At 41.8% G+C, this 277,865-nt stretch overlaps 14 protein-coding genes, 1 non-coding gene and 2 pseudogenes across 24 annotated transcripts; 6 read left to right on the top strand and 11 right to left on the bottom strand.

Moving 5' to 3' along the window:
* Positions 1 to 8,097: 8,097 nt before the first annotated feature.
* Positions 8,098 to 23,399, bottom strand: LOC101473755 (CCR4-NOT transcription complex subunit 2). 2 transcript variants are annotated; one of them, XM_004564852.5, is made up of 15 exons: positions 23,280 to 23,399; positions 20,353 to 20,484; positions 18,355 to 18,427; positions 18,090 to 18,228; positions 17,797 to 18,003; positions 17,504 to 17,580; positions 17,294 to 17,419; positions 16,786 to 16,916; positions 16,574 to 16,694; positions 15,720 to 15,876; positions 15,510 to 15,571; positions 12,339 to 12,415; positions 12,160 to 12,260; positions 11,563 to 11,707; positions 8,098 to 10,953 (listed from the first exon to the last, which is right to left on the bottom strand). In XM_004564852.5, the coding sequence occupies exons 2-15, from the start codon at positions 20,470 to 20,472 to the stop codon at positions 10,867 to 10,869; spliced, it is 1,623 nt and encodes a 540-aa protein (XP_004564909.1). In that variant the 5' UTR covers positions 20,473 to 20,484; positions 23,280 to 23,399; the 3' UTR covers positions 8,098 to 10,866. The 2 variants fall into 2 exon arrangements, with proteins under 2 accessions (XP_004564909.1, XP_004564910.1); XM_004564853.5 differs by having other exon boundaries at positions 12,366 to 12,415.
* Positions 23,400 to 24,632: 1,233 nt separating this feature from the next.
* LOC101474533 (histone H2A-like) lies at positions 24,633 to 25,125 on the top strand. The gene has a single exon (XM_012922891.4). It carries the CDS (start codon positions 24,708 to 24,710, stop codon positions 25,083 to 25,085), a length of 378 nt encoding a protein of 125 aa, XP_012778345.1. The 5' UTR covers positions 24,633 to 24,707; the 3' UTR covers positions 25,086 to 25,125.
* Positions 25,126 to 26,089: 964 nt separating this feature from the next.
* On the top strand, positions 26,090 to 27,310 carry LOC101474255 (histone H4). Its single transcript, XM_076876247.1, has one exon. It carries the CDS (start codon positions 26,114 to 26,116, stop codon positions 26,423 to 26,425), a length of 312 nt encoding a protein of 103 aa, XP_076732362.1. The 5' UTR covers positions 26,090 to 26,113; the 3' UTR covers positions 26,426 to 27,310.
* Positions 27,311 to 29,495: 2,185 nt separating this feature from the next.
* LOC106675009 (histone H3) lies at positions 29,496 to 30,011 on the bottom strand. Its single transcript, XM_014408716.4, has one exon. It carries the CDS (start codon positions 29,992 to 29,994, stop codon positions 29,584 to 29,586), a length of 411 nt encoding a protein of 136 aa, XP_014264202.1. The 5' UTR covers positions 29,995 to 30,011; the 3' UTR covers positions 29,496 to 29,583.
* Positions 30,012 to 30,314: 303 nt separating this feature from the next.
* LOC112431017 (histone H2A-like) lies at positions 30,315 to 30,743 on the top strand. The gene has a single exon (XM_024799558.2). It carries the CDS (start codon positions 30,340 to 30,342, stop codon positions 30,724 to 30,726), a length of 387 nt encoding a protein of 128 aa, XP_024655326.1. The 5' UTR covers positions 30,315 to 30,339; the 3' UTR covers positions 30,727 to 30,743.
* A 4,171-nt stretch (positions 30,744 to 34,914) lies between these two features.
* On the bottom strand, positions 34,915 to 36,210 carry LOC101480043 (histone H1 pseudogene; annotated as a pseudogene).
* A 1,590-nt stretch (positions 36,211 to 37,800) lies between these two features.
* Positions 37,801 to 52,495, bottom strand: tbk1 (TANK-binding kinase 1). Of its 4 annotated transcripts, XM_014408710.4 has the most exons (22): positions 52,286 to 52,401; positions 51,844 to 51,968; positions 51,026 to 51,132; positions 49,955 to 50,095; positions 48,634 to 48,763; positions 48,248 to 48,429; positions 47,952 to 48,112; positions 47,760 to 47,870; positions 47,447 to 47,626; positions 47,168 to 47,364; positions 46,997 to 47,055; positions 46,381 to 46,472; positions 46,188 to 46,289; positions 44,781 to 44,859; positions 42,254 to 42,375; positions 42,095 to 42,171; positions 41,132 to 41,171; positions 40,943 to 41,044; positions 40,759 to 40,855; positions 40,515 to 40,615; positions 40,356 to 40,427; positions 37,801 to 39,025 (listed from the first exon to the last, which is right to left on the bottom strand). In XM_014408710.4, the coding sequence occupies exons 3-22, from the start codon at positions 51,110 to 51,112 to the stop codon at positions 38,986 to 38,988; spliced, it is 2,172 nt and encodes a 723-aa protein (XP_014264196.1). In that variant the 5' UTR covers positions 51,113 to 51,132; positions 51,844 to 51,968; positions 52,286 to 52,401; the 3' UTR covers positions 37,801 to 38,985. The 4 variants fall into 4 exon arrangements, with proteins under 4 accessions (XP_014264196.1, XP_004564914.1, XP_004564916.1 ...); XM_004564857.3 differs by lacking the exons at positions 51,844 to 51,968; positions 52,286 to 52,401 and adding an exon at positions 52,418 to 52,495; XM_004564859.5 differs by lacking the exon at positions 51,844 to 51,968 and having other exon boundaries at positions 52,286 to 52,410.
* Positions 52,496 to 69,978: 17,483 nt separating this feature from the next.
* Positions 69,979 to 73,942, bottom strand: LOC101475701 (class II histocompatibility antigen, B-L beta chain). Its single transcript, XM_004564860.3, has 5 exons — positions 73,885 to 73,942; positions 73,522 to 73,788; positions 72,919 to 73,212; positions 72,694 to 72,828; positions 69,979 to 72,355 (listed from the first exon to the last, which is right to left on the bottom strand). Exons 1-5 carry the CDS (start codon positions 73,934 to 73,936, stop codon positions 72,306 to 72,308), a joined length of 798 nt encoding a protein of 265 aa, XP_004564917.1. The 5' UTR covers positions 73,937 to 73,942; the 3' UTR covers positions 69,979 to 72,305.
* Positions 73,943 to 75,055: 1,113 nt separating this feature from the next.
* On the bottom strand, positions 75,056 to 76,403 carry LOC101475995 (H-2 class II histocompatibility antigen, A-Q alpha chain). The gene is made up of 4 exons (XM_004564861.4): positions 76,296 to 76,403; positions 75,920 to 76,162; positions 75,513 to 75,794; positions 75,056 to 75,424 (listed from the first exon to the last, which is right to left on the bottom strand). The coding sequence occupies exons 1-4, from the start codon at positions 76,348 to 76,350 to the stop codon at positions 75,294 to 75,296; spliced, it is 711 nt and encodes a 236-aa protein (XP_004564918.4). The 5' UTR covers positions 76,351 to 76,403; the 3' UTR covers positions 75,056 to 75,293.
* Positions 76,404 to 99,471: 23,068 nt separating this feature from the next.
* On the top strand, positions 99,472 to 126,521 carry zmp:0000001020 (protein NLRC3). Its single transcript, XM_076876237.1, is given in 5 exon segments — positions 99,472 to 99,579; positions 112,800 to 114,618; positions 115,226 to 115,756; positions 116,586 to 116,745; positions 125,380 to 126,521. Coding segments are annotated over 5 exon segments (2,562 nt in total). The 5' UTR covers positions 99,472 to 99,536; the 3' UTR covers positions 125,389 to 126,521.
* Positions 126,522 to 142,927: 16,406 nt separating this feature from the next.
* lrp6 (low density lipoprotein receptor-related protein 6) lies at positions 142,928 to 192,938 on the bottom strand. Of its 4 annotated transcripts, none has more exons than XM_012922883.5 (23): positions 192,479 to 192,938; positions 187,155 to 187,551; positions 166,656 to 166,853; positions 166,379 to 166,575; positions 165,207 to 165,341; positions 163,127 to 163,523; positions 162,675 to 162,846; positions 158,989 to 159,205; positions 158,611 to 158,900; positions 157,145 to 157,371; positions 156,886 to 157,070; positions 156,432 to 156,758; positions 155,985 to 156,187; positions 153,737 to 153,948; positions 152,397 to 152,587; positions 151,541 to 151,750; positions 151,336 to 151,461; positions 150,296 to 150,541; positions 149,941 to 150,051; positions 149,352 to 149,582; positions 149,086 to 149,222; positions 148,583 to 148,680; positions 142,928 to 147,335 (listed from the first exon to the last, which is right to left on the bottom strand). In XM_012922883.5, exons 1-23 carry the CDS (start codon positions 192,531 to 192,533, stop codon positions 147,035 to 147,037), a joined length of 4,863 nt encoding a protein of 1,620 aa, XP_012778337.2. In that variant the 5' UTR covers positions 192,534 to 192,938; the 3' UTR covers positions 142,928 to 147,034. The 4 variants fall into 4 exon arrangements, with proteins under 4 accessions (XP_012778337.2, XP_004564919.2, XP_012778338.2 ...); XM_004564862.6 differs by having other exon boundaries at positions 150,305 to 150,541; positions 192,479 to 192,937; XM_012922884.5 differs by having other exon boundaries at positions 165,207 to 165,338; positions 192,479 to 192,937.
* Positions 192,939 to 196,235: 3,297 nt separating this feature from the next.
* mansc1 (MANSC domain containing 1) lies at positions 196,236 to 207,920 on the bottom strand. 2 transcript variants are annotated; one of them, XM_004564970.4, is made up of 4 exons: positions 207,373 to 207,920; positions 202,501 to 202,827; positions 201,505 to 201,645; positions 196,236 to 199,217 (listed from the first exon to the last, which is right to left on the bottom strand). In XM_004564970.4, exons 2-4 carry the CDS (start codon positions 202,751 to 202,753, stop codon positions 198,193 to 198,195), a joined length of 1,419 nt encoding a protein of 472 aa, XP_004565027.2. In that variant the 5' UTR covers positions 202,754 to 202,827; positions 207,373 to 207,920; the 3' UTR covers positions 196,236 to 198,192. The 2 variants fall into 2 exon arrangements, with proteins under 2 accessions (XP_004565027.2, XP_076732358.1); XM_076876243.1 differs by having other exon boundaries at positions 207,401 to 207,920.
* trnat-ugu (transfer RNA threonine (anticodon UGU)) lies at positions 199,459 to 199,531 on the top strand. The gene has a single exon. It is a non-coding gene; the product is annotated as a tRNA-Thr (tRNA).
* Positions 207,921 to 208,936: 1,016 nt separating the features above from the next.
* c4h11orf98 (chromosome 4 C11orf98 homolog) lies at positions 208,937 to 217,534 on the bottom strand. The gene is made up of 4 exons (XM_012922892.2): positions 217,397 to 217,534; positions 215,590 to 215,714; positions 215,416 to 215,513; positions 208,937 to 210,034 (listed from the first exon to the last, which is right to left on the bottom strand). Exons 1-4 carry the CDS (start codon positions 217,430 to 217,432, stop codon positions 209,919 to 209,921), a joined length of 375 nt encoding a protein of 124 aa, XP_012778346.1. The 5' UTR covers positions 217,433 to 217,534; the 3' UTR covers positions 208,937 to 209,918.
* Positions 217,535 to 225,321: 7,787 nt separating this feature from the next.
* Positions 225,322 to 228,590, bottom strand: LOC101480914 (deoxyribonuclease-2-beta-like). The gene is made up of 7 exons (XM_076876196.1): positions 228,320 to 228,590; positions 228,021 to 228,118; positions 227,284 to 227,422; positions 227,106 to 227,184; positions 226,747 to 226,908; positions 226,472 to 226,651; positions 225,322 to 225,841 (listed from the first exon to the last, which is right to left on the bottom strand). Exons 1-7 carry the CDS (start codon positions 228,320 to 228,322, stop codon positions 225,432 to 225,434), a joined length of 1,071 nt encoding a protein of 356 aa, XP_076732311.1. The 5' UTR covers positions 228,323 to 228,590; the 3' UTR covers positions 225,322 to 225,431.
* Positions 228,591 to 232,535: 3,945 nt separating this feature from the next.
* LOC106675008 (histone H1 pseudogene) lies at positions 232,536 to 240,726 on the top strand (annotated as a pseudogene).
* A 5,664-nt stretch (positions 240,727 to 246,390) lies between these two features.
* Positions 246,391 to 263,978, bottom strand: pthlha (parathyroid hormone-like hormone a). 2 transcript variants are annotated; one of them, XM_004564865.3, is made up of 4 exons: positions 263,843 to 263,978; positions 251,760 to 251,871; positions 247,266 to 247,802; positions 246,391 to 247,032 (listed from the first exon to the last, which is right to left on the bottom strand). In XM_004564865.3, the coding sequence occupies exons 2-3, from the start codon at positions 251,864 to 251,866 to the stop codon at positions 247,289 to 247,291; spliced, it is 621 nt and encodes a 206-aa protein (XP_004564922.3). In that variant the 5' UTR covers positions 251,867 to 251,871; positions 263,843 to 263,978; the 3' UTR covers positions 246,391 to 247,032; positions 247,266 to 247,288. The 2 variants fall into 2 exon arrangements, with proteins under 2 accessions (XP_004564922.3, XP_004564921.3); XM_004564864.3 differs by lacking the exon at positions 263,843 to 263,978 and adding an exon at positions 251,965 to 252,242.
* Positions 263,979 to 277,865: the final 13,887 nt, after the last annotated feature.

The raw sequence follows: 277,865 nt of genomic DNA, 5'->3' as shown, positions 1-277,865 counted from the left end.
GCAGCCTGTGGCTACGTGGCATGTTTCTATGGTTTCATCTCTCTCTCTCTCTCTCTGCAGGTTGAGTGATGCTCGATCACTCCGGTGGCTTGATGATTCAATCCAGATCAGGTTTTATTTCGCCGCTGGCTCCTTGTTGTTCTCTCGCTGTTACATGCTGCATGAGATAAGCCTCTTAGCAGATCGAGAGAGCGCAACACTCTCAGAAACATCCTCTGTTTTTCTGGATGTTAGGTTTGCTTTCACACAGGAACTAATACCGGACTTATATCTATCTCAAATATCTGTCTCTCTCAGAAGTAGTGGAGCATCGCCAGTCTGGATTTAGAAATGCAGTAATTGAAAACATCCCACAGATGGTGAGACAGATGTGAGGATTTAGCTGAGATAACTGCGTATTCAGAGATGGAGTTAGTGTTTCCAGTTAGTTTCACTAGTTATGGCTTTGAGTGGCTGAGGCAAGCTTAATAAACACTCGTTTGGTCGGTTCACCATTATGACTCAGGCTGAAACAACTGGATTTCATGCCCATGGCAGACCTTCATGCCGTTGTTGCTCTGCTAACATGTAAAACGTAAAAGTATGACACGATTTACACATTTCACTTCATAGGAAAGTTTTTTTTGGTTGTGACTGAACAAAACCAAAACCTCAAAACAGAACACTGCATTTCCTGTGATGCCCACTAGGAGCTGGCTACAGTCTCGCTTGTTAAAATGTCTTTGCCATACAAATAAACATGAATTTTGGCCTTTGTGGATAGTTTTACCCTTCATAACCTTTTAAATAGGGAAAGAGGGTTGAGTTATAAGCTAATTCAAGATAATTTAGTCATTAATTACACGGTGCTCAGTAACATCCAAATAAAATCCCAGCATTTCACTCATGGACGTCTTGGACAGTCTGTTAGCACAGTAACCTCACAGCAGCCATATTATTGGTCAAATAGTGTCATTAAAACTGCTCCAACAGCACAAACACAGCTTAGAAGTCCAGCTCAGAGACTCTGTCCACGTGTTAGTCAAAGAGGCCACACCACTAATAATGCAAACTTTAAGCCTTAATACAACTCAAACAGGCAAGTTACATCATGCTATTTATCTCTGCTGTGAAGTTTTAACATTTTCTCTAGTGGTCTCTAGTGGATTCTAGAGGAACTGCAGGTTTTGCCTCTTACTTTTACGCGACAGATTAACATTTTCAGGTTGTTGTTCTCGTTCATGTTGGAGCCACATGCTTCTATCTGGACTTCTTCTCTCTGACCTGCTCAGTAAAGAGCTCTGATTAGATAAATTACTACATGCTGAAAGGTTATTATGGATTTTTTGTATCCAAGGAACCAAGCCTTTTTCCTATTTCTGTCTAAAAAACATTTAAAGATACTAACAGTAAAACCAGTTTTGCCCTCAGGGATGAAAAATAGGAAGAAGAGTCTGTGGGTAACCAGTCGTACTGTAAGTCATCACAGCGTTTATCATCATCTTGTTCCTGGCATTAAAAGATGGTGTTTGTGTGCTTTTAAACTGTCAGAACTTCATTAGTGTTGCTGTGATGACACAGTCTGCTCGTCCACACAGGCAGGAGAGATGAGTGTGGCGTAGACAGAGGTTGATTGTTGTTAAAGACCAAAACAGCCAACCACAGTAGTCTCCAAAGACCAAACGATCAATGAGCCAACTGAGATCTATTGATTTCCCTCTCTCTCAGCCAGAATGAGGAGCCCAGAGAGTGAAAAAAAAGGCACCCGTTGACACAGAGTCACCCCCTTCAAATACTCTGTTGGGTTTTTATGCAGAAGCTGTTTTGAATTTTTTTCCCAGTGGGTGAAGGAGCCTCAGCTCAAAATTCGACTACAGCAAAAAAGACTTAATCAGTCTTCAGATCACACTAATGACAGCAGATAAATCACATTTACCAACAGGAAACCAAAGCTTAAACACTACCTGCTTCAAAGATGCTTTATTTTTTCTAATGAAGTACAAGTAAACACAAGGACACTGATGATGTCACTTGGGGCTGTGGGGTTAGGAATAAAGCTTTTTACATATTCTAGACAAATTCAACAGTAGATTAAATTAGAAGATTAAAATGTCGGCTAGAGCCGTAAATATCTGACTGCTGTCACTGAGACGCTCACAAAGCAGCTTTCTTTATTTTCTTGTCATATGTTTCCTGTACTAAAGGTGGATGTTCACTGTAAACACAGATCAGGTTGGTGTATGAATAGAAATCCCTGTGAGCCAAAAGCTCAGACTGCTCAGAAATACTGGGTTTTTTTTACTCTTGGATCTGTGATGTCACAGAGGGGTGATCTCCTTATATGGTCATCTCAGGTACACCCACCTGCTTGTCACACCCTGGCTGTAGTAGACTGCCAATCAGAAGAAACGTGTCTTAAAGGGGGTGGAGCTAAATCTGCTTTTTTTTCTATTAAACCCAGGGGCTAGGCCAGGGAACCACTTCCTTGACAAGTTCACGGCTCAGTCACTGATTTTGGGGTCATGCTGAATAAAAACACAGTTTTGGGGGTAATGCATTTTTCTGAGGACTTGTAATTGACAATTTTTTGCTCCTCAACAAACTGACAGCTGTAAATTCTCCACTTTGTTCACCAGTTGGTTTCTAAACCTGTCAAACAATAACTGCAGTAATGTTTGAACATATGACACATGTCAGCTGTAGGCTCCCACACCAGCTCTTCATATCGTCAGTGACCTGGCCTTTAGAGAGACCTCATTGCACCAGCTCAATGCCGCCCAGTATCCAATGATTGATCAGTCTCATATTTATTCAATCAGCTGCAGTAATTTTGTGCTGGATAAATGTGCAAAGCCAGTGTGATCCATGCCTTAAAGAATTAAAAACCAGTTTGTCACTTTTTACAATAAAGGTTTCTTAGTTTTTCTGGCACGAAACAAAATAAATTGAACAAATGTTACCCTCAGCAATCAGCTGAATTGTTTTTCACCATAAGCATTGGTCCAGAATTTACCACTTGAGGTACAAAACCTCAGTCTTCACCAAAGACACAAAATCAATCCTGGAGAGGCACAAAGGAACCAAGACCTGATGTGAAATGACTGCAAATTCACCAAGGTGAAAAGAAATGTTTTAAAACTTACATAAAACAACCAAATGACCACCATATTAAAAGAACAACTGCAAGCAGATTGAATAAAATTAAGAAAAATGACCAAAAATATACAGAAAACAATCCTGAAAAGACATGAAATGAACATAGAAACACTTAAAATGTCTAGAATTAGATCTAAAGGGACACAAAGAAATGCAAATTCAGTCTCTAAAACCTCCTCTGCTTCATTCCCTCTTTGACTCTAACAGGCCCAAAAAACCAGCAGCAGTCAGTGTTTGCTGAGGTCAGAGGTTAGGTGAGGAGTCGCCTCCTACTGGGCACTCCTTTAGGCAGCGCCTCACTGGATTTACTGTTCAGTGAGAAAAAAAAAAGACATCCATGTTTGATATCACAAATACAGTAACTGCCACAAAAAACAGAACACCCAATGTGGATTAATCCTTCTCTTAAGATAAACCCAAAATACTTGAAAACAGTTTCTTGCGGCTTGATAACAACATGCAGATGACTAGTGCTTTTCAGAGATCAAACTTTAAATTTCTGCTGCAGATATTAAGATTGAATCCTAATCTCCAGCTGTTTAAATGTAGTGACTTTTAGCGGTCTAAGCTGAGGCCAAGAGAAGTGATCAGTCGGGTCTTTAAAATATTTTTAGCCAGTGAAAAGCTGAGTGGGTCAGAAAAGACTAAACACTGGAAGGATTTTGTTGCTGGAAGCAGTGAAAGAAGAGCAGCTTCCTGCAGCTGCAGAGTAAAAATATCACCTTTTAAATAATGATATCCTTCAATCTGCAGTGGGTGTGCGGTTTTCTCTCTCTGCTTCGGCCTGTTGCATAAAACGCCAAGAGCTGAAAGGCTCCAGAATAAAGGCTCAGCATTATGCACTGGTAATCAGAGAGAGGCATGTGGCAGGATTATTATCATCTCTGCGGATCAAAAGATTACAAATAATAACGGACATCAGTGAGGAGGAACTGGGGCCGCTTGTCTCTGCAGATCCAGCAGCAGCAGGAGAAAGCAGCCACTGGAGAGGAACTCCCGACAGCTTCAACAAGTTTGAGGTTTACACTCAGTTTGCATGCATGAGCAAAGGAAAGTGAGGCAGCATTTCACTTTTGGCAGCCGGGAGCAACAGTTGGCATCCTCTGTGGATGGGATTTAGACTTTCATGAAATAAAACAAATAAAAATGGATAAAAAAAAGAAAGAAAGAAAACAGGGCCATCCTGTGACCGAAATCAGCATTCAGATGATGCGATTAGGCTGCAGAGCATTTGCTCCGACTGTCCTGAAATAATATAGCAGCAGCGCAGCCGCTGCAGAGGCAACATTTGGCTAAAAATCCTTCCATCAACACAGTAACATCCCTCATCACGGAGCGACAGAGGCCTCCGACAGCATCGGGAGAGAGTCCGGTCTCAGTCTGCAGGTTTCAGGCAGCGTTAACACATCACTGCACCGCAGAGCGACAGACGGCCTTCTGCTGCTAGAATCGCCACATCAGAAATATTCATCTGAAAATCTGTCACGTATTACATTTCATTTCAGTCTGATGAGTTTCTTCTCCTGGAATCTGTAGCCAGAGCTCAAATGTATGCTCTGTGTGCAAAGTGGATTTAAACAGCAATAATGCAAAGGTGACTGACTGTGATCAATATGTGGACTGCTGGTAAAGGAAAGAAGAAATGATGTAAATCGTTAAGCACAAAGTTCTAAAAACAATCAAAAATCACCTAAAATTGATAGCAGCTTGCTGAGATTGCCTGTAGTTTGCATGGAAGACGCCGACCCTGCTGAAACTCACAAACCAGAATCAGCCAATGATCACCCTCAAAGTAAAAGTCGTACCATCACAACCAGCATGTTTCAAAAGGTGCAGCTTTTACTTTGGCGGTGAGTGGTCTCTGGTTCTGCTGAAATTTGTAGGCAAGTTGACATCTTCCATGCAAACTACAGGCGACCGCAGCAACCTGCTATTAACCAATCACAGTGAGTTCTTTGGTACAGATTTCACCCTGCAACCACTCGCCAACCACTTAGGGAATGCATGTTTTCCCTTAGCAACCACTCTCTGGGCCTAAATGAATAAGATTAAATAAATAAAATGTATTTTATTATTTCCTTGCACTTCTTTGATTTTTAAGTTCATGTATATCACAATAACACCTCAGACAAAAGCATTTGTGACTTCTCGTTTATTGTAATTAAAGAACCAAATATTAATATTCTTTATTCATGACTAAAAGGCTCTATTTTGGGACCCTTTATTTGTTTCTGACTTAGTTCTATTGGTGGGAATTATGAAAGTATGCAGCAACGAATTAAATAGAATTGTTTCTGTTTAACTTAATTTTTCACTGGTTTTAATAAGCAGCTTCTTAAACTTGAATTTCTTTGCTGGATTGATGTGTTTTTACTTCGGTTTTTAATGACTCCACTGATTCACTTACGTCTGTTAAGTTTTATATTATCTGCATCGTGTTATGTCAGAGTCTCTGTGGTGGAATGAAATGTGCTGTATAAATAAAGTTTTACCTGATTTTGAGTAGAACTGTAATGGGATGGGTTATTTTGCCTCACTGCGCTAGAGAAAGTCTAATAAAGTTTATTGTGATCTGTCTGAGTGCTTTCTGTAGACAAATGATGTAAAAAGTCTATTTGGGACAAACATTTCAGATTTAAGGTGTCAATAATCTACATCTGTTCTGGTGAACAGATGTAGATTTGAATTTTGCATATCTGGGCAGCACGGTGGCACGGTGGTTAGCACTGCTGCCGCACAGCAAGAAGGTCCTGAGTTCAATTCCACCATCAGGCCGGGGTCTTTCTGTGTGGAGTTTGCATGTTCTCCCCGTGTCTGCGTGGGTTCCCTCCGGGTACTCCGGCTTCCTCCCACCGTCCAAAGACATGCAGCTTGTGGGGATAGGTTAATTGGATAAATTCACTAGGTGTGAATGTGAGTGTGAATGGTTGTCTGTTCCTGTGTGTTGGCCCTGCGACAGACTGGCGACCTGTCCGGGGTGTACCCTGCCTCTCGCCCTATGACAGCTGGGATAGGCTCCAGCGCCTCCCGCGACCCTGAAAAGGAGAAGCGGAAGCGAATGGATGGATGGATAATCTACATCTGTAATTCCCAGCATGGCCTAAAACTCAAGACTTAATATTAAAAATGAGAATAAATGGCTGGTTGTTTGCAGACTTAATGAAACCAGCAAAATGGAGTGAGTTTCCCTCCATGCACGGCAGATTATTTCACAGTAACAGGACAAATAATCCAAGCTCTCGCCTTGGGAACGTGACGCTCATTAATGTCTCTACTCCTTCCAAACAGGTTAGTGTAGTTTGGATTTGTTTGAGGCAGCAAAGGTAGAGTCACGACGTCGTTCTCGGTTAATGTTGTGAGACTCTTTAAGGAAACTGTGTGATGGAATTTTTTTCCTGGCTTTAATAAAAAGAAACGAGCTAATTAACAAATAAAGTGAAGTTTTAACTTCTCACATTCACCCACTCGCTCTCACACTCTTTGTTTCACGTTAGATTAGTTTGTTGCTCGGTTACATAACTGTGTTTAGAGGGCAGTTACATAAAAATATGAAAACATATTTAACACAAGGAGAAGAAGCAGCAAAGGTTCACCTTTGTATTAGAGCACAGAGAGAAATGTTTAAAAGAAAAGTTTAAATGTTTAAACTGAGACTAAAATTCCAATTTTCCAAGCAAAACTATTGATCACAGAGATTGAAGATCTCTTCATCATCATGATCATTTCTCTAACACTCAGTGATTTGAATTAAATATCTGAGGTAATTTGTTTTCAGTGTTCACCTCAAATTTTCTCTTTATACTCATTGGTTTGTTACACTGCAGTTTTAATCTACCGCTGCACTACAATCCACTTTTCCTGTTCCTTTACTCATTTACAGTCTGTGTATTTACCTCTGGGATATAAACCTGTCTTCTTCCTGCAGGTTTATGTCTCCATTAAACTGTTTTTTTAAATCTCCCACAGTCAATGAAAAGTCACTTCACCGATTAGGTGAAAAAAGCTTTAAATTATTTAACATGAACCCTTTAACTCTGTGGAAGTACTCGATGACTGACTTTAGTTATATTTATTGATAATTTATAGATTAATTGATTTAGTGAACCTCACACGGTGAAGAGCAGCCTCCTACCGTTTATCGTCCTTTGACATGTGGCTCCCTCTGCTGGACAAACCCTGAAACAGCAGACAAAACAATTTTTATATTAATTTTGCAAGTTACACCTCTAGGACAGGTGAATGAGCATTCATAGCACGCCATTTCACATTTACTTGCAGCTGTTAAAGCCGAGCAGAACATCATGGTCCAAAGGTCCTTCAGTAAAGGACGAGGAAACTTTCCTAACCTGTTTACTGATTGTGAGTCTGAGAAAATGGTTCAAACTGAGCCTGATCTTTATACGATATTTACAACCGGGTTCTCAGTGGAGGAAAACGTTGCTTGCTGTTTGGATCCATTTGAGTCCAGTGAGGCTGAAATTTGAATAAAATCACAGTTTATTTTAATTATTGACTCCATAGTGGAGTTGAATCAAATTAAACGTGGAGTTGAAATTAGTCTCATTGTTGATCTTAAGCAGATAATGAAGCTGCAATAAACTGACTGTTAAACACAAATATTGAGCAGTAAGCTTTTGAGGACAAATTAATATAAAGACGAGGGTTCAAACAGATGAGACAGACCCAGTGAGACTGACTTGAATGGTTTCCACATTTAAACAAACCTCACTTTAAACTACAGCCATGACCAGAAGTATTTGAACTGACAAATTAAAGCTCTGATGTTCAGCTTTAATCAGAGGGTTTCATAAAAATGCTGCGTTAACTGTTTACGAATTAAAGCCATCTTCACACAAACTATAAATACTTCTATATAGGAATAATTTACAGAATTATGGACCTGACTGGAGGTTTGGCTCCTCGAAGATTGACACAAACAAAAATAAACACCCAGGAGTCATGTTTCAGTTTCATTACCAGAATATTTATTTTATTCTTTTTCTATTAAAACACTAGCTGCCATATTTAATAAAACAGCCAACGGCCAAGTGCCTCAGTCCTCATCCTCCAATCAAAACTCCTCAGACAGGTCACACAGGTCTGTGGGCGTGTCCTTGGCTTTGCTGCTGCAGTGCGAACTAGCTGGCCCCTCCCCTCCCCCAGTGATTGTTGTTGCTAGTAGGTGGGCGGAGTCGGGCGTGGTCCCCTGGAAACCATCTCCATGACAGGAAGTGGAGTATTGCATCGTTAAGTGACGGCCAGCTGAAGAGGGAGGAGTTTCTTTTCCGTTTTTACCCCTTTTTGTTTTCCATAAAAATACTGCCTCACTTTTATGTATACATATTTAAAATACATATACATAACTGGACACTGGTGTCTCCTGGCAGTTAAAGATATGAAAAATTCAAAGCCTTAAAATAAAAACTTTTTGGGATGATTTTTTGATTTTTGAAACTTTCTCAAGCTACAGCTATGAGCTAATTAGCTTAGCATAAAGATTGAATGGGCTTTAACAGGTAGCTTAGGTCTGCCCACAAGAAAAGCACCTCACGATTAGGATGGTATGTTTGTTTAAGCGGCTTTAAAAAGTGTAAAAATCAGAATTTCCTTGGAGTATAGTTTTAACTGGTCCCAACACAACAACGTGTATGTAGCAGATTAAACTAAACAGACCCATGAGAGCCGGGCTGCCAGTGTCCACTTCCAGTGTTTTTGCTAATGATGCTAATTATCTCCTGGCTGTAGCTTACAAGCAAGGTGGTGGTGGTGTCATGAGGATCCAATTGGTTTGACTGTTACCAGGCAGAAAACAGTTGGGACAAAATGTAATTTTAAAAAAAGAAAAAAAAAGAAAATAATGTTAAAGGTGAAGAAATAGGAAGTTTGAGAAGCAGAGAGCAGTGTTAACAAAAATTAACATAAAATAGGTGAAAAGCAGCAGGTGGAGCTTTCTACATGTGCTGATGGAGCACCTGGGGTTAAACCTGAAGCTACCTCACTAAACCCCAAGTTCTGCATTTCAGTACAGACCTCCGCTCAGTGGGAAACTGTGTGACTCACTGTGGGGGGCTTTCAGTGCAGCAAGTAACTGTAATCTTTAAAAGTGGATACAGGCAGCAGAGTTTGAGTTTTTGATCTCCAGGCAGAAGCCTTGCAAGAATAACAATTAAAATATCAAACAGATCGCAGGAGTAGAAATAGGTGCAGCTATCCAACAATAAATCCATCCTATTAAATATTATGGCCACTTATCCTCAGGATAAACTGACAGTGGGATAAGCTGGGAGATTAAACCCTGAACAGGCTAACAGAGAACAACAGACAACATTAGCATCACCAATCATCCCAACGTCTTTGTAGCTGTAAGGTCAGGGTAGTGATTGGTGCCTCCTGATCAGGTTTTAGCCAGAGCCAGGAGAATCTGATTTGGGGTTTTATTTACTTAAACATAGCAGACATTTTCTGATTATCTAATCAACAAGAACTTAAGAAAAGTGCGCTGATTTCTATTCAAATAAAGCAAGACAAACTGAGTCCCTTTGCTTTACCGAACAGCCATGTTTACTATGGTGAGAACCCCCAAGGGCCGATTATGAGGCAGCAAAACTCAAAATTATTTTTGATGTAACTGTTCTTATATGGCAAGTGTCAGTTATTTCACCAAACTAAAGCTGACTTCTGCATGGACTAACATATGATCCGACACAAAGGAGGAAAATCTAAAAAAAGAAAAAGAAACTATTTTCTTTTTTCTCCATCTTGAAAAAGCTGAAAACAAGATTTGTAGTAGATAAATCTGAAATGGCATTCACCAGATTTCCAATTTAACGCCATTATCATCCAGAAAGACAAATCGGTTTTCTTAAATGCCACCTCAGATTTCTGTCTTTCAAATGACAAAAAAACCCCAAAAACCTAATGTCTTTTTCATTTTTAAACAGGCTGCCACCTCAGGAGGATAAAATAACTGCAGATGGTGAAATATGTATAAAAAACGTAATTAAAAAAAAGAGAGAGATTTCCTGCCTTTTCCTCGAGGTATAAAGGGAACGTGTCCACCTGTGAAAGACCTCCCTGCAGTATGAAATCACCTGCTGCACTCTCACCTGTCTCTTTAAATTAAACCCGCTTTATAACACAAAGGAACCAAAGGGGGGAAAAAAGGATATTTTTTCCTCTTTTATTATGAAATAGTGCTACAATGTACATTGCATGTCCTCCTGACTGTCTGATGATGTGCTCTGGTTTGTAATGCTGGGGGATAAACCTGATAAAAGAGAGTGGGTTAAAGATATCGCCAGGTTTCAGAGAGGTGCGACACAGTGGGAAATAATTATCCATCCTGAAAGGTGATCACTTCCTGTGTTAAAATCTGGTTTCTCTTAAAAGCTTCTGGAGACAAAAATAGTCGATTCTTAAGACTGAGCAGAAACATGAGTCACTCAATCAGATGGACACTTTGCAGTGCTTGTGTCTGTGTATCGAGTCTGTGGTCCACTTCACAGACCAGCCAAATCAAACTGATGGAAAAGTGTGAAATTCAAAAAAAAAAAAAAAAATAACGATAATGAGGTAAAGAAGGAACAAAAATATGAAAAAAATAAAAGGATGAAGTCTGTTCAGAGAGGAGGACAGGAGCCAGGATGTCCTCCCCGTTCAGTGTGTGCCGGTGGAAAAACCTAATGGGGTCAGGAGGGCCAATGGCAGGCAGGCAGTAGGAGAGACAGCCAATCAGAAGGCCTGCTGGGCAGGATTGTAGTTGAAGGTGGAGGGAACGTGAGGTCGCTCTTCTAGTTTGTCATATTCCAGATGAAATTCCTGAAAACGAGGAGGAAAGTGGTAAATTGTCATCGACTGTACACAGCGTTCATCATATTCTGTGTTTACTTTCAAAATGAAATTTTAGCTTTGGATTTAATGGGATACAAATGCATATTTTTATTTGATCCAATCACATTTTACTATTAAAACAGTTAGCTTTTTTTTCCAGAATATAATTGTTCTCAAATGTAGACTTGTTCAATAAAATCAAACAGAAGTTCTGAACCTCATTTCAAGCAGATCTACAGATCCAGGACAAACAACAAACATTCCTCGCAGAGATGAAGTCTCAAAAATACTTCAGTAATGATCAGTTCATCAGATCTCTGTATGTTGTTCCTCCCTTGGAGGGGAAAAAAGTAGTAGAACCTTCTTCTTCACTTAGTTTTTCACCTGAGGAGCTCTTTTAGAGGCTGAGACACGGATAGCAGCAGAAGGAGCTGCCCTTACCACCACACAGCTGTACGAATGCAGTCTTTAGTACTGAGTGTTCAAACACTCGGACCAGTTTCATGAAATCAAGATCTGAGAACTGTCAACCTGATCAAATGTAGGCAACACATCCTGGTGCTGATTTAAAGTGTGCGTGTGTGTGTGTTCGTTCACCTTGGCCACCTTCCTCCAGTTGAGGCAGTCGAAGAAGTAGTAGGTCCCTCTCTCATAGGCGTTGGTCTTCAGTGTGGGCTCCATCCCCGGAGCTCGAGTGATCCAAACCCGCTCCTCTTTATGATACCTCCAGTCCCTGTTAAACCTGGACACGCACACACACGCGGAAATGATCGCTTTAAACATCTTGTACACCATCATAAACGCAGAGAGACATTTCAGACAGCCTGGGGTTCTTTTGGATGCTTTAATCTTTATTTGTAATGAAGATTAAAACATTTTAAAAAGATGAGAAGCTTCTGAAAAATAGATTCAATCATTAAAAAAAACATTTGCAGACTTATCTTAAAATGGAAGGATGTATTTTAGATCAGTATGGAAAAGTGGAGAGTTTGTTGGTGATGACAAGAAGCTGGTGAGCGGATTTCTTTAAAAAACTGATTGCACTGAACGCCAGCACAACAGGAAACTATGAAATCTTACTTTTATCTCAGTTTCAAGCAATTTTCTCATCCAAACATCAAAGTAATTTAGTTTCCACCCACGTGGTGACTGACTTAGTGTGATTAGGGTGCAGTAATGACCGGTCGCTCTTACAGTTCTACAGCAGCCAGCAGTTGTAGGAGGTCTCCTCCGTTCATATAGTAGAGATAAAACAGCAGATCTTCACCATACCGAGACAACTTGATAGCTGCTAACTGCACGTGAGAGAGAGAGACAGATTAATACGGACACATTTTTCAGGAGATCAGTCTCATAACAATCATGTAAAGGACCTTTGGGGTGTCTTGTGAAGGAGGTACCTTGTCCCTTATGTGGATATTGGTTAAATACTCTGAGGGGACGTGGAAGTCTGCAGGAAAAGAAAAGATAAAATCAACAAACAGGACAAAATGAAAAGCTTCATTAGAAAAACTGCACAACTGGTCTGCATGTAATTAATGCAATGAACAGGCGTAGAGCATTTTGATGTTATTTAAGCAACTAAAATTAAATAAATTTAAACTTCAGTAAATTCAGTCTCACATTATAAAAACTGATTGGAAAAAAAATCATGATGCATTAACTTGTTCAGACCACATGGAGGCAGAAAAACTCCAGATTTAAATTTCCTGCTGATGAAGGACTCAACGAGTCCTTATAAATATATATAAACGAGTTTGGCAAACACGCATTAAAAGCAAAGACTTTTTAAAATAAAACAGAATTAAGAATTAAAATCGTTTAAAAACTGTTTGAATCAGCCATGATGATTGTCCTCTGTTGGCCACCAAAACTTTTAACATACAGCAAAAACCCTGAAGAAGAATCTGTGTTCAAGAGTTAAAATTTCCAACTTTGGTGAAAATTTGCTTCACTGCACAGCGTGAAAACCAAGAAGCAATCAGAATGGAAGAGCTCATCGATGCTGTCTGGGGGCGGCTGGAGCCAAGCGGTTCTTCACTGTCAAAGAAAAAGATCTAACTCAGTGAGGGCTAACAGTCAAACTTCAGGGAAAGCCGTGAAAATGCGTCCAGAAATCGAGAGGACTCCTCCTCGCCCTGCTGGCTGTTTGGAGTGAGCAGGTTTCGAATGAAGCTGGTTTCTTACGTACGACCACATCAATACACTGATGTCGTTCACATATCAGGTCAATTTTGCTTGTCTATTTTAATTCACTCTGCAGGCTGATCTGTCACTTTACTGCTGCACTGACACTGACAGAAATGCCTCTGAAGTCCCAAAAAGAGTCAGACGCTCAGAGTTTCTGAGCCTGTAGAGGTTCCAGCACCTCTCTAAAGTCAGAGTAAACTTAGCATCAGCCTTCACATTTTTCACAAAGTATCGTTTCTAATGGTGAGCAAATGGCTCTTCTACAGGTCTGTGAGAAAATGAACACTTTCATGCTGACTTCAAGGTCTCAGGCTACACCCACACTAGCCCGGATAGATTTGAAAATGGCGGTTGTGTCTAAAAAACGCTCTGCGTCCACACTATCGCTTTCAGTATCAGTCGTTTTCCCAGAGTTCATACACTGAACAAAAATATAAACGCAACACTTTTGTTTTTGCTCCCATTCCCCATGGGATGGACGTAGAGACCTAAAATTCATTCCAGATACACAATATAACCATCCCTCCCAAACAGTGGTCACAAATCAGTCCAAATGTGTGGTAGTGGGCACATCTGCTATATTGAGATAATCCATCCCACCTCACAGGTGTGCCACATCAGGATGCTGATCTGACATCATGAGTAGTGCACAGGTGTACCTCAGACTGCCCACAACAAAAGGCCACCCTGGAATGTGCAGTTTTGTCTCACAGCAAAATGCCACAGATGCCACAAGCAATGAGGGAGCGTGCAATTGGCATGCTGACAGCAGGAATGTCAACCAGATCTGTCACCCGTGCATTGAATGTTCATTTCTCAACCATAAGCCGTCTCCACAGGCGTTTCAGAGAATATGGCAGCACATCCAACCGGCCTCACAACCGCAGACCTCGTGTAACCACACCAGCCCAGGACCTCCACATCCAGCAGGTTCACCTCCAAGATCGTCTGAGACCAGCCACCCAGACAGCTGCTGGAACAATTGGTTTGCACAACCAAACAATTTCTGCACAAACTGTCAGAAACCGTCTCAGGGACGCTCAACTGCATGCCCGTCGTCCTCATCGGGGTCTTGACCTGACTCCAGCTCGTCGCCGTAACAGACTTGTGTGGGCAAATGCTCACATTCGATGGCGTCTGGCACGTTGGAGAGGTGTGCGCTTCACGGATGAATCATGGTTCACATTGTTCAGGGCAGATGGCAGCTGAGAATGTCCCAGTTCTTGCATGGCCAGCATACTCACCGGACATGTCACCCATTGAGCATGTTCGGGATGTGCTTGACCGGCGTATACGACAGCGTGTACCAGTTCCCACGAATATCCAACAACCTCGCACAGCCATTGAAGTGGAGTGGACCAACATTCCACAGGCCACAATTGACAATCTGATAGACTCCATGCGACGATGTGTTGCACTGCATGAGGCAAATGGTGGTCACACCAGATACTGACCGGTTCTGGGTCCCCAGACCCCCAATAGCGCAAAAAACTGCACATTCCAGGGTGGCCTTTTGTTGTGGGCAGTCTGAGGTACACCTGTGCACTACTCATGATGTCAGATCAGCATCCTGATGTGGCACACCTGTGAGGTGGGATGGATTATCTCAATATAGCAGATGTGCCCACTACCACACATTTGGACTGATTTGTGACCACTGTTTGGGAGGGATGGTTATATTGTGTATCTGGAATGAATTTTAGGTCTCTACGTCCATCCCATGGGGAATGGGAGCAAAAACAAAAGTGTTGCGTTTATATTTTTGTTCAGTGTATATAGACAGCGTCCATATTGAAACGGCAGAAAACTCTTACGTTCCAGTACTGCGCATGCGTGAAACGCAAGAAGATTCGACCTGCCTCATTTCTGTCTGCCGCTTATTTACTTTCCGGCTCTTTGAAATGTCGCGGCAAAATGTCGAGGAAAATCACAGAGTTTTTTAAATGGACTAACAATGAGGTGGAGTTGTTGCTGCGAGTAACACAAAAGTACAAAGTTGCAAAAGCAATTGAGAATTAAAGAATTTGAAGAAAAGTTATCTGAAGCATGTACAAACTGATATTAATCTTTAATTGATTAATTTTAATCTTTAATTAATCTTTAAAATCTTTAAAATTGAGAGCAAACAAAACAACTGCTGTATAATGCCCTCCGTTTAGTTTAATTGGCCACTTGACTGCATCACACCGTTTTCAAATCTCTGCGTTTTCGAGAGCATTTTTAAAACGCTGTGTTTTCCTCGAGCGAAAAGCGCGGTCTCAATGTGGACAGGAGGCCAAAACGGGGAGAAAACAAAAACGCATTTAGTGTGGACATAGCCTCAGTCACTACTTCCAGGTTGGTGTTAAACTCACCTATATCCTGCGGTCGACATGGAGCCGATGCCCACGGAGATGCAAACTTAGGATAGAGATTCCTGACAGAGAGAGGGAGAGAGAGAGGGTCTGAGTGTGAGAACAGTGACAGGTCATTCAGCTGCTGCTGCGGCCATTCAAAAAAAAAACAAACTTTAAAGACGCCGCTCGTCTCCAACTATAAATCGCGTTTGCATGTGCGACTCGTACTCAGGCGAGTTGAGGTTGAGGCCAAGTGTGGTGAGGTCTGAGCCCAGCGCCAGGTGGACCATGCCGGGGTCGGTCTCCGCCGCCCGGATGAACGTCAGCAGGCCAATCATTCCAAACTGGTCTGTTACCATGCCACCAGGGATATTGGTCACTCGCCCTGGGACACAAAGACAACAGAGGATTACGGATTAGCTTAAAATCTCTCCTGCTTGTTTTTTTACCCAAACTCACTCAAAAATAAGAAAATCTCCGTCTAATGGTTTTGAGTTAATTAAATGAGACGAACAAAAGCAAAACAAAAAAAACAGTGCAAAGGAAGAGCTCCCTTTTAAGACAAAATCCACCTGCAGCATCAGGCTGAGGGTGGGGAAGCTATCTGCTGTGACAGACTGGGGATGATGAGGACGGAGGGGAAATAAGGAGGATGAAAGTGTTCGGAGGTTCTTTTAATACACAGATTAAATTCACATTAACGATTTTCAGTTCCGGCCTTTTTTAATTTGGTTAAACACGTCACAGCTGGGTATTCAGAAACCTATTAAACCCTTTCATAGCAACATAAAACTGCATTTGTTTGGCAGACTCATCATCTGATGACAACATTTATGATTTTACATGTTCCATTATAGTTTCAGCCGCTGAAACAAAAGTATTTCCCTACAGTAAGGACAAATTAAGCTTTTCTTATTTTATCTCGAGTCTGTGATAAACTAATAAAGCTCTTATGTCCCATTCATTTCCTTTCTCTTTAAATTCTCAAAGAGATGACTCTAAACATTTTCAGGGTTAACATTCAGAAACAAAGATCAGCTGATGTCTGGCTTTTGAGCGATTATCTGATTGAACTGTCTCACCGTCAGGAAGCACCTGAATCCCTTTCTTCTGCTGGTTGTTGTTGCTCGGTGCAGAGCTCTTATCGCCGGGGAACTTTGGACCATCTGAGTTAGAGGCTGGCTTTCCCGATGAGTTCAGATTCTGATTGGATGGAGACAGACGGGACAAATGAGGATGAGTTGGGAAGTTAAAGAAGCAGAAAGCGGATGACGGAGAGAGACAGAAATGTCACCGTTTTGCTGTCTTCGTTGGTGCTGGTGGGGTCTTTTGTTTGGTAGTTTGGCCCTGGGAGAGCTGGGAAATCTTCGTTGTGGATGGAGAAGTCCTGCGACTGCTCACTGGACGGCTTGGTTACCATGCCAACTGGAGAAAGTGACCAATTGCAGGACATTAACAAAACACACAACAGAAAGACACACTGATCAGCAGCAAATGTAAGACTTTTAAAGGTTTTTATTGAATATCTATTGTGTTTGACCAACGGTTGAAAATATTCAGTTTACTATAAAACAAGGAAGAAAATCCACTAAAATAAGCGTTCCGTATTTCTCATCACTGTCCCCCAGCATGCTTCAATTGAAGTTAAAGCAAATATTCTAACAGCTCCATAAATGGTTTTATTTTCTTTACATTTTATTGGCTGCTTGACTTTTGTAAAGTCTAGACCACTGCGTAGAATTAAAGGACAACTCCATATTAGACAAACGGACACAAACAGATAAATGTCCCTTCTGTATTACCGTAGGGAGCTCGACCGGTCAGCGGGTTGTGCAGTGGGGTGGGATTCGAACCTCCATCCCTCCGACTCCTGTCAGCTAATGCCGGGAAATCTGACAGGTCCAACCCCGTCACATTCTCACTGCCGTCTGAAACGAGTTCAGAGAGGTCACATTACAGCAGGTTGGGTAACAGCTGACAGATTTTTTAAAATTCTGATGTCACTCTGTTACCTGTGCCATTGAAGATGTTGTTGGATAGCGAGTTGTTCATGAAGCCTGGATTCCTGTTCACCCCGAACCCTGACATACTGACACACACACACACACACACACACAGGTTTTGCGTAAATTTCATACAGGTTTTTGCCATTATGAGCTCTTCCTCTCTATCATTTCAAATCATAAATAATCATAAACATTCCTGAACCCTCGTCTCCATCACACGGTCCAGATGTGCTGCTGAAAACCTTCCTTTCTAACAACACAGGTCAAAGTCACATCTGGACCGCAGTGATGCGAGTTACCTGTTGATGGTAAACGGCTGCCGTGCTTGCTGCTGTTTGGGCATCCCGATGATGCTGGGTGACGACCGGCTGGGACTCCCCATACTGCCGCTCCTCCCTCCTCCACCTCCACGCTCTCCGCCTCCCATCCCACCTGACTGCCCCGTTGGACCCCCCACCTGCTGGTTGTGATTGAGCACACTCCGGCTGCTCATGGGCAGTATTCCCCTGCAGGAAGAAGTTTGTGGTTTGAAGAAGAAGCAGAGACACTGACAGAGAGTTCTTATAATGAGAGCACACAGTGTGAGGGGTACCTGCTGGGTGAGGGGGGCGTGTGCATCGAGCCGGCATTGGGCGTACTGGAGAGCTGACCGGCAGACTGGTTCAGCCCGCTGCGACTCAATGGAGGAGCTGCACTGCTGTTCATGCCTCGCATGGGAAACCCCAATGCACCTACAGAGAGAGCAAGCAGACAAGCGTGAAAAACGAGGTTGACTCTCCCACGTTTTCTCTGAGATAACATCACAGTAATGAGTCGACATTATTCAGCAGAAACAGGTCAGTGCCTGTCCGTCTTACTCTGCGGGCCGTACAGGCTGGCTCCGAGCTGTGACAGCTGACCCGTAGAGGAGGCAGAGGAAGACGCCAGCATCTGAGGAGGACAAACACACAATCACACAGATCAAAACACAGAAACACACACAGCAGCTGCAGATGCAGCAGCATGCTCTGTTACTGTCAACCACTCAGGTAAGCTGTGAAGGGCTCTGTGCTGCATCCCCGGGCAGTGAGGACAAAGTGAGGATGAATAGAAGAGGGCAGAGATGACAGGGAGACGAGCTGTGTGCTGTTTTTACAACAAGAGACTCATTTTTCTTTGTTTTTGCTCGAGTTGCTTCACACAGAGCTCTCACCCCCTTGGACAGCGGTATCAAATATAAGGCCTGGGGAGCAGGATTGGCCTGGCATAACCTGGCCTGGCCACTCAATGGGTTTGGAAAATGTGAAGGAGGGCTTAAATGTTTGCACTTTTAAATGTACTTTAATGCGCTTTTCCTGCTGATAGAAGCCTCCCCAACAGCCGTTCATACTAAATTAAAGTAATTAATTAATAAATAAACAACTAAATGACTGGAAAGTTTCTGTTTTTTCAATACTAAGTATAGAAATTTCAGATTTTTTTAAATGACATTTTAAAACTGACATTTTCTGGACAGTCTAGCCAATGAGCTACAAGAAGATTTTTTTTCTGTAATTTTACACATTTTCTTCCTAATAAGAATTATGTTGACAGATTTCTTTTATTTATTGCAGCATATTTCTTTATCATTTGGAAAAATTGAGACATACTTCTTTTTCTAGTGCATGAAGTACAACACCTGGAAAAAGTGACAAAAACGGCCCCAAGATATCATCTTATATTCAATACTGTGTACTTCCACTTGGATTTAGGGCATTTTTTTTAACATGAGGATACTGAATTTCACACATGTGAATGAAATGTAATGCCATGGGGCACTATGCCTTATGTACATATGCAAGACCCATAAAACGCCTCTGAAGTTTCTTGACTGGCTGAGCATGTCCAAACCCTCAAATGCAGTTTTTGACAATAATTATAAACCGTAGGGCTGCTCAATTAATCAAATTTTAATCTCGATTACGATCTGGGCTTTCAACGATCATTAAAAATGACTGAGCCGATTATTAGCCCCTCCCTCGTGCTTTACTCTCGCGCTGCTCTGTGTGGCAAATCGAGCGGACCTCTCTGCATTTCGAACACGTGTCACAAGAGCAGCGGTCCCCAACCTTTTTTGCGCCACGGACCGGTTTATGCCCGACAATATTTTCATAGACCGGCCTTTAAGGTGTCGCGGATAAATACAACAAAATAAAACTAGTACCGGTACCGAAAAAAAAGAAAATTTATTCATAAATAAATTTTTTCACGTGAAAAGACCAAGGAAAACCGAGTAAACGATAACAAAATAACGCTGAAAACCGATAAAAACCCTGAAAACTATACATTTCACACCTGAGCCTCAACTCTCACGGCCCGGTACCAAATGACTCACGGACCGGTACCGGTCCGAGGCCCGGGGGTTGGGGACCACTGATTAAGAGGACCCGAGGGAAGCTCAGAAAGCTAAGCAGAAGTTATTTGGAGAGGAGAGTGACTGCCGTTGGTTGAAAAGAGAGGTAAAAAAAACTTCAGTGGTGTGGAAACATTATGGGTTCGCGGAGTCAGACGTGGATCAAGTAGACATAGTGTGTAAACTTTGCTACAGTGTCGTAGCTGCACCACAGAGCAACACTGCAAAGTTCACTAAACATAGATGTTTACATTTTTCATGTATTTTTTATATTGCAAACATTTGCACTGTTATCAGTATTTGCACACTATTTTATATTTTTTTGACAATCTTTAAAGTCATTATTCAATACATTGTTATTGTTAAATAAATATCGTCAAATAATCGAGATCTCAATTTCAGTGAAAATAATCATGATTATCATTTTTGCCATAATCGAGCAGACCTAATAAACCGTAATGATTGCTGAATGTGCAGGACTCACGTCTTTGTCCGCACGGTGAGGAGGGAACATGGACTGCTGGCTGTAGTAGAGACTGGAGTCGTCCGGGTAGTCACTCTCTATCCCTCCCTCCATAAACTTCTTCCGGTTAGCACCAAACATGCCGCGTGTCACCTAGGAGACAAGACGACGGGAAACAGTCAGACCAGTCATACCTGGACAGAAGTCATTCACTGTCATGGAACATTTCATGCTCTGAAACCAGAAACCTGCTTCTGAGCGTGCTCAGAGTCTCATTCAGGAACGACTTTTGCATGACTCACAAAACACAAAAAAAATTGAAATTCAATTTTTAAAAAGAAAAACAAAATTCATATAATATTTAGTCTCACTGCTTAATCTCAGGTTTACAGGCTGAGCTGCACTGCTCACGTTTAGATTTTTATGTAATTGTTTTAAGCTTGTTTTTAAAGATACTTCTTATCATTTTCTGCCAAAAACAAACAAATAACTGAACATTTTAATGTTTTTCAGCCTGATCCCAACTCCAACATCTGGATCAGGTTTCAGTATCTTCCCTGTGTGTTGTGCTGACAGCAGTGAAAAATCAATAAGCTACACTCCTCTCTGTGAGGTTTCCTTGATATAAATGTGTCTGTGAGCTGATGTTTACTGTTTCTCCTCTGAGTCGCACTGTGGTGGACCTCCTCACTCAGTGTGGCGCAGAGAGGCAATATTAATGCTGTGAACAACATGTTGTGTTACTGTCAGAGCAAAAAAATACAAACTTAAAAACATGTTTTAGCAGCTTCTCTGAACATTTTCAGCCATGATAACAGTTTAAGTGTTAAAGTAAGACCTTTTTTAGAAAGTATGTTGGTGCAGCAGGTGTGTAATAGCTGTGCTCACCTGCTGCCTCGCAGCAAAGTAAACAGAGAATAAGGCTGAACTGAGAGAGATACCCGATCCAGGCTTCTGAGGCCGATGTGTGATCCAAACAGATCAGTTGATCCCTGATCAGCAGTTTGGAGCCATTTAGCTGCTACTACATCAGCAGCATTTCTCTTCAGGTTTTAAATATTTGCTTTAACTGAAAGCTCAAAAGACACAGATGCTTGGGAGGCTTTTACTGCATCTATGGCAGGGTAACCTGTTATCAGAAACTGGATTAATACCATTTCCTTCTCTCGTCTCACTCTGTATGAGGATGTGAACTCACTTTTAGGCTAAATGCTAAGTTCTGGTTAAGCAGCATGCACCGAAAGTGACATTACAGGTGCTAGTGCACAGTGTAATATCATCCGGTCACACCCCTCTCAAATTCATGCACAGAGAGATCAGGTTACAAAGACGGAGATGTGACAAAAACACACCTAATCTGGGGAAACACCTGGTCAAAACACAAAGGTTTTAATGTCTGTGGCATGTAAAATGTTTTGAATAAACAAAATATCAGAGGTGTGATCTTACTTGATCAGAAACTTTCAGGGCAGCTAAAGCACTGCAGAAAAGGACTAGTACAAGTTTAAGCGTTGATGGTTCCTGATTTTATTCACAGTGAGAGCAGGGAAAGAAGAAACTGACTAAACCACTAATAAAAATTGAGTTGTTGAGTCTTGAGTGAAGCAGTTGCAGCTGTAGACTCTGATCTGAATTAAGACTGTCACCACAAACAAATCTGCAAAGCTGGACCCATTTTAAAAGATGAACCTAGGTTGAAAGCATCCAAACCAAAAAGGCTCAAAACTAAAACACTGACAAAGGTGTGTATCCCACCACAGCTCCTCATACTTCCCAGAATACGTTTTAATTACAAAGACAGAGGAAAGCTTCCACTGTTTAACAACTACAGAAAATCAACCGACTACACATCTTTAAGCCTCTGAACGCTTAGTTCTTTTAACTTTCAGAGTGAAAGAAGTCTGCTGGACGTTTCTGTTTTTTACAGTAAAAGCCTCCACTACTAAATCACTGATCAACAACCAGACTGGTGTGTTTGTGAGGACAAACTGCACATTAGCCAAAAGTAATATCAAAACATCACATCTCATAACATAAAGCACCAGCTAATCTCCATAATGTGTCAAACCTTCCACTAAAACACAAAGCGATGCTAACAGAGATAAGCGACGCCTCCTAAAGCAGGTGCAATCCCAGCTAACAACGGCTAGCTGAGATCCTGCTCGGTTCTGAGGTTTTATAACGAGTTAAAAACCTCACAAACTTTCCTTTTATCCCTGCAGCCGAAGCCCAGTCGTCTGCCTGTCTTGTCTGTCTCGTTTCTAAGCGGCGCTGAAGGCGCAGCAGTGTCGCAAAAACGGCTAATGTTAGCTTAGAGCGCTAAGGCTAGCGCTGCTAGTGTGTCTGATTAGCGTTAACTCCAATATTAGAATTTCCTGACAGAACTAAATGAGCCGGCTTGTCCCGCCGTGTGCTGCTATTTGACTGCAGCTCTCCAGGAAACAGCAGTTATCAGCAAGCGTTATCTCTTTAGCGTTAATAATGTGTCAGACGCTACAGCTATCTAGCTGAGCAACGCACACAGGCTAGCAGCTTCTGTCATAGGAATACATGGGGCTGTTAGCATAGAAGCTAAGCTAGCTGTTGCATTTATGTGAACGTAGAAAAGCATCTAATTGGAAACCCGGAGGTCGTTAAATTACGGTTTAACGACTCGGTAACACCGGGATAGACGCTGCTGTACGGACAGAAAATGGGGCTGAGAGGAGAACTGCGGGCAGGTGTGCTTTTGTCCGTGTTTGGGCCTGCTGCGCCTCCGCTGTTAGTTCCCCAAAACAACAACAAAAAGCACCGAAACCGGGCCGCGCCGTTCAGAGCCGTACTGTTCCCGACTGCGCCCTTCACCAGCTGGGTCTTTGCAGCGAGCACACAAACTCGGGTTCATTTAAAGGACCCTCAGACCCGAAACTCCCGAAAAAAGATTTTAAAGCAATAAAAAAGGAGCTCACCGCATCAATCCTTCTTCCCCGCTACAATCCAAGATGGCCGACATCTCACTGCCAATCAGGAGGATGTTGGGAAGGCTCCATCACTCTACTCTGTTCTACTCCACTCAACTCTACTGTCAGACACCAGGGCCTTCTCTTTAAGAGAAGATAAAGTTCAACTTCTGTTATGTTCACTTTAACCGGATTACTCTTATGTTCCTCTTCCTCTTCTGTTCCACTCCATGTGAAGTTGAATCAGAAATATCAACTTCACAGTGCACATGTGGCTGCTCTGCAGTGGATTATTTATGAATCAAAGGAGCTTGCAAAGAACACAGACATTATTTATGAATGTTTGCTACCCTAACTTTTCATTTTTTATTTTAATAACACAAAGTATCTATTGACTTTGTTAATATTAAAAAAGTAACAACATTTTCTTACTTTTATCATAATTGTTATTCCTACAGGGGTTTGTTCATATTAAATAAAAATATTCATCCATACATTTTCTTTTACTTATGGGTCTGGGCCACAGAGGCCATCCTACGATTGCAAGTGGACTTCAAAAAAGAAGTACAAAGTTGTCCACAAAGCTGGACCCAGGTACAGAGATCAGCCAGTCATACTGAGCTCTTGCTTCACCACAAAAAAAACCAGAATAACTCCCCCTAGACCCGAAGATGCCAAGACGCTTAAACTCCTCCACTTAGAGAAGCAATTTGTCCATGACCCAGAGTGTGTGCTCCACCCTTAAGCTTGTTGGAGAGGTGCTCCACCCTTGGAGATGCTCATCCAGCTTCTTCACCCTCAGTGGTCAACATACGCCGGGGTGAGTTGGAATTCATCATTCACTGAAGGAAACAGAACTAACAATACCACTGATCAGGAGAACCTTTGAACATAATGTCCTTCAGTTACAATTATCTTATATCGATCAACCTTAAGACATTTTTGTGTTTTCATGTGATTATTTTTCAAAGTAAAAGCAAAAAAAAAAAGAAAAAAAATGCTGATGTACATGTGGACTGAAGCCTCCTAATGTAAATACACAGGCAGAAAAAAACCCAAAAAAAATCATCCTTATTTTTATTTATTTCTAATTTTTGTGCGAATGTTTATTGTCAGTGCTGTATCAAACAGTTTTTATTTGGCTCTAGTTTATTGTAATAACCTTGGTCTTCGTATCCTTTTTACATTGTATGAGTATACAATGTAAATATAATCTTACAACCTAGTGTATTTTTCGAAGTCCTTTGTGTTTCACATTTCCCTGAGATCTTGTTTGTCACAGAGTGGACTACGTTTTTGTTTCTGATTGGACCATCCCGCTGAAGCGCAAGCTGGCCAATGAGCGATCAGGAAGAGGCCGATGGCGTCGATATAAACTGAGACTCTGCTGTTACACAGTAGCCTGTTTCTCCTCGGCAAACGGAAAAAGATTTAAACATGTCTGGACGTGGTGGCAAAAGCGGCAAAGCGAGAGCTAAGGCAAAGTCTCGCTCCTCACGAGCCGGGCTTCAGTTCCCTGTCGGTCGTGTTCACAGGCTGTTGAGGAAGGGGAACTACGCAGAGCGCGTTGGTGCTGGAGCACCAGTGTATCTAGCGGCTGTGCTCGAGTACCTGACCGCTGAGATTCTAGAACTAGCAGGAAACGCTGCCCGCGACAACAAGAAGACCAGGATCATTCCCCGTCATCTGCAGCTGGCTGTCCGTAACGATGAAGAGCTGAATAAGCTGTTGGGTGGAGTGACTATCGCTCAGGGTGGTGTGCTACCCAACATCCAGGCCGTGCTTCTTCCTAAGAAAACTGAGAAGGCGAAGTAAACCTCCAGTATTTCATAAAACGGCTCTTTTAAGAGCCACACCAACTTAAGAGTTATCCTCTAATCACAACCCCCGCGCTAACATTTACAATGTGAATTACAATCTATAACACACTGATTATTAATGTTGTCGTATAGAGTGTGCCATTTCACTGTGCAATATAAGCAAAAGAGGCATAGCTTAATGTGCAGGATGACCTGACGAGACCAGGAACTAAAGCGTTCCCATTTTAATAATTTCACTTTTTTTTTTTTTTTTTTTTTTTTTTTGTTGTTGTTGTTCCAAAATGATCACCTCAGATTCACCAAGTTGGCTGGCTGCATCGGTCGCGAACGAAATCGCTCTTAGAGCCAGATCTTTGACGTGAACGACGCGAGCCGGCTCCTCATCGCGAGCTGTGTTTTAGCACAGGGTCTATCATGTTGCCGAGCACAAAGCACTCGAATGTGATGAGCTTTCAATTGTGTTATTTAATTGATCTCGGTAGCTCTGTTTTGGAAGTTCAGTTAACGCTAGAAATGTGTTTTGGAGTTTGTACTGTTTTGTCTCTTCGGTCCACAGCATATATTTATATATCAACACATATAAATAAAACCACGTATTTTATATTAGTAATTCCTTTTGTGCATAATTGTATATTGTTGTTAATAATAAATTAGAGCAACAAAACAACCTGAAGAGGCGGTTCAGAGCCGGCTCTTTTTAGTGAGCCGAGCCGAAAGAGCCGGTTCTCTAAAAAGAGCCAGAAACCCCATCACTAGCATCTATAAACTGTTTAAGCACAGCTCCCAGTGTTACAACAGAGTAGCTATCTCCAATTTCAGTCTAAATCAATTCACAACCAGTAACTCAATGACGTAGTGCACCGAGAGCAGATGTTTGCTTTCCCAACCCGGAAATGCGACTAGCCTGTGAGAAGCTGAAGTTGGGCCAATACTTGGCTGTTCTCAATCACGTCCGCAAGTCGCCTTTAAATTACGGGGCTGGCTGCTCGTTCTCCAGTAGTGTTTCTACACGGCTTCGAGAAAATGAGTGGACGCGGAAAAGGAGGCAAAGGACTCGGAAAAGGAGGCGCTAAGCGTCACCGGAAAGTTCTTCGTGATAACATCCAAGGTATCACCAAGCCCGCTATCCGCCGTCTGGCCCGCCGTGGCGGTGTGAAGCGTATTTCCGGTCTAATCTACGAGGAGACCCGTGGTGTGCTCAAGGTGTTCCTCGAGAACGTGATCCGTGACGCTGTTACCTACACTGAGCACGCGAAGAGGAAGACTGTGACCGCCATGGACGTGGTGTACGCTCTGAAGAGGCAGGGTCGCACTCTGTATGGTTTCGGAGGTTAAATCCACAGCTCGACTCTACAACACAACGGCTCTTTTAAGAGCCACACACTTCACTTTAAGAGCTTTGTTCTACAATCTTGTTGTTTTTGTCATAATTTGGAAGGAAGTCCTGAAAATATTAGTAACTACCTGCCAGTATCCCCCACTGACTTCTGAAGCAATAGTATGTTGTAACTTCACAAACTATTACCGACTCACATTCCCAACATATTACAGTGACTTAATCTTTCTATAGGCTATAAGATTAAGGTGTTTCTAATGTGTGCTTTTCTTCACAAAATTACAATAACTGACATAACCACAAACTGAACTTCAGAGGTTACAGACCTATTCAATACCACTGTTTATTAAAACTCACCTATAGCAGGAGTGTGAACACTCATAGACCAAACGATAGATTTCACTAATTTTTTTTTTTTTTTTTGGTTTATTTGTAAATGTCTTCTTGCCAGAAATTCGCTTAAAGCAGAAGTGCTTATTTAATAGGGTTTTTTCTTTTCTTTTTTTTTTTCTTTTTTTAAAGATAACCAACCCACCTTTGGTCTAGTACATGGTGGACATGAGTGGATGGAGCTCTAAGAAGCTTTTGAAACTTCTTCCTGATGTCTGCCTGAAATATCATTTTCACCAATCATATCAATGTAACAATTCTGATGTGTGATCTTTCTTTCTCCACAGGCTTACTCAGCCTACAATCCTGACATAACCTTCATACAAGGAACACTATCAAAGATATGTTTTAGTACCCAGATTTTATGGACTTGAAATGCAGCATGTCTGTTTAAACTGCAAACAAAGTATCAAAGGGAACTGTAAATGATCTGTGATGAAATGACCCACATCGCAATCAAGAAGTTTTGTCAGGTTGTCTACGTTCAATTGACGTGCTTCCAGGTTAAAAAAATAAATTAAAAACATTTTAAAAAAGCTCCTTTGAAGGAGCAGATCAGAATTACAGAAAATACACCACACACAAAGTGTGTTTGCATGTAGCACACAGCTGTGGCTCGCTGTCGGTCTAAATCAAGCCTATTCAAATGGAGGCCCGCGGGCCAAATGCGGCCCAGAAGCAACCTGCCTGTGGTCCTGGCAGAAACACAGAGAAAACGCAAAAAATTAATTAATTTTTAAAAAAATTAAAAATTCCTACAGCGTAGTGTAGACTGTGAATGCAACACTCTTAGTAGCCTAGCAATATTTAACCCACAATGCACCGTGATGTAAACATATTAAAAAATCATCGTAATATATGATGCGACAACAGCATGTCTTTCTCACTCCAAAAGCGCAAAATTGACAATGAAAACTGTCGGTTTAACCCTGCCCGGACTGACAAATACTTATTCGTTTTACCGAGTTTAATAATCTTACAACCGGAGTTGTACTACCATGGTGAGGGTCCTGTACAGCCCAAGAGAGAGCTGCAGCATCTTCCCTTCGTGTTTGCTTCTTGGCGAAGAAGAAAAGGCCTTTCACAGATTCTGAAACAGTGAAATACTGCATGCTGGCCGTGGTGGATGCGGTGAAAAGTGAGTGTGACATCTGCTATTAAAAACGTACCCCTGTAGGACAGTTCAAATATTCGTAGAGTTGAAGTTCTGGCGTCAGACGAGTTTGAAATGCTGTTCGATGACCTGAAGAAAACTGATGTAATGTCTATAGCAGGAGATCAGACAGAACTGATAATGCACAGTTATGCGTATATGTCCGTTTTTTTGGATGGGAAATTGCTCGGTTTACTACCGTTAGAGGGACACACAGCTGGCGAAATGATGTTTGAGAAGATTTAAGCTCTTTTTGAGGAAAATGGTCTGGATATGAAGCGTGTCTGTATACTTGTGACCGATGGGGCTCCATCCATGACAGGAAAATGGTCAGCGAAATATTTACTTTAATTTTAAAGGGAATTATCAAAATGTTTTTTTGTTATTATTATTATTTCAAATGTGCAAAAAATAGTTTAGTTATAGCTCCTTTTTTTGGTGTGCATTTGTCAGAGGTCACCACCAGATTTACAGGGGAAAAGGAATAAAATAAATACTTGTTTTTCAGTACAGTTGTGTGGGTTTGAAATTGATCATGATCTGCTGCTTACTGGCTTCAAAAAAAATATCTGGCCCAGATAAATTCCTCGGTTTGAAAATCTGGCCCAACTAACTTCGTAGTTGAATAGGCATGGTCTAAATGAATCTCAGACCTAAATGAGAGTTTGTAGTGATTTATAATTATTATTATAAGTCTGAACCTCTTTAATCTACTCAGCTGTCTTGTTTTTACGTTTTAGTGCAACTACTTTAAGGAACAGACAATGTTTATGCTCTTACTACACAGATTTCTGTTTTTACAGCAAGTTTATAAAAAGAAAAGTCTAATAACTTTACAATTTAAGTCAGTCAGATTTTTATTCATGTAGTAAAACAGCTAAATGTGTTGCACACACTGAGACTACCGTAACAGGGCTGTCCCACTTCAGTTCTAGTGTGAATATGAGTTTGACACCTATGGATTAAAGATTTAGTTTAATTACTTTAAGCAAGTGTAGTTGGTTGAGGACAGTCGCGGGATTTTATTTAGCTTTCTCAGTCTTCTTGGCCTGGATGTTGGGCAGCACACCACCCTGAGCAATTGTCACTCAGCCCAGCAGCTTGTTCAGCTCTTCGTCGTTGCGGATGGCCAGCTGCAGGTAGCGGGGACGATCCTGGCGTGGGTGTAGGTTTGGCATTGGTGGGGACGGATGATTCAACCACCGAACCCTGCCCTGCTTTTGTCTTTGCTTCTTGATAAAAAGAGGAGAAATATACTTGCCTACATATGCTGTTCTACATGCTTTTAAACCATTTAAAATTACAATTCATAGTTTTATATGTGAATTATATAATGTCAAATTACTATTAAACAAATGACTAAGAATTTTAGACTTTAGTTTACTTCAGCCATATTTCATATAAATCAGGTATCATACAAAAATAAAAAAAGCTTCATTTTTGTAACTGAAGTCAGTGATTTCCACGTTCATGCCAACTATAGTTTCTGGTATAGAAAGAGCATGAAGATTAAAGTGTGAGTATAATATTGATGTAATAGTAAGAAAGGAGCGAGCTCTTGGTGGGAGGGAGGTGGCTCTGAAAAGAGCCGTTGTTTGTAGGTGAGCGAGTAGCTTAAGCTCTCTCTCCGCGGATGCGGCGAGCCAGCTGGATGTCTTTGGGCATGATGGTGACCCGCTTGGCGTGGATGGCGCACAGGTTTGTGTCCTCGAAGAGACCGACCAGGTAAGCCTCACTGGCCTCTTGCAGAGCCATAACGGCAGAGCTCTGGAAGCGTAAGTCGGTCTTGAAGTCCTGAGCGATCTCGCGGACCAGGCGCTGGAAGGGCAGCTTGCGGATGAGCAGCTCGGTGGATTTCTGGTAACGGCGGATCTCGCGCAGAGCCACGGTACCGGGCCTGTAACGGTGAGGCTTCTTGACGCCTCCGGTGGCCGGGGCGCTCTTACGGGCAGCCTTGGTGGCGAGCTGCTTCCTGGGGGCTTTGCCGCCAGTAGACTTGCGAGCGGTCTGCTTGGTTCTTGCCATTGTTTCTCACTTTTCTTCTTCTGTGATACGAGCAGATTTTGTAGCAAACAGAGGAGACTCGCTGCTCTTAAAGTGTGTGCCTGGCTGTGACGCGGTGCCGCTCCGGCTCGTGATTGGTGAGGGGCTCCACGTGGTGCTCAGCACCGTTCAGAGGAGCACCGCCCCGCCTCGGTGTGTGCTTCTCATTGGAGAAAAGTGCATTGAAATTGCGCGCTGCCGCAAGCCTCTCTGCGATTGGTGCGTGACGAAGCTGCGCGCGCTCTGCGGGAATATAAGCGAGGCTTTGAGCCGATCAGGCCACATTTCTTTTGAGTGTTGATACTACGAAGAGAAGAACCTGTCAAAATGAGTGGACGCGGAAAGACTGGAGGCAAAGCCAGAGCTAAGGCCAAGACTCGTTCATCTCGTGCCGGGCTTCAGTTCCCCGTGGGTCGTGTCCACAGACTGCTGCGCAAAGGCAACTATGCGGAGCGTGTGGGAGCCGGTGCGCCCGTTTACCTGGCAGCTGTGCTCGAGTACCTGACCGCTGAGATCCTGGAGCTTGCTGGCAACGCGGCCCGCGACAACAAGAAGACTCGCATCATCCCACGTCACCTGCAGCTGGCTGTGCGCAACGACGAAGAGCTTAACAAGCTCCTGGGGGGAGTCACCATCGCTCAAGGTGGTGTGCTGCCCAACATCCAGGCTGTGCTGCTGCCCAAAAAGACCGAGAAGCCCGCCAAGGCCAAGTAAATGCAAAGCGCTCTGTTTCAACAAAAAAACAAAGGCTCTTTTAAGAGCCACACACTTCTCTCTGAGCAAACTTCCTTCTTGATGCGTTATTAACAACTTGTGTACTTGGAAATTTAGCAGACATGCACCTTTATTTATTTTGAAATGTATATTAACTCATGCCATCTTTCACAGTAAGGGACTCAAGTGCACCTTAAAAACTACATTTTTAATTGAAACTGTCAGTTTGCTTTATTGTCATCAGGCAAGAATAAAAAGTTAAAGCTCAAATTTTAACATTACATCCCAAAATAAAACTAAAAAATTTGCAGTGTCTCTCACTGTGTGATTAAGGCCTGTGCCTTGTTCAACCTCAGTGTGCTCCTATAGCTTAATAATTTGAGGTCAATTTGAAGCTAATCATTAGTGATATCCTAACTATGACTGTAAACATGCATCATGGTTCACTCACTTGATAATAAAAGCAGATTTTAAGCTCATGGAAACACAAACGCAATAGTAAATCATAACGCAGAACATGATGAGGAGCGGGACAGGTGGAGTTCTTTGGTGCTGCAGGAACTATCCAGGTACAGAGGGAGGAAAATGTGGAGCTGTTTGCAACATGTTCAGCACTGCTGCTGAATTTGGGACATTTTGCAAAGTCTGTGTCTATTGTGAGTACAATAAAACAATGATTACAATACAATGTACTTAGGTTTGCTTAGATAATAGGGGGCAGCTGGAGATCAGAGGAACAGAAAATGATTCGTAAGTGTTGATTTTGTTAGAATGACTTTGTCAACCCCTGTTTTAAGGACAATAGTGGATTTGTGTGCTCGAAGCATTTCATGCGACCTTAAAGCTCTCAAGAAGGACATTGAGTTGCTGAACCCTGACCTCTAACGTGCCAAATCAGTAGGTTTATCTATAAACTTTGGCGTGTCTCTGTATGGAGGAAAGAATTTATTGACAGTGGGGGTCTGCCTTTTGTAAAATGAGAGTTACAGTTACTAGCCTGGGGAGAGGACAACCCCCACAACAATAGAATTAGTGGAAAACTACTGAGGGGGACACAGGGCAGCCGCGGACTCTTCTTCAGCTGGGATATCAAAAGGATCGGTGAGGTCAAGAAGAAGTAAACCTCAACACTATATTTTTGAAATAATGGGTTTCCTCGCATCCTTAACCCTACAGAACTCAATTTGTTCAAATGTACATGAATCAAATTGGTTATGAAATTAGTAATGAAATAAATACATGGTAAAATAAATAGCTGTCTGGGTTCAGCTTGGAGTAAAATGTGTGTCCTTAAAATCACCGAATATCAATTCAGCTGGCCTAGATTTAGTCAGGTAAGGTTGTTGAGTAAAGCATTTCAAGTGGATTATATTGGCTAGGTATCAATAAACTATACATTGTACTTCCACTAAAACAGCCAGTGTAGGCTTACAAAAAATAAAAATATAAGTGAAACATATCTCATATATAGATAATAACATGCATCTATAAATGTAATATTTTCTGTCATATTTGTTGTTTTTTAATAGAATATTTTAAAATGTAGGTGATAACTTTTAAAGGTGTATTTCTTGTATGATAGTGTCTCATAGTAAAACAAGAAGTGGTGTGATGTCTTGTACTATGAAGGTATGGTTGCAAATATTGAGTTAACATCAAAATTATAGCAACAGTGCTGATGTTGACTAGATGTTGTATTAAAAGTATATTATTCTAGATTAACTTGAATACTCACATAGTAATGGAGGTCTCAACATACTGCAGTCCCTCTGGCTGAACCAATACAAAATGGTTATTGGAAACACACAACACATAGTACTGTATGAGTTATGGTAAATAAAGTAAAGAGGTTTTAGTATGCAGGTTAACTTGAATACTCACCTTACTCAATGTTGGGGGATACGTATTTTCTTCAAGAGGTCGGTTTTTTCTGCAACTCTGTCTATGATCAAGTCATTGTCAAGGGAGATGAGGATGTCTTTCTCTGTAGTCATAAGCATGAATGCTTCCAGGTGTTCTTGTGACTGTGTGCTTCTTATTCTACTTTTTATGTGTTTGAGAACAGAGAAACTTCTCTTACATGCTACCTGTGTCACAGGCAGAGTAAGAAGGTACCTGTATCCCCAGCAAAGAATATGATAAGCATCTGTGAAGAGGTTGTATCGTTTCAGAATCTGATAACAACAGACTGGGCATTCCTTACAAGATTTGCACTGTTTGTTTAGTACATCTGTGTTCTCTTCTTCGTCATCATCACAGCCAACCCCTACCATCCTGACCTTGTACTCTTCAAGTGCAGACATTTTAAGCCGTGGCCACTGAGACACTTTAACTCAGACTGCAAGTTTCTTTCCTTTTTTTTACTTGCAGCTGCGTTTTGCATCGTTTCTTTCCATCGTCTTTGCCTCCTACTCCACTTCTTCTACTCCTTGCCTGGCGGCCACAGCCAATGCAGCTGGCATCCAACTTAGAGGTGCAGTGGGGAAAAAAATACCGTATTTTCGCAACTATAAGGCACACATAAAAGCCTTAGATTTTCTTTAAAAAGTGCGGGGCGCCCTATAGTGCAGTGCGCCCTGTGTGTTGTAAGGAGGACGTAGTAGAGAACACCACGAGAACGCTAAAGGGTGAAGTGTGGGCGTTGATCGTATATACCGGACAATCGTTACCGTGGAACATCGTTGTTTTAACACCCCTGAAAATGGCAAAGAGACACACTTATGAAGCACAGTTTAAACTGAAGGCCATCAGCTACGCGGAGGAACATGGAAATCGAGCAGCCGCGAGAGAATTTAAGATTAATGAATCGATGGTTCGCAAGTGGAGGAAGCTCTAAAACAAGCTCCGGCAGGTCAAGAAAACGCAGCTGAGTTTCCGCGGACATAAGGCGAGGTGGCCCGAGTTGGAGGAAAGACTCGAGCGGTGGATCATCGAGCAAAGAACGAGTGGGAGAAGCGTTTCGACGGTCACCATTCGACTAAAAGCGGTTTCGCTAGCAGAAGAAATGAAAATTGAACATTTCCGAGGAGGTCCGTCTTGGTGCTTTCGTTTCATGAAACGCTGCCATTTTTCCATCCGGACCAGGACTACGGTAGCGCAGCAACTTCCAGCGGATTATACCGGTAATGAAAAGCTGGCCATCTTCCGCTCCTACTGCAGCAAACACATCGCCGACAAAAACATCCAGCCCAGCCACATCACTAACATGGACGAGGTGCCGTTCACTTTCGACATCCCGGTGAGTCACACTGTGGAGAAGAAGGGGACCAGCACGGTAGCGATAAGCACAACGGGGCACGAAAAGTCTTCTTTTACTGTTGTGCTTGGCTGCCATGCTAATGGACAGAAACTGCCGCCTATGGTGATTTTTAAGAGAAAGACTTTGCCTAAAGAGAAGTTTCCAGCAGGAATCATCATTAAGGCAAATGAAAAAGGCTGGCTGGATGAGGAAATGATGAAAGACTGGCTGAGGGAGGTGTATGTAAGGAGACCAGGTGGTTTTTTCCACGCATCACCATCGCTGTTGATCTGTGACTCTGGCTGTGAGATGTGCACGCATAATGTGAAAAAACAAGTGAAACAAATGAACTGTGAGCTTGCTGTCATTCCGGGAGGCCTGACAAAGGAACTCCAGCCGCTGGACATCGGTGTGAACCGCCCGTTCAAAGTAAGGCTGCGAGCGGCGTGGGAGCGATGGATGACCGATGGGGACCACAGTTTCACTAAGAGTGGAAGGCAGCGCCGGGCGAGTTACGCCACAATTTGCGAATGGATTGTAGATGCTTGGGCTAACATGTCTGCTGGCACTGTTGTTCGAGCTTTCGCAAAAGCCGGCATCATTTCCGAGGAGCCGCACGGCACGGAAAGTGATTTTGACGGTGAAGAAAGTGAACCTGGCATGTTTAATGGAGATTTAGCACAGCTGTTCAATTCAGACACAGAGGATGAGGACTTCGATGGGTTTGATTGATGACAATTACCGGTAATAAAAATGTGAGTACCAAACTCAGTTTTGCTCCCGTTTTATTTTTAAACACGCATACTTGTATGAGCCCTATAATCAGGTGCGCCTCATGTGTGTGTTAAATACAGTAATGGCACACATAACTGAGACTGCGCCTTTTAGTACGGTGCATCTTATGGTCGTGAAAATACGGTAGGTGTTGAAAGCATGCGTGGAGAGTGGTGGGCTGGCCCGCCGGCCTTCCTGGAGTACCGGCCATTCTGTGATTCTCCAGAATCCACAGATGGCCAGTCCGCCGCTGGTGGTGAGTGTGAGGAAGGGGCTCTTGTGTGTTGCTGTGGTGGCTCTGAGAAGAGCCGTTGTTGTGTGAGAGTGGTGGCAGCTCACTACTTCGTGGCTGCTGTGGCCGCTGCTGCGGGCTTCTTGGCCTTCTTGGGCAACTTCTTAGCGTCTGCGGGCTTCTTGGCTGCTACTGCCTTCTTGGGCTTTTTGGCAGCTGCTGCCGGTTTCTTGGCTTTGGCCGCGGCAGGCTTCTTGGCTTTGGGAGCGGCTTTCTTTGCGGGTTTCTTGGCTTTGCTCTCAGTAGCCTTCTTGTTCATCTTGAAGGATCTGGAGGCCCTGGTGCCCTTGGTCTGCACCAGAGTGCCCTTCGCCACCAGGCTCTCGATGGCAGTCTTGACACGGACCTTGTTCTTGTACACATCGTAGCCTCCGGCACCCAGAGCCTTCTTGAGAGCAGCTGCGGACACACCGCTGCGCTCCTTGGAAGCGGCCACGGTTTTCACAATCAGCTCGCCCACGCTGGGGTCAACTTTCTTGGGCTTGGAATCCTCCAGCCGTTCAAGAGGATTCTGCTTTCTTCCGCCAACTGAAAAATGTAAAATGTAAACACAGATTTTTGTCTAAGATAAGTAAAATGCTGCACAATACCTCCGACCAACTCCATCATGTGCTGACCAGTCATAGGAGTTTAGTGAGAGACTGAGATTACCAAAATTCACCTCTGAACACCACAAGAAATCATTCCTACCTACTTCCTGTACAACTCATCCATCTTATGCACAGCACTTACTACAATAGTTGGATTATATAAAGGCAGATAGAAAGGGAAAGGTGGCTACAGAGCCAACAAATTAGGAATCAGATTGAAGATAACTTTGATGGAAATTCCTCTTTGGTCATAGCTAGAAAAGCTGGATGCGAAGGACACAGCAGAGCCTGACTGTGGCATAGGCAGTATAGGCAAATGCTAAAGGTGCCATCTGGAAGCGCAAGTCTGTATTGAAGTCCTGCGCGATCTCACGGACCAGGTGCTGGAAGGGCAGCTTGCGGATGAGCAGCTCGGTTGATTTCTGGTAACGGCGGATCTCCCTCAGAGCCACGGTACCGGGCCTGTAGCGGTGAGGCTTCTTCACACCGCCAGTGGCCGGCGCGCTCTTACGTGCAGCTTTGGTGGCGAGCTGCTTCCTGGGAGCCTTTCCTCTGGTGGATTTACGGGCAGTTTGCTTCGTTCTGGCCATCTTGGTTTGTGAAAAGAACGTTATACAGTGTACTGCAGAGATGCCCCTTTATCCGGTCGTAAAGTCTGACAAACTAGCCGTGTCTGGACCTAAACTCCGCTGCAGGTCCATATATCAAACATCACTATGGCATTACTGAGACTTGAAAAACTGTCTAAAGTCTTTCATCTTTAATAAAATGATCAGCGTTCTGCTCTACCAGGTGTAACAATTGAGTTTAACATCCAGGCATCCATGAAAACGGAATTTATGATATTTAATGGAGTTAGAAGTTAGCAGGAAGTTAGCTCGCTAGCTTCTATCTAAATACAATATAGCATGTCCTGACTGCGGGGTTTTGGAAACAAATTAAAACGTACAGCTCTGTTATCACTTCCAACATAAATGAAGACAGAAAACTAAACAGCAGTGATGTTTGTAGGGTTACTGAAGTTTGGCTAGCTGGTATATAATGATGTGCTACGTGACCGCTAGCGACACAGCTATGTTAGCATAATATAAACAAGCTAACTTTTTTCCACTCGATAAAAGTTAACGTGAGTGTTCTCGGTGGTCAGGAACAAATGTAATCGCATGGCAGGATGCTGTAAAGGACCAAACTTCAGCCAGGAGAACAACTGAGTTAAGATATTCATTGTGTGTATTCATGTTGTACAGTGTTTAACTGCATTATGGTTACTGTGGTTTAACAGAGACAGTATTTTAGTTGCCACCACAAGGAGGCACTGTTTCATTGTAAGAGCACGGATGCTGCGTCATCACGCCCCTAAGAAAAAAAAGTATACCACAACGAAAATGGCACCCATGAGAAAAGTTTTGCCGCGTGTTGATGAGGAATAAAGTTCACAAAATATTAAGGACATTTTTGCCTCCGTCGTCATTTTCCTTCGAGTTGATCGCTGTCGATGCTGCAATACTCAACAAAAACATTAGCAGAAGCTTAAAATAAATAATAACTAATAATCCTTTTGTAATTAAAACAATGTTTTAAAGCTTGGAAAGTTTAACAGGGACTGACATTATTTCTTTATTATTTTAAGCTTCATTCTTACAGGGAGGACTATGTGTTTCTGGATAAAGACAGCTCTTTTGCAGCTTTGCTTCGGTACACCACCTCAGTGGGTTTTGAATTAAACTATGGAGATGTGTTTGAGGTGTAAACTTTCACTTTTAGTTTAGGCTTCAAAACAAGTGTTGCTTTAACTGTCTAGGAATTGCAGACATTTATACAGTCTCACATTTTAATATCTGCAATCAGGATCTGCCTGAAGTCTAGAAACCATAGGCATCACGTGTTTCCTCCTCTTCAGGCCTGTACTGCATCCACCTCGTGCTGCTGCGTGTTTGTGGGTCTCTGCCTTCAGTCTTGTATTTAATAACTGAAAACCTGCTGTTGGGTGGAGATCAGAGCAGCATGTTTTTAGTATCTTTACTTTGAAGGTTGTAAAGTCATTAATGATAAACAGAATCCACCACATGAAGGAGGTCTGGTGAGCTGTGATCAGGTTGCCCTCGAACACTTTTTTGGAGCAGTTTGTGTGAAACAACTCTTTTAATCTGAAACTGTTCAACAGGTCACGCTGACACAGCTTCATGCCTGATCAGTTTATTTATTGATTGATTGAATGGCGTATTTACAGGTCATTTAAACAGTCACTTGGCGTTTTAATCATGGACAAGAAATAAAACAAAGATAGCGAAAAGGACGACCAGCTGAAGGATAGAGGTATGACAAAGAGAGACTAACATATGAGAAAAAAAATAATCATTAATCAGAAATATTCTGTTCAATCCACAGTCCGATAAAATTCAGTGCCTTTAAAAGGACACCAGCTTTCCCCATAAATACAGTACTTTAATGCAACTTAGAGGGAAATAAATACATTTGATGACACTTAACAAAGGAAAAAAAAACTAATTTAATACACAATCCTCTAAAAAACTCAGATCAAGTTGAACATTTCAGAAGTTAACACTTTAAAAATTGTTTTAATTGCAAACTTAATGCCATTTTGTATTTTTCCACAGATTCAAACCCTTAAATGTTCCTTAATCCAGCTGGAAAAATATTAAATACTCCATAATATACTCTATATAATGTTAGCCTAATTTGCCCCAAAGAGCAGGAAACAGCTTCATCTGAATCATCAGTCAGAGATTTAAATGTTTTCTACCTGATATTAGAACCTAAAACTTCTATATCAAAGCATCTCAAACTCTGCTCATGCTTTAAAGTTTTTACAGAGTAAAATCAGATTAATCAGAGCCTGTTGCTGAAAGGTCCAGTAAATACTCTTTAGACATTGAAGTTAACGTTTGTTTTATTTATTTTTTTACCCATTAAACCATTAACATTTAATCCATTAAAACTGTTCTCTTAAATATTCCACTTCAGGTGAAAAACTACAGAACAACGTAAACACACCTGTGGTGATCTTTAATCCATTCATCATTTCCAATAACACTTGCAGCCGAAAGTATTTGACTCCAAACGTGACATAAACCCTCCCTAAACCTGTTGTTCCCGGCTGTGTCCGCCTAAATACTCAAAGGTGTTTCAGGGTCTCTTTGCGATGTGATTGGATGAAGCTGCTCTGCATTCCTTTGCCGATCCTTAGCTGAAAACCTCTCCGATCTTTTTCTTTTAAAGCGACTGAAGCAATTGAGCCAGAGTTTCCAGAGACTCATACAAAAAGCTTTGTCTTCAACAGTCCGACGTTATTTACACAGTAAACACACAGAATATGTACAAACTGCAGCGACACTCGACTCCACTCATCCTCTCAGGCCCCCATCCAGTGTCAGAGTGCCAAACCTGCAGAGGTGATACAGGCCAGACAGAGTCACATTTGTGCCAAAATAATCACACTAAAGTTAAAATAAAAGAAAGTCAAACAAGAAGCTGAAGGCAGGTTTTCAGAAGCTGGCTCAGGCAAACAAAAATATTTTTATTCTGTTTCTAAGAAAGTGTTCACGTGTTCAGTGTCAGTGTTCATAAATCCAGGTCAAAATGACCCCCACCTCTGTACTTCCTGTGGGTTTGGTTGCTGTTTTTAAACTGAACTTTTGTGTTTTTCAGCTCTGAAAATATGAAGTAGAAACCTGCTGAACTTTAAAATGCAGAAAAAAAAATAAGTTGGCCACATTTGAAACTGTTTTAGTTGAAGGTAACATTTTTATTTGCTTCATTAAATGTACTAACATTATAATTATCTAATTTTAATGGAACTTTAGGAGGATAATGTATAATCTGTATAATGTTCACTTTTCCCTCATAAAAGACCCTAATCATGAGTGTTGACACTTCAGTATGTATCAATAAATTTGTGGTTTGACGACCATTAGAATACTGGTATTACTGGTAGTACTAAGTGTGACAACTTGATTTTAAAAATCAAATTCTTTTAGAATAAACTTTACTGTATTTTAGGGGTCACTGATCAGCTCATTTTTTGTCCTTATTGTTTTGTTAGGGAGTTGGCACTGGTCCATATTATTCAGAGGCACGCTCATAAGCATCTTTTAGGTCTAAATTTTACATGAGCTGATTAAACAGAAATCAAAGTTATGTCAAGCATAAGGCCCTGGGGCCAGAATCGGCCGACCAAAGACTCCAACTAGCCTACTGCATGACTTCGGAAATACAAAGGAGGGCATGAAATTTGGACTTTAACTTTATTTTAGTTTTACAGCTTTTGCTGATGGTGAGGAGCTCCTCAATGGTCATTCATACTACATTGAAATAAATAAGTAACAGGTAAACAAATTACAGAAAGTTACAGATTTTATATTGGGTTCACAATAAAAATAAATAAACAAATACAAAAGACATTAAATGGAATTTAATGTCTTTTTGTTTTGAGAACTGACAGATTTATAACTGTAGGACAGTCTGCACTTCTTTATCTTATATTAAGATATCACTGGTTCGGCTCAGACTGGGCTGTATGTGGGCTACGGTGTAAAATAAATTTGATATCCCTGGTTTAGAGAAAACATTCAGTCAATAAATTCAGAACCATAAACATCGAACCTGCGTCTGTTTCCGAGCGGTCTGCGTACTTTTTACATTTTAAATCAAACAATAGAAACAGAACCTGCAGCTGATTTACCGTAGTCTTAAATTAAAAACAGAAAAGTCTGACCTCTCTAAGAAATGGTTGTTTTCTGCCAACTCTTTGACCACTCCCTCCATCTCCTCCTTCAGCTTCTTCATCCTGAAACACAGAAGCACTGAGTCAGCACTCACGGCTGCTTCAGATGGAACTCAACACGATGCGACAATAGAGAGGAAACAAACAAACCCCAGAGTCATCTCCACCAGCGTGTTCTGGCTCAGGTAGGCCTGAGGCTTCATGCCACTGGACACCAGAGGAAGAACTTTCTGTGGCAGCTGTTCCTGCAGCTGGAAGACAAACAAACAGACACGTATTTCTGTCACTTCCAGACTTCATTCTGGGAAACTGGCCGTAAACGAATGTGCTTAGTTATGATGACAGATTTCGTGTGCGTCAGCCGCCCAGCACCTGAAATCGCTTTAATGTTTACCTTGATGGCTCTCTCCATCAGCATGGTCACCTCCTTCTCGATGCTGATCAGCTGACTGGACAGGTTTAGCAGCTGCTTCCTCACATGATGAACTTTCCTGAAAAAGCAAAAAAAAGCAAAACGTCAACACTCAAGCCGAGAGGAGCTCGGGTCACGACCCAGCTGCCCGCTTGCCTGTCATTACCTCATCCACTCCTCGCTCTTGGAGATGAAAAGACGGTACTTCATTGCGCACTCGTCTGTGAACAGAGTCCTGGCCTTACTCGCGTGAAGGACCAACTTCTGTCTGTAGGAGAGAAACAAAAACATGGCATCAGAAAGAAGGCGGAGCCTGACGGAGGACATCCACATAGCTGACAGTACCGGAACTTACTTGTCAAACTTGTGGATCTGCTCCTCGTTGTACGGCAGACCTGAACAGAAGAAATGAAACCAAACCATTTAAAGTTTCACTTTTACTCCTGTGACAGCGACATGCTCTCGGTTTAAAAGATTTTAAAATTGGCTTAAATTAACTAAAACCTTCAGTTCATTTGCTTTAAGCACAGCGTGACAGTGTCGTGTCATCATAACTGTTGGTAAACCTCAACAGCAAACAAAAGCTTTTATTAAACAGAAGACTAAGTGTGCTGTCAGTAAATGGAAAAGAACAGCTCAACAATGACAACAAAGGAGAGCTGCACATATCCCACATCTTAAACTTCGACTGATGGAGGATCACTTTTGTTTCAGTTTGTGTGTTTTGTTCAAGAAAGAAATAGAAATGATTTCTGATTTTCTGTTATGCAGGTGCAGAATATTTCGTAACATCTGACATTTTAAAAGTTTAATACAGCAGCGAGGTTGTGAAGGTAAATGTGAGTGTCATCTGCATAGCAATGGAAGACAAAAGCAAATAAATAGAAAATAAAATGGAACCCAAAATTGAGCCTTGCAGTACACCACAGGTATTGTGCAAATTGTGAAGAAATGAACAGCCACATAGCAACATCAGGCATGAAATAAAAGCTGCTGATATGGTACAATCTGCAGTAAAGTGTGTGCTGTAAAACTTAGTAAATCATGTTTTTATGTTTTCTTTAAATAATCTTCCAGAATTATTAGGTGCTCTGAAAAGGAAACTCCTACAAATACATGTGCTGTTGGACCAGCCGTGAAGCTAACTGTGTGCAGGCTTTCTGTTTCTGAGCCTCATCAATAAATCTCCTTAGACCAACAGAAGTTTTGATCCTGATGCAGACTGTAGGTGAAGCTGGTTCTAAATGAAACCTGATTTAACGATGACTCTTCCTCCACAGATAAACAGCTGAATCTGCAGCCGTGTTTGTGAACTCACGTCTCTCTGCTTTGTCCTTCTTGAACTGCTGGTAGATGGCGGTGATGGCGTCCAGCAGCACTTTGATCTTCTCCACACTGCAGAGAAAAAGCCCAGCGTCACGCACTGCATCACCACACATCACTTTTGCATTATTATTTCCTGTTCTTTCAAACTTACTTCCTGTCCTCAGGGTGCGTCCCAACTTGCTGCGTCCAAGTGTCGGTCAGAAGGCCTCCAGGCAGAAATTTACTCTTGACGTCTTGTGTTGTACGTTCGATGGGCTCCAGAGAGCCGGAGATCTGCACAGAAACATTACGTCAGGACGAAACAAAGAAAAATCACCAACATTTTAAAAACAGTTGAAAGAAATGAGGCACAGTTAGACGACTGCACCATAATTAACAGACAACCTCAGACTCTAATGATATCATATGTATGGTGATACTGGAGGTTTTTAAAGTGAGCACGTGACCAAAAATTCTTAACTCAAGTGTTTCTGAGAGTCACAAAACTACTAAGCACTTTTCTTATAGTCCTACTCAGCTGTTAAGTTTGACCTTTTAAACCACATGTGTCAAAGTCAAGGCCCGCGGGCCACATCCGGCCCGGCGTACATTTATATCCGGCCCGTGAGATCATTTTATATAGATGTACTATTATTGTTATGCATGGCCCAGCAATATGAGGCGCTAATAATATACAAACTACAGATCCCATAATGCAGCGCTGCAGCCTCCTCACTGAAGGCTAGGCTAACTGGGAACATTCCCGCGTCAATCAAGTCAAACTTCTGTTATTGCGAAGTTAGCCGCGCACAATGGTGGAGAGAAAAGTTGATTCTGAAAACAGAGCCTTTCAGCGCCAGTGGGTGACTGAATATATGTTTACAGACATTGCTGGTAAACCCGTGTGTCTTATTAGTGGAGCTAATGTGGCTGTAATTAATAATAATAATGGATTGGATTTATATAGCGCTTTTCAAGGCACCCAAAGCGCTTTACAATTCCACTATTCATTCACTCTCACATTCATACACTGGTGGAGGCAGCTACAGTTGTAGCCACAGCTGCCCTGGGGCAGCCTGACAGAAGCGAGGCTGCCATATCCCAAGGACACAATGACCAGAGAGCCTGGGGATCGAACCGGCGACCTTCCGGTTACAGAGACACTTCCCAACCCCCTGAGCCACGGTCGCCCCAATTAAGGAAATTAATTTAAGACGGCACTACGAGACAAAACGTCAGGATAAGCTGAAAAACCTAAATGCAGAGCAGAAACTACAGAAAGTAGAAGAGCTAAAGAAGAATCTGACATTTCAGCAGACTTTTTTCACCACAGCAAAATCACAAAGTGAAGCTGTGTATTGTAGCAGAGGAGACAGTCAAATCAGCCCGGTACCACTCTGAAGAGCTGCATGATGAACCTGTGCGACATCTTGTGTCCAGACAAAACGCAGAGTTTGGCAAATGTGAGCCTGAGCAGAAATACGATTGCTGATCGGGTTTGTGAGATGGCCACGGATTTAAGAACATAGTTGTGTGAAAGAAGCAAAAACTTTATTGCATACTCTCTTGCTGTGGACATTGTGCAGCTGGCCATCTTCATCCGTGGAGAGGAAATATTGAACATTAAATCGATGCACGGGACAACAACAGGGAAAGACATTTTTTAAAACGTATGTCAAAGTGTAGCCGACATGAAACTGCCCTGGGACAAACTTGTTGGACTTACAACAGATGGAGCGCAGGTGTTGTGCGGTGAAAAAAGTGGACTAGTCGGCAGGATGAGAGTAAAGATGCAGGAGGAGAACTGTACCGATGAGTTAACAGCATATCACTGCATCACACACCAGGAAAGGCTGTGTGGTAAAGTACTAAAAATGGAGCATGTAATGATCACCGTAACGCAAACCATAAATTTTATCTGAGCTAAAAGATTAAATCACCGTCAATTTCAGTCTTTTATGTGGGAAATAGATTCAGAGTTTGCCGACATTCCTCATCATACAGAGGTCCGTTGGCTGAGATGGGATAAAAATTCTCAATAGAGTTTTTGAGCTCAGCAAGGAAATCTGTCAGTTCATGGACATGGCATGTATGATGCTGTGAAGGCATTTCAAGTGACACTGTCACAAATGCACCAGTGCAACCTGCCTCACTTTCCCTGTTGCCAAGTAATGCTGAACCAAGTCAGCGGACTTTGCTGAACTGCACCTGTGCAGATTCAGATGGAGCTGCAGTGTAATGATACACTCAAGGGAAAGTACGACACTGAATGGCCCGCACAGTTTATTAGTTCCTTTCCTGAAGCAATACCCAGCTCTGTCTACATGCGGCTCGAACCTTGTGTATGCTTTCATTTATTTTTTCTGGGGTTTTTGGCAGCATGTTCATATTTCTAACTTGCATAATTTTGACGGGATATATTTTTATGAAGGGCAAAATATTTAAAGTTTCTTCAATTCTCAAACTCAAAATCAGAGTCACCACCAAGAGTTCAGTGTGGCTGTTCTCTCAGATTATTACTGTCAGGTTACAATAAAATTAAAAAAGAGGATTTATGAGTTTCAGCTCGTTCAGAGGTTTTAAGAACCAAGCTGATAAAAATCTGGAGAGTCTGAGAGACAAAGAACTGCAGCATGTTAGAAAGATGTCTGAATAACAAATGTGATGCACAGAGACAGGAAAAGAGCGCCAGCACTCACTCTGAGAACTTTCTTGTGCATGTCTGAGATCTCGTCGTATTCTGACGACAGCATGTTGGCCTGCATCAGCACCTCGAACCTGAAGCACGGCGAGAGCATCACGTTATTAACAAAACTTTCAGGATTACACTCTGGAAATTATTATTATTCAAACACTGCATTACATTTCACTTTTAACAGTTAATGAAGGCTGAATTATGAAAAACAGATCTAAAGAACTGTGACCATCTAAGAGAGTTGCTTACATTGAACAAATTCACAAAGTCAGTGTTAAACAGAAATGCGAGGTTGGTGGAAAAACAACATGAGACTAGGGCTGGGCCATATCATACCGTTCATGGTAACACCGGTATAATGTTTGGCAACGATAAGAAAATGAAATATCGCTTTAGAATATGGGTAAAACACACATGCGCAGTGCCTTTGTTTTTGTACGCACATGGCAGAAAAAGTATGATGGCGACGGAGAATGAGAAGGGCGAAAGCGGATCGTTGAATCAAACGGATGAAACAGAATTGGTTTGTAAAAATGCTGCAACTTCAGTGGTGTGGAACTGGTTTAGCTTTCGTCCCTCAGATACACAACAAAGCACTATTTTTGGTAGAGCATGCTAGCGGGCCGTCGTTATTACAGTGTTTTTTGGAAAATACGGCACACTTGGACAGCGCCCCTTATAATCCCGTGTGCCTTATGTATGAATTCTGGTTGTTTGTTTACTGACCTCGAAACGATTTTATGTACACGGCGCTCGAAAATCTGTCAAATGTTTTAGTCCAACTTTGCTAAGCTACAAACTCACACTGCTTGATGGATTGTCGGAGCTTTACAGCTATTGTAGGCCGGAGCCTCGCGGAGTGATACGTACTGTGCTTCAACATAATATTACCGTATTGTGTGTGTATAACCACTTTTTAAGTTTTGTGGATATTATACATGGTTATGCTGAGGATATGTCGGCCAATTTTACGTTATCCAAGCCAGAATCGATTTTAATCGAGGAATCGATTATAAAAACCCACCCCTAATATATATATATATATATATATATATATATATATATATATATATATATATATATATATATATATATATATATATATATATATATATATATATATATGTATATATATATATTTTTTTTTTTTTTTTTTTTTAAATTAATGTCAAGTGTTTTGGTAGTAACTACATGAGTCTTTGTGCTACTTGGTGATAGTTCCAAGTCTCGTTGTTTCTAGTCTCTGCAAGCGGCTCTTTGGGCCGGTTGTTCACTGCAGCGGTTTTGACATTAGGATCTATATAAGTTAGAACTGAGGCCATCGATCTCGCTAATCTAAGGGTCAGGCGCTGGCTTTGTTCGTTTGTGATGCATCTGTAGGAGCAGTGTGCGGGTTAACGGCCTCACTCACAGCTGCTCGGTCTTCTCCAACATCTGTGTGCAGAAGTTACACAGATGGAAAACCTCCAACTTCTTGCGCATAATCTCATTGTAGTCCTCCTTCATCAGCTCACTGCACAAATAAATACACAAAGAAAAATGACATCACATGAGAAAACCAACTGAGCTCCACATCTGAGAAGATTTTTGTGACGTGAACTTACATTAAACCTCGAACTCCTTTCCGCACCAGCTCCTGATAAAGCAGCAGAGACTCTGAAGTTTTCCACAAATGGCCGACATCTCCTGCAAAAGTCTGAACAACAGGAAGAGGAAGGTCAGCGAGCATCGAGGGACTGAAGGAAAAAAAGACTGGCTCACGGTGGTCCCTCTGCAAAAAGCTTCAAGTTTTTTTGTGGTAGTTTGTACCCATCCATCCTCTTCCGCTTATCCTTTTCAGGGTCACGGGGGGGAGGCTGGAGCCTAACCCAGCTGTCTTGGGGTGATCTATAAGTTATTTTTAGAGTCCCTTTGCAATCATTTCTAGTCTCTATTTATCTATCTATTTAAAAATAGTTCAGAATTATTCTGTGTAGTTCAGTCTTTGTAACTCTGTAAATCTGTTTGTAAGAGTTCAAAATAAACTTTTTTCTTAAAAGTCACCAGATGAGTGAATTAGAGAAAGATTAATGGGTTAGAGTTCATCCTGAAGTGGTCCTGATTTCTTATGCTGACACACCTAAGCTCCTGTAATTGAACAGGCCGTATAAACTAGCAATGTTTTACTATGTTTTTCCAGGGCCAATCAGATTCACAGCTAAGATGATGTGAGTTCAGTACCTTTGCGTAGCTGGCGTCCAGGTCGAGGTCATAGCGGGGCTGAACTTTAGGAGGACTGGCTGTGAAAACAAAATCAAGTCCAGTTTCTAACCAACATATCCCATCACAAAACCCATCACATCAATTCTGGTTTTATTAAACATGACAGAAGAAAAAAAAGGAAGTGCATACGATCTTCAAAGATGAGTCCCACGGTGGCGACGGACTCACGGCTGACGAGCATGATGGGATTTTCTCTGGAGGTCTTGGGGAAAGTCTTGGCCTGGCGGTTGGCGTCGAGGACGAGGCGGCGGCCCTCGTAAAGCAGCTCCTGATTATGCAGAGGGATGCTGGTCCTGCGGCACAACAGTTCCTGGAACAGCGCTGCCCTGTGGGCACATGAAGAACAGCAGCTTTCAGACACCGTGCAGACTGTTTGAGAAAGCAGGTGCACGGGCACTCAAGGCTTACGTGTTGTACTCATGGATGTAGACGTGGTGCAGTGTGGCCTGCTGCAGGCTGAAGACATAAACGACGGTTCGGTGCAGGATGTCGTTGGTCTCAGCGAAGAACTGATCGAAGCCCCAACATTTCTCCTGATCGGCCTCCAGGATGTTGGCGAGAACTGGGGTCAGGAGGCTCTGAAGACCCCTGAAACAAAACCAGAGACATGATCTGTGTGTGTGACCATGAAGGAAACAACAGGCCGAGACATTTCCACACATATATCCCTCAACATGTTTGTTCATGAGCGTGATGATCAGGGTATGTGAGGGTCTCATACTTTGACAGGCTGCAGGACACCGGCATCTCTGTGCTCCACTCGATCTTCCCGTTCTCACACTTCTGATGGCCAGAGATCGTCCCGGACGGCTTTTCTGTGATGATTTTATACCTGAGGCAGACAAACAGCTGGGTAAGTTTCAGCTCAGTTCAATTCGTGTCAGAATGGTCAAAGGTCACAGCTAGATCTCACATGACTTCTTTGTTCCTGCGCGGCCCTTCGAACGGTCTGAAGGGAAGGCTGCCGGTAGCGGCGTGGTAGAACGTGACGCCGATGCTCCACAGGTCCACCGTGGCTCCATACTTCTTCTGGTGGTCTTTTCTCAGCACAGCGCGCTCGTACATGTCAGGGTGCTGCATAAGAGACATATGAAGAAGAGTTACTCAGCAGCAGCTGCACCAGCTGTGACATCACTAACTGGCATGTTTGTGTATGCTGCCATCCTTTATCTACAGTTCCTGTTCACTGCGTGTGTTTGTTTTGCTGACCAGGTACTCCTCAGTGCCATACAGAGACACAAACTGCTCGTCGTCCTCCAGCTCTCTCGCTGCTCCAAAGTCGGTCAGCTTGTAGACGGAGCGTCCGTCCTCTCCGATCACCCTCATGATGTTTCCCGGTTTGATGTCCCGGTGAACGATGCCGTACTCTCTCAGGTGGTTCATACCTGCCACTGAAGGGGACACAACAACCAATCAGTTTCAGTCGCCATATTGAACCATTTATATGCATTTCTTTCCACATTTAAAGAGAAGACTGATCACTCGTGTTTGATTTCCTTTTAACTGCTCAAACTTCACAGAGCAAGATTTCACATTTAAAAGAACCTGATCAGCTGGAACCAACGCAGAGTGTCACAGTTAAATGTGTCCCTCACCAACATCATGGAGAACAATGAGGAACTCGTCCTCGGGGAGTCCATACGCATTGGACGACTCCTCCAAGACAGTGTAGAGACTCCCGCAGGGACAGTACTCCATCACCAGGACCTTGTGACGGGTGTTGGACTGAGAGGAGGAGGAGGACGTTAGAAGGATGTTTTTACTCTCCTTAAAGATGTCAACATTATTTCTCAGCTACAAAATATAATTTCAGCTTTGGTCAATTTTTACATGTTAGTTTAGTTTGAAATCACTTTGAAGAACCACATAAACTGAGCCTAAAAGCTGAAACTAAAGCTGGAGCTGAGAGTCAGGAGGTAGAAGCGCCCGACAGGCTAATTCAGGGCTAAAAATTACTTGTTTTAGTTACTGAAACAAACATCTGCAAAACTCTTTTAATAACCACGAAATTTGAATCTTTACATTAAAAACTAAAAAATGCGAAATCTGAATGTTGTTGTCAGATTTATGGCATTAAAAATGTTATACTTTTGTCTTCAATTTAAATATTTAGGACTTCACTCTTGTTTCTGTTTTTTAGGTTCCATCTTGTTTTCCTCCTCTTACATTAGAGGAAATATTCCTTCTTGTTTTGGGCTATAAACCAATTTTATGATGATGGGAATCTTTAGTGGCAGCTTTCAAGGTTTTGAAGATCAACAACATGAAAAATGAAAATAATATTTTCTGCTTTTTTAAATTAAATATAACTTAACTATGAAGAGCAGGTAACACTCCCAAATTCTGCTGAATATTGTTCACATTTACAGCTGAATAAACTCTGTAAACTTAGACAGCTGAACAAATAAATGAAGCCGAGCACAAGGATACAGTGGCAATACCTCATCCTTGTGCTCGGCTTCATTTGTCTGACGGGTTCTTTTTCACAGTGAGTATGAGTCGTGGGTCAAACCTTCAGAGGTTTCTGTCTGGCAGAGTGGAGCTGAGCTCTTTATCACGGCCTCACATCATTCAGACACTTTTGGGCCTTTCAGCTCAGTTATGGGACTCACAGGTATTGTGTGAGCCAGATGTGGCCAAAAAGTTGCGACATACCTGACATCTGGCTCATATAAGATGAACCTGAAGCTGCGTTAAAGCATGTAGACTCGACCTGAATCAACAACAACAGCCAGGCCCGAATGTGGGCCAGCAGTTGCACATCTGGGCCACATCTGGGCCCAGATGTGCAACAGCCCTAGCTAACCTAACATGTTATTTCTGGAAGATTCCCGTTTCCTCCTGGGATCAAATCAGGGATCTTTCACTTGCTAGGACTAAATATTCTCAGTAAGAATAAAACATGAAGTTACTGACCTCCTCCTCCACAGCGAACAGCTTCACGATGTTCTTGTGGTTGAGTTTCTTCAGCACCTCGAACTCTCTCATCTGGACATCGAGCGGCCGCAGAAAACTCAGGTTGTTGAACACCTTGACAGCGTATAGGTCGCCGGTTTTCTACACACAGACGTGTACATTACACTCAAGAATCATCACTTTTTAAATAAATCCTGTTTTTAAAAGAGGTGAAACTCAGAAGGACCATAAATATTCTGGGAGAAATTTGCCCTCAGCGTAGTCTGCAGGCTGAAGGCAGCGTGAAGGGTTTAAAGCACAAGCTGAGCTCAGACACGAAACTCAACCCGACATCAGATTTAATTATTCAGATCTGAAAAGGAGAAACTTTTCTGCACAGTAACAACATTTTTATGAATGAATTCAACCTGGAACAAATAAATGAGATCAACATCAGCGTGAAGATCAATAACGCAGGTTTTACTAAAGACTGAGTTTGTTCACCCCAAGATGATGTTACCAGGGTAACAGACTATGAAGTCAATGACTCCGCCCCTCATGCAGAAGTAGCTGCCTGGCTCTTTTTCAGTCGGAATCGAAGCTCATATGAAAGCTTTCACGGCTTTACAAACAAGAAACTAATGTTAACTTGTTATTCGTTAACTGTGGATAATAATGGATAATTGTGGATTTTGTGACTCAGGACAAAAACAAACTCTGATTGGCTTTTGTAGAACCGAAACTCAGAGTTCAGGTTTAGAATTTGTTAAACCTGCTTTCTGGAATGTGTCCAGGTGACATCTTTAGGTTTGAGAAGGTGAAAATAACATATGAGCCTCTCACTCTGACATGTTAAACCATAAACTGTAAGCGTACCTGAATGTTTCCCCTTTGCAATCAGGGGAAACACTCAATATCTATCTGCTGTCTACCATCAGTTCTGAACTCAAATATTGCTGAAAGACTTTGAAACAGTTCACTTCTTCATAAACAGAAGGGATCAAAACCAGAATAAAAATATCTTGATATCTTCACGGAGTGTTTCTGTATTTCCAGAGAGAAAAACAATTCGCGGCTGGCATGGCAAAATACCTTGTGCCGTCCACGGTAAACATTTGCCGTCGCTCCCTGACCGAGCAGGTCTGAGATCAGCCACAGGTAGTTGGCGGTGCTCTGCATCCTGAAGGCTGCGGGTGATCCTGCAGACACAGCACAAACTGATCAACATCAAGGGAAACAACGATTAATACACAACACAACCCAATCAGTTGAGTTTACTGCTAAAACACTTGGAGGTAAATAGATTAGCTAAAAAGGAGACAGCAGTTGTTACTGATACAGTAAGAAGCAGATTTCTATTTTGAAAATCTAGTAACTTAAACCCTAACTGAGGGGCCTTTACTTTGAAAATCTGAGGCATTTCTTAGAGTTTATTTTCTCTTAGAAGCATGTTAGTCTTACTTTAAAAAATTAAGGGCCTGTCAATCAGTATTCATCAATATACAGCATAACCAGCCAGTTTATACACACTAGAGACTCTGGCTGTGTCTGATTTATATTGATAAATCAACAATCAGGTCATCAGTACTAAACAGTAGTGAACAAATCATCGATACAGATTGGGCATTTTGGTGTATACTGATCTGAATTTGTGGCATCCATTGATTGTTATTTGTGGTTTGTATGGGTCAGGTATTTCTGATCTACACTGTTCAGCTGTTATATTGATCAGTTGTTTCTAAGATGCATCCATTAGCTGGCTGTGGTGTAGAGTCCACAAACAGCTAATCGATAAAGAGCAAAAACAATACATCAATATTCAGCAGAAACAACTAATCAATAACTGATAAAGTGATAGTGTTAAACTGCTGTACATATCAGTAATAAATCAATCAATAAATAAAAAGCACCTGGTTGGAAAACTCCCGCCACTTAATATATATTAAAAAAATAAAAGTTTAAAAAATGTTTTTTCGCTGCGTCACCGGTTGCGTCGTGACGTCACGGCAGCTGCCTGGAAATTCCCGTTTGAGGCCTGAAACAAGAAAAAGGTAGAAGTGCGCGCAACATGAAGGTTATTCAGCCGACTTTGGGTCGTTACCGGACAAACGATGACGTCTTTAACCTTTGTTTCTGTTTACTGTTTACGGTTTCCGGTTAAACACGAACACAGCTGAACGCTTCCACCTGCGGGCCATCACACTTCAGGTTACCTGCTGACCCCGTGCCGCACGAGCTCCTCTGGGCTGGTTATCGATCCGGTATCTGTTTGATCTGTTCGTGTCTTATTTTTTCTTTCTGTCGACACGAACCGGAACGACCAAAAAAACCGCGTCACTTGAGTAAACCTACCGTCCAAACCGAGCCCGAACACCGGGTCCGTCAGCAGCGAGCCCCAGGCTCTGTATACGTGCGGGAAGTAAAAACACTACCGGGAGTTTTCCCCGTTAAAACGACCCGTCTTTATTTTGTTTATTTCCTTACCTTCGCCCTGCGGTCGAGCCTTCTTCTTCCGCTATTGTCGGGTCACGTGACAGCAGTAATCTAATCAGAGAACCCAACATATGTAGGGGTGTGGCCTGATCCTACCGTAATACCGATAGGATAAGTATGGCCTCAAATTGTGATCATAAATATTTTGTACTTGTATATCAGTTTTGTACTTGTAAATCAGGATTTGTATGTGTAAAAAGAATTTGTGTGTGTAAAAAGAATTTGTGTGAGCATAAAAAAGATTTGTATGTGTAAAAAGAATTTGTGTGAGCATAAAAAAGATTTGTATGTGTAAAAAGAATTTGTGTGTGCGTAAAAGAGATTTGTATGTATCACTTCCTTTGAGCCCATAGGAAGTGGAAGAAATACAAATCGATCTGGATTTATTTATAACATACAGCTGTGACGCAAAGGTTTGTACATCCGGTTATTTGCAAATAAAATAATCACAGATTTCTTTTTTTGGACCAATATTTGTATTTGGAAGAAAAGTACTTTATATTAATTACAATATCACAAAATCGGTATTATTAAAAAACAAGTATTTCTTGGATTCTTAATATATATTAACTCTCAAATATATTTAATATTAATATAGAATACTATTAACATATTATTAAATGTGTGCGAGAGCATTATTAATTTCTTATGCTTATTACATTATTAACATTAGCATCATAGTAATGAAACATGTTTGAAAATAAATGTTTGCTTAATAATCTCTTGTAGCAATTTTCTTAATAGGGATTAACAGGGATTTTCAGCCCTTCTTGCGGGACTTTTAAGTAACATGAACTAAATGTAAATGCAGTGGTAAATAAATATAGTGTTTAGATTTTATTCTGAGCTGGTGAAGGCAGTTTGGTCAAAGAAGTGCTTATGTTGGACTTAATGTCTCACACACATTAAACCTCTAACAGTTGATTTCACTGCAGGACTGAGCAGCCATCACTCATGTGAGGGTGGCTGCCATGGCGACGCTGCAGTTGATCCAATTTTTCACAGACAGCTGGGACCTCTAACAGCTGGAGGGTAGATCTCTGTGGAGGGATAGGGCTCATGTGAATACTTTCAAAGCAGTTCTGAAAAGTTTGCTTAACTGTGTTAAACTGTGGCATAAACATAAATGCTGTTTTGCTTCCATTCTGGAAAATTAGACTCACAAAAGTAATTATCATCAGATTATTTTTCCTGTGCAGACGGAATGAAAGCATTTGAAAATAATGAAAAATGGCTGAAAACCTAGAAGTATTGTGTGAAGCCACAAAATGTTCAAACATTTTTTAATAAAGCTGCATTTGAAAAAAGTTTCACGAAGCTAAACCCCTCTTATTCTCTCCCATTTTTTTCTTTTGTAGTTACGTGTATTTGTTTATCTCACTCCCTCAAGTTTCTTAAACACTCTTAACCCTCTGGGCTCTGTGGTGGCCATTTGTGGCCACTTCACTTTTTCCAACCATTTTCGCTGTGTTAAAGCAAATGAAATGAAACTTTCCAAGGGTCTCGATTTTTTTTCAGATTTTTCAATTTTTAACTTCAGCTCCTTAAATACATCAATAATATACACTATACATCAAATTGTTCCTCTTGGCTCTATCGTGGCCATTTTTGGCCAATTGAAACCCATTATAACCACCTTTTTTGATTCCTTGTTATTTACAGTACTAAATCATGCAATTTAGGTAAAATTGCTTTCATTCTAAACTCAACACATGAAAATTGTAGTTTTTAATGTTTTTTACCAAATGACACCATTTACCCATTTTTGGCCAAACAAGCAATTACATGTAATATTCTTAGTTTCCAATAGCGATGTTTGATGGCTTACCACGCTCCAATGGACCAAAAGAATGAAACAATTTTGACATAAGTTTGATCTTAAGGATCTAATTGTTTGTGCATGACATTGCAGCACAAACATGTATTTGCAAGACAGACTGGAATAAATAATGACGCATCAAATATTACATAGGCTGCAGTGAATTTCTGTTGATGCAGGCTATTGAGCTTTGAGGTTCCCAGTCAAACTTAGCTTTGAAGCTGTTGAGACAACGCCGGTCTCTGCGATTCTTTTGGTCCTGGTAGAGACCACGCTGAGATGTTTCCATGTTTTACACAATCCTTTTATTACCCATTATTCTTACAGATACATCTGGAGATCAGCACAATGCATTCCTATGCAGTCCTATGCTAAAGGCTGATCTAAAGAACTCACACAACAATTACATTTATAACCTCTGGTCTCCTCCCCCCTACAGTAAACACCTCCAGGGAGTGCAGAATTATTAGGCAAGTTGTATTTTTGAGGAATAATTTTATTATTGAACAACAACCATGTTCTCAATGAACCCAAAAAACTCATTAATATCAAAGCTGAATGTTTTTGGAAGTAGTTTTTAGTTTGTTTTTAGTTTTAGCTATTTTAGGGGGATATCTGTGTGTGCAGGTGACTATTACTGTGCATAATTATTAGGCAACTTAACAAAAAACAAATATATACCCATTTCAATTATTTATTTACTGTTCAGAGAGGTGTACTGTTTTCCCTCCTTGTAAATCTCACATTTGATGATGGACCACAGGTTCTCAATGGGGTTCAGATCAGGTGAACAAGGTGGCCATGTCATTAGTTTTTCTTCTTTTATACCCTTTCTTGCCAGCCACGCTGTGGAGTACTTGGACGCGTGTGATGGAGCATTGTCCTGCATGAAAATCATGTTTTTCTTGAAGGATGCAGACTTCTTCCTGGACCACTGCTTGAAGAAGGTGTCTTCCAGAAACTGGCAGTAGGACTGGGAGTTGAGCTTGACTCCATCCTCAACCCGAAAAGGCCCCACAAGCTCATCTTTGATGATACCAGCCCAAACCAGTACTCCACCTCCACCTTGCTGGCGTCTGAGTCGGACTGGAGCTCTCTGCCCTTTACCAATCCAGCCACGGGCCCATCCATCTGGCCCATCAAGACTCACTCTCATTTCATCAGTCCATAAAACCTTAGAAAAAGCAGTCTTGAGATATTTCTTGGCCCAGTCTTGACGTTTCAGCTTGTGTGTCTTGTTCAGTGGTGGTCGTCTTTCAGCCCTTCTTACCTTGGCCATGTCTCTGAGTATTGCACACCTTGTGCTTTTGGGCACTCCAGTGATGTTGCAGCTCTGAAATATGGCCAAACTGGTGGCAAGTGGCATCTTGGCAGCTGCACGCTTGACTTTTCTCAGTTCATGGGCAGTTATTTTGCGCCTTGGTTTTTCCCACACGCTTCTTGCGACCCTGTTGACTATTTTGAATGAAACGCTTGATTGTTTGATGATCACGCTTCAGAAGCTTTGCAATTTTGAGACTGCTGCATCCCTCTGCAAGATATCTCACTATTTTTGACTTTTCTGAGCCTGTCAAGTCCTTCTTTTGACCCATTTTGCCAAAGGAAAGGAAGTTGCCTAATAATTATGCACACCTGATATAGGGTGTTGATGTCATTAGACCACACCCCTTCTCATTACAGAGATGCACATCACCTAATATGCTTAATTGGTAGTAGGCTTTCGAGCCTATACAGCTTGGAGTAAGAACCATGCATGAAGAGAATGATGTGGACAAAATACTCATTTGCCTGATAATTCTGCACTCCCTGTAGTACAGTGGCCAAGGGTGCTGACTAGGGATGGGTACCGGTGTCCGGTGCTATGATGGCACCGGTTCTGACATAAACGGTAGTAACCAGACCGAAAAGCAGCGCACATTTCGGTGCTTTATTTCGGTGCTTTTTTTTCCTGAGCTGTGATACACTTCTAGCCAATCATTTTACGTTTCCGAGGATAGTAGGCGGGGCCAGGTACGTACGTTCTGTTAGAGCAGAGCTACAGATTAAAAATGTCCAAGGCGAAGCAGTCAAAAGTCTGGCTGTACTTCACAGCAAAGCTGATACTGTGATACTGTCAAAGGAGGTAACACCAAGAATCCGATTAAACAGCTGGCGACGCATAGCGTTTTTTTTAAAAGCCGAGAAATGCGCCGTATTTGATAGCTTGCTGCGAGACCTCACACCGTGCACGTCGGGTGGGTTGCCAGCAGTGTTGGGTAAGTTACTTTAAAATAGTAACTTAGTTACATTACTAGTTACTTCTCTCAAAAGTAACTCAGTTACTTCAAGTTACTCGTTACTTTCAAAGTAACTAGTTACTAGGGAAAGTAACTTTGGTTTTACTCAGAATTCTCTTGTTAATGTGTTTCTTCCATAACTTTGCCAGTCTTCTAGCTTGCTTACTTGCCACAAGTGCACTGTGCCACCTACCAATAGAAAGGATATGATAACGTGCATATTTCCACGAGAGAAATCCCACGCCTGGACTGTCATTGACTGCTGCCATGATTCTAGCCTACGTCACAGCGTCATGTGCGCCTTTTACATCCAACACAAAAACTGCAGTCGTGGTGCTTTCGATTGTACTCAGAACTCAGAAATTCTGCCTTCTGAATAGGAAGATGTAGGTAACACCAGACTGCAGATGAGCTGCATACAGGGCTGGACTGGGAAAGAAAATTGGCCCGGGCATTTTGACTAGAAACTGGCCCACCATTATAGGAAAAATCATAAAGCCTTTGAATGAAAACAAACACTGTTGTGACAGTGATGTACACTGTTTTGATGGTATATATGCATCAATCTATCAATCGTTTGTTGTAAGATTCAGATAATTATTTTTTAAAAGCTAGACATTTTAAATGAGAATAAGAAAGAAAAGTATTTCCTTGTGCCCCCCATTCCCTGTTAATGCCCTACATGCCCCCCTGGCCACACTTTGCTAGATCCGCACCTGCACAGTTACCAGCTGTCAGCTACCTAAAAAAGGATCCTGGGGTTATTTGTCTCTCAGAAACAGTTCATAACTTCCCTTCAACTCATTCATGTCACCTAAAAGGTAAACCTTTTTCTCCATCACCTGTTCAGCTCTGATGATCCAGTAAGGACATCTCCTGGTTTCATCTTCATGTTTCCCTCTCACCAGATAACCAAACCGACATCATGACCAGCAGCTTTGCAGCTGTGGCTCCAGCAAACATCAGCTGATACTAGAAATTAATATTAAATAAATTCTAACAACAGCTGATCAAGCTTAAAAGTGCTGCTGTTGTTTAGCGCGACATCCGCTGGTTTCCTCTTTCGGCGCAAAGTGAGCGATAAACAAACAAGAGAGCCGATCAGCTGATCATTGATCAGTTTTCATGATTGAAGTAGAAACGGGAGAGGGAGGGGGGAGAATGAGAGAAGAAGAGGCAGCTGTGCAGCAAAGACAGAATAACTCCAGCTTTGTGTCTTTTTCATTGTAGCTGAATTACGGGACAAACTGTTCCTTTTCACCTCAATAAGAAACGCGTAATATTTTCTCTGAATACCAGACGGGAAGGTTGGCAACTCTAATAACTTATGAACAAAATAAGGTTCAACATCATTAACTTCATAGCACCACCCAGCTGTATAGAAACTCCGTCATGCTAGCTAGCACGCAGTACGGAAAAAGTCAGAATGAGGAAAATAAACTCCACCTAAACTTGGTTCATATCTGACCCAGAGAGACTGCAGGTCATAACTTCTTACCTGAAGTTCAGTTCACACTTGGACCGGCGGCCGCCTCGGGTCTCTTTTCCTTCTGCGTCCCTTTTCCTTCATCCACCTGCTGGCCTCCACCACTTGCTAATGTTACTGAATCTGTGGAAACTCCGCGATGCCACCACACGAAGTAACGAGTAACGACCCTATCTAAATCCCAGTAACGAGTAACGCGTTCCTGATTTTGGCATAATAACTAGTTACCGTGCTCGTTACCACAATAATAACGTAGTTACTGTAACGCGTTACTTAATAACGCGTTAGTCCCAACACTGGTTGCCAGTTATCGGACCCGGAGCAACATCCCCCAAAAACCCGAAGAATAGAGTCCTGGCCCCTAGCCCTGCCAGTGTAGCAGAAATGATGACGGATGATGATGGCAGCAGCAGCAGCCGTTCTTCTCTGCGTGAGTAGCTTAATGTTCGTGTGTAATTTACGTTGAGTAGGCTAACCACGTTATTACATTAATGCATGTAAGGTGAACTAGCAAACATCATCATAGCTACATGCGGCTGTCCTCTTGTTTGATGGCAGATACTCCCTTCACCCTGGCCAAAAAGGCTAAAATGACCAAAGAAAAAGTGGGAAACCGTTAAACATGAGAGGGTTTAAGTTTGTGTTTTTTCCATTGTTTAAGCACTGCTTCCAGCCAAGAGTGATGCCATATATGCCACATAGCTGCAGAAAAGGCTAACATTGTTATCTTTTTACAAAAAAAACCAGCTGAACATGAGAGGTTTTTGGACAAAGTTTGTGTTCTCCATTCTTTAAGCACCGGTTTGAGCACCGTTTAAGCACCGGCACCGTTTCAAAAGTACCGATTTGGCACCGGTATCGGATAAAACCTAAACGATACCCATCCCTAGTGCTGACACCCTGACCCCCATCTCCTTTTTAAGGTAGTGTCCGTTTGCCCTTTGTCTGCCCCTCACTCTCAGTAACTCTTGTTTCCTGCCCTGGGGGTGGGGGTTGATTGGCCTCCTGCCCTGCACCCCAGTTCTTTGTTCCCAATCCAGGACACTTTCTATACCCATTAACTGCCATATTGTAATATTACAAGCAATCCCAAACTATATTCTCTTTAACTCTATTCTCAACAAAGCACATGCTAAAAGCACTTTTACTCTTGTACTTTTCATAAAAAGCGAGCAGCAGGTGGAAAAGAACGTAGGAGCATTTTCTGAGAACGAGGAGCCGGCGACTGAGTGGATCCCTCATGAAGGGAAAACCATGTGGGTCCCACTACTGAAGAGAGACTGCTCTATAATCCAGTACCTACTGATATAAAACCAGGGCTCACCCTTTATGCAGTTCCCTGTGTAACGCGGTTAAAGGACCAGGGTTTTTATGTTTTTCTGTCACTGCACAAAAAAATAAAGATGCATAAAAGTCATTGATACTGTTAATTATTGCTATGCATGTAACCTCTATCATGGTTAGGAAATAAATCAGATGGCATGTATTATTTGGAAAAAGAAAAAAATTGGGATTTTATGATTTTTTTTTCCATTTATGAGTTCTTAGGATTCTGTGATCTAACTCAACGGTCCCCAACCCCCGGGCCTCGGACCGGTACCGGTCCGTGAGTCGTTGGCCACGAACGTTGAGGCTCAGGTGTGAAATGTATGGTTTTTAGGGTTTTTATCAGTTTTCAGCGTTATTTTGTTATCGTGTTTATCGTTAACTCGGTTTTCCTTGGTCTTTTCACATGTGTTATGAATAAATCTTCTTTTGTTCGCTACTGGTACTAGTTTTATTTTGTTGTATTTATCTGCGACACCTTAAAGCCCGGTCCGTGAAAATATTGTTGGGCATAAACCGGTCCGTGGCGCAAAAAAGGTTGGGAACCGCTGATCTAACTGGTATTTAAAGGTTAAAATTCTGAATTTGAATGAAATTTTGATTTTCATGAATAGCACTGATGCCAATTAAAAAAAATAAATCAATGAAAGTGGAATTTTCTTAAATATATATTAATTTTATAGCATTTTGTAAACATAAACAAGGGGTGGCAATTTTTGGCCACGAACAAGCTGAGAGGGAGTTTTTATGATTTTGCTCTCCCTGCACAAAAATAGCAAAGAATTATAATCAATGTTGATGTGAATCAATTACATGTCACAGACTCTACTATTAATAATACAAGAAATTCCAGTAGCACTGCAATGATATAAAATTATATTTATGAAAAGAACTGAAGTTAGTTAAAAGCTTTATGCAGAAAAAATGGCAAAAAAACCCAACAATATAAAAATAATAAAAATTACAGACCTAATCTGTTGGTGGACACTTTTGGCCATGGACAAGCTGAAAGGGTAGTGATTTTGAACAAACCCATATTTCTTAATCCTTAAATTATCTATGGTTGCTCTTTTTAGTATAGATGTAATACCCTCCCTGACCACAGAGGAGCGCTGCCTGATGTCAAACCTGAAACACAAAGGTGTATATAAATGAAACAGCCTCTCAAAGTGTTCACTGTTGTGGTTAAATTTAGTACTGCAGCACGTTCATGATGGGGCACACATTACTAGAGTAGCATGTGAGACACCAGGGTTCAATTCCCTGCTGGGAGATAAAGCTTTTTCTTGTTTTAATTGTTAGGAAAGTGTAGGACCATGAGAGCAACAAATCATTTGAGAGGATTTTCTTGTCAGTGACTCAGGAACAGATCATCATTCTGTGTCAATGCACATGTAAGTTTTGAAGCTCAGTAAGACAACAGAGTCATCAGATGGAGCACCCTCGAGCACCCCACCAAATGATTCCAAGAAGACCGGGTACTCTGAACTGCCGTTCAGCACATAAGCGGAAACTACAGTCCTCCGGGTCCGGGGGGCAACTAAGCGATGGTAGCTTAGACCGTAGTCTCTCGATCAAAATCAAGGAATCACCCCATAAAGTCAATTTACTACAACAAAAATAGTCTTAGTGAATTTCTGGATAGGGGAACGATGGCCACAAAACAAAAAAGCAGGAAGACTACTACGCAAACGACAAAAGAGGCAAATTTGCTTGCGCATGATGCCGCTACTGTTAGCTCTGGCGAAGACATGTCTGGTGAAGCTAACACGGAGGAAGAAGTGACGAACAAATTAATACTTAAAGAACTACGTGAATATCGACAAGAAATTAAGGGAGAGTTCACAAAGACAAATGCTAGATTGGATGAAGCTGAGAGCAGGATTGAGGGAAATGAGAGGAAACTACAAGATATGGAAGAAGTGTTAACAAGCCTGCTGCAAATGCAAGAGCAGCTACAAGAGAAGTTAACAGACCAGGAGGGCCGCTCGAGGAGAGAGAATGTGAGAATATATGGAATACCTGAGGGCGCAGAAGGAAACGCAAAAGCAATGGTAGCGTTTATCGAGAAAGTCCTGAAAGAAAATTTGGGAATCCCTGCCTCAACGGAGATAATAATGGATTGGATTTGTATAGCACTTTTCAAGGCACCCAAAGCGCTTTACAATACCACTATTCATTCACTCTCACATTCATACACTGGTGGAGGCAGCTACAGTTGTAGCCACAGCTGCCCTGGGGCAGACTGACAGAAGCGAGGCTGCCATATCGCGCCATCGGCCCCTCTGGCCAACACCAGTAGGCAAGTAGGGTAAAGTGTCTTGCCCAAGGACACAACGACCAGGACAGAGAGCCCAGGGATCGAACCGGCGACCTTCCGGTTACAGATGCAATTCCCAACCCCTGGCTCAGATGCACATTGAAAGAGCGCACCGGGGCCTGGGTCCGCAGCCTCCACCAGACGTGAAGCCCAGATCTATCCTTGTTAGATTCCAGAGTTTTAAAATGAAGGAAGAGGTGATCCATCTGGCATGGCAGAAAAAAGGTTTCACTATGGATAATCACCTAATTAGCATTGACCATGACTACGCTCCAGCAGTTCTGAAAAAGCGGAAGGAATATGCTGAAGCCAGGCGTGCATTAAAGGAAAACAAGATACGTTTCCAAACCCTGTATCCAGCCCGTTTGAGAGTACATTATGAAGATGGAAAGATAACGTATGACACGGTGGAAGAGGCAACGGCGGACATGGCGAGCCGGGGACTGCCGGTAAAAGTGATTGAAAAACCAGTGTCACTTTGGGAGAGGATTCAGCGAGCAGCATGGCAGCCCGTGAGAACAAGGCGTTCTTCGGAGGCGGCGAAGCCACGCAGCTTCAAAGACAAACTGCGAGCGTTCAGACGTTCATCACTGGATAATACAGGTTAAACTTAATCCTAACTATAAGAAATGGACTTTAGTACTGATAATCGACGGTTAAGATAAGATAAAGAGCCACACTTAACATAAATGTGTTAAGTAATTTGATCGAAATAAAGGGACAAAAGGGGAGAGGACCATCATGACTGTTGCCACAGTAGAGGGCCCTGCAACTCATTTTGGGTTGGAGGCTTTCCCTCGGACTTGCTACAGGTCAGAAAGAGGACCGTGTGGGTGGACGTCAGAAGAGGGAGAACTGTTAAGTGGTCACAACTTTATTTATTTATTTTTATTTATTTTTGTTAGTTTGTTGGTGGCAATATTTGTTTTACTGTGTTTACGAGGCAGCAGCTTATATGAAGTGGGGGAGAAAAGGGGAAATTGTAAGGTATGAATGCAGGGAGAACCAATTGAATTAATATCCTTCAATGTAAATGGAGTTCTAAATCCGGTCAAAAGAAGTAAGATTTTGTCTACATTAAAAAGGGAAAAAAGGCACAGGTGGCTTTCCTCCAGGAGACCCACCTGAGTCAATCAGAACATGATAAATTGAGAAGACAAGGTTTTAAAAATGTATTTTCGTCTTCATACAAGGGAGGACATAGGAGAGGAGTTGCTATACTTATTTCAAATACAATTAATTATGAACATATATCAGAACTACAGGATGGGGAGGGAAGGTTTATAAAAATTACGGGTAAAATTGAAGGTCAGGAAATGACGTTTATAAATGTGTATATTCCTCCAGGAAGTAACTGGACAATATATAAACAAATATTTGATTTAATGGTGAATTCACAAGGTCTGGTAATCTGTGGAGGTGATTTTAATATTAGATTGAATCCTAAATTAGATGTGTCTGGAGCATCTATTAGCTCAAATGCTCTTACAAAAAAATGTAATCAATTGATGGAGGAATTGGGGATAATTGATGTTTGGAGAGAGTTACATCCTAAAAGCAGGGACTATACCCACTACTCCTGTCCCCATAGGACTTATTCTAGAATAGACTATTTCTTTATGTTCAGTAATGATTGTACTAGAGTAAAGGGATGTCAAATTAAAACGATAGATCTTTCAGATCATAGCCCTATTTCACTGTCTTTGAGTTTAGAGAAGAAAGCAAGGAAGGTGCTGTGGAAACTGAATTCAACCATATTAAACGATCCCATACTAAAACAAAAGTTAAGAGAAGAAATAAAGGATTTTCTTGAATTAAATGATACCGGGGAAGTGTCGCAAATCATATTATGGGATACCTTAAAGGCAGTAAAGGCAGTAAAGGCTCTCTCTGCAGGAGGGGGAGACACAGGAGAGGTGGAGGAAGATCTCAGCCTGGGTGTTTATTGTCTTATGTAGTCTGGAAGATGAGTGGATGGTGGGGTGGGTGCAGTTTTCTCTGTGGTGGGGTTGGGTGGACTGTCCCGGGCTCTGTGGGGCCGGGAGGCGCTGCCTTTCTAGGCCCCGGTCTGGATGGGCCTGGGCCCCCTTTCCCTGGCGGGTCGCGGAGTATGGGGGTGCCTACTGGGGTCAGCGGGGGAGCTGGCCCCAGGGAGGGGTCACTTGCCCCTCCCTTCCTTCCCTCCCCATTTCCAGCTGCCTCCCTCTTCCCGCTCCACCACAACCACCCACACATGCAGGGCCTTGGAGTAGGGGTATGTCACCAGGGTGCAGAGGAGGCCCCCCACACCCTCTAGCAGATCATTACATGAAGGAACCTTTTAAAAAACCTTTTAAAAAAACAAGCGCGTCCATGCTCACAGGTGTACACATGGGTGATCACACCCACAAACTACATCCTTTTTGGCTCCTACCTCAAAGCACACTGTGTTCTGTTGATCTTATGTGCTGCACAATAATGTTTAATATTTAGTATTTACTGTCATATTCCCATATATCATTGTGATGCTGTTTATTCTATTACTCTTGTTCTCTTCTGCTTGTTTTCTTTTTTCTTTCTCAGCAGGTGATCCAGGTGATTGATATATGCATTTTTTATTTCTTTTTTTTTCCCTGCTCATTCTGTTGGTTTTTGTTTTTTGCCCTTCTCCCCCGTCCCTCTTCTCAGCTGTTTCTCTTTCCCTCTTTCTTTCTCCCCTTCTTTCCCCCAGTCAAGTCTGTCCCTTATTCAGTAAGTGAAAATAAAATAAACAATAAAAGGTGAATCAAATGGACCATTACGGCAAGGCTGGGATGGTCAATTTGGTAAAGTAAATCCGTTGGGCATCTTTCTTTGCCTTTAGACAACAATTCTGATGGCAAAAGAGCCAAACGGGACAGGCAAATAATTTCAATGACCTCCCATCTGAAAAAGATAAAGCTTCAAAAATTAGTCAACCTTCAGGCAAAGTTAAAACAACTACAACGGGAAGATGGATACAAAGGTAATTCTGAGATTTAAAAAAAAAAAAAAAAAAAGGAAATAAAAAAAAAAAAATACAGGTCAAAATTGATGAAATTTATACATAAGAAACTCAAAAGGAAGTTCTTTTTTTAAAGCAGAAATATTATGAGATAGAAAGCAAATCCTCTAAAGTCTTAGCCTATAAACTGCGTAAACAGAGATTGGAAAACACAATTCTTAAAATAAAAAATCCTCAAACAAAGATAATGGAAAATCAATTAGAGAAAATTCAAGAGAGCTTAGAGTTGTTCTATAAAGAACTGTATACCCAAACACAAACAACGGATGAAATAAAAATGTATAATTTTTTGAACAAATTAAAACTACCAACTTTAACGAATCTCCAAAACGAAAGTTTACTCCAACCAATAACAACCAAAGAACTTCACCTGGCAATATCTAAATTAAAAGTAGGCAAGACCCCGGGTTCGGATGGGTACACTGCAGAGTGGTATTAAAACCTTAAAGAGGACTTGCTTCCTATTCTATTGAATACATTCAACTGGATTATGCAAAAGGGTAAATTACCCCCTTCGTGGAAGGAAGCAGTTATTTCCATCATTCCCAAAGAGGGTAAAGATAGGACAGAATGTAGCAGTTGTCGACCGATTAGTGTATTAAATTTGGACTAAACTATTTACAGCAATTCTGGCACGGAGATTAGAAAAAAATCTTACCTGACATAATAGACCTGGATCAGTGTGGTTTCATCCAACAAAGGCAAACACTGGACAACATAAGGCGTTCCCTACATGTTATTGAACAAATAAACAGAGATGGGGTCCAGGCAATGTTGGTGGGACAGAATGCTGAGAAAGCCTTTGGTTCAGTGTCAGGGACCAAGCAGTAAAGCATAAAGGACACAGGTGGTTTTAATTCAAAAAAGGGGTTTTATTGACACAAAAATATGAAAACATATTTAACAAAGCCAAAACTTAAACAGGCAGACCAATAAAAGAGGTCAACTCAATAGATTAAACTCAAGATAATAATTAACAAAACCTTACCCAAACATATGATAAACTGACCTGCTGAAATGACACACAGGGGGACTTAAATACTGGTTTAGCTAAACCAAATGACACACACGGGGGAAAACAAGATGGCTGCCATATAACCAACTAATACAAAACATTTAAACAAACATGAAACACCCCCCAGGCAATGAAGCATGTGGTGCAATCCAATTAGGCTGTCAGTAGTACTTCAGGTCTCCCAGCCCTTTGCCACACCTTTTGCCAGACAGGAGGAGACACCAACCCCCAGGTAACTCAAACAAAGAAAGATGTATTAATATAACATAAAACAGAACTTTGACCTTGCAAGGTTAATATGTGTGCACGCCATATAAACATTGGAAGGTGTGATGGAAAAATAAATACATTTAATAAAGAAACAATATTGAACAATAAATAGAATATTTTAAAGTAGTGACTGTAAATTAAACTAAAGCAGAGTTCTGAATGAGCTGTAGTTGTCTGACTGATTTTTTAGGTAGACCTGTAAAGATGCTGTTACAGTAATCAAGCCTACTAAAAATGAATGCATGGACTAGTTTTTCCAGGTCCTGTGGGTGACTGTAGCTCAGGTGGTAGAGCAGGTCATCTACTGATTGGAAGGTTGGTGGTTCGATTCCCGGCTTCCCCCTAGTCTGCATGCCAAATATCCTTGGGCAAGATACTAACCCGAAATTGCTCTCCGATGCATTCATCGGAGTATGAATGTGTGTGAATGTCAGTTGTGCTTGGGTGAATGCACAAGTTGTGTAAAGCGCTTTGAGTGCTCAGAAGAGTGGAAAAGCGCTATATAAGAACTAGTCCATTTACCCATTTAAAGTGAATCAACGGGTGGTGAGGTGTGGAGCTTACCATGTGTGGCATGCCATCACATTCAGTCAGATGGCTTTTTCTTTATAGGGTACTGAAGACTTTTGGTTTTCACAATAAATTCATTTTAATAATACAATCCCTTTACGATAAACCAAGGGCTCGCTTGAAAGTCAATGGAGATTTATCTGAATCATTTACTCTAGAAAGAGGGACCAGGCAGGGTTGTCCAGTCTCACCACTTTTATTTGCACTTTATATTGAGCCTCTTGGTCAGTTTATAAGAAACAATACCAAAATTAAAGGTATTGTAGTTGCTGGGGAAGAACAAAAAGTTGCAATGTTTGCAGATGATGTCTTGGTCTTTTTGAAGGAACCTGAAGAATCATTTGAGGAGTTGATGTCCTCTCTATCCATTTTTGGGGAACTGTCTGGTTATAAACTAAATGCTAAATGGTAAATGGCCTGCATTTGTATAGCGCTTTTCTAGTCCCCAAGGACCCCAAAGCGCTTCACACTACATTCAGTCATTCACCCATTCACACACACATTCACACACTGGCGATGGCAAGCTACATTGTAGCCACAGCTGTCCTGGGGCGCACTGACAGAGGCGAAACCTAAACAAAACACAGGTAATGATACTAAACTATACAGCATCTAACACTTTATGAGATAATTATAATATAAATTGGGAAGCTGAAACACTTAAATACTTGGGAATAATTTTAACTAAGAATATTTCTAATCTATCACAAGTAAATTATGGTCCCTTGTCACAGGCCATAAAATTTGATTTAGATAGGTGGAATCTGGTGCCTTTCTTAAATTTAAACTCAAGGATATTAGCAGTGAAAATGAATGTATTCCCAAGACTCCTCTATTTATTTCGAATTCTGCCTGTTGAAGTAAGTCAAGCACAGTTTGGGGAATGGGACAAATGGATTTCGCGCTTTATTTGGCATGTGAAAAAACCAAGAATTAAATTTAGATCGTTACAGTTAAGCAAGGCAAAAGGGGGGGGGGGGGCAATGCTCCCATGCTTACAATACTACTATTATGCATCTCAGGTCATTCCCCTGCTGCAATGGTGTAACCCGAATTTGAAAGCTAAGTGGAAATCCATAGAATTCAATACAACCCCTAAATTCCAACTACAAGCCTCAATTGCGGATAAAAAATTGGCAGACCGTTTAGAATATAAAGGACCATGGACCACACTTTAAGAATATGGAATAAAGTGACTAAAATATGTGGTAGTGAATGAATACTAAAAGTATTTAGATGGTGTGCTTATGACACAGATTTTAAACCAAATGAAAGTGATAATAGATTTCAGTCCTGGATAAAGAGTGGACTAACAATATTCCATTCCTTCACACATAAAGGGACACTACAGAGTTTCCAGTTTTACAAATAAAAAATGGCTTAAGACAAGTAGATTTCTTCAGGTTTCTTCAAATGAGGGATTACTTTAATAAACACTGCAATATCCCAAACCCAAATATGGTTGAGTCAGAAATTTTTAAGATAGTTAAATTAGCATATGATAGTTCTCTGAGAAAGGCAATCTCCAAACTATATGATGTGCTCCTTCAAGCAAGGAAGGATACTACTCAAAATGTTAAGATTAAATGGGAATTGGAATCGGGGATGGGTATAACAAATGAGAACTGGGAGAGGATTTGTAATTTTCATTGGTACTCAACAAGTTCTTTATCTTGGAGAGACCAATGTTGGAAGAACATTATTAGATTTTTCAAAACCCCTCATCAAACTAAATATAAAAATGGGACAGCAGAATGCTGGAGAAGATGTGGATCAGAAGAGGCACATCATTATCATATCTTTTGGGACTGCCCTAACTGAAAAAATTACTGGCTGGGAATCCATAAAACTTTGTGTGAGGTTTTTAAGATAAAATTTGACATCAATTTTGTAAATTTGTACTTGGGCTTGGTTGCTGGCTCGGTCCGGGGAGGGGACACAAAACTCTTACAAGCGCTATTAGCAGCCAGCAAAAAATCAATAACCAGAAAGTGGTTAAACCCAACTCCGCCAACACTTGAGGATAATGTGGTTTTCGAAATATTTAAAATGGAAAAATTGACATTCTTTTTAAAAATTCGGAAAGACAAATTCTGCAAAATATGGAATAAATGGATTAGCTTTGTGTCCCCCATCTGCCCTGAATTTAGGTAAGACCAGCCCTGAATTGGTGTATCTTGGTGGATCTCCCATGTATCGTACAATGTCAGGTTGACCCTCAACTTCATAATATGTACCTAATGTAGTTTTTGTAAATAAGTTAAACATGCTGCATTATGTAACACATTGTCAAGCCAATGAGTTAATTTTATTTTTTTGCTATCAGAATGTAAAACAAAAGGACTAAGAAAAAGGGTTTTGTTTTTTTTTTGTTTTTTCCTTCTCTCTTTTTTTGACTAAATAATGTCAATGCACTTTATTGTAACAAGTCCCTTTTTTTTCTTCAATAAAAATATAATAAAAAAAAAAAAAGGAAACTACAGTCCTCTCACCAAGGGAAACTCCAGACTCTAGTCCAGCTTCTCTCCAGGAGACAGAGCCCAAACTGTAAGTCCGACCATATCTAGTTAGTATCTATCTCTCAACCTCAAGCACTAGCTCAGGCTCCTTCCTCAACACAGGTTCCATGTCCCAACAGGCAGGGATAGGTCCACCGAAGACCCCGCTCTTGACCACCAATCAATACACAATAATCCAACTCCTACGGTGCCTCCTATGGGTAGTGGACCCGCATGAGGGCAGGCTCATGTAGCTTGTTAGGGCTGCACATGGCTTGGCTTCATGGACTAAGGCCCAACCACCAGGTGCTCTCTGCCACGCTCCCTCCCCAGGACGGCTCCAGGGTGGAGCCCGGGTAACCCTTTTCCGGGCTGGATACACCAGTCCATTGCTTTTTTAATCACTCTTAATAGTTGATAGAATTGGCCGAGTGAGCAAAGAGTATGATACACCAACAAAATTCTCAGTTGAAATACACTCTCTCCATGACATTCATGACAATGACAAAGGGTTCCTGTAGCTCATGTGGTAGAGCAGGTCTCTTACTAACTGGAAAGTTTGTGGTTCAATCCCAGTCTGTAATTTCCTTGTGCTTCTTCTAGTATACTTCATCTCTATTCTCTACCATCAGCCAAGCAAGCTGATTCATTCACCATACACACATGGATCACTCTCCAACAAAAACCAAAGCAGCTAAAATTGATCATCAACTTATTTGGCTACTTAACTGACCAGATCAATATCCCAGAAGTTTCATCGACTTGACAGTATAGTCTGATTAAAAAGTTTTCATTCAATTTCTTTGAACACTATATTCTTTTTACATGTGAAAAACACCACCTTCGAGGGCCCCACCGACTGTCTGCTCCTTGCATCTGACTGCCAGCAAAAAAATCTCTACATATGATATAGATATAATATCTCTAAACAAAGATGGATCTATCAACAATCACAAATAATAATAGCTTTATTTGTATAGCACTCTTCAAAACACAGAGTTACAGTTATTCACAGTTTAAATAAAAGCCATACATTAAAGATAATTACACATATTTCACCACGCAGTCAGACATTCATTCCAACATACATACATACTTGCAGAGATGCAAATGGCTGCATACTCAAAAAAAAAACCCAGAAAGCTAGAAAGATAATCTATAAACATGTGTTTTCAGCAGAATAAAATCATAAAAACAAAATAAATGAATAAAAATCACAGAATCACAGCAAACCTCGCCTCAAGTTTTAAAATCAGACAGAGGGACAGTCCAGAGACCCCAGCTAGAGTATCAGAGAGGCTGACTGCAGTGATATCATAAGCTCTGTCTTGAGTGTTGTTGTTGAAGCTCTCTATGCACTGTTCTTGAGCTAATATGAAGGCCACATGAAGTCTGAATGTCTGTAACTCTCAACTCTGCATGTGGTTTATAAAAAACTGTAGTTTCCTCATTCTGAAGAGGTGAATTCAGAATGTGTGTGCGTGTCAATCAGGTTGTGTAAAGTGACAGCACTAGGCCTTTGCCAAATGGTGTAAGGCTGAAATTAAGTGCCTTTATAAGGTACTTGGCCACAGAGTGATTGGCAGAAAGCGATAACATCAAAGAACAGGTGTGCTTAAATGAGCGCCTGTGGGTTTTCCCCTGGTTTATTTCTTAGTGCTGCTGAACATCTTCCAAACAGATCAGTTCCTGTTTTACACAATGCTACCTTTGTTTTTACTAAAACCTGTTTATCCTCTTACTGTTCACCACTTACGTGACACTATTCCCCTAAAAGTAAATACTGCCCACAGATTGAAGGCCATGGCAGAGGTTTGCACTCTGAGTGCTTCTTGCTTGTTCTGAAATTGCTGTCAGTCGTACTTTTACGTTTCCTTTAACTTAACCTGATTTTTATTTTCTTTGGGGATTTTTTGTTTTAATCATTGTTGTATTTATATAAAATTTTATTTCTTTATTCTTTTGATCTTCCTGCTGTAACACAATAATTTCTGTTGTGGGATCAATAAAGTATCTCTCTGTCTATCTATAGAGTGATCCGTGGACGTTGTGGATTTATTATCAGGTCGGATTCAACTCTGTTTCCAACTGTTTACACCTCCATACGCTGAATGTTGCTTCTTTGCATTACCTTCTGGGTACTGCATCTTCTCATATATTAGCCTTCCTTGTTGGTATAGCGGTAAGTATCCCCACCGGTTGGACCTGTGCTAGATATTTGTTTGATGCCTCGATGGAGAGATTTTTTTTGAGTAGCATTCAAATATCTCAGTGAATACAGAATAAAGATTACCACAAAGTAAGAAAGCACAAGACAAGGCTAATCAAAAGGTATAGGCTGAAGCATATGCTTATTACGCCAACCCTTTCAACCCATGCGGCTCCTTTACACAGGGCTCGAAGCAAAGAAAAAAACAAAGCAAAGCAACAAAACAAAAAAACAAACAAAAGACAAAACAAAAAACGTTCCACCTTAGATAAGCAACTACATCAAAGCAAAACAACCAAGAGTTTCAGTATTATTATTATTATTATTATTATTATTATTGCTCTTTTCATTCTTGATTTATATATTTTTCTAATACTCTATTTTTAAACATGTTTTTAAACAAGGAAAATGAACTACACCTTTTTAAATCACTGTCATAACTATTCCACAAGTTAACGCCTCTAGAAACACATATTTGCTTTATGTTTGTCCTTATCTTGTTTGTGTGTTTTTTAAAGAAACCTGTTCCCATATTGACTTTCTCTGACTTTAAACAGCTTCTGAGTACTGTGGCAAAGCAAGTTATTTTGTGCTTTATACATTATCTGTGCCATTTTATATTCAACTAAATCATAAAATTTCAGGGTATTCAGATTAATAAACAAAATGTTAGTTGGTTCTATATAGTTGGAGATAATCATTCTCTTACTTAATTGCTAGGAAGGTACCATGTGGGTGTGCATACTGTGGGTAGCTTTTGAACCATCCTATTATTCCAGGGTTTTTCTACTTTTCCACTTTCACCACTGGTTAACTCACAGGGTTTACTGCTTAATGAGGGTTAATGGCAGTAGATACAGTGTAATCATTTTTCTATAAAATTATATTACTATACTGTATAAGAGTATTAACTACATTACAAATGTATCCTCTGTCCCGTAGGTAAAAAAATGCAAAGCCCCGGTCACTCCAGTCACTCACAACAGACATCGTTATTCAAAGAGCTGTGATATTTGGGGCACCTTGGATGGAGCGTGCCTGTATTTTTGAGCCTGTTTGCTCAGGCTGTTAAGTTGCTCCAGCTTCAGGAAGGGATTCCACAGGAATGAACACTTGTCCTGTTAAAAAGAAGAGCATATTTATCATTTTAACAACTCTATTGGTCAGATTTACTAAGTTAGCAAAACTTAATATTGTTGCAACCACAGAAAAGGCCCAATTTATGAACACAGCAAGAGCAGCATAGAAAAAAATGATGATGATGATGAGGCAACAGATCTACTTAATAATGATATGCACTGTAGTAAGAATAGGAACAGGATTTTTTAAGGATTCTCTTGAAAACAGAAGGTTAAAGAGACAAAGTCATGAAAGTTACTGAGTGCTGGGCACACCGAGGCTTTCAGTCTTAGATCAGAATATGTTATGTTATGTACACTTCTAACAAACTCCTTACTTTGACACACAGTGATGTATGCAGCAGACTTCTTATTATAGTAGATGATTCCAGATATTGCAATAACAAATCCAGTCACGAGTCCGCACAGTCCAACAGCTATCTGAGTTCGTTGTTCCACTGGGAGGGAGGGGTCTGAAACAGTGAGATAAAAGTGAAACTCGTAATTATGCAGCTTCAGTTTTATCTCTCTACCTTTAATTGGCATCACAGCAGCAAACTTACCCCAGACCACAAACATCGGCTCGGAGAGACCAAGGTGTTCGACCATACAGGCAATTTTTTCTGCTGAAGTTGGGATGTACTCCAGGTAGGAATGAGTCTGGTAGTACCAGTCACCATCAGGCATCACGTCAGAGTAACTGACATCTGTGGTCACCTCCTGGCCGTTCCTCATCCACATCATTCTGATTTGTTTTGGATAAAAGTTGTAGGCACTGCACACAAGCGTAGATGCGTGCTCGCCATTAGGCCTTTTCACTGATTTTAGTCTGACAGTGGGTATAGTTGTCAGATTATCTAAAAAAACACAAGTTCAATGCTTATGATTAAGAAAAATACATTAATACACCTCCTCTGTGAACAGATGTATTCCTTAAATATATGTAATGTATCGTAGAATCGTTGTCAATTATGGCATACTTGGAAATCAACTGTAATGTCATGCAACTGAGCAAAACAAATGAAGTACTATTTTTATTTACAGTAAAATAAATATAATAATCTTATGTCATCAAAAATTATCAGAAAAATATTTGATGTAAAAATTTCACGGCATCAAAACTCCATTCAACATTTTAAAACATTATTAAGAAACAAATCTCTTACATATGGATTGGATGAGGTCTGATGTGTCCGTACACAACAGTTTCCTTTCAATCTTTCTTGTTAGTGCATCAAAGGGATCACTGTTCCACCATTTTGCTGTTTCAATTGAATACGCTGTGAATCCCGTCCAGTTGCCTCTTGTGCTGTTGTACTCCATCATCAAGTTCTTATTAAAAATACTAGTTAATATGTACTCGGTTTTTTCAAAGTGTGGCCCTTTGAATGTACAGCATGCTCTCACTTGGTAAAAGTCTTCATCTGTGAGAACTGAAACAAAAAGAAAGAAATGTACTGACGTTAAACATAATAATTCGAATTTAATATTTCACTGATTTGTTCAAACAGAAGACCTTTGCAGCTCACCTGGACTGAAAAGAGAGGCAGCCACAAACAGGATAAGCTTACGAGTGTACATGTTGCATGTGTGTTGTACGACGATTCAGGAAGATGACTTAATCTGCAGCATTTATATGTTCACCAAAACGAGGAAGCGAAAGCAGATAGGCTGATATAACAGTAAAACACTCAGTGGAAACTCCCTCTATCCATTACATTTATGACAATAACTGATAATGATTATGACTTTGCTCCTTTGTTTAGCTAGCTCTTGTTTGTGCACTAATACTAGATGAAGTGACTTCTGTGGACAATCAAACTGTTGTTTGACAATCAGAAACAGTAGAGAGATGTGGGAGCATTTTATGTTGAGACTGTAAAGAAGAATGTTTTGAACTGTAGATTAAATGTGCATAAATTATAAAGATTTGACATGTTGGTTAATTAAGTTCTGTTAGATTTTGTAAATGGATGATAAGCAGATGAAAAATTCATATAAAGAACCCGACTCTAGCAGCAAATGAATGTTTAGAGCTTAAAATAGATTACAGAATTCAGCCTACAGATATGCTTTCACTTTTATAACAGCTCTTGTGAAAAACATTACTGAAATTTTCTTGTCGGTAAAGTGAACTGTATAACAAAACCTCATATTCTGTCGCAAAAATAAGGCACCTAAATAATCTCTGCAACTATACAAACTTCTTAAAAACTATTTTCCAGAATGTTTTCACTTGTATTGGTTTATTTATATATTTTTTAAACTTAGTTTTCACATCTGTGTAAATAATAGTGTAGTAATTAATAATACTTATGAAGTGTGATGACTTACAATCAGGTAGACGTCTCAGCAACAATGTGTTTAATTCGTTTATGGATACATTCTTTTTTCTAGTCTGGTTTTTATTTTATTTCAGTTGAAAAAAAAGAACCCCACAATTAAGTCTTTTTTCTCATTCTACTTGGCATAATGCACCTAATATGATTTTAGAGTTATGGATCATTAGTGAGGCATATTTCAGCGCTAGAATACCAGTAATGCAAACTTCAAGCTCTGCACTAATGCTAAGAACCAAAAATGTGCTGCAGCGTGTCACATCTAAAAGTGTCGTGTGAAAAGTGCTGGTATCACCGTTCAGCTTTACTGCACAGTATTAATAGTATGAAAGAGTTTTATTATAGAAACACTGACACATCAGCCAAAGAACTACTGCTTTATTTTTTAACTAGAAAGACTTAAATCTGTGGGACTAGTGTATTCATAATGGAAAATGTCAATTGTCGCTGGTAATTTTAACACAGCATATGAGCATTACACAAGGAATGAAAATAAGAGACAGTTCAGGTTTCTCAGTAAACACAGATGAAAGTTATGCCTGCTGGAAACAAACCAAGGACTATGCAATCTGAGCTCTATAAAATATGTAGTATACATCTCAACCAGTGGGACCAGATTTCCCTGCTTTAAAAAAAAAGTAGGTTCCTATGAAAACTCCAATCAATCCAAGACTCAGGCCAAGTCCACAGAAGACAGCTGGACCTTTGCTGAGCTCATCTGTTTCAACCTCTGCAGAGGACAGCAGAAAGAAATGATGAATTCTAGACATTAAATCGTAATATATGTGCTAAAATATCTGAAGCTTCTTTGTTCTCACCCCAAAACTTGGTCTGAGGCTCGTCCAGCAATTCATGTTCCACAGTGCAACTGTAGATGTCTCCTTTCTCTGGCACAAAGTTGAAGTAGGACAAAACATAAGCAGTCCCATCAGGATTGGACAAAGTTTTGATGAAAGGGTCTTCCACTGTTACTTCTACATCATTCTTGGTCCACTTAATGTTGATCAAAGGAGGAAAGAAGTGGTTTATGAAGCAGATGAGGGTATTATCTTCCCCTGTTATCACTTCATCTCTGGGGTAGATGATGAATTCTGGTGGTTCTAAATTAAATGAACACATGATTTTCTTAAATTCAACTTTCTCGTTTAAAAAAAAAGATCTAAAAAACTTGCAGCATAAACAGTGAAAACTGAACAGGAAACATAACAGTTTGAGTTTCACTGACCTTTTTTCTTTATTACAGACTTGTCTGGCTTCCATCTGTAGATGTCATTTTTGCACATACTTCGATATAATACTGCATATTTGTAGGCGTCGGGTAAATGAAAACTTACGGGAATTTTGCTCTCCCAAATCAGAAGATCTTTTTTAAAGTCTGCATAGTATACGTCATCACCATCGAATGCTGCACAGATTTGAGTATCACTTGAGTCAAAACATCCATAGATGTGACAAAGTGTATGACTTCCTAGGATCAAGTGACAACACAGTTAAAAACACAGTGTTAATATATTCTAAATTACAAAAACAATAAATCATAAACACAGCTTACAACATGAAAGTTTATGGATTAACCAGTAATGGGAAATAATGATACCTACCTTCAGCCTCGACGCAGGCTGCTGTAGACAAAATAATTATGGTTTTAAGGAACATATTCAGTCTGTACTTCTCGGTGTTCTGCCTTGTCTTTAGTATCAAAGTTGACGCTGATACAAGACAACTTCCTCATTGTTAAACAAATCATATAAATGTTGCTGGGAAGAGAACAGGAGGAGGGGAAGAGTCAAGTAGAACTTGCTGAACAGCTTAAACTAAGATAAATACAGTTTATTGAGCAAAAAATCAAATCCAAATGAACACATTCACTGTGGATACTGTTGGGTTTTTATGAGAGCGAAGCCAAAAATGCTCAAATTATCAGTTTTCACAATTTATAATTAAACATTTAGAATTTCAGATTAGTTTTACATGGTGCCGTGGACCTCCGTCTCTCTGGCTCAGAGACAAAATGCTGCTATACTCAGGCAGTAAAGACTTTTATTGCGTGTGGTAAAACCAGAATGTTAACATGATTGGTCAGCAGTTGGAGACTTTAGACCCTGTGTATGCCGGCTTGTACACATACACGAGAGACACGAGAGTTCTTCTTTACTTATGTTTACTGTGCTTCTCTAAACGTACACAGGTACACCGTAGAACTGGTGATTACAATTGTACAAGAAAATTATATTCCAGCCTTTAAACATATTGCAATATAAAATTCACAAAATATAAACAAACATACCACTTTGGCCTGCAAGTGGACAAACCAGTGTATTTTGAGCTTAGGACTTGTTATCGCTTCTTTGACATTCACACATCTCGACTGTCACCATGAGCAGCTTCTTTGACCTTTTTTTCCCAAAACAGGAAGTGGCCTCTGGCCTTACCTTAAATGTTAACATGCTCAACATAAAAATAAAACATACAAAATAAAATGCGTTAATTCAAATTACATTATCATTACAAGAGCTCCGCCTAGTGGTCAAGTACTAACAATCCAACAGCTGTTACACTATGACTCATGTTTCTTCTTCTGCACCTTTTTGGACATTCCCTAACACCAGAATTCATAGCCCTGTTGTTCTCTAGACAAGTCAGAACTAAAGTTTTATACCTTGTGGTGACATCACCAGTCCTGGCGGATGATCCCTCTCACACATTCCTCAGAGAAGAAGGCTTCTCTCTTCTTATGGCTGTTAGTATCTGAGTCTAAATCCAAAGCTATCCTACAATGCATATCTGTGTTCAATATAGGATCAAACATAATATATATCACATATATATATATATTCTAGCTCTTTTTTTTTGTGTGAAATTATTTTTTTTAACCATTTGACTTGAAGTTGATTTAAGTAGATGCAAATTTAGGTAATTGTGTAATATAAAATAATGGGAGTACATGAGCTTAGCAGATACAACAGATGGTAAGTGTTGATGGCTAAAGTTGAGTCTACTCATCCTCCATAAGCTCTAATTCATAATCTTTACAAGCGTGGCAGAAGAATAGGGTTGCCAACTCCCTGAAAAATAAATAAGGGACACCTCGTTGCCAGGGCCGGGCAACCCAGTTGTCTTCACCCTTCCCAGTGTGGTGAATTTTCTAGCTCTTTTTTTTTTGTGTGAAATTATTTTTTTTAACCATTTGACTTGAAGTTGATTTAAGTAGATGCATATTCTATTCTTTGTGATATGAACACATGTGAAACAAGTGATCATTTAGCCATTTATTTTTAGCTCAAAATGACAACATTAACACAATAAAACAGGTCTCTTTCTTAAACAGAAGCCTGTCATTGTCATGGTCCTGGGCCATGTGGGCCCAGTATTCTCAGTTCCTTGTATTTTTGTATTTCGTTCCTTATTTAGGTCTTGTTTCCTGAGTTGTCCTGTTATGTTGTTCCTTATTTGACTTCCCCTTGTGACTCTTATCCCCTGTGTGCCCCTCTATGTATCTGTGAGCCCTCATCTCCCCTCGTGTTTCATTTCCATGTTTCCCCAGCCCACTATGCCCGTGCTCTCTCTCTCCTCCTGTTTGCACCTCTGTGTACTTCCTGTTTTACTTTGACAGTCTCCCGTCAGTGTTGTTTACTCCTGCCATGTCTTGTTATGTTTATCTGTGTCAGCTGTGTTCCCATGTGTGGCCACTTCCCCTGATCATCCCTCTTGTGTATTTAGTCTCTGTGTTTCATGTAGTCTGTGTCGCGTCGTCTGTGTTTCCACCCTCTATGTTTCCATGCCCGGTCTATTGTATTCTTAGTCATAGCTTTACCTTAGTTATTCCCAGTTTAGGTTTCTGTTTAGCCACGCTATCCCTGCTGTATTTGTATACCTTGTCATCAGCCACAATAAAAGGCTCGCTTTTGTTTAAAGTTCACTCCCGTCTGCTCACCTGTGTTCGCACCTGGGTCCACCATACACACCACCGCACGGTCTGTCACAGCGGACCGTGACAGTCATGCTTAACTTTTGAGAATATAAGTAAATCTTTCTTTAAAAGAACTCTGTCCTGCTTAACTTAAAATAATAGAAAATAATAGAAAGAAAAACATTCTTGTAACAGTGCACATTTAGTGCATTTAGTACAATTGGCTTCAGCTGAGGTATTATTTCAGCTTTTCTAATGCTAATCAGCTGTTCCTGTTTGTAAACCCGCTTGTTCCCATGATTACGCATCTTAACTCATCATCATTATTCATCTATGTATTACTTTTATGTATTAGTCATCAATTTGTTGTAATCATCTATCCTTGCAGTTGTTTATTACACAAAATAAGTTATATTATCACACTTCTGGCCACATAGCGCTGATATTCACTGCACATGCCCATATTAACTTTTTCCAGCCAGGTGTTTTCCTTTTCCCATTCTTCCCTTTCTCTGAGGGGAACAAACATTGCTGTTCTAATGCTGGGCTTACACTGTGCGGTTTTTGGCCCATTTTGAGACGATTTTTGAGTCATGCGACTGATTTGGTGATCGGACCGATTTTGGCCTTCGTCGTGCGTCGTGTGGTATACGTGGGGTAACGAGAAGCCATTAACACCTCACGACCAGCTCCCGATCATCAATCGCTCGTGAGGGTCTCACCACAGCCGCTCACACTGCTCACGCGCAAACACGTAAACGTCGGTGAAACAGACGGAGCAGCACGGCAGTGCAGCGTGTGATCTGGACACAAGCGATGGAGGCACAACTTTGGAAAGCTCATCCGAGCCTTTTTGATGTGGCATCACAAAATTATCACGACCACAACAACCATGAAAATAGTTGGATTTACATTGCTGCTCAATCACAGCTGCCTGATCAATGTCTTTCATTAGCAATTTAGCAAAGTTGATGGTGGTGGTGTGTCTGTGTGAGTGAAAGACAGAGAGAGCGAGCGACAGATTTTCTGTTATAACCTTCATTTTATGGAGGCACAGTGTGAGCACTCAGGTCGCATCAGAGCATCGGGCGGTATAGTGTGAGAGACCCTGCATCGTGACCTATGAACTTCTAACCCCTGCGAGTCAATCGTGCAGTTTGAGCAGGAGCTGAATAACGCGACTGAAAAAATCGCACAGTGTCTGCCCAGCTTTAGGTGTACTGTCATCCGAGACTTGCACCGCAGTGTCGGCGTTTGTTTCCCTGTTGGCCATGCTTGTTGTTGTGGTCACCTGTTGTCTTCCGGTATTTTCTCCGGAAGCGACCTTTCCTCGACCAATGAGATGAGCGGTAATCTGACTTGTCATACTCGAATTGTCATAAGTGTGCTGTCAGCTCATTGGTCACAAAGCAGGAGAGGGGCTGGGAATTATGTTTTCAAACAAAGCGTTAATTCCATTAAAAGTTATAGACTACTTTTGATTCTCACTGTATTACGGGACAAAGTGCGTCCCTTATTAGCTCAATACGGGACGTGTACTTTTGTTTCTAAATACGGGACGATTCCTGTTGCATCTTCAAAAAATAAAAATACAATAACTGAGCCTTACACCGGAGTATCGTTGCACTGGTTTACTGAACCTTTCTTTCAGGGCATGTACAGAACATGAGCATCCATTTTCTACTGCCTCCTACAGGACACACACTTCTTCCACTTCCTTACACATTAATGTAACACAGAACTAATACTGCCTCTCCTGGCATTACCATTGTAACAACACACTCATTCTGTTTCTTTCAGAAGATTAACAGGAACTTAGGATGTAGGTATCTATGAATAATAACTATTATATATACTCATATATTTATATAACCACTTATTTCTTGCGATACCACATCTCCTCCCCCCTTAAGTCAACAACTCCCTTGACTTACAAAATAACTGTTTATCTAAAGAATGCTTAACAAGCAATCAACATGTAATTAAGGTAACCATACAACCATACAACTGTACATAGGTTTCCATGTTTCTCTTTTTTTTTTTTTTCTAACTAGGAAGGTACGTCCTTCCTGTGAGATCAGAGCGCATTGTTGCTCTATTTCTGGAAGATCTCACACTACCTAACAAAGTCCTTTAAAGTCTCTGGTGGACGTCTCTCTCTCTGGGAACGTCGCAACACGGGTGTCACTGAGGAGTCTCCGGGAGCTGGAGTCTCCGGAGCATAAGGCAACTCCATTGCCGGAGGTTGTGGAGATGTGTCCAACTCCAATGGCAAGCAGCACTCAGGCACTGATTCTTTGTCAAGCAATGGCTCTACCTCCCTGTCTGGTGTACTGGGAACAGTGTCAGCCACTCTTGCTCTCACCTGATCCACGTGCCGCTTCACAGTTTGACCTGATCCAATGGTAACAATGTAAGACACTGGACCCGATGCTCTCACAATGACTGCGGGAATCCACTTCGGGCCATAGGAGTAGTTTCTGATGAAGACCTTGTCTCCTGGTGTGAAACTTCTCAGTCTTTTCTTGGTGTCATGATTTTCTTTCTGTTTCAATTGTTTGTGCTGCACTTTTGTTTTCACATCAGGCATGAGCAAGTCCAAAACTGATCTGAGTCTCCGTGACATCATCAACTCTGCAGGTGATAAACCAGTAGTGGCTTGCGGTGTGATGCGATAACTGAACAGAAATCGGGACAGTCTGGTTTGCAAGGTATCACCTTTGACTTTCTTCATCCCCTCCTTAAAGGTCTGGACTGCCCTCTCAGCTAGCCCATTTGAAGAAGGGTGGAAAGGTGCTGATCTTACATGGTCAATTCCATTCTGCTTCATGAATGACTCAAATTCAGCACTTGTGAAACATGTTCCGTTGTCTGAAACTAACATTTTAGGTAGTCCAAACACACTGAAACTCTGGTGCAGTTTCTCTATAGTTACCTGTGATGTAGAGGATTTCACAGGGTAAATGTCCATCCACTTGGAATAAGCATCCACAATGATTAGAAACATCTCCCCGAGGAAAGGCCCTGCATAGTCCACATGGATTCTGGACCATGGTGACTCCGGCCACTCCCAAGGGTGTGATGGTGCAGTAGGTGGTGACTTGGAGTGTTTCTGACACTCCTCACATGCCTGCACTTCTCTTTCAATGTTCTCATCCATCCCTGGCCACCATACATACGACCTTGCCAAGCCTTTCATCTTCGACATGCCTGTATGAGTCTGGTGCAGGAGTTTCAATATTTTGTCTCGGCCTTTGGTGGGAATAATTACTCGGGCTCCCCAGAGCACGCAACCATCCCTCACACTCAGTTCCAGCTTTCTCTGTCGATACGGCTTTAAACAGGCATCGGTCTCAGTTGGCCAGCCTTTTAAGGTGTACTCGTGGACTTGCGACAACAAGACATCCTTAGCTGTCCATCGTTTGATCTGTGCAGTGTCCACTAATGTGTCATCCAGTACATCCATCATCAAAACCTGCTCAGCCATCTCTTGCTCAAGTGCTGAGTCTGGTACCGGCAACCGGCTGAGCGCATCCGCGTTTTCATGATGTTTTCCTGGCTTGTACCTGATGTTGTACTCGTAAGCACTCAATGTCACGGCCCATCTTTGTACTCTTGGTGAGCCCATCTGAGGTATAGGCTTCTTTTCATTGAACAGTGAGATTAGGGGTTTATGATCTGTGTAAATCGTGAAAACTCGGCCATACAAGTAGTTGTGAAATTTCGTGATGCCAAATATCACAGCTAGACCTTCTTTGTCAAGCTGAGAATACTTTTTCTCAGCAGGAGAGAGTGTGCGTGACATGAACCCCAAAGGTCTCTCGCTTCCATCCTCCATCTTATGTGACAATACGGCGCCTACGCCGTATGGGGATGCATCACATGAGAGAACCAACTCACGGTCAGCAGAATAATGAACTAACACCTCTGCTGAGTTCAACAGGTTCTTAGAGTTCTGGAATGCTTCCTCTTGTCTCTTTTGCCATGTCCACCGTACCTCGTGTCTCAAAAGTTCATGTAAGGGTGCCAACAGGGTTGCCAGGTTTGGAAGGAATTTGTTGTAGTAATTTAGCAAACCTAAGTATGCTTTCAGTTCAGTGACATTTGTGGGGGTAGGTGCGTCCATGATTGCTTTAACTTTGTTTTCCGCTGGGTGGAGCCCCTGGGCGTCCACTATGTGCCCCAAGTACTCCACTTTCTCTTGCATGAAGGCACACTTGCACCTCTTTAACCTCAACCCAGCTTCCTCCAACCGGGTCAACACCTCATCCAGGTTCTGTAGATGGCTTACTTCATCCACTCCAGTCACTAAGATGTCATCTAAATACACCGCTACATGAGGTATCCCCTTCAAAAGACTTTCCATGGTCCTCTGGAATATTGCTGGAGCAGAGGCCACTCCAAAAGGCAATCTATTATACGTGAACAGCCCCCGAGATGTGTTTACTGTCACGTACTTTTTTGATTCGTCATCCAAGAGGATTTGCTGGTAAGCGTGGCTCATGTCTAATTTTGAGAACTGCTTACCCCCGGACAGTGTGGCAAACAAGTCCTCCATTCTGGGTATGGGGTACTGCTCCAGTGAAGCCACGGTATTCACAGTAAGCTTGTAATCCCCACACAGTCTTATTGTCCCTGTGGGCTTCAGGAGTGGCACTACTGGTGCCGCCCATTCAGCATATTTCACTGGCGAGATGATGCCTTCTTTCAACAGTCGGTCTATTTCCTCGTCGACTTTTGCTCGCATAGCAAAGGGGACAGAACGCGGACGGAAGAAGCGTGGGGTGGCATCACTTTTCACATGAATAGCAGCTTTCATTCTTTTCAGGGTGCCCAACTCCTCTTTGAACACATTCTCATGTTTACTTAACACTTGCTGAAGTGTTTTTTCTGTTGTTTTGACTTGGTGCAGCTTTCTGTTGTTAGGACTGTTTTTCACTTCACCCCAGTCCAATTTAATTTCCTCGAGCCAAGCTCGACCTAGCAAGCTGGGGCCGTCGCCTTCGACCACCACCAGGGGCAGATGTTTTTTCTGCTGCTTGTATTTGACGCTGACTCGTGTTGCACCAATCACCTTAACAGGATCCCCTGTATAAGTTTCGAGCTTGATTTTGATGGGCTGCAGGCTGGGGGGCTTGCTGTCTTTCCCTGTTTCTCTGAACGTTGCTTCGTTTATGACTGTTAGGCAACATCCAGTGTCTATTTCAAAGTTCACCTTTTTCCCATCAATTTGCATATCCACAGTGTAGGGGTCTACTCTTCTTAAGTGTACCACACTGCCACGCCCTAACTTGAACAGTTTTCTTTTGTGCCCTTGACTGCACTTGACACAGTTCAACATGAAAGAGTCATCTTCAGAGCTATCAGTTTTGTTGTTATCTGCTTTCTCGCCCACATTGTGAGTACTGTAGTGTGAACTCTGCTTTTTTTCTTTCTTTAGATATGTCGATCCATACTTTTTCTGGTTCAGTTTAGTCTTGCTTTTACAAGCTCTAGCTATGTGTCCCACTTTACCACAAGCATGACATTTTTCTTGTTTGTACTTACAGTCTGCTGCTGTGTGCTTGGTTCCTTTGCAACGATAACACTCTTTATTTTCTGCTTTAAAGGTACGACTCTCCTGTTGTCCTCTAGTGAGACTGAAACATTTTGCTGATGCCCTTGAGGTCTGCAGGTCCTGTGCATTTTTATTTGCAGTCTCCATGGCTACTGCAATTGACAGAGCCTTGTCAAAAGTGAGATCTATTTCTGACAAGAGACGTCTCTGAATTCGGTCATCCTTAATTCCGCAGACGATCCTATCTCTCAACATCTGTTGTAACGTGTTGCCATAGTTACAATCCTGTGCCAGGCGACGCAGCTCCGCTACATATTCCATGACTGTTTCATTCGGCTTGCGGGAGCGAGAGTCGAACTTATACCTTTGCACAATTTCACTGGGCTTCGGATCGAAGTGATTTTTCATCAGAAGCACCAGCTCTTGGAAGGTTTTGTCTTTGGGCTTGGTCGGACTGAGAAGGTTTCGCATCAAGCTGTACGTCGCTGCTCCGACGACACTTATTAATATCGCTCTTTGTTTCTCTGCATCGTCGATCCCGTTAGCTGCGAAAAACTGCTCGAGTATTTCCGTATACTCATCCCAAGTCTGATTCTTTGGATCGAACGCTACTAGCGTGCCAATTGTAGCCATTTCCGCTTCGAGGTCACTGCCTTCTATTTCCAGCCGAAAACTTTTGCATTCTTTGAAAAGCTAGCCAAACCTGTAGCCGACTCCATCACTTTATTTTCTTCTCTTTTCTTTCAGTCCGATCGCCCAAACTCCTTCCCCCTAAACGTCCTCGTCGCCAAAAAGATGTTGCATCTTCAAAAAATAAAAATACAATAACTGAGCCTTACACCGGAGTATCGTTGCACTGGTTTACTGAACCTTTCTTTCAGGGCATGTACAGAACATGAGCATCCATTTTCTACTGCCTCCTACAGGACACACACTTCTTCCACTTCCTTACACATTAATGTAACACAGAACTAATACTGCCTCTCCTGGCATTACCATTGCAACAACACACTCATTCTGTTTCTTTCAGAAGAATAACAGGAACTTAGGATGTAGGTATCTATGAATAATAACTATTATGTATACTCATATATTTATATAACCACTTATTTCTTGCGATACCACAATTCCGTATTTTAAGGGACGGTTGGCAACCCTAAGAAGAGTTTTGAAGCTTTTGCAGGTGAAGCAGAATCATTGATCTGCCTGCTCGTTGTTCTTATAATAAATTCTAGGTGAGGAGGAAAAGCCACTGGGCACAGGGAGAGCCAACACCCCAGGAACGTTTAACCCACAATCCTGCAATCCTAATTACTGTATTTAGTTAAATGCTGCCACCTGGCATGGCATTTTAAAATCAACAGCAAACAAGTTCTGCTAACTTTCAAGTTACTTTTTATGTTTCACAACATACAGTCAGGCTCCACACGCATTTAAATGACAACAACATTTTTGTAATTTTGGCCACAATACAATTTAAGAGCAAACAAATATTCATGTGATTGTCTAAGGAGCTTGGGAAGAAACGTGTCTGGACTTCTTTAAGTTGGACTTCTGTTTAAGTTGTCCATTTTGGACAGAGAGGACAGATGGTTTGAAAGTGGAGTGAAAGAAGCCATCCATGTCCACTGTGAACAACCATCTTTGAACAGAGGCGGTGGCTTACGACACCAACTGTCTGCCATCTATAATCCAGTTTCGAGATCCCTCCCAGACGCCTTAACGCCCACTCACATCCTGGGCCATTTGACGTCAGGAAATCACATGATAGGGTGGATAGGTTTCACAAGAAGTTCCCCCGAAACCCATTTTCACACTTTGGCTCGTGTGATTAGGTAGGATCATTAGGAGGTCCATTGTCCCTCTTGGGGGGACACTCCCATAAGGCTTAAATCTGGGACTCTCCACCAGAGGCGGAGCCAGACATTTGAAACACCCAGGGCTTAGCCCTAAAGTCAAGTCAAGTTTATTTATAGAGCACATTTAAAAACAACCAAGGCTGACCAAAGTGCTGTACAGTAAATACAGATAAAAATACAATAGAACACAATTTCGTAAAACACCTCGCTGATCAAATAAAAAATAAATAAACAAATAAATTAAACTTTTCTAAAAGCCAATGAAAAGAGGTGAGTTTTAAGAGCAGTTTTAAAAGTTTCTAGGCTTTTGGAGAATCTGACGTGAGGAGGTAAACTGTTCCACAGTCTGGGTGCAGCCACAGCAAACGCCCTCTCTCCCTTTGTCTTTAATTTATACCTGGGAACATCTAAAAGCATCAGATCGGCTGACCTCAAAGATCTCCTGGGGCGGATACTAAAGGGTAGTATGCATGTGGGATTTTTTATTTATTTTTTTTGGGGGGGGGTTAGAAATGACTGAAAGATTAATAGAGATAAGATAAGATAAGATAAGATAAGATAAGAGTTTTCAAAAGCACGGCACCGACAGAAGTTACAGAGTTACAGAATATTATATATATATATATATATACACACACACACACACACACACACACACACACACACACACACACACACACACACACACATATAAATACAGAGACAGATATAAATAAAATATACGAAGGGGATAAATAGAATAAATAGGAATAAAAATTAAAATACAAGTGATTTGCACATTTCAAGTATTGAGGTCTATTGCACATTTGACTATTTACAAAAGTATTGCACAAAGGTATTGCACAGTGAGGTGAAGAGGCACTACAGCTTAGTTGTTCCCCCCTCCTTTGTCCTCCTCTCTCCCCTCCCTCTCCCCTCCAGAGAGGAGTTAAACAGTTTGATGGCGTGTGGGACAAAGGAGTTTTTAAGTCTGTTAGTTCTTGTCTTGGGGAGAAGCAACCTGTCACTGAACAGACTCTTCTGGTTGTTAATGGCCATGTGCAGAGGATGCCCAGCATTGTTCATAATGTCCAGCAGCTTTTTTAGTGTCCTTTTCTCTGCCACTGTCACCAGAGTGTCCAGCTTCATGCCGACCACAGAGCCAGCCTTCCTGATCAGTTTCTCCAGCCTGGATGAGTCCTTCTTTGCTGTGCTGCTCCCCCAGCACACCACAGCATAGAAAAGTACTCCAGCAACCACTGACTGGTAAAACATCCTCAGGAGCTTCCTGCAGATGTTAAAAGACCTCAGCCTCCTGAGGAAGTACAGTCGGCTTTGGGCTTTTTTATACAGGTGCTCTGTGTTGCATGACCAGTCCAGTTTATTGTCCACCCACAGCCCGAGGTACTTGTACTTGTTGACCACCTCCACCTCCTCCCCCTCTATCTGAACCGGCAGTGGACCTTCTCTGGACCTCCCGAAGTCCACAACCAGTTCCTTAGCCTTTGAGGTGTTGAGTTGAAGGTGGTTTGTGTGACTCCATGCGACAAAGTTCCTCACCAGACTTCTGTACTCCTCTTCCTGATCATTCCAGATACACCCCATGATGGCTGTGTCATCTGCAAACTTCTGAATATGGCATAATTCAGAGTTGTAGCAGAAGTCAGAGGTGTACAGGGTGAAGAGAAGAGGGGACAGCACAGTTCCCTGTGGTGCTCCTGTGCTGCTGACCACTGTGTCAGACGTGATGTCCTTCAGCCTGACGTACTGTGGTCTGTCGGTGAGGTAGTCGGAGATCCAAGCCACCAGGCAGGGGTCCACCTCCATCCTGTTCAGTTTTTCCTGAAGCATACAGGGCCGGATGGTATTAAAGGCACTGGAAAAGTCAAGAAACAGGATCCTGACCGTGCCTTTACCCCCATCCAGGTGTGAGTGGGCTCTATGCAGGAGGTACAGGATGGCATCCTCCACTCCGACATCCGCCTTATATGCAAACTGTAGTGGGTCCTGGGCATGTTGTACCTGTGGTCGGAGGAGGTTGAGGAAGAGCCGCTCTAGAGTCTTCATAAGATGTGACGTCAGTGCCACCGGTCGGAAGTCATTCAGCTCATTGGGCCGGTTCCTTTTGGGGACCGGGACGATGCAGGATGTCTTCCATAGGGCGGGCACTCTCCCCAGTCGCAGACTGAGATTGAAGACTCGTTGTAGCGGCTCCCCAAGTTCAGCAGCACACGCCTTTAGCATCCTAGGACACACCTTGTCTGGGCCTGCTGCCTTTCTGGGGCGAAGCTTCCTCAGTTGTCTCCTGACCTGATCCACTGTGACACTGGGAGATGTTTTGGAGGGGGGGGGGGGGGAGAAGATGTCTTGCTGCTGAGAGAGGGATTGGAGGAGGGGGGTGTCTTAGTGTCAGGAAGGGGGGGGGGGGGGAAGCGAGGGAGGTAGGAGAGTGGGGAGAGGACTCTGTAGTAAAGGTGAGGGTGGGGGGGGGTTGTGGGCTGGTCAAACCTGTTGAAGAAGTTGTTGAGTTCGTTTGCCTTCTCCACAGTCCCCCCCACTGTGCTTTTCTTGGTGTTGTGGCCTGTGATGGTTTTCACACCATTCCAGACCTCCCTCATATTGTTCCTCTCCAAATTCTGCTCCACTTTCCTCCTGTAGGTGTCCTTTGCTTCCCTCAGGCAGCGTTTCACCTCCTGCTGTGCTGCTTTCATCTCCTCCTTCACTTTGCTCTTGAAAGCCTTCTTCTTCATGTTGAGGACAGCTTTGACTTCCTGTGTTACCCACGGTTTGTTATTAGGATAACACCGTACCATCTTAGCAGGGGCGACCGTGTCCACACAAAAGTTGAGGTAGTCTGTAAGACAGTGTGTTGCCCCCTCTATGTCCTCACCAAGTGGGCTCAGAAGCACATCCCAGTCTGTGGTGTCATAGCAGTCTCTGAGAGCATCCTCCTTTTCTGGGGTCCATCTCCGGATGGAGCGCGTTGTGACAGGCTGCCTTTGGACGAGGGGTGTGTATTGTGGCTGTAGGTAAACCAGGTTGTGGTCTGACTTCCCTAGTGGGGGGAGGGGGGTGGCTCTGTATGCATCTCTCACATTGGCATACAGTAGATCAATTATCCTGTTGCTCCTTGTGGGACAATTCACAAACTGGTGAAAAGCAGCCAGAGTAGAATCCAGTGTGGCATGATTAAAGTCTCCAGATATAATAATGAAAGCCTCGGGGTTTTGTGTCTGAAGTCTTGCTGTGACTGTGTGTATTTTCTCACAGGCAGCTGCTGCGTCGGCCCTCGGAGGGATGTAAACACACACACAGATCACATGATTGAACTCCCGAGGTAGATAATATGGCCGCAAGCTAACAGCTAGCAGCTCCAGGTCCGGACGGCATACCGAAACTTTAACGGAGACGTGTCCAGGGTTACAGTATCTGTTGTTAACGTAGACAATGAGTCCCCCCACCTCTGCTTTTTCCGCTGGCCTGCGTGTCCCTATCGGCTCTCACGGATGTGAAACCGCATAGGTCTACGTTAGCCTGCGGCGTTAGCTCGGTTAGCCACTTCTCCGTGAAGATAAACAAGCTGCACTCACGGTATAGTCTGTGGTTGTTCAGAGCGCACAGTTCGTCCATTTTATTCTGTAGCGAGTTCACGTTGCCCATGATCACTGTTGGGATTGATGGTTTGAATCGCCTCCGGTGATCCGCTCTCCTCGCTCCAGCTTTGCAGCCTCTGTAGCTCCTCTTTATCTCAGCCGCGATGTTGTGTCGCATGCCGGTCTGTCCCTTTGTTCTTAGTGCCAGTAGCTCGGCTCTCGAATAGATGAAGGAGCTGGTTCCAGAAGTTTTAAAAAGTGCATTATCCATCTTGTATCGCTATATCTAAGAGGTATAAGTAGAGTAACTAGAGGAAGGTGAAATAAAGTTTGAAAGCCTAGTCTAAAAAAGTTAAAGTTAAGAAAAAGGTGCGGTGTTGCAGAGCTACTTGGAAAGGCTGCCGTCACTCCAGCGCCATCTTTCAAGTAGGCTCTGTAATAGGCTCTGTTTTGAGTTTTGTTCAAAAAAGAATGACTTCATATAGGGAAAAATATATATCACATATGCAGGACACCTTAAACTAGGTTTTTAATTAAGCAGCAAGGCAGAACAAAATCAGGGCTGTATCAAGACACGAGGACTAAACCCCAATTCAACCAGACCCAGAACTGATCCTGAATTAAAACAGGACTACAACAGTTCAAAATCAGGACTACTTGGGACTTAACCAAGACAGAACCAGATGATAGTAGCACTAAAAATCACCATAGACCTGCACTACACTTGTTTTTTTAATTCTACCAAAGTCCACTATTTAGATTGAGAAAAGTTTATATAATTATTTAGCCTTGTTGTGCAAACAAGCCTGCATAACTTAATAAATATAGAATTTGAAAAATAGCAAACCTAAAAAGAAACACTAGGTATGAGATACATGAGTACCTATGATACGGTGATACTTTTGGTAAACAACCATTTGACTAACATGTGTGTCTCACCTGCTCTTGTTCATCTCTGTTCTGTCCTCATTCTCCTCTCTCTCCCTCTCTGTTCCTCTCTCTCCCTCTTTGTGCTGACAATCATCAAATATACAGTTGAAACCAGATATTTACTCTTCAGATCAAAACAAACACCTTTTTAATTGTAACATCAAATCAGACTAAATGTTTATTTTTTTAGATTAAATATAAAAAAACATATTTGTTAACTTTAAGTGTAAAGAGAGAAACTATCTGTATTTCTTAATTACAAATGGCACCAAATTGTATTCAAACTGAGCCACACTAATGGAGCTCCACGATTCTCTTCCTGGTGTTTTGGTTGACATCTCTTGATTTTCCCATGTCACAGAAACAGGCTCTGTGTTTTGCCTTATATGCATCCACAGCTGTGCCACCAATTTACTCACATGGACTCTACTAACCTATCAGAAGCTTCTTCAGCTCAGAATGGAATCGTCTGGAGTTTTCTTATTAATTAACAATAAACTTAGTGTACATGTGCTCCTAATTTTGATCAAAGTGATAAAAAATAGACAGCTCTGTCTCTCTTTATTCTGACATTTAACTAATTCAAAATATATTTCACTATTTATCTAAAACAAAATGTTTTCTCCCTAAAGTGTATGTAAATATCTGGTTACAAATGTGAATATCCTGCTGTGTACTGAAATCCCTCTTGTTTTGCATAGAAATATACTGAACAACATACAAAGCATAATATATAAAATAACATTTACCTGAGTTTTTTTCTTTGAAAGAAGCCTCTAATGTCCATTCTTATATTTCAGTACATAACTGAAACCGATTTAGTCGGGGAGAGTAAGAACTGAAAATATGAAATAAACACACGTAAGCTAAGACTCTCTAAAAAAAATAGCATTTGTTCGGCTTTTCATTTTGCCATTTGTTGATTCACTTGAACAGCAAGTAACGTAATATTGGTCAAGTGATCAGTTTGATATCAATCTTTCGTGATGCACCGTCATATTTACATTATTTGTACGGTACGAATGATTTGCTTTGGTACCTGGTCAAACTTAAGCTCTCCTTAGTATGGCTGGCTCAGTTTCTCCAACAGCGCACTCACAGGCAGCAGCTGCCTCGCCCTCTCGCTCAGTCGCTTAGTGCCTGAGCTCGGATCATACCAATATCAGAGGGGATGCACGCACAATCGTAAATTCCCATAGTGTGCACTATGTGCTTTGAATATTGCTTGCACTTTTTGTTTTATACAGTATGAAAAAATTACACTCCAAAAGACCCCGGGCTTCTGACAAAAAGATCCAGGCTTAAGCCCAGTAAGCCACCCCCACGCTCCGCCCCTGCTCTCCACCATTTGACCTTAGAAGAGAAGAAGCTTCTCAGATGAGAGGTGACACATCTTCAAGCAACTTAAAGAGCAAGACTCAGGGAGGGCCAGCCAATACCTAGCTGCAATATGTTTTCTGTAGTAAAATATTGTGGTCAGTGGTATCAGATGCTGAGCTGAGGTCCAACAGGACAAGCATTCCTGCCTTAACCATTTTGGCATCCTAACAAGATTTTAGGTCTTTAACCACTGCTCTACAGTGCACGCTGATATAACACCACGGACAGCTGACTGTGGAATATTTGGTATCAAGGAAATGTCTCAACGGGACTTTTTACAAAAGCTTCATCCTGTCATAGTACCACACTGGAGCTCACTCATCTCCTGAGGGCGAGCGATCCTTTCACAGATATTTGATTGGAACACTTGAATTCAGTAGTGGTTTTTGATATGGGCGACATGGGTGGTTGCCCAGGGCAGCATCGTGGTGGGGGGCGGCATCACGGGCATTGGCAAAAAAAAGTTGCTCGCACTCATGCTGCCCCGACATTATGCCAGCGCATTTTGGGGATGGCATAGGCACCCATCGGTGTTCTTACGGCCATTTGCTGCAGGGTGCCCTCCGTTTGCGAGGTGCGCCTGCTGCTTGCGGCACAGGGAGGAAAGGGCGGGGCGGCGGGGGATTCTCTGGCTGGCTGGAGTGGCATCTAATAACCAACTCTCAAATTAAAACAAAATAAAAACAAACCAACAAACACGAAAACACCAGACATTATGATACAGACTTATAATCTGCACCGATGTTTTTTCGAAATTCTATATGCGAAAAGTGAGCGTGAGAGCCCTCGGTGCGCCTGCTTGCTGCTGAAGTCAAAGTAAACTTTATCCGGTCGTTAAGTGATGACGTGACGAATCCTACTTCCGGGCCTAAAGTAGTCTGCGTTTAATATGGCTTTTGTGTTGTTAACATGTTTAATGTTTTGTATTTTCTTCTATTTAATCTCAAAAAGCTCCCAAAACAGTCAGTGATCACTGTTGACCTCACTCGGCTTTTATTACCGCTAATCATTTATTTAAGCTCAGTTTTTAAAACCTTAGGATGTAATCTACATTCTGGGAGCTGAGGAGAGCAGCTCTCAGACTAAATTTTAGGAGAGGATTGTTGTCCCATTCTTGTCTGATGGAGGATTCTAGCCACTCAATCATCCTGGGTGGACGGGAGCAACAACAAGCATGTGTTTAATGCACTCCAACAACTATCTGAGTTTGTTCTGCCACTGGAAAGTAGGGGTCTGAAACGGTAAGATAAAAGTGACACTCGTGACTATGCAGCTTCACTTTTATCTCGCTACCTTTAATTGCCATCACAACAGCAAATTTACCCCAGACCACAAACATCGGCTCAGAGAGACCAAGGTGTTCAACCATGCAGGCAATTTTTTATGCTGAAGCTGGTACTCCAGGTAAGAATGAGTCTGGTAGTACCAGTCACCGTCAGGCATCACGTCAGAGTAACGGACGTCTGTGGTCTATTTTTTAATGTAAAACGTTCTGTGTTCACAGCATTAAAACTACATTCAACATTTCATTTAAAAATTTAACAAGTCTCTTACATACGAATTGGATAAGGTCTAACATGGTCGTACACAACAGTTTCCTTTCAGCTGCTCTTGTTAGTGCATCAAAGGGATCTTTGTTCCACCATTTTGCTGCTTCAGTTGAATATGCTGTGAATCCCGTATAGTAGACTCTTGTGCTGTTGTACTCCATCATCAAGTTCTTATTTAAAAAAAGTTAATTAGTGTATATTCTGCATATATATTCCCAAGTATAATGTAGAACATGCTCTTACTTGGTCGTCTGAGAGAACTGAAATAAAAGGAAAGAAGTGTATTGATGTCAACAATCAATAAACTAGAGGAGGATCAGGATCAGAGAGGGGTGGACAGGACATAAGACACACTTTGAGAGAGAGAGACAGAGATGAATAATAACTAATGACTAAAATGGTCATTTGGGGTGATATAATACTACAAGGTCTTTAAGATAAGATAAGGCCTGAATGACTTTAAATTTGATTCTGGATTTAAAAGGTTAACAGTGTAGAGAAGATAATATGGGAGAAATATGCTCTCTCTCTCTCTGTCTCTCTTGTTCCCGTCAGTACTCTCTGATGTCATAAATAAATTATTCATTTTATGTTTAAATTATTTTGGATACTTAGGTTTTTACATGCTTGTTTTATCTGTAAATGTGTACATATGTACAACCCAGATTGTAACTGCAGTTCAAAATAACATCCACTCATTGCTAATTATAGACTTTGAGATGAACTAATTAGATGAACTCTGTAGTCTGATTTGTTCTTTGTGAGCTTCACTGTGTTTATCATGTCTCTCTCTGCTCTTTTTAGTGTTGCTTAGCTTGCTCATCCGTCATCTATTAATTTCCCATTGACTCTAGTGACTCTAGTTTTGTTTGATCAGAGAGAGTCACATAAAATAAAAATGTTGCTATATTATTTCTTTTCTTTTGTCTCAGTCTGCTAAACTCCATGTGTGAGGAGATGCACTCAGTAAAGCTAAGAGCAGAGAAGGAGAAACTAACATGAAAGACAACAGTAAAGATTCTCACTGCGAGCTGAAATACAAATAGTGTTTTTTACATTTTTCACTGTATCGATCTTCATCATTTGTTATTTGTCATGGCCATTGGATCTGGGAGCTGTGACCATATTTCAGTGTCTCATCCTCTCTGTCTTCATGTTTACTTTCCTTGTGTCACATTCAGCTTGTCATCTGGTCACACTTATAGTGGCTTGCAAAAGTATTCGGCCCCCTTGAACTTTTCCACATTTTGTCACATTACAGCCACAAACATGAATCAATTTTATTGGAATTCCACGTGAAAGACCAACACAAAGTGGTGAACACGTGAGAAGTGAAACAAAAATCATACATGATTCCAAACATCTTTTACAAATAAATAACTGAAAAGTGGGGTGTGTGTAATTATTCAGCCCCCTGAGTCCATACTTTGTAGAACCACCTTTTGCTCCAATTACAGCTGCCAGTCTTTTAGGGCATGTCTCTACCAGCTTTGCACATCTAGAGAATGAAATCCTTGCCCATTCTTCTTTACAAAACAGCTCCAGCTCAGTCAGATTAGATGGACAGTGTTTGTGAACAACAGTTTTCAGATCTTGCCACAGATTCTTGATTGGATTTAGATCTGAACTTTGACTGGGCCATTCTAACACATGGATATGTTTTGTTTTAAACCGTTCCATTGCTGCCCTGGCTTTATGTTTAGAGTCGTTGTCCTGCTGGAAGGTGAACCTCCGCCCCAGTCTCAAGTCTTTTGCAGACTCCAAGAGGTTTTCTTCCAAGATTGCCCTGTATTTGGCTCCATCCATCTTCCCATCAACTTTGACCAGCTTCCCTGTCCCTGCTGAAGAGAAGCATCCCCAGAGCATGATGCTGCCACCACTATATTTGACAGTGGGGATGGTGTGTTCAGAGTGATGTGCAGTGTTAGTTTTTCCGCCACACATAGCGTTTTGCATTTTGGCCACAAAGTTCCATTTTGGTCTCATCTGACCAGAGCACCTTCTTCCACATGTTTGCTGTGTCCCCCACATGGCTTGTGGCAAACTGCAAACGGGACTTCTTATGGTTTTCTGTTAACAATGGCTTTCTTCTTGCCACTCTTCCGTAAAGGCCAACTTTGTGCAGTGCACGACTAATAGTTGTCCTATGGACAGATTCCCCCACCTGAGCTGTAGATCTCTGCAGCTCGTCCAGAGTCACCATGGGCCTCTTGGCTGCATTTCTGATCAGCGTTCTCCTTGTTCAGCTTGTGAGTTTAGGTGGACGGCCTTGTCTTGGTAGGTTTACAGTTGTGCCATACTCCTTCCATTTCTGAATGATCGCTTGAACAGTGCTCCGTGGGATGTTCAAGGCTTGGGAAATCTTTTCTGTAGCCTAAGCCTGCTTTACATTTCTCAATAACTTTATCCCTGACCTGTCTGGTATGTTTTTGGACTTCATGGTGTTGTTATTCTCTTAGACAACCTCTGAGGCCGTCACAGAGCAGCTGTATTTGTACTGACATTAGATTACACACAGGTGCACTCTATTTAGTCATTAGCACTCATCAGGCAATGTCTATGGGCAACTGACTGCACTCAGACCAAAGGGGGCTGAATAATTACGCACACCCCACTTTGCAGTTATTTATTTGTAAAATCTGTTTGTAATTATGTATGATTTTTGTTCCACTTCTCACGTGTACACCACTTTGTGTTGGTCTTTCACGTGGAATTCCACTAAAATTGATTCATGTTTGTCGCTGTAATGTGACAAAATGTGGAAAAGTTCAAGGGGGCCGAATACTTTTGCAAGCCACTGTATTTAGCATCCTTACTGCCTGTGTCTGCTTCTTTGTAGCTATGTCCTGTTTATACATTGAAAGGCTTGTTTCCTCTATGCCATGTGTAGCTTTACTTACTTTCCTTGCTCTCACTGATTTGTTGTTTAGTTTACCACTTGTTTCCTTCTCATTTGTTATCCCTTGTATATATTGTCTCCAACTTCCCTTGTCGTCTTCTCTACTTATCTATGCCTCTAAGCTGTGTTCTCCATGTTTACTGACTTTGCATTTCCTGTGCGTCTGCAAATCTAGTTTACCATCTATAGAGCCTATCGTGACATTACTAGTAATGTTAGATTACTGCATCCCTATCCCAAATTACAAGTGAAGCAGATAAAAAGCTGTTGGATAAATTATTTTATGAAAATCAAATAGATCACCAAAAATAAGAGGAGTTAACACAGTTAAAACATGAAGAAATATAAAATGCCATAAAACCTTAACAATGTGAATAATATGGCACATACACTAAATCAATAACATAAAATAATTAGTAATAGCCGTAAAATTAAAGTTGGTATTCATGTAACTACTCCTTTATCGTTCACATTGAAATGGAAATGAATTCTGTGTTTACAAATGATCTGACGCAAGAGACGCACATAGGAAGATCTTGTAGCTCTGAAAGAAGCTGATCTATATCTCAACACCTGTAATTTAGTCAAATGACTGAATGGAGGGAGGGGCTGCCCTGCTCAAGCAAGAACAGACTTCATTTTACAGTCACAGAGCAGACTGTGCATTTTTGTGGTGTCAGAATTTATCAGCAGAATAACGTTCACAGGCCTCTCTGAGTTTCAGTCAGGTTTCAGAGCTCATCACAGCACAGAAACAGCTTTAGTGAAGGTTACAAATGATCTTTTTATGGCCTCTGACAGTGAACTCATCTCTGTGCTTGTCCTGCTAGACCTCAGTGCAGCGCTCTTTACTGTTGACCATAATATCCTATTAGAGCGATTAGAGCATGCTGTAGGTATTACAATTATTGCGCTGCAGTGATTTGTATCATATCTATCTAATAGACTCCAATTTGTGCATGTAAATGGAGAGTCCTCTTCAACTAAGCTGTAGTGCCTCGTCACCTCACTGTACAATACCTTGTGCAATACTTTTTGTAAATAGTCAATGGTGCAACAGACCTCAATACTTGAAATGTGCAATTCACTTGTATTTTTATTTTTATTCCTATTTATTCTATTTATCCCCTTCGTATATTTTATTTATATTTGTCTCTGTATTTATATTTGTCTCTGTATTTATATGTGTGTGTGTGTGTGTGTGTGTGTGTGTGTGTGTGTGTGTGTGTGTGTGTGTGTGTGTGTGTGTGTGTATATATAATATTCTGTAACTGTAACTTCTGTCGGTGCTGTGCTTTTTGGAAATCGAATTTCCCAGAGGAACCCACCCGAGGGATTAATAAAGTTCTATCTTATCTTATCTTATCTTATCTTATCTTATCTTATCTGATCTTATCTTATCTTATCTTACACACTGAGGTTAATTATGGTGTTCCACAGGGTTCAGTGCTAGGACCAATTCTGTTTACATTATACATGCTTCCCTTAGGCAGTATCATTAGAAGACAGCATACATTTTCACTGCTATGCAGATGACACCCAACTCTATCTGTCCATGAAGCCAGATAACACACACCAATGAGTTAAACTGCAGGAATGTCTTAAAGACATAAAGACCTGGATGGCCGCTGACTTTCTGCTTCTTAATTCAGATAAAACTGAGGTCATTGTACTCTGCACTGAAAATCTTAGAAATATGGTATCTAACCAGATTCTTACTCTGGATGGCATTACCTTGGCCTCCAGTAACACTGTGAAGAACCCTGGTGTCATTTTTGACCAAGACATGTCCTTCAATACACATATTAAACAAATATGTAAGACTGCGTTCTTCCATTTGCGCAACATCTCTAAAATTAGAAATATCCTGTCTCAGAGTGATGCTGAAAAACTAGTTCATGCATTTATTACTTCCAGGCTGGACTACTGTAATTCATTATTATCAGGATGTCCAAAAAGCTCACTGAAAAGCCTTCAGTTAATCCAAAATGCTGCAGCAAGAGTACTGACAGGGACTAGAAAGAGAGAGCATATTTCTCCTGTTTTGGCTTCCCTTCATTGGCTTCCTGTTAAATCCAGAATTTAATTCAAAATCCTGCTCCTCAAGGTCTTAAATAATCAGGCCCCATCTTATCTTAATGACCTTGTAGTACCATATCACCCTATTAGAGCACTTTGCTCTCGCTCTGCAGGCTTAGTTGTTGTTCCTAGAGTATTTAAAAGTAGAATGGGAGGGAGAGCCTTCAGTTTTCAAGCCCCTCTTCTGTAGAACCAGCTTCCAGTTTGGATTCAGGAGACAGACACTATCTCTACTTTTAAGATTAGGCTTAAAACTTTCCTTTTTGCTAAAGCATATAGTTAGGGCTGGACCAGGTGACCCTGAATCCTCCCTTAGTTATGCTGCAATAGACGTAGGCTGCCGGGGATTCCCATGATTCATTGAGTTTTTCCTTTCCAGTCACCTTTCTCACTCACTGTGTGTTAACAGACCTCTCTGCATTGAATCATTCTTGTTATTAATCTCTTTCTCTCTTCTACAGCATGTCTTTATCCTGTTTTCCTTCTCTCACCCCAACCGGTCGCAGCAGATGGCCGCCCCTCCCTGAGCCTGGTTCTGCCGGAGGTTTCTTCCTGTTCAAAGGGAGTTTTTCCTTCCCACTGTCGCCAAAGTGCTTGTTCATAGGGGGTCATATGATTTCTGGGTTTTTCTCTGTATCTATTATTGTACGATCTACTGTACAATATAAAGTGCCTTGAGGCGACTGTTGTTGTGATTTGGCTCTATATAAATAAAATTGAATTGAAAAAAAAATAGTGGATAAAAGTAAATGTTTGGGTGATGGTCAGTCCAACATTTTCCATTTTCTGCTGAGTCAGCTGTCTCTCTGTGGACTGTAAGAGATCTGTTCATTTATGAGGTACAGGGGCGACTGGGTTTATTACAGGCTAGACTGTGTGTATAGGTATGTGTCTGTGTGAGTGTGTTGTTGTGTGTGAGTGTGTGTTGTATTTCCTGTCCTGCTAGTCTTCAGGGTAATTATTGGACAAACGTGTTTGTCATGATTCTTGCTCTGTGCACACACTTAGTGTTGCTTGTTCCTCTCTCAGACTGAAAAATGAGTGATCTGAAGAAGGACAAGGATCGACCAGGATCCTCATCCTTCACTGGATCCAGGCTTTTGTCTATGAAGCGTCGCATTTCCAGAGATGTTCCTCTGGCATTCAGTGGTGAGTCTAGCCCTTCAGACAAAAAGTAAGAGACTGTTTCTACTGGTAGTTGTGATGAGATGTTTGCATTTGGCATTAATGTCATGGTTACTGAGTTTTTAAAGATATCTTTGAACTGTTATTTTTCTAGCGTGGGATCGCTGTTGGGTTGCCAAGTTTTTAACTATCAAATAAGGGACGCTGGCATGCCAGAATCACAATGCACCAATTTTGCTCATTATACGAGATGTCTCAGCTAAAACAGGACAGTTTGCAACTGTAACTGTAAACAGCATACATCTTTAATAACTTTCTAAATATAAATCCACTAAATCTGCTTCGGTTGGCACTTGGTTGTCATTAACATGTGGGCCCTCGGGTCCGAGGTTATTACAGCCTCTCAACCTCTTTACGAAGCACATTTGTGAAAAAGACGCACACAAAGACACTCACACACAAAAACAACACAGTTGTTGATTTGTGTTGTGTTTATCTTCCCATATTTTTCTCTTCCAGGTGCTGTTTGGTTTTTGTATGTTTTTTCTTTCTTCCAAGGGCAGCAGTTGTTTCCCCATTGTGCTTTTCTACTTTTGCTCTATTCTTTTTTATTATATTATCTTTCTGATTTTTTTTCCTATAATTCTGGATATTTGACTATTATTTTTGGCAGAATTGCTAGTTAATTCAAAATCCTAGCATGGACCTATTGTTCTGTTGGAACAGCCAACTGTGTCCATGTTTCCAAGGTCAAGCTGACAAATTTAAATGTAGCCCTCCGTCATTATTTCATTCACTTTATGCAATCTACAAATCTATCTCACTTGGCTCATGCGTATCCAGCCCAATTTTACTCTTTAAGTGTGTGTGTGTGGTGGGGGGGGGGGATGATTGATTGATTGATTGACTGATCTAAATTTGATTCTGAATTTAACAGAGAGGCAATGAAGAGAAACTAATAGGGGAGAAAAATGCTCCCTTTCTAGTCCCTGAGTACTCTCAGTGCAGCGTTTTGAAACATCTGAAGGCTTTCAGTGACCTGAACAGCCTAGTCTAGTGTAACAAATGCATGAACAAGCTTTTCAGCATTACTCTGAGACAGGATGTCTGAATGATATATCCTGGTCAAAAACGACTCTAAAATTCCTCACAGTGTTACTGGGGTTCACAGTAATGCAATCCACAATATGGATCTAGTTAGATACCATATTGCAAACATTTTTAGGGGAGAGTACAATAAAATGTGTTTTAGCTGAATGTAGAAGCAGGAAATTTGAGACATTCCTGTAGTTTTACCAATTGCTATGTGTCATCTGGCTTCATGGATAGATAAACCAGGTATCCATACCTGTAAAACCTAAAGCGTGCTCTCATCTCTGTAATAAAATATTACAGTCAGCAGTATTGAACACTTCACTGAAGTCTAGCAGGACAAGCACAGAGATGAGTCCACTGCCAGAGGCCATAAGATCATTTGTAACCTTAACTAAAGCTGTTTCTGTGCTGTGATGCACTCTGAAACCCGACTGAAACCATTCCTCTGCAGATGATCTGTTAGCTGTTTGACAACTACTCTTTCAAGAATTTTTGAAATAAAAGGAAGGCTGGAGATTGACATATAATTAACTAAGACAGCAGGTTGTGGCTTTTTAACTGAAAGTGGAACTGTCAAGCATGATGTTATCACCACCATGCTCGACAGTTCCAACACGTTCTTACTCTCAAAGCGTAAAATTTTACACTAGGTGACAAATCTTCGGTATGTTACGCTTTCGGACACCCATATAAGCATACACATCCCTATATTATGAGGTCGGAAAAATTAAGAAACATGAGAAGCGTTTGGAATGAATCTACACATTTATTTTACTGTAATCGCTTTGGAAAACACTATCTAACACGGTTAAGGTGGTGGTTAAGGTTAGGGATAAGGTTAGGGTTAGGATTAGGGCTAGGGCTGGAATACACGTTGGAATGTGTATTACTGCCAAAACATCAATCTATTGGATTCCATCCACAACCCAGTGCACATCATGGGAACGCGAAGGTTACCTTTCACGTTCCTGAGGAATGCCTCGGGACATGACAGATAAGGTAAGATAAGATAAGATAACCTTTATTAGTCCCACAGGTGGGAAATTTGTTTTGTTACAGCAGAAAGTAGAAAGTGCAAAGTTACATAGCAAAAATTAGAAAAACACTGGAATAGGATAAGAATAAGATACTTTGCACAACTGTACACAATAGAATAGAATAAAATAAAATGCTATATACAATAGAATAAAAACAAATACAAATGCTATATACAACTGAGTATAATATAACGTACCTGTAGCTGTCCACAGCCTCAATGTCCATGCCTTGAATGTTTAGTGGTTGCAGTGCAGGATGTTTGTGCCTGTGGAAGTCTACCACCAGTGTTGATCTGGAGGTAGTTCTGCTGGCACCAGTCCACAAAGTCATGGGTATGTTACGTGGTCGGAGTGAAAACGGCTCACAGTTAACACAGATTCACTTTTCACATTCACTCTGTTATCTCTTAAGCTCTTCACTCTCAGACTGTAGGCTTACTTGTTGTTCCTAGAGTATTTAAAAGTGGGAGTCAGAGCCTTCAGCTTTCAGGCCCCTCTTGAGCGGAATCAACTTCTAGTTTGGATTCAGGAGACAGACACCCTCTTAGGATTGGGCTTAAAATGTCAGTTTTTGGCCATGAACCATACCTTAGCTGCTCTGTGCTTCTAATGATAAAATTAGCTTCTTTTTTTTTTAAGCACATTTTTTTCGCTGTGTTTATCCCCACTTTGCATTTAATCATTAGTAATTTTTGAACGCTGTGTCCTCTCCCATAGTTTCCATTTTGTCCTGTCTCTCTCTCTCCACTCTCCCTGTGCCATACTGAGCCTGGTTCTGCTGGACGTTTCTTCTTGTTTTTGTTTGTTTTGGGGTTTTTTTGGATTTTTTCCACCTGTCCCGTTCGGTTCTTTTGCCATCAGAGTTATTGTCTAAAGGCAAAGAAAGATGCCCAACGGATTTACTTTACCAAATGGGCCATCCCAGCCTTGCCGTATTGGTCTATTTCATCAGAATCAGAATCAGAATCACAACACTAGAGGCCAACTCCAAGCCCATAGCACAAGTCACCATCAAGTGCGCGATCTACCAAGGAGATGCTCTGTCCCCACTGCTGTTCTGCATAGGCCTGAACCCCCTCAGTGAGATCATTAACAAGGCTGGCTACGGATACCGACTACGGAACGGAGCAGTTGTCAGCCACCTCCTGTACATGGATGACATCAAGCTGTATGCCAAGAGTGAACGAGACATCGATTCACTGATCCACACTACCAGGCTATACAGCAATGACATTGGAATGTCGTTCGGACTGGAGAAGTGTAGTCGGATGGTAACAAAGAGAGGGAAGGTAGTCAGAACTGAGGGGATTGAACTACCAGAAGGCAACATTGCAGACATAGAGGACAGTTACAAGTACCTGGGGATCCCACAGGCGAATGGGAACCATGAAGAGGCCGCTAGAAAAGCTGCAACCACCAAGTACCTGCAGAGGGTCAGGCAAGTCCTGAGGAGTCAGCTGAATGGTAAGAACAAGATGCGGGCCATCAACACGTACGCCCTGCCCGTGATCAGGTACCCTGCTGGGGTAATAGGCTGGCCAAAGGAGGAGATAGAAGCCACTGACATAAAGACAAGAAAGCTCCTTACCATGCATGGAGGGTTTCACCCCAAGTCCAGCACCCTGAGGCTGTACGCTAAGCGGAAGGAAGGGGGCCGGGGACTGGTGAGTGTCAGCACCACAGTCCAGGATGAGACAACGAACATCCAAGAATACATTGGGAAGATGGCCCCAACTGACCGAGTGCTCAGTGAATACCTCAGGCAGCAGAAACCCAAGAAAGAGGAGGGAGACGAGGAACCATCATGGAAGGACAGGCCCCTGCACGGTATGTACCACCGGCAGATAGAGGAGGTGGCTGATATCCAGAAATCCTACCAGTGGCTGGACAAAGCTGGACTGAAAGACAGCACAGAGGCACTAATCATGGCAGCACAAGAACAAGCTCTGAGCACAAGATCCATAGAGGCTGGGGTCTATCACACCAGGCAAGACCCCAGGTGCAGGCTGTGCAAAGATGCCCCAGAGACAATCCAGCACATAACAGCAGGGTGCAAGATGCTAGCAGGCAAGGCATACATGGAACGCCATAACCAAGTGGCCGGCATAGTGTACAGGAACATCTGTGCCGAGTATAACCTGGAAGTCCCGAGGCCAAAATGGGAGATGCCCCCAAGGGTGGTGGAGAATGACCGAGCTAAGATCCTGTGGGACTTCCAGATACAGACGGACAAAATGGTGGTGGCTAACCAACCAGACATAGTGGTGGTAGACAAACAGAAGAAGACGGCCGTAGTGATCGATGTAGCGGTTCCGAATGACAGCAATATCAGGAAGAAGGAACACGAGAAGCTGGAGAAAAACCAAGGGCTCAGAGAAGAGCTCGAGAGGATGTGGAGGGTGAAGGTAACGGTGGTCCCCGTGGTAATCGGAGCACTAGGTGCGGTGACTCCCAAGCTAGGCGAGTGGCTCCAGCAGATCCCGGGAATAACATCGGAGATCTCTGTCCAGAAGAGCGCAGTCCTGGGAACAGCTAAGATACTGCGCAGGACCCTCAAGCTCCCAGGCCTCTGGTAGAGGACCCGAGCTTGAAGGATAAACCGCCCGCAGGGGCGTGCTGGGTGTTTTTTTAATATATATACACATAAGTCACTCATTAATAAATAGCTGGAAAAGAAACATGTGTGGTTGTAGCAGTAACCAGTGTGTTAAGTGGATGCGTTGTACAGGGAGATGGCCACAGGCAGGAAAGATTTCCTGTGTCGTTCAGTGGTGCTTTTCGGTAATCTCAGTCTCTCACTGAACGTGCTCCTGTGACTGACCAGCATGTCATGGAGTGGGTTGGAGGTGTTATCCAACATTGTCTTTATCTTGGACAGCATCCGCCTCTCCGACACCACCTTGAGGGAGTCCAGCTCCATCCCCACAACATTACTGGCCTTACGGATTAGTTTATTGAGTCTGTTGGCATCTCCTACCCTCAGCCTGCACCCCCAGCATGCAACAGCATTGCTGCTAACTTATTACCCAGGAGGGTCGGCCTGATGGTATTGAAAGCACTAGAAAAGTCAAAAAACATGACCCTCACAGTGCTCACCGGCTGGTCCAGATGGGTGTAGACACGATTGATCAGGTAGATGATGGCGTCCTCAGTTCCGAGACGAGGCTGATAAGCGAACTGAAGGGGATCCAGATGTGGTCTTACTATGGGTCGCAGCTGGTCCAGGATGAGCCTTTCCAGGGTCTTCATGATGTGGGAGGTCAGTGCCACGGGCCTGTAATCCTGGGGGCCACTGGGACGTGGCGTCTTTGGTACAGGGACGAGGCATGATGTCTTTCACATCACTGGTACCCTCTGCAGACTCAGACTCAGCATAAACAGTTTATGAAAGACTGCACACAGCTGGGGGGCACAGGTCTTGAGGACGAGGGGACTCACTCCGTCTGGTCCAGCAGACTTGCCTGAGTGAAGTCTCCTCATTTGCATCTCAACCTGGTATTAAGTGAAGGTGATGGGTGGGAGAGGGGTGTCAGGAATCTCACAGGAGGCAACAGCGCCATGTGAAGAGAGAGGCTGGCACAGTGGTGTGGCTCTGGATTCCAGGCAGACTACAGGTGAGGTTGTGGGGGTGTGAGCAGACACTGTGGTGTCGAATCTATTGAAAAACAGATTCAACTCGTTAGCTCTATTCTCACCTCCCTCAGCTCCCCTGCTGTTGGTTGGCCTGAATCCAGTGATGGTCTTCATGCCCCTCCACACCTCTCTCATGCTATTCTGCTGGAGTTTCCACTACAGCTTCCTCCTGTAATTGTCCTTAGCCTCTCTGATCTTGTCCTTTAGTAACACCTGGACCTTCCTCACCTCCTCTTTATTGCCCCCTCTGAAAGCCCTTTTCTTGTTGTTGAGGAGGGCTTTGATGTCCTTAGTCACCCGCGGCTTGTTATTTGGGTAACAATGAACAGTCTGAGCTGGAACAATGGAGTCGGTGCAGAAAGTTATGTAGTCTGTGATACACTCAGTAAGTCCATTGATGTCCTCGGCGTGAGGCTCACAGAGTGTTTCCCAGTTGGTCACCTCGAAACAGCCCTGTAGTTCTGCTAAGGCCTCCTCTGACCACCTCCTAACAGTCCTCGTGGTCACAGGTTCCCTCCTCACAATTGGCACATAGCGGGGGGGTGAGGTGAATCAGGTTATGATCTGACAGTAAGTGGGGGGAGGGAGGAGGAGCTGTATGCATCCTTGACATTAGCATACAGTAGGTCTAGAATTTCTTCTCCCCTGGTGGGACAGTCCACATATTGTCTAAATGTTGGTAGTGTATTGTCCAGTGATACATGGTTGAAGTCACCCGAGATCACAATAAAGGCACTCGGGTGCTGAGTCTGTAACCGGGCTACGGCAGAGTGAATGGTGTCACATGCAGCTTTGGGGTTAGCAGAGGGAGGAACATAAACAGCCACCAAGATGACGTGAAAGAATTCCCAAGCATATAAACAAGCATATATAATAATATAATAAACAACATCATCGAGATGATCTATGTGAATATAACAGTAAATACTAAATATTGAATATTATTGTGCATGTAAGATCAACAGTGTATAGTGTGCTTTGAGGTAGGAGCCAAAAAGGGTGTAGTTTGTGTGTGTGAGCACCCGTGTGTACACCTGTGAGCGTGAGCGCGCTTGTATTTAAAAGGTTACTTCATGTAATGATCTGCTAGAGGGTGTGGGAAGCCATAGCCCCATCCTCCAGGGCATGAAGCAGGTATGGAGGGGATCCAGGCTTCAGACATCCAGAGGCCCTGAGAGCACAAGAGACCAAGGAAGACCAACGGAGGGGCGACCATGCCACTATCCCGGAAAGAGCTGAGGAGAGCCCCAGATGAGGGGTCACTCAGTAGCCGCAGAGCAGAAGCCGGGGGGTTGCAGTGACGTGCCCGTGAGCTCCACCGGCAGCCAGCTGTGCCAGACTGACTGAGCCCCAGGCCAAGAGGCCGAGGGCACTACACCCCCGAAGGGGCCCGAGCAAGCCCCAGGCTCCAGGCCCCTACAAGCAACCACCAGTTGTGAGCCGGTACGTACCTGGACTCCCATCCCCGGACACAAAGAACCACCAATACACCAATGTTTGAGGGCGTCTGCCACTGGCAGGGGGAGTGGTGGGGGGGAGATAGGCCTCAATACCTTGGAGGGCCTGAGATGTCCCTAGAGAGGTGGCATCTGATACCCGACCTGACATATAGACACAAACAAACAGGCACACACAGATACAAACATCCATTCCCACCCTCATGCTCTCATGGCCAGAGGGGCCGATGGCGCGATATGGCAGCCTCGCTTCTTACAGTCTGCCCCAGGGCAGCTGTGACTACAACTGTAGCTTGCCTCCACCAGTGTGTGAATGTGAGAGTGAATGAATAGTGGAATTGTACAGCGCTTTGAGGGCCCCGAAAAGCGCTATATAAATGCAATCCATTATTATTATTATATGCAATTACGCAGCACTCACTCAACGTGGAGACAGACATAAATAGACACTGTACACACAATCACACTCCCCATGTGTACTCTATACCCCATGGCTAGGTACCCTTGCCCCTGGAGGGGGAAACTGCACCCAGACCCAGGTAGTGTTACCCTCTTCCCTGGGGTGGAGAGAAGAAGACCGCCCAGACTCCGCAGCAGCAGGGAGGCACCACATTCCAGACCCTAATCGGATGGCCAACTCCTCCTCCCAGCTCCCCCGCCCCAACAGGCAACAGAGAACGGGGGGGTGTGAAGACTCCAAACCTCCCTCTGCCCGCTCATATGTAATGTTGATGCATGTGTGTTCTAAGGTGCATTTAAAACCCAGGAGGGCATGGAGATACCTGCCAGAGAGCAGCAGGTAAGCTCATTGCCCCTCCTGACAGCCCTCAATGTATACGTGTATTTAAAATTGAGAGGTCAGCAATGGCGCCAGGGGTGAGGTTGTACATCCTGATGGTCATAAATAAATAAATAAATGAATTTTCATTTATATAGCACCTTTCAAGAGAGAATCACAAAGTGCTGCACATAAGATTACAAGTCATCTGGATGCCGTGTAGCGTGCCCACCCCCAAGGTCCTATATGTATGTGTTATGAGAATGTGAGTAATGTGAATGTCTAAGTTGTGGGATAAAATTGAGGCACAGGCAGCCAGAAGGGGACAGAGGGGGGATGCCTCCCCTGCACCCTGGTGACACACCTCCACCCCAAGGCCCTGCATGTGTGGGTGATTGTGGTGGAGCGGGAAAAGGGAGGCAGCTGGAGATGGGGAGGGAAGGAAGGGAGGGGCAAGTGGCCCCTCCCTGGGGCCAGCTCCCCCGCTGACCCCAGTAGGCACCCGCATACTCTGCAACCCACCAGGGCAAACCCCTCTACCATGATAAGGTGGTGGAGCGGTTTGTGTGTCCCAGGGATCCCAGGGGCTATGTTGTCTGGGGGCTTTTGCCCCCTGGTAGGGTCTCCCATGGCAAATTGGTCCTGGGTGAGGGACCAGACAAAGAGCGATTCAGAAGACCCTTATGAAAACAATATCGAGGGAACAGTTTACCCTGCCCGGGATAGGGTTACCGGGGCCCCGCCCTGGAGCCAGGCCCGGGGAGGGTGCCCGAGGGTGAGCGTCTGGTGGCCAGGCCTTAGTCCATGGGGCCCGGCCGGGCACAGCCTGAAGAGGAGACATGGGCCCATCCTCCCGCAGGCCCACCACCCGCAGGAGGCGCCATAGGGGTCGGGTGCATTGTGTGTCGGGTGGCGGCCAGGAGCGGAGGCCCTGGCGGACTGACCCCCGGCTGCCAAGACTGGCAATAGGAACATGGAATGTCACCTCTCTGGTGGGGAAGGAGCCTGAGTTAGTGCGTGAGGTTGAAAGGTACCGGCTAGATATAGTCGGGCACACCTCTACGCATGGCTTCGGCTCTGGAACCAGTCTCCTGGAGAGGGGCTGGACTCTGTCTCAGTCTGGAGTTGCCCCTGGTGAGAGGCGGCGGGCTGGGGTGGGTATTCTAATATCCCCTCAGCTTGCTGCCGGTACGTTGGGGTTTTTCCCGGTGGACGAGAGGGTTTGTTCCCTGCGCCTTAGGGTCGGGGAACGGGTCCTGACTGTCATCTGCGCTTATGCGCCGAGTGGCAGTTCGGAGTACCCAGCCTTCTTAGAGTCCCTTGGGGGGGGGGGTGCTGGAAGGTGCTCCACCTGGAGACTCTGTTGTCCTGCTGGGAGACTTCAATGCTCACGTGGGTAACGACAGCGAGACCTGGAGGGGCGTGATTGGGAGGAACGGCCTCCCTGATCTGAACCCGAGTGGTGCTTTGTTATTGGACTTCTGTGCTAATCACAGTTTGGCCATAACGAACACCCTGTTCGAACATAAGAGTGTCCATAAGTGCACGTGGCACCAGGACGCTCTAGGTCGTAGGTCGATGATCGATTTTGTAATCGTATCAGCAGACCTGCGACCATATGTTCTGGACACTCGGGTAAAGAGAGGGGCTGAGCTGTCAACTGATCACCACCTGGTGGTGAGTTGGATCAGGTGGCGGGGGAGGACGCTGGACAGACCTGGTGCACCTAAACGCGTAGTGAGGGTGTGCTGGGAACGTCTAGCAGAGGCCCCAGTTCGCGAGATCTTCAACGCACACCTCCAGCAGAGCTTCAACAGCATTCCGAGGGAGACTGGGGACATTGAGTCCGAATGGACCATGTTCAGCGTCTCCATTGCCGAAGCTGCAGCATTGAGCTGCGACCGCAAGGTGATTTGGGCCTGCCGTGGTGGTAATCCCCGAACCAAATGGTGGACACCAGAGGTGAAGGGAGTCCTATCGGGCTTGGTTAGCCTGTGGGACTCCGGAGGCAGCCGACAGGTATCGACAGGCCAAGCGGAATGCGGCTCGGGCAGTGGCTGAAGCAAAAACTCGGGTGTGGGAGGAGTTCGGAGAGGCCATGGAAAAAGACTTTCGGACTGCCTCGAAGAGATTCTGGCAAACCGTCAGGCGTCTCAGGAGGGGAAAGCGGTGCTCTACCTGCACTGTGTATAGTGCTGGCGGAGCGCTGCTGACGTCGACTGAGAAAATTGTCAGGCGGTGGAAGGAATACTTCAAGGACCTCCTTAATCCCACTGACACGTCTTCCGAGGAGGAAGCAGAGTCTTGGGATGACTCCGCCAATTTCCGGGGGTGAGGTCACTGAGGCAGTTAAACAACTCCTTGGTGGCAGAGCCCCTGGTGTTGATGAGGTCCGCCCCGAGTTCCTGAAGGCTCTGGACATTGTAGGGCTGTCCTGGTTGACACGCCTCTGCAATGTTGCGTGGAGATCAGGGGCAGTACCTGTGGACTGGCAGACCGGGGTGGTGGTCCCCATCTTTAAGAAGGGGGACCGGAGGGTGTGTTCCAACTACAGGGGGATCACACTCCACAGCCTCCCTGGGAAAGTCTATGCCAGAGTGCTGGAAAGGAGAGTTCGTCCGCTAGTCGAACCTCGGATACAGGAGGAACAATGCGGTTTTCGTCCTGGTCGCGAAACACTGGACCAGCTCTTTATCCTCTCCAGGATACTTGAGGGTGCATGGGAGTTTGCCCAACCAGTCTACATGTGTTTTGTGGACTTAGAGAAGGCATTCGACCGTGTCCCTCGGGGTGTCCTGTGGGAGGTGTTGTGGGAGTATGGGGTGTCTGGCCCATTGCTACGGGCCATTCGATCCCTATACAACCGTTGCAAGAGCTTGGTTCGCATTGCCGGCAATAAGTCGGACTCGTTCCCGGTGGGTGATGGGCTCCGCCAGGGCTGCCCTTTGTCTCCGGTTCTGTTCATAATTTTTATGGACAGGATTTCTAGGCGCAGCCAAGTGGCGGAGGGCTTTCGCTTTGGTGGCCTCAGAATCTCATCTCTGATTTTTGCGGATGATGTGGTTCTGTTGGCTTCATCGGGTGAGGGCCTCCAGCTCGCACTAGAACGGTTCGCAGCCGAGTGTGAAGCAGCGGGAATGAGGATCAGCACCTCCAAATCTGAGGCCATGGTTCTGAGCCGGGAAAGGGTGGAGTGCCCACTCCGGGTCGGTGATGAGTTCCTGCCCCAAGTGGAGGAGTTCAAGTATCTCGGGGTCTTGTTCGCGAGTGATGGGAGAAGGGAGCCGGAGATCGACAGACGGATTGGGGCTGCAGCTGCAGTAATGCAGACGCTGCACCGGTCCGTCGTGGTGAAGAGGGAGCTGAGTGTAAAAGCGAAGCTCTCAATTTACCGGTCGATCTACGTCCCTACCCTCACCTATGGCCACGAGCTGTGGGTAGTGACTGAAAGAACGAGATCGCGGATACAAGCGGCAGAAATGAGCTTCCTCCGAAGGGTGGCTGGCCTCTCCCTTAGAGATAGGGTGAGAAGTTCGGCCATCCGGGAGGGGCTCAGAGTAGAGCAGCTGCTGCTCCACATCGAAAGGAGCCAGCTGAGGTGGTTCGGGCATCTGACAAGGATGCCCCCTGGGCGCCTCCTGGGTGAGGTGTTCCAGGCATGTCCCACCGGGAGGAGGCCCCGGGGCAGACCCAGGACACGCTGGAGAGATTATATCTCTCGGCTGGCCTGGGAACGCCTTGGTGTTCCCCTGGATAAGCTGGAGGAGGTGGCTGGGGAGAGGGAGGTCTGGGCCTCTTTGCTTAGGCTGCTGCCCCCGCGGCCCGGTCTTGGATAAAGTGGATGAAGATGGATGGATGGATCGATAATGAAAGAGGTTCCAAAACCAAATTTGTGTAAAGTTGCAAATAGAAATTTCCAGTTAACTCTGTCAAACACTTTTTCTGCATCTAAAGAAAATATTGTAGTTTCGATGTTTTTACTGTATGAGTAGTCTATCAAATTAAGTAATCTACGTGTATTTGTTGATGAGTGCCTAGCTTTTATGAAACAAGTTTGGTCAGGATGAATTAAGAGGGGGTTATTTTCTCTAATCTCTTTGAGAGAGTTTTGCAGATTATTTCAAGTTGTTTTTTCTTTATTTATTTTTAGTTGGTTCACTAGAAATTGACTGGATTTAATACCATGTTCATAATTTTGTAAGCATAGACTTTGTACTAAGAATTTTGTTTTTTTATTAATTATCTCATTAAATTCTAGTTTTGTTTTGCGTACCAACCTAGATTTTAGAGAAGCTTATGACTCTCACTCCATGACGGTGTAAAATTTGGTTCTCAGGGGACAGTAAACCAGTTCATGGCAGGCAGGAATATCCTTTAATTTTCTCTCATCTGAGGATGACAGTTCAGGTCTTCTTCCAAACCATGGAAAAATAGTGACATATCCAAATAACTTGTACCTATGTACAATTGTTTGAAGTGATGATTTAATTAGAAATGGTTCTAAAAAACTTACCAACCTGTGTACAATTCTACAAATCTACAATTCTTTGTCTGAATTCCTTGGACATCAGTGGACCCAGAACCGGAGCTGAACTCCAGACTACCGGTAAGAGCAGCAGTGTATAAAGTAAGACTTAACATATATCTGCTGATGGTCTCATTTCTGAAAAATGGACTTCTTATTGTGATATTTGTTTTCTTTCACTATATTTTGTTAGGCTGGGTCTCAATGCATACACACAAATCACAAAAAAAAAACCCATGATTTATCAATATTTTTGTACCGGAATTTGTTTGCACTTCCCTCTGACCACTCCCTACATCAGTTGTAATGCTGTCTTTACCTGATGTCCTTGCTTGTGACCCCTTTATTTATATAAACTATAAGAACAAAACGCACCCAGTCATATGTCGACAATATACATTTAACACTACACTCTTTTTTTCCACTGCATTGAGCTTCTCACATGGGATTGATAGATTAGGGTTCGTGGTTCTTACCCTTCTTTTTTCTTCTTTTTCTTGTATTGTGTTAGTCTGTTGTTTCTGAGCAACTCTGATGTACTAACAAACGCACAGTGGTAAGAACAAAAGAGGCCAGTAATCATGTTTCATGAATCTGGCATGCTGATTTTGCATGGGAACACTTTATTTTTTTGAAAGGTAAGAATACAAATGCAAATGTGTAAATTGTGCATGCAAATATTAGTTAATGAGGCCAATGATTATTGTTTCATTTAGCAGATGCTGTCCTGCAGGAGGTATTAGATGAACATAAGATCAGTCTGAGGAGGAGATGTGAACGTGTGACTGAAGGAACTGATGAAACAGGAAGTAGAACCCTCCTCAACAGGATCTACACTGAGCTCTACATCACAGAGGGACAGAGTGAAGAGGTTCATACCCAACATGAGGTGAGGCAGCTGGAGACAGCTTCCAAGATCCTTTATGACACTCCAATCAGGTGCCAGGACATCTTTAAAGCCTTACCTGAACAACAGAGACCCATCAGAGTGGTTCTGACGAATGGCGTTGCTGGTGTTGGAAAGACTTTCTTAGTACAGAAGTTCGCTCTGGACTGGGCCAAAGGTTTGGAGAACCAAGACATCAGTGTGGTGATTCTGCTTTCATTCAGGGAGCTGAACCTGATCAGAGATGAGCAGTACAGTCTTCTGGAGCTGCTCCATGTTTTCCATCCAGCATTGCAGAAGGTCAAAGCAGAGAAGCTCGCTGTCTGTAAACTTTTGCTCATCTTTGACGGCCTGGATGAAAGCAGACTTTCATTGGATTTCACCAACAGGAAGCTCATGTCTGATATCACACAGAAGTCATCAGTTATTGGGCTGCTGACAAACCTCTTCAAGAGGAATCTGCTTCCCTCCGCTCTCATCTGGATAACTTCCCGACCTGCAGCATCCAATCAGATCCCTCCCATATATGTTGACAGGGTAACAGAAGTACAAGGCTTCACTGACGCCCAGAAGGAGGAGTACTTCAGGAGGAGATTCAGTGATGAAGAGCTGTCCAGCGGAATCATCTCACATATGAGGGCATCCAGGAGCGTCCACATCATGTGTAGAATCCCAGTCTTCTGCTGGATCACTGCTACAGTTCTGGAGCACATGACCACAGAGCAGAGAGGAGAGCTGCCCAAGACCCTGACTGACATGTACTCACACTTCCTGCTGGTTCAGACAAAGAGGAAGAAGAACAAGTACCTCGAGGGACATGAGACGAGTCCACAGGAGCTGATGCAGGCTGACAGGGAAGTTCTCCTGAAGTTGGGGAGGCTGGCCTTTGAACATCTGGAGAAAGGAAACATCCTGTTCTACCAAGAAGACCTGGAACTGTGCGGTCTGGATGTCACAGAGACCTTAGTGTACTCAGGTGTTTGTACAGAGATCGTCAAAAGAGAGTGTGTGATCTTCCAGAAATCGGTCTACTCCTTTGTTCATCTGAGCATTCAGGAGTTTCTGGCTGCTGTCTACATGTTCCACTGTCACACTGAAAGGAAGACACAGGTGGTGGAGGACTTCCTGATAAATATTTTTCCTCATTTATTCGGTGATGATTATGATGATGATGACATGAAAAGCTCCTCTTTGGATGTGTTTCTCTGGAGAATCATGGAAAAATCCCTCCAAAGTAAAAATGGCCACCTTGACCTCTTTGTTCGTTTCCTTCATGGCCTCTCTCTGGAGTCCACCCAGACACTGCTACGAGGCCTCTTGGGTCAGACAGAGAACAAACCAGAAATCATCCAGAGAGTCATCAAGAACCTCAAAAAAATGAATAGTTATGAAATCTCTCCTGACAGGAGCATAAACATTTTCCACTGTCTGATGGAGATGAATGACCTCTCAGTGCATCAGGAGATCCAAGAGTACCTGAAGTCAGAAAACAGATCAAAGCAGAAACTCTCTGAGATCCACTGCTCAGGCCTGGCCTACATGCTGGAGATGTCCGAAGGGGTTCTGGATGAGTTGGACCTTGGGAAATACAACACATCACCCGAGGGACAGCGGAGATTGATTCCAGCTGTGAGGAATTTCAGAAAGTTTCGGTGAGCCCAGATGTGATAATAATTGTGCTTATGCTTATCCTCCCAATGCTCTCTTTTAAAGCTTCCTTCCAGTTGGACATCACCTCACCTAGGAGGCATTCAACAGTCATTTTAATCAGATGCTGAACCACCTAAATTGGATTTTTAATGTGCAGGAGCAGCAGGTTATTTACAGTTGTCTCAAGGCACTTTACATTTTAAGGTCAAGACACTAAAATAATACAGAGAAAGCCCTAATTAGCAGACAACCCCCTATGAGCAAGGATTTGGCAACATTAGGAAGGAAAAACACCCTTGGAACAGGAAAAAAAACTTTTGTAGAACCAGATTCAGGATTTATCATGAATGTTTTTAGATATTAAAAGTCCACATCCACATATTTAATTGTTATCATATTTAATCAGGTTCAGATCTGACACTGTCAAATGTTTGGTTTAATTTCTTTACTGCTTGACAGCAGGCAAAGAGATCATCTTTCCAAGTGGAACTGATGAACCACTGATATAAATAACAAAATGCCAAACAGCAAGACTCCAACTCAAATGTACAAAATGAATATAAAATGTCCTATTTATAATAATGTTTTCTAATATTTTTGCCATTACAGACTTTCTAACTGTTGGCTCTCAACAACTCACTATGAAATTGTGGCCTCAGCTCTGAAGTCCAGCCCTTCCCATCTGACAGAGCTGGATCTGAGTGGAAACCACCTGAAGGATTCAGCATTGAAGCAGCTATGTGCTGCTCTGGAGAGTTCAAACTGTAGACTGCAGACTCTAAGGTTATTTCAATGGGATTGCTTTTATTTCTGGAGATATCTCAGTTGTTTGACTTGTGAATTAAATTAATCTCCTTACAAAGGAGTCTATTGCTGTCCAATATAGGTCATCAATGGTCATGGAAATGAAATAATAAGCAGCTATTTGAATTATTAATGACTTTATCTGTTTTTTCCTTTATTCAGATTGAAAAACTGCAGGTTGTCAGAGATCAGCTGTGCTGCTCTAGTCTCTGCTTTGAAGTCCAACCCCTCTCACTTGAAACATCTAGACCTGAGTGACAACAATCTGCAGGATTCAGGGATCATACAGCTCTGTGGTTTTCTGGAGAGTCCAAAGTGTACACTTGAGACTCTGATGTGAGTTAATTTAGAGTCTGTTACTTATAATTACAATAATGTTACAGAAGTCCAATGTGCCTGCTCGAACTTGGGTAAAGAAAAACATGAAATTCAGTATGAAATATCTCATGATGAAGTCCTGACTTGTATCTTATTGGAAGCTTTGGGATATAGTGGAATCAAATTTGGAAACAGCTAGAAACTATCTGGAACTCCCTAACAAAAGAGACATGTGCAGGAAAAGAATGCCAGCAGGAATGCCAAAACAAGAAATACAAAATAGTTTTTTAGTTATTATTTGTATGCAAATACTGAGTATTTAATCATTTAGTTTATTTGCCTAATAAACAATATAATGCTTTGTTTTAAACAAGTCTTTACACATCTGTTTATTTCCCAAGCACTCTACTTCCATCCATCAAGCTGTAAATTTTTCTTTTAATTATATTTTCATTTTTCTTTTCCGAAATTTACTTTGTTTTCAAATAAGGAAAATTTGATTTATTTAAGATAATGAAGGAGACACACACACAAAGAAAGCGACATTAAAACACATATTTTTATATGTTTAACATATTTATATCATACTGATCGTGTAATCCTGTAAGAGACTTGACAGAGGTCACCAGCATGATGTCTGTTGATATGAATATGTGTTTGAATGTCATGCTGACCTTTGCATGTGTGTAGCTGAGATGATTATGATCCACGATAACAGAATGAATAGTCACTACTCATTTCACAGAAGCTGATTGATTTTTTGATTGCAGTAATCCTGAGCTGCGCATTTAAAACGTGAAATCATCTGAATGAATTATCAGTGATTTTATCTGCTTGCTTTATTCAGATTGGAGAGCTGTAATTTATCAAATACCAGCTGTGCTACTCTGGTCTCTGCTCTGAAGGCCAACCCTTCTCACCTGACACATCTAGACCTGAGTAAAAACAACCTGCATGATTCAGATAAGAAGCAGCTGTCTGATCTCGTGAAACTACAGTTTATTAAGGTCAGTAGAGAAGAGTTAGTCCATGGTGCGCTTAGCAATATTTTTCTACACACATTTAGTGTAGGTATATTTTGTCAGCATTTTTGCCACAAAGAAAATATATAAAAAGGTAAAAATATATATATTTGTAATAGCATAAACATAGTTTGCGTGAACCATAAAACCTCATTTCCATTTTGGTAAATTGAAAATTGACATGCAAGTTTGATTTGGTGTTAGAGACTTACACATGCTATACTATAAGTGCAAAATTTCGCACAGCCTATAGGGCTTTGGAGTTGACGTCACACCGCAATGCATTGTGGGAGCGCGTCACCATTTACAAGATGCTTCGTTGTAGTCTCTGTCCTTCTTAGGGAGAAGACAAACGTGGGTATCATATATGCTATCAGGGAAAGAGCCCTGTGCAATAGAGCAGTTCACCATTCTGAGTAAAAGTGGAGCGATTATATCAATATGGGCTTTATAAAATTCTATGTTGAACCCATCCGGTCCGCAGCCTTTACAGCTAGGGAAAGAAACTATAGCAGCTTTGACTTCTGTGATGCTGAAGTCAGCTTCAAGTGCTTGGGTGGCAGATTCTGTAAGGGTTGGAATACTCAGAGAGTTAAGAAAGCTAAAAAGCTCAACAAATCTGTCGTTAATCAGCTTAGGATCAGTAATTAATTCACCGGTAGAGGAGGCAATTTTGTGTATGGTGCGATAGGCTTGCACATCTTTTAATTGTCTGGCAAGTAATTTATGGGGTTTATCTCCCAACTCAAAGTGTCTTTGTTTCAATTTAATAATATCGCTACCGACTTGGGTTCCCAAAATATGATTGTATTCGAGTTTTAGTTTTAGATTAGCATTAGATATGTCCTCAGTATCAGATTGGCGAAGTGCCTCCTCTAATGTTGATAATTCAGACTCAATTTGGGACAGACGATTTAATCTAGTTCTTTTCGAAAATGTTTGAAAGGAGATGATCTTGCCACGCAATGCTGCCTTAAAAGATTCCCAAAGAGTGGAATCAGAGACCTCACCGTTGTCGTTATGTTTTAAGAAGTTTTTGTTTGACAGAAGGGTAGAATGGAATTTCCAATTGAAAATTCAAGGCTTTAAATTAAAATCTATTTTCATGGTAAGTGGGGCATGGTCAGAAATCAAGATCTGATGATAAGCAGAGCTGATAATACTGGGTAATAGTCTAGAATCTGTAACAACGTAATCTATTCTGGTAAAGCTACGATGTACAGGTGAAAAAAAGGAATATTGCCTGTCATTTGGATGCTGAAGCCTCCAAACGTCTACCATGTTGTGTGATTTTACCAGATTGTTCAAAACTGCCGTGGATCTAGTAGTGAGGGCTATTTTTGTAGACAATCTATCTAAAACAGGATCAAAATAGCAGTTAAAATCGCCACCAATTATATTAGACATATTATATTCAGAAATTAGGTCAAATATTTTGGAAAAGAAGTCAGGACAGTCAAAATTAGGGGCATAGATATTTAGCAAGACCAGTGGAAAAGAGTTAATGGACCCAGAGACCAAAACAAATCTCCCATCCGGATCAGTAACGACGGATCCAAATATAAATGGAGTGGTTTTCCGTATGAGTATAGCAACACCTCTGGCCTTAGATGTGAAAGTGGACCAGTAAACCTTCGACACCCAATTTGCTCTTAAACATCTCTGTTCATTGGAGTGAATATGAGTTTCCTGAAGAAAAATTCTATCAGAAGATAAATGCTTCAAATGTGACATAACCTTCCCACGTTTCAAAGCTCTGCCTAAGCCCTTGAAATTCCAGGATGTAAACATAAAACAAAATTAACAACAAGAACACTGAACCCCACCCCCCAAAAAGAAAAAGGCCGCAAAAAAGAACAAGAACCACTGTGGCCCATCCCAGCGTGCATTAAGGGGACTGCCGGGAAGAGGAGCACAAAAAAACAAAAAAGAAAAAGAGAAAAAAACATCCTTCGTGTATAGCAGCTCCGCACCAGACTCCATTAATCAAAACAATAGTTACACCCATAGCTGGACTGGCCATCGGGCATACTGGGCATTTGCCCGGTGGGCCGCTGGCGATTTTTTGTTTTTATAGGCCGATGGATTTTTTTTTTTTTTTTTTAAGGAAGGGTATATATAATGAAAGGTGTTGGATTGGCCAATTGGTCATGATCGACTCTGGGCTGGACCAATTACAGCCGAGGAGGCCGAATGCACCCGCCCCCTTGTTTAGCAATCATGTGATTTTCACGCATTGCATGCCGGGAACTCGTGGCAAAACAATCCAAGTACCGCATCAAATGCAAGCATTTGCAGCACCGCAAAACGTTCATTCTCCGGTTCCAATACCTTCTTGTTTTTTCTTTGCCGCACAAAAAAGGAATGTACAAAACAAAAGGAGAACAATGCCGGTCCATACAAAGACAGACTCGATGAAAAGACAAAGAAAAGATACGAGGAAAAAATCAAAGGTGTGAAAGGGTCAGACCCTTACGAGAACACAGAGGGACAAAAGACGTTAGCGTGCTGCCCAACTTTCACCACGCTCATATTTATAATTACACGGTTCTTGGAGTGAGTGCATACACTCATGAAGTTTAGTAACTTCAGGTCACTGCAACAAGCCCAGGTACAGTTTACTGACGGATGGGTACAGGACTCAACGGTAATTAATTAGTAGTGGAAATAATTTCTGGTTCATCACAGAAATGTAGCAGTGACAATAATATTGTATGTTGTAATCACACTGGACAATTAGTGATACAAAACAACTGTTTTACCCTGTGAATAAAAGTATATGTTTTTGTCAATGTACCATGGTAATAACAGAAGCGAAACGCAATATTTTGTCAGGACAATTTACTATTTATGCACAATAAACAAAGGAGCATAGCGCGACAATTTCTGTTCAGCGCCAGACTTGCTTGTAACCTATATCACCAATTATGTTAAGAAAAATGACGTATTAACGACTAAAAAACTCTGACCTTTGTGGGAATGCTTGGAGCAGACTAACATGTGAGCTGGAGTGTTCTGAGACGTTATATTTGGTATATCCAGACCATCCGTCAGGTCTTACTTCGGAAACATGGCTTAAAACATTTCTCTTCAACGACGTAAACCGATTAAAAAAAAACGATCAGCTTCCCGTGGCTGTCATGCGACCGGCTGTTGCAGTTAATAATACAACAGCTTCTTGCCATTTTTTGTGTTTCTTTTTATCGCTGTGTAACGGAGTTCAATTGAAAGCCTGCGTGCGCTAGTACCTCTTGCCACAAGTTCCCAGAATCCTTTGCGGTTTTACCCCTGAATGACGTCACATTTTCAATCTTTATCCTGGTGGGCCGGTCTCTAGTCAAAATGCCCGGGCCGATTTTTTGTCCCAGTCCAGCCTTGGTTACACCCATAAATCGACTGATTGGGTAAAAAAAAAGAAAAAAAGACACAAACATACAGGGAGTGCAGAATTATTAGGCAAGTTGTATTTTTGAGGAATAATTTTATTATTGAACAACAACCATGTTCACAATGAACCCAAAAAACTCATTAATATCAAAGCTGAATGTTTTTGGAAGTAGTTTTTAGTTTGTTTTTAGTTTTAGCTATTTTAGGGGGATATCTGTGTGTGCAGGTGACTATTACTGTGCATAATTATTAGGCAACTTAACAAAAAACAAATATATACCCATTTCAATTATTTATTTGTACCAGTGAAACCAATATAACATCTCCACATTCACAAATATACATTTCTGACATTCAAAAACAAAACAAAAACAAATCAGCAACCAATATAGCCACCTTTCTTTGCAAGGACACTCAAAAGCCTGCCATCCATGGATTCTATCAGTGTTTTGATCTGTTCACCATCAACATTGCGTGCAGCAGCAACCACAGCCTCCCAGACACTGTTCAGAGAGGTGTACTGTTTTCCCTCCTTGTAAATCTCACATTTGATGATGGACCACAGGTTCTCAATGGGGTTCAGATCAGGTGAACAAGGTGGCCATGTCATTAGTTTTTCTTCTTTTATACCCTTTCTTGCCAGCCACGCTGTGGAGTACTTGGACGCATGTGATGGAGCATTGTCCTGCATGAAAATCATGTTTTTCTTGAAGGATGCAGACTTCTTCCTGTACCACTGCTTGAAGAAGGTGTCTTCCAGAAACTGGCAGTAGGACTGGGAGTTGAGCTTGACTCCATCCTCAACCCGAAAAGGCCCCACAAGCTCATCTTTGATGATACCAGCCCAAACCAGTACTCCACCTCCACCTTGCTGGCGTCTGAGTCGGACTGGAGCTCTCTGCCCTTTACCAATCCAGCCACGGGCCCATCCATCTGGCCCATCAAGACTCACTCTCATTTCATCAGTCCATAAAACCTTAGAAAAATCAGTCTTGAGATATTTCTTGGCCCAGTCTTGATGTTTCAGCTTGTGTGTCTTGTTCAGTGGTGGTCGTCTTTCAGCCTTTCTTACCATGGCCATGTGTCTGAGTATTGCACACCTTGTGCTTTTGGGCACTCCAGTGATGTTGCAGCTCTGAAATATGGCCAAACTGGTGGCAAGTGGCATCTTGGCAGCTGAACGCTTGACTTTTCTCAGTTCATGGGCAGTTATTTTGCGCCTTGGTTTTTCCATACGCTTCTTGCGACCCTGTTAACTATTTTGAATGAAACGCTTGATTGTTCGATGATCATGCTTCAGAAGCTTTGCAATTTTGAGACTGCTGCATCCCTCTGCAAGATATCTCACTATTTTTGACTTTTCTGAGCCTGTCAAGTCCTTCTTTTGACCCATTTTGCCAAAGGAAAGGACGTTGCCTAATAATTATGCACACCTGATATAGGGTGTTGATGTCATTAGACCACACCCCTTCTCATTACAGAGATGCACATCACCTAATATGCTTAATTGGTAGTAGGCTTTCGAGCCTATAAAGCTTGGAGTAAGACAACATGCATGAAGAGGATGATGTGGACAAAATACTCATTTGCCTAATAATTCTGCACTCCCTGTATAAAATGACTTGTGTATAACCAAAGTTATAATGTAAACGTTCTCAGTACTTCACAATAGAGAAAAGTTTTAAGACGTCGTAGCAAAAAAAACAAACAACAATGATAGAAAGCTAGCACCACAGAAGCATTCAAAAAATGATTGAACGAATCGCGACTCTCACTATAGGAAGAGAAGAGTGAGAATGTTCAAAAATACAGCCGCATCAACAACATGAACAAATATATTACCAGGTCACGATTACAGTGAGTCCGCAAAACGTTCAGCTTCAGCAGGAGACTTGAAGGTGTTAGTGATGTTGTTGTGAACTACCCGAAGCTGGGCCGGGTAGCGCAGACTGCACGTCACTCCGGAGGCACTAAGCTTTTTCCTGACCGTATTGAAGGCCTGTGCAAGGACCTCCGCAGTGTAGTCAGGGAAGATGGACAAATTCTCTCCATCGCAGCTCAACGGTGCACGTTGGCGTGCCAGACGCAGGACATGCCACACGTCTTTCTCATGATGCAACTGGGCTATGATAGCCCTCGTTCACTGGCCAGCCGTTGGTTTTGGTCTAAGGGTGCAGTGTGCCCTCTCCACTTTTATCGGCTTAATAAAGTTGTCTTTCCCCAACACATCCAGCAGCAGGGATGAAACAAAGTCCGCAGGCTTACCGCCCTCAGCACCTTCCTTCACTCCAACAATCCTAATGTTGGCCCGACATGAGCGCGTCTCCATCTGGCCTAGCTTGCCACGCAGGTTATTGGTGGCTGCCTTTAGTTCCTTGCATGTAGCTTCAAGCATACAAACACGGCTGTCCATTGTAGTAAGCGACTCATCGATAACATCTAGACCAGGGGTGCCCAATTCCGGTCCTCGAGAGCTACCGTCCTGCAGCTTTTAGATGCATCCTTGTTCCCACACACCCGAATCAAATGAATGGCTTGTTATCAGGCCTTTGCCAAACATGATGGCATGCTGAAGAGGTAATCAAACCATTTGATTCAGCTGTGTTGGAGTAGGGATGTATCCAAAAGCTGCAGGATAGTAGCTCTCGAGGACTGGGATTGGGCAGCCCTGATCTAGACGCTGTTCAGATGACCGGATATCTGCCTGGAGCATAGACAAAGTACACTCAATTGTGTCAAGGCGGGTCTCCATAGAGGTTTTTAGGCTAGCGATAGCTGCTAATATGGCGTCGGTGCTCGCAGAATTTTCAGCTACTGCTTTCTGGCAGTGTGTTGCATCTTTTTTAGGCGGCATGTCGTCCAGTATTTATCGTAGTCGATGCAAAGCAGTAGTGCTGTTGACCAGTTAATTAAAGAGGCACGATGTCGCGTTAAATTGTTGGAAAAAAAGAAGAAAAGTGCGGAGCTGAGAAGAGTGCGTCCTACTCCATCAGTGTACACAAGCGCCCCCACAGCCTATTATTTTTAAATTGAGGTTGATGTTCACTTTATAGATCAAGTGCTGCAACACACCTGAATTAAAATTAGTAGGTCATTAGTAGTATGGCATCACATTTAGTAGTAACAAGTGAGATTTAAAAACAAAATCAAAATAATGTTTTTAAAAAGATGTTTTTGTTCACAATAATACTATTTTATCGGTGCAGTTAGTATTATGATTAGGCGATTGATTGATGGCATTACCTTTAGCTCCCTCAGTTGAGCTCTGTATTCATTTGCGTCGGTGATCCGATATTACGTATCGGTATCGGTCCGATCCTGGCCTAAATTACTGGATCGGATATCGGAGAGAAATAAAAAATGTAATGCGATCCATTAAATATCACAAAAGCACCTGACAAAACTTGCGACATGTCGTAACCCAGCTCATGACCTTAGCACGTCGGAGCAGTATGCGTCACGTGATAGAGCCGCTGTGGCGTGTGAGACCTGTTCGCAGTCTAGTTGAGCATTTGGAGCCTCACTATCAAACCAGCATTTCATCTCCGAGAAAGATATCCATGAGAAGTAAACCAAGTGTGTAAATTCATCACTGAATGTTTGTAAAGCATTCCCATGGTAAGCTTAACAACCTTCTCTCCCCCTCCTGTTGCTACTTCAATCATGGAACTGATCAATGACTAGCTGATTGGCTTTTCTGTCACGAGTCCCGTCTCTCTTGTTTGTTTATTGCCCACTTTGCACCAGAAACGTTTAAGCTTGATAAGCTGTTGTTAGAATTTATTTAATATTACTTTCTACATACCTAGCAGTTGGTAACTGTGCAGGTGTGGGTGTAGCAAAGTTTTGCCAGGGGGCCAGGTAGGGCTTTAACAGGGAAATGGGGGCTCAAAGAAATACTTTTCTTTGTTATTATCATTTAAAGTGTCTAGTTTTTAATAAATAATTATTTGAATTGTTTTGTTTTGTGTGTTGTTTTGTTTGTTGTTGAATCTTACCTCCAAAGTTTTCATCGGATGTAAAATGTATAGAAGTCCATTAGTGTATATAGTAACTATTAAGTCTAATATATACCCTAGTAAGCTATATTACTTTATATTACCATCTGTGCAGTCTGCAATTCTGTTGAAGAAATATGTTGAATCGATTTAATTATTTTTACAAAAATAATTGATTTCTGTGCATTTATTTTACACGTGCATTAAATTAAAGTCGATTACGTTAATTAAGCATTTTGCTGGGAGTTGGCAACCCTATTAGTAAGTAAGTAAGGTTTATTTATTAAGCGCTGTACACAAAGGTTAAAATAAAGAAAACATTGAGTAATAAAATAGACAATATAAATAATGCAAATTCAAAACAATTCAAAAGTGTTGATTAACGGAAGGCCTGTTTAAATAATAAAGTTTCAAATAAAGGAACGAGACAAAGACTTTACATGTGAGTCCAGGCCCAGAGAAGAGGGCCTGTTAGTTTGTTTGTTTAATATTTCCACTAAGTAGAGGTATAACAGAATAGCTTTAGTGTTTTGTTTTTTAAAAACTCGAGTATTAACTTATACAAAATGCAGATATTTTTTTTTTAAAGTTTTATTGATTATAAAATACACTATATCAGCTTCATATCGGTATCGGCAGATATCCAAATTTATGATATCGGTAACGGAATCGGACGTTAAAAAGTGGTATTGTGCCATCTCTAATAATGTGTTCATCATTATGCTGGAATTTTAGATAAAAACAAAAAGAAATTAATGACTGAATGTTAGTTCACATTCTGAAGCTGCTAAAATTAAACTAATTCCCAGTAAGGAAATTTGTGCTTGATGGTGTAGTGCAGTCATGCTGGCCTACTGGCAGCCCTATAAGACCTGAGATTGGCTGTGTGCAGTCTGTTTGGACTGTGCAAATCTGTAGAAAACCACCTACGGTTCTTAAGTGCTTAGGAAATGGTTGTCTTTTTTGGAACAACCATTTTGTGCTGTGTTTCTGACATCCCCCATTATATGAAACTTGGCCTTCAATTTGGTGACGGTACTCCAAAATAATGGCTCACTCAAAATAATGCTGCAATGCCAGTAGGGTGCATGCTACTATAGCAAAATGGAATTCCTCATGTTTTAATTATAAAATAATGCAATATGTAATGACAAATAAAAAGTTTTACAGTGAGTATTAAATTTAAGTTTTGAAATTTACCTTAAAGCTTTAACTTTGATGTTTTCTCTCTCAGACCAACTGACGATGTGGATGAAAAGGAGGACAGAGCAGAATCTCCAGGATTCAGTCTGTCTAGGAACTCTAAAAATCTTCCTCCACACTTCAGGAATGAACACAAACCCTCAGACACAAAGAGGTGAAGACGACTGTGAGAATCTGTAAACTTAACAGTAGGGTGGGGGAACCCTACATTCAGGAGTGGTGTCGGGAAATGACTCACTTACAAATAAGTCATGTAATAGTTTCTTTTCTAAGCTCCAGAATATTTTCTCTATTAACGACTCTTTGTTTAGTTTTCCAGTTACAGTAGATGGATCTTGTTACGCCCCAGTCTAGGGGTACAGGAACGCAACATAAGAGTTGAAAAGATTGACCCCGCCCTGGTCCCCAAAACCATACACAGAGGGAAAACCAATTTCTTAGTGAACGGTGGTTTATTTGTCTACACTGAAAAATGAAGCTCCGGGGTGAACAAAGGCCAAAATAACAAACAAAACAAGCTAAGTCAGGAGGAGGTGCTATCTAAAGCCCTATGTGAAATCAAAAACCAAACAAAAGACAAGCATTACACCTAACTCCCTAACTGAGAAAACTGTGCAAGGAAAAACAATAAGGCAGCTCACCCCTTCTGTTCCAGTGCTATTTACAATGTGCTATTTACAGTGAAAACTAATGTGCACACTATATACAGAACTCAGCAAGTCGCAAAAGTCACAGGCACAAATGTCACAGGTTTTGGAGGCCAGGGTCAGGTCTGCTGCTGCTGTCAGTGGCTGCCCCGGGACAACTGCTGGTGACAGATTTTGAAGCAACCATATGATCAGGGGGCCAATCAGCAGCCGTCAGCTCATCCAATCAGGGACCTGCAGAGACTTAAAGACACAGACAAAGAAACAGCCACCAAGACAGATTATGGCCAGGGTCATAACAATCTACCAATTAAGTCCATAATTTCATTAAAGAGAAATTAAAGAGTCAACAAGGTCTGCATTTGGAAAAACCTGTATCCAAAATGTAAACTGTTCTCACACATGAAACTGTAATACTTCATAAATTGGGTTCATTTAATTTCACTAAGAATGTTGCTGCTTTAGTTTTTTTTTACTGTACACACTGATAATGTGAGAATGCTGTAACCAGTTTGATTATGCAATAAACAAAATGACATCATCAACAAATAATTTAGACTGTCTGTCCCATTGTTTTTCTACAAATGTATGGGTGTGTTACTACGGTGGCCCTGAGAGGCCAAACGGACTGCAACTTCAGAAAACACTTGCAAAAAGAAAAATGCTGCAAAAAGAAAAACGCTTCAAAAAGAAAAACACTGCAAAAAGAAAAACACCTGCAAAAAGAAAAACGCTGCAAAAGCACACAAAACACAACGGAAATGTTTCTGGGGAGACAATAACCCGACGGACCAGTTGCACGAACCAAAACATGTATGTATGGCTCTATCCCAATTCAGGGTCTGCAGCCTTAAATTACGCAGCCTTAACGGTCCTCAAGGGCCGCGTACTCAAAGACTGCTGAGGCCGGAAGTGCGACGCTTGTAGGCTTGTGAAATGGGACGGACTGGCCTCCATCGCGCTGCCCAAGTTGCTTAGCAACCATGATACTAACAGCTGGAAACGTTTCATACAGCTTTGTTTGACAGAAATGAAGGAGAACATATTTTGTACATTTGTTTCTACATGAGCTTTGTGTGATTTGATAAGTATCTGAGGCTGAGACCACAGGACTGTAAAACATGATTGTTGGGCTTCATTTCTGTGCTGAACAGTCATTTAAGATTAGCTAGTAAATAACAATTAGCTAATGTTGTTCATGAGACTAAAGCCATCTCACTTTGGTAATGTAAATATAATATGGCCAATATTATAGTTATTATATTAATCATTATTAGTTATTACAGCAGTGATTTTGAACTCCGTGTCAAATACTGAGCTTCAGTAAAGAGTAGAGTTGCATTTATTTATATTTCCCATCACCTTAAATCTTCACTCAAAGACAAGTATCTTTGACAGTGTATCTATAGATGTATTATATATAAGAGACAAATATTGTTCTTTTAATATGTTGGCATTACTAAATTTGGCTCAATGCTTACATATATGTGTAAAAACAAAATGTACGAGCTATGATAACTGTTTCTGATAGAATGAAGAGTAGACTGATAAATTAAATATTCCTTTAATGGGTGAGAAAATAATACCATGTCATAACTGCTTTAAGTCATACAGAATAGATATCAGAGCCTTAAACAGGCTGACTTCTGCTAAATGGGCCAAACTGGGCAGAAAGTATATAAACACATAACATCCTTATAGAATATGATGTAGATCAACTTACCTTAGAATATATAAAGCATATAAACAATTACAGCAATATGATGCAACAAACACAGCAGTGCTACTAATCCAAAATACTCAAAGCTTCACAGAACTGAAACAAACATTTATTTTTAGGTCCATTCTGCTGCTGATACATAGTATTTAGTATTTTAGTATTTAGTATTTATTTATTTATTGTCATTGTCAAGAACAATGAAATTGCGTTTGGGGCTTCCATACAACCCAAAAAAAAGAAGAAAATAATAAATACCCCTTAAAACCCAAGTGTACATATTTAACCCAGTGTGACTCCAATGCAATAAGACAATCCTTAGCAATAATGTTCGTAGAAATTCAGACAAAGACCTGAGAAACATGACAAAATACAACAATGCAACCCATTCAATATTATTGTACTGTGAGATATGATATCAGATATGATAGTTATCTATTTAAGAAAGAGGGGGGGGGGGCAGGAGGGGGAAGAGAATAAAGATATGATGCACCAATGCAGACCAGTTCATTGCTATTAAGAAGTTGGATATGGTTATTGTCCGTGAGAGGGGGGCAGAGAGTTCAGGAGCCTCACAGCCTGTGGATACAGGCTGTTGGCCAGTCTGGATGTTCTGGCCTGTATAGACCTGTACCTTCTCCCTGAGGGCAGCAGATGGAAAAGGTGGCGCGCAGGGTGATGTTGGTCCCGCAGGATACTGTGCACCCTCCTCAGACAGCGAGTGGGGAAGATATTACTGATCTCTGGCAGACTTGTTCCAATAATTCTGCCAGCTTCCTTCACCACCCGCTGGAGTGCTTGCTGATCGGCCTTGGTGCAGCTGGGGAACCACACTAGAAATCCATACGTCAGAACGCTGCTGATGGCACAGTTGTAGAAGTTCAACATCAGAGATCTGGGAATGTGTGCGCTCCGCAGTCTCCTCAGGTAGTAGAGGCGCTGTTGGGCCTTCCGTACAACTGAGGTGATATGGTTGCCCCAGGACAGGTCCTCGGTCACAGTTACCCCCAAGAATTTAAAACTGCTCACCCTCTCCACCGCCTCACTGCCAATGAAGAGAGGCAGATGGTTGTTATGACCCCTCTTCCGGAAATCTACAATGATCTCCTTGGTCTTTTTGGTGTTTAAGACCAAGTTATTGTCGTGGCACCATGACTCTAGTTGTTGCACCTCTGTCCTATAGTTTGTCTCATCATTGTTGGATATAAGTCCGAGCACTGTAGTGTCATCTGCAAACTTAACAATGAGATTGGACGCGCAGGAGGAAATACAGTCATGGGTGAAGAGAGTGTATAGCAGAGGGCTCAGAACACACCCCTGAGGGGCACCGGTGTTGACCACAAGGGTGGAAGAGGTGTTCTTACCCACTCTGACACTCTGTCTACGGTTAGTGAGGAAGTCCACAATCCAGTTGCACAGAGAGGAGTTAAGTCCCAGTTGGTGGAGTTTGGGACGTAGTTTGTATGGCCGGATGGTATTAAACTTTAGGTTTCTGAGTATTAAACTTGTTTCTGCCTTTCATAGTGTGTAACTTTAAGGCCCTGAGTACTTTCTCCCACACTGAAAACACTGGGATGATAAAATTATTTGAACATTACCTAATAAGACTGATTCAGGACAGACCATTAGTTATTCTAAACTTTTCTATCAGTCCTTCACAAACAGGGAACAGTCTGTCTATTCTCTCCATCTGTCAGCTACTGCTGGCTCTTCCTCCTCCTCTTCCTCACACACTGCTGAGTTTGTCCTGGTGGATCATCAGGGGTGCAAAGCCTCACAGATGATGTGCAGCAGTGGGTCCCTCAGCCTGTCCTCACTCTGGACACTTACAGTTGTCACACATGGAAATCAAATGTGTGATAAGCTGCAGGATTCAAACACAAGTGTAACTTATAAATACAAGTTCATAAGTTTATTCCACAATCAAAGAAAAAGAGAGAGAGTGCAGGACAGAGAGACAGGTGACAGTCTCAGGTGTATACACTAGAGATGGACCGATCCGATATTACGTATCGGTATCGGTCCGATACTGACCTAAATGACTGGATCGGATATCGGAGAAAAATAAAAAATGTAATCCGATCCATTAAATATCACGAAAGCACCTCACAAAACTTGCAACACGCCGTAACTCACCTCAGAACGTTAGCACGTCGGAGCAGTATGCATCACGTGATAGAGCGGCTGTGGCATGCGGGACCTGTGGTCTGGATAGCATTTGGAGCTTCGCTAGCAACCTGGCATTTCATCTCCGACAAAGTTATCCCCGAGAGAAGTAAAGCAAGTGTGTAAGTCCATCTCTGAATGTTTGTAAAGCATTCCTGCGTTAAGCTTAACAAGCGACTGCCTCTCGCTCTCCGGCTGCTACTTCAATCGTGAAACTGCTTAAATGATCAGCTGATCTGCTTTTCTGTCGCGAGTCCGTCTTTGTTTTTGGCCCACTTTGCACCAGAAAGAGAAAACCAGCGGCTGAACAACAGCAGCACGTTTAAGCTTGATCAGCTGTTGTTAGAATTTATTTAATATTACTTTCTACTCGAGGATCTTTTTCTACGTAGCTGACGCTGGTAACTGTGCAGGGGCAGATCTAGCAAAGTTTAGCCAGGGGGGCCGATAGGGCATTAACTGGGAAAAGGGGGCACAAAGACATACTTTTCTTTCTTATTCTCATTTAAAATGTCTAGCTTTTAATAAATAATTATCTGACACCCAAAGTTTTAATTTGATGTAAAATGAATAGAAGTCAATTACTGTATATAGTGACTATTAAGTCTAATATATATACCCTAGTAAGCTATAGTACTTTTTCCTTTGGGAAGGTACCATCTGTGCAGTCTGCAATTTTGTTGAAGAAAGATGTTGAATCTATTTAATATTTCTTGAAAAATAATTGATTTCTGTGCATTTTTTTTCACACTGCATCAAATTAAGGTTGATTACGTCGATTAAGCATCATGAGGTGGAGCGTGAGGGGTGGTTCCCTATTTTTTATTTATTTATTTTTGTTGTTGCTGGGAGTTGGAACCCTATTAGTTAGGTTGCTTAATATTTACGCTAAGTACTCTTTAAAATACCAGAATAGGGAGGATGGTGTAGGTCTAAGTTTATTAGATTGATCAGTATTGCTGAACTATGAAATATTTTTTTTGTATACAGGTATAACAGAATAGCTTTAGTGTAGTTGTTGTTTTAAACTTGAGTATGAACTTGCAGACTTGCAAAATGCAGCAAGATATTTTAAAAAACAGTTTTGTTGATTAAAAAACACTATATCGGATTCATATCGGTATCGGCAGATATCCAAATTTATGATATCGGTATCGGTATCGGACATAAAAAAGTGGTATCGTGCCATCTCTAGTATACACTACTACAAAAGAGCACAAGAGAAGGAGGATTTAGTGTTTGTGTTATTACGAGTGCTAAACAAAAAGAGTTCCCAGATGGTACAGTGGACACATGTGTGACTCCTGTGATTAAAGCATCTTTCTTCCAGCTTAACGAGTGAACCGTCAGCTCGTTCAAACACACGTTAAAGTCCGTTTGGCTCGACACCACCGAACAGAGGCAGCAATATAACATAGCTAACATTAACAGTGCAGTGAATCCTGCTTGTGCCGTGATATTCAGGACTGCAAACCGAGCAGCATCACTGACTTTCAGCCTGTTGTGTTTGTGGATATATGACTGACTTTAATTATCCGCAAAATCATCAGATTCTCTGTAAGATTAAGGTCGACTATCAAACGGCGTATAAATTAAAGGCTTTAAAACAAAGTAAATGCTGTACGTACAAACATCGCTAATGTCACATAACTTTGCTGGCATGTGGCCAACAGTAATGTTTTAATGTTCTTCATTATTAAACATTTGCACAAAAATAAGTGTTTTCTGAAGTTGCAGTCCGTTTGGCCTCTCAGGGCCACCGTATGTTACAGACCAATCTTTTGAACATGTTGTTGCTGCCCAACAACAGTAACATGCACAAGAGACCGAGAAAATTTCCTGACTGGACCTGTTGCACAGGTGACATCCTATTACGGTACCACACTGGAGTTCACTGAGCACCTGAGAGCGAGTCGTTCTTTCACAGATGTTTGTAGCAGCAGTCTGCATGCCGGGGTGCTGATTTTATACACCTGTGGCCACAGAAGTGATTCACCTAAATATTGTATTCTTCATTCAGACCATGGGACTTCAGGTTTTCAGATATCAGGTGTGCTGCTCTGGTCTCAGCTCTAAAGTCCAGCCCCTCCCATTTGGAACATCTGGACCTGCAGTCCAGATATAAAGCAGCTGTTTTTGTAAAAAGTCCACACTAGAGGATTTGAGGTCAGTATAGGGTTCAATTTAGTCCATGTGAATTTCAGCAGTATTGTGCTAAATACATTTGGTATTAAAGTAAAGCTCCTCCTCACTGGCTGGTTTTCACAGTGAAGCAATGAATGGGAACTGATGACAAACAATAGTCACCCAATTAGATCAGCCAGAAGCTTCTGGTAACCATGTGTCTGCATTGATGTGAAGATAACTGCTGTTGTTGGTAGTTGGTAGTCATCTGATATTTCAGAAATACATGAATGTTCATCAATACACAGAGACTCTTGTTTCAGGAGGGATTCAACATTCTTTTTTACTTCAGTATTCAGGATTGTCAGTGATTTATTCCACTGTGGACTTGAAATGTACTCAATACTAAAAGTTATCATGTCCGTTCTATCTTCTTTCCACAACTGACTTGGTGTTCCCATTAGTTCACCTCTTCAGTGACTGTGAACTATGGGAAGTGGTTATGTGGGTGTTTTGTGCCAAAGCTCCATCCTGTGGCATGATGAAGAGCTGCAGTTGATGTTTCAAACATCAAAAGTTGATGTCACACAGCCTACAGCCAGAGGTGGGTCAAGTATCCAAAAATTGTACTCAAGTAAGAGTATCATTACTTTAAAATATTATTACTCAAGTAAAAGTGAAAAGTAGTCATCAAAAAAGTTACTCGAGTAAGAGTAAAAAAGTATTTGGTGAAAAGGCTACTCAAGTACTGAGTAAGTAGCGAGTAACTGTTTGAAATGTCCGATTTATTTTATAAATAAATGCTATCAGACAAACAAAAATAAATATACAAATTTTAGTATTTTCAAAAGGAATATATGTAAAAAGATCCACAAAATAAGGCACAACAATTCTAATTTCAAGATTTCAGTTTTTCACAACGTAAAGCTTTTTCAAGAAAAACCCACAGTAAATATATTCACATTTACAGCAGCCTCAGAGAAAACAGAACAGGCAATTTCAACATAACAGGCTACAGCTGATGCGCCAGAATGTCATACTAGGGGTGGTTCTTTTAAATACAAGGAGGGATTAAGTAAATCAGAAACAAATGACACAGAGATGCAACAGGTATAATCAGGAAAAGTTTGTTCCCAAGGCGGACAGCAGGACACACACACACACACACACACACACACACACACACACACACACACACACACACACACACACACACACACACGCTAAAATTCCACAGGAATAGACATTCTAACAAAACTATAAAATGTTCTTTGTATACTAAAATACCCTCGAAGTATGGACAGTGGATTAACACAATGTAATATGTAAAAACTACACTAACAAATAAACACTGAAATCAGAGTAAAACTATTTATAAAAGAAATACAAATTTCCAGTATGTGGATGTACATATGTGTATGGCTCACTTTACCATAAATTGTTTCTTCAGTCAGTGAAATGGTGGTTCAGCTTCAGCAGCAGTTGGCTCTCAAGGTTCTTGCTGTGAAGCTGTGACCGTTTGGCAGTGAACAGGAGGGGGGTTAGGGAGGAGTTAGGGTTAGGCAGGAGTCCTGCATGACTAAGAAGTCTTTCAGAGGCTCCTGATGCAGGAAGAGCTGTATTGATTTTGATCGACAGCTTCTTGATGTGAGGAACGCCATGCAATAGAGCCACACCTCCAGTGAATGGACATGAAAGGTAACTCTCCAGCTCCCCTGCCTCTGGCTTTCCTGACCCCATGGAGCCATCATCTTAGTCGGTTAGGCTGCTGTTTGCGCTGGCCTCATCCAGCTCTGTGTCTAGGTGACGTCTGATGAAGTTGAGACCTGTGGAAAGATGTATGGTTTTTAAAAAAAATTAGGTCTGGGCATTATAGTGCTGTATACACTGCCAAGCTGCAGATGTTTGGCAAGAAGATTTGATCACACTGGAGATGGTTTTTACTAACTCTTGTAGAAAAACAAAATCTTGTCATTCATATCCCGCACAAACAGTTTACAATGAATTCCAGATTAAGTTTAAAATAAGAATGCATGCAAGGCTAAGCAGTGCTCGCCAATAGATCCTCCTGTGGACACTGAATGGCGCGGCCACGTCCAGACGCCTTCCTGACCGCTCCGCTCCAACTATCCACTTTTCTTGTTTTTTTACTTATTTTTTGCTCTGGTTTACATCCCAAAATCCTCTAGTCTTATAGTATACGACAGCAGATCACTTGTGACATGAGGGACTGCAACATTCTGTGCTTCACGGAGACATGGCTGACCCCCACCGTGCCGGACCAGGCCATAACTCCGTCGGATTCATTCTTTGTGCTCCACGCAGACAGAACGGCAGAGTCGAACAAAACCAAAGGTGGAGGAGTGTGTTTCATGGTAAACTGAAAGTGGTGTGATGCCAGGAGCATTTCTACTCTTTCCAGCGGCTGCTCGCCACATCTGGAGTTCCTGAGCATTAAGTGCCGCCCTTTCTATCTGCCCCGTGAGTTCACCTCGGTCATCGCCACGGTGGTCTACATCCCACCCCAAGCGGACACAGGTATGGCTTTGTACGAATTACATGATGTGCTGAGCTCGCTTCAAAACAAGGACCCGGGCGCAGTGGTTAGACTACACGCCTTTGGAACAGAGGATCGCAAGTTCGATTCCTGCCTGGGGCGTCTGTATCCAGTAAGGGTCCTAAGGTTAGACCCCCTATGCTAAGCAAGCCTACCACAGATATGAGCGAGACAGATAAATATGAAGGCATGCCGGCTCGGACATCGCCCGGATCAACAAGGTCCGCGTCAGGTGTTGAGGAACCAGGGCACCCTGACGAAAAGTGGGCTACTGGAACAAGAAGGCATCGGTGGGCAAGAGACGAAAACAGGGCGTTGTTGGAATGCTACTACGCAAGTAACCCCGGCGGAAGGGGCTATATGAATAGGATGAGGGACCTATGGATTCTTCGATACCCAACATCCACAATGACGGCGAAACAACTAGTAGCTCAGTGTTCCAACATTCGAAAGAAGGGACTGCTCTCACAGTTGATTGCGAGAGGAACTGACCTGAAAAAATAGGATCATGGCCAAGCTTGAAACCTGGATCCCCCGTAGCCGGTTACCAAGATTATGTGAAGTACCCTCAGAAGGTCTGCTAGATGATGTTAATGCAGCACTACGGACAATACCTACAACCACAATTACCGACACTAACAAGCTGATCTACAATACGGCAGCAGTGATCAGTGAGATGCTTGGCTACAAGTTGAACAGCCACAAGGGGCAGTACCCTCCATGGAGAAGGAGGCTAGAGGGCAAGATCAAAGTAGCATGGAGGGAGGTTAGCCAACTATCGGAGTTGCAGAAAGGTGCGACAAAGAAGGTGCATAAGAAATACAGCAAGCTGTCCATACCTGAGGCCTTGGAAACTGCCAAGCAAAGACTCACAGCCTTGGCCAGCCGCTTGAGGAGGTACACCAGAGAGATAGAAGGCAGGAGAATAAACAAGCTGTTCTCCACAGAACCAGCAAAGGTGTACTCTCAGTGGCAAGGGAACAATAATAAGAGAACAGCACCACCAAGGCTGGAGACGGAGCAATACTGGAAGAGCATATGGGAGAAGGACGCAACCCATAAAGGCAATGCTCAGTGGCTGGATCTGAGGGCAGACCACAGCGACCTCCCTGAACAGGGTCCAGTAACCATCACAGTGGCAGATATCCAAGAAAGGGTCTCCAGTATGAAGAGTTGGACAGCACCAGGGCCCGACATGGTTCACGCCTAGTGGCTAAAGAAGCTGACTGCACTCCACGAGCGTCTGGCAGCACAAATGAACCAGCTGCTAGTTAACGAGAGACACTCGGAATGGCTAACCGAAGGTCGGACTGTCCTGATCCCCAAGGACCGGTCCCCTCCAACTACCGACCAATAACCTGCCTCAGCACTACATGGAAGCTCCTGTCAGGCATCATATTGGCTAAGATGAACAGGCACATGGGTCAATACATGAGCAGGACACAGAAAGGAATTGGCAAGAATACCAGAGGCGCAAAACACCAGCTACTGGTAGACAGAACAGTCAGCCGAGACTGCAAGACCAGACTGACCAACCTGTGCACTGCCTGGATTGATTACAAGAAGGCCTATGACTCAATGCCCCACAGCTGGATACTGGAATGCCTAGAATTGTACAAGATCAATGGGACCCTAAGAGCCTTCATCAGGAACTCAATGGGGATGTGGTGTACAACACTAGAGGCCAACTCCAAGCCCATAGCACAAGTCACCATCAAGTGCGGGATCTACCAAGGAGATGCTCTGTCCCCACTGCTGTTCTGCATAGGCCTGAACCCCCTCAGTGAGATCATTAACAAGACTGACTACGGATACCGACTACGGAACGGAGCAGTTGTCAGCCACCTCCTGTACATGGATGACATCAAGCTGTATGCCAAGAGTGAACGAGACATCGATTCACTGATCCACACTACCAGGCTATACAGCAATGACATTGGAATGTCGTTCGGACTGGAGAAGTGTAGTCGGATGGTAACAAAGAGAGGGAAGGTAGTCAGAACTGAGGGGATTGAACTACCAGAAGGCAACATTGCAGACATAGAGAACAGTTACAAGTACCTGGGGATCCCGCAGGCGAATGGGAACCATGAAGAGGCCGCTAGAAAAGCTGCAACCACCAAGTACCTGCAGAGGGTCAGGCAAGTCCTGAGGAGTCAGCTGAATGGTAAGAACAAGATCCGGGCCATCAACACGTACCCGTGATCAGGTACCCTGCTGGGGTAACAGGCTGGCCAAAGGAGGAGATAGAAGCCACTGACATAAAGACAAGAAAGCTCCATACCATGCATGGAGGGTTTCACCCCAAGTCCAGCACCCTGAGGCTGTACGCTAAGCGGAAGGAAGGGGGCCGGGGACTGGTGAGTGTCAGCACCACAGTCCAGGGTGAGACAACGAACATCCAAGAATACATTGGAAAGATGGCCCCAACTGACCGAGTGCTCAGTGAATACCTCAGGCAGCAGAAACCCAAGAAAGAGGAGGGAGACGAGGAACCATCATGGAAGGACAGGCCCCTGCACGGTATGTACCACCGGCAGATAGAGGAGGTGGCTGATATCCAGAAATCCTACCAGTGGCTGGACAAAGCTGGACTGAAAGACAGCACAGAGGCACTAATCATGGCAGCACAAGAACAAGCTCTGAGTACAAGATCCATAGAGGCTGGAGTCTATCACACCAGGCAAGACCCCAGGTGCAGGCTGTGTAAAGATGCCCCAGAGACAATCCAGCACATAACAGCAGGGTGCAAGATGCTAGCAGGCAAGGCATACATGGGACGCCATAACCAAGTGGCCGGCATAGTGTACAGGAACATCTGTGCCGAGTATAACCTGGAAGTCCCGAGGTCAAAATGGGAGAACGAGGGACAGATTTTGTATGATAAGCTTCATGTTATGAATGCACAGTTTGAGCACTCAGGTCGCATCAGAGCATCAGGCCGTATAGTGTGAGACCCTGCATCGTGACCTATTAACTTCTAACCCCTGCGATTTAATTGTACAGTTTGAGCAGGTGCTGAATAACGCGACTGAAAGTGTTTGCCCAGCTTAATGCAGACTGTTTAAACTAAACAAGCTGCTGTTTCACATAATAAACCCTGTCAGTCGGAGTATTGCCTTCTGTTTTAACAGTTAAAGCAGTAGAGACGGGCTGTTTGCATGTGCGTGGAACTCTGGCGTCATTAACCAGGCTAGTTGTTAGCTTATAGCTCATGCTAGCTAACCAGCAAGCAGTTAAAAGGACAGCTGAAGCTGCACAAAACATCCACAAACTTATCTCACTACAACGTAGTGCCAAAAATATGACTCGCAGCTCGAGCTCGACACAGCTGCTGTAACATAAGACTGACATCCAGCTAACCACAGCTAAAAGATATTTAGAGAAAACTTACCATTTCCTCAGGTTACACGAGCTGAGTTTTTTCACGCTGAAAAGTTGTTGTTTTGGCTCTCACTGAAGACAATGACGCTGAAGACATAGCTGTTCTTTTGTACTGCTTTTAAGCGAAACATCCTTTGTATGTAAGGCCAAGGGTGATCATCCTCTTCAGCTCTAGCCATAGCTGGACTGGCCATCGGGCATACCGGGGCCGCTGGCGATTTTTTGTTTTTATGGGCCGATGGATTTTTTTTTTCTTTTTTTAGTAAGGGTATATATAATGAAAGGTGTTGGATTGGCCAATTGGTCATGATCGACTCTGGGCTGGACCAATTACAGCCGAGGAGGCCGGATGCACCCTCCCCCTTGTTTAGCAATCACGTGATTTTCGCGCATTGCATGCCGGGAACTCGTGGCAAAACAATCCAAGTACCGCATCAAATGCAAGCATTTGCAGCTCCGCAAAACGTTCATTCTCCGGTTCCAATACCTTCTTGTTTTTTCTTTGCCACACAAAAAAGGAATGTACAAAACAAAAGGAGAACAATGCCGGTCCGTACAAAGACAGACTCGACGAAAAGACAAAGAAAAGATACGAGGAAAAAATCAAAGGAGTGAAAGGGTCAGACCCTTACGAGAACACAGAGTGGACAAAATACGTTAGCGTGCTGCCCAACTTTCACCACGCTCAGATTTATAATTATACGGTTCTTGGAGTGAGTGCATACACTCATGAAGTTTAGTAACTTCAGGTCACTGCAACAAGCCCAGGTACAGTTTACCGACGGATGGGTACAGGACCTTGAAATGCACCGTGTAGAACGAAAGACCATCGTACGAACAAAGGTAAGTTTACCAGCCTCACAAATCGTCTTCATAAATACACATTCGTTAACCGTTTATTAATATAACCTTTGAGCTCAACGGTAATTAATTAGTAGTGGAAATAATTTCTGGTAGCATTACAGAAATGTAGCAGTGACAATAATATTGTATGCTGTAATCACACTGGACAATTAGTGATACAAAACAACTGTTTTATCCTGTGAATAAAAGTATATGTTTTTGTCAATGTACCATGGTAATAACTAGGGGTGTGTATTGGCAAGAATCTGGCGATACAATATGTATCATAATACAGGGTAGACGATACGATATATTGCAATACTAAAAGCCAGACGATATTTGTGTTTAGTAGGACTAAATTTAATTAGGAAAACTCACAGTAAACAGTCCAAACTGTTTAATGCTTGACATGAAACATCTGAAACAAAAACACTCTAAGTTCAAAATGAATGGAGAAATTAACATCTGCCTTATTAGAAGTCATGTCAAATAAACAAACAAAAACTACTTTACTGAAATATCAAGTATTTTTTAACATGAAAAAAGTAAACATGTAACACTGAAGTCTTTCTAAGTACTATGATTGCAAAATACTTATCCAAAAACTGCTCTATGGAGCATCAAAACAAAGTACTTTTTATGTGACCTTAACATAAACAAATATAAATCAAAAATGAAATTGCTTGAAGAATCCATCCAAGTAAACATTAACAAAAAATGTAAAGTGCTATTACAACTAAGTGTTAATAAAATAAAGTACAGCTCTGCAGTGTCCATCAATGGAACACTTTTAGTACAACCTGAAAAAAGGAATTTACTCATCTAAATAAAAGTGCTTATGAGACTCAACCAAAATACCAAACATTCTCATATCAGAGATTTTACATGTGTAGTGTTTTCTCAGTGTTTATTTTTCAATTTCCAGATTTTTGTGCAGGAATACAAGCTGATCGACATGGTCAGCTCTCAGGACACTTCTCTGTGCATTTACTATGTCTCCTGCAGAGGAGAAAACTCTCTCTGCAGAAACACTTGTTCCAGGAATGCATAGGAAACTCCTTGCTACTTTGGATAGCTGAGGGTATTCCTGTTCATCGTCCTTCCACCAACTGAGAGGATTTCCTGTGAGAGGCAAAGGGGTCTCATCTCTATACCTCTTGATCTCAGCTGCAGCAACATCATGTTCTAATTTTGGTGCAGTATTGTCACTAGTAGAGGCAAACGTAGCTCCGAGCAAGTCCACCAATGCACATGAGGTCCTCTGTCTCTTTAGGGGTGGCCGAGGGATGGAGTCAAAGTTGTCTTTGATATGTGGGTGATGAGCCTCCTCTGTGGCATTCTCTTCCTCCACCTGTTTGTCAGTCTCCTCATTCTTTTGCTGCTGAAAAACATTAAATTCAAATAGTATTAATGTCAGAAAGTCAAAATTCAAATCCAAGCTTCACCCTGTTTTTCACTAATATTTGATGACAAATGTCATCAATATGCATTTTTATTTTTTTGCTTTTTACTTTATTCACTTGCTTATAACTTCAGTTGAATTTTTCCAAATAAATTAATTTATTTACTTACATTTTCTTCCTTCTTTATCACAGTCACCACAGTGTCCAACAGTCTGGAATAGGTCTCACTGGTCTCTGCTTCAGACAGGAAGGGCAGGTCCTTAAACCGAGGATCAACAGTTGATGCCAGCCATAGTGTCTCCCTCTCATTTACATATCTCTTTCCCAGATCTTCTGCTATGGCAGTCTTAATGTCCCTTACTGTCGGTGTATCATCAACACTTTCTTGTGCACCCATCACAAGCTTGGAATGAAGAGGAGCAATGATGGACAGGGTTGGCATACTCTCCTGTGACATCACCAGGGTGGCTTCCTTCATAGGCTTGAGTGCCCTGACAACTTCTTCTGCACATCTGATGTCAGATTCACTCAATGTGAAAATTTCTGCAGAAAGCAGAGCTGCACAGATGGCTGGTTGCTGTTCTAAAAATCGTTCTATCATATCATAGGAGCTGTTCCATCTTGTAATTATGTCCGTGATCAATCTGTGAGCTGGTAGCTGAAGGAGACACTGTTTCTGCTTCAACTGGTTGCTGGCTGTGGTGCTGCGCCTGAAAAAGGCTGTTACACGTCGGATCCTCCCGAGAAGTCACACCACGGATTGTATTTTCAGTGCTTTCTGTGAGGCGAGATTCAGACTGTGTGCAAAACATTGTATGTGCGTCATGCCTGCAAGTCTAGCCGCGAGAGCCATGTTTGGTGCATTATCGGTAACAACAACAAGGTCCTTTGCGTTCAATCCCCATTCAGCCACAGCGTCAGTTAGTAACGCTGCAATGTGCTCACCTGTGTGACTGTCATGCATGGCTCGGGTTTGTAGTACATGAGACTGAAGGTTCCACTGGTCCGTTATGTGATGTGCTGTAACAGTTACGTACGATTCAGTGGCTCTTGAAGTCCAAGCGTCGCATGTCAGAGCAACTGTCTCAGCCGAGCTGAGAGAGTCCAGCACTGTCGCTTTGACTTCTTGGTACAACTTTGGCAGAGCGATGTCCGTGATGTGTTGTCGAGAAGGAACGGTGTAACGGGGCTCCAGCATTTTAATCATATTACGAAATCCTTTATTCTCCACAACACTCAGAGGGCGCATGTCTTTGCAAATAAAAACAAGTACTGACTGCGTTATTTTTGTTGCACGAGTTGAAGTTGCTGGTAGTTTCGAAAAGTTAACTTCTTCAATTGTCCGTTGAGAGGGATCACCTCGTTTCGTTTTAAAATTAGCATTTGACGCTACGTCGCTATGGTGTCTAGACACGTGTGTTCGTAAATTTGTTGTGTTACCGGAATATTTGACTCTGGCGGTGCAGATTTTACAGACTGCATAGCTCTTGTCATAGTCTTTACTGCCTTCTTTTGTCCTAAATCTAAAATAAGTCCACACATCAGCTTTGAAAGCTGCGGGGGCCGGCTGTATCCTCTCCTCTTCAGTCATCAGTTAGCTAGCATCACACACGTCCACTGACTGTTCTACTTCGTTCTTTTGGCAAACTAGACGCTTCTACAGTTATCGCGAGACCTCGTTTTTACGTTATAGTAAAGGCGGTGAAAACTGCAAACCAGTGGCCGGAGTTTGAATTCCAACATACAAAAGAAATAAACAGTAAATGCATGTTATTTTTCAATGAAAAAAAATCGATAACACTGATTTTAAATATCGATTCAGTATCATTGCGTGAAATATCGCGATATTTCGTTGTATCGATATTTTCTTACATCCCTAGTAATAACAGAAGCGAAACGCAATATTGTGTCAGGACAATTCACTATTTATGCACAATAAATAAAGGAGCATAGCGCGACAATTTCTGTTCAGCGCCAGACTTGCTTGTAACCTATATCACCAATTATGTTAAGAAAAATGACGTATTAACTACTACAAAACTCTGACCTTTGTGGGAATGCCTGGAGCAGACTAACATGTGAGCTGGAGTGTTCTGAGACGTTATATTTGGTATATCCAGACCATCCGTCGGCTCTTACTTCGGAAACATGGTTTAAAAAAAAATTCTCTTCAACAATGTAATCCGATAAAAAAAAATAAAAAAACAACGATCTCTTTACCCGTCGGCTTCCCGTGGCTGTCATGCGACCGGCTATTGCAGTTAATAATACAACAGCTTCTTGCCATTTTTTTTGGGTTTCTTTTTATTGCTGTGTAACGGAGTTCAATTGAAAGCCTGCGCGCGCTAGTACCTCTTGCCACAAGTTCTCAGAAACCTTTGTGGTTTTATCCCTGAATGACGTCACATTTTCAATCTTTATCCTGGTGGGCCGGTCTCTAATCAAAATGCCCGGGCAGATTTTTTGTCCCAGTCCAGCCTTGCACAGATTATCATTTCTTACAGTAGACAGTTGTATTCCCATTTTCTTTTAAACACAATAAAAGTTTTTGTTTTGTAAACATGGTTTTATTTCTGTTCTTAATGATCAGGCTAAGGATGCAAAAAATACTACAACTAAAAACAAATGCCTTAAGTCTGTGATTTATAGGTACCTTTTCATATTTTGATGTATTGTCAAATCTAAAGAACCACGTTTTTGGCATTTCTGCCTATTAAACATGAATCAGGACACAGATGCAGAGTTCACTCACTTTATATTTAACAAAAAGAGGAAAAAAAACAGCATTTGATGAGTTACAACAGCTTATGGTGGCAGCTGGATGGGCTGTACAGGTCCATCTGGTTTACAGGTAAAGCAGTCATCATATAAAAAACAAAACAAAACAACAAAAAATGTACAGTTAGTGGAATTTAAACGAACATGACGAACCAAATGTTGGTCGTCTCCATGAAGCACCACAAGATCAAAACAGATCCCGACAGTTTTCCTGTCGATCCGCCAATAAACTAACAAAAGTGCTTTTAATAGTTTTTTTTTTAAAACACCTTTTTACATTTCTACTTCCTGGAACCATTTTCATCCACATTCCTCGCAATCTGCACAGAAACGTCCCTGGATCTGCAAAGCCTGACGGTAGTCAGAAGGGACGTTTTCTTGGTAAATTCCTCCCAAATACAACAAACAAACTAGAGCTGCTATATCTCTTTAAACCCAGATTTATCCAAATAATTTTATTTACCAAGTGGAATTCCATGTAATATTTATCAGGACAAATGACTCATCCAATCAGTAAACTCATTTATTCCCTCAAATGTTTCTTTTGTACCTTTTAAATCCTTAAACCTGCCATTATATGAAAAAGTTTTGACTCCAATTTCAGTCAAGCTTGTAGATTTAGTAATTCTTAACAGTATTTTCTTCACATTTGACTTCCCAGATCACAGACTTGACACAACAAAGACTTTAATAAGCTCAAACTCTTCATGGAAGCAAATGCCGATCAGAGGAGAACACAGAGGACCGAGCCGTTGCAGATTATCGAATCAAGGGTTCATGCTATGAGTTCTTGATTCGTGTCAGTCATCTTTTCTTTATCTGTCTTCACACAGTGTAAGTCAGCTACAATAGTTTGTACAGAAAAAAGTTTGATAAAGCTCAGAGAGCAAATGAGAACTTCTCCCAGAGCAGATCATTGTAACTAAAGAACAAAGAAGCTCTCGTACAGATGTGGACACATATCGAGATTGTTGAGGGGGAGTGGGCCGCTAAAAATACTAGGATAGGACAAAACCGGAGTGTAACAGTTTCTTAAAAGAAACTGCTGCTCTTTAAAGATAACAACAAACAGGCAAAGGGGCCTCAAAACCCAGAGGGGGAAGAAAAAAAATCTGAGATTAAAGTACTGTACTGGGTAATGTTATTGCATTGATGAGAATAGAATCTGCCCCCGCCAATGCTAATATGCAGATGATGTGATTATATTCATTTATCAAGTTCCTTAAACCCAGAAAAGCTGCTTTTGTCTGTGGCAGCTAAGCATCTGTACAAATATCTTAAACATAAAACATATTGCAGGGGTGTTTATTAGGAGGAAAACAGTTCTCACAGATTAATATATTGAGAAGTCATTAAACTGTAACATGTCTCTGAACTTCACTGGCTCTGTAGACGTTTGACCCCAGAATATCTTTCTACTTTCTTCAGATCATAAAGACAGTTTCTAAAAAATCCAGTGATGAAATGAGAAAACTTCAGAGGAAATATGAAATTCAGCTAGTCTCAACAGGACGCGTCAGAATAAAATCACTTTATCGCTACATGATACGAATTTTGTCAGTGACTGAAAATTTGCCCTCAGTCTCAGACTCCTGAATCTCAAAGTCCTGGCTTTATGTCGTTTTTTTTTTTTTTTTAATACAAACTCCAAGATTAAATACGTTTTTGTTTTTGTTTTAATGAATAAAGGATGGGGGGGGGCGGACACAACAAAACAATTATCAAGCAAAAAAAGTATCAAGACGAACTGAAGTTTCTGCTTGCCAGTGGTTTGGGGTTCTGATTAAAATGTTAAAATGTCACGTTTTCACTTGCACCCTGTATTTGGATTCTGACGACAATAAGGTGAATAAAAAGCCAGAAAAGTGGCTTAAAGACCGACATTAAAAAAATAAAAAATGTGTAGAACATCAGATTGTCTTCAAATTCATGCTGGTGTTATTCATCTCCTACAAAAGCAGGAAGGGAAACGAAACTTCTCTGACGATTCATGAAAAAAAGATTGAAGTTCACTCAGAGCGTAAAGACACAAATAGACTAACAGACACGAGCGTCTCATGTTTCTCCTCTGGTCCCAACATCTGCCTCCACGTTGTTTGACAGAGAAGAGAGAGAGAAAAAAAAAAAAAAAAAAAAAAAAAAAAAAAGATTTGGCACAACAGTCCTTCAAACATCAGAGCAACTTTAAACAGACAAGAAAACCTGGATATGTTCTTCGACTGGACTGATGGGAGATTGTCACCGTAAGTTTGGAGTGATTTTCTGTAGAAAAATATAATGAGGCAATATAAAAAAAGACGGAATGAAAAGTACTGCAAGAATTCAATGGATTTACAATGATTTACTATATAGCTTATAAATACGTTATCTACACAATATGTGGTACAAAAATACTATATAGCATTTAGTGGGCACTGGATTTCATTTGTGTGTTTTTCCTCAAAGTAACAACAACATAAAAAAAGGATATGAAGCTGGTCAGGCACAACATCGTGTTCTTGAAGGGGAACGCTGCTTCCACACGTGAGGAAAAACAACAACAACAACAAAAAAAAAAAAAACCCAAAACAGAAGTGGAAACTGAAGAGCGCCTCCTGCGTCCACTGTGCAGCTTTGGCTCGCTTCAGTTGCAGTCGGGCATGAGAACGTTTCGATGAGAACATAAAACACAAGCGTACGTTTTGGTTTAAATCCTGTCTGAACATCAACGGAGAGGTTTGAGGATGTGAGTCATGCTGCCTCAATGCGTTTGTGCCGTGTCTACAGAGGCTCCGGAGAGACACGAGCGCACATGTGAAAATGAGAAGGAAAAGAAGAAAAAAAGATTCTTTTTTTTGTCAAGCACTGCGTGGAGGTCAGTGTGAGCACGACGGGTGCCAGTGGAAGTTTGTTATACCGGTAAGTAAAATGTAACAGGGGCTCACACCTGTAGTTTATAATGCACTGCATGTAGGTTAATGGTGTAGTACCAAGCAGTTTGCAGTGAGAGCCGTGGAGCTGAAATTTGCTGAATATAATATGCAGACCTTACACGAAGTTTGCAGAGTGCAAAATATAGCAGGTATTGCACTGCAGGTAGTTAAACATATGTGTCCATGTAGTTTGTGGAGGGCAAATATGAAGCTGCAGTAACTCACAAGGACATCCAAGTCAAATCCTTGTCATGACTGTAGTTTTCCCATTGACGCTTGTATTTGGCCTCATGCAGTACTTTGCAGCGCATTAGAGTTTGTGCCAAAACTCTCTGCAGTGTTTGACACTTAAAAAAAAAAAAAAGTTCCTTGTGACAAACAGAAACAAACAAAACCAACAAACAAAACAGAACAGAAAAAAAAAAAAAAGAATCCACGCTCGTGTCGTCTCTGGGGCTCTCAGAGACTGGACCACAGTTGTTTGAACCCCTGCAGCGTCGTCGATACTCAGTGGCTTCTGGTTTGATTTATTGGTAAATATGTGCCTTATTGCTCAGACCGAGTGTCCTGGATTCGCAATCCAGCACATGACTCACACCCACACAGACGAACCGTTCAGTAAAAGAAGGAGAGGTAAGTTCAAATCAAAGACCCAGTACCACATTCTCTCCAGCCGCTCCTCATCCAGTTTACATGGTAACTACAGAGCAGCGCGGCGATGGGAGGAGCCTCCGGGCAGAGCTCTTCTTGTCCCTGTAGCGGTCGATGTTTTTTATATTTGGCATCATAAGTTAAACGTCCCATTGATTTGTGTGCTTTGTGTCCTTCAGCCTCTTTTCTCCTGGTTTAAGGCAACTTATATTTGTGATGATTTTAATAAAACCTTTTCATAAAAAATGTACAAATTTCTTAATACAAACCTCTATGGCATTATCAGTAAACACTGTATAGAAAATATATAAATATGCTTTTCTCTTTTCAATGTACAAATGTTCTGTAGCTCCCGGTTCACTTTTCCCTTTTTCGTCCTGCATCTCGCTCCTCCTGTTACATCAGTCTCTCTTTCCCGTTTTTTACCTCATATATGCACAATTGCTATTTACAGTGAGGGGGTGGAGCTGTGAGGAGGGGGTGGGGGATCACAGGGGATTTGGCTCATGAGGAGTCCGTGCAGGGCGACGGTGGCGGCGGATAGAGGTGATGGGAGTAGCTGCGCTCGGTGTAAGGCGACGGCGGGCAGCTCTCACAGTTCTCCTCCGCAGACAGGTACTGGCTGCGGGGCGTCGGCGGTGGCGGGAAAGGCTCTGAGTCGTAGTTGAGGTCGCTGGTGTAGCCCTTGGCGGTGGCGCTGGACTTGAGCGGCGCTCGGCGTCCCGGAGTGTAGTCGCTGTCGCACACGTCGGTACTGCAGGGGGTGGTGGGAGGGGCAAAGTGGCGGTAGGTGTAGGGCCGGTAGCTGAAAAAGAGAAACGGCAGAGTGAGAACAAAAAACATTCTTTTTTCTGCTTCTTTCACTTGGTGTAGAGAGGTCAAAGGTCACGTGTTTTGCATGCTTGAAAAGCAGAGCAACAGCTCCAACTTGTGGAGAAAGAGTCAAATGCCCCCATGAGGCATTCAAGGAGGACGGAACTTCAGAGACAAGACGCAGACTGAGCTGTTGGGCCACAATGACAAGGTGTGTTTGAAGGAGTGAAGAACATTGGACCAACGGTCAAGCATAGCGGCAGTTCTGGAAATCATGAAGGAGGCCAACACCTCCACCTTTTGTGTACTGTGCTTAAAAGACAGGCCTGGAAACCAACCAATCTACCAAGAATTGTTGCTGAATATCAGCCAGAATTATGCCAAATGCTTGTTAATGGCCACCAAACGCACCTGATTAAATGTTAAAATTTGCACCTGAACCAAATATTTGGGAGGGGTGTACACATATAGCTGAGCCTGTGTGAATTAGAGAAAAACAAAAATAGATTTAAAATGGTAAATGGCCTGTATTTATATAGCGCTTTACTAGTCCCTAAGGTCCCCAAAGTGCTTTACATATCCAGTCATCCACCCATTCACACACTGGTGATGGCAGCTACATTGTAGCCACAGCCACCCTGGGGCGCACTGACAGAGGCGAGGCTGCCGGACACTGGCGCCACCGGGCCCTCTGACCACCACCAGTAGGCAACGGGTGAAGTGTCTTGCCCAAGGACACAACAACGAGACTGTCCAAGCCGGGGCTCGAACCAGCAACCTTCTGATTACAAGGCGAACTCCCAACTCTTGAGCCACGATCGCCCCATGTCCTCAAAGGTTTATGCTATGCAAGCATTCTACTGGGGAGAAAGCTCCATGAAGTCATTAATGCCTCTTTACTTTATATGAATTCTTAACTTGAAGATGTCTGACTCTGAAAAAGTAGCAGACGCAGCTTCTTTCCACAAGAATCTAAATGTCCTCCTATATTAACACACACTCGGTCTCACGTGAAAAAATTGACACACAAAAAAAAAAAAAAAAAAAAGGCCGAGGGTCCCTGAAGGCATCTCCGAGGGGTAAACATTCACATGTGTGGCAGGAATTCTGATTACATTTCCAAACCAGCTCCATTACTCTGGAATCCTCTGAATACACAACCAGAGCACTTCAGGGATTTCAGGAATTCACTGCAGCAGACGCTGTTTGGAAGTTCCTGACAGACAGAAGCATACAGACCTGTAGGATCTGTGCGTGGAGGGGCTGTTGGAGGAGTAGCCGAACTCCACTGTGTATTGGGAGCGGACCGTGGCAGGAGACGGAGGAGGGTTCAGGATCTGCGAACCAAAAAAATAAGAGAAATTTACCAATTTGACCCAGGACCAGAGAGTCCACAAGGAGAGAGGCTTAACATGCAGTGTTAAAAAGAGAAAGCTCAAATAACTCAGACACTGTAATGTTAGCTGCTTTTTAAATCAGCATGAATCCAAATCTACATTCAGCTCAAACCGAAAACAAAAAAAAAATAAACAAATAACTGTTAATAACTTCACTGTTTCATTCTTTAACAAAACCTAAAACAAAGAGTTGTTCCTCAGACAAATAGTGGGGGGCAGCGTTTGCTAGTTTAGGCTAATTTACAGCACAGTCACGTTTCCAATCAATCAATGGATCCAGCTAAGGACAGCAGGTAGAGTCTTATAGAAGGAAGTGGGGAGAGTAAGCGTGTGTTTGTCTCTCACCGGTGGGAAGTACGTTCCCTTTGTGCTGGATGAGCTGCTGGATGAAGCCCCGGTGACGTGAGCGCGATCATAGGGCGGGCCGCTGCTCCCACCCATGATACTGAGGGAGCCAATCACAGACTTCCCCCTGGACATACCTGTCGATGGGTTTATACACAAAAATCAGCAGCTATTTATTAAATAAAACATGAATTTCAGATTTTTGGTCAGTTTGAGAAGAGCAGCGGGGAAAATTTGCCATGTGTGACCCAGGATGACATCATCACCTGGCAGCGAGCTGGACAGTGAGCTCGGATGCGGCACGTATCCCAGTGGCACAGACGACGGCCCGTGAACCACGAAGTCGTTGGTGACCGTTTCGCCGTCGTCCTTCATCTGAGGACAGAGGACCCTCTGACACACAAAGTAGATGGCGCCCACCACAAACAATGCCATGACCACGGCCACGATGGAGCCGATGGTGTTGTGAGGAGGCGGCGGTGGCTCCTCAGTTGGATCTGAAATCACAGAAGATTTTTTATTTTTATTTTCTATGGAAATATAAGTTCTAGTTATTATTTTACTAATATAAGATGGAGACAAAGAACTGATTCAGCTTTGGTGTCACACACACACACACTAACTCTTGGTGTACAGTAAACCTGTGTGGGTATGTGTGTACCCTAACTCTTGGTGTAGTACACGTACGTATTTATTCATAACTGTTAGACGTTTTTCTGTTTCAGTGATTTGAAGTCTGACAGAAGCACCACAGCTAAGATGTTCCCGCAGGTCAGAACACAAGTGATCAGATTAAAAAAGATAAACCGGATCAAACTGTTCGGATGTTTTGGATGTTTGTGTTTGCAGACTCACAGCAGCCCGTCTCGTCTGAGTTGTCCATGCAGTCCATGTTGTGGTCGCACTTCTTGTGCTTCCCAATACACTGGCCGTTGAAGCAGGTGAACTGATCGGCGGGACACCGAACTGCAGACAAACATTTAGGCAAAAGACGCTCAACAGACTTGTTACAGCTGCCGTTTGTGGTCGGGCCACTGATATTTAAACACTGTGGCTCCTTTGACTTTTATTTCAGGAGTGAAGCGTTTAGAAATTATCAAACAAATGTTGTACACTCTCACAGGTACACACACACAAGCTTTGAAAATTAAATCGCTGAGGAATTAAAGTTTTACTTTGCGGCGATCCCGCCTCAAAGATTCTGTCTTACCCGGCTCACCTTCACACTTGTTCTCGTCAGATTTGTCCTGGCAGTTGATCTCTCCATTGCAGCGAAGGCTCAGTTCGATGCACTGCCGGCTATCGCACTGGAACTCTGAGTCGGAGCAGACCGGACAGTCCTCCTCATCGCTGCCGTCGTCGCACTCGGCATAACCATCACAGCGCCAGGCCTGTGGGATGCAGTCCACCTCGCCCGACGTGCAGGAGAACTGCTCCGGCGAACAGGTGGGCGGCTCTGAGGACGACGCAGACACTGGTCAAACCTTATATTAACGTTGAAACTGTATTCAAATATATGAATATATATCTATATCACATATCTATCAATATCTACATCAGGGCTGTGCGATATGACCAAAATTTCATATCCCGATATAAGACATTTATTAAAATTCTGTGACTCTCGGGCAACTCGACTTGCATGAAGTGTTTTCAGCTGGGCGTCGTGCACCTGGAGTTGAGTGTTACATAAGCTCAAACAGCTGCAATTTTCTTTGTGAGTATTTATTACACGGCGTGCTGCGGGGGAAAACCTGTTCTTATGTTTACTTTTTAGCACATGACGTGCTTCTCGTCTGTAAACACTCTGCGTACTCTTTCACGTGATTCGGTTTATTTTGAAAAACCTCAACAGGATCTACAGCTTTATTGTGAAAGGTTTATGTGGAAAATAAACATGCGGACAGCGGAGCCACGCAGTGCATTTATCGTCGCTGTTGCTAACGACAACGCACAAAAACAGTCGCTTGTCCGTCCGTAGTGTGGTTATATTAAATATAAGAGAAAGAGAGAACTTTAAGAAATTAATTCTACAGTGACCATCAAAATGATGAAAAAATATTGCCGTAAACAGTTTATTTTGTGTCACCACAAAATAAACAATAGGCTAATTTGAAATGATAGACATTTTCCTATCCGATATATATCGTTATCTCAAATAGCCCTTATCTATCTATTTTATTTTACTGAGAGGAGGGTTGCTCAAATCTTTGAGCAATCTTTATTAATGCTGATGATTTTATGCTTCACCTCCACATGAAAGCTCGTCGGGCAGCAGCACCAGGTGAACAGGACATGAGCAGCGCGTCGTCCCATCTCCTTTCACGATGCAGATGTGAGAGCAGCCGCCGTTCTCCCACGTACAAGGATGTTTACCTGGAAATCGCAGAGCTCAGGTGAGCGCGGTTTCAGTTTGAGTTTGATCTGTTAAATCGTGCATGTAAAGCGGACTCACTGTACTCCCTCATGTCGAGCTCGTGGACTGCGTGGATGTCACTTAAGTAGGCGATGCGGGCCTGGATCTTGGTCCGTCCCTCCCTCGTCGTCTTGTCGATGCGTTCGATCATCTGCTGCTGTTTGTCGATCCAGTACAAGTGGTTCCCGAAAACAGTCAGGCCCACGGGCTGCAGGATGTTCGAGTCCGCAATCACGATGCGATTGGCTCCTAAATCATTTCAAAAAAGTGCCGGGAAAGAAAAAAAAGAAAAAAAGAAAAAAAAAAAAAAGAACAAGGTTGTAGGGCAAAAACTTCAGGAGCAAAGAAACGGGAGAGAAACTGAGGGGTGAGGCAGAGGGGAGGTGGGAGGATGGAGAGCGATACACCGAGGTCAACAGCCTGAAAATCTGCTCATCGAGGCGGAGTCCCAGAGGCACAAAATTCACAAGAGAAAAAGGATTCACGGCCTCCTGCAGCTAAAATCTGCAGGGCCGAGTTTCCTTTAGGAGGAAACATTTGAGGAACTGAACAGTTTACATTCCTGCCGGCCGGCACGCGGCGCCGGAGAATCACAGGAATGCCGGTCTCCACACCAACCCCCACCTCCGCTGATTTCTGACATTCATGGAGGTTTGTTTATTTCCTGTTTAGGTTCGTACTGCTGAGCATTAGGTTCAGAATCCACAGGAACAGATTTGATTTGAATGTGCAGCAGGATGAACTCCAGTTTTAAATAAATTCCTTTAATATCTTCAAAGCTGAAAAACACCAAACTCAGTTTTTAAGACGAACTCTGAGCCTCTGGTCAAGCTGCAGTAAACAGTAAAATATTTGGACAGGTGACACTGAAGTGGACCCGACGGCCCCAACTCACCCGAGAGGTCACTGCTCTCGATGCGCCGCAGGTCTGAGTCGACCCAAAACAGCTTCCCCACCTCGTTATCGATGGCCAAAGCAACGGGCTTCATCAGGCCGCTGAAGAAGAGCACCTCACGCTCTGTACCGTCCAGCGCCGCCCGCTCGATCTTTGCGGAGCGCTCCATTAGATTGGTGAAGTACATGTACCTGTGGGGACATAATGTACGGGCTGTGAGGACAAAGACTGGAGGTTTGTACACGTTCTCCCTCTCGCTGCTCTGAAGTTAACCAGAACATCTGCAGACTTCATCTCTCGACCACAAGGCCTGAAACTAACCTACAATTATGGCTCAGAGCGAGCGAGCGAGTCAGAGCCAGTGAACTGCAGCAGCCCGACAGAACAAACATGGAGGACAAATTAGAGAGTGATTAAAGGCAGAGTGCACACACACACACCGCCATACAGACGACCTGCAGGTGGGTCAGGTGACATTTTCTGGATCTAAATCAGATTAACTACAGAAACACAGGAGGATGAAAGAGCTGATTTACAACCAGGAATCATGTTAATGTTTATCATTCAAGTGTTTCTCAGCTGTTTAATGTTGAATCCTGAACAGATTTCAGTTTCCATAACGATTTTTTTCAGCCTGGGATGGTGTAAACAAGGAAGATGAAGTACCCCACAGTATTTGTTCCAGTTTATTACCATTACATGCCCATGCTACAAATACTGGGTGTTTTTGTCTGTTGTTAGGTGGTTGCTAGGCAAGATGATAACATCATAATATTTGATCTAGAGACAAACGTTCAGGGTTTGATTTATACTTCTGTGTTAAACCTACACCACAGGTCCATCTCACCGCAACCTGATGCTTTCCAGAAACAAAGATTCAACTCATACACAACAAAAAACACAAGAATCTGAAGAAATCTAAAAGATTTCATTCCTGTATTATCCTTTTGTGTTACACATTTCGATGTTTTTTTCCTCGCTACCTAGCCTGACCTGTCTCCCCAATGTGATGTTTGTGTATTGTATGGTCTGTCATCTCGGTTGTGGGCAAAAGACCTGCAACTGACAAATAAAGGCTATCTCATCTCATAGTCTCTCATTTGAACAAAAAATGTATTTATCGTCACTTATATTCATATATGAATATACTGTTATTTGTAAAGGATTTAATAATATTTATTACGTTGTGTTTTTGAGCCTATGTGGCCATGCTGACAGGGATGTGCATTTACATTTGTTTTTGTTTTGTCATTTTTGACTGGCCTGAAAAAAGTGCCCTGATGATGATGATGATGATGTAATGATGGCGATTACTGGCGTGAGGCCTCAGTGGTACTGACCCTCTCTCCGGGTTGACGACAATGGCCCGCGGCTTGTCGTGCTCCTCCCGCAGCACCACACCGACTCTACTGCCATCGATGCGGGTGACGTTGATGACGTTGGTGACCTCGCTGGTCCAGTAGATGAAGCGGCTGTAGATGTCGATGCTGAGATCGTACAGCTGCAGACCCTGACTGTGTCCGCCCAGAGAGCCCGACACCACTGTCATGCTCTGGAAAAACAAACCAGAAACGGGCAGTTTGAAATGTTTAATCTGTAAGAGACAAATGAAGGTTGTTTTTACTGCCCACACGCACAAAATGTCCTTTTTTTTTTTACATATTTATTTGTTTTATGTCTTTTTTTTTTTTTTTTTTTTTTTGCCTGTCCCGTTTGGCTCTTTTGCCATCAGAATTGTTGTCTAAAGGCAAAGAAAGATGCCCAACGGATTTACTTTACCAAATTGACCATCCCAGCCTTGCCATAATGGTCCATTTGATTCACCTTTTATTGTTCATTTTATTTTCACTTACTGAATACGGGACAGACTTACGCACAAAATGTCCAAAATGACACCAGCACACCCTCCATCAAGAACGACATCAAAGTGGCGACATATCGTTTGCACATGCTCACACATGGCCCTCTCCTCTCTATAGATGCTGTCACTAAGGTCGTTTGCGATGTTTATTTAGGAATGACTTGAACTCCCCCTGAGAAAACTGCAGGTTTAAGGTTTCTGTCTCATCTCTCTGTTTACGTTCAAAGTTGAAGATTCATGAAAAATGTCAAGACATTAAACTGTTGCAGTTTACTGAAACTACAATATATCCCATGATGCTCAGAGCTGATTATACAAAAAAATAATGCTTAACAAAAGCCAGATTTAGTCGTTAGCTTGTTTCTCGTAGTGGATGTAAACTGTCTCCATTTCTGTTTAAATGTGGTGAACTCATCAGGTTATGAATCGTAAATGTTAAAATTAAACTGATAATATTAAAAGGAAATAAATCTTGACTTTTCTGGGTCTGAAACAGCGCTTAAAACAGTATGAAGGTCAAATTGACTTCTGCACATTTACTACAATTATTGCAGTGAAAACTGCTCATGGGGCTCAGACGGGACCTTATTTTATATCCAGTGAGCCCGTCGTTTTCTTTTATGGCACCGGTTATCCGGTCCTTAAGTCTGACGTCCAAACTCCGCTTCAGGTCCTGAAGTCAAACGAACACTGCAGCATCACTGAGAGTTACAAACTGATTAAATTCTTTCTTCTTTGATAAAAGGATCAGTGTGCTGCTCTACCAGGGGTAACAATTAAGTGTAAAATCCAGGCATCCATGAAAACAGAATTTATCAAATTTAACAGAGTTAGAAGTTAGCAGGGAGTTGGCTCGCTAGTTTCCACCTAAACATGATATAGCATGTTCTGACAGAGTTTTGTGAAAAAATCAAAATGTACAGCTCTGCTATCACTTCCAACATAATTGAAGCCAGAAAACTAAACAGTAGTGACGTTACTAAAGTTGAGCTAGCTGGTATATAATGATGTGCTACCTGGTGGCTAGTGACACAGCTATGTTAGCATAACATAAACACAGTGAAGCTGGAGGATGAACCTTTTTCCACTCGATAAAAGTTAACGTGAGAGTTCCCGATGGTTAGAGACAAATGTAATCGCATGGCAGGATGCTGTAAACGGACCAAACTTCAGTCAGGAGAACTACTGAGATAATCCATCCACAATATGAGGTTAGTCATTAATATACTGCTGCACGGGCTGGGCTGTAGCTATATCATAAGGTTTTAAAAACTGTGCTTTAAAATGAGTAGTGGTACACAGTGATCACTGACTTTTTTTTCTTTTTTCTTTTTAGGGGCTTGTTTAGATTAAATAGAACAACATACAAAACATTAAAACATGTTAAAAACAAAACAGCCTTAATAAACAGCAGTTTGGACCCAGAAGCAGGGTTCATACCCCGTCACTTAAAGACCGGATTCATGTGTGTGTGCGGTGATTGGAGTATTTGTAGCGAACTTATGGTAGTGGTTACTCAACATTAGCAACACACCTATATTTGAATCTCTTTCATGTGAATGTAGGAGACAAATTTAAGTTTCTTATAGAAACAGACTCTCCAACTGTCCAAAAACACTTTCAGTTCCTCTGGCAGTTTTGATCTGACTGTTAACTAAAACCACCAGAATCTGGATTTTCTCCCCAGGGACCGGCAGTGGTTCCAGTTTTTCTAATGGATGCAGTACCTGGTTCCCGTCCTCCTGAGCACGGCGGATGACATTTTGCTTGGAGTCGATCCAGTACAGCTGCTTGTCCAGTGGGTCGTAGTCGATGGCGCGGACGTTCCTCAGGTTGTGGATGGGCAGGATGATGTCAGGGCTCTGCTGCTCATCAATCACCATGCGGTTGATCGCTGTCTTCTGGCTGAAGAGCAGGAAGGATGTGGGAGCTGAAAGACAGAAACACGTCAGACAGAATTCTTAGAGCTTCTGTGGGGCAGAAACAGTAAACAAAGATAACTCAAGCTATCAAGCTCAAACTTCAGCTGAGTCTGAGATGTCCCATAAAGGCCACCATACAGAAGTCAAAGATGACGCTTGCCGTTTCAGTTATTTTATTTCTCTCTCAATCTAGGTGTCAAAATAACTCTGCATGATGTTTGTATACATGCAGGGGTGTAAGCGTCTTCTCACCGCTGCAGGTCTTGTTGTCATAGTTGAGGGAGAAGTGGGCGGGGCAGCCGCAGACGAAGCTGCTGACAGGGACAGCAAGGCAGAGGTGGGAGCAGTGACCGTTGGTGGAGGCACAGGCGTTCCAGCCGCCCTGTCTGGACGAGTGAAACACCAGGATGTCCATGACGTAATCCAGGTGACCTTGGATGACAGTGCGGTTCTGCCCGCTGGTCTTGTTGGCACGCTCAATGCTGCGCTGGCTCCAGTCTGTCCAATAGATGTAGTCTTGATACTGGGTGAGACCGAACGGGTGAGGGAGGTCGTCGGCAATCACCTCACGGTCGAGACCTAAAGGGGACGAAGAAGTAAAAACTTTGATGCTTTCTATCGTTTATGTCACACAACACGAAGTGCGCTCTGCTACTCTAACATGAGCTGAATGGTTAGGTTGGCAGTTATGAGGTTGAGAGATTACCCAGCATGTTGGAGGACTCGATCAACGTTGTGTCCAGGTCGGTCCAGTACAGGCGGCGCTCTGCGTAGTCGATGGTGAGTCCATTGGCTCGCCCCACATCGGCCACCAGCGTGATCCGTCCTGTCCCGTCCATGGCCGCTCGGTCGATCTTTGGCTTCCCCCCCCACTCTGTCCAGTACATGTACCTGCAGAGAGGAGACAGGTCAGCACAAACCACACCCACCATCATGACCTGCAGACCGCTTCATGCGGTTCTCACCCTTCGGCCGGATCCAGAGCCAGAGCTCGGGGACTGTCCAGATCCTTCCAGACCAGAACCTGCCGGTGCTGCCCGTCCAGTTTGGCTACCTCAATGCGGTTCGTGCCAGTGTCAGCCCAGTACAGGTTCTTTCCCAGCCAGTCCACCGCCATCCCCTCCGGATAATCCAGACCAAATTCCACCACGTGCTCCAGAGCGCTGCCGTTCATGAAGGCCCGGCTGATGGTCTGCACAGGTCAAAGGTCAAAGTAAAGACTGGATAAACAACAGCAGTTCACAATAGGCCTGGGTATCCTCACTGATTTCTAGAATTGATTTGATTTGATTAGATTTTGACTCAGACAGTCAGAAATATCATCATTTATCAGTACTGAGACTTGAGAGACTTCATCAGAGGTGTGAGCATCACAGCAGATGCCTTTGTGTCAAAGTAAATGAGGATAAAACACAGAAAATCATGAAGGAGATTTTCCTGGCCTGGCTTTTTATAGCAGATAACCTTAAAAATATTCTGCTGTAGATCAAAAACTGAAGAAAAGCAAGAATCAACATATGGACATTACCTGATGCTACTGAAGCAGAGCAAAGTTACAGAGGTTTTATTAAGAGAACCAGCCAAGCGTTTTGCAGTTTGGCAGAATTTTAGTTTTAATTTCTTTGGTATTAAAAAGCAGAAATGAGGCTTTTTTGTTGGAGGTCATTTTTGGAAAACAAAACAAAACAAAGAAGTGACCGACAGCACTGTAAACAACGGTAGACTAGTGCGTAATAAGCAAGCAAATAATACAGAAAACAGTGGTTTGAGATGGGAAACACTTCTTGAAGTACAATTAGAGAGAACTGCCCAGGAAGTGTGATTTTATCATGATGGAAGCAAAACAGCAAAAGTAAGAGGGAATTTATGACAATGTTCATCAAATGTGAAGTGTAGTTTTGATCTTCTTTTGCTGCTGGTTCAGTGAATTTTGGTTGGAGAATGACAAAACCTGCAGCTTCAGAATCAGTGAGCTGTCTTTTTTTGCACCGATGGCGTGTCCATGTACATGCCGTCAGGTGAGAAAGCCGACATCTCACACATTCTGATGCGCAGGGTCCGAGCTTTTTGTTTACATCTTTGTGTGGAATTCGTTTACCTGCTCTCATTTGCCGTTTTAGCTGTTTGGTGGTTGTTGAAATCGTTTTGTGAGCTTTAACCTCAAATTCTCGCGTTTCTGGCAAATACATTTATATTTAGAAAATGATTCAGGATTTAATGAATCGATAGAGCTTTATTCACACTAAAATTTATTTTTGAAACCCACCCCTAGTTCACAACCAAGGTTCTGCTCACACCAGGAAGTGTTAGAGAGAAAGAAGAAAAAAAACTAACAGAAGAAAAGATTCAGACGACGTGAGGAAGAAAGAAAAAAAACAAAAAAAAAAAAACTGAGAACGACTAAAAACAAGTATGTGAAAATGAGTCCCACCTTCAGAGTGATGTCGGTCCAGTAGATGCGATTGTCGGTGACGTCAAAGTCGAGTGCTGAAGCCTCCTTGACACCAGTGAGCGGGATGGCAACATTGTTGCTGTTGGTCTCCAGGGAGATCCGGCGGATGTCTGTGTGACGAGAGAAGAGCAGGAAGGCCTCGGGGACGATGCAGGTCTTCATGTCGGCAATAAGCTCCAGGCCGATGGGACAGCCACATTGCACGCCCTGAGGCTTGTACAGACAGAGGTGACTGCAGCCGCCATTATCATCCGCACACGGGTTCGTACCTGAGCATGTGAAGCAGAAAGTTAGCATCTGGGGAGAAAATGGGGAGGTTTATTTGCTGCAGACCAGACCATCATCAGCTGGACTCACCAAAAGCTTCATGTACATTCGTGGCCTTGAGGCCCATGAGGTCGGGTAGCTGGTCGATGATGAATTCTCTCACTGCGGTGCGTTTGTGCACGCACTCGATGCTGCGCCGCTGCCAGTCTGTCCAATAGATGTAGTCTCCAAGCAGGGTGAAGCCAAAGATGTGAGGAAGCTTGTCCTCCACCAGCACCCGTCGCCCCGTCCCATCCATGTTCATCACCTGAAAACACAAGGTAAGAAATTATAGTCTGAAGGAGAAGGAAGACATCAGGGGAAGAGGAAAAGCATAATAAAGAGGAAATATAAAGGAAGAGTATGAAAACAAAGCCAATAAGTGGAAAAATGGAATAAGTACATAAAGACAAAGAGGAAGAAGTGAGAATAAAAAGAGGAAGCCAACCTCCAAATCAGAAGATAAGAAAGAGTAAAGAATAAAATGAAGATATAAACAAAATAAGGAGAAGATAAAAAGGAGGAAGAAAAATGGGGATAAAATTAAAAAAATTAATTGTTATGGTTTGAATAAGAGTTTGATGTTTGCTGTATTAAAAGTGCTGACACCAGCAGGAAGAGTTTATAAACCTGCTTCCAATGCAGGTTGCCGCATTTCCAGTATGTTTAAACCAGCATCAAACTATAAACTGAAAGTCCATGCAGTCGCCAAGTTCCTGTAAAACAAAGGGATGAGCAGAGAACAGACCAGGTCCCATCACAGAACATTTCCTCTAGCCAGTGCTGCACAGATGGGGGGTTGGGCAGACTCACTGTGGATACAGAGCATGCTCATAAGGGCTCAGGCGTCCTGGCAGCACATCGCAGAGCCACTAATTAGAAGCAACAGCCGGAGCAAACAAACAACAGCAGCATATGGGTGCCACATTTCCTCCTCTTCTTCTTCTTCTGCTCTCACACAAAATTTGACATCTCACTTCGACAAATACCAGGACAGAGTGCTGTAAAGACCCACTCCACGGGACACAAGCACAGAAAAACTCACACATAAAGCTGCAATCGATTAAAACAAAGACTGAATTGACGTTACAGCCTCCACACACTGACGCACCATCAGAGGAGCTCCAACACACCTCCATCAGCACCACCAAACATGATGCATAAGGACTGAGTCACTGCAGAAACCATGTGGACCCTCAACACCGCTCATTTAACCATTAATTACACTTAGCCAACAACCTAAACGACTTTATTACTTTTAGCTTAACATTTCAACCATCTGTGACTTTAATGATTCATCTGTTCATGTATACATAAATATTTTTAACTTTTTAATAATAACAATAATAATAACTTTATTTATAAAGTGCTTTCAAACAGAGTGCTGTACAGCTATTTGAAAATAAAAAGATATACACTAAGCCACTTGTCTTTAGCTCCTGACTAGCTTACTTTAAGCTAGTCATTTGTTAAATTAGATAAATTAAACTTTTTATCCAGCACGTTTAACATTCAAAAGCCAACTATATGCTACTATTAGTTAAATATTTATGTTCGACTGTTTCTAATTGTTTCTCTTTTAAATCACCAATTCAACCTGCATACTCATAACTTAGCTGTTTCAAGTGTTTATCCTTCAGCTAAATATTTTATCAGAGAAAATTTAACTTAACCCAGTTATTGTTTTTTTAATATCATTAAACTTCTGAGCTGTACGTGCAGGTTAATGCAGTTTTTCCTGTATTCTCTTATATACACTGTTAAAAGTTCTTTGTGTAATTAAACCATGAAAAATAAAAGCTTTACATTTTCATGAGCCAGCAGACCAAAGCACAAAGAGTAAAGTGAGAGGAAGAAAAACAAAACATCGAACCCAAGACTCATTTTTAAAGGCAATTCTTTTTTTTAACTGCAGCAGTGTTGGTGAAACAGGCGAACACATGAAGAGGAGTTCACCTCGATAAGATCATTTCTGAAACATGCAGGGAGGCTCAAAGTGTCAACAGAGACAAATATGTGAGGAATTTGCAGAAAAGAAAAAACAGTGAGGCCTGTAATCTGTATAGCGTCCTTCCACCTATCAGTGCAGCGTGGAGCAATGCGATTCGCTGCTCCCAGAACAGCCCCTGCGTGGCCGGCTGCCATCTTTCAAAAACATCTCCACACACTGGGCCTCGGAGGAACGTGGTGTATAAATATAAGACGAAGTTTCCATCCTCAGCCCGATGGCCTCAGCCAAAAGGTCTCCGCTGGTTTGGGAGTTGAGACCGCAGCGCGGCGACGGTTTCAGATTCTCGGTCTATTCTAAACAGAGCCGACCGCAGCTGGAGCGCAGGCCGCAATCGGAACCAGATGTGGGATCTCACCGCAAAAACTGGGTCCTCGGAGAAACCCGGGGGGGGGGGGGGGGGGGGGGCAGAGGCCCCTCTGCCGGGGCACTGCCAGGCATCAACATGATCTCTGAGGGGGGGGGGGGTTTAAGAAGGGGTTCAGGTGGGGTCAGATGAAAACCAGAGATATAAAATCAGCTACAAACATGACAGCATGGCGTGAGGATGCAAACCGCAGAGAGAAAGAGATCAGACTTTTACTTTCAGACCCAGCTGGACGGTCGACACCGAGCACAGCTGCCATGAGCACAAAGTTTCACAGCTCTGCGACGAACAGAGAGCTGAAGAGACCGTCCAGTTGCAACGTTTCCTCTCACAGGAAAAAAAACAAAACAATAAAACATCAGCAAACCTTCAGGAGGCCATTTGAAAATAAAACTGTAAACCATTTTAATGTTCATTGTTCACTCTAGTCACTAGAGTGAACAATGAAAAACATTCAGAGCATAAAAAAAAGCACTAGAGTCTAGTGCTTTTTTTATGCTCTGAATATTTTTAGTAGAAAATAACGTCAGCACCAGATTATTTAAAAGGGCAATCAGTGAACGTTATTCTGAACGTTATATATTTGCTTGTACTGTTCCTTGAACGAGTTTAGGGTGATTTCATGTTCAGTTCAGCTGTGGTGGTTTGAATATTGGGCTATTACCAAAAATCTGGCTTAATGGCAGAATCTGAAGTTAGATTTTTTTTTTGACAGGTTGAAATTACTGAAATTTTTAATTTCTATAAATTTATAATGATGCTTCAAACAAAACCCAAAAAACAGCCCAAAATGAGTGTTGAGTCAGGAGAAGAACGACTTCACTGTCATTTTATGTTCAGATCTACAACATCACAAACAGGAATCATAATTTCACAATAACTGAAATATTTATTCAACTGTTTAACCTGAAGTCCATGTTCCTCATGTTTTACCTGTGCCTGCATGTAAAGCACCATTACCACCAACAGAAAGCAGTAATGTACCTAACAGCTGTTTACCAGCTAAGATTAACCAACAGAACAAAAGCACTGCTAACTACAAGGCTGGATTGATCTAACAGTCCATAGTCAATATCCTTGTCTTTCACATATTTGCTTGACATGCCTGCCTCCAACACAGATTATTTTACATACAGGACAGCTGGTGGTGTTTCGAGTGGCCCTATAAGAAGACTTGAAGCTCTGTGCTGACAAAAACTAAAAGAACCTGTGTGAAAACTGTTCCCACCACCCTGTTTAAAATTGACAAAAGATTGAAATCATAAAGGTTGACTTTTAAGAATAGCAGATCAGAGAACCATCAGGACACCAAGACTAAAGAATTCTGAGCATCAAAGTAAAATCTGGAGCTCAAACACAAACCTCGATCTTGTCCGTCTTGGCGTCTCCCCAGTAGATTTTGCGTTCTTCGTAGTCGAGTGCGAGGCCGTTGGGCCAACCCAAAGACGTGTTCACCATCACCACTCTCTCCATCCCATCGAGGTCGGCCCGCTCGATCTTCGGCACATCACCCCAGTCGGTCCAGTACATGTACCTGAAAAACAGGAGGGGAAAAAAACTTTAACCTGACCTTGTTGGTTTAAAGGAGTCAAACACCTGAACTTCTACAAAGAACGTTTTAAAATGATTTCACAGAATTAAACTCTGAAGTTTTGTTTGCAATAACTCCAAATATGAGATTCAGATCTTTGAAATCTTTGATTGAAGCCTCATCTGAGAATTTTTAAAATCTTGACATATGCTTATAAATATTTTGTGCCTTTATTCAGATCACAAAACTCTCTCCTTTATTTTCTTCCAGATGTTAGACTCACCCAGCCACGGGGTCTAGAACGATGGCTCTGGGCTCATCCAGGTCCTCGGAGATCAGGATCTTGCGCATGGTACCATTGAGCCGGGTCACCTCGATGCGGTCAGTCCCAGTGTCGGTCCAGTAGAGGTTCCGAGCGATCCAGTCGACGGCGATGCCGTCAGGGTGGTCCACTTGAGATGTGACCACGAACTGAGCGTCACTGCCATCCAGAAGGGAGCGGCGGATGGCCTTCACATCGTCATCGGTCCAGTAGACGTATCCCTCCACCGGGTCATAATCGATGGCAATGGCGTGACGGATGTTGTCCACCTGCAGGATGATGTCAGTGAAGTCTGGCATGTCAAGAGAGATTCGCCTCAGGTCAGTTCGCCGGGCAAGCAGCAGCATCTCCGTCGCACCTGAGGAGGAACACATAGGTTAGAAACAGGGTCAGAACATCATCACTCAAAGTTTTTTTTACAATTACATTACTGCATCACCTTTAAAAAGATGCCGATTCAAAGTAATGAAGATATCACAGCATTAGAGTTTCACCTAGGCTAGTACAGTATTCATAAAAATTGAGATCAGCAATTATCAACATACTTACTGATAATTTTATAGACCATCTATGGTGTCGTAATAATAACACATTACAGTGGCAGCCTGAACCATTTTTCCATCTCAGCTTTCAACAAGTATGAAGCTGTTTGGTAATCCGCCCACAGCTGAAAATATGACCCATACAAAATTTATCCACTCTGGACCAAGTTTAGACCTCGAATACTGCAGAGAACTAAAACTAAGTGTGATCATTTTGGTCTTGAGTAAAACTGAAATGTAAAAACTGTCCAGTGAAAATCTTTAGCCTTGTTTGAGACCATTATGTCTGCCTTCTTTAAAGTTAAAAGAAATGTAAAAGATATTTGAAGGTTTTGATATCTTACATATAAAGAGCAGTGTAAACCCTGAAGGGGAATTACTGCAGGTCTGAATCCACCTGGTGAAGATTTTCTTTCTGTTAGCACACAGCTAATTAAAAACATGCACAGCAGAAATGAACCCTGGGGCTCTGTGTGAAGGACTTTTACTCGCAGTCCTGATATAACACCTGACTTCATTTCTTTAACATTCAGAGAAGTAACAAACATCGACCCTTCAGCTCACCCCCCTTGGCTGAAATGGTTAAACCCCAGCAGTGAAAGGGGGCATTGTCTGCAGGGGAATCATGTGATCCCGTCTCTCACAAAGGCCTCCCCGCCTTCAAAACTCCCATTGCTCTACAGGCGAGGGTTACTGAACCCGAAAATGTAAATAAAAGGAGGCAGAGGGCGGGGAAACGTCGGGCTGCAGTTCAAACGGCCGGCCCCGCTCATGGAGGCGGATTACCATAGCAACAACAGGTCAGCCCAGCACCACCTTCTGCTTGTACATGACTACGATGAAGAAGAGAAGGAGGAGGTGGTGGAGAGTGGGAGCGAGCACATTATCAGGAGTTTTTAAATTAGAGGAAAAGCTAATGAGGTTTGGCACCAGAAAATCTGCCGGCTTCTCTTCAAGCAGGAACAAAAAGCTCAAACACACTAATGAATCCAATCTGCGTGCTCGGCCTGGATCCTTGTAAACAGTTATACAAGCTCGCATTTTGTGCTTTTTCCCTTTTTTCTGGGTGAAAATAAAAGATAATCTGCATGCATCGACGTTGCTCACTGACGCACTTCAAGAAATATTTGGACTCTTTTTCGGTTTCCATTCGAGTGTTTCTGAAGCCAAAATGCACATTTTGCGAGTTTAATCTGACTCTCTGGATTATATAGACCTAAATATACACCAACCACCTCATTAGGAACACCTTTGCAATCTAAGGTAGCTGAGCTCTAGCACAATTTCTTTGTCCTTATGTTTGTCTGCAGTTTTTGTTTTATTATTAGTCAAAGTCCAACTTTTGACTTTACTATTAAACCCAGACTAAAATGCTTCAGGTAAAAGACAAACAAAGAAACAAACAACAACAAAAAAAACAAAACCCTGAAAAACAACAGCTAAAAATTGACAGATTGCGTCAGGAACCGACAGACAATGAAGGCGGAGAGCGTTCTTACCGTCTCTGCAGGTCTTGCCGTCCTCCAGCAGTTGGACCCCAGTGGGGCAGGCACAGCGATAGAAAGGCCTGACAGGTGAGAGGAGGCAGAGGTGGGAGCATCCTCCATTGTTCAGGGAGCAAGGAGTATTCACTGCTGCCACGAAAGGAAAAAAAACAAGAAAAAAAAAAAAATCCAGTTACCTTCAAGTTACAGCCTCAAAACTGCACTTTACCCTCAGCACGACCCTCAGGAAATCATTCATGTGTTCCAGATGACAGCTCTTACATCAGACACTAAAGGATAAACATCAGGCAGAGAACTGTGTGTTTGGGTGGTCTGCATGTCGCTACAGTGACATAACACAAGCAATTGTTTGGCATTTGTAATCATTTAAAAGTAAAAATGTGTTTTTCATTTTGAATACGTAAAAGTCCACTTTTAAAAAAAACAAACAAACAAGAAATTGACATATAGAGACCTCGCTTGTTTTAAATTATCTTTTTATGTTTTAATAAGATCATCTTCACTGAAAATAGTTTTAATGACTCTAACAAGGTTCCTGTGCACTTTTCAACAACAAATCAAGGACTTTTTAGGAACAAAACAGAAATCTAAACAGCATTTTCACAGTACAGTGATACCAAATCTGTCAGTGCTTGGCTTTTTAATTAGTGCCACATGTTCTCAGTGAGGAAACTTTGCTGTTGTTTGGCTTGAATTAACACGGCCAAGCTATTGTTTGCACAAACCACAACACCTCGTTGGGGTTTTTAAAGGATTTTCTAGAGCTTTTTTTTTTTTTTTCCTGTGAATAATTTAACCCCAAGTATAAAAATACACAAGACGAGGAATCTGACTGTTTTTCAGATTCTTTATCAGAGAGCCAACAAAAACATTTGTGCATAAATCCGATGAGGTTTGCTGCAGCTGGAGCTTCACAGACTCCACATGTTGGATATTCTCACATCTGGTTGGAAGGATGTGCCTCTGTTCAACACCTGAAGGGCTCTGTGCTCTCCACAGCCTGAAAGAGGACTGTCTGATCACAGATGAGGACAAGTGAAGACCGAGGAAACATGCAGCTGTTAAACACATCTGCAGAGAGGCCTGGTTTGTTCTTTTCAAAGCTCAGATTCTTACCCGAGTGAGTCAGTGAACATGTCGGAGGGGATGAAACTGTCTGGACTCACCGGTGGGTTGTCTCTTGGTGCTGAAGACGTGGATGTCCATGGGAGAGAAGATGTTGGAGTGGACAACACGCTGGCCACCTCCTGTCTGCTTTCTGCATGAGTGGATGGAGTGGGTGGTCCAGTCAGTCCAGAAGAGCGTGTCCTCAAACAGAGTGAGGGCAAACGGGTGAGGCAGCTCACCTTTAACCACCACCTCCCTGAAAACACACAGCATGTTACGGTTTTGAAAAAACTCATCACCCAGCTTCAAAAACCCTAAAGGTGGCGCTGCATATACCTGAAGGAGCCGTCCAGGTTGGAGCGGTGGATGAAGCTGTGCTTGGCGTCGGCCCAGTACAGTTTCTGCTGGCTGTAGTCCAGCGTCAACCCGTTGGGCCAGTAGATCTCCTTATCGATGATCATGGAGCGATTTGTCCCGTCCATGCCCGCCCGCTCAATCTTTGGGATCTCGCCCCAATCAGTCCAGTACATGAAGCTGAAGACACAGAAAAACGACCATCACAAAGACACGAAACACTAATCACTCCACACTAAACAGCGTGCCCACACATTGAGAGACAAGTGAAATTCACACATGCACCTCATCGTTTTCCACAAACTACTGCAGAACCAGCACAGCTCTCAGCTGTGCAGTAAAAGATGGGTTTTTACACACAGCAACATAACCTACAAGTTTTGACTTTTTCATTTTAAACCATCATTTTCATGAAATGAGACTGATGGTCAGGCAATATAAATTTTAGAGAACCTAAACATCTTCCCTCCCTGCATTACATCATTCTCCACTGCTGTGCGCAAACTACTGGCTGTTATCTGTTATTAATCTGTGCAGGGTTTCTAAATAAACTACAGGAACATCTCAGCTGCAGATAAATGCTATTATCTAGAAACCACCGAGGATACGTCCTTCAGAGGTTTTATTGTAAATATCTGGTAGTGCGGCTGAGTGAACACAGACTCTTGGGAGTGGAGCTCACATAAACAGAATGATGGATGCTGGATGTCCCTGAAACATTTGGATGTGCGATCTCTGTCAGCAGGCCTGAAGGCCTGTAGAAACCACAGTTTGCAGGCAGGGGGCTGGTATTTGATTTCCAGCCTCAGACATACAAACACAGAATATTCTTCATCAGTCCAAATAAGGTGAACTTTTTCCACTCTCTCTCTTTCGTAAAGCCTCAATATGATGAAAAAGGGATACCCAGGGGTGACACCATGTACCAAATCTAAATATACTACTTTTTAGAAAGTTTCTGGTAATATAATATAATGCAGTGTGTGATTGTGTCCTCTGTTATTTTTAGGTAGCTGTTGTCATCGTTAAAGTTTTCCACTGTTTTTACTGCTTGTCAGGTTTAGTCCAGGTCGACTCACCTATGACCAATGTTGGGCTGAAGATTGAGATCAGATGAACTCTACCACAGCCGATTAAATCACGAACAATACCATCAAACCCTGATTAAACGGTTTCTTTTTTTGAATAATCAGTGTTTTTTTGTGGTTTCAGGCTGCTTTGTGAAAGAAAAACTGTTTTAATGTGCTCTCCCAGAGTCCAACAGCTCTAAAAACCATGTCTTCCTCACATGAAGCACACATGTGGAGGTGTTATGAGGAAGGCGGGCTTCCTGCTGTGCAGCTAATTCTCCTCTTTGTTTGCCTTAATTACCATCACAGCTGGACAGCCTCTTTTTCCTCTACCCAGATCCCACACCTCAATCTCAAACCACCTCCCCCCACAGCCCAGGCAGGGATGGAGAGCAGAACAGACCCCTTTATCCCTAGACTCAGGGCCAAACTGAAATCGAACATCAGCAGATCCAAAGAGGCTGATGGAAAACTCACAGCTGGAGTTAGAACCTCTGAAGTTTGAAAACTGTAACCGGATCCTGAAAGTCTTCACAGAGGAAGCTCACTCAGACGTTACTTTGAGTTTGTGAGAAGCTCAATTTTCCAGGAAACAAATTGTAGGTGTGAGTGATCGTATAGCAAAGGGGCTGTGATAAGAAAAAGCTAGAACAAAGCCGAAAGAAAGGAAAGTGGGATTATTCTTGCGGCTTCATATTTATTCCTGGAACCTCTGGTTGCCTCCAACACCCTGTTGACCAATTTCTATGTGATGGACTTGTGTATAGTACAGTGTACAGTACTTACAGTGCATATATTCACACTTTGATGTGATTTAATTGACTGAAAGATGAAAAGAAGCCCACTGATCACACACTAGCCTAGCTGATTTTTCACCCTCAGCTTTAAGGCTTATACATTAATTCCCATCAATTAACTGGATATTTGGGATAACACTTTCACTGTGAGTCAGTCTGATGAGTAAACTGACACACAGGTGAGCCATAAAAGGAAAGTACCGTCACATCCTGTAACTTCATGTTTCTGAATGAAAAACTGACCCAAAAACGGAGCTGCTGGGCCTCTCCACGTAATCCCATTCAGACAAGACAAAAGCTTGAACTGATAGCCTGCCCAGCAGCCTTTAAACGCAGCAGCTGGTTGGGTTTCACTGCGAACAAAGCAAAGCAAAGCGGCCAGATGAGCCGTTGGCTGTGACAGGCCGGCACCGAAGGGTTTCAGTATCTCTTCAAATGAAGAGCTGTGTCCTGAGACGGCACGAGCAGCAGCAGCAGCAGAAGCAGCAGGTAGGACTTCAGAGCTCTGAAACATTCAGGGTGTGTTTTTCCCTCCCTGAACAATGAGGCCCCGGCCAGGCAGAGAGGGGAGAGAAAAGCTGCAGTGAAATGCCGAGCACACAACACATCCCCTCACCACAAGAGCTGCATTGTGTTTGGTACCTGATGCATTAATCATCCCGGTTGAACCGAGTCCAGCTCTGCGTTCCACTGTGGATTTGAAGAACCAGTTTTCCTCAAAGACTGTGTTGCTGCAACACAATGAACCCGACTGCAGAAACACTCGCTACTTCACTTCACCAGAGAAACTTTATTACAAACACTAAAAATGTCCCTCTTTGAAGCTTCTTACAAGCAGCTGTGAACTGAATTCCTGCAGGGTACAGTTTTTAGCATTACAGAGTAGCAAAGACAACTGCAACATCTTCAGACTGTAAGGAAGTCAATCTTTAATGCCCAAAAACTGTAAATAAAAGACGGATGCAGGTAGAATAACATTGCCAGGTAAAGCGTTTCAAGAATATCACCAAAGCTGGAGCCCAGACGTCTTGCGCCCTTTTCTTCGATGCGAACTTTTTTTCTTTTTTTTTTTCAAAAAAACAAAAGGACCCGCCTGTCGCCTGTCTGACTTGTTTAAAGATGAGATGATGGTTTCAAATCCTCTTTGAGGGGCTTCAGACTGGGGTGTAAAAGCACAAAACTGAAATAAGAGTTATAAGAGAGAGATATATAATAAGAGAATAAGAGTTCCTTGGAAAGTTCACATTTATTCTCTGGAAGTCAAAGTTCTGCATTTCTTAGAAATACAGATCATCTGATGGAGGAACTATGAATTGACTATGTGCACGAGACAATGCTAACTTCCTGGTTTGAGACCGGATGTGGGGTTGTGCATTTCCGGTAGCTTTACTTTGCGGTCAATCGCTACTGCGAAGATATACTCCAAAATCATGTCCAAAACTCGAAAACGGAAAGATTGCGTTAAGTTACAAAGAGCAGAAGGTGGGAACACTCACCGCTGTTGTGTCATAAAAAAATCTAATGATCAACTTTGACGTTTAAAGCGTTTAGATCGATCAGTTGTTTACATCACTCAACACAAGCAGAACTGCATCACTGCAGCAGAAGACACATCGTCCACATTCAGAAGCACATCTCTGTATAGTGACTGGTCTTATGATTTAAACAGGCAAATGTTCAGCATTCAAACTACAGGTGAAGAATAGTCAAACCAGATCTTTCCCCAGTTATGTCGATATCAGCTAGTCAAGTACACACCTACACAGCATGTTAACAAACCGTGAAAAAAGCCTCACAAAAAATGAATGATTGCTGGTAACGGTTTCTATACATTAGTATTTACGAAGGGTATGTTGTGACTTACCTTCAAAATTACAGTGGTCCCTCGCTATAACGCGGTTCACCTTTCACCTCGCTGTTTCACGGACTTTTTAGTGCAAGTTTGCATGTTTTTTTACGTCACATTGTGTCCTGATCGCTGCAGACGATCTCCTCCGTGACGTCTCTCCTGTACAGTACAGAATCGCTGCATCGATCGCTAGCAGTGTGACTCTGAAGTGCAGTACTGTATGTCCACCAAACGTTTTGCACCGTCAAAAAATAAATTTGGCTACTTGATTTCACCTATCGCTGGTTATTTTTAGAACATAACACCCGCGATAAACGAGGGACAGCTGAGAAATATAACATTTGAATCCCTTTTCTCTTTTGCTCTGAGGCGCGGGGGAAAAATATCGACAAGTCGATGAACATCATTTACAGATATATTGGGTAAATGCCCAAGACATCTAGAGAAATGTAAATCGCTGCTTGATTCATTTGCTCAACTTGTTTTGGACCGTAAACCAGGCGCGAATAGGACACCGGAAACAAAGCTCCCCACAGGAGGTTCCGCACCGGAAGTAGCATATGCTAACGTGCACATAGTCAATAGAGAAAAAGGTTATACAACTTGATTCACTTCCTTTTCGTTACCAAAAACTAGTTCAAGGTTAGGCACCAGTTTTAAAGTGCTTCTCAGGAAAATTACAGATGAAACAACAAACAAGTCCAGCTACAATCCAACACCATCCACTTCAAAATTACAGTGTGTACAACATCATTTAGCATTTGCCTCATGACATTAACATACAGAAACAGCTTTCTAAGGCATCAGCTAACTAATGTCTTCTAGGCTTTAAACTGAGATAGAATCACAGATAAATAAGTATCTCAAAGAGCCTTTTGGTTCCTTGGAAACTTTCCATCTTTAGTCTATGGAAGTACAAGATCTGACTTTTTCCTGCTTTAGAAACAAAGGTCACTGTGCTGGAGGACATGTTTAAACCCAAGCAGGTTTCTGGAACTTTATTCTTTTTTTTTTTTTTATACTTGACACCAAAATCTAGTTCAAGTTTAAGTATTGCTTTGGACCACAAACTAAAACTGCCTCAGGGGAAACTTAAATATGGGCCAATGAACAATTCCAGCTGAAGTTTAAAAGCTTCTACCTTAATATTTTGTTGGTGTTGTCATGAACTGGTACTGTCACAAAATTGGGGATAAAACAAGTCCAACTAGAACCTAAAATGGTCCACTGAACTTTAGTGCAGCCCTCATCCTTAACACATCCAACTTTTAGTTCCTTGGAAACTTCCCAAACTTCAAGCTGCTTGAGACGTCATCATGTTAGGAAGTTTAAAGAAGGTTTCCCAGACTTTATTCTGTCCTTAGCCAAAAACTAAAAGATGTACAAGTCCAGCTAGATTTTAATGTGTCAGTTCGTATTTTGGCACAAGATAACTCGACAACAGGTTTTAATGCATCTTTGCATACCTTCAGACTGAGGCAGAAATACCGATAACAAAGAGCTGAAGGTTTGCTGGAACATTCCTAAACTGCGGTCCCAGGAAATGAAAGTTCTGGCAATTTGGGGTGCTTTAGGGGAAAAAAAAAAAAAAAAAAAAAAAAAAAAAAAAATCATAGAGGTTGCTTAAAAGACGTTGGAAAATTAAAAGATCCTGGAACACTTCATATTCTTTAAATCTTCAGAATTACTATAATCATTTTTATAATGCAGTCATCAGCCCATCACATGTGGAGGGAGTTTATCTGTCCACAAGCTCACGGCTGAGGGGTCTACCTCCTCTCTGCAGAAACAACATTTTCTCCCCTCATCCATGACTGAGTGGAGCTGGCGTGTTGCTGCTGCAGTACCTTCGTCTGGCTTAGTAACCGCTGGAAAAACAAAACAGCTGCTGCGGCAACAATGGGCCTTTGTGAAACGCACGCAACCAAACAAAACAAGAGAAAACAGGGACGACTGCATTGGAGAAGGAGCCTCAGAGCGCGCTGCTGCCGAGCTAATGAGACGCACAGTGGGGACTGCGGCTGATTAAATCAGAAGCTGCTGTCGTTGTTTTACTGGAGCGTAATCACAGCTTTGTTCAACACTGCTCTTCATCCTGCCAAGTGTTCCTCACTCATGTTGGGAGCGTCATCAATCAGATCACATCCATGTTTAACATTTAAAACACGTTTCCTCCATGTTTCAGCCTCTGTCTGGACCAAATTCTGCCGCTTTCTCTCAAAACACAAGACAGTAAAGCTGAAAAAACGAGCTTCAGTTGATCCTCACTTCCTCTGATTAAATGTTTGTTTGTCTGCACTTGGCCATATTTTTTATGTTCACAAGACGTGGACAAAAATAGAACATCTGCATACACTAGCTTGGCTCAAAGATTCAGTCGGTGTGTGCTGTCATTTACCTGTTTTTAACCTGGCATTGGTTATCAAATCTTGACATGATCAGTTTTCTCAACATGTGGCTGTCTGTGTTCACAGCAGCAGAAAGAGGATGAAGGAAAATATTCAGCTTTAGTCACAAAACCAGCCGATTACCATCTGTGAACGAGGTGTACAGACTTTTAAATAATCACCTGTCCTGTTCACTGGATTCTGCAATAGTCTTTTATAAATTACTCTGGGTTTTAAACATGCTGGGTAACCTTTTCCCAGATTAAATGCTTTTGATATTCAATGTTTGAACAGACTGTAGCATAACTTAAAAACTGAGATGTTCCTTGACTCTCTGGAGGCCTCAAACAGCCTGCAGACTTTTATGTGAAAGACTCTGGATGAATTTAAAATCCAAAGGATGCCTCTCCTCTACTGCTAGCATCATCAGTGAGCAACACTAGCTAACCTCAGAAACGTAGGTCTCTAAACATTAGCGAGTGAAGAGCTCTGAGCACAACAAACTTCACTCATGGTCAGAACTAACAGTCAGCACGTGGGTCGTTACAGTAACGGCCGGTTAGCTGTAACTGGGTGGCACAGCATGTTTCTGACATTGTTAGCTTCATCATATCCAGGTCATCTTCCCTAACATTACTCTGAAGCTCAGGTACACAGTGTAAACTCTGCTCTGAAGAATCTTGAAATGCTCTGACACCGCTGAAAATAAACAGATGAACACTCGTAGTTTTCTGTTAATATCCAGGTGAGGCTTCGGAGCCAAAGGCAAAGTGAACAGTTGCTGGCAGAGTACTCCAATAACCCGGTTTCATCAGACAAACAACTCAAAAACAAACCAGACAAAAACAAGAGTGGAGCTCAGAGTGAAGTATCAGAGAGGGATCAGCCTCCTGCATGTGCCAGCGGCTCGGCGAGACTTTTATCTCCAACACAGCGGTGGATCAAACAGCGAGCGGGAAGAGTTTCCATGAATAGAAACCCAAGAGAGAAGAGAAGGGAAGACGGTGAGAGGCAGCGCGACGGGCCCGGATTTAAATAAAACTAATGAATACATTACAGGCCTCTTTTATCTGCACCCTAATGGATTTACATCGTAATCCAACCTCTCCCAAGAGGAAGACGCTGGCAGCACTGGGAGAGGGAAAGAGATGATGAAGGACAGGAAGAGGAGTGAGTGCTGGCCATGACAGTGTCGAGGCCGCGAGCTTTGGCGATGAATTAGGATCAGCAGGTGGAAGATGCTCAGGCAGAAACATCAAACTTCAGGAACACAGGAGAGTTTGAAAGAGCCGTAAAACCCATTTTAACAATTTAAATCAATAAAAATCACCTTTCAAGCAAGAAACTGCTAATTGTCGTCTGTTTTAGACTAAAGTGGGAATTATTTCCAAACAAGCTTTTGTTAAATAATTTTTATTATTTTCTATTTTTATTAAATTCTGCAGTAAACTCACAGGCACATCACCCTGAAGACCTCAGTCTGTGTCCCGTTTGGACCTTTGTGTTTTACACTTCATCTTTTTGTACTTCCACTTTCAGTTGCTGGTTAGGTTTAGGAAAGGCTTGTGGTTTGGGTTTAGGCCACAGTTGTAATCTTGTACATTGCAAAATGAGACGGTCCAAGGGCAACAGCCCCGTCTCACCGACGCCAACGCAGGACACTTTGTGGGTAAATGAAACTTTCAGAAAACTACATTATTTCACACCCTGGGAGTAGCAGAGTCCTTCCTGGCTCAAATGGGGCTCTGATGCTTAACATATTTAACAGAAATCTGCTTCTTCCTGCCACGACTGACTACCTGATAAACAAAATGTCGATTACATTTAAGCAAATAACTATACAATTAACAAATCAGCAGATTATTAGTATTTTTCATTTTCCTTTTGCTCTTTAGTGGGTGCCAAAAATAGAAATACACAGGAAAAAAAACTCACATCCACCAGTTTTTAAATGATCCTTAAAAAGAAAAAGAAGAAAAAGTGTCCCGACAAAAGGTTTGCACACTACTAATCTTTCCCACCATTTACAACAATGTCTAAAAGTGCAGTATGAAGAGTGTGTGAAACTGCGTGCTGTATACCAGAGCGCAAAGTCTTCCCAGCCTCTTGCCTGGAAACAAACCATCTTGCAAAACTCATATACTCGTGCTGTGCCATACGAGAGAAAAAGTAAGAAGTAGGATGACTAAAGCAGGGGCCTATCATATCGCTAAAGACAAGGTCGCCATCCCATTTTTTTGCACAAAGTACTAGATGATATACATCTACAGCTGTATGTTAATAAAAGTCCCTTTGTGATATCTGGGACACGTAGCTCTCAGGGCTCTAGAGTGCAACCAATTTGGTTTGATCACACATGGGACCTAATTTCTCAATGGTGCGACTAAAAAAATAATAATAATAATAATAATAAAAATCCTAGTTGCGACCAGGCATTCGAGTAAAAATAAATAAATAAATAAATAAAAAATTCTGTCTCCGTGTGTGTTCAACAACAGCCACAGATTATGCACATATTGTGGTCTAAACCAATCAGAGATAGTCAGGGGAGACCTCTCTGATTGGCCGTGGTCCACATATCCTGTCAGCCAGTGCAGGGGGATAGACAGAGGTGACTAGGTGCTGCAGGTTTTGTCACTCTCCAGCAAAAATTCACTGAACCAGCAACAAAAGATCCAAACTACACTTCACATTTGATAAACATCGTCATCAATTCCCTCTTACTTTTGCCGTTTTGCTTCCACCATGATAAAGCTCACACTTCCTGCACAGCTCTCTCTCTCTCTCACTTCAAGAACAGTTTCCCATCTCAAATCTCCGTTTTCTGCATTATTTGTTCGCTTATTACCCACTAGTCTAACGTTTACAGCAATGTTTGCTGCTGGGTTTTTTTCCTTCCCAAAAATGACCTCTGACAAGAAAGCCTCAATTCTGCTGTTCAATGCAGAAGAAATGTAAACTTTTTAAAATGAAGCTAAATTGCAAAACTCTCAGCTGTGTCTCTAATAAAGCCTATGTAACTTTGCTTTGGTTTACTTCAGCAAAATCAGGTAATGTTCAAAGTTCATGCTTTTCTTCCGTTTTTGTTCTACTGCACTTTCAAGACAGTTACCTGCTATAAAAGCCATGCTAGGAAAATCTCCTTCATGTTTATCTGTGTTTTATCCTCAGTTACTTTGACAAAGAGGCATCTGCTGTGATGCTTACACTTCTGATGAAGTCTCACAAGTGTCAGTACTGATCAGTGATCAGAATTATAATATTTGTGACTCAAAACTGAATCGAATTGAACAGGGAATCGAATCGGGGACCGAATCGAATTGGGATCTTGTGAATCAGAATCGAATGGATTATAGAAATCAGTGACGATACCCAGCCCTAGTGAGTAGCCTAGGCCCGAGAGAAGTGGATGTAGCTGTGGGTAATAAGAAAAGATGAAAAGAAAGATTGATAACTTTTTTGTGAAGTAAAGCCTGATCCATCTGAAATTCATAGCCAGTCCTCTGACACGGAGCCATAAACCTCTCAGGTTATGTCTAACACTGGTCCGGAGACGGCATCAGATAATGAGCCACAAACGATCGACTCCGAGCCAGAGCGCACTGAAAGTAAAAGGGGGAAAGTGTATACATTTCAAAGACAGTGGCTTGAGCAGTTTCCCTGGCTAAGATAGAGTAAAGCTGAGAATATGATGCACTGCATTTACTATCGTGAGTGTGGAAAGACCATGGCCAGCAATACTGCATTTGTGACTTTGAATTGAAATACTTAAAAAACACAGTGTATCCAGGAAACACATTATATGTCACGATAAATGCACTGCCCAACTGTCCCCCTCTCTCCACTGCCTTTCAGGGGCAGGCAGCAGCAAGCAGTTCATTAAGTTTAACATTGCCAAAGCACTTTAAGCACAAGCACTTTTTCAATAGCTTATCTTTCCTGTAGAACTGCGCTCCAAATAAAGAAATTTGTTTTGACAAGATTCTTAGTTAATCATTTACAAATCAATCTTGTCTGTATGGACAGCAATTTTAAAAAAAAAAAAAAAAAAAAGTGAACATGTGAAAGTGCAATGTTAAGCGATGCAGCTGAAAAATTTGGGTGCGCCTAACTCTTGTGCTGGTGCACATAAGAAAAGAAAAAAAAAAAGTTAGGCGCACCAGCGCAACCATGGCAATAGTTAGTCTAGAGCCCTGGGTTTGACTAAGAACTGTCTTTTTAACCCTTACATATGGGGTAAAAAAATATATATATATACACATATATCGAGATACATAATAAGGTTGGGCAACTATTGACAATAGGCTGACGATAGCCTCAGCCTATGGTCGATCACAGTTTTGACTATGTTTAAAAAAAAAAAAAAACAGAACGAAACATTTTAATTAAATAAAAAACCACAATGGTGAGGAGGGAAAAAAAGAGCAACTGGCATATTTTTTTCCACTATACAGTGGTCCTTCGTTTATAGCAGGGGTTACATTCTAAAAATAACCCGCGATAGGTGAAATCCAAGAAGTAGCCAACTTTCTACAGCAGTGGTCCCCAACCCCCGGTTCATAAGTCGTTTGGTACCGGGCCGCGAGAGTTGAGGCTCAGGTGTGAAATGTATGGTTTTCAGGGTTTTTATCGGTTTTCAGCGTTATTTTGTTATCGTTTACTCGGTTTTCCTTGGTCTTTTCATGTGTGTTATGAATAAATTTTCTTTTTTTTTTCGGTACCGGTACTAGTTTTATTTTATTGTATTTATCCGCAACACCTTGAAGGCCGGTCCATGAAAATATTGTCGGGCATAAACCGGTCCGTGGCGCAAAAAAGGTTGGGGACCGCTGGTCTACAGCCAATCAGGACGCAGAACACAATGTGCTGTAAGAAAAAAGAAAAAAAAAAAAAAACATGCAAAAGAACATGAAAAAAATCTGTGAAACAGCGAGGCCGCAAAAGGTGAACCGTATTATAGCACGGGACAACTGAAGTCGTGTTAACAGGCCGGTCCAGTGTTTTTCTGTCGACCTCGACCTAACAACACATAAGTCAAAAATCAAAACGTCTCTTCCAGGGAACATGAAAAAAAAAAAAAAAAAAAAAAAAATCTCTGGTGTAAAGTGAAGTCTTTTCTGCTATTTGGTGCATCTCAAATAAATACACCAAAATGTATTTGACAGGGAGAAGCACATTTACTTTATCAGGTTTTAGCAATTTGTTTAACAATATTACCAGCGGTCCTGAAAACGCGTTCTAAAGTGTGCTTGTGGCTGGTATACACAGCTATATGTGTGACATCAATGTGAAACGTTTTTCATGCATTTTCCACCAAGCCAGTGGATCATCTTCTCCGTCTACAGCCTCCACACTGAGGTAATAGTCCATTTCTATCTGCGCCTTCTCCTCCAGTGTGCAATTTGGCAAATAGTTCATCCATGTTTGGACTTCTTCTGTGCTCTAAATTAGAGATGGACCGATCCGATATTACGTATCGGTATCGGTCCGATACTGACCTAAATTACTGGATCGGATATCGGAGAAAAATAAAAAATGTAATCCGATCCATTAAATATCACGAAAGCACCTCACAAAACTTGCAACACGCCGTAACTCACCTCAGAACGTTAGCACGTCGGAGCAGTATGCATCACGTGATAGAGCGGCTGTGGCATGTAGGACCTGTCGGTGGTCTGGATAGCATTTGGAGCTTCGCTAGCAACCCGGCATTTCATCTCCGACAAAGTTATCCCGAGAGAAGTAAAGCAAGTGTGTAAGTCCATCTCTGAATGTAAAGCATTCCTGCGTTAAGCTTAACAAGCGACTGCCTCTCCTGCTGCTACTTCAATGGTGAAACTGCTTAATGATCAGCTGATCAGCTTTTCTGTCGCGAGTCAGTCTCTTTTGTTTGTTTTTGGCCCACTTTGCACCAGAAAGAGGAAACCAGCGGCTGAACAACAGCAGCACGTTTAAGCTTGATAAGCTGTTGTTAGAATTTATTTAATATTACTTTCTACACCAGGATCTTTTTCTACGTAGCTGACGCTGGTAACTGTGCAGGGGCGGATCTAGCAAAGTTTAGCCAGGGGGGCCGATTGTGCCCCCTTTTCCCTGTTAATGCCCTAAGACATACTTTTCTTTCTTATTCTCATTTAAAATGTCTACCTTTTAATAAATAATTATCTGACACCCAAAGTTTTAATTTGATGTAAAATGAATAGAAGTCAATTACTGTATATAGTAACTATTAAGTCTAATATATATACCCTAGTAAGCTATAGTACTTTTTCCTTTGGGAAGGCACCATCTGTGCAGTCTGCAATTTTGTTGAAGAAAGATGTTGAATCTATTTAATATTTCTTGAAAAATAATTGATTTCTGTGCATTTTTTTTTCACACTGCATCAAATTAAGGTTGATTACGTCGATTAAACATCATGAGGTGGAGCGTGAGGGGTGGTTCCCCATTTCTTATTTATTTATTTTTGTTGCTGGGAGTTGGAACCCTATTAGTTAGGTTGCTTAATATTTATGCTAAGTACTCTTTAAAATACCAGAATAGGGAGGATGGTGTAGGTTTAAGTTTATTAGATTGATCAGTATTGCTGAACTAGGAAACATTTTTTTTTGCATACAGGTATAACAGAATAGCTTTAGTGTAGTTGTTGTTTTAAACTTGAGTATGAACTTATACAAAATGCAGCAAGATATTAAAAAAAACAAGTTTTGTTGATTAAAAAACACTATATCGGATTCATATCGGTATCGGCAGATATCCAAATTTATGATATCGGTATCGGACATAAAAAAGTGGTATCGTGCCATCTCTACTCTAAATGCACAAATCAGTCCGTGCATTATTACATTGCTCCGCCCATCAAAAAGCTTGCGCATTCGCGATTATATCGCATATCGTTAGTTACTGGACTGACGATTGTTGGTTGTAAAATTTTTACATACCACACAACCTTAATACATATTACATATAGGGCTGCCACGATTAGATCGACTATCAAAATCGTCAACGACAAATTTAATAGTTGACGCGCCGTTTAAAGCCTTGTAAGATCATGAAAGATGGAGGAATAAGTAGTAGGATTTAACAGTGTAATAACAGTCTGAAACAGAAGATGGCAGCACTGCATGTACAAGGATGCCAGCGGAGGATGCATTTGAAGCTCAATTACGTTACAGCGACGCAACGAAGGCTTTCCAAATTCGAAGACTTCTGCAAATGCAGCCGACAAATGCGTCCTACTTTCCCCCAGATATGAAGGATGGGTCGGGTGAATCCTTTGTGGCCCAACTTATCCCAGAATTCATAGCACGGCTCAGCCAATTTCAGTTTCCAACAATAGCGGCAGCTACTTAGTTTTAATATTACTCTTTCTGGGTAACAAAATAAACTTTTACCATATTTTCAGGCAATAATGTAGCTGTGTAAACTTCAAATATCTGCTCAGTTTATCAAGATATCACATATTTGTAAAAGTGCTGCGATGTTTTCGGAGACATCTGTTACCCACCAGCCCGATAGCTAGCCGGGTTCAAGGCTCACTAGAGCCGGCGAGAACAGCGGACTCCCGACAAATCGTTTTCAAACCCCCCACGGTCTTTTGCTACTCAGGTTAAACATGATATATAAGGCACTTAGATAACTTAAAACTGTTATTGTTTGGCTTTTTTCAAAGTTTTATTTGTTCCTGAGTAAATCCGTTTGGCTGAGATTAAAGTTACAGTTTTCACATAGCTGAATAAACGTCAAACAGAAAACTGATTAAACCAAAGTGTGAGATGGTCGACAATTTACTCCAGTGTCCTGTTATATTTTAGATAGCAAGGAGCAGACGGCTGAGTTCATTAAACTCCACTGAGACAATCTGCAAATTTCATTAAAAGTTTAATAAACTATCATCTGCTCTTTATTTTTAGTTAGCACATACCTTAAACACTTCAAGCTGTAAGCTAATGATAGTTATATAAGCGCAGATGCATGCTGATGCAATAAGCTGTACTTTTTACATCCAATAGATGCATGATCTGATTAGTCGACTAATCGCAAAAATAACCGGTGACTAGTCGACTATCAAAATAATCGCTTGTGGCAGCCCTAATTATATATCACCATCCAGCTAAAAAATATCGAGATGTGAATTTTGGTCTATATCGCCCAGCCCTAGATAAGCATGTCCCACCAGATATCCTGCATTTTATTTGTATTTTTTAATCCATCTGAGACAAAGCAATGAAAATATTACTGGACAATCTTCTTGTTCTTATTTTCAAAGCTCAGCTACCAACCAGCTAGCACTGCCACTCCCTGCATATTGTTCCCTTACCTTTAGACTGTAGTGGGGACGCCTCTTAATTTATTGTCTTAGTCACATTGTCTTAAATACAATAAGAAAAGAACAATAAGTAATTAGTAACACACTAACAACTAAGAGCATCACTACGATGCATCATTCTGTTAGGATGTATGTAACTTACTGCGCAAGTGTCCTGGGGGAGGCATGGCTGCACACATTTGGGAAAAGGGGGCAGAAGTTTTGTGTGTGGGCTTTTCGGTTGTTGTAAAAGGAAGCTGTCCATTAAAGGTGGAATTCTAATGTCAAGTGTGAGATTATTGGACTATCAACTAGGGATGGAACGATCCGATATTACATATCGGTATCGGTCCGATACTGACCTAAATTACTGGATCGGATATCGGAGAGAAATAAAAAATTTAATCCAATCCATTAAATATCACGAAAGCGCCTCACAAAACTTGCGACATGGCATAACTCAGCTCATAACCTTAGCAAGTCCGAGCAGTATGCGTCAAGTGATAGAGCGGCTGTGGCGTGCGAGACCTGTCGCCGGTCTGGTTGAGCATTTGGAGCCTCACTACCAAACCAGCATTTCATCTCCGAGAAAGTTATCCCAGAGAGAAGTAAAGCAAGTGTGCTTTACAAACATCTCAGAATGTTTGTAAAGCATTCCCACGTTAAGCTTAACAACCAATATATGGAGCGACTGCCTCTTCTCTCCCCCTCTCCTGTTGCTACTTCAATCATGAAACTGATCAATGATTGGCTGATCGGCTTTTCTGTTGCGACTCCCGTCTCCCTTGTTAGTTTTTGGCCCATTTTGCACCAGAAAGAGGAAACCAGCAGCTAAACAACAGAAACAAAAATTAGAATTATTTAATATTACTTTCTACTAGGGCTGTGCGATATGACCAAAATCTCATATCCCGATATTAAGACATCTATTGTCCGATAACGATATAAATCACAAAAATGTAACATTTTCTCTAAATTCTGTGAATCTCTGGCAGCTCAAATTGCGTGAAGTGTTTCCAGCTGGGCGTCGCGTACCTGGAGTCGAGTGTTTTAACTGATGCATGAAACTATACATTTTTAGACATAAGTTGTAACGGCCGCCGTTTTCTTTGTGTGTATTTATTACACAGCGTGCTGCGAGGAAAAGCCTGTTTTAACGTTTGAGTCTAAGGTTTATTTTTTAGCACCTGACGGCTCTTTTTTGCTTCTCATCTGTAAACACTGTGCATCTTTCACGTGATTCAGTTTATTTTGAAAAGTCTCAACAGGATCTTGAGCTTTATTGTGAAAGGTTTATGTGGAACAAGCGGACATGCAGTGGTTTTACCATCGTTGTTGCTAACGACAACGAATAAAAACAAACGCTTGTCTGTCTGTAGTGTGGTTATATTAAATGTAAGAGAAAGAGAGAACGTTAAGAAATTAACTACAGTGACCATCAAAATAATGAAAAAAATATTGCCGTAAACTGTTTATTTTGAGACACGACAAAATAAACAATAGCGTAAATGAAACAATAGACGTTTTTATATCGTCATCCGATATATATTGTTATATCGTACAGCCCTAATTTCTACACCAGGATCCTTTTTTACGCAGCTGACGGCTGGTAACTGTGCAGAGGCGGGTCTAGCACAGTTTTGCCAGGGGGGCAGGTAGGGCTTTAACAGGGAAAAGGGGGGTACAAAGAAAAACTTTTCTTTCTTATTCTCATTTAAAATGTCTAGCTTTTAATAAATAATTATCTGAATCTTACACCCAAAGTTTTAATCCGATGTAAAATGTATAGAAGTCCATTACTGTACAGTGGGGCAAAAAAGTATTTAGTCAGCCACCGATTGTGCAAGTTCCCCCACCTAAAATGATGACAGAGGTCAGTAATTTGCACCAGAGGTACACTTCAACTGTGAGAGACAGAATGTGAAAAAAAAAAAAAAAATCCATGAATCCACATGGTAGGATTTGTAAAGAATTTATTCGTAAATCAGGGTGGAAAATAAGTATTTGGTCAATAACAAAAATACAACTCAATACTTTGTAACATAACCTTTGTTGGCAATAACAGAGGTCAAACGTTTACTATAGGTCTTTACTAGGTTTGCACACACAGTAGCTGGTATTTTGGCCCATTCCTCCATGCAGATCTTCTCGAGAGCAGTGGTGTTTTGGGGCTGTCGCCAAGCAACACGGACTTTCAACTCCCGCCACAGATTTTCTCTGGGGTTGAGGTCTGGAGACTGGCTAGGCCACTCCAGGACTTTCAAATGCTTCTTACGGAGCCACTCCTTTGTTGCCCGGGCGGTGTGTTTTGGATCATTGTCATGTTGGAAGACCCAGCCTCGTTTCATCTTCAAAGTAGGGTGACCGTGGCTCAGGGGGTTGGGAATCGCATCTGTAACCGGAAGGTCGCCGGTTCGATCCCTGGGCTCTCTGTCTGGGTCGTTGTGTCCTTGGGCAAGACACTTTACCCTACTTGCCTACTGGTGTTGGCCAGAGGGGCCGATGGCGCGATATGGCAGCCTCGCTTCTGTCAGTCTGCCTCAGGGCAGCTGTGGCTACAACTGTAGCTTGCCTCCACCAGTGTGTGAATGTGAGAGTGAATGAATAGTGGAATTGTAAAGCGCTTTGAGGTTCTCGAAAAAGCGCTATATAAATGCAATCCATTATTATTATTATTAAAGTTCTCACTGATGGAAGGAGGTTTTGGCTCAAAATCTCACGATACATGGCCCCATTCATTCTGTCCTTAACACGGATCAGTCGTCCTGTCCCCTTGGCAGAAAAACAGCCCCATAGCATGATGTTTCCACCCCCATGCTTCACAGTAGGTATGGTGTTCTTGGGATGCAACTTCGTATTCTTCGTCCTCCAAACACGACGAGTTGAGTTTATACCAAAAAGTTCTACTTTGGTTTCATCTGACCACATGACATTCTCCCAATCCTCTGCTGTATCATCCATGTGCTCTCTGGCAAACTTCAGACGGGCCTGGACATGCACTGGCTTCAACAGCGGAACACGTCTGGCACTGCGGGATTTGATTCCCTGCCGTTGTAATAATAATAATAATAATAATGATGATAATGGATTGGATTTATATAGCGCTTTTCAAGGCACCCAAAGCACTTTACAATACCACTATTCATTCACTCTCACATTCATACACTGGTGGAGGCAAGCTACAGTTGTAGCCACAGCTGCCCTGGGGCAGACTGACAGAAGCGAGGCTGCCATATCGCGCCATCGGCCCCTCTGGCCAACACCAGTAGGCGGTAGGGTAAAGTGTCTTGCCCAAGGACACAACGACCAGGACAGAGAGCCCAGGGATCGAACCGGTGACCTCCCGGTTACAGATGCGATTCCCAACCCCCTGAGCCACGGGGGGTTGAGTTGTAGTGTGTTACTGATGGTGACCTTTGTTACTTTGGTCCCAGCTCTCTGCAGGTCATTCACCAGGTCCCCCCGTGTGGTTCTGGGATCTTTGCTCACCGTTCTCATGATCATTTTGACCCCACGGGATGAGATCTTGCGTGGAGCCCCAGATCGAGGGAGATTATCAGTGGTCTTGTATGTCTTCCATTTTCTGATGATTGCTCCCACAGTTGATTTTTTTCACACCAAGCTGCTTGCCTATTGTAGATTCACTCTTCCCAGTCTGGTGCAGGTCTACAATACTTTTCCTGGTGTCCTTCGAAAGCTCTTTGGTCTTGGCCATGGCGGAGTTTGAAGTCTGACTGTTTGAGGCTGTGGACAGGTGTCTTTTATACAGATGATGGGTTCAAACAGGTGCCATTCATACAGGTAACGAGTGGGGGACAGAAAAGCTTCTTACAGAAGACGTTACAGGTCTGTGAGAGCCAGAGATTTTCCTTGTTTGAGGTGACCAAATACTTATTTTCCACCCTAATTTACAAATAAATTCTTTACAAATCCTACCATGTGAATTCATGGATTTTTTTTTTTTCACATTCTGTCTCTCACAGTTGAAGTGTACCTCTGGTGCAAATTACTGACCTCTGTCATCATTTTAAGTGGGGGAACTTGCACAATCGGTGGCTGACTAAATACTTTTTTGCCCCACTGTATATAGTAACTATGAAGTCTAATATGCCCTAGTAAGTAGGGCTGGGCGATATATCGAGTTTTTAAAAAATATCGATATATTTTCATACGAGATATAAGATGTGACAATATTGTTTATATCGATATAGTCTATGTTACGTTATAATTATACTTGTGGAGCCGCAGGTTTGCCTCTCTTTCGTCCACTTTTGTCTCTACGCAACGTTACTCGGCCTCGCCTCTCCTTCACTGAACACAACTCCGCCTCCCCCATAGCTTCACCTGCAGGCAATGACAAGATGAAAGCGGAAAATCTCCGTTAGCGAGTTACCGTGCGTGGGGCTGGGCGACGTCAACGTGTTAGCGAGCTAACCGCGCCAACGACATGCAGCCCGGAGGGGCTGCACGGCCTAAAATCCTTTCATTTTCTCAAAAATCGACAGTGCACCTTATGTATGAATTCTGGTTGTGCTTACTGACCGCGAACAGATTTTATGTGGTACACAGCGCTCAGCAATCTGTCAAAAAATGTTCTAATATGACTTTGCTAAGCTACGGAGCTGCACCGCTTGATGGATTGTCGGAGGATTACGGCTACCGAGGAGGAGCCTCGCGGAGTGATACGTACTGTGTGTGTATAAGGACCACAAATGGCACCTGTTCAGAGACGTGGTGCAGCTGTGAAATCTGTCTCTTTGTTATTATGCTCAGCGTCTATTAGTTTACATTTTGACTGCACAATTGTGAGCTTTTTGTTATGCACAAAAACAACATTGTTTTCTTTTATTTATGGACCATGATTATTTAATAAATGCTGATAATTTATTTTTGAGTAATTTCTTCATATACATCTACGCTGTATGTAAATAAAAGTGCCCGTGTGACAGCTGGGACACAGTGTGACTAAGAACTCTCTTTTTGTTCTTAACTTATGGCTTTAAAAAAAAAAAAAAAAAAAAAAAAAAAAAAAAATCGGGATATATATCTTATATCGCCATCCAGCTAAAAAATATCGAGATATGAATTTTGGGTCATATCGCCCAGCCCTACTAGTAAGCTATAGTATTTTTCCTTTGGGAAGGTACCATCTGTGTAGTCTGCAATTCTGTTGAAGAAAGATGTTGAATCTATTTAATTATTGTAGAAAAATAATTGATTTCTGTGCTTTTTTTTTTTTTTTTTTTTTTTTTTTTTACACATGCATTGAATTTAAGTTGATTGCGTCGATTAAGCATCACAAGGCGGAGGGTGGGGGGGTGGTTGCCTATTTTTTTTGCTGGCAGTTTACAACCCCGTTAGTTAGGTTGTTTAATATTTCTGCTAAGTACTCTTTAAATTACCAGAATAGGGATGATGGTGTAGGTTTAAGTAAATTAGATAGATCAGTACTGCTGAACTATGAAATATTTTGGGTGCAGTGTATTTTTTGCATACAGGTATAACACAATAGCTTTAGTGTTTTGTTTTTTAAAACTTGAGTGTGAACTTGCACAAAATGCAGCACGATATTAAACAAAACAACAAAGTTTTATTCATTAAGAAAAACACTATATCGGATTCATATCGGTATCGGCAGATATCCAAATTTATGATATCGTTATCGGTCATAAAAAAGTGGTATCATACCATCTCTACTATCAACATGTCCTCCCCAAGAGGACAATGAATCACCCCCTCCCACAAAAGAGAGATAACAAAAAAAATCCTCAAGTGTTGACCCAACCCCCCCCCCCCAAAGACCAGCTGCTAACATTTTGGCCTAAAGGGGAAGAACCAAAAATGCCTTTTTCAGACAGAAGAAATTATTATTAGTTTGAACTAGGAATCATACAAAGCTCCAAGAACAAAAACAGAGCTGGAAAGAAGCAGATCAGAGTAGTGTAACATCATCTGCCAAACCTCTCAGTAACCTTCAAATGGATCAAGGATCAACTCGGAACCAAACCACCAGCTACATCCTGACATTCTTCTCCTGCAGGCCGGAAACCAGCCAGATGATCAGACTCACCCTCGTTCTGGATCCAGGGCGATGGCTCTCGGCTGGTCCAGCTCCTGCCAGAACAGAACCTTCCTCAACGATCCGTCCAGCTCAGCCACTTCAATCCGATTGGTTTCTGAGTCTGTCCAGTAAAGTTTACTCCCTAACCAATCACACGCCAGTCCATCTGGGGAGGCCAGACCTGATACCACCGTCTCCAATGCACTAGCCCCCGACTGGTTGAAGAAGGTGCGTTTGATGGCCTCCTCGCTCACATCACTCCAGTAGATGAGGCCCTTGGAGAAGACATAGTCCACAGCTGCGGCGTCCTCCAACCCTCCAACCACCACCGTGGCGTTAGCCTTCTCATGTGCCGCATCCACGAGCCGAAGATCTCGCCTATTCGCATATAGTAATAGAGGCTCACCTGGAAGACACGGAAATATCATTAGGATTGCACATATCAAAAAAACAAAGACATAAACATAGTTTTACAACATAATGCCTCATGAAACTGCCCTGAACCTCCACCGTTTGGATGTAAACAACAGATGTTTCAGAAAGCAGCAGCCATGCTGTATTCCTAGAATATTTAAAGGTAGAATGGGAGAGAGAGCCTTCAGTTTTCAGGCACCTCTTCTGTGAAACCAGCTTCTAGTTTGAATTTGGGAAACAGACACTATCTCTGCTCTTAAGATTAGGCTTAAAACTTGCCTTTTTGCTAAAGCATATAGTTAGGGCTGGATCAGGTGACCCTGAATCCTCCCTTAGTTATGCTGCAATAGGTGTAGGCTGCTGGGGGATTCCCATGACGCATTGAGTATTTCATTTTCAGTCACCTTTCTCACTCAACATGTGTTAATAGACCTCTCTGCTGAATCACACTTGTTATTAATCTCTGGCTTTCTTCCACAGCATGTCCGTCATCCTGTCTTCTTTCTCTCACTACAACCGTTCGCAGCAGATGAGCCTGGTTCTGCCAGAGGATTCATCCGGTTAAAAGGGAGTTTTTCCTTCCCACTGCGCCAAAGTGCTTGCTCATAGGGGGTCATAATTGTTGGGTTTTTTTTCCTCTGAATGTATTATTTTAGGGTCTACTTTACAATATAACGTGCATTGAGGCGACTGTTGTGATTTGGCGCTATATAAATAAATAAAATAAATCGAATTGAAAATTGAATTGAATCATGCTTCTTTTCCTTTAACACAATGCTGGTGCTTAATCTAGAACTGGTTCTGATTGATCCCAGTGCCAACCGTCAGGTGCTACCTGAGCATGAGGTTAGAGCAACTAGAATCAGTGATTTCAGGAGAAATACATCAGTCATCTCCACTATGATTTGCTTTCCATGGAAATTATCCAAACTTCATCTAGAATTGTTATATAATCCTTTTTAAACTGTCAAAATGTAGACTGGACTCTGGACTCTTAAGCAGCTCCAGCAGCACTACAGATCTGCATCTGGGAAAAGATCCGGATCCAGTGCCAAACGTGGGACTGTCTGCATGTCTCCACCAAAAACGGTTGGTGTTTGTGCAAAAAAAAAAAAAATGCAACACCAGCAGAACACGGCTATGGAGGATCTTCTTTAAGAACGTCACCAGTGACTGCAGACCCAGCCCACACATTGTGTCCACCATGACATCTGAGACAGCACTGCTCTGTGATAGTCATCTCTTGAACCTCTTGAAATGCGGACTGGTTCCCAACAAACACTAATGCAGAACCAGCTCTGTCCCAGCAGCAGAAAAAGTGTTACCCACGCTGTGGAAATATGGTCCAATAAGAGGCCCGCCATCTTCTCAGCAGCCATGCCTCCCCCTTTAGCCTTGATGTTTTCTGTTCAACAACCTGACTGAAGCAGAACGAGCTCTCAAAGCGAGCAGCGCAGTCCAAGCATGACACGGCGTGCTGACGAGCAGCCAGAGACTCTCAGCGGCATCCTGGCTCTGAGCCCAACCCACAATCTGACACATCGAGGCGACCATGAGCCCCACGGCACCCGCTGCCTGCTGGCCTGTTTTTGCTCCACTCGAAGGGGGTGAGGGTGGAGGGGGGTTTCCTTCTCCAAATATTTACTGAACCAAGACATCAAAACTTCAATTTCAGGTCCCTCCAGGCTGCTTACAAGCCGAACCGTGCCAGGAGGAAACATGAGGAAATCCGACTCTTGGGACTCGCTGACTGCACACAGAGCTGATGTTTACCTCCATTAATCTGCTGAGCGCGTCTTCACTGACTGACTGATCGTTCTACAAATAGAGACAAATGTCCAACATCAGAGCCCAAAATAATCAAGACACTGCAGACACAGCTGAAAGCTGCAGGTAGTACACGGACTGTGAGCAACCACGCGTGAGGTAAAGACAAAACTGTCAGCCTCAAATTTCAATCTGATAAGTTTACGTCTAAAAAAGAAACTGAGCGAATGGGGTTTAATACTATTAGACTTACTTTTCTGAGTTGCTTTTGAGCCTGAACCCATCTTATATCGCAACATCAGTTGGAAAGAACTTAATTTGTTAAGTAAAGTGACTTTCTGCCGTCTCTTATTCTCAAGAGGTTAAGAGCGTGTAGCTCAACACGTTTGATCTGGCAGACTTTTTGAAAAATAATCAGAAGATCAAAATGAATCAATGAAAGAACAAACAAAATCCTTCATTTTCAGTGCATGTGATGATCTGAGCTGCGATTGAAGGTTTGGGAGAACCACAAAGATTTTTAAACTCAAACTGGGCGGTCTGAAGTTTGGGAATGTCTGGTTTACAGTGAGGTGTCAAAAAAACTGCACTTAAATTATCCTTGGCAGAAAAAGTTAAACAGACAACCTGAACTACGACATCTCAGCCGCTTGGTGAGGTCATCATCCACACAGTGAACAGACGCTCGTCTGATCAGTTCATGGGTTTGACCGTGAAAAGTTACTGTATGATCATTTTAACTCTTCTAACTCAGCAAAGAGCTGGACTTATTTACAGGATCTGTACCCATATGTGTTGCCATATTTTCACAATAGTGGAGATTTGCACGAGTCACCTGCAATAATTTTACTTACCCTGTTTTTCTTTCATTCATACTCACATTTAAATATAAAGTTTAAATGAAGCTGAAACCTAAACAAAACTCATGAATAATCAAAAAGGGAATTGATGGAGAAACTTCAGGCAGAATATATAATGACTCCGGTATGTGTATGATCTGATCAATAACCACCCAATCATCAGGCTGCCTTACCACCGCGTCCCATTTAAGTCGTGAGTCAGAAAAAGAAACTCGAGAATGCAGGTGCAGGTGGTGGGATTAGTTAAACCCAGCTTTTTTAAACTTGGCTCTAGTGCTGAACCGCAGCACAGCAAAGAGCAACGTGAACACTCTGAAGCCTCTGTGATCTACATACGTCATTGCTTCATTAATATTTTTAATCCTCAACTTAAACTCATTTTATAACGAGTTTAGGTTCTTTAGTTTAGTTTTATTCTGTTCATAATGTTTTAAAGATGTTATTAAAAAAACATTATTAGATTCATGTCCTTTATAGTGAGTGCTGGCCTAGAACTTGCGCAGAAAATTGTCTTTCTAGCAATTTTTTTCTATAATTCCTCGCTCATTATCAATTGCTTTTAATCACATTTTTTATATATAGCCTTTATTAATAATCTGAGTTTAAATGAGTGTTTTCCGTTGCGTTGGTACAACTTGCTTATTTCAAATAAATATATTTTAATTCCCACTTTTTCTGTCTTTTATATTCCTGATGTACAGTGAATCAATGTTCATTCATCCCAGATGCAGAGTCTATAGAAACAAGTCATAGAAGACAAGAAACAAGATAAAAACTAATCAAATACGCCCCAATCACCATCCCACAAAGTGATAACAACACCAGTGTCTCCACAACAAAGACTGACAAACATGCAGCTCCAAATCTTATATCTGTTAATCCCACTCAGTGTTGGACTTTGAATTCTTGCTGCAATCTGAATTTAACCAACTGTTAAGCATTTGTTCTGGTACTGAAGATCCAGAAATGCTCATTTAAAAGACACTTACACCTTACATTTGTGCTTTGGTCTCATTTTATCCTTAATATATAATAAATTATACATTAAGGACATTATTATCATCACCGTTTTTTAAACTGTTGCAACAAAAGAAATTACCAAATATAGGATAAAGACAGCATTTTGAATATTTATCTGATTGTCCATTTCTGGTGTAATTTGATAGCAAAAATATGGGGAAAATAACTAAATACATAGCAGATAAACCTGATATTTAAAAATATTTGTTTTACAAATGTTTAACACACATAATTATTGGGTAACAGTTTGACACTGAAATCTGTGTAATGAATATGTGATATGATAAATGAATGTCTCTCACTGACCTATAAACTTTCTTTACATAAGATGGCTTTATGGGTTTTATTTTTCATCCTCTAGTGTTTACTGGATATTATCAGGAGCTCCTCAGACCAAGATGATGATCTGTATGATATCGTAAGTGTGAGATGTACTACACAAATAAAGTTAGCCCTGTTCAGTTGCTGTGATATAGTATTTCTGCTCTATTGCACAGCCGTGCTGTGTAGCAAACACTAAACTAAATTTAACGGAGCATTTTTAATGGCGATGACACCTTCATGAATTTACTTTATTCGGTTTACTTTTCTAAAGAGATCCGCCTCGGACTCATTCTTTACATCCTTTAGATCCAGCTAGCAGTTCGCTTTCATTGTAATCCGAGTTTAGAGGGGGTTTTTTTCTTTTTTTTTGCAGTTTTATTGTTTCTTTACTGTCAGATTTATACAAATACATTCATTTCTCACACGTGTCCAGCCGTGTAGCTGCTGTTTTGTGTGTAATACTGTACATTTATTGGCCTTGCTTTTCTTTATTCTGTTCATTGTTATCAATAAAGTTATTTTTCCATGTAGATGGTTTATTAGCTATTAGCTCCCTGATGCTAACCAGCTCGCTCCCTAGCATTTGTTATGCTAACTGCTGTTGAGCCCGATCCAGCCTGTTTTTAAGTTACAAAACACAACCAGGAGCGACCAACTGCGCCAAATACATATTCCCGAGACAAAGGGGTGCGCTGGAAGGGAAGCTGGCGGTGCTGTGAGTAGTCTCTGGTGGGGTATTTTCCAGCTAACAGGGCTGTTTGTGGTTTCTCCTCCAGCAGCAGCAGGCTACGCTAGCTCGCTCCACTCGGGAGAAATCCGACCCGGAGGCCGAGCTCCAAACATCCACAGAGAAGGGAAAAAGCTCCCCTGGGCTGCTAACAGCACTTTTTCGCGTCTTTTACGCGAGGGGACGTGTGGGTAAAAGTCACAGTGTGGACACAAACTCACCTCGTATGAGAAAACAAAAACTACACAACAACAGACTCCGCAGCGCGACACCCATCTTTCTCCCGATTCTCGGCCCAGCCGCGGCGGCTCGTCAGCGGAGTATTCCCATTGCTGCGGCCGCTTCCTTGGCTAAAAAAAAAGCGGATTTCCCAGAATATTCAGGTCGATGTTCGGCTCCGGTTCGCATTACACCGTGCCCGCTTCCATCCCGGCTGGCTGCTCGCTAACTGCGTCGGATAAACTCTCGGTGTCTCACATTGTCCTGCAGGAGCTCCGTCGTCTCCTTCCGCTGTGAGGAAGCTGCCCCCCTTCTCCAGCCTCCGCCTCCACCGCCACCTCGCTGCCCGGCTTTCTATTGTTGTTCCGCCTCACAGCCGCTGGTACGCTCACAACACGGAAACGTCCCGCAGAACCGACTTCGAACCCCCACAGAACCCCACCCCCGAACACAGACGTTAACCCCACATTCCCGCGGGACTACTTTATCACACGGACAGGGGCCCCACAAAACAGGGCCCCAATATCATCCAACGGCAGGGGCGTTTCCAGGGGTTTTACATCAGGTGGCACAAGGCAAGGGGGGCTCAGGAAATCATTATATACTATATCTGCTTTTTTATACCAAATTCAGTCATTTGGTAAAAAGCTTTTAATCACCTTTGTTTGTTAAATCGCTGCATCACAACATGTCTTAAAAATCCAAGTCTATGTAATGCCATAAAACATCAGAAGAAACACATTTTCACCAGAAACCCACCATAATCACAGATATAGATGAATCTGACACTTTTATTTGATTTTCACACAAAAAAACCATTATGTGGATTATTAAAAAGTGTGAAATCTGATATTGTAAATAAACCTACATAATGTGATAGATTTTACAGCACTTTTGATTCTAAATTTTCTTTCTAAATTTTGGAATTTTACACTTTTTACCTATAGCATCTGATTTCAGGTTTTCTCAGTTTCTTCACACCCTATAAAGTTTACATGTTGCATTTTTCTATTTTTGATTTGCATTTTAATGTTTTATGCCTTAGAGATGCAAGGTTGAGATGGGCAACAGCAGACAAGAAACAGTGGATAGACATGGAGCTGCCAGGCAGAATGAAGTACATGAAGAGGTGATGGAGAAAAATGATAGGGATAGGCCAAGATGGAGGCAGATAACCTGTGGTCGCCCCAAAAGCAACTTTGAATTTTATTAATTTCATGAAAGTAGCAGCAGTAGCATATAAACAAGAAAATTACTCTGGGATTTATAATTTTTACATCTCAGTGTTCTGTTGATAATAACTTTTTACAATATTATTATTGCTTTATCATTATTATCATTATTATTATTGAGATTTTATTCATGAAACATCAGCCCCAGTTTCAGGTTTCAAACATCAGAAAATGCAAGATTTCTCAAAAGCTTTCAGAAGGAGAAAGTTCAATGAGGATGTGAGGCCTCGGATTACAGAGTACACTTCCTATTTCAGAGTAACAGCTTTTCTAAAACCTCTTGCTGATTTAATAAAGTGTGGATCACTCTCGTCTTATCTAATGAATGTATCTGTGGGAGATGTGGAAGTGAAAGCAGGACTGTAAAATTACAAGCAAGGTGGACGGGACTCAAATGTCCTGCTAAGAGGAAAGGAAAGCATCTCATTTAAAAAATTTCAGGGTTTAATCACCAGGTCAGCAAAACTGCCTCACAGTCTCAGGAATATGAGGTAACTTGTTAGCACATTAACTACCACATACCTGATCATGTGCCTGTCATGAGTTCAACCACAATATACATCACACTATTTGATCAGTGACTGAGTTCATAGGATTGGGTTTAGACTTGATGATACTTTTGTAAGTATGGCGAATATCCAAATGAAATTTCAAGTGCTGAAAAACTCATTTAAGCTCTGTTAAAAACTTGAATCATTTGAGCTTCAGTATCATGAGATAAATCATTACTTGAATAAACTGCACCAATTTATTGTTATTATCTAGATTCAGAGCAACAGGAACAAAATTTGAAACCATGGATGTTTGATCTGTTTAATGATAATTCACTGAATAAAACTTTAAAAGTGCATTCTGGGTAAACTTTCAAGACTCACGTCAGCATGTGTGATCAGTGGCTGCTCCCTGAAGTCAGAGCAAAGGTCTCTTTTTTTATCTACATTTGATGCCAGGCTCATCTTTTAGCCACGATTCTTTAGGAGTCAAAATCATTCCTGAAACTGAGCAGATGATCACTTTCTGCCAAGCGCTGTTGACAGCAGCTCTGAAGCACCTGTTGCATAATAAACAGCTTTACTACAAATGTTGAGGTTGTGGACTTCATCAGGGTCATCATAAAACACATTACAGGCAACATTTCAAAGGGTAATAAGGTAAGTATGCTTCTGGTTAGATGTATATGATGTTTGTTATATTTATGATGGCCCCAATGAAGGCCACAAGCAGAAACACATTAGAGTATTAAAGTTTATTTTTATGCAGTCATGACCAAAGGTTTTTCGCAGTGCCACATATTTAGTGTTTTATATACATTTTGCTGTTTCAGTTTTTATCTAGCTTTTTTTGTACGTGTTTGTGATCTAGTGAAGAACAATGGTAAGAAATCCAGTTTCAAACACTTACAGGAGAGTCAGTATAATATATGATTTAAGTCCACTATAGTAAATATTACAGTGCTAAGCAAAGATTCTTGATGTGAAGTTTGGGAAGCTTCCTGGCCAAGGATCCAAAATGTTTATTTGATGATCTCGAAGCCTCTTAGTTACCACTTTTATCTTGCGACACAAGACAAAAGACATCCTGGAAGATCATCAGTCTGAGGATTTTTTTATGCTAGTTTTTGAGTCGAATAGTGATAATCTTGGAACCGTGATAAAGCAGGAGGATCACCATCTTGGGCCCAGAAACTGACAGACAGAAGGGTCGACCCTGTAAACGCTAACTTTTTGCATACATATTAGCCCTGTGCCATATTTATGGCCAATAAAAGTCTTTGAAACTTGTGAAATGCTTATGACTGTTCTTCACTAAATCATAAAAAAACATTTAACCTTCTTCAAAATAATTTTTGTGCAGCATACATAAATATATCTGGAAAAGTGAAAATATAAAAACTTGAAATTTTGAGGAATTCTCAAACAATTCTCAACTGTTTAACCTGCACCAAGAATTTGTCCAAAGTTGGAGCTCAGCTGGACATGATAGAAAAGAAGCTTGATCAAGAACAGCATTGACCAAAAACTCAAGTTTATGAGAAATCTGCACTAACATAAGGCTGAGACCTTTGGGAGTTTGTTTGCAGTTTTTAACAGAGATGAAATGTGGGGTTTTTTTCAGCCCTGAAAGAAGTAAAAATACTCAAAAACTTATAATACAAGTTAGATAAATCTTAACTGTGACAGCAAGTTACTCTGAAAATACACATTATATGAAGGTAGAAGCATGCATGGCTCCATGACATATATTTAAGTTTTTGTAGATTTAAAAAACAGATGGGTCAGGTGGAAACTTTTCTCAGACTCAGGCTGATTATTTTTGTTGCTGTAATGAACCTGCTCCCAGTTTGGTTAATACAGAACAGTAATAAATGTGATGCTGTGATAAATGTGAAATTTTATTTAATTTGGAACAACTTTACAAGATTAATTTTGATTATTTGTTGGTAGATCACCCAGACGATAAAAAATCACAGTGGTTCTATTTAAAATCAAACACACTCAAGCAAAAATAAATCTGCAGACTCAGATACTTTTCAAAAATCAACAGTTTTTTAATCCTTACAAGAACGAAACATCAAAGTTCAAACTTATGCAAAAGCATCACTTCACAAAACAAGACCAAACTATTACCATCCATGTAATTATTAATTAGACAATCAAAGTAAAAATCAGAGCAGTATCAGTGAAAACACCTTATTGGTGCAGCTTCAGTTTATCGGACTGCTGCTGCTGCCACCTGGTGGTGAAGTGACGCTATAGCAGTCTCGTTTCTGCACATCCAGTACAATACAAACGTCATTATAGGAAAATAGTGCGCAGCAAGTGTCCTCTTACTTATGAAAAAAAATCAGCAGATCATAGTCATTAAAAAAAAACAAAAAAACAGGATACAATAGTGCATCGATTTTCAAAGGATTGCATCCATCGTTTGAATATTTATCCACATGTGAAATACAAAATACAAAAACACCACAGTGAGAGAGTGAGTCTGACATCTACACCGGTCAGGTGATTTAAGAAGCAATCACAGGCTCGTATGGCTGAAGCGTGTGGGAGGAAGAAGACATGCAGGTGTATACACAAAGGGCCCCGCGACCCCACGGCGAATCAGAAGAAGGCCAGAATCTGAATCAGAGTCCGCTTGTATAGAGTTTCTTCTCGCCAGTCCACTTCAGAAGCTTCCTGAGTTTCTACGAGTAAAAATATTGCTGTTTGTTCTTTGTTCCATCGTCAGCTGAAGTTTTGGACCAATGAGCTTCCCAGCAGAACTCTGAGTTCACTATGTGATCTGAGAGGCCGCAGAAGGGCAGTGTTACCGCCTAAAGTCTGAAGGCTGCTTCAAAGTTGCACTATCACTTGTTGCACAAGACTTAAAAAGATCAAGTAACAACTGAGGAATTTGTCTCATGAGAAGTCAAATAATCTAAAAACATAAAAGCCCAAAAAATATCTCAAAGTTTGATTTTTTTTTCACAAAACAAAAACACCTCAAATAAATTCTAAGAATAGTTTTTAAATTAAGAGATATTTTGTCTTCATTGTGAGAACTTTTCAATATAAGTCTACCATCTTTTTCTTTTGTTAACACCAATAACAGAAAAATTAAGGTATGAAGTCCATGATTGGTCTGTGATGAGTTTAAGGAGGCGGAGTCTGAAATGGAATGAGGTTGTCATCTTTGTACTTTACCTACTGACTGTATATAAAAGATGGACATGGTCACTTAAGGTGAATAAAGCTGAAATAATCAACAGTGAAGACTTTAAAAATCATGTGACTGGTGAGTTTGTTGAATGACTTCTTTGTTAGAAAATCTGGAATGGGCAGAGTTTGTTCACTATTGTTATAAACATAAAGTTCAGCTAGCTAAGCCAGCTTAGCTTAGCTTTTACAGGGTTTTTCTTTCCTCAAAATTGGTCTTATGACCAATCTTTTTTAAAATGATCTCTGTCAAAACCCAAACATATGCAGGAAATTTTGTTTTCAGATGTTAATTGAAATGGCACTCATGAGTTTTAGATAGTGCTAGCTGAAACAGCATGGAGGCCATAATTTCTCTACTTAGAAAAAAGTTACTAAAGTATGAACACACAGCACCCCTTGGTTTCTCTTTCAGCTTGCCTCCAGTTTTAAAATAGCAACATGGCAATGGTCACAAACCAACAGGTAATATCAATATCTGTGTCTATCTTTTACATAACATTGGTGGTTTGGGTGTTAAAAACAACAGAAAAAAATGTTGCTAGCAAAGCAGTGCGCTATTTTTTAGAAGATCAAAAAGTGACAGCTGTTTTAAATGCAAAGAAACTAAATATTATGTGTACTCTCCGGCCAATCACAATCCAGTGTTCTCCACAGTATGACAAACCTTTCAGGAGGTGATGTAGGTGCGCCATTATTATGTAACTTTGTGCTATTAAACTAATTGAATAAATTCAATAAATCTCACTGCCCCTCTGGGCTTCCGTCCTTGTAACGTTTTCCTTGTCACACCTCGTAGTGCAGATCATTGAGTTCCAGTCTCGTGTAGTGGCGTCTGTCGAAAGACTCCATTGCTTTGCGGCCTCCAATGGCGAGGGCCATTGTGAGGATGGCAAGCACCAGCACCACAAATGCCACCATGCCGCTTTTCATTGCTCCATGTGCTGCTATCCCTTTGCCTCTGGCAGCACTTGAATTCTGGAGGATGTGGTCAGACTGAACAGCACCTTTGGGGACAATTAAAAGAGTCGCCGCGGGCGTTGTCCTGGTGGTGGGCGCCTCAGTGGTGGTGGTGGTGGTAGTTGTTGTTGTGGTAGTGGTTGTTGAAGGAGGAGTAGGGGGGTTTGTGGTGGTAGTTGACGGAATAGTAGTGGTGGTGGTTGGAGGTGTGGTTGTGGTTGTTGTGGTAGTTGTGGTAGTTGAAAGTGTGGTGGTTAGAGGTGTTGTGGTGGTTGGAAGTGTTGTAGTCGTGGTCGTGGTGGTTTCAGTGTTTGGCTGAAGTTTTTCGGTAGTTCTGTATTTGGCCTCCTTGTTCATTGTTACAACAGGAAGTGAGGTGGTTGGAGTGGTGGTGTGGGTGGTGTTTGGGGTTGTGGTGGGAGTTGAAGTATGAGTTGGCTGGGTGGTGGTGATGCTGATAGGATGAATTTTTCCTTTCCTGGAGGTTTTAGTTTGCTTTTTGGTGGTTTTGTTAGGCTTTTTTATGGAGGTGGTGGAAAGAGGTGATGCTTTTGCAGTGGTGGGTGATGAGGTCACTGCTGCCATTGTGGCAATTATGATGATGGGTGGAGGTGTGGGGGTGGGGGTGGAGGTGGAGGTAGGGGTTGAGGTTGTGGTTGATGGTAAGGTAGTGGTTGTCGGTTGTGTTGTGGTAGTGGTTGTTGTCATTGTGATAGTGGTTGGTGGCATTGTTGTTGTTATACTTTTTGGGGTTGTTGGTTGTGCAGTTGTTGGCGTAGTTGGTGCCAGTGTGGTGGTGGTTGTGATGGTGGTAGTGGTGGGAGGTCTCACAGTGGTTGGATGAAGTAAACCTGTGCAGGAAAGAAAACACAAAGACATAAACTTAAAGATTTGTATAGAATTGTTTGGTCAGCAGGGGGCAGCAAAAATCCACAATCATCCAAAATTCAACACAAACAAGAAAAAGTGAGTTTTAGAAGGCTAAAAAACAATTATACTGACATTTGATCCAATTTGGTAACAACCATTCATCAACGGTTTGGGTTTAGTGGTATGTCACATATTACAGGTGTGTCTCACACTGACATATAGGGCTCCATAGCTCAGGGGTTAGAGCACTGGTCTTGTAAACCAGGGGTCGTGAGTTCAAATCTCACTGGAGCCTTAACTACATGCCTTCTGTGAAAGAACCATACTGTCTGTTAACTCTCTGGGGAAAAAACTCCATGACATAAAATATACCCCATCATTTAAAATGTTTGTTCAGGTGCTTGTTAATTATCTTTCATGATACAGGAAATTTGACACATTAATATTTAAAATTATTATTCTTTTATATACAGGTGAAGATATTTATGATAACCATGATATTTGAAAATAGGACATCAATAATGCACATATATGATAACATTGTATATTATTTGCTAATGTTATGGTTATGGACCTCTATGTAGTTGTATTTTGAGTTTAATTATTCATCCATTCCCTTCCACTTATCTAGTTCAGGGTTGCAGGGGCAGGGTCTGGAGCCTATCCCAGACATGCAAAGGGCTAACACGAAGAGACAGTCAACCAGTCGTGATCACATTTGCACCTAAAGTCTTTAAGTCTGCCGTCATTAGCTATGTCTGGGCCCAAACTACGCTGCAGGTCCCTAAGACTAACGATCACTGCGGCATTACTGAGAGTTGAAAAACTGTCTAAATTCTTTCATCTGTAATAAAATGATCAACATTACTGCTCTACTAGGGGTAACAATTAAGTTTAACATCCAGGCATTCATGAAAATAGAATTTATGAAATTTAATGGAGTTAGAAGTTAGCAGTGAGTTAGCATCTAAATAGAATATACCATGTTCTGACTGAGATATTTTTGAAAACAAATTAAGACGTACAGCTCTGTTATCACCTTTACTATCACAGGAAAGTAAACAGCAGGGATGTTTTGTTGGGTTACTGAAGCTTGACTAGCTGGTATATAATGATGTACTAGGTGATCGCTAGCGACACAGCTATATTAGCATAATATAATCATTGACGCTGGAGGACGAACACTAACTTTTTTCCACTCAATAAAAGGTAACGTGAGGGTTCCCGATGGGATAAATGCAATCGCATGGCAGGATTCTGTAAATGGACCAAACTTCAGTCAGGAGAACAACTGAGATAATCCATCCACAATACGCGGTTAGTAATTAATATACTGCTGCATTGACTGGGTTGTAGTTACATCGCAAGGTTCTAAAAACTGTGCTTTAAAATTAATAGCAGTAATAAAAATTGAGAGGCTGACAGTGATCACTGACTGTTTTTAGGGGCTTTTTTGGGATTATATAGAACAAGATGAAAGCATTAAAACTAGTGCTGACAGCATTAATCTCGTTAAAATGACTCTAACGCCATAACCGCATTAACGCAGCAAATCTCTGTTAGCAAGTTAGCACGGATCGCCCCGTGCGTGGGGTTGCATGGCACTAACACGTTAACGAGCTAAACGTGTTAATGCGTTGTCGCCGTGCAGCCCCACACACGGGACGATCCGCGTTAACTCGCTAACAGAGATTTGCTGCGTTAATGGGGTTATGGCGTTAACGTCATTTTAACAAGATTAACGCTGACAGCACTAATTAAAACGTTAAAAACACAACAGCCTTATTAAACGCAGAGTAGTTTGGACCCGGAAGCAGGATTCATCACAACTTCACTTAAAGACCGGATTTAGAATCACCGATTAACCTAACCCCACTAATTGCATGTCTTTGGACTGTGGGAGGAAGCCCTGGAGAAAACCCATACAAACTCCACACAGAACGCACAGCCAAAAATGTGTGTGGGGAGGGTAATTGATGAACGTGACTGATCTTCCACAGGTATCAACATAATATCATTATCATTAATTTTGCTTTTGTTTTTGTTTTTTAATAATAATGAAGTGAAGATCCTACGGTGAAAAATGAAAACTATTTTCTAAACTAATCAATAATACTTCTAGTTTTGGCTTAAATTTACTTATTAAAAATCTTCAAGAATCCGAAGCTGAATGTATGCAAAGCTGGGTCACTCATGTCTTTGTTCATCATGCATTTAATCATCATTATTAAAGTCATTTTCTGTGTTTACAATGAGTATCTGACGTACCTTTGTAGATGTCATAGGTGTTGATGCCCTCCTGAGCCTTCGTTAAAGGACAGTCCTGCTCCATCTGACAGTGGAACAGGAAGCAGTTCTCATCACCAGCGTGTTTGTTCCCGTTGAAAACCACCATGTTGCATTTAGCACCTTCAGAAACACAAAGTTAGTTTTTTCCTTTCACTTTTTTGAGTCACAGTTTTTGGCTTATAGTGGTCTGCTGTGACCTTTGAGACTGATGAGCCTACTATAGAGAAACTGTGATATATCCCACGGTAGCGATGGTTACAGGAAAAAAAAAAACACTGACCAAAAACCAGATATAGTCTTTAGATGGTTACATGTGGCCGTCAAAGCCAGTAACCTGGGTTATACTTTCTCTGACTAAATTAGGTATACATGACGAAACAAGAAGAGCAGCTCCCCTTTAATGAAGCTTTGATTTTTCTTATGTCTGGTTTTGAAGGTAAATATTTAAATTTACAATCTGCACAAATTACCCAAAACTTTCACCACCAGGGCCAGCGTGACCTCAGTTCTCAGGCTTTCCTGAGCACTATACAAAGGTATCTTGGACATACAGTCATTGCTGTTGTTTCTATAGATCCTGGTGATGATTTTGCAGGGGTGTAAATGGATGGAATGAGCATAGGGTGGCACCAGCCCACCATTTATAATTGGTCCCTACAGACGCTGCTGGCTTTTGTAAATTTCCTTAAGTAATGCTTTTTAAAGCTGTACTTCTTACTGAAGTACAGTATTTCTATTTTATGCTGCTTCCACTTCAACCAGACTTTAGATGCCAGTACATTACTTTATACTCCATACCATTTATTTTAAAGCTTTAACTGGATTAGTATTATCCAATAATATTATGGATAGACTAATGAGTGCTTTTACTTTAGCTACATGCTTCATGCTTCATGGTTCAGACACAGTTTTTTTTAAACATATCTTTAAAAAACATAACCTTTGACCCCCATGTTCCCCATTCACTCTGCTCACCTGGTTTGACTTCCTCTGAGCAGCAGGCGAGGACGCAATCCCGCTCAGAGTGGACCACCCGGGCATCCATGGCTGTTGTCGGTCTGTTTAGCGACAGCCTGACGTCGACTATGGCGCTCTGGTGCTGCCTGGAGAAACACGTCTCCGGTTCCAGTGCTGACACGGGAAGTGATATCATCACTATGAATGTGAAAGCAGCGTAAACGAACAGCATGAGCGTCCCCAAGGGTCGTTCAGAGGTGGGAGGGGTCATGGCTGCAGTGGGCGTACTCAGATCAGAAAGGCCTCGGTGTGCAGAGCAGGACAGCAGAAATCCACAGAGATGAACTGCAGAGCACAAACCCACTGTTATTAAAGTTTAATCAATGATATTATCACTTTAAGTGTTTCACAGCAAACACTCAGAACAACAGAGGCAAGATGACACTGAACGAGAAAAAAGGGCAGGAAACGTCAGGTGGATTTTTTTGGAACCATTGTTTTAAGTCAAACCTTTTAGTACATCTTATTAAGTCTTTCTTGGACTTTGTCTGAGACTTCAAACCCTTGTCAGGATGTCTCAGAGTCCCAGATCTGTCTTGGACCACAAAGAGAGCAAAATTAGATCTGTGGAGAGAAAATAGAAACCTAAAAATGGAAGCTGTTCCTGAAGGAGGTGGCGGGGCAGCTTCTTTTTTTAGATTACTACTGAACGAGGTCAGAAAGATGTTTGAATCAGAGAGAAAAATGTGGTGGAAGAAGCATTCAGACCGCTAATCTAAAGCTATTCCAGCGCTGCATCAAAATTAAGGAAAAGGAAAAGAGGCCACACCTCTAATAATGGAAACTTTAAACCTACAGAGACCACAGCAGGCTGTACATTTAATATGAGAGTCTTTGGGGATTGACGCACTGTTGGGGCCTGAGCTAAACATTAGAGCAGCGGTCCCCAACCCCCGGGCCTCGGTCCGTACCGGTCCGTGAGAGTTGAGGCTCAGGTGTGAAATGTATAGTTTTCAGGGTTTTTATCGGTTTTCAGCATTATTTTGTTATCGTTTTTATCGTTTACTCGGTTTTCCTGGGTCTTTTCATTTGTGTTATGAATAAATTTTCTTTTTTTCGGTACCAGTACTAGTTTTATTCTGTTGTATTTATCCGCGACACCTAAAGGCCGGTCCATGAAAATATTGTCGGGCATAAACCGGTCCGTGGCGCAAAAAAGGTTGGGGACCACTGCATTAGAGGAATCATGTTTTCAGTGTTTCATTTTTCCACTCCAGTGGTTGACGCTTACAGACAGAAGTGCAAAAATCTTTTACATAAATTGTTGTGACTGAAAATCTGACATAGATCCTTAAAGAGGGCCCATTCTGCTTCACCTGACATCCTGCATATATATTTCCTGTTCCAGCAATGGTACATGTTCATAAGGCTATTTCAAGTCACCACATGGTTGTAGCTCAGGTTCATTCAGCTGTGTATTTCAAAGGTGGATGCTTACAGAACAGGTCAAATATAAAATGCACCTGTCGCACCGCATCACATTCTTTAAGGGTATAACCGATCCATCTCCAATGAGTGGTTTTAAAGTGCATCCTGCATCCAATACTGTATGTCACATTCATCTACAGTTAATGTTTAACCAGACCAGTGTGAGCGATGGTTTAGCTCACTGGGTAGAGCAGGTGATCTATGTCCTGTGGGGCTAATGCAAAGACCTGGGTTTAAATGTGCCCCAAGGCTTTTTGCTGCATGTCTTGTAGTTGTCGTAGCGTTCCTGTCTTTTCGCCATTGTTTTACTGCAATAAAAGCTACCCCCCCCCCCCCCCCCCCCCCCACAAAAAAAAGAAAAAAAGAAAATTTATGTCCACACAGCAGTCCTATATGGCTTGATTAAGAATGGCTCAGAGGTTCCTGACAGTGTTGCTGGACTCCATCCAGAGTAAACATCTAGTTAGACACCATTTTTTTAAAGATAGAGTCGAGTACCATAACCTCAGTTTTGTCATCCAGGCCTTTAAGTCATGCCTGTAATTTAACTAGCTGATTTGTTTCATGGTTAAATACAGCTGGGTGTCAGCTGCATAGCACTAAAAATGTTAGCAGCACTTTTTAAAAATAATATTGCACAAGAGAATCAAAGGATCTACGAATCGATGAAGTCATCAAAACTTAGAGAGCCCCTGATTAGACTGATGAGGACATCAGAAGCCCCTTAAAGGTGGATTTCACCATATTTAAGTTTTTCTATACTGCTAAGATGGTAGAAAAGAGGACTGTGATTACATATTACTCCTTACAGCTCTTATTAACTCAGGTGTTATCTGTGATGAGGTAAACATTAATCTCACGTCACAAAGTGTTCTACATCCTGATTATCACGTTTACTCACGGGGGGTGTAATCGAAAGATTCTGAGAACACGTCCATTACCACTTACACTGTGCACTCCAACCTCAACCTCTGTTTCAAACTGCCTTGATGTTCATGTGAAAGATCATTACAGGTGAGGAGGTTTAGAATTAGACTCTATACAGTATGATACTGTGTGCACTTTTCCTGTAGCATCCTGAGGCGTCTCGTGGAGAATCCTGGAAGTAAACCAGGTGCACATTTTTGCATTGAGTCTCCAACTGACTTTTGTCATGTGCAAGCGGGCATTTATTTCTAAAACACATCAAATTCACTTTGTAGTTCCTGTTTGTCACTTCCTGCCCACTTCTGCTCCGTGCAGCCTGATGCAGAGCCTATTAAAAAGTACACCTGGCGTGACTTTAGGCTGCTGCTGGGATGCTTCTCTGTGGTGTGTCTGCTAAGCACATTAAAAACGCAGTGTTTTTGGCTACATAAGCAAAATTTACACTCATCTTTTTTACCACATTTGCTTTACTGTGATCTCATCCACGTCCTCAAAAATTTAAATATAGTTGAAAGATCATCGTTTGGATTTGGTGGAATAAATCCAGCTCCCATTGCACAAGTACAGAAGATGAAGAGGACCTTGTTTCCATGTACAGCCTACTTAACATGTTAGTTTGTATAAAGAGTTTTGAGTATTTAATAATTAAGAGCAGAAACTCACCGACCGTGTGAACAGTCCTCCTTTAGATGCTCAGCAGCTCTGTGGGTCCACAGTCCACAGAGCAGGACTTTAGCCTGTTTTTCTGCTACGGCTGCTCTCCTATCAGCTTTACAGCTGCTGTTATCTGAGCCACTATCAGACAGATTAGTGCTCCTTATTCACGACAACATGATGACCCTGTTTTTATGTCAGCATCGTCCTCTACTCAACAGGAACCCTCAGCATGAACTTTTACTCACAGCAGTTTAACCCTCATTCTCCATCTTCCCTGTGCTAATGTGTTATACTAGCTTAACCATGAGTCTGTAAGTAGCCACCAGGCAGCACATCATTATATGTCAACTAACTCGACTTCACTAACTCCAAATATGACTTCATCTTTTTAGAAATCCACATCAGAACGTGGTATATAATCTCGCTAGTCCTCGTTTTAATGGGTGCTTGGATGAACCTTTCCTGTAACATCTGGGAGGACTGTCATGGTGATCATTTTATTAGTTTTTTTTTTTTTTTTAGAAAGAGAAATTCTAACAAACCAGAGTTAGAGGTGAGTTTAATCTCTATATATTTTATGTTTTTTAATTTAGTCTTTAATTTTGTAAAATCTGCAACAAAGTTAATTAAAAACATAAGAATGTCATGGGGTTTATTCTTCCATGTCATATACAGCCTCCTCACATACTATCATGTCCACATAAAAGCCTAAAGAAATCAACAACAATTTCACAACCTGTCGAGTTATCTTACCACTAAATCAGGAAAATAACTCACTATGCTTATAATGTACAATAAGGCTGTAATCAACTAAAACTAGCACAGAGCTTAACAAAATGCATCATTGATGTAAAAGCAGAATAGTGATGTAATAACCTCACAGAGCCGGTTTCATGACTCTGACAACATGACAACTCAGGGGCTGTTCGGGCATGTTCATTAAAAAAAGTAAAAGGAGAAGAAGTAGTTTTAATTTTTAACTAATGTCTTCTTAGTCTTAGTTCACTGTAATAAACTTTAGTCTGACATTAAACTTCAACAGAGTTTAAATAAGTGAGTTTAGGGCTAAGTGTAAATTACCTGCATGGCTAAAAGTTGCTACCTGAAAAATGAATAAATAAAAAAGTCCAATTTTAGAGATCTAAAACCTGAACCTTATTAACAGTATAAAAAGCCAAAACTGTGACTTCTGTGATACTTTTCTGATTTCAGACTATAGTTTCAAGTTTAACTAAATAAAACTCAAAGATCTTTTTGTAAATTTTGCCTGTTATTAGAATCAGACTTGCCAATCACAAGTCATTAGCCCATGAGCCAAAAACTGCGACAGTGAAAAAGCTCAAGCTCCAGCAGCTATTCCATCTTTTATATAAAATCTATGATTGAGGCACTGACTCCATCCATACATCACATCAACAGCAGAACACAGGATGACGTCACACAGATATCCCAGCTGTTATTAAGAGAGGAAATAAACGTCAATTTATAACATGGGAGTCTATGGGGACTGACTCTGTGGAGCCCCTGCTGGACGTCAGAAGAACTGCAGCTGTTGTTCTCTCAGCTCCTTTTGGATAATAAGAACTTGAGAGCACCTGCCCGGGCTGAGCCTGAGCTCAAGGCCAAAAATCTGTAATAAAGTGTGTAATAAATGAAATGCGCTGCACACATGACCGCATCTATAAGCTGGAGTCTTAGCACGAAGCTAATGTCTTGCTGCACACAGCACCTGCCCTTCAAACCTGCCCTGTACTGGTTTTACTGGTGCGGTAATGGAGCCTAAGTGGGACACGAAGCGGCCGAAATGCGTTTTGTTACCTGAGCGGTCAGCGGGGACACAGATTACCTCGGCGCCGCCTCCATCGTCCCTCCGGCGGTCAGTGCGATGTGATGTGATGAGTCGGTGTTTGTTCAAACCAGCTTAGTTCCAGTAAGAAGCCTCAGCCGTCCTGACAGGACATGATGCTCAAACAAAAAGAAGGCAGAGGACGCGTTTCTGTTGTCTTAATAACGAACCCGGCTGTTCTCCGCCTGCAGAGGATGGAGGACGTTACATGATGGCTGGTGCGGAGGATCTGCTGCTTGTCTCCTGAGTCTGACCCATTTTAGTCTTTGTCCTCTGGTAGGGGGAGGGAAGGAGCCTGCATCCCCAATCTGAGGCTCACTGCCGTCTGATGTTCTTCCAAAAAGCCGGAAAAATATCAGAGAAACAGCCGGAGAAACCGGACACAAAGAGCTTCAGATGTTTCAATAAAGACACAGTTTATATAAGAGCTCCATACGGAGCCTCATCAATAATTAAATCTGATCATGAACAAAACATCTGAGAGAAAGGATGCCAGCGTGAAGCGGATCAATAGTTTATAAAACCTCCAACATGTATGGAAGACCATTAACGCCTCTAAAACATTACAAAAACAACATAGGTGTAAATTCGACTGAATTTATGGAAGCCCATAAAGACATTAGAACTTAAATAATAAATAAAACAATTGCAGTAAGTCAAAATCTGGACAACAAATTTTGAAACATACGGAAGCCCAATATACCCCCCTGAAAAAAATACAACTAATGGGATGTATAAATAGTAAATAAAAATAGATAATGTAAGCTTATTTGAAGCCTTCAAATAAAATGAAAAAGTAAAACAAAACTGAACCTAATATCAAAATCATGGAAGTGCATTAAAGATCAAAAATAAAAAAATTAGATAAAAGAAAAAAAAATACCTGGTTGTGGAGGGCTAGTGCCAGTTACAGCTGTTATGGGGTGGGGTACACAATGGATGGATGAATGGACTTAAATGGAAGCGCAATACAACCCTATAAGTAAAAACAAATAATGAGAACTCCCTGGAGCTTTCTGAAAACATTTTATTATCTATCTATCTTTCTTAAGAATATGGGGACATATTAATATTTAAAACAATATTATTTAATTTTTAATAAGTTTGGAAACCCATTAAAGCCCTTTGATAATAATTGAATCGCAATGATGAACACAAACATCTAGAATTAACTGGACTAAATGTTTGGACTTACTAAAAGGTCAAAAAGACAAAACGTTTATAAACAACTCTCCAATAAATAAATAAATAAAGTATATCAGAACTATGGAGGCTCATTAATTCTGAAAACATTTAATTGTATATATTTTTATACACAGTTCATAGAACTCATGAGAGAAAATATTTCTTAAAATAAACCCGAATTAACCACCTAGAAAAACTTATTAAAACATGAATTGACATATGGAAGCTCATCAAAGTATGTCAGAAAACACAAATAGTGACATACGTAAAAAAACAAAACAAAGCACAATACCTTTAAGCATGGAAACCTATGATGTTATTTCCCAATAAAAAAACAGAAGTCAGCAAAAATTAAACAAGGATTTATCAGGTCTTTATTTGAATAACGTGTCAAAAATGAACATAGTTTGTGTTAAACTGTAACAAAATTTTCTTTCAACATAAACTGCTGAAGAGCCAAAATGAGTTTTAATGTGCAGTTTACATTTGAACCTGGATGTTCCCATCAAGCACAAATGTTTACCAAACTGTGTCAGGAAAATAATAAGTCAAATATTTATGAACCAACAACTAAGAAAGGTTAAAAAAAATCTGAATTATTATATAATCTAAATAATGAATAGAAACTTCTGATGATGTATAAAATTTTAATGAACTAGGTGGAACAGAAGGTTAAAGGTCAAAGCTCATGACCCATTTAATTAAACAAGCTTACAAGATGAATGCTGTAACAACCACAGGTCCAAATGTTGCCCTCAAACTCTGCAGGTGCTGCGACGCTAACAGAGATATAAAATAAAAACCCAATCACATATGGAAACCCATTTCTGCCAAATAACAAAATGAAAGTGTAAAATGCCTTTGGTTAGTCAAAAATTACAAAAATATCTTCAGATAGTAAATTTAAAACAATATCATATTTTTTTCATATTTTTGCCAGTGAAGTTACATTTTTAATTCTCACAAAACTTTTACACCATAGAAAGACATTTGGTCTTTTCACTAACATACTAATTTAACTTAGAATAACCTCAAGTTTTTTGTTTAAATGATTGATTAAAGCTGTTTTGGTTAAGAATCTGCAAAAGATCAAATAAAAATAAAACAGTGTGAGCCTCAAACAAATTCAGATTTATTTACAACTAAAATAAAAGCAGCTCAATTAATATTTGAGGGGGAACATTTTTGGCAGAAAGGGGCTTCCATGTCAACTGTTGTAGTTTTTTCTTCTGCAGAAACAAACTACAGGACGGACGTCCTTATTGTCCATTAGTCTCAAAGTTGAGGCGCCGGCATGGACGTCTGAGCAGGGACTCATAGTGCAGACATATCTTCATTCAACATCCACCATCTCTACATCGTCCTGGCATCCGGACGCCTTCTTGTTCTTCTTCTTGGTCTGAGCTGATGAGGTGTTGTGCTTCTTCTGTGGTGCTGCTGTTGATTCCACTACAGAGAGACGAATGATGAGCAATTTTATTTTAGTGTCATAAAAAAGTATCAATAAAACACCAGAAGTTGAAAAACAACACAAAATGCAGCTGATGATCAGTCAGCTTTGATGCAGAACATGTGGAATCTAACTGGATGATGGACAAATGCATCATTTCCTGTGTCCACTATGTGGTGTTAAACCCCCCCCCCCCCCCAAAAAAAAAAACAACCTTCACTCTCTAATCATCTGTGTCAGTATGTAACGTGTAGAACACACAGTGATAATCAGTGTTGGGGAGTAACATAATACATGTACCGGCATTATGTACTTAAAATACAAAATATGAGTAACTGTATTCTGTTACAGTTACCATTTAAAAAGGTGGTATTCAGAATACAGTTACTTTGTTGAAATAAATGGATTACACAGCAGTACAGTCCTATTTCACCTGTTAGGCTATGCCCTCTCTATTTTTGGTAATTCCATGCCGGTGGAGACCCAAACAAAAGACGCATTAAGAGGCTCTAATGCCTGGGTCTCACGGCCCATGTCACCTCTACTTGCCGCCAGCATAATGACGTGAAGAAATATTTTTGTAATTATTATTCAAAACATTATTTAATATGAAGGTGATAGCCAGAGTGTTAAAGGCATAGCCCTAAAGAATGTAGCCTCATGGGCAGTGTAGTGCTGCAGGGAGAATGGACTGTCATACCCGTTATGTGTCTGTGAGCGCGAGGGAGGGAGAAAAAGGAGAATCGAAAGTACGAGTTGTCACCAAGCAGAAACAGGAGCTGGAAGCATGTAAATATAACAATAACCACAGCAGCCAAAAACAGTGCCTGACGAGCCCAGTTGTAAGTAAGCTATTAAGACTCGACTGTACACCGTGTTCGTGTTTTCCTCCGAAACAATAAGTTTAATTCAATTCAATTTTATTTATATAGCGCCAAATCACAACATAAGTCGCCTCAAGGCGCTTCATAGATACAGAGAAAAACCCAACAATCATATGACCCCCTATGAGCAAGCACTTTGGCAACAGTGGGAAGGAAAAACTCCCTTTTAACAGGAAGAAACCTCCGGCAGAACCAGGCTCAGGGAGGGGCGGCCATCTGCTGCGACCGGTTGGGGTGAGAGAAGGAAGACAGGATAAAAGACATGCTGTGGAAGAGAGACAGAGGTTAATAACAGATATGATTCAATGCAGAGAGGTCTGTTAATACATAGTGAGTGAGAAAGGTGACTGGAAAGGAAAAACTAAATGCATCATGGGAATCCCCCGGCAGCCTACGTCTATTGCAGCATAACTAAAGGAGGATTCAGGGTCACCTGGTCCAGCCCTAACTATATGCTTTAGCAAAAAGGAAAGTTTTAAGCTTAATCTTAAAAGTAGAGATAGTGTCTGTCTCCTGAATCCAAACTGGAAGCTGGTTCCACAGAAGAGGGGCCTGAAAACTGAAGGCTCTGCCTCCCATTCTACTTTTAAAAACTCTAGGAACAACAAGTAGGCCTGCAGAGCGAGAGCAAAGTGCTCTAATAGGGTGATATGGTACTACAAGGTCACTAAGATAAGATGGGGCCTGATTATTTAAGACCTTGTATGTGAGGAGCAGGATTTTGAATTCAATTCTGGATTTAACAGGAAGCCAATGAAGGGAAGCCAAAACAGGAGAAATATGCTCTCTCTTTCTAGTCCCTGTCAGTACTCTTGCTGCAGCATTTTGGATTAGCTGAAGGCTTTTCAGCGAGTTTTTAGGACATCCTGATAATAATGAATTACAGTAGTCCAGCCTGGAAGTAATAAATGCATGAACTAGTTTTTCAGCGTCACTCTGAGACAGGATATTTCTAATTTTAGAGATGTTGCGCAAATGGAAGAACGCAGTCTTACATATTTGTTTAATATGTGCGTTGAAGGACATGTCCTGGTCAAAAATGACTCCAAGGTTCCTCACAGTGTTACTGGAGGCCAAGGTAATGCCATCCAGAGTAAGAATCTGGTTAGATACCATATTTCTAGGCTTTTCAGGGCCGAGTACAATAACCTCAGTTTTATCTGAATTAAGAAGCAGAAAGTTAGCGGCCATCCAGGTCTTTATGTCTTTAAGACATTCCTGCAGTTTAACTAATTGGTGTGTGTTATCTGGCGTCATGGACAGATAGAGCTGGGTGTCATCTGCATAGCAGTGAAAATGTATGCTATGTCTTCTAATGATACTGCCTAAGGGAAGCATGTATAATGTAAACAGAATTGGTCCTAGCACTGAACCCTGTGGAACTCCATAATTAACCTCAGTGTGTGAAGAGGACTCTCCATTTACATGCACAAACTGGAGTCTATTAGATAGATATGATACAAACCACTGCAGTGCAGTACCTGTAATACCTACAGCATGTTCTAATCGCTCTAATAGGATATTATGGTCGACAGTATCGAATGCTGCACTAAGGTCTAGCAGGACAAGCACAGAGATGAGTCCACTGTCAGAGGCCATAAGAAGATCATTTGTAACCTTCACTAAAGCTGTTTCTGTGCTGTGATGAGCTCTGAAACCTGACTGAAACTCTTCAAATAAACCATTCCTCTGCAGATGATCTGTTAGCTGTTTGACAACTACTCTTTCAAGGATTTTTGATATGAAAGGAAGGTTGGAGATTGGCCTATAATTAGCTAAGACTGCTGGGTCTAGAGATGGCTTTTTGAGTAAAGGTTTAACTACAGCTAGCTTGAAGGCCTGTGGTACATAGCCGATCATTAGAGATAGGTTGATCATATTTAAGATCGAAGAATTAATTAATGGCAGGACTTCTTTGAGCAGTTTTGTAGGAATGGGGTCTAAAAGACACGTTGATGGTTTGGAGGAAGTAATTATTGAAGTTAAGTCAGAAAGATCAATTAGAGAAAAAGAGTCTAACTTAACATCAATGGTACTAAGAGTAGCTGTAGATAATATTACATCTGTTGGATAATTATTGGTAATTTTTTCTCTAATGTTAAAAATTTTATTTGTGAAGAAGTTCATGAAGTCATTACTAGTTAACGTTAAAGGGATTGTTGGCTCAAAAGAGCTCTGACTTTTTGTCAGCCTGGCTACAGTGCTGAAGAGAAACCTGGGGTTGTTCTTATTTTCTTCAATCAGTGATGAATAGTAAGATGTTCTGGCTTTGCGGAGGGCTTTCTTATAAAGCAGCAAACTATTTCTCCAGGCTAAATGATGATCCTCTAAATTTGTGACACGCCATTTCCTCTCCAGATTACGAGTCATCTGCTTTAGGGTACGTGTTTGAGAATTATACCACGGAGTCAGGTACTTCTGATTAGAGACCTTAGTTTTCACTGGAGCGAGCTACAGTATCCAGAGTCGTACGTAGTGAGGAGGTGAAATTATTAACAAGATAATCGACCTCTGTTGGGGTAGCGTTCAGATAGCTGCTCTGCTCTATGTTGGTACAGGGCATTGAAGATGATAACAGTGGGTGGATTATATTCTTAAACTTAGTTACAGCGCTTTCAGAAAGACATCTACTTTGATAAAGTCTACTCTCCACCGCTGTGTAATCAATTATTGTAAATGTAAATGTTATCAGGAAATGATCAGACAGGAGAGGGTTTTCAGGAAACACTGTTAAATGTTCAGTTTCTATGCCATATGTTAAAACAAGATCTAGAGTGTGATTAAAGTGGTGGGTGGGTTCTTTTACATTTTGAGAGAAGCCAATTGAGTCTAATAACAGACTAAATGCCATGTTGAGGCTGTCATTTTTAGCATCTACATGGATGTTAAAATCACCCACAATAATTATTTTATCTGAGCTCAGAACTAAATTAGATATAAAGTCTGAGAAATCAGACAGAAACTCTGTGTAAGGCCCAGGTGGACGATAGATGATAACAAGTAAGACTGGTTTCTGAGTTTTACAGCTGGGGTGGACGAGGCTAAGCATCAGGCTTTCAAATGAATTAAAAGTCTGTCTTGGTCTTTCATTAATTAATAGGCTGGTGTGAAAAATTGCTGCCACACCGCCCCCTCGGCCTGTGCTTCGAGATTTCTGGTAGTTAGAATGACTCCAGGGTGTTGATTCATTTAAACTAACATAATCATCCTGCTGCAACCAGGTTTCTGTAAGGTAGAGTAAATCAATTTGTTGATCAATTATTAAGTCATGTACTAACAGAGACTTGGAGGAGAGAGACCTGATATTTAATAATCCACATTTCACTGTTTTACTCTTTGGTTCAGATGTGGATACTTTGTTGTTCTTTCTTTGTAATTGTTTATGTTTAAGTTGTTTGTTGCTGGTTTTTAGTTTGTTTTTTGTCTGTTTGGGAGCCGACACAGTCTCTATGGAGATGGGTTTTTGGGGGGGGTAGCAGGAGGAGAGAAGCTGCAGAGAAGCGTGTAAGACTGCAACTCTGCTTCCTGGTCCCAACTCTGGATAGTCATATTTTGGGGGGTTTAATAAATTTGTCCATATTTCTAGAAATGAGAGCTGCTCCATCCAAAGTGGGATGGATGCCGTATAGTTTTCTATACAAGATCGCTGCAAAAAGTGCAGCCTTACCTAATGTCCACCTACTGTTACTCATTTTATATTAGGATTTAAAAATGTAGTTGGTATTGGTTTGGCGAGTAACCTTCAGTACTAGTAATAAATCACACAGCAATAGTACATTAATGTAGTTATAAAAAGCATGATAATATATTAAATAATCCAAAGTATTCAGAATACGTTACTCTCATTGAGTAACGTAACGGAATACATTACAAAATACATTTTGGGGCATGTATTCTGTAATCTGTAGTGGAATACATTTTAAAAGTAACCTTCCCAACACTGGTGATAATGTCATATCAATCAGCTAAAACTGACGTCTTGCTGCCATTAGGTGGCGCTATGACTAGCGTTCAATGTTGCCACGTGGATGTCTTTAAGCCTTTGAGGCAGAGTGGACAATATGCATTTGAGTTTCAATGAAAAGTCAAAACTTTCATAATTTTGCATTGCCACAGTCTGCAGTTTTCCAAGAAGAGATAAATTACGAAGACTGGAAATAATAAAAACAATGCATCCCAAATGCTTTACCTATTTGTTAAGGTTATCTTATGACTGCATCAGAGTTTTGTTCTTGGGATGTTACATTTTTCCAATTTTTCCATAAACACCCAGAGCGTATGTAAATTTTCATCCATGCCCAAATTCAAAATAAGATTAATTAATGTAAAGTAATAAACGGAGCAATCCCAACTGGTCTTTCATATGTTTAGGTCTAAAGCTTAGTGGACCACACAGGTCTGGAAACCAGAGCCGCACACTAACACCGACTGAAGTACCTGAGAGATGCTGAAAACACTTAAGGAGAGAGTCAGTCAGAAGGTTTGGCACTCTTTACCTTCCATAGAGGCCTTCTCCTTCTGCTGGTGTTGCAGCTGTTTAATCAGCTTCCTCTTCTTCTTCCCTGACAGCGTGATGTTGGCTCTCGGACTCGTCCTGATGGGACAGAAAATGTCACAACGCGCTGCGGCCATGAGAAGGTGGAGGAAGGAGGGGGTCAGCTGACACTCACCTTCTCTTCTTCAGGTGATGGATGGTGATGAGACCTTCATCCACCACAGCTCCCACGATCTGATGCCGCTTCCTCTTCTCACGGCTCAGAACTCGCCGGCGCTTGAAAAGCTTCTTCCCCAACTCCTGCAAGAGAACCACGACACGTTCAAGGAAGGCAGAAACACTCGAGTGTTTAGAGCTCCTCATCAGATATGAAGGAACAAACAACAACAGCTGAAACATATCCAGGCTTTCTTTGAATTAGCTGACTCAAACAACTTAAACTCAGAGACAATGCAGATCTGAAACTGACGGTTAGAATCTAAATCAGGGGTAGATGAGAACTGGGCGAAAAATGCTCTGTGGGATATTTTGTTCTGAAAGTTGGAGTTGACATTCTGAGGACATAGTAATAAGTGTTTCTTTTCACTGAGCTCCATCTACTTCAGTCACACTTTATCACACAAGAAAAGCTACAGAGAAACGACCCAACAGGTTGTGTTTATGAAACATCTGCAGCAGAGAGTGATGTACATAACCCAATGTAATCAAGACACAGCCACAGTTTGTTATTGATGCATTTAATGTAATCTTGAAGCAGGTGGTAAATAAATCAGTATGTGTCTTGCAGCCGATTTAAACTGAAACCACAAAGTTAGGTTTAAAGTGTTAGCAGCTACACTGGAAACCAACAGAGTTTTAAAAACTTTCCATTTTCCTGTAAATGGGGACCGCTGATCTTGATCATAGACACTGGACATGGTTGCCACAGTAGAGTGAGTCTTCCACAAGTGATTTGTGGTTGTATCACATTTAATATGGCAGACAACTCTCAAGTAATATGCATATGAAGCCGTAAACAGATGATCAGTTCTTTTTTTTCAGTGAGAGAACTGCAAACTGCAGATGAAGTATTCAAACTACGAACACAGTAACAACAGCACATATAGTTTTTTTGTTTTTATTCCTGGCATTCATTCATCCATATTCTTTCACTTATCTAATTCCAGGTCGTGGGGTTGGAAGGGGGGCTGGAGCCAATCACAGCTACCATAGGGTGAGAGGTGAGGTACACCTGGAATAGTCGCCAGCCTGTAGCAGGGCTCACTTTTCTGGCAGTTTAGCTTAAATAATCTTAACATGTTGTTGTTGTTGTTGTTTTACTGCACTTTTTACTGTTTTCACAGACTGATTGTAACACCAGCGTCAGTTTATAAAGAGAGAAAAGTACCATTGACCAGAACTGAGTTTAGCTCCACAACAGACACGGTTTCTCACGTGACCCGCTTGGAAAACGTAACTGTCCATTGATGGCTTAAAAGGATTTCTCCACCAGGCTGTGGAAGAAAGACCTGAACATACTAACGATTACTTCAAAGTTTAAAACCTGCAGCTGTGCATCTGCCATGTTAGAAATTAACAGCCATAAAAATAATAATTTAAGCCATTAGAGCACCTTTGCTGCTTCCGGTTACTGTATAATCTATTCTTCTTAAAGCTGTAGCTGTTGTTTGTCTCGTGACGTTTCGATCGATGCAGTTTACTTGCCGTCCACAGGGTGTCCCAGTTTCCTGAAGTTACAATGCGCTCCACTAACAAAGGGATTGCACCAACACATTTAAAACAATTCCTCAAAATGTTTTAAGGCTATATTCGACTTCCCGCAACTGACAATACTGGAGAGGAAACTGTCTCAAAGGACTGATTCATTACTATAACTGTAGGGGGGTGTGAACAAAACTTTAACATCTGTCTGACTCGTTATTGTTTCCTGAATGTGCCCTCGGCTCCAACCGACTAACAGAAGGAAAAACAGGATTTCTTACAGTTTTCGGTTTGTTTATTCCTCCCGGAGGTGCCATGCTGACCAGCTCACGTGGAACACAGACTTCTTCTTCTGCGCTCTAAATCCTGGCTGTCCTCAGGCCACACGGCTCCTCACTGCCCCCAGCAGTCGTGACGAAACATTACAACGAAGCCCGGAGTTCAACGGCAAAACACCGTCACGTAAAAACAAGAAATTACAACTTTTATCTCAGACATAGTTTACACACAACGATAAAAACATGAACGTATAAATTATTCTTCTTGTTAGTATTAATAGCATTACTGTGCATAACTCATTGTTTCAGAATTATTCTTAAACTACATTTTTATAGCATTTAAAATAGATTCACAATTTTTAATTGGACAGGTCAAATGCAGTTTATTTATTTATTTAGTCCTAATCAATTTTGCAACATTTTACTAAGCAACAACGAAGTAAACAAAGGACTACAAAAAGTTTAACAAAACAGTTACAGACAAATGAATAAATGAATGAAACAAATAAAAAGAGGTTATTTTTTTTCTTAAATAAAAGTTTCACACAGCCAGTTTTTAACATTTAGTAGCTCAACGCTCACATCCAGTGGCTACATCGCCATAATACAACCCCACACATACACATGGATTATCATTAAAAAATATATAAACTTCTTATATGTTGCCATTAAAATGTAGATCAATAACCACAAACATTCACATATTTTAGAGCAATTTTGTTGACTTTTACAAAAAAGTTTAAAAAAAAAGAAAAAATCTTTTTTAATTGTTAATTAAAAAAACATTCATTTAAAATTTAAGAATTCGTAAGAAAAATATTTACTAAAGGCTGTTCTTATGACTAGTTTTCATTACTTTTAAGTCAAAAATTGTGTTGGCTCAGTTCTACATTCCACTGTGTGGCGCTCAAATTCAAAACAACACAGTGATGAGCACAGACTTTACACCAATTCAAATTGATGCATACATAACTGCAAGTGTCTTAGTGTCATACACAGAAATAATCTGCAGAGTTGTTGTGGTTCAGAATATGCAAATGAAAAAGAAACAGCTGTGAGATGCTCACCTCAGCAGGTGATCCACCTGCATGTTTGATTTATCAGATTTTTATGCTGTGATTTTTGTGACTATGCTTTTATGATGTTGTCCTCACAAAAAGGGATTTGTGTCTCCCCTCAGAAAACAGTCGTGTAAATGAAAATGCATGAATCCCTACACTCTGAAGCTGCTAGAAGATGTGAAGAAATGAAAAGATGAACTCAAATGCAAGTAAACGAGGTTTGCGGTTGGTATGGCGGTTGCCTTTGATGATGCAAAACATTTTGTCGACATTGTTGTGTTTGCTGGGCAGAAAACCTACAAAATTACAGTACAGCACTTCAGAGTCACACTGCTAGCGATCAAAGATTTATGTAAATTTGACAAGCTGAACACATTCTGTACTGTACAGGAGACACGGCACGAGATGGATTGACAATGGTCTACAGCCAATCAGGATGCAGAACACAATGCGCTGTAAGAAAAAAAAAGCATGCAAAATTGCACACAAAAAAATCCGGTAAACAGCGAAAGGTGAACCGCGTTATAGCGAGGGACCACTGTGTGTGTGTGTGTGTGTGTGTGTGTGTGTGTGTGTGTGTGTGTGTGTGTGTGTGTGTGTGTGTGTGTGTGTGTGTGTGTGTGTGTGTGTGTGTGTGTGTGTGTGTGTGTGTGTGTGTGGAGGCACGGTGGTTAGCACTGTTGCCGCACAGCAAGAAGGTCCTTAGTTCAGTTCCACCATCAGGCCGGGGTCTTTCTGTGTGAAGTATGCATGGGTACTCCGGCTCCCTCCCACCGTCCAAAGGCATGCAGTTTGTGGGGATATATATACACACACACACACACACGCGCGCACAAATATTTGTATTGAATAAGGAATAAGGAATATATATGAATAAGGAATAAATATTTTTTGTCTATTTAATCCACTGTTTGATCATTAATACTGATCTTTCTGAATAGACACAAAGACACACATATACATGAATGCACAGAAAACACAGAAATAGAGGTATTTGCTCATTGGTTAGGACATAGTAAAGTGAGCTACATGTTTAAAACCTGAACACATCTGATAGGATCATCATTGTTTTTATCTCTTTCCCCCCACAATTCAGACTGGTTGACTGCAGTTTATCAGAGATCAGTTGTGCTGCTCTGGTGTCTGCTCTGAAGTCCAATCCTTACCATCTGAAGCTTCTGGACTTGAGTGAAAACAGTCTGTAGAATTCAGGAATTAAACAGATGCGTGTTTTCTTTGGAGAGTCCACACTGTAGACTGGAGACTCTTAAGTCAGTTTACTTCCTTGATTTCACAATTTTAACTCATACAATTTATGAATATACACAACATCCATCAATAAATCTTTACATTTTCTTTTGGTAATAATTTTATGTTTTTATTTGTTGTCACAGAATACATTTGAAAATGTAAGCCAAAAATATTCCTTTGGTTTCTGGAAATTTCATTGTAGCTTTACAATGTAAATGTTGTACATGTACAACGTTTATATGTGATAATTGATAGAAACATGCTGTCTGAAGTAGTGTTAAAATCATTTATAATGTATTGATTCTAAAGTGCAAGACTCGATTTGGGATCAGCAGCATGGTAGTATGTGCTTGTGTTTCAAGTGTGTAGAAAACTGAGAAGATGGTGGTCCACAGTAACAGAAGGATAAAATTGACTTTTTCCTTTTTCGAGAAAAGCTCAGTGACTGGGACGTTGTAATGTTGTGCTCCAGGTTTAAAATCTAAACACATCCAATTGGGTTATGAAAGATTATATCTACATGTTCTATATATAATATCAACGACCTTTAAACCCAAAGTAAAAACAAGGTCCAGTGTGTGGCCTTTGCTGTGTGTAGGACCGGACACATGCTGAGTCAAATGAAAATAATTTTCATAAAGTCTCTGGTGAATAGCTTGGAGTCATCATCAACGTGTATGTTAAAGTCCCCAACTATAAGCACTCTAGACAGCTTCATAGTAGCGGATAAGAAGTCGCTGAGCTCCGATAAAAATAACCTGTTATATCCAGGTGGACGATACACCACAGCACAGTACAAAGGATCCTTGTTACCAATTTTAAGCAGCTGCAGCTCAAACGAGCGAAAAAGTCCAGTTTTCACGGAGCGGCAGGAGAAACGGTCCTGGAAAGCCACGGCAAGCCCACCACCCCGATCAGACAACCGAGGCTGGGTAATAAAAGTATAGCCATCCGGGCAGAGTTCAACAAGTGATGAGTTGTCTACATCCCGCTGCCAGGTCTCAGTCAGGAATAAAAAATCGAGTTTTTTAGATAATATAAAATCATTCAACAAGAATGATTTATTAGACAGAGATCAAGCGTTAAAAAGCGCCATATTCAGTGAGCTAGAAGCCTCGTTATTTGCAGAGGCTCGAGTTAAGGGACGTAAATACACAGGGTTTGAGCCGTCCCGCTCATAGAATCCACTCACCGAGGGAAGAAAAAGCCAGCCCGCAAAAGAGTCTGGATAAACCCTCCTGAGGTGGCAGGGTCTCAAAGAGCCGGGCCCAGCGTATCCAAACAAGGCCGTGGAAAACAAGTCCCCCTCCATGGAGCTTTTCTGGACACAGGAGACAACGCACGCTCGACGTCGCTTACCAGCCAAACCACGCCGCCAGTACATCCTGAGCTTTACCTGAATACCTCCTCTTCTCCCTCTCCTTCTCCGTGGTCTAGAGGGGCCACTGAAATCGCCTGACGAGGATCCAGCTAATGGAGGAGGGCGACGAGACATCGTGTGGCATCATAGAGGATCGGATGGATAGCAAGGCCAGGCGATCATACACCAGGGCCGCAAATACATCATTAAAACTGAGTGAGAACAGTAGAGCAGAAAAAAACAACACAACAGTAGTAGAGCGCGACAAACTACAACCGGCAGCGGCAGAGCCAAACACAGGCGCCATCATACCGGAAGTGAGAAAGAAAGTACTGAGAAAGTCTTTCCAACACCAGCAATGCCGTTTGTCAGAACCACTCTGATGGGTCTCTGTTGGTCAGGCAATGCTTTAAAGATGTCCTGGCACCTGATTGGAGTGTCATGGAGGATCTTGGAAGCTGTCTCCAGCTGCCTCACCTCATGTTGGGTATAAACTCCCTCACTCTGTTCCTCTGTGATGTAGAGCTCAGTGTAGATCCTGTTGAGGAGGTTTCTACTTCTTGTTTCATTAGTTCCTTCAGTCAGACATTCACATCTGCTCAGCCCAGCTGAAAGAGCAAAACCTGGATGTTTGTGGGGAGTTTCTCCGATTTCTGAAAAGCATCACTGAAAGGTCTCCCTCTCACTTTTTGGCATCTCACATTAACTAGCCCAGATCTGGTTTGCCAGAGGTGGCCCACAGATGGGCCAGCACAAGGCCAGTTGCAGACACACTGGTGGTCCTGTGCTGGCTCATGTGTGGATTAGCTCTGGCAAACCTGATCTGGGCCACCAAAGGGCCGTCATTCTTTGCGGTATGTGGGCTATGTGCAAGTTGTGTGCAGCCACGTACCAGTTGTAGACACAGTGCTGCCCTGTGCCTGTGCCTGTCCCAGAACAGTTTCAGCTCCAGCCCCAGATGTCAGCCTAATGTGTACTCTAATCAAGCCATGTAATAACAACATGTGCCGGAACACAACAGTGCAAAAGTAACAATACGAAACTTTGCTCAGACAGTGAATGGACTGATTCTTACAAAGCGCTTTTCTACTCTCACGGATTACTCAAAGTGCTCTATACAACATGCCACATTCACCCAATCAAACACTTTCTCTAAACTGAGTGCTTCCTAACAATATTCATACACATTCACACTGTTGACATGCAGACTAGAGGACCTGTTCTACCTCCTGAGGTACAGCCACCCGATGGCAACCATGAGTAAACCCTCACTAGGTTTTGGATAAAGTGTACACTCACAAACCTGTCAAACCTGCATCATTGCCAGGCCTGGCCCATATCTGGATGACATACCACTTACCATGCCAGAAGTCAGCTAGCAGTGCCGGCGTGACACCAGATCTGGGCCAAACTTGTCTGCTATGTGGGTTGCTCCTTATGATTTCTTGGTAAAGTATCTAATTCCTTGTAAGCCTGATATTAATATCCTTATTTATCTTTGCAACCTGGAAAGATTAATTTTAAAAAAAAGTTTTCTTAGACTAAAACTAGATTTTGAAGGCTTTCGTAATGTTTTAATGGTTAAATAAATGCTTTAATTTTCCTTCTTCACAACTTCAGCCATCTTTTCAGAGATTCCACCTCACAGTGTTAGCAATAATGAAACAAAGACAAAGATGAAGCTCATTTAAACACTTGTGTTAACAAAAGTTAAGAGATTCTGGAAGATCACCTGATTGACCAGCAGAGGGCAGCACAAGCAAACAGCTTCAAATGGAGCAGCAGAAGAAACCTTTTCTTAAACCCATGTTTCAAAGCAGATGAAAATAAAAGTGCATAACTGCATTTGTTTCATTAGTATTTGTCTTACCTTTACCTCTCTCAGCTGTTTTAGTTTTGAAAGGGCGAAAAGTTTGAGAGATTTTGTGATCAAGTCAGTGAAACATCTGAGAATGAGGTCACTTCCAGATGAAAAAATTCTGCCCGTGGACACAATCGCACACTAAATCACAGCAAATAAGACGACAGGGCTATATGATCGTTCCTGATTGATGATTGTTCCTCGTTTCATGCTCCAGTGTGACAAAGTCCGTTCAGTCTGCATGTTCAGTCTGTCCCTCTTAGCTTTCGAGGAGAGAAGCTTAACTGTTTCTTAGATTTTCAAAGTTGTTCAGTTCATACAGGAACTGCAGCACTGTTGCTGTTTTCTAACCTAACCATCCACGTTGTGGATTTGTGCACCGTGGGTGTGAGGTGTTCTGTCTGAGGGCACTGACAAAGACCAAAGCTTCTGCACACTGCTCAACATTTCACACGCGTTAAATGTGTCATATTGTGTGCACATTTTTGGATGTCTCATTTTATGAAAGTATTATTGATTACATGAATTTAAAGATTACTGCAGACTTTCTGAGTATTTGTTTCGGTTACTGCGATTATGTTTATGAAGATAACATTATGTGAGCACTCTGACAGCTCGTCCCTATCACTGTGCATTTCTAATATTCCCTTATTTTCTGACACTGTAAAATGCTGTCACTCACTCTGAACATGGACAGATGAAGGTTTACGGTTAAGTAAGTTAAGCGGAGGTAAAGTTCAGTTTGTGTCTATTTGTATGGATGGAGTGAACCTGATACCACATAGCTGATCATGCGTCTGTATGTCTGAACATGCATATTATCTTTAGTGTGTGTGTGTGTGTTTTTAATTCAAACTGTGTAGTGCAAACAAAGGTTATTCTAATCATTGTAGTATTTATCCAGTAAAACATTTTTATTCTGTAAGTTCAGCACCATTAGCCTGAAATAAAGCATGGTTACTGCGCTGTGAAACAGTTAGATCCAGCCTGCAGGGCTGCAGTGGAAATGCTGTCACTGATTATCAAATGCTGTAAAACTGGTCAGTGAAGAATAATGAGGTATTCTTCAAACCCAATAGAGCATGCTCATTCAGACAAAACTGCAGGTAAAGAGACCTGTCTGAGCATCTCAAGTGAGGAAAGCATCACTTTGTTATGTCCACAGCTTCTAGACTTCAAATTGTCCAACGACTTTGAAGCCTCTGAAAATCTGATACTCTATAAGAATATTAGTAACTCCTAAAAACTATGTACAGTACTCTGATTATACCCTTTGGATTAGAGCTGAAAAGCTACACATCCATCATTATTGAGCATTGGACTTAAAATACATTTTTGTGTTGCTGTACAAAATTTAGAATTGTGCAATTTTTTAAATACTATTGGACCAAACTGTAACTTTGTGTTTTTGTGTCATTAACACAGTGACCATCATTTACTTCACACTAGAGATGCTGGAGCTCTGAAGTTAAAGAAAAATGTGTCACTGTCCAAATACTGAGAGCGTTTTTTAGCATAAGAATGAATTACAAATGGATAAAACGAATAAAAAAGTGATCACGCTCTGAAGTCATTCTGATTGGTTGCACCGGTCACAGTGTTTGAGTCAAAAAAAATTGTGATGATGTAAGGAGGCCAAATTACACAACCCATGTCACCGTCTAAATACTGACAGTATGTACCACCGGTATCAATGCTTTCTTTTGCTGTTAGAAGGCCTGAATGGCACGTGCACAATAATCATCTTAACAGTTACAGTCAGAATCAGATTATAAATCTTTCAGCATCAACACAGACAGATCTACTTAGTAGTTACTCTACTTTCAAATATCAACTGTAAAGTTACAGAACACCTAGTGGAAGTGGAAAAAAAGGACAAAACAAGAAAACTTAACTGATATGAGCTCTTAATTTCCCCAGGCGATCATTTACATTAATATTTTAATTTGTGTGCTTCTTATTTATTATAAAACGAGTTATAATATCACATATGCACTAATTTGCATAAAGTCCAACAAATAATGTAGTAAAAAAATGAATAAGTGAACTGTGAAAATAATTTCTTTACAAATAAATAATAAAAGTGCCAAAGTTGTTGTTTTGTAATAAAGAAGACCTGTTACAGAAGAAAAATCTCAATATAAAACCTGGTTTGGCAAATCAAAATCTACTAAACCATAAAAATAAAGATGTCTGACTGTAGGGGCTAGTTTGAATACTTTTAAACGTCATCAGACAGAAACAGGACCTCAGAGTAAAAACAAGACAGATTCATGCAAAGTCATTTATTTCTATGGTTTCCATGGGTGAAAGAACCACACTGTGAAATATCCATCAAATGTTTTTAATTTCATATTATTCACAGAAACATTAGATAACACTGACAAGAGTGACGATGTCAGCACCAGATTCAAGTCAGCTTCACTTTGATAAAATAAATTTACAATAAATTCAAAACTGGTGAACATAGATAGAAAACAGGACCGAGACGGCTGTCTGCTGCAGTTAACCTGATCTTGGTCTTTTACGGGGACTAGCAACATTGTTATTGTTACAGTCAGTGTTACTGTTAGTGACGCTATCAGTGCCAGTAATCCTTATAATTTGCCTAAATGCATCTGCCACAGGTTTGCTATTAATGCACAGTGCACCACCAGGCCTTTCGAACTGGGATGGTTCTCTGTTTGAGTCACCAACACACATCCAGTTTTGAATGTCAGAAACACACCATTTGGAATGATCACATTTATGACTCCATTCACCTGCGTCAGTTTTTACTGACATGATGGTGACTAGTTCGTTTTTTTTCCCAGTTTTAAAAAGCGGACGTTTTCCACTCTCTTCAGGGTCGCTGCGCCAGGTCTGGATGGATAAATTGGTCTGTAGTGTGTCAGCAATGGTGACATAAAGATCTCCTGCCAAAGTAAAGACAAACATCAGGAAACCACCAGACCGTGTTACAATAAGCCAGAATTTAAAAAAAAAAAAGAGAAAAGTGTTGCTCACAACAACCCTGACTCTACTTTCTCTTTCTGAGAGTTTCTGGGAAGTTCCAGCTCTTCTTATTTAATGATTTCTTTTACAAACATCAGACCTCATATGATCCCTGCTGCTACACTCCCCTGCACTAACTCTGCACTGAGGATGGGTCACACTAACACCTTAATGAAAGGTCTCCATGGCAATACAAACTTACAGCATAACATGTGTGTTCACAGGATTTATTTTACAGCTTCCACAACATTTTCATACCAGGATCATTATTTAATTTTATATGTGAGTTATTTTTAGAGTTAAAATCTAAATAAAGTGAGTTTTGAACAGAACTACTCTGTAAAGTTAGATCTACTCGTCGCCCAGCTCATGTTTCACAGGCCAAAACATTAGAGAAGTTAAAATAAAGGACTGTGTTGGGCTTGATGTTTCACACCTTGTAAATAAGAGTCTCAGAACTTTGGTGGGGAAACTACAGAAAGTCACAATGATTTCACAAAAGACACAGTGTTTAAGATTTTTTTCTTAAATGAATGAAGCAGAAATCTCACCTTCAGGATCCCTTTTCTTGGAGATTTGTTTAACAAAGCGTGTAAACTTCAAACCACCGGATGACAACAAGTCCTCATGGTAGGGCAGCGTTCGTTTTATGTTGGAAGAATCTTTTTTCAGGAGTTTTTCAGGATTGTGTTTTTTAAATATATGAGCATTGATGTCTTTAAGATGCTGAGCTGAAAAAAAGTAAAATGAGGGACGTACATGTTACTGTGTTAAAACTTCACATACACTCTAGACATGAAGAATTACCTTGGACATGCTGCCTTACCTATTTGTGCAGACTTATCAGAGGGCAGTGTTACACACATAAATATCTGTGCGTACCTTTTCCCACTTTCAGGATAGAAATTATTGCTTTCATCTCCTTCGGGGAATTTTGGTGTGCTGTGTAAAAGCCAGACTACATTATCCTTATCCATCATCACAACTCCTGCAGAACAAGAACATGAAAGAGCTCATGTCATTATTAAGAAGAGAACATTTGCTGAGTGATCTGAGAATAACAGAAGCTGTGGTTCTGATGCTCAGAGGTGAGCGTGAAGGAGAGCACATTTAAATCAGGTGTGTTTTTATTAGTATTTCTTATGTTATTTTTATTATTATTATTAAAAAATTATTTCTACCCACCTTTGCTGTGGCCATATTGTTGTAGTGCGTTACAACTTGGCATTTGATCATTGTATGCAATGAATGCAGAATCTGGCGACTGCTCATCCGGAAAGAATCCACAAAAACATAACATAAATTATGTCTTTCCTCAAAGTGCATACACACTAATAACAGAAACTCATGGAGTTATTCTCACTTTTTCAAAGTAGGGCTTCAGGGTATTTGCCAGGACACCAGCTTGGTTGTTGACAGGCTTGTTATTCTTTTTAAGGTTCTGGTCGGTTGAATCAATGTAAACATAATCAAACCCACCAGGCTTCTTGTACAAAATAAACCTGGTGATGTCAGAGACAAGTCAGTAAATTCAAAGATAACAATAAATGATGAGAAGCTTAACTGAGCATGGAAGAAGAAAATAACAAACTCTGTTATACCCGAGTCTCACAAGCACCTGTAGAGTAAGCAGAGATATGACTGAAAACCTTTAACTATGAATAACAGGGCCTTTTATGAATAGTATTTTCCACTGGCTTCCCCATGATGCTAAAATGAGATGAAGCTTGTGAAATTTTGCAAAGTGTTTTCTTTCCCTGTTTCCTCTTTTGATCAATAAAGTGAGAATAATACGAGTGATGAAAATAGATGTGCAGGGCTGGAGAAAGGAGGCAAGTGTCACAGTATTGTGTGTTGTCTTCATAGTTTTAGGTATGCGTTATGTCTTACTGCCCAAATGAAGTTATTTATGAAATGGAAATATATAAAATAACTGATAATAACAGTGTAAAATAGTGTAGCAGTGTCTGAACATCATCTATGACTATGTTGAAACGCAGGTGCAAAAGGTACCATAGCGTAGCTTTGAAGCACTTGAAGACCAAAGTTACTAATGTGTAATTCAGTACACCTGAATGAATAGCTCAGATGTTGTCTTACCAGTCTACATCACCATTAGTTTCCTTTTTACAGGATATAGTGCCCTCACAATGTGAGCCAAGCAGACCAACAGTGAGGACAATCATCCAAAGGACGTCCTGAAAAAACAGAATAACAAAAAAGTCATTTTAATACATCATCTTCCCTTTAGGAGAAAACAGAATTATCTCACTATTACTGGCTGCAGTGTCTTTACAGGTAATAACATAATGCAGTATCGCAGCATGGCTTGAGTTCACAGGTTATTCTGTGCTACACCAAATATGTCACCATCCTAATACAAACAGAAACTAACTTACCATCAGGCCGAGTGAAGAGTGCGTTAGTCCTCTGCTGAACTGACTCTTAGTTATACAGCTCCAGAATATGATTTATGTTAGGTCTAAACTCACAGACCTCGCTGTCTCAGAGACCGATCCTTGTGAACAAAGCAAGACCACAGCGCTTTTGTCTTTTACTTGCCGGCAAGGGAAGCCCGATCAGGGTCTTAGAGTTATAAGCCCTTCACCCGAACTCAGTCAACTCCGAAACTGACTTCCCTTACAGCTCCTTTTATTCGGTGAAAGCAGTCATACATCCAAGGCAAGCATTTGTGCGCAACATCAGCATGTGTGTGTATGTGTGCCATCTCCTGTCATACCATACATGGCGCGACCCTTTGACATCTCCAGTCACTCCATTTAGGGCATGAACTTTTAACAAACATGTAAAAATCTTGTTAAATTTATAAAAACAGGAACTTGTGGTTTCTTTTGTGCAACAGAAAAACTACTATGAAGAAACTACTTACCACATGCAAAGGCTAAAACCTAATATGGAATAAACATTTTATCAGCTTGTGACTTTGCACAAATGACAATTTCAGAAGAATCAACTCTAAAAATTTGCACTGATGCATGGTCAAGAATTTTAAGAACTCAAACTTATATGAAAATGAATAAAACAGGAGCTTCTTCATTTTGTACCAGGCAGGAAACTTATTTGCTTGCTGTCAAACTAAATACCGTATTTGCACGACCATAAGACGCACTGTACTAAAAGGCGCAGTCTCAGTTATGTGTGCCATTACTGTATTTAACACACACATAAGGTGCACTGGATCATAGGGCCCATACAAGTACCGTATGCGTATTTAAAAATAAAGCGGGAGCAAACCTGAGTTCGGTACCTTACTCACATTTCTATTACCGGTAATCGTCATCATCAACAACACACAAGCATACAAGTGTGCGTATTTAAAAATAAAGCAGGAGCAAAACTGAGTTTGGTACTCACATTTTTATCATCAATCAAACCCATCGAAGTCCTCATCCCCTTCTTCTCCACAGTGTGACTCACCGGGATGTCAAAAGTGAGCGGGACCTCGTCCATGTTTGTGATGTGGCTGGGCTGGATGTTTTTGTCGCCGATGTGTTTGCTGCAGTAGGAGCGGAAGATGGCCAGCTATTCCTTATAATCCGCTGGAAGTTGCTGCGCTACCGTAGTCCTGGTCCGGATGGAAAAATGGCACCGTTTCATAAAACGAAAGCACCAAGACGGACCTCCTTGGAAATGTTCAATGTTCATCTCTTCAGCTAGTGAAACTGCTTTTAGCCGAATGGTGACCGTCGAAACGCTTCTCCCGCTCGTTCTTTGCTCGATGATCCACCGCTCGAGTCTTTCCTCCAACTCGGGCCACCTCGCCTTATGTCCACGGAAACTCAGCTGCGTTTTCTTGACCTGCCGGAGCTTGTTTTCTAGCTTCCTCCATTTGCGAACCATCGATTCGTTAATCTTAAATTCTCTCGCCACTGCTCGATTTCCATGTTCCTCCGCATAGCTGATGGCCTTCAATTTAAACTGTGCTTCGTAAGCGTGTCTCTTTGCCATTTTCAGGGTTGTTAAAACAATGATGTTCCGCATAATGCACATACCTGTCCTTTTAGACAGGTATGTGCGATTGTCCGGTATATACGATCACCGCCCACACTTCACCCTTTAGCGTTCTCATGGTGTTCTCTACTACGTCCTCCTTACAACACACAGGGCGCACTGCGCTATAGGGCGCGCCGTACTTTTTGAAGAAAATCTAAGACTTTTAAGTGCGCCTTATGGTCGTGAAAATACGGTACTTCATTATATTTTTACCCATGAATGTTTAAGACAAGCACCAAAAAAACTAAAAGTGATTCTTCTATAAGTGATACCTCACTACTACGAAAGCTTTTCACTTTGATGAAAGCAAAGTTATTTTTTCCTACACTGCAGGCAACTACAGTTTACAGATTTTAGCAAATATTACTCCAAGATACTCCAACATTACAGAGCTTTATTCATCCCAAACACCATGCACTATGCCACACCCGTGTGGCATTTGATGTTGTTGTGTCGATTGGTTGCTTTTAACAGCTGTATTCCAACGGGGGTGATTATGCACTAAATGTTATTAGTTATTGAGATGTGACATCACTTCCTGTTTACAGGATTAGCTGATGATTTTGATTGCCTACAATGCATTATGTATAATGAGTTTTCACTCACTATTGTAACACATCTGTAAGAAATCAATGCTTTACCTGCAGCAGGAAAAAATTATGTAGACAAATTCTTTTTATGTATATGAAGCTAATTAAGTCCTTTTAATTGTACTTTAGAACATGTTTTTTCTGTCATCATTAAACCCTGCTAATCATTTCCTGTGTCAATTTAAAAAAACATGAGCTAACAGCGTGTAAGTATACAGAGTGTCACAACCCGGCTCATAGGAAATGACAATCAAGAGGGAGACCACACACAGGCTTTTAAAGGCTGTAAGACATATTTAATGAAAATAAGGTAAAGCAACTGAAAGACAATTTAAAGGACATTACAGCCATAACTGAAACTTCCAAATGAACATGATGGGTGCCAGACAGAGCGAGCCAGAGCCAACGCCAGCCCCCGCTGGTTCAGTCAAGGTGTCTTTATACACACTGGGACTGGCCTCTCAGGTGTGCTGCATCAATAATTGGGTCAGCTCCACCTACCTGCAAGAAACAGGTAACAGAAAAAGCAAAACACAAGGCCAGCCCACTGGCCGTCACAAGAGTAACAAGGTACATGCTGTCTGATATGCAAAGGCTTCATTTGCCAGTCACTGATAACAGTTTTTTCTTTTTTTTGATTAAATATCCACTGGTAGTTTCCCCATTGGTCATTTTCTTTGTCTGGACAGTGGAAGCTTATTTTTGCCTCTTTACCATACTAGTCATAACAGCCACTTTTTGTCTCATCCAAGTTGTCCACCGATTAAATGCTCACCCAGACATAGAAAACTAGATCCAGTCGTAAATTCCTTTATGCTGAATTAAATGATGAAATTTTTATTCGCAACTTTACACAAATTTGGTTTTGGAAACTCTTTCATAAACTGGATAAGAATATTATACAATTCCCCAACAGCTCGTATCAGAACAAATGACCAGACATCCTCCAGCTTCTGTCTCCTGAGGGGCACCAGACAGGGATGCCCACTCTCCCCTTCACTTTTTGCAATTTTTATCGAACCTCTAGCAGCAGCATTTAGACAGGCTACAACAATTAAGGGCATAAAATGTAAGAACATAGAACATAAAATCAGTCTCTATGCGGATGATGTGTTGCTTTTTCTGCAAAACACACAAACCAACCTCTCTGAGGTAATTACTCTAATAAACTGGTTTTCAAGAGTTTCAGATTATTCAATTAACTGGCCAAAATCTACAGTTCTCCCCATTAACTGCTCCTTCCATAATTCTTCCTCTGCCCCACTGCAATCCGGAAATATTAAATATTTAGGTATTAATGTTTCTCCTAAGCTTTCAGACTTAACTAAATTAAACCACATCCCACTTCTAAAGAAAGTAGAAGGCGATCTGACTAGATGGAAATCTGTACCCATATCACTCATGGGAAGGGTCGCCACTATAAAAATGATGATCTTGCCAAAAATAAATTACTTATTTTTGATGATCCCTAACAAACCATCACAAGATTGGTTCAGATCTCTGGATTCATATATTTCCAAATTCCTTTGGAAAGATAAACCCCCGCGTATCAGCTTAAAAACGCTACAAAGAACCAAGGATAGAGGAGGATTAGATCTGCCTAATTTTCACCAATACTTCTTAGCCAACAGGCTTGAGTTCATCTCAGAATGGTCAAAACATACCTTCTTAGATGAGCCCTGGCTAGATGTTGAACAGGCACTATGCAAGGATCTAGAGATTTCAGACCTACCATTTATTAGCTCAAACATAAGACATGAATGCTTTAAAAGTATCAACATCAGCTTCTCTCTGACAGCATGGTGGGAGTTTCTAAAAATAACGGAGTCTTCATTAATCCCATGCAAACGTACACCTATCTGGAATAACCCTGACATATTACAAAACAGTAATATGATTAATTTCCCAGAATGGAGTTGTAAAGGAATTAAATACTTAGAACATATATTAGAGGGAACAGAATTTATTCCATTTGACAGACTAGTTGCACAATATGGGTGTTAGATTTGTATTGTTGATTGTTATTTATGCTTAGAAATATTTACTTATATATGCTTAGAGTTTTGTAATTAGTTGTAGATTGGTAGAGGTTTTGATCCTTGATAGTCTGCAAACTTTGTGTGTATTAGACAGCACTTTGGGAGCATGAGAGGTCATACCGTGTCTTATTGTTTTATGGTAGGATTAACGTAGCTACGTCTGTTCTAGTCTAGGTGCTCTTTGTTTAGATGAACTGCAGGACTTCCTCACCGTGTTATCTAGGATGAACCATCTAGGGTGAGGGGGAGGCTACCCTCTTCCTGACCAAGGATGTTTGACCCTTTGATCAGCAGTCCCCACACACACACACATACACACACACACACACACACACACACACACACACACACACACACACAGGCAAGGTACTCTTTGTTTGTATGTAGACGTCGTATGTTAATGAACCTATGCATATTCATGTAACCTCAATAAAAGGACAGTGTATGGGAGAACGGACGAGACCAACTGGAGTCAAGCGGTTGTCCGGTTCTCTCCCGTGCACGAGTAACATGAAGAAGTTTGCCTACTTGCGTCTTGCTTGCAGTGTAATTATATTGTCTTAACGTTCCAGCGAATAGGTTTATGCTACAAACCTATCATTAATTGGTCCTTCGATGCCGGAGCCCTGGAATCGCATTCACCGAGGGGAGGAGGGACACGCTGAAAGACTGACGTCAGCCAGGAAGTTCCTGTGGATTCGCTGTATGTCTTTTCTCCTCGATGAATGGCGATTGGCGGGATTCGAGGCTGATATTACACGCTAAGCAACACCGAGTAAGTTTAGAGTCCAACTCTATAACTGTACGTCTTCGCCGCTCAGTGGGGCGTTGTCCGTGGCCGCTTAGTGGGGCTAAAATTCGCCGTCTAAGTGGGGCGATGTACAAGGCCGCTCAGTGGGGTTTTTTGTACAGAAGCATTAAGTCGCAGAGTTGCGCAGTTCGAACTTTTTTTGGTTCGCCGTCTTAGTGGGGCGAAATACAGACCGCTGTGTGGGGTACTGTAGTGAGTTCTCCACCGCTCAGTGGGGTGTTGAGAAGTTCCGCGGGGTCCAGATTGTGCTGGACAGTAGGCCTATTTTGTGTTGTTGTCATTGTCGTCGTCGTTGTTGTTGTTGTTGTTGTTGTGTGTGCGGAGCAGAACATGTGGTCTGTGACACCGACTGTTGTTGTTATCATGGGTTTCTAAGCAACCAAGAGTGATTCGGAGGGAGACAGACGTTTGTGCTGGACTTTGCTCCTGGCAGCACAAAGTATTTATGTAAAAAAGAGAGAGAGCGACGGCTCCACAGCTGCGCGGGTTCACGCGAGCGCGGTCACGCGGACCTGAGCCGTGCGGTTAATCGCAGGCCTATAAATGGAAGAGATTCAAATGTTAGAAGTTTTCAGAAAACACACCAGCCTTGGAGAGCTGTGGAGAAGGCCAGCCCACATCAGCAGCACTTAAGATATGCTCTGGTGAATGGCTTTCCCCCCACCCCTTGCTGACACAATGTTTATTCTTTAGCTTGCCCTGATCGACAGCAGCCTGTGTGCCAGACCATAGATTTAATTGAGGTGGATAGTTGTTAAAAGTAATCTACATTAAGCTTGTGGTTGCTTAAATTCAGTACAATGACATGTGAGGTGAAGTGATATAGATAAATATTTAAACTCATGAAGTGCATAGAGGCACTTGACCTGTGTGGAAGACGGTCGTCTTATTATGAGCCATTGTTGAGATATAGAGCACATCTGTGAAAACAACTAATATGCTCAACCCTGTATGAAACATCTAAAAATACATGATGGAGAAGCTGTGTTGAATATGTAAGTGTAAGACTTTGCCACTGTGGGCAGAGCATGCAACTACTGTGTGATGTCGCGTTGCAGTTTTGTTTTTGTTTTTTGAGCTGATGAGCAAGCTACACATTATCAGATCAAGAGCTGTCTGAGAACTACTCAAAGAGAGGGAAACAGAGAGTGTGCAGCGTTTCCATGAGCAGTTTTTCTGCACCTTGACTCGTGTGTGTGTAGCATCAGCATCATGTTTTTGTTTATTTGTTTTGTTGGATTAAAAATAATTAAATAAACTGGTGATCATGCTTATGGATCACCATGGCACATATCTCCAGCCATATGATTTATTTATGCAGATGAAAAAGTGAGTGTGAATGTGTCTGACATCACAGTGTTTTTGTGCACTGTGCAAAAGTGATTGCCTCTGATTGTGAGTGAGAGCGGTGATTTTGCAGACCACCAGCTATTGTGAAGAAAAAAAAAAGAGTGAAAAAGAGACAAATTACATTGTAGACGAAGAGAAATAATCATAGGAAAAAGGTTTTGTGTTGATCAGCCGAAAAACAACTACAATGTCATTTTCTGCTTTTAAGAAAGGATTGTTCACACAAACACAGACAGAGAGAGAGAGAGAGAGATGTGTGTTGATTAAGCAGTGATGATAATAATGAAATGTCTTAGTTTGTCACTTTCAGGTGAAAAGCAGACCTGTATCAATTTTCCACATGCAGCGGTCGGAAGAAAGTTATAGTTTAACATCATTGGAAACATGCAGGCCAAGTTTCTGGCTGACTTATTTACAGTGCCATGTGTTTCTCAACCTCACAAGCGAGCTCACTCCTCCCTGAAGATAAGGAATGCAGCTCCAAAGCAATAACATGATAAAGAGACAGCAGCAAGTCCTGAGCACAAAAAGTCCCAGCAAAGCAGCAGCAATGTGGATAAACAGCAGCAGCAGAAGAAAGCAAACCCATCTTCCTGTCTGATTGGATGAATTCCACGGAGGGGCGAGCAAGATGGCGGTGGCAGCATGTTGAAATGCTCAAAAAGGACTGAGTGACTCGGGCAAGCCACATGCAGCTAGCATGCTGGCTAGCGACATGAAAGAAATGGACCCTTCATGATGCGTTCAACGTGCCAGCGCTGTGGTGGGAAAGGCTCCATCATAAACACGCCCTGCACCGAGGTTCAGGCCAAGAAGAAGAAGACGATGACTTCCAAGCCCAAGAAGGTCAGCCTCAGCGTGGGCGAGCTGATTGTGAAAGCCGTGGCCGCTTCCAAGGAGCGCAACGGCCTGTCCGTGGCCGCCCTCAAGAAGGCTCTGGCTGCCGGAGGCTACGATGTGGACAAGAACAAGGCCCGTGTCAAGACCGCCATCAAGAGCCTGGTGGCGAAGGGCACTCTGGTGCAGACCAAGGGCACCAGGACCTCCGGATCCTTCAAGATGAACAAGGCTACTGAGAGCAAAGCCAAGAAGCCCGCCGCGGCCAAAGCCAAGAAATCGGCAGCAGCTGCTAAGAAGTCGCCCAAGAAGGCAGCAGCAGCACTTCAGCTACTAGACAGGACAAAGCTGAAGGAGAACTGCCGGGACTGTTGAAGAGGGAGAGGACAAAAGAGTGAGAGGACAACAGAGTGAGAAGACTAGGTGAGAACACATAGGAATTATTTAATGTGGGAAATCAAAATTTGGGTTAGCAAACCTGGGGAAAAGAAAACTGACTGCTTAAGTTGGAAAATTGAGACGGAGTCTGAAACATTGCGAAAATAGAAACATATACAAAATCACACACACACAAGCAGAACATGCATTAACCCTACTAACAATTCCAAACACAAAATGACTCATGAAGACTCATAGCACATTAGTTAAGAAATGATTAAATAATAGCAGAGAAATGTGTAGGAAAGGCAGCTTTAAGAACATGCTCTGCTGGAGATGCAGCTCCACAGACATGCATTAGACCTGCCTAATAACACAAACCCATGCAATGAAAATTAGCTTGTTATCTTTCATCAGTGTTACAATAGTGTCAATTTAGCAGACACTTGTTATCAAATACTGAATTTATCCTAAAGAAAAAAAAAAAAAAAAAAAAAAAAAAAAAAAAAAAAAAAAAAAAAAAAAAAAGATCCTGGTTTGACCAACCAGTGATCAGACAATAAATTTAGTTGTTAAAATGGTAAATTGGGAGAAGCTTCCTGCTTGATTGAGGCAGCACATGTAATTTACTGTATGAGGGAAATTGTCTTTTGTGATACTATTTTGAACATGCTTTTCTGTCGTCCTGTCAACTTAGTGGGTTAATAGCTGATATGCAAATTAGTTGATCGGTTTTAGATTAATGAAAGGTGACTGAATTCTAGTATGAGTGAATGAGATGTGTTGGAGTTTGTTGTGTGTTGAGTAGAGACTCTAAAACACTGAGTTTCCTGCTTTGATGTGCGAGTGAATCCTGTATTTAGATACACAACTCTGAATACGTCAGAACAGACTGTTTTGTGAAGTGCATGACAGCATGTCACATGTTTTATGATGAAGGGAAAAAGGAAAAATTGAATAAAATAGATCTGTGGCTTAAATGAGTGAAGAGCACAGACCGGGTGATTAAACTCATAGCTAATAAGACATTAGGGTTATGTTGTGTGTTGTGCAGCTGATGGTTGATTTGGAGTGAATCTAGCTGATGATTTTTCTTTTGTTGTGAAGTTGAGCCTGCCAATTAGTATGATGGTATGATAAACCATGCTAATGGTATGATTTACCCTCCTGAGATGAGGAGCTTGTGTCATGACTTAACAAGGCCTTTTTATTTTGATACTTTCACAGTGCACTGAGAGTTTGGTTTGATAATCTCTGTTATTTTTTTATTTTTCATTTTTGAACAAGCACTGATTTTTGCTTGTGAATTTCTTTTCTTTGAGCAGATCTGCAAGTCGGGAATTAAAAGCGTTACACGTCGTCAAGAAAATTGTTGCGAGTGAGTTTCTCCACATTTAAAATGGGTTCAGGAGAAAGCCACTTATTTGGGACAATTAGGAAATGAGAGTCCCCCCAAAAAGGATTCAACGAGGAAATCCAGTCTAAATTATTTTTCTTTTTGAAATAACGTCGTTTTGCTGAGCGTGGAAACGAATGCGATGATAATTTCCACAATTAGCAAAAGAAGGAACCACTGAGTGAATGAGTAAGAATTTTAAAATATCTGACTGACTGACTGAACATGATTGTGTGAAGCTAACCCCCACCTGACAAAGGTGCAGATGAACCCATGTGTTTCCTTTTACAGGAGCAGAAAGATGACAGCAACACTCGAGGTTGCATGATGATTTAACCTTTTAAATGCCATTTTCTGTGTCTGTGCATTTATCAGGTGTGTTATTCATAGGCTTGAGTTGCTCACAGAGATATCTGTGACAAAGTATGCATACGCCTGCGCAAGCGCTAATATTTGCATTTTCTTTTCTTACAGCATGCCAGTTCTTCATGTGAATTGATGATGCGATTTATACCAGGACAACTGGTTGATGTTTTTTCCTACTACAGGATTTCTGGGTTTATGTGTGAGGAAAACTGTGTTTACAGGTTATGAGTGGTGATGCTGTTGCATTGTGTTGATGGGAAAATGTGAAGGTTACTTTGATAATGTGAATAACCTGTGTGAAATTTCCTGTGTTGAGAACTGGTGTTACTTCTTTCCACAGCTAGGGTTGACTTTATGGTGTTTTTATGGCACCTCTGGAACCTGTTGACCTGTGTCTGACCTCTGTCTGACTACAGTCAATGTGTATTGCTAATGTTAATTTCTTTGAGAATGCTGTGGAAGATTCAGCTGAAACGGACAAGTGACATGAGTAAAACAAATAAGAGATACAGTGTTTCTGGGATAGTTTGATATGGGCTCATTAGCTGGCCACTTTTGAGCCCATAGTAATATATAAGTGGAGTGACTTTGCTTAAGAGCAGTCACCGATTACATTAATGTTGCCTGAGTACATGGGATGATCCATGTCTGAGGCGACTTATGAAAATAATTGTAGTTTACTGATTTGAGAAAACCTGCACATGACACTTGTCTTGCTGATGTTGAATGCTTCTTGTCCTTATGATACAATTGTTTACAGGTATGGAGTTTGATTTTACTTCCAGATTTTGTTTTCCAGGCCATGATGGTGTGTATGCAGGCTCCTGGGAGAGCCAGGTGTTAAGCAAACTTAATATGCAAAGCACACTAACATTTTCATTGCAGGATTATAGGTCCAGGGTGGTGCTGCTCCAGGGGAGGAGATGCCCTGATGTTGCCTGGGATGTGATCTAGCTAATCTTTTTCTTTAAGACTGGAATCCAGGTTTGGTGAGTTGACGCATGGGTGTGTCCATGCGTCAAGAGGAGGGGTCCAAGGATTAACATTAAACAATGTTTTTTATTATTGTTGCAGTGATTTGTGTGATTAGCCGTTTTATTTACAAATATTAAACCTATGCAAGTGGTGCATCCATGTTCAGATGAGGCTTTGATGGCCTATAAGTGAAGTTCACTGAACTAAAGAATGTGGTTTGATGATTGTTGACATGCTCTCCAAATAGAAGTTTTTCTTCTTAGCAAGGAAATACAGGTGCAGCAGTAATCTCCTGAGAAATCTTCAGAGGCCCAGTGAGAAGCGTGAACCATTCCAGGCATAGCTGACAGCCAGGCAGTGGTTGAGGTCAAAGGTCAAGCTGGTTGGGGCCCATCATGAGATCAGACCTTGGAGCCACAGCAAGGACCATGAAACTGCCTGCAAAATAGAGGAGAGGATCGTCCACAAGATGGGAGAGAGGCTTCAGGAGGATCAGAGATCATCTTCAGCACAGCAGACATCACACAGAGAGCTGTGCTACTAAGCTTCCAGGAAATCAAGAGGAGACTTCCCACAGCAAGATTTTAAATAAAATGAAAGATTCAATATTGACGCTGAGGAAGACAACTAAGGTGTACGACGTGCTCTGCCTTAAACCTTCAGCAGCGTTGGAACATGAAAACTCGTGGGATGAGGGGAGCGTGCCAAGCTCCATCGACAGCGCAGAAGGAGTTCGAGGATGACATCATGATTCTGTGAAAGCACAGGAACCAGAAGCTATGGTGGTGATAACAGCAGTTTCCTATGAACATCACCTAACGCTGTGCCACTGTACTGTGCATACGATGACACTCTGAAGGCTGCTGGGATCATAACAGCAGTAAGATGACGGAACCCAGCACCCTTTCCACAGAGAGCTTTTTCTGCAGAGCGTGGACAATTAAGGAGTCATAAATATCCCCCTCACAGGACGAAGGCTTGAATGGGGTAATGAGAGGCCATAAAACTAGAGTGCTGAGAGGTCTGCAGCTTGGAAATAGCTGAGACCCATGTTGACGAACCACAAAACCAACTAGTATGTTTGAATGTCTATTCTACATACATTTGGACTCTGGTCCTATGGACAGTGATGGAAACAACTGGAAGAGACATTCATGACGCCCTGCAGAGCTTAAACCACTCTGCAGAGAGACATGTGATGTGCACACCCGGAGGAAGCACCACCAAGTTGAGATGTTTTTGAAAATGTTACTTTTTTAGTTTTACTATTAAATTAACAATTTCTTTGGTTGCTCGTAAGATGCAGTTTGCCATGAGATGAGCTCAATGAATGGGGTAACTGCTAATACATTTATTAAACTGTGTACCTTTCAGTAATTTAGGGTGATTTGACATATGCTGAGTATAAAAAGGTTTGCATTGAAACTGTCAGACATGAGGTATTCATACCTGGGAACTTTTCAGGCATAAAGGTCAAAAAGGGGGGAAATGTTAGATTTGTATTGTTGATTGTTATTTATGCTTAGAAATATTTACTTATATATGCTTAGAGTTTTGTAATTAGTTGTAGATTGGTAGAGGTTTTGATCCTTGATAGTCTGCAAACTTTGTGTGTATTAGACAGCACTTTGGGAGCATGAGAGGTCATACCGTGTCTTATTGTTTTATGGTAGGATTAACGTAGCTACGTCTGTTCTAGTCTAGGTGCTCTTTGTTTAGATGAACTGCAGGACTTCCTCACCGTGTTATCTAGGATGAACCATCTAGGGTGAGGGGGAGGCTACCCTCTTCCTGACCAAGGATGTTTGACCCTTTGATCAGCAGTCCCCACACACACACACACACACACACACACACACACACACACACACACACACACACACACACACACAGGCAAGGTACTCTTTGTTTGTATGTAGACGTCGTATGTTAATGAACCTATGCATATTCATGTAACCTCAATAAAAGGACAGTGTATGGGAGAACGGACGAGACCAACTGGAGTCAAGCGGTTGTCCGGTTCTCTCCCGTGCACGAGTAACATGAAGAAGTTTGCCTACTTGCGTCTTGCTTGCAGTGTAATTATATTGTCTTAACGTTCCAGCGAATAGGTTTATGCTACAAACCTATCAATGGGATCAACAAGAAAAGATTTTTAGAATATCAACAAATTAAATCCATAGTAAAAAAGAAATTTAACCTCAGTCAAGTTGAATTACAAACACCACCTAGTGCGGCACATTTTCTTACTCTTAAATCCCCCAAATTATTATCTAAAATATACAGAACACTTTCTAAATTAGATGAATCAATATCCCTTCCTATTGCAAAGTGGGAAGCAGATTTATCAGTCAGCTTAGACCAAAACTTCTGGTCTCAGATTTGCTTAAAAACCTTTAAATTGATTAAAAATCCCAGTCTGCAATTAATACAATACAAAATACTACATAGAGTGCACTATACAGGTCATCGGATGTTCAAGATGGGCTTTACATCTTCCAACAACTGCTCACACTGTCAAGGCAATACACCAGACAATTACATCCACGCTCTTTGGTTCTGTCCACCAGTTCAGAAGTTTTGGTGCGAGATATGTGAAGACTTATCAAAGTGTCTGAAATGTAACATTCCAACTTCCCCCTTAGTGTGTTTGTTGGGCAGCTTAGATAATGTCACTACAGAAAAGAATATAGCCCATATGGTTTTCACTGCCCTATGCATAGCCAAGAAAACAGTCCTCATGAACTGGAAAAATAAAAATAATCTTAATTCTAACCAATATAGAAATTATCTATTAGATTACATTAGTCTTGATACAGCCTCTGCCACCACATCAGATCAATTGCTCTGGGCTCCTTTGATCAGCTCCATCACCTAGTGGGGGTGGGGGGTCATAGTTTGGTCCCGCCCTCACTGTTGTGATTGGTGTGGGGGTAGGGACAGGCTTAGGGCGTCGGGGGGTTCCCTGGAGGCATCTTCCTTGGGGGGCTCAACCCGGGGTAGCGGTCATGTCCGGGTGGGGGCTCTTTTGGCTCTCGGGTGACTGTTTCCTCGTGGCTGCGTGCAGCGGGGCTAGGGGAGGGTCTGTGCTGACGGACGTGGGTTACTGACCTGGTAGCCTGTCTGCCCCTGGGTGGGTCCGGGATGGGCGTGAGGTTCTGGGGGCGCTCCGTCTCTGGGCTGGGGCCCTGGCCGGGCCTCGGGGCCTCGGGTCCTGGTTTGTGTGTTGCCGGGGTTGTGGGCGGGTGGGTGCATGGGGGCCCATCCCTGGCGCAGGGTGCCGCCAGTGCGTCGAGCCACCTGGGGGGCTCTTCAACTGGTGGGGGAGATTGTCACACCTTGCAGGAGCTTTCCTCTCCTCAGGAGCTCCCTCTGCAGGAGGGGGAGATACAGGAGAGGTGGAGAAAGATCTCAGCCTGGGCATCTATTGTCTCATGTAGTCTGGAAGATGAGTGGATGGTGGGGTGGTGCAGTTTTCTCTGTGGTGGGGTTGGGTGGACTGTCCCGGGCTCTGTGGGGCCGGGGGGCGCTGCTGCGCTGGGCCCCGGTCTGGATGGGCCTGGGCCCCCTTTCCCTGGCGGGTCGCGGAGTATGGGAGTGCCTACTGGGGTCAGCGGGGGAGCTGGCCCCAGGGAGGGGTAACCTGCCCCTCCCTTCCTTCCCTCCCCATCTCCAGCTGCCTCCCTCTTCCCGCTCCACCACAACCACCCACACATGCAGGGCCTTGGAGTAGGGGTATGTCACCAGGGTGCAGAGGAGGCTACCCCCGTCCCCCCCCCGTCCCCTTCTGGCTGCCACTGCCTCAATTTTATCCCACAACTTAGACATTCACATTACTCACACTCTCATTACACATACATATAGGATCTTAGGGGTGGGCACGATACACGGAGTCCAAATTACCATCAGGGTGTACACCTCACCCCTGGCGTCGTTGCCCACCTCTCAATTTTGAATACACGTAGACATTGAGGGCTAGCAGGAGGGACTATGCGCTTACCTGCTGCTCTCTGGCAGGTAGCTCCATGCCCTCCTGGGTTTTAATTGCACCTTAGAACACACATGCATCAACACTACAATGAGCGGGTGGAGGGAGGTTTGGAGTCTTCTCTCACCTCCCTTCTCTGCGGCCTGCTGGAGCGGGGGGGCTAGGAGGAGTTGGCCGTCCGACTGCGGTCTGGAGTGTGGGGCCTCCCTGCTGCTGCGGAGTCGGGGCGGTCTGCCTCTCCCCACCGCAGGGAAAAGGGTAACACCACCTGGGTCTGGGTGCGGTTCCCCCCTCCAGGGGCAAGGGTACCTAGACCCGGTTCGTAGAGTACGCTTGGGGAGTGTGATCGTGTGTACAGCGTCTCTTTATGTCTGTCTCCACGTTGGTTGAGTGTGGAGTAAGTGCATATGAGAGCATGAGGGTGGGAATGGATGTTTGTATCTGTGTGTGCCTGTATGTCTGTGTCTATATGTCAGGTTGGGTATCAGACGCCACCTCTCTGGGGACATGTCAGGCCCTCCAAGGTATGGAGGCCTATCTCCACCCACCACCACTTCCCCTGCCAGTGGCAGACTCCCTCAGGTGTCGGTGCGTTGGTGGTTCTTTGTGTCTGGGGGTGGGCGTCCGGGTACACACCGGCTCACTCCTTGGCGGCCGCTTATCGGGGCCTGGAGCCTGGGGCTCGCTGGGGCCACTTCAGAGGTGGGGTGCCCCCGGCCTCTCGGCCTGGGGCTCGGTCACTCAGGCACAGCTGGCTGCCGGCGGAGCTCACGGGCGCGTCACTGCAACTCCCCCTGGCTTCTGCTCCGCGGCTGCTGAGTGAGCCCTCATCTGGGACTCTCCTCAGCTCTTACTGGGACAGTGGCACGGCTGCCCCTCTGTTGGTCTTCCTTGGTCTCTTGTGTTCTGGGGGCCTCTGGATGTCTGGAGTTTTGATCTCCTCCATACCTGCTTCATACCCTGGAGGACGGGGCTGTGGCCCCCCCCACACTCCTTAGCAGATCGTTACATGGAGAAACCTTTGGAATGCAAGCATGCTGATCCACACAGGTATGCACACAGGTGTACACACGGGTATTCACAGACGCGGACTACAGCTTTCTTGACTGCTGCCTCAAAGCACATTGTGCGCTGTCTATCTTGCGTGCTGCACAATATCGTTTATTATTTAGTATCTACTGATATCTACTGCTAGCTAGTTTATTGTGATGGTGCCGTTTTTTTTATTATGTTGCTCTTTGTTGTTTGCTTTCTCTTCTGTTTTTTTTCTCCATACAGGTGACCCAGGTGTTTGTTTTTTTTCTTTCTTCCCCCCTTCTCACCGTCTCTTCTCCCCTTTGGTTTTCTTTCTCTCCCTCTCTTTCTTTCATTCTTTCTCCCTGTCCTATCCCCCAGTCATGTCTGTCCCGTTTGTAGCAACTGAAAATAAAATAAATTCATAATTATAATAAAGGTCAATCAAATGGACCAATATGGCAAGGCCATGATGATCCACTTGGTAAAATAAATCCGCTTGGCATCTTTCTTGGCCTTAAGACAACAATTCTGATGGCTAAAGATTCAAACGGGACACAAAAAAAAGAAAAAAAAATAATTAAATGATGAACAAATAATTTTGTTGTAAATGTGTAAAGGAGGACCCCCCACACAGCGGTTAGCAGCTTCACTGTCTATTTACAGTGTATGTGTTTCTTTATGTTTATGTTCGAGTCACTTTTCTGTGCTCTCTCAACTCAGCCGTCTTCTCCACATTTGTTGTTAGGGTGGATAATCACTAGACATTAGGTACTGCTTCGGAACCCATTATTAAGATTAAAATTTATTTGCACATTTATTCACAAATCTAAAACAGTTTAAACTGTAACTATGTTGTTGAAGTGGGAGATTCACTGATGTCACAGAAAGGTATGATTCAGAGATGACTCAAATGTTATACCTGTAGGGGGTCAGCCTGCTGGGAGAGGTCGCCCAGAACAAATGTGAAGGTGGTTTACGGCTGGGACGTTTGTTCTGCTTTACCTTTTTTCTACAGTATGCAGCAATATACAAATAGGACCATACTTACCTGATCAGTGGGTCATAGTGAGTTACTGGTCCCTATGATAACTTATTTTTTTGGCTCACTCCAACCTGGAGTCCCTCTCTAAAACATTCAAAAGATGTGGAGATAACATTAGCGAGGAGGGTTGTAATTGTAGTGTTGATAAGTAACCCAGGATGCAAATGTTAGGGAATAAAGGGATCAGGCCAGTATGTGTGATAAATGGCACTCCGAAAGTGCTGACAGGAGTGCAGTGCCAGATAGCACGCTAACAGCTGTCTGTAGTTTTCTGTGTGCAGTGTGTCCATGTGTGAGATTCCCTGAATCCTAGATTATGCAGTTTTTCACCTGTGGAGCCTATTCTGTGGATAACTGTATACATGATATACTGAGTCTATATCACCAATCGTTCATGTTTAAATTGGTCCTAACATGTAACCCTGTGGAACTCCATAATTAACCTTAGTGTGTGAAGAGGACTCTCTATTTACATGAACAAATTGGAGTCTGTTAGAAAGATATGATACAACCCACTGCAGCGTAGCACCTGCAATACCTACAGCATGCTATAATCGCTCTATTAGGATATTATGGTTGTTAGGTTTAATGTATGTGTTGTAGGGTGCCATTTAAAAAGCTATGAGTATGTGCACGACCTCCAAAAAGGGAACAAGCAGCCTTGAGAAGAACAGACTCTACTCAATGAAGGAAGCCACCTGGCAGGACAAGATACCGACAACATGTAAGGGCTGCACTCACATCACATAACCACTCTTGCACAACACAATTTGTAACCATATATAGTAATTTCTCTTAGTTAACACAGCAACATGCTTTATGAATATTCATGTGTGTAAACAATAAAAAAAAAACCTGCAGAAGGAAGGAAGTTGAAGTGGGCTGGAGACAACTGCTTCCCTCTCGCGAGTGAAAACTTAAGCTCTGTGTGACCTCGTTCCTGAGTGAGTTTCTGTTTATTCAGCAGTATCAGGGGTAAAACTCTGACAATGGTCAACAGTACTGAACGCGGCACTGAGGTTTAGCAGGACAAGCACAGAGATGAGTCCACTGTCAGCGACCATAAGAAGATCATTTGCAACCGTCAATAAAGCTGTTTCTGTGCTGTAATGAGCTCTGAAACCTGACTGAAACTCTTCAAATAAACCATTCTTCTGCAGATGATCTGTTAGCTGTTTAACAACTGTCCACATGGCACAAGCAGTAGTCTGACATAAGACCCTAATCCCAAAACCTCAGTGGGTCTGCCTCGGCAAGCAGGGATCAGGGAATGATGCTAACTGTATTACATAGCTATATTGTCATTGTCTATGGCTACTCATTAAGAAAAGGTTTGTAAGGCACATTGGGGAGCGATGTGAACTATTGGTCATATATGCTCATCAACCACTTGTTAGGTACAGAAAAACTGAACTAAACTGAGATGTAAAATTAAAATGAAGTATTCCAAGTTGAACAATACTATTTACAGCATAGACAAGATATTACAGGTAAAAAACAGTTCATGAGCCATAAGGACGAGTTTTAAAGTTTAATCCACCACAGGTGATTTTTCCTCCACGCCCACAATGAACCATTTATTAGATAGAGCTGTTCAGTGTGGGTGTCGAGAAAAATGATAAGTGTTAGCAATAATGAAACAAAGACACGAGAGGCTGAGAGAAAGATACTGTCAAATGTTTAATCCATTCAGTACAGGCTGTTTATCTCAGTGCAAGTGCCAAAAACAACAATATGAAGCCGTGTTTGGTTTATGTACACATGTGATGTTTGGCCGTGAGAAGCAGAGCGGTTCGAAGACAACAAACTGAAAACAATCGAACAAACAGCAGCAGAGAAACAAAAATAAACTGGACCCTTGGACAGACCGACTGAAAGGTAACACAGAGAGACAACCGTCGTTTTTCTTCATTTCAATCACCCACAAACACAAGTCAATGAGCAAAATTAATGGTATATATATTTATATTTATATATCTAAAGTGCATTACGGTACAAAAATATAGAAGGTCAGCAGCACCTTGATACATTTACCAAATAAATACACCATTCAGACAAAATAAATTAATGCAAAAAACTGAACATAATTGGAATTTAAAAAAGGGAAAAGCAAGGATTCACAAAGAGTAAAATCTGTCGCCCTGCGGAGCGTCAATAAGGTTTATTTTCTTATCATATTCTGCTATCTACTCTGCTATATTTAGAATATTTACACATAATAAATATTTTCCAATTTCTTTCCAAACAATCACAGTTACAGAGTCTGTAATGTGAGCATTTAGGAGTCCACTCCAACCGTCCGAAGGTTTCTGCAACACAGAGACGGAGAAAAACAGGTGAATCAGGGTGAATTACAGAGCTCTAACTGTCCGCCCTATTTTTCAGACATCATCATCTCAGCTCCACAACACTGACACAGCACAGAGTCAGTGCACTGCTGCACTCTGCAGTATCTGCGGCTGTAACGCGGCACACGCGTGTTCTGAAAACTCTCTAATCATGTGATCATGTTCTGAAAACCAGGTCAGCTGTTTGGACTCACCTTCGTCAGAGACTGACGACGTTTTAATGCAGCGCCCTCTGGAGGCCGAGCAGAGACCTCCACTCCAGGTGGAGTCCGCTACCCAGTTCATCCTCCAGCCTCCACCCCAAAGAGCGTGCCCTCCTCTTCCTCTTTTCCCCTTCCCTCCTCTTCCCAGCCCTCGATTTCTTCTTCTTTTTGCCCGACACTTTATTCACGCCGTCTTTGTATGTCTGCGACTTGTTGGTCTCCTGTGGCAGGTTGGTGCCCTCCTCCTCCTCCAACCGGAAGCTGATGGGGAGGTTCTTGGTGCCTCCGGGGGGTTTGGAGTGCAGGGTGCTGCCGGTGGTGCTGAGGTTGATTCCCAGGCCGCCCCCCGGCATCCCGACTCCGGCGTCGCTGCTGCTCCCGCCTCCCCCTGTGGTCCGCATGGGGAGGTCACGGATCTCTGCCGTGTGGACTTCGTCCAAAAGCGCCTTCAGGAGTAAAACACGCTCATGTTCCATCATCATCCGGCCTTTGTCGTGCATCAGCTGAGCGTGACTCACCGAGCGTTTCCTGAACAGAAGAAAGAAAGAAGGTTTGTTTACATGAAGCTTTTCAATCAAACAAAAACAACAACGCCCTTTTAAATGTTTCAGAGCTCATGTCTGCAGGTTTCTCCTTAAATAAAAACACCCTGTGACTCTGGCTGGAATCAAAAGTGTTACCATCTACACCACAGGAAGCACTTCAAACTGAACCGTGCAAAATAAAATAATATTTTTATTGTTGAAAAATTTGGTCTAATATTTGTTTTTACAGGCTTATTGACGAAGCTAAACACATGTGCATTATTTTGGGTTGCTCCCTGTTGTCCACATACTTTTGGCATTTTAGTGTTGACCTGACTGACCAGCAGAGGGCAGCACAGGCAAACAGTTTGAAATGGAGCAGCCGGAGAAACTGTATCCTTCTTCTCCTTTATAAATTCGACGGCATTTCTTGAGCACAGGTTTCGCTGCTGTCTTTCCTCTCCAGTTGTTTTTGGACAGCGCTGTTGCATCCATGCAGAGAAATGACCTGATTCATCAAACCACAGCCGTGCCGTTGCTTTCCAAGCCTTCTAAAAGTGATACAGAAGATCCCCGCCCTGCGAGGAGGTCCAGGAGGGTTTTCTCTCCTTTTAGATGAACATGAGCGCAGCCAACGCTTTCACTCTTCATCAGCGTGAATGTTAACCGGCACATTCGTGGCACTCAGACCCTTGAGGGATTACAAAAACTGCTGCCACAAACACTTCGTGCCAATTAAATGTGGTGGAGGAAAAAGAAAAAAAAAAGCTGCTGTGATTCTGAAATGAAGCTGCACATTCCTCCACACTGAAAAAGTGAGTCATAATAAATCTATCGACTCTGATTTTAGCTGAAAACCCATCGGAGGAGTTCAGTCAGCAATAACACCATGAGAGTTACGATCGTTTAGTGTCAACTGCAGCAGCGCCACAGTTAAAACTCCATAGTTTGAAGAACGAAGGCCTAAAAAATGAAGCTGGAGTTCCTCTGACGTCCAGCAGAGGCTCCAGCAGTGAGTTTACAGCCTGACACGGTGTGTCTGTGGATAATTTCCTCCTTCATAACACCTGTACCAGGGAGCACATATTTAAAACTCACCCGTTTAACTCAGCTTTCATCTTAAAGCAGCTTAAGCTTAAAATTTGATCCATCTTATTTTTTTAACAAGCAGTTTCATGCTGGTTTAATCAAACCACCAACATGCTGAATCCAAGCAGAGCCTACACAATTTCACCTCCACAACATTAGTTAAGTTTCTCTCCTAAAGTTCATCCACTTTTTTCAAGACGAATCACAGTGATGGCAGGCTGCTGTGACGCAACACGGGGTAACAGCTGATTTAGGTTTTGAAGTTGACTGACACCATCGTCAGGATTTATGCTTTCCATGGTGCGTAAGGGTAGATGGACCTGTTTCCTCAGCTGATCATCATACCACTCGAAGACACACACACACACACACACACACACACACACACACACACACACACACACACACACACACACACACACACACACACACACACACATTCATGCAGCGCTTTTATCTATGACTCTTGCTTTCTCTTGTTTTGCCCCTCAGGTTTTTGACCTCACATCCACTGCAGCATCTCCCGTGAGCTCCATGCAGGGCTATGCTGACACGTGTGAGTCCTTATACTGAGGCTATGATAATTACTCTTCATACTGATGCACTGACTTGTATTCTCTCACTGATTCAAAAACTCTGGCAAAGAATCTGTTACAGCAACGTAGAGTTAGAGTTACACGGTGACGCAGGTTAGGTTACCTGCGGTCTCAGTTCGAGGATGGATCCCCTGTTACAGCACAGAGGTATAATCTCAAAAATGCTGAAACTTGTTAAGTTTTACAAATCAAAGATCTACAAAGCTTTGAGGGATTCAGGCTTCGCCGCAATGTTGCTTTACTGTGAGTCTCTGAGACTAACAGAGCAGCGGACACAGGTCGAAGGCTGCACACTGCTGAGCGCCAACGCCGCCCAGACACTTCAGGTGTGTGAGCACACAAACAGCTTTAGCAGGAGATACCGGAGGTTCCCGTGATGCCCTCCTCCACCCCCTGCTTCATACAGCAAACTGAGTAAGTGAAGCCTGATGACTGAGCTGCCGCTTCTCATTCAGCTTTTCCTGCTGAATAATAAAAATATCCAGAGCAGAACACACAGGCGGCCTCAACAGCAGCTTGTGTTTATATGCATACAGATATTTCCTGTAAATCGCCGCCTTTGAAAGCCGATCTGGTTCTGTTTTACCTTTAATAACAGTCACATCAAACACTCCACAGAGAGGAGGAGGAGCGGGAAAACAGGCCGGGACATCCTGCAGTGGCAGCGTTCCAGCGCCCCCCGTCCTCAGCCTGCCGGCTCTTAATTGTTTCTCTCTGTGGGAGACGAGTGAAAGACGAGTGTTTCCTAAAGGCAGCGGCGAGTGGTTAGAGATGATTCACGGCCCTGATGGCTGACAGTACCGGGCGGCTCTGATTCTGATGAATGTTTCTGATGTTACGGCCCCTTTTAAAAGAAATTTACAACTTTTTTTTGTCCGGCAAACAAAACACTAGAATTATTCCTGCATTAGCCCAAAACAACCACACCACAAGACACCCAGAAAAAAATGAAGAATACCACAAAATCCTGACAGTCATTGTTATTATTATTATTATCATTATTTTTATTATTATGATTGTTATTGGCTCCAGATTTAAAGGGACTTTTTTAAATCACTCGCTGCAGATTTTAACTAAAACTTTCACCACTAGGGGGCAGCGCTAGCTGAGACATGTGCTCCCTTTTTAGTCGCGCTCTGGCTTCACCAATAGTTTTTGCTTTTACTCGGTGACCAATTTAACAGTTAAAGTTTAAATTTAATCACGGCGCCATCTCCTGATTCAAAACAGTATTACAAGAAAGAAAAGCTCCGGTTTGACTTTGTTAATATCTCTAAAATCAACAAATGCTTTGGACATAAAGTCAGTGCAGTCGAGAGGTCATTATGTTGACCCGGTGATGTAAAAACAAAATAGTATTAAGTTTTAAAAATTTGAAATACCTTTAAACAAATTAATGTGCAATCATTCATTTGTTAACGTGTAACTCCTTAACAGAAAAAATGAGACCTATCTTTCATAAAACTGCTTCATGAATACCAAAAGTTCACGTTTGACAGCCTGAGAAGCACAAATTAAAAATGAAAAACCATGAAAAATTTTTTTTTTTTTCTGTGAAGGTTCTCAGTCATCCAGGTCATCGTAGTCAAAGGAGCTTGCAAAGAAAACCGTCTGCACTTATTTTTTTAATATTAAAGAAAACATACTGAACTACAATTGAGTCTACGGAAAACAGGGTCAGAGGTCAATAGCTCCCACCGCTGGCTGATTTTTGATCCCTTCACTGCGCTCTTGTTTTTCTTTCCACCCAGGTAGCGTGAACCCCGTCCCCCCAAAAATCCCATTAGGTACATATCACACACGGCAAGGGAAACGTCTGGAGTCCGTTAAGGAAAACCCGGAGCTCTGAATCACTCCGCTCTCCTCCTCCTCCTTCAGCGTCGGCTCAGAGCATCCTCCCAACGCTTACATCCAAAAACCATCTCAGCGATATGATCTTTCCAAAGTGGAAAAAAAGCTCCTGAAGTGTGTTTAAAATTCTGACCGAGCAGCGTGAAGGAGCATTTATTCTGCTTGGCATCAAACAGCTGAGCAGGTTTGGTTTGGTCCCAAGCCGAGCCGAACATCAGCATTATTCATCCAACTCACTCCCAAACAGCGAGGGAGGTCGGAGGGGTTTATCGCACCGAGATGGTCTCTGCTCTGGGTAAACATACAGGTGGGCGAAGGCTAACTAAACACAAACGAGCACATTTTCCAGCCTGCAGCTCACCCACCATGATGAGGCGAGCTGCTGGACACACATGAAAAGACTCAAAAATGAAATCCAGACTTACATTCTGCTGCTCAGGGCATCAATCGGCCGTCCAAAGTGCGGCACCGGAGAGCAGAGCAAGAAGACAGCAAAGCACCACTGCTGCAGGACCGTCCTGGAGAAGAACATTATTTCTGCAAAGAGAAGAAACAAGAAAGTCATCTCTCTTATTTCACCAAACAGTAGTTTAACACAAACACGAGAAGAAAAGTTCACAGGAAACTTACATTCCCACAGCAGCACAGATACAGAAAACACAGAAAACGAGTCCTTTCTCAAACTGTCTCAGGAGAAAATCCAGGTGATGACACCTTTAGGGGGGGAAAAGCAATCCCAACAAGCCAAAACTCATCCAGCAGCTCCTCTTTGGTTTGTTCCCAGTTTAAAGCCTCCTCATAGAGTGAGCAGGGAGGTCATCCAGCTGCAGCTACAGCGGTTAAAGGTGAACCCGACTGCAGTGCTGCAGGTCGCTCTGATGGGAGCATTTGTTGCATGCTGCCTGAGAGCTGCTGCAGGTCAGAGACGGGAAAGGGGAGGACTTGTTAACAGAGAGGAGGACCTCCTCACGCCTCCTTCAGGGAGGGGAGCAGAGGAGGAAACATGGCAGGAAGGTGGCGCTCAAGCAGCAACAAAAGCAAGAACCACAGCTGGATCTACGGAGGTCAGTTAGTGCCAACAGCACAGAGTCTGAGGCCACAGACGGCAGCACATACTTACTAAAGTCAGTCATTCCTGCAGCTGCATGTCAGCCTTTCACACTGTCACTGCACAGTTATCAAGGTCTAAATCATCACAACAAGGATATTGTTGTGATGTAAAAAACATGAATGACATTTAAACACATTTTTAAAGCAACTTTTTATAACTTCAGACACTAGTGTATATATTCTGTGTCTAATGTAAGCTAATGTGTTGCACACTGAGAAAATAGCATCACACCTTTTGGATTTTAGTGGAAAATCAGCCCACACCCTACTCTGCATCATTTAATCACTAAATGATTAATTTTTTAAATTAAATAATAAAAAAAATCATGTCAACCCCTCACAAAGCTCTTAATATCACCCGGTTTTCTGTATGACATCATAGCAGGAATATCTTTGTTAGGCCATGAGAGGCACATGAGCCCACCACATGTTCTTCAAACCCTCCACATGTGAGGGGCAGCCAGTCAGAAAAACTTAAAGCAGAACATGTATTTTTTTTATTTCTTTTCTTCAGTGCTGATCACAGCTCGACTGTAATTCGTTTTTAAATCTCAATATTCAGTTCAGTAAAACCAAAGGTGAAGTCTGTGATATCAGGCGATGGCAGCGTCGCTGCGCCTAAACTTGGTGATGGTTTATGAGCGATCCACTCTGACAGCGGGTGTCAGCAGCGACCGTGAGCCATCACTGGCCTTTAGACTCGAGGAGTTAGGTGGTTTGTCTCAGGTACGATGCCTCTGAGGACAAAATCGAAGGAGGGTGATGAGGTCTGGCAGGTTCAGCCCTTACCTGTCAGTGCAGCGAGGACGTGCACAGAAAACAAATCACGTGTATCAACACACTGCAGATCAGGACATTTTGAAACTATGAAGAAAGTCGAGCGGTCCATTATTGTTTCATATTGTTGTGAGTGAGACGCTATAGAGTCTCCGTTAACAAGTATGCAAAACTGTACTTTCATCTATCTTAATTTGCAAATGGGATGTAATTAAATTATATACATTTTGATAACATTTCACTGTAAAGTTCATTAACTTTTAATTCTAATATTTCATGGGCTGACTTGTTCTTAAGAGTAGAAAAGGGAAGTTTAACAACCTTAAAGTTACGTAAAATAAAGATAAAAATCCTGGAAAAGTTCAGATTCATCTGTATCTAGTGTAGCTCTGCATTAGCTCCATACGCCGAGCTTACATAAGAGCGATGACAGTCTTGGTGGTCTGAGGCTGTTTGATCCTCACACATGAGGAATGTTTCCAGCTGAGTCGTATTTAACGTGATTAGATCAGATTAGATCAGATTCCTGTAATCAGGTGTAGAGATCAACGTGTGGGGACGGAGCTGCTGACAGAAATGATTCAGTTTAATTACAACAGATCAGATTTATAAGTCGGGAGAAACCTAACATGCAAATATGAGACTTACACTCTGGAAACAATACACTTCTGTATTTTAAAGCCTACTGAAGCAGCTGGTTTCCATCATGATGCTAAAAAAAATACTCATAGTAAATCCATGGATAGACTGTATGTGAAAGATGGACATAGCCACCTAGCAGTTTCTAGACTCCATTTCGAAGCGTCACCAAGGTTAACAATAAAGGAGCCACAGAGGATTTCTACCCAGGAAACAGTGAGTACACTTTCCATAATGTTAGGCTACAGTGAACTCACGACCCCTGGTTTACAAGACCAGTGCTCTAACCCCTGAGCTATGCAGCCTGGTATGCAAGGTGAAGCTCCACCCACCACACCTGGCCAGCACTCAGGTGAGAGGCCTTCTAAGATTTTCGGACATGCAAAAGAGCTAAAGCAACACAAGAGTGAAGTTTAAACTGATGTTTCAAAATACATGTCCCACATATGAGATTATTATTATTATTAACAACTTAAGTTAGTTGAATTAGAGTTTTTCTTTTTTTTGTGATTTTTAGACATTATGACCTCATTAAGCTAGTCTGAGAATTGGCTACACTGCCACTCAAGCTCTAACAACAACCTTTAAGACAAGCCATTAAAACTGTTAATATTTGTGACATATTAGCAATTTCAAATCTGATGAGCCAAAATGAAGCAATGAATTTTGAATTCTATTGAAGGTTTGGCAGAGGAGTTACAGCTAAAACACGCGGCACGTCATCCTGAAAGCAGAAGAAATTTTTTATAGTTTGTGGATTGAACGGCATATTTGTTTAAAACAGCTTTGAGTAACGATGTCTTGCAAAAGCACCGGATTTACATGTTTTATTTAATTTTGTCTGAGAAATGTGCATAACACACCTGATGTAAGCTGAATTTATACTTTTAACTGCTGCTTTTTAAAAAAATAAAATCATTTAATCTATGAAATACATTAACAGTGCAGTTTTTCAGTGAAACACATCAATGTTCTGATCGCTGAGAAAACTAACAGACCTGTTTTACTCAGTATGTAAACATTAGATGATCAGAATACAAATCTATACATCAACCTTCTGGCTTCAAGTGGAGCCCCCAAGTTTCCTAAGTTAACCCCCACATATGTGAGAGCAAACAAGAGTAAGTCAGACAATCACGGCGGGCAGCAGCGCCATCGCCCTACCCTGCTCTGACTGACACTCGTTGAAATATCAGCAATGTGTTCCAGCTGTCGCTTCCCACAATTAAGACCAGATCTCACAGAAAAACGCAGCCCAGTGCACACTCAGCGGGTCTTATCTCTGTGGCGGGGAAATCACTGGTGGGAAAAAATGTTTACTCGAGCATGTGGCATCAACTTTTCGCATGTTTGAAGCTGAGATTTATGTGCAATTGTACAAGTTTTTCTAACCCAGCGCCATGGAAACGCTAGGTTCGAAGCATGATTAGAAACAATAGACAGGAGATTGATGTTACTGACGTTTCAGCCAACTGACGTCTGAGTGCACACAAACATTTCTTGGCTTTCTCTTCAGGAATGTTAGCACCGATTCCCAAACAGGAGTTCCACTTAGATATAATTACAGTTTATAAATTATCCTTCATTGTAGCATGAATCCACCAACAGCATCAAAACCACATGATCTACACTACTGTGCAAAAGTCTTAAGCCACCCCTCATTTCTTTTTATTTCTTTGAGCCAGACTTTGTGTATTTCATTTTTTTTTCTTTAGCATTACTTCCCCAGGCTTTCACAGTTCTTCTTTGGACTCTGGCTGCTTTTCGACTCATTTCAAGTCCAGTCCTTGTACTGACCATTTTCAGAGGAATTATTTTTTTTGTTGTTGTTGTTAAGCCCATTAACTCTGACCTATGGCTAATTCAAGCATAAAAAGACTCCTAACTAAAGGGATAAACCAGTGTTGTGTCTACATAGCACAGACAACTAAGCAAAGAACAGATTTAAAATTGTATCTTGAGGCTCGTTGTTACTAGCATCAGAAAAACACAGTGTTTCTTCCCATTTCTGTAGCCGAATCTGTGAAAAATGCCAACGATAACACAGTTTGACATAAAATTGTATTTTTGCATAAACAAGGTGATTCCCAAAGAGCTGTTAGCTAAAAACCTAGCATATCTCAGCACAGTGGGAAGTGTCAGTTAAAAAAGGGAGGAAACTGGACAAGTGAAGGACAAAAAAAAGAATGTGAGGCCTAAAAGACTTTCTACAGCAGATGAAAGATATCTGAAAGTCTTGTCAATAAGAAAGAGCAAAACATCCAGATAAGATCTCAGAGATGCATTTGGACCATCAGCTGATCAATCCATGTGTGAGAGGTATAATAGTGAGTTCTCTAAAGTCGACATCCAAACTGCATGAAGCCACTGTGATAAAACACAAGGGTTTCTAAGCTTCATTTTCACATCTCAATGTTAGCATTTTAGCCTCCACTAGATTGTTTTTTGGAGACAGAAGCGTCCATGCTGACCTGTTTACAGATGGCCTAATACTTGACAGTGTTCAGGCTCTCTGCACAACAAACACCTCACTGAGCATGTGCCAGAAAAGTAAATGGATGCTGGTTTCTGTAACTCCTGATGTTTGTCCTGCACTCCTTCTTCCTCCTTCTCTCTTAGATGTTTCTTCTCTTGTCCAGCCAAACAGATATGAATAAATAAAGCTAAAACATCCTAGCTGGACCCTCCTTGAGTTACATGCAGACTCTGTCTTGGCTGGCTGTCTGTATTTAAAGAGCTGGACCTGGGTTTATGTTGGGACAGCTTTAATCAGTGTACCAGCTAACCCGAGCCTTCATCAGCTCCTCTAAGCGTAAAGAGCAGCATGAAAGGTGAAGATTAGCCCACTGTGCGCTCTGAAAATGTTTAGCTAACATTACTGACAGCCTCCTGGAGTTTCAGAAGAGCTGCGCTCCTCCTTCATGCACATATAGATATTTATCAGGGCTTCCCTGCAGCACGGACTCTGAGTCTAAGGCAACTGGTGCAGTTGAGTCAGGCTGTGTTTTCAATTTACCCAATTATCTCAAACATTTTGGCTTGGCGACTGTGGTCTATTGATGCGTCCTTGATTTTTACCCAGAAATAGCAGCTTCACTGTAAAGGTCACTGTATGAACATGAGAAGCACACAATGAACACATTATTTGTTAAACCTGCAGGCTGCCAACATGAGCCCTGGACGCGGTGATGCAACAGAGCTTTCTGCTGCGCTTTTCATTCATTAGTGATCATAAACAGAATCCATTGTTCCCTCCCCAGTCACTGCTCGCAGTATAAAACAAGTCAACATTTGATGGTGAATGATTAATGCCAGAGGGAATCAGGGGAGTCGTTTTCCCCACAGTTTGTCTGCAAATTAGTCGAGTTCCTTCCAGTTTATGAGCTCCTCTGGTTGGAGCTGATTCAGGAACACGAAGTCCAGCAGATCCTCTTTACACCAGAGGACAAACAGAGGAATGCCATAGGTCTGTGGCGGGAACATGTCCATGTCCCTACTCCTCCTCCAGAGGCTGGAAAGAAAGCTCTCATGTGCTTTTGGCCTGTGAAAGCCACTTTACCTGCATGTAAACAGGTACAAGAAAGAAAAAGTATTTTCCTGGCAGCAAGCAGCCTGTGGGGTCTGAGCCAGGAAAGCTGTTTTACATTCACAGAAAATTGCTGGGTTTTGGCAGAGCACCACATACACAAAACAAATGTCCGCTTTTAATCTGTGCGACGGCGCCCCGCCTCCCCTGCCTCTCTGCTTTTGAAAACAATTCTACACACAAAGCCATGTACTGTTGGCGTGCACCCCCATCCATGGCCCTGACTCCCTCCTGAGAGCCCCTGCATCTCCTATAAGTCGTCACAACACGGTCAGGTGAGGGGTGTCTAAGGAGATGCTCAACAGAAAACCTGCCACAACACTGAGGAAACATTTGGACTCTGCTAGAGTAGCTTTGTATGGTTCACAGCTCAAAGTAATCCTTCTTTATCTCACACCAGGCCTTGGTGCAGCCCAGTGGCTCTCCTGACTCTTTAAAACAACTTCCTTCCACCCAAACTCTGATAAGCATGCAGTGAATTTCCAATCGTGTCAGCTGGTCATGAGGCTGGGGTGGGGAGTAGAAAACTCTGGGAATCTGTCTGCAGCAGCTCTCATAGTCAAGGAATTACTGTTTGTGGTTGGACCACGGTGGTGGAGCATGTGTTCCTGTGGTGGGCGTGGGTTGTATAAAGTGAATGAGAGTAAAACAAGAGGGTGGGAGGCTGAGAGTTTCTGTCCATCCAAATACAAACTGTACATTCCTGAATTCCTCAGGTCAAACATGTCACCACTGAGCAAGGACAGGGCCGCGAGGAGGAGGAGGTAAGCCAGAGGTCAAAATGAGAGCGAGGGGAAGGCCACCCCTGAGCGAGGGAGAGGTAGCGACTACTCCTGGTCTCTTCATCATCGCTCACTCATCTTCATCCATCACCCTTCCCCGCGGCCTCCATTCCTCACAGCGAAAACTCCTTTGTGATTTAGGGCGAGTCTTCCAGCTACCATCGCGCAAGTGCCATCACGTCTGTTCAGAGTGTGAGGCCAACTCTTGTTCACAGGAGTGTTCATGCCTCACTTCAAGGTGGAATGATTACAAACACACACTCGTTCCAGTCAGCTGCACGACATTACACAGCGGCACAAAAATAACTCAATCAAACTTATTCATATGTTATTAATGCACAACACCAGCTGTAATGTTACACCACCCACCAGTAACCAGGACTGCAACCCAGAGACACCTGTCAACACCGCCCGCCAGTGATGTCAGACATAAGAAGAAAAGCTCCATAAAATTTTACTATTTTACTATTCATTATCTATGATATTTTTTACATTTACTATTTTATTATTACAAACAACACATGCACAGTAATGACTTGGTATGAAGACTGTTTTGCAGTAAGCTAATAAATAACCTGGTGACGTAAAAAAGAAAGAAGGCTGCTGCGACTAGCACTGTTAGAGCTAGCCACTCTCCACAAACTGATAGCAACACTTAAATCACAAGAACAAGTGCAACAGACTCAAATTAGCAACACATTCTTTTACTACTTTAAACTACATAGATATGTTTGACTATTTCCATTCAACAGATTGTCTCAAGCTAATGTTATCATTAGCGTTACTATGTTGCTATTATATTTGGATGATATGCGCTTGTAGAAAAACAATCTAGAAAATTAGGAGCAATAAAATAATTTTTAACGTACAAAGAAGAATATACAGGTAGTTGGGTTGTGTAACCACACTGGGTAAATCTGCCCCCTTGTGTTGAAGGTTGAAATTTTCCTCATGTTTTTTTTTTTTTTTTACATAAAGTACCCCTACAGAGTGATTTTAATCAGATTGAAATGATGGTAGAATATTTATTCTATATCATCTACGTTTTAAATTTTTTTGAATAAACCTTGTGAAAAAATGCAATTGCTTCTTTTTCAGTTATTTTTCCTGCCCGCTGGATGTCTGTGGGGTTGCTGCTGTTCGTTAGCTCTTTAACTGGGAACGAGTAGCCTCCACAGTTGGTTTTAATAATCCCCTAGACTGCCACTTTCTTTGTCGTTATGTAACAGCGGGATCCTGAAATATTCTAAAGACATTAAGTGAAGTTTTGTTTACATTCTTGCATAGTGTATATTTTTATAATGACTTCTCTGCACTAATGTAAAGTTTATGCAGGATAGTTTCATATGTGTCGGGACTGATAAGTTCTTATAGTTTTTACAGAGTTGTGCTGTTTTATAAAAATACATGGCATGGGTGTAGTCTGTGTGGTTCTGTGAATGATAGAAAGGCTTGAACGAAGTCTGCAGTGGTAATGTTGTAGGCAAAGAGAGCTGTGTTCCTCAGTTGGCTTTATTAATCGAAGCCAACTGCCTGTTTTCACTGATGTGTCATCTAAACTCCCACCAGGAGCCAGCAACTTAAAAAAACGATATCATACGTCAGCACAAGTAACTGAAGAGGAAGAGCAACGCTCAGCAGAAGTCATTCCTGCAGTTCTCTGGCATTAACTCTCAGCAGGATGAATGTTACAGCAGCATAGAGCTCCGAACACCAGCATCATGGAGAGACCAGGGGAAGGCGCCTGCTGTCTGCCTCTCAGGCTCTTAGGGTGAATTTTGCAGATGTCCCCACATGGGTGTGCATAATCTGCTGGTGTGTCACTCTTGGATCCCACCAAGGCAATCAAGTCCCTAAACTCAATTAGATCTGATTATGGTTAGTGCTGCACTGCCAGCAAACTGGATTAGAATATGGAGAGGACAGAAAGTGGTTTTGAGCAGTTTTGACTTGCTAAACAGTCTTTATGGGTTTAGGCTTGTGATTAGATTAGCATTTAAAGGGAGACACTGAAGGTATTTGACTCTCTAAAGCAGTCTTTAGTACCAAACTGTGCTGTCTGTGAATATGTCTATGATAACAGGACCACCTGCTTGTATTTAGTTTGGATTACAGGAAGGATGAATCACTATCGGCAATTCTCAGACATTAGGATCCAGCAGCGAATGAGCGTCCCCCACAAAACAGAAAACAGGCTAACTGTAAAATTTTGGTGAGAAAACAAAAAAACAACAACCCAAAAAAACCTCAAGAATTCATTAAAACAAACTCATTAGTGATGCAGTGTGGTGATCGATCATGAGCACCACAGAGACATGAGATAATAACCTCACTAAAAACCACAAAGAGCATAAAGAATGGACACAGCTTCTAGGTCAGAAACGTAAAGCCTGTGCAGAAATGCCTTTAACCTGCTTTCTATTCTACCAGATGGTGAACGCTGTGGTTGCTGTTACACCCCTCTGAAACCCCTATTCTGCAAGAGTCTGCAGGTGTTGCCTGGGCTGAATTGACCATTGAGGTGTTGATAAAGGCATGTCTGATACAGACTTTGGAGAGACACACCAGTTTTTGTCTTCATGCTCTTTGCAATACAAACTATTTTAGCAAATGTAAAATAAAACCTATGCTTTTTGAAACTTTGATGTCAGTACTTATGTTTATATTGCGGCATGTTTATATCATAACATAAGATGGGGGCTCATCCAGGATATTTTGGACTCTATTTTGGATATTTTTGAAAAGATTAAAAAAATTGTTTTTTTTAGTGGGTGAGTGATGGTTACAGTGTTCACTGTGATTGAGCAAACTCTCATTAGTCGATATGTTTCAGGCATCAAAGCACTTGTTTGTTGTTTTCCTTTATTGTTTAAGTTTATCATGTTTGGGGGTTTTCCTGGGGTATGCTTCAGAGTTTGGTAGACTACATCTCTGGTCTGCTGCCTGCTCTCAAGTTTTCGTTTAAAGTTTCCTTGAGCCTGGTACTCCACTGAGGAGTAGGTAGGTAAAGTTTTTTGTTGATGGTGTATTTGGGAGTTGCTCAAAGTAAACCAGTGGCACTGAACTCTGCAGGAAATAGAGATCAGGTTGAGACCACGCATTATTTATGGTCCTATGGCTGAAGCAGGTGGGCCTTATGTTGAATTAGCATATAGTATGTAGTTGTAGCCATGTCTATAGATCTAGTACACCAGTGTTGATGGATGCTAAATAATGAGGTGATTGCTTTGTGCTATTACCTTTAGTGCTGTGGATAATCTAGCTACTTTTGTTGGATCACTTGTGAGTGCTGTTGGCCAGGTAATGGAAATAACACTTTGTGGTGCTGAGCCACTCTTGTTGAGATTATTGTGTAGAAATGGCTTTTGTAGTAGTTTTGTAGTAGTGGCTCCATTTGTAGTTGGTTGCTAGTATGCTCCCCAATTGGTTGGGGCAGATGATTGTTGGGGTTTTCTCTCTTATATTATTGTCTATCTGTCTTAAACTATAAAGCTTGTTAACCACACCTGGTGAGGCGTGGATAAAGACATAGCTCAGGCTGACTTTGGAGAGGCACACTAGTTTTTCTCTTTATGGCCTTTGCGGTACCAACTATTTTAACAGTAGTAAAATATAACCAGTTTTTTTTTTTTTTAAACTTTTGAGTCAGTCTCCATGTTAATGTTGCTCATAACACTGCAAAAAGACTTCTGGTCCTGTCAAAGTACAGTATATAAGGAAAAGAGCTCTGACTTAGAACCTTACTAAACTTAAGGACTGTCGCTCAGTTTGGATCATACTGAACAAAATATAAAATCTATTTTATAGATCTTGGTCATACCGATTTTCAAAATGGAGGATGCTCATTGGCTAATGACAAATTGTTAGCCAATGAATGGTCTGTTTTACAAACAGACCAACCCATCTCATCACATCCACACTTTTGTAATCAAGGTGGATGGCACAACGCTCAGATTTCAAAACTCCGCTTCAGAAATTAAATGATGAGGTTATTTTTTTTACTTTTCTTCTGTCCTTGACCTAAGTATGAAAATAATGTCAAACCAAATAATTTAAAAGAAGACTCTTCACTTTTCATTTGAAATACCACGCTGAAAAACACCAAAACACAAAACATGCACATAGGCAATTCAAACTTTTCATCATTGGTAAAAGAGATCTTATAGAAACAGAAATATGCAGTCGTAATATAAAAGTTTCTCCTGTGTGCTATGGTTACTGGTTGGTGGGAAGTCTGAAAATGTTAATAAGTAAGAAAATAAACTCCAAGTTTCTCAGAAGTGGAATAATATATCTTTGACTCATGTGCCAGTCACCTTTAGTTGCAAACCAGGTTTTCCCTGGAATTCACATACAGTGGAGTGTTGTGCAGTAAAACATAAATAATCTGACAGGAAAAGCATAACATGAGAATCGGATAGGAGTCATTCTTCGAAGAAAAGCTAAAATTTTTTTCTTTTTTTCTGATTCACAGGATGAGAAAGGACACGAGTCTCTGTGGGACTGTGACGGAGCACAGTAGAAAAAAAATCCACTCCCTTCAGTCTTTCCTTTAGTGGTGGATCATTTTAAATCCTCGTTGTATTTAACAGCTATTTTATAGTTTAAACTGATGGTGACAGCATTTCTTCTCAATGAACACAAAACCCTGCATTATCTTTCTGCCATGTTTTGTAAAATCAGATATTGCTTTATTATGAGCTATGATTTCTGACAGATGTTCATACACAAAATGACCACTACCTCTTCCTCACACAGACCACATTTATACTTCATATATAGTTGATAGTTACTAGCTGTCTAGTCTATTCAGACTGGTAGCTGTTATGAAGCACACATGCTTCATTGTCCCTACTATGCTCAATGTCACAGTTTTGTACTTAGAAAAATAAATTAAAAAAAGCTACATGGATAATAAAGTCACCAATAAACACAATAACCATGCTAATATTTAAGTGTTTCAAATTTCTGTCCAAGTACGGTACAGTCTTTTGTCCTTTAAACGGCACCTCAGCATGCCAACACACTCAAAACTTTGTCCAAACAGGTTCTCTCAGTTCTTAAAGACCCAATCTTGACCCTATCAGACAGGCTCAGGGGCAATAATCAGTGTTATTGGTTCTGGGTCAGATTTTAATTGTTTTTTATTACGCTTTGTTCTCTTTGGACCAGGATAATTTGCCATCAGAGCCATCTCTTTCAAATAAATGTAACATCCACCTGATCTAGATTTACAGGTAGGAGCAGGATTACATTTAGTTTTAGTCATATGTTTAAAAATGGATGGATCTGTGAATAAATATGAAGATGTTAGCTTATAATACATTTCTAAATAAGAGTCATAAATACATTTTTGCATTATATTATTTTCTATTAAAAGCTATTCTATAGTTCTATACAAAGATTTGGACATTAACGTAACTTCAACTCTAACCCTGTTCTCAATTTGCTGTTCAGAAATGTGGTGGATAAGACAGAATTTTCTTTCTATGAAGGACTACTCTGCAGACAGAAGCACAAACCCAACATCTTGGTTTCTTTACTCTGTTCAAAGTCGTCTCCGTCCTCCTGTGCACATATGACAACAATTAATTGTTTTGCATTTTGTACTCACCAGTTTTAGAGTTCCTGTCTTCTTCTGATTCTTCTGATTACGAATCCAATGAGGAGTTGTAAAGAAAATCAAAATTTCCTCACTCCTCTTGTCATTAGAGGTGTTCCTCTGAAGAGAGAGGAAGGTTTGTCGGCTTCTGCCGGAGTGTTTCTGCTCCTGAAGGTTTGCAAAGCCTTATAAATAAGGTTAAGCCCTCCTGTTGACATCATATGCCGGTCACTGCCATCATCACCGCCTCATGGTAGCAGCAGAAGCCATAAGGCTGCATATATAATTAGATGGATGAACTTACTCACTCGATCTGCTCTGCACTCCTCCCACATCCCTTCATTTTAAAAGAGGAAACACAAGACACCACAACTTCACTTCAATTCAGAGTCAGATCTAATGACACATGTAAGTGCTCCTTGTTGTGTTTGGTTCCCGGCCAGTAAATCTGGTTTCTTCTACCAGTTGTGGTTGTTTTACTCTTGCTTTGTTAAAAATTTCAGTGTTTTTTACTTTTCTGCACGTCACTGAGGCGTGCCAATAAAATAAAATATTATTCTTTCACCTTCTTAACCTTTACTTTGGCAGATTAATATGATAATTTAAAAGCCAGTCATGAAAACAGAATTGAGACAAACCAGCCGAGGTGGGTGTTGTGTCTGTCTTTGTCTCGGTTTTAATTCTACTCTATTAAATAACGACCCCCTGCTGCAGACTTTTGTTTGCCTGTCCGGAGGCGGGAGGGAAAAAAGAGAAAGAGCTCCAAAACATGGTAGTAGTGGTTTTGTCCGTCACGCCTTCCACTGCTTGCGTAGCATCCCTCCTAATCTCCAACACGAAAGCAAAGCGCTCGGGTTTCCAGCCATGCCATCTGGTCTGAGGTTCTCTATGTTTAGCAGAGGGTCGTGGTTTGAGGTTGTGAACGTCAGGTCAAACACTCCATCGCAAGTCGAAGCCAGACGTTGCCTGCCTGCCTGCCATTTCCAGTGTGCCAGGACTGGCTGCCGGAGACGCCAAACAGTATTTACTGTACACGGCTACCTTCTGTTCCCCACAGAAATGCAGCAAAAGTCAATTTGTGTCTCTGCCGGAAAAGTCTTCATAGCGCAACCATGTAAGCCTTTACAAGGAATATGGAAGTGTTAGAAATAATTTTGTTTTAAAAATAAAGTTTCTTTTTAACATTAATTGTAATGTATGCTCATCATAGAGTTGATACACTCCTCATTAGAAGGATACAAGCACGTGTGAAGGGTTAACTAAGAGTGATAGACATTAGTGATGTGTTGAAGGTAAATTACTATTCGCTTACACAATACAGTTTCAGACAGGACAGGTTGCTTGGCCTTGGGTGTATGACAACAGGGTGCTCTAGTCAACAAGAAATAGAGACTTTGTTGTGTCAGTTAAAGCTGACATCAGCGTGGAAATAAAACATCCTTGGTAACAACTGTAAGGTAGGGAGGAATTTTCTCACACAGGACAAGATCCCTGATCCCTGTCAAAGACTGTGACCATGCAGAAGGACCCCGAGGAGAACAAATCAGGGAGCGTTGAATCTAAACCATCAATAGCCAATCACAAATATTTCCTGTTTCCATATGTCTAATATATATTTTAAATTATCAGCGCCCCCCTGCGACCCTGGAAAGGATAAGCGGAAGCGAATGGATGGATGGATTGATTATCAGTTGTACTTCACTTCTCTGTGTGCAGACTGCCTGACGTCCACAGCCTGAAGTCCACGGCTATGCAAGCCGAATCTTTAACTGCCTGATAATAAAATAATGTGAACTGCTAGATTGTTTCCTGAACTTCTCTCAGCAAAAAAGAAATACACAAATGTTCCCTAGTAATAAATATGCACAGTTTACTCCAGATTTTATATTAAACATCGCTGACGATGGGAAATCAGACATGTGGGACTACCTGCTGTGGCAACCCCTTCTGAGAAAGCAGAAGAGGTCTAAGCAAAGCAGTTTTAAATAGGTAAGGTTACTGTAAGTAAAAATGACAAAATCACGAATTAGGGACTTGATTTGATACGTATGTAAGTCTTTTCTGTTTTTAACTAATATTTACTTTTATTGAGTTTTAAGGCCCTTTCTGTGGCACTTTTTAGAGTGTAGTATTTTTACTCTTTATCATGCTGCTATTGTGGGATCAGTATCTAACAGATAGAAGTCCAATTTTGACTAATAACCGCTGGAATGAGTATCGCAGACATGACAATAGTTATAAACTGAACAGTACACTGTGGTCAAGGCGAGCGAAAAATTCTTACAATGCTACTAACGAAGGCGTAACAGGAGGTAAGCCTCTCACACTGAGCTGTAAGCATGCAAATGCAAATAGACGACCACACTTGGATGAATGATTAGATTTTGAGATGTGTGTCATTTATTATTTTACTATAGAATAAGAATTTAGTTCTTCTATTGGCTGTATTTATTGGTCATATAATTTTTTACACAGTTAGAAAGCAAAACTTCCCAGTCTCTTCCTCACAGTGACCAGTAACAGTTTTTTGATTTACAACCCTAACCCCCTAACCCTAACCCTGTGCTGATACATAAGCAGGTACCTGAGGTCAAGGTATCAATACTGTACAGAAAAAATTGGATAAGAGTGCCACTGGTACCTTTGAGGTTTTTGTACCTGAGTGGTTGAGCAAATACAGTATTTTCTGAGTGCAGACGGTGCTGGGGGAACCGTGGTTTAAGGCTGAAATCATCAACTGATTAATCAATTACTGGATTGACGGAGACATAATGAGAAGCTATTTTCTCAAAATCTCATTTTTGATAGAATGAGAAACGCTTTTGTCTGCTTTGAGTACATGTGCACATTTTTTTTTTAAATAAACCACAGTCGTATTCACCTGGGACCAGCATTACGTGGTGACCTAGAGTAATTTATGAAAATTGTGCAGGTCATCTGTGATCTAGATCTTGTGCAAACCTGCCATGTCTATAATGTGCGAAGTCAAAAGGCCACTGCAAATTACTTTCCATATTTCACCAAACACAGAGGTCCTTTCTTCTGCCCCTTTCCTGCCTGAGAACAACAGAAGCTGTGTTGACATTTACAGCTTCTGCTACATTACACTGTTTTGAGCGCAAATTTGGGAGGAATTGTGTCGCTCCCATCAAGGTGACTGTTAATAGAAAGCGAGCTAATCAAGTTCAGGTCTGTCAAACAAGTAAACTCTCAGAGGATAAACAAGCACAGCAACAACAGTTTTATGTGGCAGTCTGCTAACATTAACCATAAGTTGGTAGCAGATGTCTGTAAATTCGACCAAACTTTGCCCAGTTTGAATGTACAGCAACAAACAGATGTAGGTGGTTAATTTAAAATCACACCAAGTATCTCAGTTACATGAATTCTATACAAATACGTTTATGTATTTTAGTTTTATGCCTTTTATCAAGAAACTCATCACCCAAACATCCTGAAAAACTGAGCTTAACAAAGCTTTCAAACTAGCATCATGTTCATATACAGTGTACATCCATGAACATAGAGCATTTAATAACATTTTACAGATGCCTTCAGACCATGTTGCACCTATTTTTTATGTCATACGTCTTAGTCAGTATAAAAAAGCCGCCTCTGGAAGTTTTTAAAAATACGAATTGAGCATTTTGTCCCTTTGTCATGTTAGTTTCAACAGTTGTTTGAAATATGAAATCGTGATACAAACACCTCCCACTAAGAATAATGCATAACAGTATTTACTTTCATTTTATAACACACTTCAATGCTAACAGTCTTTTTACAACCCTTACACATTAGTAAAAATCTGGATCAGTCGGTTAGTTTGGCTATATTAACCTGTTAGATGATGAGTCGGAGGGAAGTTTGAAACAACATGTGGCTAAAGCTTCCTGTTAGCATCTATGCTGACATAACTCTCATTTTTGTCACGTCAGGGTTCTGAGAAACTAGCAAAAGCAGAGCGTTTGAAAGAAGAAAGGAGGTCCTGAAGCAATTTAAAAATGAGTGTTTCTCACATTAAATCATGCAAACCTGTAAACAGTATTCAGCGATTAACAAAAAAATAATATTCTGTAAAGGGCTATTTTACCATAATCTGCAGTCAGGTTCTTCAAAAAGATACATATTGTTAGAGAGCAGCAATAAAATTAACTGCCTGATAATTTGACTGAACAAACAGTTAATTGAGTGTAGCTGATGAGGTCAATGTAATGTATGGGTTCAATTGAGGAAATGAAATAGGTGAAGTAAGTTGAGTGCACAAGCAAAACCATTACAGGGAATCATTTCACATTTTTCCAGCTGACTCGAGGAATAACACCGCCAGGCTTATTAATAAACGCTGCGTTCTCTGACTTCCATCTGAACCTACCAAATGTCAAATGTACTGCTCATCTTCCCCATTCATCTTCCTCCTCGTGGCCTTCAGCCGTGGAAAAGAAACGACACCGACACTTACCCAGGATCCCTCTCACACCACCATGCAACATGGCAAGACTCAGACATCAGAGGCTCTGGAAGAACTGACATGTTCATGGAGCAACAGATTAACAACAGTAAAAAATCCGCAAAGATGAAAATACATTGCTTGATGATCAAGTAGAAAGAGAAGCCAAAGTGTTTGGATAGAAACATGAAGAAAACAGAAAACTAAGCTGAAGAGTGAAACAACAATTATGAAATAACATGAGAAGTGTATGTTCTGCTTAATGTGGCTTCATTTAGATTGTTTCCTCTCTCTGAACAGATGAAAATGAAGCCATAAAACGTCTCCACATGCACACCAGTTCTGTTTATTGATTGTAAAGCTGCGAATCACACATAAGACTGAATATTAGTGCATATCCTGTATCCTTCTAATGAAGCTCACTTTGAGGCTTCAAAGTTAACTAACTTCCAGACACTTTGTATTAACTCGTGTCTTTGAATAAAAGTCTTTGAAGATAAAGCAGAAACAGAGTTTATCATTAAAAGATGTAAGGGGCTAATTGTGATAAATATATTTTTTAAAAAAATCTGATTATTCAGAGATCAAGTTATAGCAGTGCTGTACATCTGAGATTTTTAGACAAACTTAAATCAGAACGTGGTCTATCATATTTAAACAGACACCACCAACTTTATCTTGGTAGTGTCAATAATTTCACTCACAAATATCAGTTATTGTTAATATTGGTGTTAATACACCTCGCTACATTAATTCATACTTGTTATTAATGTCTGGCTTTCTTCCACAGCATGTCTTTTGTCCCATCTTCCTTCTCTCACCCCAACCAATCGCAGGCGTGGCTGCCCATCCCTGAGCCTGGTTCTGCTGGAGGTTTCTTCCTGTTAAAAGCAAGTTTTTCCTTCCCACTGTTGCCAAAGTGCTTGCTCATAGGGGTCATATGATTGTTAGGTTTTTCCTCTGTATGTATTATTGTAGGGTCTACCTTACAATATAAATTGCCTTAAGGTGACTGTTGTTTTGATTTGGCACTGTATAAATAAAATTCACTTGAATTAAATAATTAATGTAGAACTGGATAGCATATTTTAATAGAGAGAAAAAACAAGTTTCATCTGAGTATTGTCCAGGGGTTCATATTGAAACTGGTTATATTAATGAGGCACGCTCGTCTGAAATGTGCATCTACTTCAGGGTCAACTGCTTTAAGTTACTGGAGCAGGTCAGGAGCAGCTCATCTATAGTCTAAAAGCTACTGCATGTTAATGTTCTGTGTAAAGCACTCTGAGTTGCACTGGTGTTCATGGATAATATAAAAAATAAATTTGCCTTTATAGCAGAAACAAGATGTTATTTGATGTTCCAGAGGAAGTGATGGCTTAGAGACCGGCAGTTTGCACTGACCCCATGTGAGGTGAGCACAACAAATATGTTTTTTTAAACTGTGTCTAGGTAAATAATATATAAAGTCAGATATCCACGATCCTGGGATGAGAAGCAGATGGGAGGGACTGACTTTATCTCCAAAATAAGACATGAAATGCAAGAACTTAAAAGTGGATTTACAGTATTGCTAAACTCTCATATAGTATTGTGATTTTTATTATAATCTCACCATGATTTGGCAGAAAAAGACACCAAAAACAAACCAACCAAAAGCCAAGAGAACATGTGAGATGATGCTGGTGATGATGGCGCTTTGTTTTTTTGCAGACTGCAAACAGCTTTGTGCGGACCTGACAGCGGTTTTTCTTTTCGTATAAGTGTTTTTGACAAAGAATTTTTACACAATCTGTCATTTTCATCTCCTTGACAATAAAAACATGTTGATCCACAGAAGTGGTTATGAGTGAATGTGTGGCATTAAGGTTCTTCTTTCTCTTCCCAGAATCCTTTCCCCCCTGAGTCATTGGGTATATATTACTATCCTGATCCTCCCTGTCAGTTCTCATGTGTTCCCCAGTATGATTTCACTTTGAGAGTATAATGTGATTCAGTTCCTCTCTGTGCACAATAAAGGCGGGCAGTTTTTAAAATGAAAACATAATGAAGAATACAAGAAACCACCTCCATCCTGCACAATCGCAACAGAGTTAAAGGCTGTATCCAAATACACAGCATGCCTTCTTCACCACCAACATTTACATGGAAGGAAACCTCTTTCATGATACGCTTAAAGACCTGAAGCTGCCGGCTGCAGCATGTGGGGTCTTTATGTTGCTCTGAACATGCAAATGAGCAGCAGGATTACAACACAGAACAAAAAGCCCACAAACACTTCCAAGCTGTTTTCTTTATATAAAAAGATAACAGGCTGAAAGCGTAATAAAATAATAAAAATGTTATTTACAAATGAAATGTCTCCAAGGACTGAAGGCAGGTAACAGTTTCAGTCTGCTGGTATGTACAGACTCCAATGTTCAGTCATCTCAGAGTTTTTACATTTAAATATAGACGTATATGTTTGTGATTATTTCAGATATATCAATGCTACATTAGGTTAGGTATGTTAGAAAAGTTTGAGTTTATTATAAACAGAATAGTACGTGGTTGCTTATTATCTGCAGATAGCGAGGAGCATAGTTTGGCGATGGCAGAAGGATGTGAATAGGTTGACTTTCGAGGTTTTTACACCAACCAGGACTTGACTTGAACCACGGGAGACAACTGGCAACAAAAAAAAAAGCTAAACTAGTTTTTCACTTTCATTTGTTGGTTAGGTTTGAGACAAATATACATGTTTAGGCTGAGTTACTTAAAACTACTTGGTTAGATTTAGGTACTAAAACCCACTCTATAAGATTTGGCCGTTAAACACTACCTGATTTACGACACTTGGATAAGCGGTTAGCATTACCTTTAACAGGTAATGTTAAAGGTAATGCTAACATTACCTTTAACATTACTCACTAATTCCAAAACCTTGGAAATGAGGGCACAGATTGCAAAGGACACCTCATGTATAAATAAGTCATGCCAGTGGCCTTGACAGTATTACTCATCAGGAATGAATTGGTCTATACAAAAAGGGAAAATATTTCAAGGCCCTGTAGGTAGGGCTTCAGAGGACCATACAAGGATATCCATTCCACGTGACATGATGATGATCCAAGAGTTGAAAAAATGATGTTTAAAGCTGTCTGGTACATGTATTTTCTTTTTAATATGGATTTTGGACACTGTAGAAAAAAATTGAGTCATCTATTTTTTTTTTTCAGAATTTTGAGAGAAAAAAGGTCAGAACATTCCCCTCTCCCCCAACTTTTTTTTAAATGGCCCTGTTCCAGATTTGTTCTATAGTTTAGACAATTACTTAATATAAAAATTTGCCACGGAAGAGGAGATAAACATCAGGAGCTCAGGAAAAGCAGAACAGGACAGCTTTACTTTACTTTACAGAATACAGAATATAACTATATGCTGATGATGTTTTATTGCACCTTAACGATTCTTATACATGCATTTCCCAAGTTCATAAAGACTATACAAAAAACAAATTAAAACAAATAACTAGATTAAGTTTTATTTTTATTTACGACAAAAAAAAATTTAGATTCTGTGTGAAGGCAGTCTGTATGTACATATATGCTAGATGATATTAAAAACCACCACAACATATATTTTCAGTTGGCTTTATACTTATTAATTTGATAGTCTAAACAGGTAACTTCAACGTTAACTGTTACTTAATGTCATAATTTTAGGTTTGAGTTAAGTTTTCTCACAACCCCAGTGATCTTGTGTATGTTTCTTTCAGCCTTGCCCAAGCTGTAACCACAGGCTAAGAGCCTGATTTTGGCCCTGCTGTTGGCAGAGTTGCAGATTTGTGGCCACAAAAAAAAATGCCCTTAGAAATGCATGCTCTTTGTCAACTCAGCTCCTCTGCAATGTTTACTGTGTGATGAGCTGTTTTTCTTGTGGCCGCCTTGCAGTTGTTTCCATGTGCAAAGGTGTCCTCGGAGATTAAACTTGAAGCCCACGGATCGGTAATTCCAGCCGCATTTCTTCCACTGCAGCACGGGCACACGGCAGGCGAGCTGCTGCAGAGGATGGCGCCAGCAAGATCCTATTTTTCCAGTTAGGAGTGGGTGATTGTGAAGGCCAGAAAACAGATATATGTTCACGGAGCTGACGGAAGCTGCGTCAGAGCCAGGCCATGAGGAGATGGTTGTGTTTTTTGAGAAGGCAGAGGATGGAGAGCGTGGCAGCACCGGGCAGCCAGTAAAATGTATAACTCTGCTGCAGTGGAGCCGTCTGCCTGGCTTCACTTAACTTCAATTTCCAAGTTGACTTTCCGCCACACGAAGCAAATCAGACAAGCTAACGGTGCTATAAATAGCTCTATAAAATACTGCTGCTAATAACAGAGTGCAGCACACATGAGTTTCCATTTGTTGTGATTTGGATGCAGCATCATCACTAAAGGAGCTCAAGCTTCATTAATGGAGCAGCAGGATTAAACAGCTTATTTCATTTCTGTTCAGGTTTCAAGACCGATGGAAAACATGGAACAAACACAGCAGAGTGAAGATGTTCAAGCTGCATAGTGTGACTTCATTAGAAAAAGCTGGATGTCCCCAGTGTAGTAGCTCATCAGGCTCACAGTCTGTCACACTTTACAGCTTACTGCCCGTAAACCGTGAATGCAGTTCGAGTGAAGACCCATTCACCTATTCTGTTTTGTAAGGCTACATCCACACGTACACTGATATGTTTCAAAACTGACTTTTTCCTAGTCTGTTTTGAAAAATGATCTCTTCCTACACGATATAACTGTAAACGTGTCGGATCATCAAAAGCCCAAAGACAATAACATGTTAGAAAAAGGAGATAAAGTGGAAACCTTTGATGCTGTGAGACAAAATCTCAGTTTTTCTCGTCCACATTTAAAAGCAGAGTTTTTCATCCTGGCAGTTTTATTAAAGCTCCATTTTCAGTGATCTGAAATGCCATTCACGTGGGCAAAAGGCCAAAACAGCTAGTTCACTAAAATATCTGCGTGCGTGTGGGCGTGGTCTCAGGTTGATTAAATTCTGACTGTAGTCCTGGACCAGTAGTGACAGTTGTGATCTGTAAGTGTATGGGCAGACACCTCGATGTGCTGCAAGCTCACTGGGTCGGGGGATGAGCTGAAAATATAAAAGGTCCGACTTCCACCGAACTCTATATTTCTTGTTCTTATTTCATAAAGCCTGATATTTTTAGAGTTGTTTTCTTTTACTTTTTAATAATTTTTTTTTTTTAGCTTTTGTGGGTCATGACTAATTTTGGAGATTTTGGTTTTTTTTCTGGTAATTAGTAGAGTGTTGTTCTCTCTGAGCTGTAACAAATGGGTTTTATAAAGTGGTGAAACTGACTTTTCTAACTTGTCATTAGTGAGTGGAAATTCGTGTTAGGCTGCCTCATAAAGACTTTGGACATCCACATTACAGCCTGGTACAGGCTGACCTGCTCTGAAGTGGAGGGCTTTGGGCTCTGGGTAACAACTGGGGGTAAAGCCCCCGGGCCGCCCGGGCTGATTGGATAATGCTATAATAAGACAGCAGGCTGAGAGTCATGGTGGAAGAGCACCGCAAGCGGACTGATCTCAGCCCAGCCACTGCCGTGGTTTTGTGTGTTCACAGCTCCAGCACTCACTGGGTTTCTGTTTGGGCTTTTCCCGCTGTAGGCGTATCGCTCTGACGCAGGGTTCCCCTCCTCCCGCTCTGTGGATCTCCTCCAGTCCATGAAACGTCAAACACCTCCAAAGTTAGAAAGAGCTTTCTATTCTGGGAGCTGCTCTCTGTGTCATTTCTCCTTTTTTTTAGCGTTTCCAAACATTTAGAGCAGCGGCAAAATAAAGAGAGTGAACGCTGCTATTACTCCGCTGCTCTGTTGTGGGCAGTGATGGACACACAAGCTTCGCAAATAGTCTCTGAAATATGCTCTTCATTACAGAGACAGAGCTGGACAGGAGGGTTGAATTTTCAAAGTCAGCAGCTGCTTCAAGTTCATTAAGTTCCCTAAAAAACCTGAAAATATAAAACAGAGTCCCCCAAATTTACAGGTCTCACTTTGTGAAAGAGAAACTCTGGTTATGAAGATGGTTTTCATCTGTTTGACATGAAATTTTAAAGGGTAAAAACATCCACATGTGGAGGCTGGAGGACATTTGTAAGTAATGAATTATAATTGGAAGCATATTCCATGTCACCACTGATTTAATTTTTTATTTTGTCCCTCTGGAAACCAAGAAAACAAAGTTTTAAGAAATTTTTTTTTAATTAAGAGAAAAATATTTCAGTCTAGTTTTGGTAGTTCAGGGGCCCCTTTTAATAATTGTTGATAATCAGCATTAATTTATCAGTTGCTGGTGTGAAACAAACTCAGGCTCAAGATCAACAGAAAGACCGACTCACTGTCACGGCTGGCGGAGGGAGCCGTGTGGTGTGGAGGAAAAGGAGGACCCAAGATGCAGCGAACTGATGACAGAGTGATGTTTATTTACAAGGTGGTGGTGGTGGCAAAAACAGGCAACTCAACATGAGCAATTACAAACCTAAACTGGGAGAAACTAAAGACAAACCTGAGACCATACAAAAGGGGTGCGGGGCAGAGAGACGCAGAGACAGGAACGAAACACCATAGAATGCAGAGCTACACGGAGGAACGCAGTGATACATGGATGAACGCAGACGAGCCGACGAGGAGCACAGGCAGACACCAACTATAAATACACACACCAGGTAATGAGGAAATGGCACACAGGAGGGGACACAGCTGGAACTTAATGGGCATAACGAGACACAGACCTACAAAGTAAAACAGGAAATCTAGAACCCGAACCGGACACAAGGGGGGAGGACACAGAATAACTAGAACAGAGGGAAATAGTCACAAAACACAAAACGCTGGGTCAACGACCCAGGACCATGACACTCCTTTAAAAAGACCTGTTAAAAGTCCTCTCCATGCTACCAGCACACACATTAGCTGATACTTTGGGTTTGGACCATTGGTTGGACCAATAGAGGGTTCTGGACTTTGTTTCTGTTCGTTTGTCTGGTCACATATAGTCAGTATGTGACTGACATTAAGAAAAACTTGGTCAGGACTTTAAACCGGGACAGAAAAGCACATGCAGAACACGTAGCAGAGTTTAATTTACACCAAGTAGTTTCCATCCATCTCCAGAGCCTGTCACTCATTATGCAACACACCTGCACGCTGAGCTCAGCTCAACAATGCACAACAGTCTGCAGCTGCCACGGTCAATCACAGACCTCAGCATTCACCTGGGCTGCAGAAACAGACGTCGCACAGCCTATTAATGACCTTTCATCGATCATTACCCAGAAAATAATCTGAGGAGTTGCTTGTGTTCAAGTAAATGAGTCGTAGCAGGGGGCTGTTTGTCTGGGCGCCCAACTAGCATGAGCTCATTCGCACAATGTCGGCCTTGTCGCTTCTCACAGCCTGAGTGGGCTTCACCATAATGTGCTGACATGGACTGTGCTTCTTAGTCAGGTTCATACGGCACAATTAGACTATATATAATATATAAACTTTGTCAATATGTAAACTTACACAGTATCAAATACAGAGCTTGTTTTTTATATGCAACATAATATATTTGTATGTACACGTCATCACATATGCATTCTTCTGTTGTTTATCTTAGTTTTGGAGCATTAGAGCTTCATTTTCCCTAAATTCTCCTAAATGTAGAATTAGAGGAAGTGGCGGCAGTTTTCTGGAAGTAACCATATTGCCACTGGTGAAGGGGCCATTCCACCTAATAATTTTTTATGTATGTGGGTAGAGATCAGCCACATGTGCTCGATATTGTCACAGTTATTTATTGTCAGCAGATTAGACATATGACCGTCTGGACAGCTAAATAACAACAGCTGGTTATAAGCTAATGCTGACCCAGCTAATGTTAGGCCGAGTATCCTAAAAATCAGTTTTCCTCTGATGAGCAGTTTGACTACATTCTCACGATTCACTAAAAGTTCAACAATGTTAGATCCACTGCAGAGTTTTGCTAACACCAGCTAACAGAAACAGTGCTTTCAAACAGAGAAACTTGGTATTGTACCATATAATAACTCACCTAAGTATCATCAGTCATAAGTGAGCTTCACCAACTTATCGACTCCTTTCACACCCTCTTTAATATATTTATTTAAGACTAAATACATGTGGACACTAGCTGATGTAAACAGCCTGTGCACACTACAGATAAACAGCAGCCAGAGTTTTTGAGGCGACTCAGGCGTAAAACTGTAAAATGTCACAAATTATTTGACAAATCTACTTTGAATTCCTGATTTTTTGTGCTGATATTATTGAAATATATTTAGAAATAAGTGTAACAAAAATTAATCTTTTACACGTACAGTAGTAGAAACACACCAGCCGTGTATAGCAGCGGTCCCCAACCCCCGGGCCTCGGACCGGTACCGGTCCGTGAGTCGTTTGGTACCAGGCCACTACAGTTGAGGCTCAGGTGTGAAATGTATGGTTTTCAGGGTTTTTATCGGTTTTCAGCGTTATTTTGTTATCGTTTTTATCGTTAACTCGGTTTTCCTGGGTCTTTTCACATGTGTTATGAATAAATCTAATTTTTTTCTGTACCGGTTGTTAGGTTTTGTATTGTTGATTGTCATTTATGCTTAGAAATATTTAACCATATATGCTTAGAGGTGTATAATCAATTGTGTAGTGATAGACTGTGTGATCTTTAGCAGGCTACAAAGGCTTGGTGTGTATTCCACACTAGAATGCACACCTACATCCTGGGAGCATGGGAAGCGGTCGTACCTTGTCTTATTGTTTTATGGTAGGATTAATGTAGCTACTTCTGTTCTAGTCTAAGTGCTTTTTGTATAGATGAACTGCTGGACTTCCTCACCATGTTATCTAGAGTGAACCATCTAGGGTGAGGGGAAGACTACCCTCTTCCTGACCAAGGATGTTTGCTTTTGTGCTTTCATGTTATGTGACCCTTGGATCAGCAGACACACACACACACACACACACACACACACACACACACACACACACACACACACACGGTACTCTTTGTGTGTATGTAGACGTCATACGTTAATGAACCTATGCATATTCATGTAACCACAATAAAAGGAGTGCTATGGGGAACCTGGCTGAGAGTCTGACGGAGGTCAAGTGGTGGAACGACACTTGGCTCCAGGCAGGTCTCCCTCATGCATGAGTAAACCAGAGAACTTTGCCTACTTCGTGTCTTGCTCGCTGTGTAGTTATACTGTATTGTCCTCAACGTTCCAGCGAATAGGTTCAAGCTACAAACCTATCACCGGTACTAGTTTTATTTTGTCGTATTTATCCGCGACACCTTAAAGGCTGGTCCGTGAAAATAAGGTCGGGCATAAACCGGTCCATGGCGCAAAAAAGGTTGGGGACCGCTAGTGTATAGTATGACATACAGCCACTATTTAATGTTTGTGATCTCTCTCAGCTGACTAAAACATGTTTGTGCTATAAAAGCTGCTGTAGTTTATAAACTTCAGTTTGAAGGAGTAAAAAACCATAACTCACTTCAATCTACATTTACACACCATACCT

The sequence above is a fragment of the Maylandia zebra genome, linkage group LG17 (genome assembly GCF_041146795.1).
Source record: "Maylandia zebra isolate NMK-2024a linkage group LG17, Mzebra_GT3a, whole genome shotgun sequence".
Taxonomy (NCBI): Eukaryota; Metazoa; Chordata; class Actinopteri; order Cichliformes; family Cichlidae; genus Maylandia; species Maylandia zebra.
Note: the sequence above shows the minus strand (reverse complement) of the source record. Positions and strands in the feature narration are given on the sequence as shown.

What these genes read in the sequence shown, in the direction of transcription:
- LOC101473755 (XM_004564852.5), bottom strand. Translation starts at nt 20,472, where the DNA reads ATGTTTGGTGCTAACCGGAAGAAGTTTATGGAGGGAGGGATAGAGAGT. An exon ending in CAACATCTTCAATGGCACAG is followed by an intron (nt 17,420 to 17,503) that starts GTAACAGAGTGA and finishes AACTCGTTTCAG; the next exon opens with ACGGCAGTGAGAATGTGACG. An exon ending in CTGCTGGCTGCTGTAGAACT is followed by an intron (nt 11,708 to 12,159) that starts GTAAGAGCGACC and finishes GTGCGTGTCCAG; the next exon opens with GTTTAACAGGGACTGGAGGT.
- LOC101474533 (XM_012922891.4), top strand. Translation starts at nt 24,708, where the DNA reads ATGTCTGGACGTGGTGGCAAAAGCGGCAAAGCGAGAGCTAAGGCAAAG.
- LOC101474255 (XM_076876247.1), top strand. Translation starts at nt 26,114, where the DNA reads ATGAGTGGACGCGGAAAAGGAGGCAAAGGACTCGGAAAAGGAGGCGCT.
- LOC106675009 (XM_014408716.4), bottom strand. Translation starts at nt 29,994, where the DNA reads ATGGCAAGAACCAAGCAGACCGCTCGCAAGTCTACTGGCGGCAAAGCC.
- LOC112431017 (XM_024799558.2), top strand. Translation starts at nt 30,340, where the DNA reads ATGAGTGGACGCGGAAAGACTGGAGGCAAAGCCAGAGCTAAGGCCAAG.
- tbk1 (XM_004564857.3), bottom strand. Translation starts at nt 51,112, where the DNA reads ATGCAGAGCACCGCCAACTACCTGTGGCTGATCTCAGACCTGCTCGGT. An exon ending in TGGACGCCAGCTACGCAAAG is followed by an intron (nt 46,473 to 46,996) that starts GTACTGAACTCA and finishes CCTGTTGTTCAG; the next exon opens with ACTTTTGCAGGAGATGTCGG. An exon ending in GAAGGACAAAGCAGAGAGAC is followed by an intron (nt 41,172 to 42,094) that starts GTGAGTTCACAA and finishes TCTTCTGTTCAG; the next exon opens with GTCTGCCGTACAACGAGGAG.
- LOC101475701 (XM_004564860.3), bottom strand. Translation starts at nt 73,936, where the DNA reads ATGTACACTCGTAAGCTTATCCTGTTTGTGGCTGCCTCTCTTTTCAGT. An exon ending in TGCCTCTCTTTTCAGTCCAG is followed by an intron (nt 73,789 to 73,884) that starts GTGAGCTGCAAA and finishes TTTTTGTTTCAG; the next exon opens with TTCTCACAGATGAAGACTTT. An exon ending in GCCGATGTTTGTGGTCTGGG is followed by an intron (nt 72,829 to 72,918) that starts GTAAGTTTGCTG and finishes TCACTGTTTCAG; the next exon opens with ACCCCTCCCTCCCAGTGGAA.
- LOC101475995 (XM_004564861.4), bottom strand. Translation starts at nt 76,350, where the DNA reads ATGTTCCTTAAAACCATAATTATTTTGTCTACAGCAGCCTGCGTCGAG. An exon ending in GTCTGTAATAAAGAAAAAAG is followed by an intron (nt 75,795 to 75,919) that starts GTCAGTGAAACT and finishes CATTTAATTTAG; the next exon opens with AACCACCAGAATTCATCATC. An exon ending in GCCTCAGACCAAGTTTTGGG is followed by an intron (nt 75,425 to 75,512) that starts GTGAGAACAAAG and finishes TGTCCTCTGCAG; the next exon opens with AGGTTGAAACAGATGAGCTC.
- lrp6 (XM_012922883.5), bottom strand. Translation starts at nt 192,533, where the DNA reads ATGGGTGTCGCGCTGCGGAGTCTGTTGTTGTGTAGTTTTTGTTTTCTC. An exon ending in CGAGAGCAGTGACCTCTCGG is followed by an intron (nt 151,751 to 152,396) that starts GTGAGTTGGGGC and finishes GAAATGATTTAG; the next exon opens with GAGCCAATCGCATCGTGATT. An exon ending in CGACGAGCTTTCATGTGGAG is followed by an intron (nt 150,542 to 151,335) that starts GTGAAGCATAAA and finishes CGTCGTCCTCAG; the next exon opens with AGCCGCCCACCTGTTCGCCG.
- mansc1 (XM_004564970.4), bottom strand. Translation starts at nt 202,753, where the DNA reads ATGACCCCTCCCACCTCTGAACGACCCTTGGGGACGCTCATGCTGTTC. An exon ending in CTCAGAGGAAGTCAAACCAG is followed by an intron (nt 201,646 to 202,500) that starts GTGAGCAGAGTG and finishes GTGTTTCTGAAG; the next exon opens with GTGCTAAATGCAACATGGTG. An exon ending in CACCTATGACATCTACAAAG is followed by an intron (nt 199,218 to 201,504) that starts GTACGTCAGATA and finishes TTTCCTGCACAG; the next exon opens with GTTTACTTCATCCAACCACT.
- c4h11orf98 (XM_012922892.2), bottom strand. Translation starts at nt 217,432, where the DNA reads ATGGCACCTCCGGGAGGAATAAACAAACCGAAAACT. An exon ending in GAATAAACAAACCGAAAACT is followed by an intron (nt 215,715 to 217,396) that starts GTAAGAAATCCT and finishes GTTCTCTTGCAG; the next exon opens with GAGTTGGGGAAGAAGCTTTT. An exon ending in GGAGAAGGCCTCTATGGAAG is followed by an intron (nt 210,035 to 215,415) that starts GTAAAGAGTGCC and finishes GTCTCTCTGTAG; the next exon opens with TGGAATCAACAGCAGCACCA.
- LOC101480914 (XM_076876196.1), bottom strand. An exon ending in TGAAGCCCTACTTTGAAAAA is followed by an intron (nt 227,185 to 227,283) that starts GTGAGAATAACT and finishes CCGGATGAGCAG; the next exon opens with TCGCCAGATTCTGCATTCAT. An exon ending in TGATAAGTCTGCACAAATAG is followed by an intron (nt 226,652 to 226,746) that starts GTAAGGCAGCAT and finishes ACTTTTTTTCAG; the next exon opens with CTCAGCATCTTAAAGACATC.
- pthlha (XM_004564865.3), bottom strand. Translation starts at nt 251,866, where the DNA reads ATGTTCTTCTCCAGGACGGTCCTGCAGCAGTGGTGCTTTGCTGTCTTC. An exon ending in GATGCCCTGAGCAGCAGAAT is followed by an intron (nt 247,803 to 251,759) that starts GTAAGTCTGGAT and finishes TCTTCTGTTCAG; the next exon opens with GAAACGCTCGGTGAGTCACG.